At 40.8% G+C, this 232412-nt stretch overlaps 2 protein-coding genes and 1 long non-coding RNA gene across 7 annotated transcripts; 1 reads left to right on the top strand and 2 right to left on the bottom strand.

Annotated features, from left to right (window-relative positions):
- Nucleotides 1-13648: 13648 nt before the first annotated feature.
- On the bottom strand, nt 13649-224883 carry LOC148885587 (uncharacterized). The gene is made up of 8 exons (XR_016118099.1): nt 224761-224883; nt 214686-214846; nt 213435-213625; nt 188824-188923; nt 168200-168319; nt 61380-61527; nt 15841-16918; nt 13649-15749 (listed from the first exon to the last, which is right to left on the bottom strand). It is a non-coding gene; the product is annotated as an uncharacterized LOC148885587 (long non-coding RNA).
- Nucleotides 36523-120298, top strand: hs3st4 (heparan sulfate (glucosamine) 3-O-sulfotransferase 4). Of its 2 annotated transcripts, XM_089019104.1 has the most exons (3): nt 36523-37723; nt 91719-91811; nt 119285-120298. In XM_089019104.1, exons 1-3 carry the CDS (start codon nt 37185-37187, stop codon nt 119937-119939), a joined length of 1287 nt encoding a protein of 428 aa, XP_088875230.1. In that variant the 5' UTR covers nt 36523-37184; the 3' UTR covers nt 119940-120298. The 2 variants fall into 2 exon arrangements, with proteins under 2 accessions (XP_088875230.1, XP_088875231.1); XM_089019105.1 differs by lacking the exon at nt 91719-91811 and having other exon boundaries at nt 119285-120295.
- LOC148885588 (uncharacterized) lies at nt 121940-128499 on the bottom strand. 4 transcript variants are annotated; one of them, XM_089018118.1, is made up of 10 exons: nt 128370-128499; nt 127713-127781; nt 127503-127535; nt 124335-126333; nt 124157-124225; nt 124028-124096; nt 123891-123959; nt 122700-122765; nt 122463-122528; nt 121940-122366 (listed from the first exon to the last, which is right to left on the bottom strand). In XM_089018118.1, exons 2-10 carry the CDS (start codon nt 127722-127724, stop codon nt 122128-122130), a joined length of 2622 nt encoding a protein of 873 aa, XP_088874244.1. In that variant the 5' UTR covers nt 127725-127781; nt 128370-128499; the 3' UTR covers nt 121940-122127. The 4 variants fall into 4 exon arrangements, with proteins under 4 accessions (XP_088874244.1, XP_088874246.1, XP_088874245.1 ...); XM_089018120.1 differs by lacking the exon at nt 122700-122765; XM_089018119.1 differs by having other exon boundaries at nt 127713-128472.
- Nucleotides 224884-232412: the final 7529 nt, after the last annotated feature.

Here is a 232412-nt window from a genome sequence, read left to right as displayed (position 1 = left end):
CCCAGGGCCTTGACTTTGACACCTGTGTCTTAGATGCTCTTCTTTCATCAGAAAATAAGAGTTAATTCCTAAATAATATGGGTCTGAGTTATATGAGCTTGAAATAACGGCGGGTGTTCAAAATACAATGCAATACATACATATTGGTTTATATAGCGCTTTAACAACAGCTGAAGCTGGAACAACGCGCTAACATGGAAGAAAGAGAAATTCTGCCCTCCTTGTGGAAAAGAAAAAAACATTGCCAGAGGCCATGGCCAGTGCTTTATCGGCACCCAAGCATGAAAAAACAAAACCCAAACAAATTTGGGAACGGCGCTTAATGTCATATTTTCAAATAAATTCATGAATGGCAGTGAAGTAGTTAATTTTTGACTAGCTGGTTGCCGTTCGATGCAAAGCGGGCAGTGAAATGAGATTACTGAAAATTCTACCTTGAATATTGTCATATTATTTATCAACTATTGTTTATTTTCGTGGTGTCACTGCCCGGATTGAACACTTGCAATGTCAAATCAACACAAAAGCATAAGAATGTTGTTTTTGTGTGTTCCGTTCATGTAAAAATCTACATGGAACGTGTTTATAGAAATACACATTGAAGGGAAGAGTTAAATGGGAAGCGGCACTTGGGACGATGGTGTCAATCCAGTTTTCGAGACCCGCAAGATTTAGTTGGGGCGAGCTGAACATTAAACATCCTGTCTCCACTCTAAACTTTGGATATCCTGATGCTTTGTGCGCACATAAATCTGCCAGAGTGACGCATGGTCAAACGTTCCTGCAGAGGAGCGCGGCCCTCAAGGCGTACATATCAAGGCGAAGACACTCTTGTCGGGAGAGTAGCAAAAATTGGACAAGAGGGCAGCCACACAAGTGATTTAGTGTCTGAAAGAGCAACACATGCAAGTTTGCTTCAATGAATGTCAGCTGTGAGCAGTGTCGGGTCGTGGATTTTATCGCTAGGCCTTCAGTAGTGCTACGTCTGAATCAGACCAGACTGAAAGAAGTGTGGTGTGATTTACTATAAGTCCAGTAGAGGGTATCATTAGCTAGGAAATAACTGACCGACCTTTCTTAACTCATTCACTGTCATTTCCGAATTTATTCGGGAATTGAAAATATGACGCAGAGCGCTATTCCTGTATTTGTTTGGGTTTTGTTTTTTCATGCTTGGGCGTCGATAAAGTGCTGGCCATGCCCTTTGGCCATGTTTTTTTTCTTTTCCACAAGGGGCAGCATTTCCCTGCTTTACATGTTAGCGCTTAGTTCCAGCTTCAGCTGTTGTTCAAGCACTATACTGTAGAAAGCAATATGTATGTATTGCATTGTATTTTGGACAGCCACCCTCATTTCAAGCTCATATAACTCCAGACCCATATAATTTAGGAAATAAGTCTTTTTTTCTGATGAAAGAAGAGAGTCTAAGGTTTCTTACACTGCACTGGATGTTTATGTAGTCCTAAAACTCAATATTCTGTGGGTCCTGCAATTTGAGTGAAAACCCTGGCACTGGAGTGGACACATTTTTGCACGTCTAGCAGTGAATGAGTTAATACACAACTATGTCTTTGACTAAGCAAATGAAGACTTATCACTGTTATACTACTACTACTACTACTACTACTACTACTAGAATCAGTGAATGAGTTAATACATAACTATGTCTTTGACTAAGCAAATGAAGACTTATCACTGTAATACTACTACTACTACTACTACTACTACTAATACTACTACTAGTATTTAACAGTAACACTATAGTAAATTTGTAGGCTATGCATTTTTGCACATGTCTGGCAGTAAATGAGTTAATGTGTACGTCAGAAATGACATTCTAAGCTTTGGGAGTCCCTCAAGGGTCTGCCCTCTGCACTTTTACTTCTTGGCGGCAAATGGCTAAAGAGGAATATGACCGATATTTGTGAATCGTGCTGCCTGGGAGGTGTGTGTGTTTTTTGGGGGGGAAGGGGAGGGCATTGGTGCACACCTTGGAAAAATCAACTGGTTGGTCAGAGGCTAGTCACCGCATAATAGTTCCAGCTGCACACAGATCATAATGCAGTGGGAGGCCTTATTGACTTTGAGGCCTTTATCAATGTTTCCACATGGCTGGGAAATGTACGCAGCAGTCATCTTTTATGTGTACGTTTACAGCCGCCCGCCAGAAACAAGAGGTCTCTGCGCCCGAGCCAAAATGTGTCATTTCTGGGAGGATTTTTTTCATTTGTGCTCGTGATTCTTTCATCACTTTGCTGCTGTGAAATGTAAATTTCTCCACTGTGAGACTAATAAAGGCATATCCAATCCAATCCAATCCAATCCAATCCGATTCAGAGCGGCTATCACGGAGTGTTCATCAACATCACGCCGCCTTGGAATCAATGCGGACTTCTTTGCGCTTCTATTTCTCAAAATCAATTTCCATTCATGAGAGAAACGCATGAGGCTGCAAAAGATTTGTTGATATGATTTTTTGGGGGGTGGGGAGGGAGGTCGTCTTGGCTGTGCCCATTCATTCCGTCACTTATATTAGCCTTATTGAAGTTGCCGTTTTTATGTGCAGACAATTACAGGGGCAGCAACCACTTTAGTAGCATACAAACTGATAATCGGCCAATTTCGAGTCCCATTCACACCCCTCAAAGTCAGATAAAAAGATTTTTTTTCTTTAATGATTATGTATTGGCATGGAGAGTAATATTTACCACAGTGATTGTTGTGGATTTTAGGATTGCTGCATAAAATGGAACGACAGCCAATCGGATGCGACCTGAAGATGGGCGGAGTTCACAGAATATTTAACTGTGACAATTATAAGCACTGAACTGTGTTCTTCCGCCATGGAATTTTTCTTTTTGATTCTTTAACTCATTCGTTGCCATTCCCAAATATATTGGGGAATTGAAAAGTGTGACATTCCCATTTTTTTTTTTCGGATTTGGTTTTTCTGGCTGGGGGGTTCTGATAAAGTGCTGGTCAACCTCAGGCAATGTTTTTTCACTTCCATGAGGGGGCAATATTAGCCTCATGTCCATGTTTGCGCTTTGTTACAGCTTCAGCTGTTGTTAAAGTGCCATATAAACCAATATGTACTGTATTGTATTTTATACAGCCACTCGTATTTCAAGCTCAGATAACTACAGACCCATATACCACTTCATTTACCATTTCCACTGGTGGAAAGACGCTTTGATCCCCTCCTCTTTCATCTAGAACTGCGTCATGTCATCACAAAGAGGGTACAGCAAGTCCTGAAGAATGAATGACTCTGTGTCTTTGTTTTGTCGTGTTGTCTTTGTGTTGTCACATTATTTGTTATTTAGTTTTTTGTTGTTGTTCTTTTGACTTCAAGACGGCGCCGCGAGAGTGGCTGCTTTTCCAGCAGCTCATGTATTTCTTTTTTTCTACTTTCATTTCTTTCATCACTTTGCTGCTGTGAAATGTAAATTTCTCCACTGTGAGACTAATAAAGGAAAATCCAATCCAATCCAATAATTTAGGAATAAACTATTTTTTTCATGATGATAAAAAAAGATCTTTTTCAGATGATAAATACGTCCCCGAATTTGCCAATGCTAACAGCTCTTTCTTGGCCCAAGGTGGCCATGCCAACAAAAACCGAAACTCCAGGCGACAGAACTCAGCCAGCGTGACAAGTGGATAATTTCATTATCCTTTGTGTACTTTCATAGAGGAATGTCAGAGGCACCAATGAAACATGTCAAACTGTGAATAACAACTGTTAGAACTAGTTATATACACATGCTAAAAACATCCTATGTTATTTCATTTCTACTTATTCTTATCAATTAGTAAGTCCATATATGTATGTAGTTTACTTATTTGTATATGTTAATTAGTATACATATACTCAGCTTGTACTTAGTTAGTATACAAATCTAGCTATCATGTTTCAGTCTAGTAATAAATATTCATGATTGTATGTAGCAGATGATAGGTCCTTTCCAAAGTGACATCACTCCTGTTGGCTACATCTGAGGGAGACGCGCTCTCCCTCTCTCTCTTGCCGCTTGTCTTACCCTTGGCTTTGCTTCTCCCCTCAAGAACATGCTCTATCTACCTCACAGGTGTCAAAGTCAAGGCCCGGGGGCCAAATCTGGCCCGCCACATTAATTTATTCGGCCCGCGAGAGCAAATCAAACTTGTGAAATTACATGATGCTTGCTAAAATCCTAACCAAAATTTCATATTTTGGGATGTAAACCACAATAACAGTCATTAGTCTTGACTTCAGATTTGAAAAGTAGTGATTCATTAATTTGTTGTGCGCTCTATATGTAATATGTGGAGGGGATTAAACATTGTAATGGCTTCCCCAAATTCATAACGGCCCTCGAGAGGAAACCATAACTACAATGTGGTCCGCGGCAAAAAATGACTTTGACACCTCTGATCTACCTGATAAATAAATATTCCTTTTTTGTATATCACCTTGCTTCCTGCTGATTTAATATTTAGACTACACAAATGGAGAACTGAACCAAGAAGTACAACATTAATCCAACAACAACGGTCTAATCAGATTTTTTTTTAATCGGGTTGCAGTGGTATAACTCGAGCAAACTCCTCGCATGTTGAAGTGAAGCGGTTCAATAACACAAGTTCACACTCGGGTTAATTACATCCGCGTGCGTAAATAAATGCAGGTAGTCTGCCTCCTCGCTGTGATTGACTTCCTCTGCGAGCATCGGGGGAAGGAGGGTTTATTACAGGGGTGTCAAACTCATTTCGCATCGCGGGCCACATACGGCCTCGGGAGATGTCAAGTGGGCCGGACCATTAAAATTAGACCATACTCTGCTAAAAATAGCAAAAATATCATGTATTTCCTTTGTTTTGGTGTAAAGAGGCACAAGAACATTCGGAAAATATTGACATTTAATGAACTATCCTTTTACAAAACAAAACCTCATATTTCCTTAGACAAATGTGCAATGTACTTTTATGGTTCACAAATATGCATTGCAACTGATCCCACTGATTGTACAAAAGCACAAAACTTTAATTGGTACTGAAAAATATAGTAATGCACTTTAAGATTAAATGAGACTTTTAAGAAAGGGAATTTTTAAACCACTTACACAGACTCATATAAAATCTAAATGTAATCCCTGCGTACACCTTACAAACTAAGGAGAGTGATTTTAAATGTGTCATGAAGAAAGTGTTCACCTGTCCTGTAAATCTGTAAACTTTATACATGAAACATACATACAATACATACTGAAAATGTATGGAGTTGTATGAACAGTAGAATTTCTTATCAATTTTCTTAGCAAGAGCAGCCAGACGCTGCAGAAACGCAGCATATGATGATGAACTTATCACCACTGCTCACAACCTTCTGTCTGGCTCTGTGGTACAGGTAATTACAGTTATGTGCTGTTATGGTAGTGAATGGGGGGAAAATAACAACAAAAAACAAACAAAAAGATGTGGACATATTTAGCAACTTTTGTTCATTAAATAAAATACAAATCAGAGTGCTTTCACACACGCATCTGAAGCTACATTGTGTGTCTGTGAAACTAACTAAAGCTAAAGCTAAATCGAATTTTACTGGTAAACAGCTAATTTCAATTGCAGATGGTTTTCTTTCTCCCTTAACACAATCCTGATGCTGCGAAGAAATAATATTTTTCGCACATTGTTTTTTGTAAATATATTTTGACCAATAAAATATTCCACAACACGGATTGTATAATGTGTTGTCATTTAACCCTCATATTATGTTGACAAAAAAATCACGTTGATTATGTTGTGGGTCATTTTTACCTGTATGTAAAAATCCACACAAAACAGTTAAGTAACTGTAACAAAATACTTGAAAACAGAGGCAACATATTTTATTTTGTCATATTTTATATATATCCGATTGGGATGTTTTAGAACTGTTTTGAAGAAAGGAAAAAGAAAGGATATTCAGTGCTTCAGTCAACACAAAAACGGAAACGGGTAAAATTAACCCGTAAAATAATATTAAAGCTTGCTCAATGTTTCAGAAAGCGAATTAATCTATTGCTTATTCAAAAATATTATGTTATTATGATGATGATTATTATTATGAAAACCCGATGTAATCGATAAAAAAGAACTAAAGGGTTGATTGGGAAAAATGTGAATTTGAAGTTGCATTTTTACTTGTGTAACTTGTGTAATGTAATAGAAATAGAGGAATCTAAAACCATTAAGAAAACTAAACTAAAACAAGACATTATAAAAACAAACAAACAAACAAATAAATAACTAAATAAATAATGAATGAATGGAAGGTTTAAAAAAGTCAAAATGAAATACAAATGGAAAAATTATATATACAGTAAAGTCTCGTTATATCGATATTCAAGGGAGTCCGAAAAAATATCGATATAACCGGGACTATCGATATATCCGACCCTGTTTGCATGTAATTTTCTCCGTGCGTGCATAGAAATAGTATCGATATAACCGGGACTATCGATATATCCGATATCGATATAACGAGACTTTACTGCATATGATTGAGGGCAGCATCAGCTAAATGGACATTATTTCATTCAGTCCGGCAGCTGACGTTTGAAAAGTCAGCTGACGGTCTGTGTCCATTACAGGAGATGTGCTTAATGAAGGATTTGAATGTGTTTCTTCACTTCCTGTCGGAGTGGGACATAAAAAGCGCACAAACAGGTCGGTGTGCGAGTGACGGACTGACAGGGTGATGGGGTGTGAGCATCTGAGGGCGACGCTGGCGGTGAGTGTGCAGATGCACCTGTGTCACAAGTTAATGGAGGCGCCGGATCGGCAGCCGATTACAGCGCCGCTGTCATAGGAAGACGGCAGGCGAGGCCTGCGGCCCATTCATCACCGGCGCCTCCTTTCGCTATGTGATGAAGGTACACGTCAGAGTGCCTACCCATAGCATTTATAAGCAGCGGTGGCAAAAATACACGTTAAACTTAAGTTGACATACGGGTACAAAAAAAGTAAAAATATTTGGATTGGATTAGCCTTTAATTGTCTCGCAGCGGAGAAATTTACATTTCACAACAGCAACGTTATGGAAGGAAGAGAAAAGGAAAGGATGAAGTACAAAAACAAAATACAGGAGCAGCTGGAAAGGCAGCCAGTCTCGCGGCGCCATCTTGAAGTCAACCACAAAAACAAAATATAATGACAACACAAAGACCTTAAGTACTTTCTGCACCCTCTTATGTATGAAGCAGCTCTAGATGAAAGAGGGGAGGATCAAAGTGTCCTTTTCACCAGTGGATCAGGGATGAACTGGAGAAATGTGCACGTCTGCTACAATCTAAATGTTGAAAGCAAACACGAAGCTGTCGCATCCATTGATGAAAAGAGATCGTCTCACATCTCCTGTCTCAAGTGAATCCGCTTCAATTCCAAGCCGCGACAGTTCCACATACGCATCAGAGTTCTGCGCTGACGCTCCTTCTCATCGCGGGCTCCTCAAGCCATGCATTCATCTAGCCGGAGACAGTCAAATGGCACTGACATTCCTCCCAATCAAAAACGGTGCTGGCATATTGTACTGCTGAAAAGGCGCAACGGCTCAGCACAGTCTGTTCCACACGATGCAAAACAACTCATCTTAGCCTTCAATTTAATTATTTACTTTACCAAAAGTAAAGATTTGTATAAGACTTTTTGGAAAATAGGTAAAAAAATCGGTACGGAAAATGGATGGATGGATGGAGGTAAAAAAAAAAAATACAGTCAATTATGCAGAACTCCCAATTTGTTACCTTTAACCAACAATGGAAAACAATCTATGTATACGCCGTGGTTGTAATCCAATAGCATAGTAAGAAATAATCAACAAACAACAGGGCCTGCAAAACAAAACAACCCAGAAATCACCACAAGCGTGGGCCACGTTTGAGCATCGTGCTGAGACAGCTTTTCTGAAAAAGCAGCCTGTCAGTCTATTTGGTCTGGCTCGAAACGACCTGTCGCGCCTGCCAGAAGGCAACAGGTCAAAGAGGTGATGGCTACCTGGGGTGCGATGTGAGTGTAGCAAATGTTCTGGGTTCTACTGAAGCAGCGGGAGATGGACATGTCCAGCAGAGAAGGCAGAGGGCAGCCAGTGACCTTCTCAACACAAAACAAAGGGCGCCGGTTTAAGTCTTGCCCTGTAAGAGGGTGCCATTTATTTGTTACCATTTAAATTGACAGCTTCAAAATGACTCCCCGCCCCACCCACTCAAAAGAATATGCTGCCCCGGGGGAAATTGCTCTTATCGGCAACGTTCGGCCTTATGAGATCGATATCAACCAATCAATCATCAAACTCGTAACCGTACTGGATTTCACCTCTCTTTTATCATGTCATGTTGTCATCTTCGGAAAAAAAGCAACCAGTGTTTAAAACAAGGGTGTCAAACTCCGGGGGTCGTTATGAATTTGAGGAAGCCATTAGAATGTTTCATCCCCTCCACATATTACATATAGAGTGCACAACAAATTAATGAGTCACTTGTTTTCAAATTTGAAGTAAAACATAATGACTGTTATTGTGGTTTATGTATGACAGTTTGGCATATTGGTTCAGACTAGCTATAGCATGATATCACTGGACATGCTTGATTTGCTTTCGCGGGCTGAATAAAATGATGTGGCGGGCCAGATTTGGCCCCCAGGACTTGACATCGACACGTGCGGTTTAAAACGAAGCACAGAAATTCCAGATACAATGATACCTCAGCTTACGAACTTAATTGGTTCCCAGAAGGTGTGTGTAAAATGAAAAGTTTGTCTACCAAACATTTATTTCCCATAAGAAACCATTAAAAACGAGAATAATTCGTTCCCAGGTACCCATAAAACATACCTTTCTCCTAAATAAGCCTTAAAACTACACAAAATATACCTTATTTTATGGATAATATATGTGGTATTGTATTGTAATTAAATAAATAAGCTGTACTATATAATAAAGTTGTTTTATTTACCTTTCTGATGGTCGATGTAGTTGCCTCTTGATGATATCCGAGTGAAGTTGCCGTGCTTTCTCGGCGATAATACCCTCATTCACACTGCCCTCTGCTAGCTGCTTTTCGTTAATCCAAATCAACACAAGTTTTTCAACCTCTTCTCTTACCTTAGACCAGGGGTCGGCATCCTTTACGACTCAAAGAGCCATTTGGACCCATTTCCCACAGAAAAGAAAACACTGGGAGCCACAAAATCCTTTTGACATTTAAGATGAAGACAACACTGCATCTTTTCATCATCGTTTTTTACCTTTATTTATGCATAAACAAACTATAGTGTGTTGCATTTATGAATCAATGAACTGTTACAGAGAAATTAAATTACATTTCTGCACGCAAGAAAAACATTTTAAACTCTGAAAAAAAGACATTGGGTTGAAGATTACTTTCAAATATAATACTCAATGTCTATTTGAAAAAAAAAAGAATAATTGCAAAACGGCAAATACAACATTTATCACCTGGTTAATGTGATTTATGCTCCTGCACCTCAGCGCACAGCCTCTGCACATCAGGGCTGTATGATCATCCACTTCATAAAGTGATTTTTGCTCTGATCAGCCTTCCGCATCAGTTCCGAAACGGCTCTTTTTCTCTCATCTCCATCCGGATATTTTTGAGCAAAGGCTGTGCGTTTGTTCTGGAAATGTCTTGCGACATTTGACTTTTTGTTGTTTGCTAACTTCTCATTACATATTAAGCATACCGGTAAACACGTCTCGTCAGCAGTGAAGGCGAACAAATCTGCCCATGTATCATTAAACCTCCTGTTATCTTCAGACACTTTTCTTTTCTTAGATTTATCCATAGTTGGCCTACCTAGGGGTCGAAAAATTCAAGAAATCGTACGCAATTTGGCGGTTGTGACCGGATATACGTCCACTGTCGATGGTTGTGACGTATATTATGAGCGACAAAAAAAAATTGAATACGTTTTATTTTGTATTATTTCTAATCACCATAATCTTCAAATTTCAGAATCAGAATCAGAATCAGAATACCTTTATTCGTCCCGCAATGGGGAAATTTGCAGTCCACAGCAGCAATTGAAGAGGGATGGGGTTGGGGTGGGAGTGAAAGGATAGAAAACAAGATATTCTAAGCATAACAAAATAAAAATGTCAACTGTATACTGTGCAAATGTAGATGTGCAAAAACCGTTCTATAAACAAGACTGTACATAGTGCAGAATCAAGAAATGCATTTAGATATATTGCAACAACCCATATTTACAGGTGTCCAGTTTTTTTTTTTGGTTTTTTTTTTTCACATGTGATCATTGGGAATTGTGAAGCCTGACAGCAGTCGGTAGGAACGAGCGGCGGTACCTCTCCTTCTTGCAGCGCGGGTGTAATAGTCTCTGGCTAAAGGAGCTACCCAGAGCTGTCAGGATGGGCAGGAGGGGGTGGGAGGGGCTGTCCGTCATAGCTTTTAGTTTAGCTAGCGTCCGTCTGTTGCCCACCTCCTCTAGAGAGTCCAGCGAGCAGCCCACGACAGAACTGGCCCGCTTGACAAAGCGCTCCAGTCTTTTTCTGTCCCGGGTGGTGATGCTGCCTGACCAGCAGACAATGCCATAGTGGATGGCTGATGCCACCACAGAGAATTTAGAATTACATTTTAAAAACGAACGAACTAAAATAATATACATTAAATTAAATACTCATTATTTATTTTCTAAAGCCACAGGGAGCCGCAGCAGGGGGGTGAAAGAGCCACATGCGGCTCCAGAGCCGCGGGTTCCCGACCCCTGCCTTAGACCGTTGCTTAGACAACACAGAAACACCTTTAGACACACGTAGCAATGGTCGACTTAGCATACTGGTACTGGGACGCTAAGTCACACAAACGCACACCTCGTTCGTGTCTTTCGATGATCTCCTTCTTCTGCTCGACCATAATTTTCTTTTGTGTCCTCTTCGGTTTAACACTAGCCTGTGGTGGGGTCTTTTTCTGTCCCATAATAGCAAAAGTGCTCCACTCGATAACAAACCACAGGGTGACGAAAACTAGTCCGCCAGCCACCATGATCTGCTTCTTCTGCTCGATCATAATTTTCTTTAATGTCTTCTTTGGTTTAAAACTAGCCTGTGGTGGGGTCTTTTTTGGTCTCATAATAGCAAACATACTCCACTCGATAACTAACCATATCGGCACAAACGTGGTGACGAAAACTAGTCCGCCAGCAACCGTGGCACTGTACGACCGTGTGGTTTGGTGTTCATCCGCCGAAAAGGTTCGTAAACTGAGGTATCACTGTATTAGGAAAAACCTACTTAAGGGCAGCGGTTGATGCTGAGCTGTCAGCCCGACACCTCGCTAATGTGGGATGCATATGCCGGGGGATGCATGTGCCAGGTGAATCTCCGACATTAGGCATTTATACACATCCTCGACCTCGGATTCCGGTCAGGGAGATTATACTGTTTATGGCAGACTGCGAGCATATCAAATCGCCAGTCAACTCGACTGCCCGGGGTCATTAATCCCGCCGCAAACAGACACGGCGCCTTTGGGGGAATGAAAAAAAAAATCCCACATCTCATCCCCAGCCATCGTTTAGGAGTCATTTGCTCCGGACTTGGATTAGGACTAATGTTTCCCTGCATTAGTGACACAAGGCTTTTTTTGACTTTAAAGGACAACCGACATCACTTTTTTATTTCCTAACTGACGTCAGAAAAACGTTTTATAGCATCTAAAATACACAAAACATGCAGGCTAATATTTTTAGTCAAATGCAAAACACCAATAAAAATGACTTGAAGTGTCCAAAATCTGCAAAAAAAATTGAGCTGCGAATTGGGCATTTTCAGAAAGTCCCGCCCCCAGTTCGTAACGTCATGCCAAGACATCTAACATTGCTCGAGAATCAAAACAATGGCTTAGAATATGCTTTCTTGTTACACATCCAGTTATGAATATGATTAAAATACTTCTGAAGAGGAACGCATACATGTTTGCAATCGATTAAAGAAGGTTTTCGGGGTCGTTTTGATGGCTCAAGACTGACGTATAGTGTCACAGAAAATGCAGAAGATGGCAGCAGAGCGCCGTGTAAGGAATTAATCAGCCCGTTTCCACAGGCTGATTAATTCCTTACACAGAGCTTTGTCACCCTGTTCCGCCTTTTTTTGGTGCAATACGAAGTTTTCAGACCAAACAAGTACAGCAAAATGCATTGACGTGATGGAAGGACTGCTACAATGTGTCCTTTTTTTTTTCGATCAGGGGCGTTCCTTCAGTGACGTACCGTGAGGACTCGTCACCAACTCAAAAACAAGACTTCCGGAATATTCAGCGCAAGTCTTAAAACGTAAAATATAGCTATATGTGGTGGCAAATTTGTAAAATATGCTCAGTAGAAGTCATTTGAAGCCATTTTACAAATTATGGAGACAACTTGTCCGGAGTTAAGACTAACGCGAAGGGGCCTACTGACTCATTTTCAAAGGATCAGCCATTCAGAGAAGGACTAGGATGTATTGGACACATCGTAAAATATTCTGGGTTGTTCTTGTTCACTTCTTGGGAGAATTTGGCCCAATTATCCAGGTTGCTTTTGATAAAGCACCCTGATTTTTGGAGTTGTGTTGTGAAAACTGACACAATTTTGGGGGTTGTTTGATCTAAAACCAACCCTGTTTTGGGAAAAATAACCAACATTTTAAAAAAGGGGTTGTTTCACATTAAGCAACTAAGAAATTTGGGTCAAATGGACCCTCGTATAGTCTCGAACCATTTCATACCCAAATCAGGTTATTTTTGAACCAACCCTTTGATTGTTTGACTTTTGTAGTGACAGTATGTTCGATGGGTGATACCACTGACTTTTCAAATTCTGCACCTTTAAAATAATAAATAATAATAATAAAGTCCAAGATGGCGCCGGAATAGGCAGCCGTCAGCAAGAGCACTTATAAGCCTTGCTTTTTTTGTTGTTTTTGTGTCTTCTTTTGTCACTTTGAGTTGTTGTGCGTCACGAGGAATGATTGTGGATTGTTTTTCAGCATTTTTGGCCACAGCATGCATTAAGGAGGAGACTCTGCTGAGCGGTTGCGACTTTTCGGAAGCACGAATATGTCAGCATTGTTTTTGATTGGGAGGAATGTCTCTGCCATTTCACTCTCATTGCTGGACAGCTCTGGGGCGGTTGTTCTTTTTTTGCACCTGTAATGGGCAGCATTTTCACAGTGTCAATTGTTCAGCGGAAAGGTCGGTGCTGTTGGACAGTCTGCGGCTGGAAGGATGCATGGCTTCAGGAGCCCGCAATGAGAAGAAAGGAGGGTCAGCGCAGAGCGCCGATGCGGATGTGGAACAGTCGCAGTTTGGAATTGAAGCGGATTTACGTGGGACAGGAGATGTTAGACCTCTCTTTTAGTCAATGAATGCTACAGCTTTGTGTTTTGCATTTTATTTTTCAGCTTTCCTTTTCTCTTACTTTCATCACTGCTGCTGTAAAATGTTAATGTATACCCCGCGAGACTAATAAAGGCTCATCCTATCCAATCCAATTTTGCTCAAAGAGAGGGCCAGTTTCATTCAAAACCCCATTTGTTGGCATTGGGTCAAATCTTTGATCCAATTTGGGTTATTTTTGACCCAGCAGTGTCATAGGTTGAAACAAAGGTTGCTTCTTTTTCCTGTTGGTCTTAAAAAGTGTTTTGTAACCACAGCCAATAAGCTATTTATTGGTCAGAATAATGTGAAGGAATACTGGAATACATCACAAATAGGGAAATGAATAACTGATTAGGCTGCTCAGGCACTGTAACATGAAGAACACAAAGACAGAAAGAAAATCCGGGCCACTCATTTGTGTGTACTGATCCATTTCTTGCGTGTTTAATTTTTAAAAATGTAAATAATGCATTGTTGCTAGTTCCAGAGTGTGACATAATTGCAAGATGGTCTCCACGCCGCACCCATTACACTCGTTTATCCATGTACCAATTGCTTTTAATCTTCTATCAATGCCTGTTTTGCGTAATGTCTTTCCATTAAGCCCGAGATGCACACACATTACATTACACCAGCGTCATTTCAACAGCGTGCGTGTGCGCCGTTATACACCAGACACTCCATCGATTCACAGAAGAAAAAGGGCCAAGGATGGAATCATTTTAAAAAAAGAACACTTGTAATATGACCTGCTAATGAATCTTAACTTATCATTTCATATTTCATCTTCGTGTCATCTCCCTGAGCTTTCACCATGGGATCCTTGTATTAACTACACCGTCAACTTGAATCTCATCGGGCCACTTGAGGGCTACACCAAAATGACCCTCAAAACGACACCAACAAACGTTTAATCTCAGAGACGCCACAGAGACTGATGTGAAGAAAAAAAATCACATGAATAATAAATGGGTAGCGTTTTGTCGCTAATAGCCGGAGATGACAGCTGACACGAGTCACATCGCACAACACAAGCATAATAAGCGGAACGGCCTTTGCGTCACACGCTGGGGATTTAACGCTAACCTATTGAGCCTGAAAATGTAAGAGTATTTCACATCTGTGTGAATTGTTCTGCTCTTATAAAATGGAAATCAGGTGACAAATAACGCAGAACTAGCAGCATGAACAGGCCTAGTAGTGAAAGTGAATACCTGAACAGCTACTGTGACCATGGTGCAAGAATCGAAATAAGACATTTTTCATTTCACATTATACACCTAATGGCGAAACTGAGAATCATATATTCAAGTGAAGTTTTTCCAATGACTGAGCCCCAGGTACAATCCCAACAATGCTTAGTTTGCTTAGATGTATGTACATTACAGTGCTACTGTCGCCGCACAAGCTAGTTAGCAACAAGCTTTACCTGCTACTAGTGTAGTTAAACTCTGTGGAGTCGCTCTGAAATCTGCAATCATTGCCTAAATGGTGGCAAATATGCTAAATAAAATAAGAACTTCTTGAAGCGAAGTCGATTAGTAAGTAACAGAAGTGGGAGGGTCCATGCTAACTGCTAAACTAATCGAACATAGATGTGATCGCGAATAACAAGTCATCGAGTATATGTTTATGGAAGACTGTAACCAAAGCAAAAGCATATCTAATGTTTAACAACAAAATAGCAGGCAATCTCAGAGGAAATAAAATGATGCACACAATAATGAATCATGCTATGTATACACATATAAACAGAAAATGATTTGTGTTACATTCCGGCGTACATCAATTGCGATGAATAGCAGAGAAGCTTAAAAGTACATGAATAATGCTGTTGAATATTTAAAATATCAGTAATGTTATTGTTTTTATTCTTCACAACACAGCCTGAGTTTTGTTTTTTCTTACGGGATTTGCGTCATAAATCACATGAAAATTTAGATTGCAGTAGAGCTCTTTTTTTGTAGCTTTATCAAAGGACCCTATGATCCATTTAGAAACCTATTTCAACACAATCTTCTATTTGTGTTTGAAATAGCCTCTCTGAACATGTTTCTAAACTAGAAAATACAGTTAGCTACGATTCATAACGTCAATTTAATAAAAATAATGTTTTCTATCATTGTCTGAGACAAGCACACACTCATGGTTGACAAGCAAGTAGCTTTTTATAAAAAAGCTACTTAAATCTCACAATGACTGTTTCTCTCTCTTTTAGTCTTTACCTGTTACATGAGTTCTCACATCTCACACTTTTCTCCAAATTGAGTGCGAGTGACTCATCTGAAGTTTGCGTGGAAATCCATCTGACAAAATCTCTCTCTGGTTTGCGCCGATCTGCGGGAGGAGCCAGAAAGGAGACAGACAAAATCGTCAAGTCCAATCTGTGTTTGTCGACGTTAAGCGGTGGAGACGAGGTGATGCCAACCATGAGCCGGAGAGTCTTTGCTTGGATGTCTCTTCATCTGCCGGCTGGATCAAACCGTGTTAGCTCAGGGGGTAGCTAGGAAGATTTGCCGTCAAAGATGGAATCCTTGTGTTTACAGGACAAACACCTTTGGGAACATTGCACGCAAAATTCGTCACTCGGCTTTAGGATAGATAACAGGTGGTCCTGACGTGCACCAAACTTTAGTCAAACATTCCACATGACGGGGCAAGTTTGTGAAGAAGAAACTAAACAGCATAACACTGCTTATACAATCGCGTGTGCATGTACATTTTGGTCTGGTTTAAAAAACGTCAGATGTGAAAATAATAGATTTTTACAGCTCTACCTGTAAACTTAAATTACTTTTTAAGTACATCGCCAAATGTCACAGTAAAGTTGAAAATAAGTGTGAAATAAAGATTTGCCATTTACACAGCATCAATATTTGAACAGCAAATACTGCCGGTAAATCGTACGGCTTACCCCCACACAGTTATTTTGATTGTTCACTAAAAGCAAGTGAGTCAGCAACCCCGAAGCGACATTATTACATCAAATTGTGTCTGTCTGGCTGAATATTCGTCACCCGACGAGTGACTGCACGATGTCCCAATTGTTTTCTTTCACGTGTATTAATATAATAGCCTTGAGAGGAAAGCGTATCCAACCAGCATGTGCTTATGATGATAAAAGCTTGTGCCACATTGCGGCATGATGTAAAGCCGCTGCAATCAGATTTGGCCGACAGCGTCACGATGACAATTACAAGCCGCCGTGGAAGAGACTTCCCGCAGTCCATTTCCTGATGAAGACGTACGTCGGCGTGGCGAGCGGTCACCGTTGTTTATGAGCGGTGTCATCACGCCCGACAGCCTTCCCGATGAATGATTTACACACATATGAAAGCTGGAGGTTAGAGGACTTGCATTGGTCGTCGCCTCCGCCAACGTCCTTGGTGGCCGACGCCGCGCCAACATCTGCATGGGATGGGCTCCAGACACGTCCATCATCCGCTCAAAACGATGCAGCGCATCCAGATGGCCGGCGGACTCTGGCCGGTCACTTTTTATCGTGGCTGTAAGTTTATTCAGAAAATACAAGGAGGCCTTTTATAAAATGGAGTTTGACAAGGTGGATGACAGGGAAGCATTAGAGGAGTCTAAGTTGTCATCAAGTCATGTCATTCTATCCCCTGGGCAGTAGACCGTGGTCATGATTATGTCTTATTATAATTTTCTACAGTCCGTGACAAACATGCAGTGGCGGACCGCCAAGGCCTGAAAAAGCCTTCTCTGCTGGCCTAAAAATATCTTAATGACAGACTAATGTGAATTATATTTTGTCCATGAATTGTTATGAAATAATTCCAAATTGTCTTTCAGCTTCCTTTCATTGCTTTGCCCCTGTTGTGCTGCTTCCAGATGTGTTTTCATATTTAAGCATTTAACCAATCACAGTTCAGCCACTATTTGTTACCAAGGTCAGAAATCTACCTGGACGCCTTCACAATCAGTTCTGCAGGCCCTGTCGCATCAAATGTGTTAATCAAACTGTTGCTTTAACCAATGTCTGTTGCTTTAAGCAATCAGATTTCTTGTAGGTGATGCGCAGGGCCTGCTTGCAGGCCTGGGTAACGTCAGAGTTTTCGCAGATTGGCTAGTCACCAGTCAATCATAGTATCACTAGCTGCTGGTGACAAGAACATACTAGCCAGAGCTAGCACACTGTATATTTAGCAAACTGCATTAGCAAATACATCATTTAATTGCGTTTTTTTTCAACCGCAATAGTGCAGATTTACTGTTAAAGCCATTTTCAAGACATACTTTTCAAGAAAAAATGGGCAGGTTGGACATCTCAGAATAGGTCAGAAAATAGCAAATAATATTGCAATTTTATGAGGTTATTACTGATGCTTCGCTATCCTGTCGTTCAATTTTATTTGCGGTGTAAAAGAGCTACTTCTGACCCCATATCACGAATCCACACGTTCATGGTAAAAACTCGTTTAGTTTAATGACAGTATTTCTGTCTTCACAAGTTATTCCCTGGCTAACGGGGCCCGCCAGGAAATCACACCACAATTTTCGCAGTCGGAGCTGTGGATTGATAGAGACGTAGCACTACTGAAGGCCCAGGGGTAATACGCACGACCCGCCACTGAAACAGGGAATCCCCAACACAAGTGGAGCACATCCAGTAGGAGAATGGTGAACTTTTGTCCCTTTGGAGCCACCATAGTTTTTCACTGATCTGTACTCCGGAATGAAAATGGACAATTATTGGACAATTAATGGACAATAACTGCTTATAGGCGGTCTCAACAAGTTAAGTACAGTGAGACCTCAACTTACGACCATCTTATATTATGAACTTTTCATCTTACGAACGTCAAATTTATGAAAATTAAAACTTATAATAAGCACTATTTTCATAATACACACCCACCACGGCTGGTCCATCAAGCACACGACCTTCGGATCTGGCGGAGTGATCTTCGGCGGAAACACTCGTATTCAGCCCAAGAAGGCACAAAGTCACTCAGAAGAAGGAGTTAATTGAAAAACACAAACGAGGTGTGCGTTTGTATGATTTAGGGGCCGAGCACGGCTATGCTAAGTCAACCATTGCTCCCATTCTCCGGAACAGAAAAGCCATCAAAGGTGCGTCTGTTGCAAAAGGTGTTTCCGTGCTCTCAAAGCGACGGTCTCGGGCAATCGAAGAAGTTGATAAACTTCTGTTAATTTGGATTAACGAAAAGCAGCTATCCGGCGACCGCGTGAGTAAAGCTATTTTATGCAAGAAAGCACGGCTAATTCACGGCGATATCGCCATGCGCCAACCTGGAAGTTCGGCGCTTATTCAGGATTTTAAAGCCAGTAACAGAACATCTGAGGAGGAGATGGCTGCAGCATCAAGTGAGCTCATAAAGGCAATGTTGGCAAAGTGGAATGATGTGCAGGCTTTTACCAAACAGTTCCATTCAGAAAAGACTGTGGCTATGACAATCATCAACATGATGAACAATAATGTGATGCCTCAGCTTCGTAAGACCTTACAAGTCAGAAAGCAACAGGTGTCAATTAAGAGGTTTTTAATGAGCAAAAATGATGAGGAGTCTCCAAAGAAAAAAGAAGAGAAGCCACACCAGAGGTTAAGTTATCAACAGTCCTTATGGAAGGTGACTCTCCTTCCATAAGCCATCAACGACCATCAAAAAGGTATATAAAACATTATTTACAGCACAGTTTATTTCTTTAATTACAGTCCTCAGGTAATGTGCATCTCTTTCCAAACAGCAATTCCCTTTGAACTTTGACCTCCAACACCATTCCATCAAGCAATCAATGACCATCATAAAGGGAAATAAAACGACTTTATTTTATAGCACAGTTTATTTCTTTAATTACAGTCCTTGTTGAATGTGACTCTTTCCAAACAGCAATTCCCTTTGACCTCGGACCTCCAACGCCATTCCATCAAGCCATCAATGACCATCACAAATGTAAATAAAGTGACTTTATGATACAATGCAGTGTATTTCTTTCATTACAATACAATAGCACATTTATTATACGTAGAATAAGGTATGTTGTGTGTAGTTTTAAGGCTTATTTAGTTGAAAAGTATATTTTATAGAAACCCGGGAACGGATTATTCCCATTTTAATGGTTTCCTACGGGAATTTTTTTTCGAGATACACACTTTTCACCTCTGTCTGGGAACCAATTAAGTTCGTAAGTTGAGGTCTCACTGTATTCAATTTGGAATCAGTTTCACTGATGGACAATGGAAGTCCGCCATTTGTGTTTGAGGCAGCCATTTTGTGGGCTTCCTCAAAAGAGCTGAAATTGTCAGCAGTTGCCTTTTTTTCTTTTTTTGTATATGCCGTCTAATGAGAGCTGAGCAAGGGGACAAACGCTTGATATATCATTTTGAGAATTCAACATGAAAAGGTTGCCAGCAGTTTGATTTAATTCCATTTTATCCTGACACTAGCCACTTTTTAAAAGGTGATGTAACACAGGGCCGATGTGATTAAACACATCAGGCACAAAGATTTCTGCCAAAACATCAGAAAAATAAAAAATCTCCGCGTGAGCTGCGATAAAAGGACGACCAGTTGAGATGATTGTCTTGTTTCTTGTCGTTAAAAATAAAACTAATCATGCATGTTAATTATTGCGTCCCAGACAGGGGTTGATTCAGCTCTCAAACGCAAACCTGCAGCCAAAGCAGGTCAATGTCATTTTTAATCAAAATCTTTGCTTTTACCATGTTTTTTTAAAACTGGGAACAATTAGGCATAGAACTTGACCCGACATAAGCAGAGCGCCGGAATTATTAGGCAATTAGCTCTTATAATAGATGATATATTCGACTGCGGGTTCTTTGGACGTCTACGTTCAGACACTTTCATTTCATTTTTTTCTGTCAAATGACACATTTTCTGTGCTCTTGCGGAGAGAAGATAAGGCCAAGCAGTAAGGCTGAGAGTCTCGTGAATTGATGGAGCGAGGACGTCGGTCGCTTTTCATTCACAACGTGGCAGGAATTGATAAAAAAAAAAAGACTCCGGGTGACCTTCAGGGGGCTGCTCTTGTTTTGTTCACTGTCTTTTGGAGGAGGGAATGTATTTAAATTGACATATGAGTGTTACATGTGAGGTGGGGGTTATTTTTCTCCCCCCAAATTTTTAAAAATTAATTTTGTAACTCGCATTGCTTATTTGATTCACAACAGCCTCCGCAAAATCACTTCACTTATTAATGTCAGTGATTAACTCATTCACTGCCAGACGTGAAAAAATATGTTCAGTCCAGGGTTTTTGAACTCAAATTCCAGGACCCACAGAATATTGAGTTTTAGGACTACATAAACATTCATTTCAGCGTAAGAAACCTTAGACTCTTTTCTTTCATCAGAAAAAAAAATCCTAAATTATATCAGTCTGGAGTTATTTAAGCTTGAAATGAGGGCAGCTGTTCAAAATACAACGCAGTACATACATATTGGTTTATATAGGTCTTTAACAACATCTGAAGTTGGAACAAAGCGCTAACATTGACAAAAAGCAAATGCTGCCCCCCGGTGGAAGGGAAAAACATTGCCAGACGTCTGGCCAGTGCTTTATTGGCACCCCAGCAAGAAAAAAACAAAACCCGAACAAATGTGGGAATGGCGCTCTACGTCATATTTTCAAGTACCGAATAAATTCGGGGAATGAGTTAAACATTGTTTTACAATTGTATTTCACCAAACACACTACATGTACCGTTTTAAAAGTGATATTCCTTTGCTATTACTTCTTAAGGTGAACAAAAAATAATTTCCAAGTGATAAAATCGTTTTCCCGCATTGCAGCTTCTCATTGAGGCATAGCCAGTGTATGCGATGACAAAGCCACAATATAAGAGTTTTAATCAAAACTACATTTTCTGTCACAGCTGGGCGATAGATGAGATATAAAAAAACCAGCAGCAGAATCGTTATCTGGAGAAACTTGACCTGCATCTGGCGCTTATCGCACCGGAGCAACCCGTAACGTATTTCTTGTCTAGGTGGACGTGTCACTCTTTTTCACATCTGGAAGGGTGCTTTCCATGAACAACACGCAACAGGCTTGGAAAAGCCACACCATCATTGTTCTCGTTTCGGTTGTCGGGTAAGTTTATCGCTACTTTTCAATATTTTTTAATTGATTAGACAATATCCAAGTGGTCACATATCAAACGATTCACAAGGTTTGTATTTTGTGCACACATTTTCTGTGTTAGCAATTCAAAACTCATTCACCGTCATTTATGAATTTATTCTGGAATTGACGTAGAGCGCCATTCCCAAATTTGTTCGGGTTTTGTTTTTTCATTCTTGGGTGCCGATAAAGGGCTGGCCATGGCATCTGGCAATGTTTCTTTTCTTTTCCACAAGGGTGCAGCATTTACCTTCTGTCCAGAAAGCAATATGTATTGCATTGTATTTTGGACCGCCACCCTCATTTCAAGCTCATATAACTCCACACCCATATAATTTAGGAATTAACTCTTATTTTCTGATGAAAGATGAGAGTCTAAGGTTTCTAACCCTGTATTGAATGTTGATGTAGTCCAAAAACTCATTATTCTGTGGATCCTGGAATTTAAGTGACAATGACAAAAACCCTGGCACTGGAGTGGACACATTTTTGCACGTCTGGCAGTGAATGAGTAAATGTGTGTTTTTGTACACCATACTCTTACTTTCTAAAAAAACGACAAAACATATTTTTTATTTAATAATTTTTTGAGGGGGTGGGTTGTTTCCATTCCATTCATGTCACTTGCGTGAGACGATTTGATCGGTTTTGAAATTTGCGTGTGGTCACAGAGCAAATTTAATGTATATCTCGTGGCGCTTAACTTATTCACTGCCAGACAATGTGCAAAAATGTGTCCACTGCAGTGCCAGGGTTTGTCATTTTTCACTCAAATTGCAGTAACCACAGAATATTGAGTTTTAGTAAACATTCAATCCAGTGCTAGAAACCGTAGACTCTCTTCTTTCATCAGAAAAAAAGATTTAATTCCTAAATTATATGGGTCTCGAGTTATATGAGCTTGAAATAAGGTCGGCTATCCAAAATACAATGCAATACAGTAAAGTCGCGTTATATCGACATTGTTATCGACACACGAGCGAAACCACGAATGCCATAATGTACATACTGTATGAAAAACATTTATTATTGCAAGCGATAGATATCTGAATACAACACAATTAAATACATGGATGGAAAACAATTACTTACGTTGATAAAGTATTCTTCGGCACGTCGAACTCTTTCGCAATGGAGGATTTGCTTCTTGTAGGATTCTCCTCCACAGCCACTATTGCCTTGTACTTCGTTCCGATGTCACAATTCTGACGTTTCCCCATGGTTGAAATTGGTGTTGAACAATTGTATAGTGTATAAGAAGACTACAGTATTTTTCAGATGCTATTGCAGCTCTGCTACACTGTGCAAGACATGAAATCTGGTCACGTGACCAACGGTGTGCCCGATACAGATATCGCTAATGGTGGTAATGTATAGAAACCCTTAAAGGACAACAGACATCACTTTTTTGTTTCCTAACTGACATCAGAAAAACGTTTTATAGCATTTAAAATGCCCAAAACACGCAGTATATTTTTAGTCAAATGCAAAACACCAATAAAAATGACTTAAAGTGTCTAAAACATACTTCAAAACGCGAGTTTCAGAAGGTCTCGCCCCCTTGTTCGTGGTGTCATGCCAAGACGTCTTGCCTTGCTCGAGAATCAAAAAAATGGCTTCAGATTCGGAAAAGATGCTTTCTTGTTACTCATCCAGTTATGAATACGATTCAAATCGTTCTGAAGAGGAAAGCATACATGTTTGCAATCAATTAAATACTTTATTCCGGTCATTTTGATGCATCTGGAGAGAAATGTACTGACAAACTCTTTAGTACTCACAGTACGCAAAAAAAAGGCAGAAGATGGCGAGAAAGCTCCGTGGAAATTGTCTCCTGGGACGTTTTGTCAGCGAATGTCAAATACACTGTAGAAGTCTTGATGCAACACACAACGATTCACCATCGCGTTATTTATGTATTTTCCTTCTAATTTCGCCATCAACACGGATCAACACAAAGTTTTCAGACCAAACAAAGTCCCGCAAAATGCATTGAGGTGATGCAAGGTATGTCCTTTCTCAGTCAGGGGCGTTCCTTCAGTGATGTAAGGTGAGGACTTGTCACCAACTTAAAAACAATACTTCCGGAATATTCAGCGCGAGTCTTAAAACGTAAAATATAGCTATATGCGGTGGAATCTTTGTAAAATATGCTCAGTAGAAGTCATTTGAAGCAATTTTACAAATTATGGACACAACTTGTCCGGAGACGTCGGTTGTCCTTTCAGTAAATATCGATTCAGCTTAAGCTGCTGGCGGGAGATGAAAAGGGCACCGTAGTAACCGGATTATCGTAATAACCAGGTATCATACTAACCGGAACTAAATATAAATAAAAGACTAGAAATTTGCCGGGAAATGAAAATAGTATCGTAATAAGCACTACTATCAATATAACCGATAGCGATATAACGAGACTTTACTGTACATAGTGTATTGATGAATACAGTGCTTTAACAACAGCTGAAGCTGTAACAAAGTGCTAACATGGACAAAAACAAATGCTGCCCCCTTGTGGAAGGAAAAAAACATTGCCAGAGGTCTGACTAGCACTTTAGCAGCACCCACCACACAAAAAAACAAAACCTGAATAAATTCGGGAATGGCACCGAATGAGTTCATGATCTCTCACGGCACACCTGGTTGGGAGTCACTGCATTGTGGCACACGTGACGAACGAGTGCTATATAATGCAAGCCAACTGGAATGACAAGAAAATTGCCGCCCAAAACCATATGGATTTTTCTTTCGACCAATATAGCCTTCGCTACTTCACACTTGAAGCATGCGTCAATTAACACAGAGCATTATTACCTTTCTAAAGGCGTCATTTTTTCCATTGCGCTCTCGAGTCAGATCCCCCTTGGATGGTTGTGCTTTATTTCGAGGACGTTTCCATAGGAACAAGGTGTAAGATTGCCTCCGAAATGGAAAGCAATCCTTGTTTGTTACCGCGACGTTGCTTGATATCGCCGATAAGTCAAATCTGAATAAACCAATGAGGTTTAAAAAAATGAAGGTGGGTGGGGGGTGTAGGGTTGGGGAGGCGCCCACTTGTGTAAGCCATTGTGCGTGTTCACAATGCGCGGCGAGTGGGTAGGAGGTAGGGGTGGGTGGGGGGCACAGCGTGGCTTTTCCGGCTGTGAGCCTCCCTGTATATGAGGCTTGTTTTTCATCGACTGTGTCAGGAATCAAGAGGGCTAATCCCTCAGAGACTTTAGATGAAAGTTTCAAAAGAAATAATGAAAGGCACATTCGCTCGAGGCTGAATATCTGGGTGAACGTTGCGGCGCGAGCGTGCAAGAAAGAGAGAGAGAAAAAGCAAGAAGTAGAGGAGGAAGACAAGGGCCTCCTCTGCTTCCGCCCAACCCAACCAGTCAGACAATAAATCACACACACGCCGTCTGCGAGACATAAACAAATTGGCAGCTGAGCACATCAGACGCTCGGCGCAGCGTGAACGACTATAAAATGTAACATTTCTGTAGCTTCTACCAAGAGAAAGATCTCCAAAAGTCCATAAAAGTCAGTCGAGCCTCTAAATTGTGTTTTTTTTCCTTTAAATGACTTAATTAAGTATCTTTCAGCTTTGTTAAAGCTAATCGGAGCATTTCTCACCCACTCTGATCAAATTCAACAAAGACCCGATGATCGAAAGTGTGCATTGATAATCTTTTAAACAATTTGAGTTTCATCGATCCCATTTGTCAAATGGGTCGCATGATGGATGCCTCGAAAAGGTTAGCCTGAATGATTATCCTGCGGCAGAGGGTGTTTTAATACATTATTTCATCCCCAATCCGCTCAGTGATTTCGATAATCATCAATGAATTTCCGTATTTTCTGAAACTTCGACAGTGCTTCCGCTGGGAAGAATGACAAAAAGAGCGTTGATGCTGTCAAAATGCCGACCACCCATTTTTACAGATGACTGATAAGCAAACGACATATTCCATTTGAAACGAATGATACCATTGGTGGATGGGGCGGGTCTCAAAATTGGAGGAGCATAAAGAATTTAATTTCCCACACCCATTCAGAATAAGAATCAGAATCATCTTTTTTGGCCAAGTACGTAGAACACACAAGGAATTTGTCTCCGGCGTAAAACGCTGCACTAGCATCATCATAAAAAAATTGCAAAGAGGCATTATACAGTTATATTTGGGTTACTGTTTAGAGCAGCGGTTGGGAACCTTTTTGACTAAGAGAGCCATAAAAGTCAAATATTTAGAAATGCTTTTCAGTGACACACACACACACACACACACGCACGCACGCACGCACGCACACACAGACATACACACACACCCGCACACACACGCACACACACGCACGCACACGCACGCGATTTCAACAAAATGTCAGAATACATTATTTAAAATAACTTTGTGATAATACTCACCATTAATATGAATAGTTTTGTGTTCCTCATGATTGGTAAAAAAAAGTCAACTTGCTGGGTCCATAGGCGAAGCTACTGCTAGCTAGCCAGCACACTGCTCATGAGCTTGCGCACTTGCTTTCTGCTGTCTCTCACAGAATTATATTAATAATAATAATAATAATGATAATAATAATACATTTCATTTCTAAGCGCCTTTCAAAACTGTCAAGGACACTTTACAGTCACAGGATATTTTTTCTGCGGGGCCGGGGCCAGATTTGGCCCCGGGCCTTGACTTGGACACCAGTAAAATATACTCTGAACAAATACAACAAAGCTCAGTCTCCGGCTCCTGATATGCTTTTGACCATCTGGCAAACTTATTTTTAAGGTAGAAAACAAGAAGTAGTCAGAGAGCCATCGCATGACTTTAAGTTGATAATTAGTGGCAGGTGAAAGCAGCTTCCAGTTGACTTTCGAGTGTTTGGTAAACAGATCACTTCCTCTTTTGCAGCAAGCAGATGATCCGCATGGTCTATCTCGTGCATGTGTGTGTGTGTGTGTGTGTGTATGTCTGTGTGTGTAGACGCCTCAAATGACCAGATTAGAATGCCATACAGTTCGCTAGGCGTGTGCAACCAACGGACAACTCTCTTAATAGTGCTGCTGGAGAAATGCCTCTGCATTTTAAAACTCATACATATGTATTTTTTCCCCCCGCTGCAGCACATTAAAATTATTTGTTTGAAAGCACAGTCAGGGTGGGCTTTACTCTTGCCATGGCTAATGTGGGAAAGATTTTGAAAAATTTTGTGACTAAAATAATCAAATAAAATAAATACAATTAAACCAAAATAAAAATGAAAAGGTCATTGGATTAAGTTTACATCTCGATGAGTCCCAAAGATCAAACTGACCCATCTGTGTAACACTCCTGCTTCTATCCAGGCGAATTAGACCCGTCGAATTTGGCCAAAGTAAGGAAGTCTGGTACTCTCTCAAAATGGCTGTTTCCAACCAAAATGGCAGACTTCCTGTAACAAAGGTCATGACTTTTTGGTGCAGATTAGAATCACTGAAACTGATAATTGGGATAAATAAAAAGGAAAAAATATATCAGTTTCAACATTTGACATAAAAGTCCGAAAAAGCTGAAGAGACCTCAAATTAACTCATTCACTGCCATTCCCAAATTTATTCGGGAATTGAAAAGCATGACATGGAGCGCCATTCCCGAATTTGTTTGGGTTTTGTTTTTGTTGTTGTTTTTTTTTTTGCGAGAATGTGCGTTTCAAGCATCGGTCAGACCTCTGGCAATGTTTTTCCCTCCCACGAAGGGGCAGCATTTAACTTTTGTGCAGCCGCCCCCATTTCAAGCTCAGATAACAACAGACCCACATAACTTAGGAATTAACCATTTTTTTCAGTTGAAAGGTGAGAGGCTAGAGTTTCTTATGCTGCATTGAATGTTTATGTAGTCCTAAAACGCAATATTCTGTGGGTTCTGTAATTTCAGTGGAAATGACAAAAACCCTGGCACTGGAGTGGACACATTTTTTTTCACATCATCTGGCAGTGAATTAGTTACCCTTTCAGGCACAGCGGCCAAGACAGTGGACAGCCTATCATGTTATTGGGTTACGGCTTAAATGTTTCGTATGTTCTGTATTATATACTCTAGATACAGTATACTGGACCCTCCGCACCCTGCCCACCACCTTTTCCTAATTCTCCCCTCAGGCAGGCGCTACCGATCCATGCACACCAAATCCAGCCGTCATTTAAACAGCTTCTTCCCCCAAGCGGGTGGGTTCTGCAATTTGAGTGAAAATGACAAAAACCCTGGCACTGGAAAGAACACATTTTTGCACATCGTCTGGCAGTCAATGAGTTAAACAGGAAGCCGGCCAGTTTGGTTTTAAGCAGCCTGATTTAATTCAACACGTCACACTCAACACAAAATGTCAACTCAGATCCCCCGCTGCTGATGAAATCGTTCATTTATGGTTTCGTTGTGTTGCCTTGTCTAGATTAACACATTTTATCTGAAGGATTGGAGCTACTTTGTCGATTTTCAACCTGTAGTCAGCGTTGTGACTCGGTTGAGCAGCATCAATATCGAGTGCGTATCTTCGCGATAAACAAGAGGAGCTCACACCGACGATACAGTGGGATTAAGCATGAATCAAGAGCAGGTGATTAGTCATCCCGAACGAAACACAAAATTTGGCACAGACGGCGGGAAAAGACAAACAATGGAGCAATGAAATGTAAAATATCATCAGCGTTGCACCGGTTGTGGCGGCGAAGGCAGATGTTTGCTGTTGCGCACCTGATTTAGCCAGCAGAGACTTTTTCTTTCGCAGCCTGTTTTTTTATTTTTATTTTCTCTGTAGCGCTGGGATTTACTTCCCCACGTTGCTGTGTAACATGTCAGAAAGAGACAAGAGGGGTTCTGTGTTTATCGCCACCTTCAAACAAGTCGGGAATAAAAAAAAACTGAAAACTAACTACAAAAACACATTGGGCTTCTATTCCCCTAGGTGCATTTATCCCCAACATGACTCCCATTTTCCCACTTCACTCTTGAGCGGGAAAAGCAGTGAAGATGCATCTCGTGTCCTTGTAGTACAGTGGTCGGGAACTTATGGCTCGCGAGCCATATATGGCTCTTTTGATGATTGCGTATGGATCGCCGATAAAACTAAATACATATTATCACTTTTTCGCCGTTCATTTCCTGTTGGGGCTGCAGTTGGCGGAAAGCGCAATTTTGATTGGATGATACTGGCCGTCATGTTGACACAGGTAAACGCCCCTTTAAATGAACCCGACGAGTAAAAAAAAAAAAAAAAAAAACCACGAGTACGCTCCAGCTTGAATACATCGGAGGATTCGCGATTCTAATTTGCAAATCAAACAATAACATCGATGAAACAGTCGAATGTCAGTGATATTTTAACAAGCCCCATGTTAATGTTAGCATCAATCTACTTCTGTGAGAAGTATATTGCAGATAGCAAGTGTTGAAGCTAATGAGCTATGTGGAGGCTAGCTAGCAGTAACTTCACGTATGGACCCAGGAGGTTCACTTTCATTCCGATCGTTTGGCTGGATTTTTACCAATCATGAGGAACGGAAAACCATTCATGTAAACGGTGAGTACTATCACAAAGTTATTTTAAATAATACATTCTGACATTTTGTTAAAAAGTGGCCGCACGTGCGTGCGTGTTTGCGCATGTGTGTGTGTGCGTGTGCTCGCATGTGTGTGTGCGTCACTGAAAATCATTTCTAAATATTTGACTTTTATGGCTCTCTTAGTCAAAAAGGTTCCCGACCCCTGTTGTAGACTTTTTGACATTGGATAACATTTCAAGTCCAGAAGTAATTTCATACTGGTTACGAAAAAACACATTATTCATTCATTCATTCATTCATTCATTGCATGTGTTATACTCTGCCCCCATTAAGGTCCCCACCCCCAGACGTCAAACTGTTTTTTTATCTGAACACGGCCACCATTTAAAAGGCACCCTCTCATCCGTGAAGAGTGGAAATACTTTGGAGGAGATGCCTTGAAAGGAAAGCTGTTCATCAAAAAGTCAGCTACATATAGAAGGTGAAGAACTATTTTTGCTAACCGATGGGTTCAACCTCACGCTGTGCCATTTTCAAATGATCAATAGTGCACAATGTCTCCTGTCAGATTTGGGGTTTTGTCTGTGTAGACTTCCATTTGGAAAAGCCAATGGGCGTAACCAACATGGAAACCAGAGATCCTAGCTTGTATGGATGAAAAACAATTCATATTAACTCATTCACTGCCAGACGATGTGCAAAAAATGTGTCCACTCCAGTGCCAGTGTTTTCACAGGATATGGCGTTTAGGACTACATAAACATTCAATGCAGCATAAGAAACCTTCCATCAGAAAAAAACAGTTAATTCTTAAATGATATCGGTCTGGAGTTATATGAGCTTGAAATGATGCCGGCTGTCCAAAATACAATGCAATGCATACATATTGGTTTATATAGCGCTTTAACAACCGCTGAAGCTGGAACAAAGCACTAACATGGAAAAAAAGGGAAATCCTTCCCCCTTCTGGAAGGGAAAAACATTGTCCGAGGCCACGGTCAGCGCTTTATCGGCACCCTCCGCAAGAAAAACCAAAACCCGAACTAATTCGGGAATGACGCTCCACGTCACACTTCAATTCCAGAATACATTTGTGAATGGCAGTGAATGAGTTAAAAAAACAGACCAAATCACTACCCAGACCTAGACCCAAGAGTGCACGTATTTTATCAACTGAAAATGGGAGAACGGCCGTTTGTTCATTGGCAGTGGGGCGTATCAAATTGAGCCCTATGAACTCTACCTTGCAACAACAAACAGTCGAGCAATTGCCTTTATCACCATTTTCTGTCAATTGAAACCGACTGGTGTTTTTGTTTTCTAGCAAAAAATAAAGGAATTGGCCTGACAGTTCCAATACTTCTGAATTTCGTTTGCCCTTCAGCTACGTTTACCCAATCGCCGACGCGGACACGAGTATCTGTCATCATCCCTTAATTAGGCATTGATTCATTTAGCATGCAAAGCTTAAAACCCCCGCATCCTTCCCCATGCCTCTTCCACAACCCACTCCCCTTTCCAGTCACAAGCAGGCCGTCGCTAATGATCTCGGCAAGCTGCGCCAATCCATCGCAGCGCTGCATCAAGTGCGCATTAATCCTGCTGTTGATCCACTTGATGGATAACCCCGGAGCGAGATTGCGCAAGAGCCACACCTGGGAACATCTGTAGGGCCACTAGAAGAGTGGATGTTACCCCCACCTGCCAAAGTTCGACCCCAGTTGCGGTGTCCTCAAACGCCATCGCTTGGGGGATGTTCGCCAAAAGAATGTTCGCCATTCAACCTCTACTTGATCGCATGCCTTATACTGTAGTTGGAAAAAAAAGTAGAGCAAAGCAACTCAAGAAAAAAATGCAGCTTCTGATGACAAAGCGTTTTCCAGAAGAGCGTCTCTACAGCTGCAGTAATTGGGGCCCATTAGGAAGGAAAGAGCGCACAGTTGGTCGTTGGTTGCGGCAAGTCAAACATCAACACCCAAAAGATGGTTCAACACAACAGACGGAGAATGAATTATACAATAATAATAATAATACATTTCCTAAATATGTGGAAAACATGCTTCTCAAACTAATTTAAGAAGTCAAGGAAGAACACTTAGAGCTACAAAAAAAAAATCCATGTTTGGTACATTCGTAATGGTACATCATTAAATATTGCTATTCATAATGTCACATTCTGCAATCACAAACAATTTATTTATGTATTTATTTATATATGTATGTATGTATTAATTTATTCATTTATATATGTATGTATGTATGTATGTATGTATGTATGTATGTATTAATGTATGTATGCATGTATGTATGTATTAATGTATGTATGCATGTAATAATTTATTTATTTTGGGCTTTGTTCGAAATCTAACAATGGAAAGCTAAACAAGACCCATCGATGTAATTTTTAAAATTACATTAACTCATTCACTGCCATTCACAAATTTATTCGGGAATTGAAAATATGACGTTGAGCGCTATTCCCGAATTTGTATACAATATGTATGTATTGCATTCTATTTTGGACAGCCACCCTCATTTGAAGCTCATATAACTCCAGCCCCATATAATTTAGGAATTAACTATTTTTTTCTGATGAAAGAACAGAGTGTAAGGTTTCTTACACTGCATTGAATACTTATCTTACTTACACATCTGGCAGTGAATCCGTTACTGTTCAGTTTTAAAATGTATTTTTAAAATGTCTATTTATATTTTTATTTTAAGGAAAATTTAAAAATCAGGAGAGATAAAACATCTCTTTCCTTGACATTGTGGCCTTTGTCGAAACTGATATGTTACTTTTTTACAATGTCCATGAATGATGACACAATGTTGGTGGGGGGTAGACTTTAAGAGTGGAGTACTGTCAACTCTGGTTAAGATCTTGATTGATTGAAAATTTACGGGCTTGTCAGGTGGAACAAAGAGGCAGACCAGCAACAGGGGGTACGAATGTCGATGATGCAATGAATGGATGGGGTGTGGGGAGGGTTGCATTTTGAGCTACCAAAAAAAAAAAAGCACCAGCTTCTGCCATTCCGAAATGCCTGGGGGGGCGGGTGGATACAGGGACGATGTATATTTACCAATTTTTATCATTAGCTAATTTGTCTCATACAAAGCATTTAAAGTGAATTCAGAGTTTTGTTTCTAAAAGATACACGTTTGAAGACAATTGCTGAAAATACACAAAATTCAAGTGTGAAATATTTTTTGATCAAATCAATTGTCAACGGTCATCCACGTCCGATTATAAAGTTAGCATCCGAAAGGTCAGCAGGAAATGGGACAAAGCCCAAAGGAATCAAGTTGAGGGCAAGTTTGCAACTATATATAATACACATCCATCACTTTTATCATCTAATTAGCGGTTCGCGCGGCAGGCCGGCCAACACTGCGCGGAAGCGGGATTATTGATTGGCGGAAAGAACGGGTATCCATCACCCCACCTCCACGGCTCGGACGGCGCGGCACGGTGGTCACGGCGATGGGTAGGAGTCACGAAGGTGACATTTGAAAAGTTAAGTGACAGCAATTGCGACGACGAGAACAGCAAAACCGACAGCCCGCTAATTGAATAGCAACTTCTGAGGTACACCTGAACAATATAATGAGATCTAACAGTTTCGCTGTACAATAAAAATAAAATGTCAATTTTGCATTGATCTCATGCATTCTTCATATTGCAAGTCACCTCCCATTAAATAACTTTCCATGTTCCACTTACGACCCAGGCTAAACTTAAATCCTACGCCACTCAGTCGACACATATCAACATATTTCCATTGAACTCGTTACGTCTTTCCTATTCGACACGGCTATGGCATCTTTTGGCATCTTTGATCATCAGGAATAGAAAGTGCACTAAACTTGTGAATACAGTTGCTTAGTTTTGCAGTGAATACCGCGACGTGACAGTGAACAGCCTGTGGCCTCTCTACCAAAGAATACTTCACTCTCTGCCGAACGTCTGCTTGTTGTGAAGTGCATTGAGAATGACTGCCAACGGCTCCGAACGCATGCCCGCACGTCAAAGCCCAATCGCTCGTATCTCAAGGCCCCGCGGTGATCAATAATTGATTGTGTAGCTCCTCAAAAAAAAGGGTTATCTCGTCAGTGCGTCATTCATTTCTCTTGGGGTGTGATGAGGTAAATCATGATCTCATTCCTCTGCCTCACTCTATTAGCAAACATCCTCTGTCAAAGAGCTGGCGGATCGGCCATAACTGCTGCTGTCAGCTTTAAACAGAGCTGCACGGTTCAATTACACTGAGGTAGAAGAACGTAACACCTCGGATGCCTCTCCATTCTCATTTCAGCCTCTGCCACAGTTCTATGCGCATGTTGACCACAGGGGTCATTTTCAGCGAGGAGAGCCGAATATCAAGATGGCAGCGTCGCACATTTCTTGTGAATATGCTGCCCAGGTACCGGCAGTCTGACATGTTTCACCGCGACAGCGCGATAAATTATGCGGGTCCACCTGAGAGGGTTTTTGACAAGAATTGGAGTCTTCAGGGGTTGTGTGGCACGCAGAATTTATGACAAATCGTGGCAGGTGATGTGCGGGGTGGCGGCTGGTGTTTAACACACAGGCCAGTCTAGCTTCATCGCCAAGTGGCAAACAAGCGCCACTTAGTTTTGGAAAAGTAGAGCATGAAATGCGCTGGCGGGGGGCATTTACCAAAATCTGAAAAGAGAAATCAGAATGACAAATGTTTGATTCTACATTAGATTAGATTTGATTAGATTAGATTATAATTGCCTTTATTAGTCTCACACTGGAGAACTTTACAATTCACAGCTGCAAAGCCATGAAAGGAAGAGGGAAGGAAAAGAAGAAAAAAAAAATACAGGAGCTGCTGTCAAGGCCGCCAATCTCTCAGCGCCATTTTTTTTTTTTTGCACCTAAGAACTATCAACCACTCATTTGACGACAGTGAGGTTAAAATCTTAGCGGAAGAAAATAGATGGTTTGAAAGGGGAGTAAAAGGAGATATTTTCATAAAACAGCAGAACCCTTCACTAAATCGCCATGGTGGCGTGAGGTTGAATTTGGATCGTGCTTACAACAGACTTCTTAGATCGTTACCACATAGGCTTAGACATGCTGATGAGGTGATACCAGAGCGAATGGGGCAATCAGGCCGTAGACCATAATCAGTCAGGACAATAGCCTCAGGGAATAGTCCACTGCTCCCCCCAACCTTAGAGCAGGGACCTATCAGAGCAGAGGTCTGGCACCGCCACCTCTGGACAGTAAGAATATTTATACAGGGCCAGAGCTACCAGCAACATTTTTGTTCGCAGACAAAGCCACTTGGATGAGAAGCGAAACGTCTGACACCTTCAATGAAGTACAGATGACGGCTGAAGAAACCTTTTCATCGATGGACCACTCCAGTACGACTGAGAGTTTACACAGACAAATCCAAAGTGACAGAGACCAATGCGGGGACCAGTTTATCATTCCAGGTGTAATATTGATTCATCACCAAATAAGATGTCGTCTTGAGTAGAATATTAATGCTCAGTTGTGCGAGTCATGATAAAAAAAAAGCTCACATGGGTCGACATGTGGACAGTCTAACTTGTTCATTAGGGACAATATGCCGCTGATCAGAAGCTAACACTTTCAAAATTCATTGAAACGACTTTCTCGAAGTTGGTGCTTTGTAAAAAACTTACTTAAAAGTACACACCGCACTCCAATCAATCGTCATTTGTAAAATTATCCTTCTCATCTGCATATTTTGGTGATTTCTTTGAGGCCCTCGAGGCACACTAACTCCCTTCTCCTTGTTAGCGCAGAAGCAAGCATTTGTTACCATGTGCTAGCTGGCTAGCTTGACAGCAAAAATCAGTCTGAGGGAAGATTCTAGTGGAGGTTTGACAGGTAAGCAGGGTGCACAGAAAGGTCCAGATCGCTCTTGGCACTGAAGTGATTTGGAAAGTAGTTTTTTTTCCTCATGACTTTATAGGTTAAAAAAAACAGACCTGACAAAATTCTCATTTTTTTGTGAGGAACCAACAGACAAGTACCTTCTACTGCATGTATTTTTTTTGTTCATCTTAAGCCATCATGTCCAAAGTGCGGCCCGCGGGCCAAATGCACGGTCAATTTTCATTCGGCCCACAGCCTTTGTCATAAAATCAATAATGTGTAGAATGAATACATTGGCCAGTAGCGCTGTTACGTGTGTACTAAGTGCTGCCATCTAGATGCTCAATTAGGAACAGAAATTAGTGTATGAGTAATTAACAGAATGCAGTATTCTAAAATGGAGATTTTCTACATTTCTAATCATTTTCCAAAATGGTGACAAACAACAAGAACAATATAATTCTGTTCAACTAATACAAAAAAAGTTAGTTAAAAAAAGTGAAGTTAAGTGAATTTTCAATGTCAATTCAATTTTGATATGCATGTTTCAAATCAACCAAACACATGCTAATTTTTGCTGAAATTAAAATATAAAAACAAATGTGAGAACTCAGAATGGCTTGCTGAAATTTACATCCATGAACTCATTCACTGCCATCTCCGAAGGTATTGCAGAATTGAAAATATGACGTTGAAATCCATTCCTGAATTTGTTCGGGTTTTGGTTTTTCATGCTTGGGTGCCAATAAAGAGGTGGCCAGACCGCTGGCAATGTTTTTCCCTTCCACAAGGGGGCAGCATTTCCTTTTTTCCCAAGTTCGCGCTTTGTTCCAGCGTCAGTTGTTCTTAAAGCTCTATATAAACCAATATGTATATATTGCATTGTATTTTGGACAGCCACCCTCATTTCACTCTCATATAACTCCAGACCCATATAATTTAGGAATTAACACTTTTTTCTTATGAAAAAAGAGAGTTGAAGGTTTCTTACGCTGCATTGAATGTTTATGTAATCCTAAAACTCAATATTCTGTGGGTTCTGCAATTTGAGTAAAAATGACAAAAACCCTGGCTCTGGAGTGGACACATTTTTGCACAGTCGAGGTAAAGAACATCCGGCAAGGTTGGCACCCCCCTACACCAAATCTGCCCCAATTGGCAAAAAGTTTAGACACCGCTCGTGTAACCTGATAACATGACAAGCGGTCCACTGTCGCTCTCCCAGAAAGGGTTAACGTCCATTTCACTCCTACTTGATGCAAGAAACATCCTCTTTAACGGTGTCCATGCAGAACTGTTGCTGCGCATCATCAAGCAGGCGTTGGAGTGCTTCGATGGGACACCAGCAGGGTGCAGACATGAGCTATTGTGCACAATCGTGAAGGGGCTTTAAAAAATAAAAATAAAATAAACTCTGGACTTATATGGGGGAGGTTGGCGGGGTTGGGCGAGGCTGCTTAATGATATTGATGTCATGGGAACAACATGTGGGGTGGTGATTGCCCCCATCCCCCAACTCAAAAGGAAGGCGTGCATTAAGACGCAAGAGAGTGAGTGAGTGAGTGAGTGAGCTCACACCGCGGACTGCGCGTGCTTCCACAGATGCCTTGGCGGCGGCAGGAAAGCGTGGATGTGCTTCGCATCTCCGCTTGTGACTTTTTTGGGGGGTTTGTTTTGCCTCCCCCCAATCTCTATCCGAAATGTCAACAATTCTAGCGCCACTGCTGGAGGAAGGATGATGACTGTGCCCAGATTATTGGGCGGATCAGCTGTTCGGCGGTGGACGAGGGAGATGCGCACTTGACCAGCATCACTTCGTCACTCTCTTTCTTTCCTTTACAACCCCCCAAACCACCTGACCCTCTTTGAGTCCACTCTCTCATTTGGAAGGACGCCAGTCTCTCCGGAACCTCGCAAGTTGGCGCCGATGATTTCCGACATTGTCAAGAATCAAATCATCAATCCCCAAAAGGGAGAGAAGGAGAAAAAAAGTGGAGAGGGGGGTTAGGTGGGACTTGGAATTTTAATGATCCCCCTTATGAATATGCAATTGGACATGTTTGACTCTGCTCGGTCCAGCTTTTTGCCTCAGTTTCTTTTTTTTTCACCAGCAGCAGCTGCAACAGGGACTGATTCTTGCTGATTTTCTCATTTTTTAATTTTTTTTTGTCCATGCAAGACCTGCAGTGGAAACATGTCTGGCCACTTCTCTGAGAGGACCCCCGTTGTCAGAGATGGCATTCTGGTCCGGCACTGTCGCCTCTAAAGTGCCCCGGAAGATCTTGTTCATGTTCACCCTCTCCCTGTCCGTCACCTACTTGTTTTACAGCTTGGTGAGCTGTTACAACTCGCTGCAATTTCCCCTGCAAGACAACTTTGCCTACCAGGCTCGCTCGGCCGGCACCGAGGAAACCACGCTGGTCAGGGACCAACTTTACCCCACCTCAGCTGGCTTCGCAGAGTCTCAGTTTGACCGCACAGCGGTCTCCATCGTGGACCGGGCGGAGGGCGGGGATCATGCCCAGACCGGCACTCAGCGGGCGTTCGCCACAGAGTCCACCGGCCTCCGGGCGGCCACGGAGGGTGACCTGCAGGTCAACTGCACTTCGGATTACGGGGAGAGGAAGCTGCCGCAAGCCATCATTATCGGGGTGAAGAAAGGGGGCACACGAGCTTTACTGGAGGCGCTCAGGGTGCACCCGGACGTCCGGGCCGTCGGCAACGAGCCGCACTTCTTCGACAGGAACTACGAGAAGGGTCTGGACTGGTATCGGTAAGTTGTACCCCGGACCCCTGAGGCTACATCGGTGGCGACTCAAGGGCTTGCCAAAATGGTTCCTTGTGATGTACATTTGAGTGGAAATAGGGCAATGTCTCGGAAACTACCCCCACCTTCCTACTTAAGTACATTCATTAGTGTTGGCTGCACTGACGTGTCACGAGGGTGGTAACCTGAAAAGGTTTTCAAGTTCAGGAATGTGGCTCCTGGACAAAGTGAAATTAGACCCCAATAGTAGTCCTCAGGGACACAGTCGGAGAGCTTTGACATGGTGGGTTACGATGTCTTGGTCCCCGTAAATCACTGCTATGACACTTGACCTTTTGGACTTAAGGGGTCTTACTTAAGAGCTACTCTTCTTTGAAAAAAAGACAGAGTCTTGAGATTGTAGTTTAAGGTGTTGCTAAATTGGTGGTACCCTGAAGCATCCATCCGTTTTCAAGTCCATGGCTACGCTGGAGTCTATCACACCCGTTTTATGGGCAGTTAGTGGGGGGACCCTGAACTCGTTGCCAATCGAAGCACACATAGACAAACAAACATCGGCACTCTCACTCGCAATTTGGGACAATTAAGAGTATTCTTAATGCTTTTGGAATGTGTGAGTAAACTGGAATACCCAGAGAAAACCTACACAGGCACATGCAAAGTTACTTTGGAGTCCAATAAGAAACCCAAAGGGATATTTGAGTGTTCCTTTTGCGCCTAACTTGTCTTGTCAATAAACTGGTTGTATTTTTACACTTGACACTTATACCAGTGACTGTATTTCTGACCTGTGGTAGAAATACAAGGAGTTAGCCTGCGCTCCAGTAATTAGCCCTGAGGGATACGTTGGCGGAGGCTGTACCACGCATGCTACACCTGCAACATACCTCCACAATTTTGGACACCGGATAATTAGTCCTCTGTGGTACACGAGTGCTGATGGTACCTTTCAGCGATAAAAATAGACTCAGACCGTAGCATCGATTCTCTATGTTCGAGTGTTCTTTTTTTGGGGTCAGAACTCCAAGTGATCATGGAATATGTGCAAAGCGGGAAGGCGATGACAACATCCATTTTATTTGGCGATTGTTTGGTCCCGCACGATCAAGGAAAGAGGCTTTTAACTCATTCACAGAATTTATTCAGGAATTGAAAAGCATGACGTGGAGTTTGTTCAGGTTTTTGGTTTTTCTTGCGAGGAGGTGCGTTTCAAGCTTCGGTCAGACCTTTGGCAATGTTTTTCCCTGCCACGAAGGGGCAGCATTTTGTCCATGTTAGCGCTTTGTCCCAGCTTCAGCTGTTGTAAAAGCACTTTATAAACCAATATGTATGTATTGCATTGTATTTTGGACCGCCACCCTCATTACAAGCTCAGATAACTCCAGACCCATATAACTTAGGAATTAATTATTTTTTTCTGATGAAAGAAGAGAGTCTAAGGTTTCCTACACTGCATTGAATGTTTATGTCACCCTAAAACTCAATATTTTGTGGGTCCTGATATTTGAGTGAAATTGACAAAAACTCTGGCACTGCAGTGGAAAACATTTTTACACATCGTCTGGCGGTGAATGAGTTAAAAAAGAATAGTTGGCATCTCTTTTGAAATAATACGAGCTTATTTGCGTTGGCTGCATGTCTTTGCGTCGCAGAAAGAGGCATTGCTGCACACAGGATGATGAACATGAAGTGTCCAACGCCCACCCTGGTCCGCACACACGCATAAGATATGCAAGTATGCCTTTCCTGTGCTGTTTGGAAAAGGTTAGAGTGCATCAAATGGGAAAACAACCTCTATTAGGTTGCCGTTTCTAGTACAACCCGCGTGAAGACAGATAAGGGAGTATTGTATTGAAGTTTTTTGAGGAATCTGCTGCATGCACCACATACATGGATCTACTAGACCACAGGTGTCAAACTCATTTTTTATATCCTCTCGGGGGCTGTTATGAATTTGGGGAAGCCATTAGAATGGTTCATCCCCTCCACATGTTACATATAGAGCAAAAATATACAACATTAATGAATAACTAGTTTTCAAATTTGAAGTAAAAATAATGACTGTTATTGTGGTTTACATGGCACAATTTGAAGTTTTGGTTCGAACTTTAGCAAGCATCATAGAATTTCACAAGTTTGATTTGCTTTCCCTGACCGAATAAAATGATGTGGCGTGCCAGATTTGTCCCCCGGGCCATTACTTTGACACCCGTGTACGAGACCAATTCATTCAGTGTAATTCAGCGTCTTGCTGAAGAAATACTGCATGCATGTGGGAAATTACAATCCAATTTTTACCGGGTTGTACACGCAGCACTGGTACAGATCGTGACTCATTTGACACAAATGAAGCTTCAGACTACTTGACGTTTACTGTCAAAGTAAACATCAAACAAAGAGAATTACACCTTGTGAAATTGAAAGCTTTGCTTTTTGAGAAGCAGTTATAGTGGTCGGAAGTTGGCAAGACTGAGTAGCTGAGTAGCACCATAGACCCCTGTCCCCTCCCCAGCCCTCAAAAAGGTATCGTAAACTGTAATGTAGATTTACACGCGACAAAACAGTGATTTGAATCAAACGGTAGAAAGCGCGGTGTAATTCTTTATCCTGTACATGACGTTTAAGTTCTTATACTATATGAGCATCTGACAGCCTGTGCACTATTTTCAAAAGTTGGACTCATGTTTTTTTGACTCGAGCGTGTTTGTGTGTGCGCACGTGTTTACGCCGCCTTTCATCAGCCTCACCGCCGCTGCTGACATTGCTCCCTGACTGCGGCTTTATTAGCCAGAAAAGAAGCCTGTACATCATCTGTGTGTTTGCGAGTGAAGAAGGAAAAAAAAAAAAACAATTTGAAGGCTAACCCGTGGTCAGTCGGTCATAGCTTGCTCAGACCGGCATTCGAGTTGTAATGATGATGTCCGACCGTGGGAATTCAACATTCATTTTTTTTTTTTAATGCCACTCCTACAAATGCCCTTGCATCTGTTTGGTCTTCCTGCACTAACATGTTTTCCACTGCCCGTTTAGCCTCTGTTAAAATAACGTCTTTCATTGCGCACATGAAGAGAGGCTCATTACACACAGAGAACATGACGCGCTTATATAAATCCACGGGACTTTTAAGGCCCATCAAAGAAACAAATCCCTTTAGAGGCCTCCACATTTAAGTACAAATCTGTCTCGGTGGCGCACAGGGGTAGATGGATTTTTTTTTTGTTTTTGTTTTAGCGGGGAGGGGGCAGGGTGAGACAACGGGCATGTTCATAGCCACTCGGTAACTAGGAAGTTATTGTTTGCTTGATTGCTACTGTCTCATCTCATCTCTCATTTTCCGTACCGCTTATTCCTCATTAGGGTCGCGGGGGTTGCTGGAGCCTATCTCAGCTGTCTTCGGGCACGAGGCGGGGGACACCCTGAATTGGTTGCCAGCCAATCGCAGGGTTGATTGATTGATACTGTGCGAATCAAAAATCCTTTAGACGGAGCAAATTGCGCAGTCTTTGGTTTATGGCGGAGTATTGTTCCTAAGGTGGGGAAATTAAATTTCACTCGTTATTTTTTTTTACATTTTTTATTCCGCTCAGGCCAAAACCATCTGGTGGTATCTTGATGCCAAGCGACTATGTTGAATTGAGGGAAAGAGCTTTGTTTTGTTCAGCTATTTATGTCAGCGTAAAAAAAAGTACTTTGTCGCCATCGCTTGGCATTTACAGGCAATTCCAAATCATCTTTTATGGATTTTTGGACATCAACTTGTTTTCTGAAATGGCTTGGACCGGCGAAGAGTTCGAGGTGTGTTTTTAACCAATTCGTTGCCAGACATGCAGAAATGTGTCTACTTCAGTGCCAGGGTTTTTGTCATTGTCACTTGAATTCTAAGATCCACAGAATATTGAGTTTTAGGACTGCATACACATTCAATTCAGTGTAAGAAACATTTGACTCTCTTCTTTCATCAGAAAAAAACGTTATTTCCTAAATTCTATGGGTCTAGTGTTATATGAGCTTCAAATGAGGGTGGCTGTCCAAAATACAATGAAATACATACATAATGGTTTATATAGCGCTTTAACAACAGCTGAAGCTGGAACAAAGCGTTAACATGGAAAAAAAAAAGAAATGCTGCCCCCTTGTGGAAAAGAAAAAAGTATTGCCAGAGGCCATGGCCAGTGCTGTATCGGCACCCAAGCATGAAAAAACAAAACCCGAACAAATAACAATAAATACATTTATGAGTGGCGGTGAATGAAACAAGTACTTTTATTTGAACGGTTGTAACGAGCGTTACATTGGATTACGTCATCAAAGAAAAGAAGTTATTCCTTAGTCTGAATCACAGATGAAGATAATTTATGCAGAAAGCTTGATGGCTTGTTTGTGAAGGATGCATTTTCACGCACGTCTCCACATTTGTGGACGCCGCGGGTTAATGCGCATTTAAGGGACTCGGAATTACGATGGGTTACAGATGTTTGTAGCCATTTTGACATTGCCACTCTTCAAAAGAACTCCTCGTAAATCTGAGGCGCCAACACCTGCTCCGCATTTGGACGCCGGCGAAGAGTAAAACTGCATCATAAGAGCGCTTATCACACGGACGGCTTTTGCGGTGCAGCTTTAGCCATGATATGCCTTTAAATCAAAGGTGTCAACGTCAAGGGGGCCAAATCCAGCCACTCACCACATCATTTTACGTGACCAGCGGGAGCAAATCATGTGCGTCAACTTGATTCTTACTGAAATCTGTCCAAAAATGTCAAAATGTCATGGGTCATAAATAAAGTTCAGATTCACATTGGCCCTAGGAGGGAAGCCATAACTTCCAAGTGGCACGTGACAAAAAAATGACTTTGACACCCATTACATACAGTTCGCGTCCAAGTTGACACTTTTGACATTTGGCAGCAATAATATTCGCTCTCGATGCTTCCACTTTGATATGAAATGACTTTACCTTTTCCTGAGATTCACAAAAATTCAGAAGATTGAAAAAAAACCACATTATTTGACCTCCATTTATCAGTTTGTTAAATTATAAATAAAATGAGGGGTGATGATTCGTCATTACAATCAACGTACCGATGTATGAAATGATATCGCCCAAATAGAACAAAAAAATCATTTGGTCAAAAAATTGGTCTGATATGAATAATGTCGATCAGAAAGTGTACAATGGGTCTTTCCTGGTCTTTTTAAATTATGTTGTTCACTTGAGCTATCTAGCTGGGTCTAGCTAGCTATATTTGCTATTTATAAGCTAGTTAGCTATCTGTTAGTTATATATTAGCTAACTAGCTAGCTAACTTTCTATCTATTTCAGTTATTCCGGGTTGGCGCATGTGGCTGCCGCTGCTCACCCACTGAAAAGCTGATCCTGTGACTGTAAAGTAACCTTGAGTTTTGAAAGGCGTTTATAAAATGAAATGTATTATTATTATTAATTAAGGTGGGATACTTAAATGCTCAAGACAAAACTTGAAAGAGTCCGAGAACTGTGTGCGGTGACAAGACAGATTCAAGTTTGAACATCGAGTCAAAAAAAAACATCCTCTAATCGCAAAATAGTGTTACATTCATGAAGTTATTTTTTGAGACTCATCTGAATCTTTTTAGTGTTTCGGGCGTGACCAAACTACAGTAATCCCTCATTTTTCGCGGTTACTGGCGATCAGGACCACCCGCGATAGACGAAAATCTGCGCAGTAGAGTTACAGTATATAATAATAACGCATATGATAACACAAAAGGGGGTCCTGGAAGGGGCTGAGAAGATGCACAGCCAATCCAAGTGACTATAAATCATGAGATATCATGCTGTCATTAGGTGACGTCAGCGAAAAAAAATCAGCGATGAACTGAAACCACGATGAGTGAACCGTGACGTAGCGAGGGATCACTGTAGACTTGTAGAGTCTACAGTGTAGACCTTTTTGGCGGTGCTTACCATTAGTTTCGTGTTTATGTTTTAGGTGAAAAGGTTTCTTCAGCCGTCATCTGTACTTCTTTGAAGGTGTCGGACGTTTCGTTTCTTATCCAAAAAGCTTCGTCAGTGAACTAAAGTTGTGCTGGTAACTCTGGCCTTATATATATATCCCTAATGGACAGAGGTTACGGTGCCCGACCTCTGCTCTGATAGGTCCCTGCTCTAAGGTTAGAACATTAGCGGTAATCAGATTAGCTTCAAGGAGTAGTCAACTGCTCCCCCAACCATACTGCAGGGAACTATCAGAGCAGAGGTCAGTTACCAGCACAACTTTAGTTTTCTGACAAAGCTCTTCGGATGAGGAGCGAAACGTCCGACACCTTCAAAGAAGTACAGATGACCCCTGAAGAAACTTTTTCATCGATGGACCACTTCTGTAGGACTAAAAGCCCACTCAGACATTTATGTTTTAACTCACATGGACACATCCTCCTGTGTGTTTTGGGATTAATTAGCAACATATCTTGAATATGCACAGAAGAGTTTTAGCCAACTGATAGCTGAACCACCCACCGTCATGAGAATTACAACTCATATGCCCTCTTGTGCATGACTCAACCTATCTGTAACCGGATTTTTTTTTAATATACAGTATATAAAAGACATGACATTGTCAAATTAGCATGCGGCGCATACTGTATGACTTCCATTTTGCATGCAAGTAACGCGGGCGGCCCTTATTTTCATTTGCGGCGGATCTCCTCGCATCACCTTCAACAGTCCTCTTAGCACATAAGAATAAGGAGAAAAAAACGGTGGTTGCTGTGACATACACGGCGGGCTTGATCTCTTTGAAAAAAAAAAAAAAATACCACGTCGGGTTACCCCCCGTTGGGCCGAATACTGTTTGCATAATCGGCGCCAAGAAAGACAACCGCTCGGTAGCGTTGGTAGACATTCAAAATTTATCTGTCAGATAAATCAAGCAAGAGTGAAGTGCGAGCCAGGTTTGCGAGCTCTAATATCTTTGTGTTATTAAAATGACATTTTAACCCCCCCCCTGTGCAATAAAAGCCGAGGGGCCGAGCCTATAAATCTCTCTTACCCCAACCGCCTCCTCCGGGGCTGCATGGCGGCATTGAGAAATGACTCATCGATAGCTTCCTGCTCTGCAGCGATTAGTTCGAAAATGCATTGTTTTCATTCCAGTGTACCACTTTTTTATTGTTAAGAATACATTGGAATCTTCATGCTTTTCATTGGTTAGCATTTGAAAGTTTTATGACGGAAACTTTTGGAGTCAAAAAGGTGACTATTTTCGTTATTTTAGCTTGAAAACCCAAATTGCTCTCTTGCGTCTTTTTATGCGGTTGAAAAGTCAATGGCACACAGATGCTAAATTGTTAAGTCCCAGAAAACTTCACTTTGTGCCCCTTTTTTATGTTTTCTTTAATGTACAGTTGCTTGCTGTGCTCTGACCAAAAGTAAAGTAGGATTAGCTCCAGTCCACCAGGCACCCCAACAACGTTGGAGTGTACAGTGATACCTTGGCTTACGAATTTAATTGGCTCCCAGAAAGTGTGTAAGCCAAAAAGTGTGTATTCCACACATTAATTTCCCATAGGAAACAATTAAAATGAGAATAATCCATTCCCAGGTCCCCATAACATAATTTTCAACTAAATAAGACTACACACAATATACCTTATTTTATGTATAATGAATGTGCTATGGTATTGTGACTAAAGAAATAAACTGTACTGTATAAGAACGTCGTTTTATTTACCTTTGTGATCGTCGTTGTTGGCTTGATGGAATGGATAGCTTTTTGCATAAAGTGTCTCAAGGAGCTCTGGGTTGTACATCAGAAGTTGTGATATTACAACAGCAACAGATGCAGGCATACACACTAGAAACTTCATTAATAGCTGGTTCCCTTGCTTTTGTATGGTCTCTTAAAATTGTACAGATGGCTTGTGCGAGTTATTTGTGGAGCCTGATTGATGGGATATTTTAACCTTGCAATCTACACTATGCCTTTGAACTATCAATAAAGTTAGTATCAATAAACAAGTCCAAATTTCACAGTGTTTTCTATCCAATTTCTCACGATTTCACTTTTGTTTGTGGTTTTTTTTTCACTTTTTTTTTGTTTGAAGCTCTGTCGTCTCCCTTTCATGTGTGTGTGTGCATGTGTTTCTGTTTCTGTAACCCCTCCCCCGGCTCACTGCTGCGTATGTCCCCTCCCTCCTCTACCACAGATCTTGGCCAATCACGTGCGACTTGAATCGAAGACTGGGGTCGGGGAATAGAGGACAAAAAAAGCCGGCTGCCATTTTCAGCTTCGTTCACTTCAGAGATACAGCTCCAAGAACCGTCTCGTTCTCGAACGTCACATCACTCATTGTGGCGCCCCGTGTGTTTCCCGAAATCTAGTTCGTATGCCAAGATTATATTCTCGCGAATGTAACGTTCTTAACACAAAAAGTTTGTTAGCTAAAGCGTTCGTAAGCCGAGGTATCACTATATTTTGCCGTTGTTGTGAGCAACTTTATTGTTCCCACGTCCTTCTCATCAATCCTTGACTTCCGCTGAAGAATTTCCAATAAAAAGGAACAAGCCGTGCTCCTCTTCTGGAGTGGCGCCATTTTACCGGTCTGATTGGAACATAGTGGAACTTTTCCTCAGCAGGCCAGCAGAGCGCATTTAAGCGCAGAAAAAAGAAAGTGAGTCTATTTGCAGGGATTGGGGAGATATTACAGTCCATTCAAGCATATATTGTGCAAATACGAAATAGTGTCCACTTGCGAGCGTAATCTAAGGTCAGAAAGCGATAAAATTAATCCAAGGGTGAATTCCAGCAGCAATAGGTCTAAATCCAGTGTTTATCCAAGGCTGAGCTAAACTTTTCCTCACCTCTGCGGCTTCCCTCGCACGGGGGACCTGACTACTGCTCATCAGAAGGGCCGCAGATATGCCCTGGGTGGACGCTCGCCGTCAATTCCAGTTGGACATGCGTGCTCCCGGTTCCTTCCCGACATGGAAGGAATCTGTCGGCGCTTGATAAGGAGGTACCAGGCTGCGCTGGGACGAGCGCTGGCTGCCGTCATGGAATTCTATTTTGAATTGAGCGGCATGCCACCAGACCTGACAGAAGACTGCCTTCAGGCTCTATCCTCCATTGTATTTACCAAGCGTGGGAGGCACTCCAATATGGGCCAGAGCCATTTTGGTTTGGATTATGCTTTGGCCTTATATGTCCACTTGGGTCTCAGTCAGCCATTTTTCAATCGGTAGCTCATTTTAAAATCTTTCTCCCGATGTAAGTTTCACAAACTGACATAAAATTGGGTGCTGATATCTGTCATAACAAGATGCTCAAAATGTAACACAATGTCAGCTAGTTTGGCTTGAATCAGTCATTTCTCACTCAGTAGCACTCCCTGGAAAGTTAGGGGGGGAAAAGCAAGATCCCGATAACGATAACAAAGAGGACACAAGAAAAAGCGTCAAGCCCCTGTGGCCAGAATGTTACAGTCGAGTCAGCCATTTTGGTTTCAATTAGTCATTTTACACACGGTAGCACCGTCTACAAAGTTCGATAAAGCTAGCTCCTGACACCAAAAGATACAAAATTGGACGGACATGTCCATCATAACAAGATGAACAAAAAAGTTGGAATCACTCATGCCTCGAATTGAACAGGAAGTTTGCCATTTTGGTCAAAAGCGGCAATCGGGCTAATTCTACGACAAACACACAGGCGAAAATCAATCTTCGAGTGAACGCAACAGCATCATTCCATCACTTTGAATATCTACCATGAAATAATGACACAGAGTTCGTCTTTTAGGAGTTCGTCATCAGCAAACCGCAACATTTTCGTTCAAAATGTTGTTGACGATGCACCTTCTTGTGTAAGCAAAAAAAAAAACAAACAAAACAGAAAAAGCAAAATAGGCAACCGCACCAGAGATTTGTCACTTAATTTTGTTGAATTATTAGAATTTACACATATAATACAAATATTGTAATCATACCAATATAATGGTTAACGTAAATTTTTGTAAACTCATTCATTTCCTTATGTGTAAAAATGTGTCCACTCCAGTGCCAGGGCGTTTGTCATTGTCACTTGAATTCCAGGACCCACAGAATATTGAGTTTTAGGACTGCATAAACATTCCATACAGCGTTAGAATCGTTAGACTTCCTTCTTTCATCACAAAAAAAGAGTTAATTCCTAAATTATATGGTTCTGGAGTTCTATGAGCTTGAAATGACGGTGGATGTCCAAAAATACAGCGCAATAAATACAGTACATATTGGTTTACATAGCGCTTTAACAACAGCTGAAGCTGGAACAAAGCGCTAACATGGAAAAAAGGGAAATGCTGCCCCTTTGTGGAAAAGAAAAATGATTGGCCAGCGCTTTATTGGCACCCAAGCATGAAAAAACAAAACCCGAACAAATTCGGGAATGGCACTCTACGTCACATTTTCAATTCGCGAATAAATGTGTGAATGGCAGCGAATGAGTTAACCTCATTTTGCTTTGACCCAGTAGAACTTCAAATTTGCTGTGCGATGAATGGCCTTGATCTTATTGTGCTGTTGAAAGTAAAAATAAAACTCTCGAGCCGCTTCTTTGCATATTGATAGGGGTTAAAAAAAAAAGGACTGTAGTTAACGGGTATTGCCAATTTCCTCTTTTGGTCGTGTTCCCAATTGATACGCCATTCCGCTTTTACTGACGGCGGTCACAGTCAGATGTTTTCAAGTGAAGCCCTATTTTACTTTATTTATTTTTATCCCACACTTCTATTAGTGTGGTCGCCGTGGGTGATGCTTTTCCAGCGAGACTGATATCTACTTTACGCTTGCGTCCATCAAAAGCGATACAAAGTGCACGTCTGGAAATGAAAGTGACATGGTCTCCTGTGTCAAATCACGTACGGCCCCGTATGGAATATCAAGTCGAGGAGATGACGTCACTTTGATGCGAGGGAGGCAGAAATGACGACGCACTTCTCACACGGGCACGTCTGGGCAAACAAGTCTACCCCGGGACAAATGCATGTGCCAATCACACCTGTCAAGATTCCAATTTTCTCCCCACATTTCCACATGCAACGTTTTGGCTGCGGGGGATGCTGTCTCATGACGCAAGCTCATGCATTTGTTCAGGAGAAAAAATATTTAGGTATATATGGAAAAAAAATATGACAGGAGCAGTGCGGGAGCCAAGATACAGTCACTGTTGGGAATATGATTTTGAGGTCTGTCTGTGAGATGACTACGGTATTTATTCGAGTATAACGTGCAAAATTTTCTCCCTAAAAAAAAGAATGAAACGCGTTAAAAGATGAAAATGTGTCTTTCCGTGGATTTTGTTGGCAAGCAAGTTTTGGTTGGCGGTGTGGTTGATTGGAGATTTCCAAAACACGACACGCATAAAGATACCTCTAATTGACAATTAAGAGTCACTTCCCTTAAAACAGATGTAGGGATCAATATTCAGATTATTGGATGTTTAAATATTCTTCAGAGCGCTTCATTAAAGACCTATATAAATAAAGCTGGTTTGTATTGTGTTGTATTCCATTTAGCGTAGCTCCATCTAGTGCAAGGGTGTCAAAGTTATTTTTACCGCAGGCCACTGTCACGATTTGCGAGGTGGTGGATGGTTGTGGATCCCAAAAAAGCAGGCAGGAGGGAGCAGCAAGCTGTATTTGACAAATTGTACTAAAATAAAGTCAGCAGGTACAAAATCTAAAACATCAAAGTTATCCGAACACAAAAGTACAAAGTATCAGAGAAAACAATGAGTCAAAATCTGGCAAGAGAAACAAACCTGACAGGGTGAAGCAAATACATAAAATGACCCAACACTGAATGGTCGCGCCGTGAGTCTTTTAACTGCCACAGATTGGCACGACTAACACCTATGCAACTGCAGGCGGGGCCGACAGCGCCACTCGTTGGTTGCCAACCAGAACGTGACAGCCATATTGTAGCTATGGTTTCCTCTCGAGGCCTGTTATGAATTTGGGGAAGCCATCTGAATGTTAAATATCCTCCACATATTACATATAGGGCGCATACAAAATGTATGAATAACTAGTTTTGAATTTTGAAGTTAAAAATAATGACTGTTATTGTGGTTTACATACGACAATTTGAAGTTTTGTTTCGGACTTTAGCAAGCATCATGAATTTTCACAAGTTTGATTTGCTTTCGTGGGCCGAATAAAATAATGCGGAAGGCCAGATTTGGCCCCCAGGCCTTGCCTTTCACACCTATAACGTAGTGGATGCATAACGCAACCACAGCCACCCCTTGTTGCTTCTATTCCTTATAATGTGATGCACCCCATACAAAAAAAAAAACATTTTAAAATAGGCCATTCGTTGAAGCTTCGCCTTACTCTCGAAAGCGCCTTATGGTGTGCCAAACACTGTACTAATTAAAAATCGGTCCTTGCTTTGACACGCGTTAAGATGGATTTTCATTGTCGAGGACAACGGCGGTAATTGTCATGGCGCATGGAGACTGTTTCACACCCAAGGCCCAACCCCCCTGACAAAATGCATCTTTTAGTCATTGTTCACAGCAACAGCATTCAATTGCGAGCTCGAAGGACTCATGAGGCGGCAGCTAATTCCTGCGTTTCCAACCTCGTGAGCGGGCGCACAAAGAGTACAACAATCCCATTGGCTGCCAAGTCGCCTTCCGACTTCCCGGTGGCTTGATGTTGTTTACTTATTCACGCTCCGCTAGCTCCCCTAACATCACCGCGGGGTGTTCCTTTCTGCTAGTTTTTGCCAGGCAAAGTGCTCCGTCGCCGTCCACCCGAAGGCAGCCTCCATATACGGGAACGGATGGACGCTTTGAAAAGCAGTCGCTTCCTAATGTCGTTTTTGGTCCTGTTTGCGAATTTGTGTGATTGCGATGGAAGGATTTGAATTTGAATTTGATTTCAAGAGATGATTAAGAACTCACCATGTGAAGTGTATGGCTGTTTTTCCATCATTTTGGAAGAAAGTAAGACAAAAGGTTGGTCTCTGGGATTTTCCTTATTAATTGCAAAGTTAGCCGGGAGTTGCGCTTGCTGTGCGCCGAGACAAGTTCTCCCTCGTGGGCATTTTTAATGTACGCGCACATCAATAATTCACCACCCGCCCACGTACAATGAAATCAATATTGAATTGTGCTTCCGAAAGAGGAGAAACTTGGTAGCGCTTTTAGGGCAAATCACGCTTCAGGGCACAAGGAGGCTTCCCCTCTTTTCTGTCTCTCGCTCCCCTCGTTGTCAATTTATTGTTTGCTCTCCACTTTTCGGATGACAACATTGCAAATTGCGATCTTTTGATAGCGTCGGCGCATGGTTGTACAAGCCTCTAACAAGCGGCCCGACCATCTCGAGTCATTGACCTCCAAATGTGCTTTTTCTCAGTAGCAACACAGAGTGAACTTTTAAAATCATTCTTTTTAATGTTGTTGCTGAGTATAATTAGGTTTGGTAATGCGCCGTGCAGACGGCGTCCGTCTCGGAACTTCAAATCAAGACCAATGATCAAATTCAAAGCTTTTGCTAATTGCACTTTTATTTCAAATGACAAACGGATAAAAAAAAACATATTTAGCCAACGCCACTCCAAGTAACAATCCATTAGCAATTGTATAAATCAACTCTAAAATACAATATGTACAAGTTCATGTCGACATACTGTTGATAAGCTTCCATTGAAGGACATTAAAAACAAACACGCTGCAGAACATGAGTCTGTCAGGCCTGAAACGAAATATTTCCAAAAACAATAGAAAACCAACAAAATATGAGCAGACATCGCTCCTCAATAAGAACCACAAAACCGTACTTACAAAAACAGGGTAGTAAAGGAGAAAGGTGAGAGGAAAAGGTCGAGAAAATAGTCATTTGAGCAAGCGCAGCAATAAGGGCAAAATAATCCGACAAACTGCAGGCAGTTTGTAAATACACAGCAGCAGGTGTGCATACCGGAGGAAAGCCCCTCATCTGCCACCTGCTGGTGACCCATAAGAACAGAATCATGACAGGGTCGATCAAGGGGAACTCATCCTCCCTATCCGAGTGATGCCACAGCATCAACCGCATTCGGAGCAGCCGCAGCAGCAGCGCAGAAAGTTGATCTTGAGGGAAGCGCTTACAGACAGACGCAAACTGCCCATGAAGATGTCCAACGCTGACATCGTCCTAAACGCTGCCGATCGGGTGGTGAAGTAGGTCGGTGCTGTTGGACAGTCTGCGGCTGGATGGATGCATGTTTTGAGGAGCCCGCCATGAGAAGAAAGGAGCGTCAGCGCAGAGCGCCAATGCGTATGCGGGACTGTCGCAGCTTGGAATTGAGGTGGATTTACGCGGGACGGGAGATGATTTTTTTTGTTGTTGTTTTGACTTCAAGATGGTGCCGTGAGAGTGGCGGCCTTTACAGCAGGCCTGGTATTTTGTTTTTCTACTTCTTCATTTCCTTGCTTCTTACTTTGAACACTTTGCTGCTGTGAAATGTAAATTTCTCCACTGCGAGACTAATTAAGGCGAATCCAATTCAATCCAATCTATGTTTCCGCAGTCAATTATGGTCAGGAGAGTTTCCTCAGGTCAGAGTTGAACCACTTTAAAGGTAGCTTGGGCATTCCATGAGTAGGACTTCTCTTGGGGGGGCCCTCCAAGGCCCCCGGTGGATGTTGTGGGTATTCCCAATCGGGTCAAGGCCCAAGGGATGACCCAGGAAACCCCGGAGAGACTCAGTTTGGGATCGCAAAGAATAATTGCACAAAGTGGCTGGGGCGAGCGTAGTCTGGGCTTCCCCACTGAAGCTGCTGCCAGTGCGACCTGAGCCCGGATAAGTGGGAGAAAATGAACAGATGGAACAGAAAGGGGAACGATCGCAGGACAAGGAAAACAGTTCTTCCTCATGGCCACTTTTTAAAAAGTCACATGGGTGGAGGGAGGGGGCAAATTATGACTTGGCTCTTTGCAATATAAAGTCATGATTGCATGGCTATTTGCCTGGAAAGCGTTTTTTTTTTTGTGATATAACTGCATAGCCTATGCAATTTATTTTCTGAGAAGGTAAAAGTCCTTTCCAATTGCTTTTTTAATCCAATCTGGTTTGTTTCATGTATACAAGCCAAAAGGAAGCCCATGTCCGCTTCCCACTCCTCGGTATGCATGGACTTTTCCCCCCTTGGGCATACATTTCCTTTTTAAAGACCTGCAAAGAACACGGCGGGCAACTCTGTCCAACGAGGCGGCTGTCCTAATTGATTGGAGTAATGAGCGAGAACACACTGGCTTTTCTTTTGGATTCAAGGTCATTTTTTTTCTTCTGCGGTGGCGGTCCAAAAGTTGCATCCGCGTGAAAGGACCTACTTAGCATGAAAGCGTAGCACGGGCGAGGTGAGGAGGTGGATGCCATAACTAATGGGTTTATTTAATTCAATTTATTGCCGGCAAACGAGACGCGCCGCTCGCTCCAAGATTGAGCTTTGTTCATGAAGAGAAAGAGATTAAGGCCCCGCTACCTCCTCCCCGAGAGGGGCCACACCGCTCCCTCATGTCATGCTGCATTTGGCTGGCCAGATAGTGGCGTGTATAAATCCGCGGAACTAAACTGAAGATCGGTCCGTGGTGAAATGGTACTCAAGTTTGGTACAAGGCTTTTCAATCACACGGTGGTGAAGGGGTGGAGGGTGGTTGGTTGGTGGGGGGAGGGGTGATGACCACGGCTGGGAATTCATCATAAATGAAGGCTTTGTCAACACGTCCGCAGAGAAGAAGCCTTTGGAATTCAGTGTGGCGGCCCAAAGGAGCTCCACAGCGAGTGGGCTAGCTCCTCCAGCATCAAAAGCCAATAAATTTGTTTTCCTGAATGGCTGACTGTGGTGACGTTCGGGAAAACCATTACACCGAGTAAGAAAACGCTCAATCCGGAAGAGTTTCAAAACAAAAGGGGGAAAAGTCTGATACTTGTCACATTGTCTGTGTGGTAATGTTAAAAAAATGTAACTCATCCACTGCCATTCCCGAATTTATTCTGGAATGAAAAATATGACGAAAAGCGCCATTCCCGGATTTTTTTCGGGGTTTAATTTTTCATGCTTGGGTGCCGATTAAGCGCTGGTCAGACGTCTGGCAATATTTTTCTCTTCCACGAGGGGGCAGCATTTGCCTTTTGTCCATTTTGGCGCTTTGTTCCAGCTTCAGCTGTTGTTGAAGCACTATATAAAGTTATAAACCAATATGTATGGATTTTGTATGGCTGCCCTTATTTCAAGCACAAATAACTCCAGAACCATATAATTTAGGAATTAAGTCTTTTTTTCTGATGAAAGAAGAGAGTCTAAGGTTTCCAACGCTGTATTGAATGTTTATGCAGTCCTAAAACTCAATATATCTGTGGGTATTGGAATTCAAGTGACAATGACAAAAGCCCTGGCACTACAGTGGACACATTTTTGCCCGTCTGGCAGTGAATACGTTAATAAACAAAATGTATTTCTTTTGTTTATTGTTTTGGCATCATTTGACTGATTAATCCTTCATCAGATGTTATTCTTCCCAATATTGTGAATTGTATAAAATGTTATGTTTTAAGAAATTAAGATTATTCACATTAAATTTTATCAGAATTGTTTGTATTTGGAGAATCCATCCATCCATTTCCCAGACGATTCATCCTCATTAGGGTTGCAGGGGGTGCTGGAACCTATCCGAGCCATTCTTGGGCACAAGGAGGGGGACACCCCGAATTGGGTGCCAGCCAATCGCAGGGCACACAAAGACAAACAACCATTCGCTCTCACACGTAGGGACACATTTTGAGTGTTCAAACTGCCATGCATGTTTTTGAAATGTGGGAGGAAACCGGAGGACCCGGAGAAAAGCCTCACGGAGAACACGCAAACACCACACAGAGAGGCCGGACCAGGTCTTGAACTGACTACCTCTGCACTGTGAAGTAGGCGTGCTAACCACTTGACTACCGGGCCGCCTATTTACAGAAACGCTTCAATAAATGAAGTTGATCATCCAATTGAAATGTTTTCTGCATCTTTTTTTCCCCGCTGTTGACAATTTCTCATGAAATCACACTGATTTGATGCTCACGATATGTCACAGCACTGGACTGAAACCGACACTGTCTTCAATTACCGTTTCCCACCTTTGTGATATAATCCGTCGCACACAATTGAAGCACTCCCGCTTGCTGTTTCACGTTGCCAACGCATCTCGCTTCTCTCACTCTCTTTGTCACTCAGGATTTGTTTTGCGACATGTGTCGTTCCTACCGGCATAAGCAAGCCACATGCACATTCAACTCCACAAGGCTGCTGAAAATTAATGTGGCGTGATAATGAGTTTGGAGGAAGATCGGGAAACATTTCACACCTTGGTTCTGATCATATGCCGTGGATTTTTTTCTGGGTTTAACATGCTCGCCTTGGCTTATGTTAGCCAACGCTTGTGGACTTTCACGTCTCAGCAGATGGATTTTAGGGGAAAAAAAGCGCATAGGCGGCTGTCGACTTTAACATGCGGGTTGATGGAGAGGATGTTTTGACTTCTGAAGTGTTTCTGCTCCCACGTGCGGTGTTGGACAGTTTTGTCATGGGAGAGAAGGAATTTGTGACGACAAAAAACATTCCGTGACAACATATCTATCGAGTTCATTCAGAGTATAAGGTGCTCCTTAATTCATTTACTGTCATTCTCGAATTTATTCGGAATTTAAAATATGGCAGAGCGCCATTCCTGAATTTGTTTGGGTTTTGGTTTTTCTTGCGGGGTGAACTGGCCAGACTTATGGCAATGGCTTTCCTTTCCATGGGGGGCAGCATTTTCTTTTTTTCTATGTTAGCACTTTGTTACAGCTTCAGCTGTTGCTAAAGCACTTTCTAAACCAATATGTATGTATTGCATTGTATTTTGGACAGCCGCCCTCATTTCAATCTCATATAACTCCAAACCCGTATCATTTAGGAATTGGAGTCTCTTCTTTCATCAGAAAAAAAAGCGGTAAGGCTTCTTATGCTGCATTGAATGTTTGTGTCGTCCTAAAACACACATTTCTGTGGGTCCTGGAATTTGAGTGAAAATGACAAGAACCCTGGCACTGGAGTGGACACATTCTTGCACATCATCTTGCAATCAATGAGTTAAATTAATGGCCTATTTTAAAACAGTTTCACTATATGGCGCGCACTGCATCATAAGGCAGAGAGAATAGAAGCAACAACAGTGGCTGTGGTTGCGTTATGTATCCACTGGATGGAGCTATGCTGAAAGAAATACAATACAATGAAGCTTTATTGATATTGACCTTCACAACCGCTGCAGCTGTAATAAAATACTTTAAATAAATACTACGACAAGGAGAAACGCTTTTTTACAACATTGGGTGACTTCACAAGATGCATGTTGCTCATAAAGTAGATACAGCACCGTGAACGGCTGTTGCAAATGCTAGCACGCTAATGTGGCTCGGTGATCCACAACCATACGGCCTGCAGGATATGAGTACAGATCATGTACTTTTTATCATTCACTCAGTGCTGAGAAAAACAAACAAGAAGTTAAGAGGCAATGAAGCTCTGCATTTTAGCTCAGTGGTTCTTAATCTTGTTGGAGGCACCGAACCCCACCAGTTTCATATGCTCATTCACCGAACCCTTCTTCCAATGACTGTTCCTACTAACTGCAGTCTAGACTGAGGGGTGGACCTCTGTGGTGGAGGATCCATCGAACCCCTGAGACTGACTCACCGAACCCGAGGGTTCGATCGAACCCAGATTAAGAACCACTGTGTTAGCTAGTCTAATTTGACCGTACCAGAAGCAGGAAATGTAACATTGCGCAACAACTTATTTAATGAGAGTGAATTTGATACATTTGTAACATTAGACATTAAATATATCATTGAAAGAAAACCCCATTTGGATTTTGGATTTTTGTTGTCTTGGATGAGTCCAAACAAGACAAATCCCACTCACTTCATTTGCCTGTCTTGAACAATGCACGCAACAACCACGTGCTCTCGTCCACCTCCCCCGCCACGCTAGCTGATGGCGGGTAGAAAGTGCTTCCCGATTACACGTTTAAAGTGCGTAAGAAACCTTGAGTAGTCATCGCCTTTTGCGAAAATTGGCCGACTTTAATTACTTTTCTAATTATTCCGTTTTCTTTTCAAAACTTCTTGGCTCAGTGATACAGCTGTCAAAATCCCCCAAAAGCAAAACACGCCATTCTCCAGGAAAAATAGGAATGTCTGAGGAGATGTATTGGCAAATTATTCACACTTTTTAATGAGGCTGTGGGTTGCATTGACTCTGACATCAGAGAGGCTGTAGCCTGTTGCCCCCCCATCCCAACCCACCCCATACCCAGTGTTATCCCACTGATTTGCTACAGGAATTCATTGTTTCTTTCCCCCATTTAAAGGAACAGCACAAAATGTCCAAAGCCTTTTTTTTGTTCCTGTCAACTTTTCAAAGTCACCGTCAAATTCTCGGGAAGAAAATGAAAGCACTCATGCGACCTCCTGTTGTTGCTAGGCAATTAGCACAGAAGCACAAAAGGTCTGGAAACAAGTCAAGGAAAGTCAAGTCAAGGAAAGGGTCCTACACTTGGTGAAATGGCATTACCTTACATTGCCTTGACTTCGACTTTGTCATTCTTAATTATCTCAATGAATCCTAAGGCTAATAAGCTGGGGGGGTTGCATATCCTTCCTCTATTAACTCATTCACTCCCATTCACGCGAGAGTGGCTTCCTTTCCAGCAGCTCCTATATTTTGTTTTTCTACTTCTTTCTTTCCTCTTCCTTTCATAACTGCTGCTGTGAAATGTAAATTGCTCCACTGCGAGACGAATAAAGGTACATCCTATCCAATTCACAAATTTATTCGGAAATTAAAAATATGACGTCGAGCACCATTTCAGAATTTGTTTGGGCTTTGTTTTGCTTGTTTGGGTGCTGACTTAGCGCTGGCCATGGCCTCTGGCAATGTTTTTTCCTTTCCCTAAGCGGGCAGCATTTCCCTTTTTTTCCCCGTGTTAGCACTTTGTTCCAGCTTCAGCGCTGTATAAACCAATATGTATGTATTGCATTATATTTTGGCCAGCCACCCTCATTTAAAGGTCACATAACTCTAGACCAGGTACACTAGTACTAGTACAGGGTTGATTACCATGATGATTAGGTTTGGGGCTAAGGCTGCATTTTTCACTTCATCCTCCCACCCCCACTGAAATAGACAAACGAACACCATTTTCTCTCGCCCAAGCAGCACTTCATCAACAATCCGTTGTATTCCACTCATCAATTAGCGGATATGCGTACGCGAACCCGTCCTCAAACATTATGTAGATTAGCGCCACAGTTACGTAACAGAAATAGGCAGATGAAAGATTCACTCTTGGTTGTTTAATTTCACACTTGATGAGTAGGCTGGTACTCCAGAGACTTCTATTTGTATACAAGCCATTAAAAAGTCAATTTGCCATAATAGTGTATGCCCCATGTAAACAATAAATACACAATGTATTTGGTGCCACGAGCTGATCAATCTTGCTTATAAGAGCATTTGCGGATCATTTCAATGACGTTCTGCAGCATCAAAGGCAACAAAGATGATGAAACGTCAACATTGAGGCGCTAAAGTACAAACAAGAGCCAGTTGGCTTGAACCGCTTACTCGCCTCTGGCGTACCATCCTGCCCGCGAGTTCCTTTACTTTTGCCGACCTCCTTATGACTACGTTGCCGAATGCTTTCGTTTAATGCATTTTCTGTCTCTCTCAGGTCACATATTGCGTATTTGGGCAAAATCCGCAAAGATGTTCATTCTACATGCAAAATTACAGTGTGCAGTTCATTCAGTTCATAGCACAGCCACCTTATGTCAACTCAAGACAGTTACATATATCAAATATGCTTTTTATACTGTAGTTTTATACTTGCACTATGTACAGTTTCTTTTTAGGAAACATTTTAGCGCAGTTATACATTTCAGTCTTCTGACATTTCTATTCTGCATCGAATACTTTGTTTTTATCTTTTCACTACCACACCCCTTTCAATTTTGCTGCTGTAGATTGCAAATTTCCCCATTGTGGGACTATTAAAGGCACAGGGCTACATTTGCTAGTATAGCACGATCTTGAAAATGTAAATGCACGCTTGGCTGGAGTAAAGAATGAGTCCCTCACATTGTTTATTAAAAGATTTACTTTCACCGACTTGACAAATACCTTCATAAACATTATTAAATGTCTTTTATGTGTCGTAAATAGTAGCAGAGGAGGGGAGGTGTGTGTGTGGGGGGGATAGAAGGAGGGGGGTTCACCCAATTGAGTGTGATGGATGTTTAATAATACATGTGCTCATAGGCAACTGTGTGTGTGTGTGTGTGTGTGTGTGTGTGTGTGTGTGTGTGTGTGTGTGTGCTTGTTTGTGCATTTTATATATAACCTAGTTGTAATTCAGTAATGGATAAAATGAATAATTCTCAGCTCAAAGATTAGCCTCTTTTATGTGTTTGTGTGCGTGTGCGTGCGCGCGCGCGTGTGTGCGTCCGCCCACTTTTTCCACAGATAAACATCAGATTTCTTCCGATTTGATTGTCCTCATCCGATGATATGGACGGCATCAGATGCCAGGCATCATTTTTGTTGTCAACTTGTATTTTACTCAATTTGATGCCGCATCAACTTTGCCCAGCCAAGCACCTTTCATTCGACGCAAACATAAACATGCCACCAATGCCTTAGCATACACGTACAGCATGTGTGCGTGTGTGTGCGCGCGCTTTTAGACCGAATGATGTAATTTCCTCTTTGCTGGCCTCTAACCAGGAGTTTGTTTCTGCTTCAGATTTTGAATGATGATGATGTTGGCGTCATGTCCTTTTTTGTTCAGCTGAGATTAGAATATTGGAGCATAGACAACTAAAAAAATGAGAAGATGCTTCCCAAAATTTAAATGCAACCGACTCATCTCCGGCCAGAATGCATTGAAGTAGTCTGATTTATACATGATTTTAATCCTGTGCATGTAAAGCCTTATTTTTTTTCTCCCCTTTCCGTGTTCAACGGAGGAGATGTTGTTTAATTCAGCCATGAGAACATAAAGCTCCTGGCAAGGTTTTCTGCCGGCAGACTATCTATATACAAAATATATAAATAAAAGACAGCGAAACCTGGAAAACACACAAGCCAGTGGAGTCATATATTGTTTATGTCCCATTAATATCTCGCAACATCGCCGCCCGTGCTCTTCTCATCATGAAAGCGTACAGCACACATCGCTTTGGGCTACGTTCGCTCTGAAGCGAAACTTGCAAGAAAAGAAAAAAGAAAAAAGAACTGCTCTCTAAAGCGAAAAGCATGACAAAATGACATTGCATTGTCATGGTTGGAGAGATTTACGATGTCGTGATCGATCGCAATTTAGCATTTGGCGGAATACACAGAGTGAAAATCAGATAGTTGGACACGCCCCCTAACACCCTTATGATAGAAGTCAGGAAAGGTCCATTTTTCAAATGAAGATGATCCTACTTGATTATAATGTGGTGTGGGGTGTATTAAGACTTAATTTAAGAGTGATTTTTCCCTTTCAGATAAAGTCAGGCCGATAATTGAAAATATCAAAACTGCGTCACTTGAAATGCAATCTCATCCAAAACGAACATCTTTTCATGTTGATAATATTTATAATGCACGTCAAGGCCAGGGGGCCAAATCTGGTCCGCGATTATTTGGTCCGCAAAAGCAAATCAAGCATGCCAGGCGCCATGATGCTTGCGAGAGTCCAAACCAAAATGTCAAATTGTCCCATGTAAACCACAATAACAGTCGTTATTTTTTACTTCTAATGTGAAAATTAGTTATTCATTAACTCACTCACTGCTATTCATGAATTTAGTCAGGAATTGAAAATATGATGTAGGGTGCCACTCCTGAATTTGTTTGGGTTTTGTTTTTACATGCTAGGGTGCCGATTAAGTCCTGGCCATGGCCCAGGCAATGTTTTCTTTTCCACGAGGTGACAAAATTTCCTTTTTTTTCCATGTTAGCGCTTTGTTCCAGCTTCACATGCCATATTGCACTGTATTTTGGACAGCATTTCAAGGTCATATAACTCCAGACCCATACAATTTAGGAATTAACGATTTATTTCTGATGAAAGAAGATATTACTTCACCTATAGGGCGCACCAACATATGAGGCGCAGGGTCATCTTTTGAAGAAAACCAAGGCTTTTGGGTGCGCCTTATGCACCGGAAATTACGGTAAGACTACTAAGTCTTTCATCACAATAAAAGAGTTTTCAAGAACAATGTACTTCGTACTAAAAGTACTAAAGTGTTGATTATTTTCTCACATTTCTTCCCCTTTGCTATTTCTGCTGGAGTAGACTCTCTGCACACCATACTGCCCCTCACAGGTCAGTCTTGGTTCTACAACAACATCTCTAGAATGTGGAGGCTTGCAATTTATATTTTATTCTCATTCTGATTCAAATCCCATCATTCTTGCCAAATGACAGTGCAATGTTTGATAAAATATTTTTTCAGACTGATACCAGTCTGATGACTTACTCATTAATATGGACGACCGACAACTCTTGTACTTATGATTGATAAATTTTTCATTTAACGCAATGACAAGTATTAGTGGGGAGGACTTACTTGATGACTGGATTTGCTTGCCTTAAGTATCGGTGGCTGTTATCGGCAGTCTCCATGAGTATTCACACATCCATCCATTTTCTCATCTGCTTAATCGTTACAAGGGTCCCGGACTGGCGGGGGTTGGAGCATCTCCTCCATGAGTAACCTATAACAATAATAATAAAATAAAATAATGTAAAAATGGTGTTGACATATCTAGCGCTATATCTTAACCATATGGTGTAAATAAGGCTGGTTTTGGCCCACTACCAATTTCTAGTAACGGTGCCCACCCCTCACCAACTCGCAATAATAATGTATCAAGTCACTCTGTTATTCAGCCCATAAACTACCAACCAGTGTGGTAGGGTCCACAAAGCAGGGCGAACAACACACTGCAATATATTGTTGTGTCAAGGGAGAGCTGAAAAGGCGACGCAAGGACCATAAAGACAAGCGTGACTGGAGCATTTTCAATATGGACAGCGAAGATGCACGGTGCCTGGAAAATGAAGCCTTTTCGATTTTCTTCCCTTCTTCATGCTATTAAAAATGAATAACGTGCCAACATGGCCCTCGATCCGCTCGGCAGCCAATGAACTCCGGATGCGCGGCGGGCTCGCTCGCAGATGTTAAGACGCATGAATTATGCAAAAACGTAGCTGCCTCGTCCTGATATTCACAATGCGCGATCGTCTCCGTTGCGCGGGTCGACGCAGGTGCCGCGACATGGCGGGTATTCACCTGTCACACCCCCACCGCCAACCCCCCAAAATGAAAAAAAAAAAAAAAAAAATGAAAAACTGAATGGTGTCCAATTGTGTAATTTTCACTCTGAGCCGAGCGCTCGCAAAAGACAGGCAGAAGCAAGGTGGAAGCACCCAACTTTTCCTCACTATGTCCAAGCACTACCCACTAAGGGCTGCCTTTCATACCTCTCATCCTCCTCTCTTCTCATGCCAAGGCTTATCCGCTGAGTGCAACGGTTAACCTCGTCGCCCCCCTGCTTCTCTGGGAAAATCCTGACTCAAATTCAAAGCGATGAAGTGGTAATTGAAAGATTGTGACTGACGCGCCGATAATTGGGGTCCAGCGTAAGTTCTCCGTCTCGAATTCGGAGGGCCGGGGGCTTACTCAGCAGACGCTCTCCTACCTTCCATGGGTGTAATAACACTCTGGTATGGTTTGTTTTCATCCCGTTTTTGCAAGTGGTCCTCCGAGGGGGGGAGGGGGGGGGGGCTACCGCTCTCTCACGCTCACAGAATTGTGAGCAAGTGAGGCTTGGTGGCCTGGGGAATGAAATAGGGGATGAAATGTCGCAACGTGGAAGCGACCATGTCTATACCCGTAAGTCCTTCTCTATACCATGGTGGCGACAAATAAATCATTGTGGGTCTGATGTGCATTGATGGCAAGCATTGTGTCACTTAGATACTTGATTAGCGTGTCTGTCACTGCGCCTCACGCTTAACATGACTCCAGCTGCGAAAGGCATTGCACGCTGCCAACGGGCACGACGCTGATGAGCCATCCTTCAAACTGACAGTGCCGTAATGTGTCAGCAAATGTGTCTCACTTCCATTTTTAGATTTTGTTGCAATATGGAAAATGCATTTGCATATGATGTATTGTCCCATGCTAATGTATTCAAACACAGAGGCCAATTCTTTTCCTGCTTCCTCATTGTCACGGTCTTGTTGCTTAAACTCGTTTCAAAAGAGCATCAAACAGCTGCAGCTCAGGTTCTGACCAGAACAAAAAGGTAAGAATATATTAGCGGGGGTCTTAAAGGCTTTACAGTGGTTCCCAATGAACTATGGGGGAAATTTGAAAATTATATTACTGGTCAATAAATCGCTAAATATTTTGCGTACTGAATACATCACAGAATGTTGACTGAATATTAAACCCAGCTAGCCTGTGAAGTCTGCTACTCTGATGAAATTAGTGGAGTGGTATGCTACATACAAATGCCATAAAATACGCTTCAAACAAATATGTATCTATCATCTGTTGGGGTGGTGAGAAAAGTAAAAATGCAGTCTCAGGAACAAGCTGGATGAGAATTTCCCTTTCCCAACCGAATTCTGAACCGCTAAAAGAAACAAAGTACAGTAAAGTCTCATTATATCGATATTGGTTATATCGATAGTACTGCTTATTACGATACTATTTCTATGAACGCAAGGAGAAAATTTACATGCCGCAGGATCGGATATATCGATAGTCCGGTTATATCGATATTTTTTTCCGACTCCCGAGAATATCGATATAACGAGACTTTACTGTATACCTCTTCGTCTGTGTAAGCGCTCAGTCGTACAGGAGTGGTCCATCGATGAAAAGGTTTCTTCATCCGTCATCTGTACTTATTTGAAGGTGTCAGATGTTTCGCTCCTCATCTGAAAAGCTTCATCAGCGAACTATATATTTTTTTACTGGTAGCTCTGCCCCTATATGGTATATACATATCCCTAATGTCCAGGGGTGGTGGTGCCAGACCTCTGCTTTGACGGGTCCATGCTCTAAGGTTGTGGGGAGCACAGCACTATTCCTTGAAGCTAATCTTCTTACTTCTTTTGTCCCGACTGATTATGTTCTATGAATGGCCCTGACAGTATAGGGCCATAGCTACGAGCAAAAAAATTAGTTCGCTGACGAAGCTTTTCGGATGAAGAGCGGAACGTCCGATACCTTCAAAGAAGTACAGATGATGGATGAAGAAACATTTTCATCGAAAGTAGACCTCTGATACTGTGCACAGATTGGCCTTAGCGTGCCTCTGAGTATTTTTAGAATCACACCAGAACCAAAGCCAACCACGTCATGGACCCCCCCGCACACCTTTGAAAAAAGTCCAACATCTCAGAAGTGCTTTGACCAAAGAAGAATAATGACTCAACATTACCAACCGTACCAAGGCGCACAATTTGTGCTCGCAGCTTCAATTTGGTGCTGCTAATTTTGTCCCACACAACAGATATGCTCAATTCTCTACATTTAAGCCAATTTACCATGTAAATATATGCAAATGTAACTGAAGAGATTTAAGCCTGGGGACTTACATTTGATATTCTATTACAGTGACAGCAAGTGAATGCCACGGCCACAATATACATTTGACGACATCATCAGCGCAAAATTGTTCATCAGGAATAAAACAACTTGTCGGGTACGAACAGTGTCACCTTGCATGTTTTATGCCCTTATTTTATTTATTCACTACGACTCACTGATTAACTCGATCTGATGGCACTCCCAACGCTGAAAACAAATTGTATTTTAAAAATAGCACATGCTCCGTGTGTGTAGTTGATAACTGCCCTCAAAATGTTATGTAAACAGCATGCCTGTGTTCAGATATGGGAATTAATGTCCCGCCTAAGCGTATGCTAACTTGTGCTCGCTTCAGTCTCACCCAGCTGTCAAAACTTTGGCGAAAACATTGCGAGGGGCGCATCTGGCTGTGTGCGATGGCAGCGGAGAACAAAAAAGGTGTTCTGTGGAAAAGGTTTATCTTGGGATAGACACAAGTACGTTTGACCTTTAATAGGGTTTGGAGTTGGGTAGCAAAGGATTTTTTGCCAAACCTTTGTGAAAAAAGATGGGACAAGTAAGTAAAAAAATAAGAAATCATAGCAATGTATGGAAATGTCCCATTCCCCCTTCAATCCAAAACCTCTCCACCATCTTTAATACCTCTTCAAAATGTAACAATTATCTTTAACTCATTCACTGCCAGATGATGTGCAAAAATGTGTCCACTCCAGTGCCAGGGTTTTTGTCATTGTCAGTTGAATTCCAAGACACACAGAATACTGAATTTTTGGATGACATAAACATTTAATGCAGCGTAAGAAACCTTAGACTCTCTTCTTCTCTTCATCAAAAAAAGTTAATTGGTCTGTAGTTATCTGAGCTTGAAATGGTGGCGGTTGTACAAAATACAATTCAATGCATACATATTGATTATTATATAGCGCTTTAACAACAGCTGAAGCTTTAACAAATCGGCAACATGGACAAAAGGCAAATGCTACTGCTTTATGGAAAGGAAAAACATTGCCAGGGGTCTGACCAGCGCTTTATCGCCACCCCCGCAAGAAAAAACAAACCCGAACAAATTCGGGAATTGCGCGCCACGTCATGCTTTCAAATTCCCAAATACATTTGGGAATGACAGCGAATCAGTTCACGTTCATTTAACCATTACATTAGTCATTGATATTTATATAAAAATTATTTGTTGTCTGGTGAATTTCATTCACTGTCAATAAAATGTGAATATTTTGAATTAATCTTGAACAGATTAATTGGATTGACATTATTTCCTATGGGAAATACTGCTTTGGTTTTCATTATTTTAACTTTTAGGACATATTTTAGAACACTAAAATAAAATGACTTTCTTTAGCCCACGGCCCAGCGACAACCTCCTTCCTCCGAAATGCGCACTCTGAACTAAATGTCTTCATTTTCCTGCGTCCAAAGGGGTCCAGTGGCATATTAATGATGCAAGTAAGCACAATCTTCCAGTGAATTCTGTAGCATTGTCGCTTTGCTTAGCTAGTATAGCTTTTGTCCGTGCTGTTTGCGATACACCCTAAAAATCAACGTGGCTTGCCCTAATTTTCTCTTTTTGTCCAAAACACAAAGACAGGTGGTTGTTTGTTTTTAAGCGGCACCAATTTGAGACTGTCATGGAACTGCAGCATCTTGAGTTGTTTGACGTTACTCTTCGACCAAAAAAGCAGCTTCGAAGCAGCAGCCCACTTCCTTCATTCATATGCCGTCATTTTCTTGATGAGGGTTATGAATTAATCAAAAGAAATTAATTATTGCCTGGTTCAGCGCTTCATGTTTCTTCATACAAAAGCATAATGACTTTCTTTGGCCCACGGCCCCATAACAATCTGCTTTTACCCCCCCCCCCCCACTGAAATGCCCACTCTAAAATAATTGTCTCAATTTCAGTCTGTTCAGAATGCATTTTTTGAATTAAACACCTCCGCTGCATTAGAAGTCACTGTTATCACCACAATCACGCTTCGCGTTGCATCAACAGGATCCGGGAGATTTTTTTTTTCCCTAGAAGCGGCGGTATTCCTCCCAGCACGATGTGTCAGTGGGGGTCACACACAATAAAGCGTTTCATGTGTTACTCTTGGATGCGCCCGTTTGCCGACCCGTGTGGATAATCGGCTCGCGCGGATCTGACCTCATCCCTTTCGCAGTGGGAGAGATGTGTTGACCAAAAGCGTGTCACAAACATTAAACCAATGGAACTGTTTTTTTTTTCTCTAAGTCACAAGAACGCTTGTGCTATCCATCTTCATCCAGTACCTTGCTGACACTCAATCTTTCCTTGTTTTTTTTCTTTTCTTCCATTTTTTTTCCTGACTGCTTTTTATCTTTGCCCAAGCATTGGAGATCATGCTGCTCCATTTTTGGATGATTCTCCACTCCTTAAACCCCAATGGCCAAAATTCACTACTCAATGATTCTTGCCACATTTCCAGAATATATTCCCGCCTGAACCGCACAGATTCCGAGTAGAATTTTACTGATCGGCTCCACAGGCAAGTTTTAATACAGACTTCCTCTCATCGTCTTCTTATATTGGATTGGATTAGCCTTTCTTAGTCTCGCAGTGGAGAAATGTACATTTCACAGCAGCAAAGTCATGAAAGTAAGAGTAAAGGAAAAAGAAGAAGTAGAAAAACAAAATACAGCACCTGCTGTAAAGGCAGCCCCTCTCAAAGCGCCATCTTGAAGTCAAAAGAAGAAAAAACTAAATAACAAATTATATGACAACACAAAGACACATAGTCATTCAATCTTCAGCACTTTCTGCATTCGTTTCTTTGTTGTATGAAGCAGTTCTAGATGAAAAGGAGAGGATCAAAGTGTTCATTTCACCAGTGGATCATGGTGAAATGTGCACGTCTGCAACAAGCTAACTGCTGAAAGCAAACAGGAAGAAGTAGCATCCATTGATGAAAAAAGATGATCTCACATCTCCCGACTAACATATATGCGCTTCAATTCCAAGCCGCCACAGTTCCACATACAGGCATCGGCGCTCTGCGCTGACGGTCGCTTCTTCTCATCGCGGGCTCTTCAAGAGAGCTGTGTAGCGATGACAGTCAAATGGCACCGACATTCCTCCCAATCAAAAACAGTGCTGGCATATTTGTGCTTCCGAAAAGGCGCACATGCTCAGCAGAATCTCCTCCTTGATGAATGTCATGGCCAAAAATGAAAAACAATCCATATCCGTTCCACACGATGCACAACAACACAGTGACAAAATAAAACACAAAAACAACAAAAAATGCAAGGTTCATTAGAGCACTTGCTGACGGCTGCCTACTCACCCACCATCTTGGACTTCTTACAACACCATTTTGAGCATTGAGAGTTTAAAAAAAAATCTGATGCATTCAGTCAGTATAAATTCTCGTTTAGCAAAAATGATTCTCAAATTCCCATCGGACACGTATGTTTGTTTATGTTTTGTTTTTTTCTATCCTCTCTGAGTTCCATCCAGAGTGTGACCCCTTGCTGGAGGGCATGTGGCCTACATGGTATTGAAATAAGTAAATCATTGCCTCCATCTCTGGGGGCGTCTGATTCAGAGACATAATGGACACACAAAGAAATGCTATTGGAAAGGAAAGCGCTCTCGGGTACGGAGCCCTTTTGTTGTGTGCCTTGCGTCTGCATTATAATGACTTAGTGGACAAGCTCGGATACATAAAGTCTGGAGCGGCACTACTAAAAACCGGCAGAAAATGTGTGCTATTAAAATACTGAAAAGCTTGAGGAAATGAATTAAAACCAATGTAACTCACTCGCGTGATTATATTCAATCCTCAACAGTTGTCAGGTGGAATTTTCATTTCAATGCCATTTTCATGTCGTGCGGAGTTACAGTGTGTTCCTTTTTACAAGATGGTGGATCTGCACAAGTACTGTGGATCTTTTTTTATTTTAATTTATTGCGTATGATACATATCTAACGCTTTTGTGGGCAGCGGGGTTACTCCAGTGGACATTGTTTTTTCAGCTTGTACACGAGGGAGGATCACATTTTTCTTAGTTACTACCTTTTTTTTTTTTTGGAGGCTTCGAAAGCTGACCGCTTGTTTAATTCCGCCATTTTGAAAAGTGTCTATGTTGTGTTCAAGTGTCAAGTGAATGTGATTTCAACAAAATGTCAGAATGTATTATTTGAAAAAACAAATTGTGATAATAATCACCATTAATATGAATGGTTCCTCATGACTGGTAAAAATCGAGCCAAACTATCGTAATGAACTCAACTTGCCACGTCAATACGCAAAGTTACTGCAAGCTAGCCTGCACACTGCTCAATAGCTTGCACACTTGCTTTCTGCTATCTCTCGCAGACGTTTATTAATGGGACACTCTGAAGGCGGAAGTACACGCCGAAACATGTCAGATATTTAAACAACCAATAACGCCACTGTCTGTAAAAAAAAAAGAATATGTGACAAATGACATTAATGCGAACCTGGCATGGGGCATGTTAATGTGCCACTGAATCCTTCGGTCCATTCAACCTAAAGTGTGGAAAACTTGTCATCTATTTTTTTTTTCGCCATTTTATTCAAAAGGCGGCATTTACCTGTTTCAACAGCAATGGCCAATGTATGTCAGTATAATTAATCGAAATTTGTCTTTCAGTCAACTGAAGCCCAAACAGGAAATGAACAGTGAAAAGGTGAGAATAATGTATTTTATCTGCGAGCCAGATGCAATCATCAAAAGAGCCATATATGGCTCAAGAGCCATATGTTTCTGACCCCTGCTCTACAGGCTAGCTAATATCGAATGATGAAAATGGGCCATATGTGTCGTAAACGGAGTAGGATTTCAAATTAAATAATATTGGCAACAGAACACCACCTCACACATATTTACAAGTCACGACAGGTATGTGCTGAAAACCGTGTGTCACAGATCATATTTCATTTTTCTTACATTTCACTCGAAATATAAGATAAGAAAACCTTTATTTGTCTCACAAAGGAGAAATCCGGAATTAGAAAAGGGGAATTTGTCGGATTTTTGATGCTGGCATGGCGCATGTCAACAGAGATGCTGTTCATGGTCATGACAGCAATCCTAATCACAAGTGTCTTGTTTCCCAAGAAGCCTATTTGTTTAACACATTTTGAGGGAAGCTGGGATAGCTAGGCTATTGTTATGCTCGTTTAACAAGTGCTAATGCCACGACAAAAAAGACACTGCCGAAGATGTGTGCTTCTCCACGCTGGGATAACGGCCCAGGAAGGCTGATCAAATCACGCTTGTCCCAACCAGCTTCAAACGTAGGCAATAATTCACACGTGGGAGAGCGCGAGTCCAAAGAAAGAAATGAGCCACACATCCCACACACTTGGGTGTGTTTACTTCGCACGCGGCCATAGCATCAATGACGCTCATGTGTTTGACATGGCACCATGGCTATTTCGGTGCAGTCTAGTGACACTTAACGCTACTGGAAGAGACCCCCCGCTGCTAGCGACGCTAGAAACATGCACTTCATCAATGTGTCCCAACAGTAACGAGGAGGGGGAGGATGTCGGAGAATGATGGAGGTGGAAGTAGCTTGCATAACTCATGTTTGTATTCTACCTTGAAAGAGACGTCATTCACCGCGGCCATGACGTTGTACATTCGGAGAGATCAGCGTTCACCCTAATTTGTCATCTGATCTTTTCATCCAGCCATTTTCTATGACACTCGTTCTCATTAGGGTACAACCACTTGTGGCCAACCGTTCGCAGCGAACTGACGAGTGGTGGGCCTTGCATTTTCTACTTTGGCCTTCGCTGGGGAATTAATTAGGGCGATTACACAAATAAATAAATAGATAAATTTGTCTTCCATATGTCGATCTTAAATGCAATCAAAGCCGCCAAGATTGTGGCTCTCCATTTTATACATCACTCATACGATTTTATATCAGAAACTCACATGTTAACTCATTGATTGCCATTCACTAATTTATTTGGGAATTGAAAATATGACGTAGAGCGCCATTCCCGAATTACTTCGGGTTTTGTTTTTTCTTGCTTGGGTGCCGATAAAGCCCTGGCCAAATCCCTGGCAATGTTTTTTCCTTCCACAAGGAGGCAGCATTTCCGTTTTGTCCATGTTAGCGCTTTGTTCCAGCTTTAGCTGTTGTTAAAGCGCCACATAAACCAATATGTATGTATTTTAGCGTATTTGGGACAGACGTCCTCATTTCAAGCTCATCTAACACCGGACCTATATAATTTAGGATTTTTTTTCTGATGAAAGAAGAGACTAAGATTTCTTACGCTGCATTGAATGTTTATGTAGTCCTAAAACTCAATATTCTGTGGGTCCTGGAATTCAAGTGACAATGACAAAAACCCTGGCACTGGAGTGAACACATTTTTGTCTGTTTGACAGAGAATGAGTTAAATAACATTTGGGCCCATCAATACAAAGCCAAAAAAACAACTACACCTTACAATTTTTCCCTTCATATTTTAATTTTTAAAATGTAAAATATGTGCTTAATCAATTTTGCCATAATCGTCCAACAAAGAATTAGAGTGAGGGGGGGCAAATACTCTCTATACTGTACTATTTGACGCCTTAACGAGTGCCTTCCAGCGGAAAAAGGCTGTGAGTGCACAAAAGTCCCAGTTGGCTGCACAAACGCGTTGCGTTACAGCACGTGTGTAGAAAAGGGGCCGCCGTTTCGTGTCCTGCAGTGCGTAATTTAAAAGCATGGCGTCCTAATTGCTTAGTCAATACCAGCCACACTTGATAGGCTACAGCGGTGACCTCGCGGTGAGCGCAAAAGATGCGCTGACCCTTGATGTTTTGGGCGCTTGAAATGTGCCAGATGCATTCTTCCGATTCAATGCACTCACGTTGGAGCTCCATTAAGGCTGACTGGAGCAGTGACATCACTGAATGCGGCTTGTATCCAGGACAGGAATAAGAATATTGGGAGTGGTAGTAATGGAAAAGCAGATAAAAAATGACATAAATTAAAATAAAAAAACAGACCCTGGGCAAAGAGCAGTAACGGCTCAGTACTAATCCGACCACTTCCCGTTCGCGAGCTGTGTCGTCGCAGTGTGCGCAGACGTACTCCATCACTGTAACGTGGCACTCTAATGAGTGTCGCGGGGCACGGGGGTCAATGGCTGAGATGAGTTTCCTGCTGATAAGTGAATGTGCCGGCAGATAAGTGCAGTGGACGGCGGATCTGCGTTGTCGCTTTTCTGGCCAGTTAAAGAAAAAAAATAAATAGCAGTTCCATTCTTGATAGCAAGTATTCTCTATTCAAACATTTCAGGGACAGCGATGCTGCTACATTCATTCATTCATTCATTCATCGATCCATCATCCATCTATGTATTTATTAATATATATACAGACACTTCCCTACTTAGTATTTATGGACATTCGAGTTATGAACGGTACATACGAACATTTTTGTTCATATGTCACGTTATATGTAGTATTCTCTCCAGTTATACATGTACATAAGTATCTTTATAGAGCATATATGTTTGCTTATTTTTCAGTACAACCCAATACAGGTTACTTATACAACCCTTAAACATATTTATATAAACCTTAAACATACTTATATAAGCCCTAAACATACGTTCCACATAAAATTACAAACAAATTCGCCTTAAGAACTACCGTTCGGAACGTATATCGTTCGTAAGTTGGGGAGTGTCTGTATCTATGCATCTATTCATCTATAAAACTATTAATCTATTTCTTTCTTTAGTTATTTTACCTGTAACTCATTCATTGCCAGACGATGTGCAAAAATATGTCTCCTCCAGTGCCAGGGTTTTTGTCATTTTCACTCGAATCCCAGGACCCACAGAATATTGAGTTTTAGGACTACATAAACATTCAAAGCAGCGTAAGAAACATTAGACTCTCTTCTTTTATCAGAAAAAAAGTTAATTCCTAAGTGATATGGGTCTGGAGTTATCTGAGCTTGAAATGGGGGCAGCTGTATAAAATACAATACTACATATTGATTGATATAGCATTTTTATTTAACAACAGCTAAAGCTTGAACAAAGCGCTAACATGGACAAAATGCAAATGCTGCCCCCTTGTGGAAGGGAAAAAAACATTGCCAGAGGTATGACCAGTGCTTTATCGGCACCCCCGCATGAGAATGACGCTCCACGTCACACACTTCAATTCCCGAATAAATTCGGGAATGGCAGCGAATGAGTTAAAGTGCGCTGAGTGCACCGAACATGCCGTGACTCTTTATCTTTTCAGTGTCTTTGTTATTGCTAATGACTGTATGACTGATTTGAGAGTTAAGTGGCCCCACGGTGATGTCTCCCCGCCACTCATACGTAGGTAAGTGATAACAGCCCCCAAACTCATTTGCATGTCATTATATGGCGTTCGCACATGCGAAGAAAAGCGTCGCTGTAATCATCCAACTTTTAAGCGTGCAATTATGCCGCCATTTGCTTTTTTTCCCTGTGGCCTGACAGAGCGCCGTGCGGCGGGATTAATTACACGTTGGTGATTTCGTGCAACAAAGTGACGCGTCGAGATCTGCGCTGTGTCAGAGAGCACATTTCGCAAGGATGAAAAGAAGCAAAGTACGATTACGCTACAGATTGTCAAGCCAAAAGTGTTGTCATCGTCGCGCCGTGGAATTGTGTTCGTGCTGCGTCGTAGAGGTTTGATCTTACTCAAACGAGGTCCAAAGGCATGTGAGGCGTGGCCCATCCTTGCCGGGGCCTTTGCTATTTGTATAGACGGGAGGCTTGATGCCTTCATTGTGTCGGCGATATGCACAGGATATCGGCAGCTCTAAGCGAGACTGGCAGCGGCTGTAATCAGTCAGTTCGTCCAATGTCAGGAGGCAGACAGGCGAGGCGGTCACACGTCAAACCCACAAACCCAAGAAAGGCAGCTTTTCCTCAACAGACTGATTTTTCGGAGCGCCCAAACGGTTTGATCAAATTTTCTTCAATTCTTAAAAAGGAAAAACCTAACCTCCTCCCTTGATAAACAAACAAAATTTTAAAAAAAGACAATACAACTTCAACTTTCATGCAAAAAACATCCTGACATGTAAGGCGGTGTTATTTTGGGAATTCAAAAAGTCACATTACATACAAATATAGTACTGCATGTGACATGAATAAAGTTTTATTGTATTGATGGTATTCAGCTCCATCCAGAGGATGTGGTCGCGGCTTGAAATTGACGCAGATTTACGTTGGACGGGAGATGTGAGACACTTTCCTTTCGTCAATGGGTGTTACAGCTTGGTGTTTACTTTCAATATTTAGCTTGTAGTAGACGTGCACATTTCACCATGTCGTCCCTGATCCAATGGTGAAAAGGATGCTTTGATCCTCTCCTCTGCCATGCTTCATACAACAAAGAGGGTGCAAAAGTGCTTCCGATTGAATAACTGTCTGTCTTTTGTGTTGTGTCACATTATTTGTTAGTTAGTTTTTGTCGTTGTTTTGACTTCAAGATGGCGCCGCGAGAGTGGCTGCCTTTACGACATGTCCTGTATTTATCTTTCTTTCCTTTTCTCTTAACTTTCATCACTTTGCTGCTGTGAAATGTAAATTTCTCCACTGTGAAACTAATAAAGGTGAATCCAATCCAATGCAAAACTATTTTAAAATGGGCCATTGGTTGAAGGTACACTTTATATGCCCAAGTGTGGCAAAATACGGTAATCGTTGCATATTTAAAGATTACAACACGTCAGTTTTATTTATTTATTTTGATGTATTTAATTATTTGGCTGCGTAATGATTGGTAGACACGGTATTAGAGCCTAGAAGAAAAGCATGCCGTATTTGCCAAAATGGATAAACAAGTTAAATGAAGCTATTCCTTTTCTTGTGACTAATGGAGCACTTATAAAGTCACGTCATTAGCTTTTGAATATTGATGCGGAAAGAAGTGGCTGCGTGGGTGTCATTTATAACACGCACAACTATTTAATATGCATTATCTTTCAAAGCAGGCGGTCGTATTATTCTTTCTCTATGAATAATATTGACTCCGTTCGGCGGCCGCTGTCCCATAAATGCTGCATGCCAATGCAACACTGTGGGGGTCTTTGCACTAGTGACCCTCCGCAATGGGAAGAGGGCAGCAGGTGAGGAGAGTGGGGGGCTCTAGAAAGTGGCCGCCAGAAAACACTGTTGACATTTTTGCAGCGAGTGATCTGCAAAACAGATGTCTGTTAATGGCGTGCCGTGCAAAGTGTCTTGTGACTTCGCCACAGCCGATGTCTCGCCATGATGTCTGTAGCGCCGAGCTAGAAATGTCACGAAAGCACTGTAAAGCAATAAACACTTGAACAACAAAAAGATGAACTAATGGCAAAGACAACGCCGAGGACAAGTGGTATGAGATTGGGGTCAAAAGATGTCAACTGAGGCCTCAATGACTTCAAGTGGTCACGTTATGACAAGTTTGATTGAATGTCTCTGTAAAATGACCAATCTCGGGTCTTCTAACAATCCTCTCAAAATCACAAGTCCAAAATGATAACTGCCAACTCCTGATGTCACTCACTCAGCCACGTCCCAATCACTAGATTCAGGAATGCCAATTCATAAAACCAGTGAACTTTTTTGACAGTCTTTCGTGTGCAGTAAATATAATGATCAAGATCCTAACAGGGGTTGAATCGAGCTTCCCGTCACTCCCCCACTCGCATGTTTGACCAAAGCAGCACAACTCACATACATACGCATGTCTGCGGCATTATGACATCTCCCAACATGTTGGAAAAATACCAAAGAGGAAATGTTACCGATTTCTGGATTCAAAGACACTTTTGTGGTTAACATGAGTCAGTGATAATGTCTTTATTATCATTATCTTTTTTTACGACATTAGCATATAAAACAAAACAATCCAATAAATGTGCACCACAATTTCTCAGAAATTACTTTTCACACAAATAAGTGAAACACCGTTATTTGTAATAAAGATTAATTAGCAATTTACTGTCTTTCTAGTTAAAAAACAATTAGTTTGTTGGATAAATTAATTGGAAAAAACAGTTGCGGGGATCAGTTTTCCACATTTACAAGGTCTGATTGTCTGAGGCGTACATTTGTCCATCCACCATCAAATTGACACACTGCAGTCTCTCCGTCGATAATGTAGCGATTTACGCTTGGATTCAAACACACGAGAGAGAGAGAGAGAGAGAGAGAGAGAGAGAGAGAGAGAGAGAGAGAGAGAGAGAGAGAGAGAGAGAGAGAGATAGTGAGAGAAGGAGACAGAGAGAGCTAAAGAGTTTGAGAGAGACAGAGGGAGAGAGAGAGAGAGTAGAGAGAGAGAGAGAGAGAGAGAGAGAGAGAGAGGGAGATAGTGAGAGAAGGAGACAGAGAGAGCTAAAGAGTTTGAGAGAGACAGAGGGATAGAGAGAGAGTAAGAGAGAGACAGAGGGAAAGAGAGAGAGAGAGAGAGAGAGAGAGAGAGAGAGAGAGAGAGAGAGAGAGAGAGAGAGAGAGAGAGAGAGAGAGAGAGAGAGAGAGAAAGTGAGATACAGGGAGACAGTGAGAGACAGAGACAGAGAGAGCTAGAGAGTTTGAGAGAAACAGAGGGGGAGAGAGAGACAGAGAGGTAGAGAGATTGAGAGAGTGGACGAGAGAGAGAAAGAGTGAGAGAGAAAGAGAGAGACAGAGAGACACAGAGCGCGAGAAAGAGACAAAGAGAGACAGAGAGAGAGAGAGTGAGAAAGAGAGAGACAGAGCGAGACAGAGTGACAGATTGAGATAGAGACAAAAGACAGAGAGAGAGAAACAGAGACAGAGATACATAGAGAGGCAGAGAGCGTGAAAGAGAGAAACAGATAGAGAGAGAGAGAGCAAGAGAGTGAAAGAGAGAGACCTAGAAAGAGAGAGAGAGAGAGAGAGAGAGAGAGAGAGAGAGAGAGAGAGAGAGAGAGAGAGAGAGAGAGAGAGAGAGAGAGAGAGAGAGAGAGAGAGAGAGAGAGAGAGAGAGAGAGAGAGAGAGAGAGAGAGAGAGAGAGAGAGAGAGAGAGAGCACCACTGCCTTCTCCACGAAAAGGAGACTTTTGATCTCAGAGGAGACTGCGGGTCGACCGCAGCAAAGCGGAGAATGTGGCATGAAATACGCCACGCATATTTCAGTTGAAAGTTGACATGGGAAGTCAGGGCCGCGGACGCACACAAACATTATAAACTGGGGGAAACGTTTCCATACTGTCGCAGTCGACTCGCATGAGCATCAACGCTAAACGCGTTCGGACATGTTTTCAAACTTTACAGGCGCGTTAAAAATGAATGTTGGTGTTGTCTGTGATGTAATAAAAAATGACAAACACCATGTAAAAATTAGTATAGTAAGATCATGCTTATCTAATGAACATCTAAAAATAAATATGCCAGCAAATACATTTTTACGGAAGAAATTGCTAAAATAACACCGTGTTTCATTTTTGGACGAAATAAGTTTGTTTTTATTCAGAATTCACAAAATGGCGAGTGAAAGTTGGTCGAGACGAAAGCGGGAACAATCGTCATGCGCGCGACGTTTCCGCCAAAGGAGCAGGTTATTAATTTAACGGGCCGTAATTGAAAACATTTGTAATTTCGGGGTCGTTAACGCCTTTAAGAGGAAGGAGATAAAATAAAGCTTCAGGTAGCAGCCCGTGCCGGCAGTTATCGCAACCTCTGCTGCATTGCAAACAAATAAAAGCAAAAGGCAGCGACCGTCAGGGTCCAGAAATACTAATTACCTGCTGTTTTCCGGCTTCTGCGCAGCCCACCTTTCTTGGGACAATCAATAATTACGCACAAAAGGGCCGAGGGAATGAAATCAGCCTGATGGCCATTAGCGTGGGGAGCGGGAAGAAGTTCATTAACCATTCAGCTGGCGCGCTTGTGTGATTTCCAATACGAGAGCCGACGAGGTGGCCTTTTGTGTTGGCAAGAAGCCGTCTTGAACCGCCATTTTTACCTCCGCCAAGGATGTTTTGGTGTTTGGGATTTTACGTGAAGCAAGTTCCACAAATTTTCATCAGGGCACTGCATAAAGCAAGGATTACATTAGATGAGCATCTATTTGTCTCACAGTGGAGAAATTTACATTTCACGGCAGCAAAAACAACACCGGAGCTGCTGTAAAGGGAGCCACTCTCGCGGCACCCTCTTGAAGTCAATAAACAAAATAAATAAATAATGTGACAACACAAAAGACAGTCAGATTTGTACTACCTTTCCAACAGCCATGGTAACAAAGGGAAAATCGCCACACATTGCCCCCGCACAAAAAAAAACTAAACAAAATAAAAACCACAAAAACAAAAGAAAAACACTCACGTATTTTAATGGAAAAATATGAGAAAATATGAGACTTAAAAATATCATACACGAAGCTGTAGCATCTATTGATGAAAAGAAACTGTCTCACATTACCTGTCCCACGTAAATCCGGTTCAATTCCAAGCCGCAACAGTTCTACATAGTTGTTGCTGTTCCTTCTTTTAAAAGAAGTAAGGATGCCTGACGAAAGCTTCAAAAGGCATGCAAGTACAGCATATGGTTGCATGTCATCGCCCGTACATCCATGCGCTTTCCTACACCTCGCGTGTCGAGTGCATTTAGCGCATCACTTCCTAGTTGGGCCCTCGCAAAGCCTTTATAAAAGCTTTCCGCAAACTCGCCCGTGTTGACCTCGTGCTGGTAAAGTCAGACCTCGACTCTGAAGCAGGCGCGGACGACACAAAAGGGACAGTATATGGCGGCCGGAGATAAATAAAACAAGAGGGATCCGTTTAAAAATTGAAACCAGCTAAGCAATGCGTTTTTTTATTCCTCGTGGAATGACCAAACGACCCAAACCACTGGAAAAGCTTTTAATAGAAGAGTAGGAAGTCAGGAAGATGAAAAATTGCATCGCGGTTTTGATCCATGTCACTCTTTGCGCCACTTGTTACCCTTTTTTTTTTACATTTTTATAAAACACGGCACCCATCAGTGAAACGCAGCATGCGTGTATTTACATTGGCGGTTGCCCCCCCCCCACCGCCCCGACAACTATAAATCAAAGACGACTTCTTGTTAACGCTCCCGCGCACGCTTCAAGTGCGACGTGTAAAACAAAGTAGAACATAAACAGCCATCTTCAGAAGCTCAGAAAGGGGAGAGGGGTTGGAGGAGGGGGCCGTATTGTAAAACGCTAACTTACGTCGCCGGGCCCGTATAAGTGATTGATGTCAAGTTAATCTCAAGACGAGACGAAAGAGGAGCTATTAAATGCAATCTTTCTGTTTTAATTGCCTTGACAAAAATCGCTTGAAATGCCTTCGACCCGACTAACGGCGCGGCGTGTTAAATGCGGCAAACGTTTTTCTACCGCACATCATGTCAGAACGTTAATATATCACCGTGGGAAGGTCTTTTTTTTGGTTGTTGTTGTTTTTTTCCCTCCCTTTTTAGAAACCCCCGAAGGGACGAAGTGTCAAAGTGGTTCTCCACAGCGCCGCTATAAATCTTAGCGCTCACTCGGAAAAAAAAAATGTTCATTATTCTTGGGACCAGATGAAATGCTCCGTTTCGTGTATTGAAGCAAAACTGAGTGAGCTTTTAGAGTCCTATTTATGACGTGCAGGCTTACTTTGTTTTGACTTTTTTTTCTTCTCTGTGGTCCTGAGGTGCATCGATGATAAGGAACAAAAAAAAAATGGGGGTGGGAAATCTCAATCTGAACTAAGATAACATGTTTAAGTCATTCACTGCTATTCACAAATTTATTTGGGAATTGTTTTTTTTTTCTTGTTTGGGTGCCGAAAAAGCGCTGGCCTTTGGCTCTGGTAATGTTTTTTTTTCCTTTTCACAAGGGGAAAGCATTTCTCTTTTTTTTAATGTGAGCGCTTTGTTCCAGCTTCAGCTGTGAAAGCGCTATATAAACCAATGTGTTGCATTGTATCTTGGACAGCCGCCCTCATTTCGAGCTCATATAACTCCAGTCCCATAAAATTTAGGAATTAACTCTTTTTTTCTCATGAAAGGAGAGAGTCTAAACTTTCTTACGCTGCATTGAATTTTTATGTAGTTCTAAAACTCAATATTTCGTAGGTCATGGAATTCGAGTGACAATGACAAAACCCCAAGCACTGTAGTGGACACATTTTTGAACGTCTGGCAGTGAATGAGTTAAATATACCCTTACACCACATGTATCAAAGTCAAGGCCCGGGGGCCAAATCAGGGCCCGCCACATCATTTTATTCGGCCCGCGAAAGCAAATCTAACTTGTGAAATTCAATGATGCGTGTCAGAGTCCGAACCAAAATTCCAATTGTCCCATGTAAACCACAAAAACAGTCATTATTTTTTACTTCAAATTTGAAAACTGGTTAATCATTATTTTGTTGTGTGCTTTGTATATAATATGTGGAGATGATGAAACATTTATATGGTTTCCCAAAATTCATAACGGCCCTCCAAGGGAAACCCTAACTACGATGTGGCCCGCGACAAATATGAGTTTGACACCAATGCCTTACACTGGAAAAAAAAGTTCATATCAAAAAAGCCATAAAAGATGATTTGGAATTGCCTGTAAATACCAGGTGATGGCAAGTATTTTTTTTTACTTTGATATAAATAGGCGAACAAAATGAAGCTATTCCCCTCAATTAAGCATAGTTGCTTTGCATCAAGATATGACCAGATGGTTTTGGCCTGAGCGGGGAAAAAAATATTATGAATGAAATTTAACTTCCCCAATTTAGGAACAAAACTCCACCATTGACCAAGTACTTTGCGCAATTTGCTCTGTCTAAATGATTTTTCTGTTCGCACAATAGCAATCAAGCAAACAATAACTTCCCAGTTACAGAGTGGATATGAACATGACCGATCAAGTGCTGGTCACACCTCTGGCAATGTTTTTTGTGCAGCATTTGCCTTTTGTCCATGTTAGCGCTTTGTTCCAGCTTCATCTGTTGTTAAAGCGCTATATAAACCAATATGTATGTTTGCATTTCCCTTTGGCACAGCTGCACTCCTTGCACCTCATATTACCCCAGACCCATATAACTTGGGAATTAACTCGTTTTTTTCTGATGAAAGAAGAAAGTCTAAAGTTTCTAACGCTGTATTGAATGTTTATGTAGTCTCAATATTCTGTGGGTCCTGGAATTCAAGTGACAATGACAAAAACCCTGGCACTTAGAGGACACATTTTTGCATATCGTCTGGCAGTGAATGAGTTAAATGCAAAACAAGAGTTGTATTTACCACCCCAAAACAATCGAGAGAGGCTGAGCAAGCATGTGTACAATGTTCTTTTCTTCCCCAACGTTCTTTGGACAGCTACTTGTCCTCGAAAATGTTTTTTTTTTCCAGCTCAAGTTGTGCTCAGACTTTTTCATTTCGAATAGGATCATTTGCGACGTGCCCCAGGAAGACGGCTTCCTTCGCTCTTGTGTTGCTTTTCAAGTTGTCTTCGACGCCATGCTCTTTCACGCTCTCTGCTGAGATTCATTTTGTTTCACTTTTGTGAAAATCACAGTTTAGTGGAGAGGGTATGTGTCAGGGAAAGGCGCTGATAGAATGTTGTTGACTGGAGTAAAAAAAAAAAAAAACATCCTTGAGAGGGATCCTGTCATAAAAGGAAAGTCAAACGTCTTTTTTGTGTGTGTTTTTTTGACATGACAACATCCAGGCCATTGATGTCTGCCTCACGCTGTGTTCAAGGTGTTCTGTCACGATGACGTTGCCAGATAACCTATGGGCGTGTTTGACCTCGTCTGTGCGGACACTGGCTGAGAGTCAAAGAGCGTCTGAAGAAGAGAAGTGTCGTTGAAGTGCTCAGCAAGCCTCCGGTTACACGATCTCAAGTGAAGGACTTAACGGCAAGTGGATAAGAACATAAAAATGCACAAAAAAAGGGAAAATAACATTGTTGCGACAACAAGGAGGGAAACAGAGATTCATTTATTGTCACTTTCACTCTAAAAATGTATAAAACATAAATTAGTGTCTTAAAGTATTTGGGTCGCTAGTGTATGCTTCACTTGCCTCACTTGCACGAGACAGGACTACCCTCTCAAAAGATAAAATATTACTTTTAAAAGATTTTGCTGTAATTACTAATCCTCAGGGTTATTTTGACAGGAATCAACACGGGGAAACTGGTGTGAATGATTCAAAAATAGTATTAAAATTATCAGAGTTCTATCGGACCCCTTGAATGATGAATTAAATCATTCATTGGCAGACAATGTAAAAAAAAAATCCAGGACCCACAGAATATTGAGTTTTAGGACTACATAAACATTCAATGCATCGTAAAAAACCTTAGACTCTCTTCTTTCATCACAAAAGAGTTAATTCCTAAATTATTAGGGTCCGGAGTTAGATGAGCTTGAAATGAGGGTGGCTGTCCAAAATGCAATGCAATACATACATAATGGTTCATATAGCACTTTAACAACAGCTGAAGCTGCAACAAAGCACTAACATGGAATAAAGGGAAATGCTACCCCCTTGCGGAAGGGAAAAACATTACCAGAGGACATGGCCAGCGCTTTCTTAGCACCCAAACAAGAAAAAACAAAACCCGAACAAATTCGGGAATGGCGCTCTACGTCATATTTTTACTACAAATGTTTACTACATACTACAAAACAGTAGTAGCTTAAGACAGAGACCTGCGGGACACCAAAGGTAATTACCAGACTATTTCAATTGTATGATGGGAATTTGAAAAAAAAAAAAAACAAACAAACAAACAAACACTCTGAGTCCTTTAAAGCCAATTGTGCCGTGGAACGTTCACCCTCACATCGTGTTTTGATGACTTGACAAGTTGTGACGCGGAGCAGGTTTTCTTTGAGGCGCCGTGTGAGCAGGAGTGAAAGTCTGCTCGATCACTCGCTCTCTCGCACCTCCTCCCTGATTTTCCATTGCGCCTCGCGCTCTCCCGTACGGATTAGCCACAAATCTTTGCGCTTTCAGACACAGCCAGGAAGTGAGATAGGGGTTAGCCTACTTGACAGTTCCTCCCCTATCTTCCTAAAATGACAATCACAAAGCCGGAGGCCTGCAACAATACTGTTTGGGTTGCAGTTTCCCAGGTAATTAAAATGGACAGGCAGCCGGCTTCCTAATGTCAGAGGAATTGTGTTGTTATCAGCGCCACGTGGTGCGGAATTTGTGTGTGTGTGTGTGTGTGTGTGTGTGTGTGTGTGTGTTTATGCGCTGATTACTTCTTAGCCGCTCATATCTCATTTCTCAGACTCACGGGGGCTGAAGTTAGAGTTTCAGACAAGGTTAGCCTTCTGGGCCGGCAACCCCATCATTACAAGGTCACGGACTCGTACAGCCCAACTGGATGCCAATGACTTAGAGTATCAAGAACACAAGATTCGCTCCGCAGATGCAAATGTCTGGTGAGGAGCAGCAGCCCTATCGCATAGCTCAATGAGGGCTTTATCTTAAAGAAGCCGCTTGCTAATGGAGGAAGTATTGGATCACACACACTGATGATAGCAACAATTGGGGACACTTCCCGCTGCAATTTTTATGTCATTATTCCGATCAGGGGTAGGCGTGGGAGGTTTTTTGTTTTGTTTTTTGGATGGGTGGGGTATGTGGGATTATACATTTTTTTGGTATTTGTCCCGTTCACTCGCAGGTTGAAAAAGTATATGTATGTACAGTATTGCATTGTACTTTGGATAGCCGCCCTCATTTCAAGCTCATATAACTCCAGACCCATATAATTTAGCAATTATTTTTTTTTCTGATGAAAGGAAGTATCTATTACAGTGAAACTCCTCTACAATGAAATCTGCATTTGCAAAAATACCTCCTAGTGTGAAAAAAATAATCCTCCCCCAATAACGAAAAAAATTCCCCTGTTGCGTCATACAAAATCCTTTTCTCCGCCCTTGCCTCAGAGAACATTTCCGCCAAAGCCAAACCGAACCTCAGCCTGCCACGACTCCTACTGCTTTGCTCAGAAACAGCAACATCAAACACCAGGCTTGCTTACACATGCGCAGCATTACATAAAGTATTTATTGCTAGTTTCTGATGCAGCAAGAACATTTCATTGCTAAAAAAAACAGACCTTTGCAGACCAATGAGTTAAGAAAAGAAAAGCATTCGCGCTTAAAACAGGATAAAGGTAAAAAGAAAAGAAAGATGGGGAAGCAAATAAAATACATTATGCAAGAAATTGTTCCGAGTGAACGTGAATGCTGTTCGTAATTTTTGAAATTGTATGTATCTAAAATAAATTTTCTATTGTGAAAATTCCCCTGTTGGGAAATTTCATTGTAAGGGAGTTTCACTGTATTTCACACACATCTTTGAATATTCTCTTTTAAAGTCACCACTCATTGTAGATGCTTAATTGAAAATCATACATAAACATGCTGCAAAAGATTCTCCGTTACTTTAGCGAACAACCTTGGCTAAACATAGCCATAGATGCATAACACTCAACATGAATGACTACTTTTCTTGGTAGTCAGGGTTTTTTGTTGGAATTCTGTGGCATCTTACAGTTGCCGAAAACTGTCAAAAGGCTTTCTTTTTTTCAGTAAATAGCCAAGGACAGCTTGACAGACAGTGACAGAAAAAAAACCGTGAGGGGTGAAATTGTGATTAAGCAAAGGCAGGTGTTGACATCACATGTATGTGTGTCGCTAAGTGAACGATTTATAACAGGATGTGTTCAGAGCTTCTCAATGCATATTTTCATATGCTTAAATGTCATTATTCAGACCGGGCTATTAGCGAACCCAATATCAGAGCGATGGAAAAGAGCACAGCTTTTAGTGTGAAGGCATTTAAATGACTGACTGTGAGTGTCTTTCTCCATAAAGACTATGATTTCGACGTTATTAAGGTACGTTATCTCAGCCATCAATTCAGAAATGGATGAATGGAGACGTTCAAAAAAAATCTGCAGGATGTATGTGGGTAAAGTGAAAGGCTGTGTCAATAAAGAAATGTGTTTTGTGGCATCTCTTTAGACACCTTGGTCATATATTCGCAAATAAACTGCCATCATACTCGTTTTTTTTAATTAGCTTAGATCAAATTGATTAAAATTGAATTATTCATAATAATACATTTCATTTATAAGCGCCTTTCAAAACTCTCAAGGTCACTTTACAGTCACATGATCAGTTTTTCTGCGGGTGAGCAGGAATTTAACCCTGAAAATGTACATTTTAAAAATGATTACTCATTATAACTCATTCACTGCAGTACATGTGCAACAATGTGTCCACTCCAGTGACAGGGTTTTTGTCATTGTCACTCTAATTCCAGGACCCACAGAATATTGAGTTTTAGGACTACATAAACATTCAATTCACCAGAGAAAACCTTAGACTTTCTTCTTTAATCAGAAAAAAATAGTTAATTCCTAAATTATATGAGTCTGGAGTTATATGAGCTTGAAATGAGGGCGGCTGTCCAAAATACAACGCAATACATACATATAGCGCTTTAACAACAGCTGAAGCTGGAACAAAGCGCTAACATGGAAAAAGGAAAATGCTTGTGGAAGGGAAAACATATTGCCGGAGGCCAAGGCCAGTGCTTTATCGGCACCCAAACAAGAAAAAACAAAACCCGAATAAATTCGGTAATGGTGCTATACGTCATATTTTCAATTCTCGAATAAATTCGTAAATGGCAGAGTGAATTATTTTCCAAAGAACAAATAGAATGAAAAGGCTAGCTATTAACGACAACATTTGATTGATGAGTATTTTTCAAGTACTCCAATTCCAAGTGATCGTTGGCTGCGATTTAAACCCCCCTTTTTACCCTCTTTGACATTAAAGAATAAAATCAAGCCCTTTTTTAAGAGCTTAGCATTTTTTCATCCTTCTTTTTACATTTTGTTACTACTGCTGAAGAATTCTAAACAGTTGCTACCATCCGAGAATGCCAAACTAGTTCGTTGCGGTCATTAAACAGTGACGTGTGAAGCTACAGAAAAGAAAGCCTGCTCAAGAAAATACACTTTCACAAGGCTTCAAGCATCACTGCAATATGATGTTCCGCATTTAATCATTTCCTGCGGTAGCTGTCAAAACAAATGATTGGGAGGGAGGCAGCGTCGACGATGTGTCAAGATTGTTCTTCAAATGTAGCGCTTGAGGAGGCAAATGGGAAGACATTTTCTGTGTGCCGCAGTGTGGTCATTCTGAATTGCTAAGCTCACAACCCTTTCAGAAACGTTGACGTTCGAAAAAGCGAGTCTGTGTGGTCAACGCTAAAAGTTTCAGCCAAAGCTGTGAATCAGATTGTGTCGTAAGAAGCTTGCACTCGTCATTTTGTATTGCGCTTCTTGTGTAAAGTCTTCCACCTCCTCCACCTACATGATGAACGTCTGGTCCATTGCTGTGGTTGTAATTGCGCATAATTTTCAAGTGCCTCTCACATGAGGAGCCTCACTTGTCACCAGGGTGAAGAGACAACTACAAACCTCCTACCCATTCCCCGATACTGATTAACTCTGTAATTGTGGTAAAAATAAGAATAATAAAAGGTATGTATAATGTATAATGAGATGCTCAGATAACTAGCTAGCTACAAAGATAGGTAGCTAGTTAGCTAGTTAGCTAGCTAAAGACTATAAAGGAAAGTCATTTCATGTATAAGATGCCAAGTTAACAAGCGAGATACAGATATAGGTAGCTAGCTAGCTATTTAGCTTGTTGGAGACTATTTTCACCCCGCAAGGACAGAAAGAGACAATTTCATAATTATTTTACTTATTAAGTTTATTGACTGATTCAACTTATATTTTTCTTATGGTTTGCACTCCTGCCAAAACACTTAAAGCAATGCGTCTGGTTTTTGAATGTCCATATCAAACAAACAAATAAATAGTAACCCACAACAATTTGCAGGTTTCACTGCATGTAGTGAGAATAATCAGAATCAGAATCAGAATCAGAATCATCTTTATTGCCAAGTATGTAGAACACACAAGGAATTTGTTTCCGGTAGAACCAACTAATAACCAACCAACCAACCAACCAACTAATAACCAACTGCATCCATCCTACTGGTTCTCGTCTGCTCCCTCCAGATCAGTGGTTCTTAATCTTGTTGGAGGCACCGAACCCCACCAGTTTCATATGCTCATTCACCGAACCCCTCTTCCAATGACTGTGTCTACTAAATACAGTCTAGACTGAGGGGTTGACCTCTGTGGCGGAAGATCCACCGAACCCCTGAGACCGACTCACCGAACCCCTCGGGTGCGATCGAACCCAGGTTAAGAACCATAGCTCCAGATCATTATGAAAGAGAACTCAAGAGTTTTAATGAGTTATTTTAACTGGTTATCAATGATTCATGGTTTGCCTTTAACCGGAGACAAATTAGCTGAATTGTTTGAGCTGAAGCCAAACACTCAATGTCCAAAATGAAATGACCTACTTTGGAAACTTTGGGGAGAAATAAGAAAATGAAGATGTACGGTGTGGAAGAACTCTGTATATAGTCTCACAAAACCTGTGAGAATCTGCTCTAGTTTTTTCTTCCTCCTGGCTTAGAGTTTAAATGATGTGCCTCTTCCCTACCGAGTGTCGAAAGCTTATAAACGGAGCCTGCAGAGGGCATTGGGGGTCCGTACTTGTCAGGTGATTTTACCTCAGCATTGGGGATGCGCGATGGGAGTCTGCACTCAGAATTGGCTTTTAGACACACAGGGAACGGCAGATTGACTTTCTGTGAAGTCTGATGACATTTTTTTCCCGTGTCTCATTGTCACCCCTTCCAGATGTGCCTTTGATCACAAACTTCTATTTTTAAGTCATTGTTACAGAGAAACCCATCATAGTAGCATTCAGGATTTTACTTTATGCCAATGCCAGAAGTTATCTCAAATGCTTGCCGTCTTTGCTTTGAATGAGTGATTTGAGGGTTCGCCTCAGACTCTCTTCAGTCATCTCCGGTCGCGCTTGTTTGAAGCCAGACAGCAGCACATCACAGCTTACGACCAGAACTGTAAAGTGCAGGCCTCATCCGAATTCAATGGCGACTATGTAAACAAACAATAACATGGCTTCGGATGATGCTTTAGGTGATACGTCAGACTAATTCACTCGGGAATATATAAAGTACATTGTTGTGATGAAGCGATAGCAATAACCTCCTCTTTACTCATTCATTGCCAGACAATGTGCAAAAATGTGTCAGGGTTTATGTCATTTTCACTCAAATTCCAGGACTCACAGAATATAGAGTTTTGGGACTGCATAAACAATCAATACAGCGTGAGAAACCTTAGACCCTCTTCTTTCATCAGAAAAAAACTGAGTTAATACCTAAATTATATAGGTCTGGAGTTATATGAACTTGAAATGAGGGAGGCTGTCCAACATACAACACAATACATACATATTGGTTCATATGGCGCATTAACAAGAGCTGAAGCTGTAACAAAGAGCTAAAATGGAAAAGGGTGAAATGCTGCCCCCTTGTGGAAGGGAAAACATTGCCAGTGGGGTGACCAGCGCTTTATCGGCAACCCAGCAAGAAAAAAACAAAACCCGAACAAATTCGGGAATGGCGAATATTTTCAATTCCTGAATAAATTCAGGGATGGCCGTGAATGAGTTAATAGCAAAAGTAACTGCTATTGGTGTTTTTATTACATTTCAATTGCAGATATTATTCTTACCTGAAATGTTCGTTTTGTAAAAATCGTTTTTTTTTTTTGAGCAAACAGCATGCCGTTGCATTTAATCTCGGATTGAGAACATTGCACTTTTTGGGGTACTGTCCTCGATCCCGTCTGCTGGCTAATGACGACTGGCGGCGGTCACGGATGGGCTTTGGTTGACGTAATTCCTCGCCAAATTTGTTTGGTTTTAAAGGATTAGTGAGGGAGTGCACAAGCTTCGTCGGCGCTCTGAAATTGTGCAGATTTTGTAATGATTGATATTTTATAATCCGCGGGTGCTCTTTACATTAATGGCCGTTAATCTTAGCGGGTTATCTATCATCTGTATTTTAGCGAGCTACACTGAACTGTCAGTTGAGAGATGGTCCTTTTTTTAAGTGAATTTTATAGGCCAGTCAGCATGACTAAATCTTTCCCTCGGTAGGTCGCATAAAGACAAATGGAAGGAGGTCAATGGCCACTTGGGAATTGAGAATACATTACAGAAGAAGGAAGTATGGAAAGTTTGAAATAGGGATCAGTGTTAGCACTAGTAGAGCTCTGTATGGAAGCTGTATGTACTTCCAGGAAATAAAAACAAGACACAATGATCGCCTGTCTGGAATAAATATGAGGCCTGTTCTTATGCTGAAGTGTGTAAAACCACTTGAACACAAGCTATTGCAGGTCACTCATGGCACGCATGTGAGGAACAAGAAGTAGACAAATGTAAGCTACAAGTATGCTATGAGTTTCATTTGTGAAAAAAGAGCAAATTATTAGAGAAACTATGGCTGATAAACGTTACACTGTATGAAAAATGCAGTTGATTTTTAGTGAGAAGTGAGTGATTTTATTAGTTGAAAAATAACTTGATTGTCTAGCAGATCAACATGGTAGCATGGTTGCGAAAAAAAAAAAAAATCCTCTCATGGGATTAGCTCTATTTTTGCCCTTGGATTCACATTTCAAGGTCTACTACCAGATTTCATGTCGTATGTTTTCTTTGGTCCCAGGTATCAAGGCTAGAACTAAATAAAGTGTATAGCGTTAGCTAACGCACAGTCCAAAGCCTTACAGAAAATTGTACTGCTAACGTAAAGCCTTTAAAAATATCTACAAATTATTAGGTGGTTTTAATTGGCAGTAAACAAGAATGACGCATAGTCATGCCTTAAAAGAAACGTGGAAACAAGATATAACAAATAATACATCCGTTTTTCTGTTTAATATGCTTTCAAAGAATGCGGGAAAAAGCCATTTGGCACTCTGAATGGGCTCGGCCAAGTGGGAATTGTTACACCGACTTCTTTTTAATCTACACATTGATGATTTGTCCAATGAGTTGAGGGCCTTGCAAAATTTGGGGGCATGATTGGAATTTTATAGACGAAACCATATCGTATATGGTTTACTCCCAGTCTTGCAGTACTCTAACAGCTGTCAAATATATGTTCGGTGCATCATGATATTAAATTAAACACTACCAAAAGTGTTGAACTAATGATGGGAAACGTTAATTTTTTTTAGACTTGACATCGTTGAATAAATTCACAGTCAGCAGTGCAGTCACAAATCTCAAGCATCATATTCCAGATCACATGACTGATGAACGAAGACTTCCGGTGACAACGGCGCATGTTGGAATGACAAGGAAAGATACTTCGGAGCAAGTTGAATGCACATGCACAAGATGTAACGTCTCTGATCAGAGCGTACCGCATTTCAATCTCGACAGGACATTAGTGGAGTGAAATTATCATCGAAAGGAGCCTCCAGAAAATGTAAAATAATGATGCAGTGAGGCGATTGCATAATAAACCAAAATTAAATAGTGCAAGTCAAATGTTTGTTAGTGCAAATGTAATGTGCAAAGTTATCTGACCGGTTAACGACTGAGACTGTGAAACAGTTCAAAGAAAACCGAATGCTGACAAAATAATAGTCCTATGACAGGCGGCACTGGCGTCCCTGTCTCTTGTATGACGTTTAAGGGGTAAATGTAATTGGGCTGAGCTTTTGAGATCTGCATACGCATAACTAGTTCGCGATTACGTGTCCTGGACCTCGAGTCAGTGAAGAAAGTGGATTGATTTGATTGCAAGAATGAAATACAGAGTTATGGCTTGTTTGATAAATACTTTCCAGCCACTTTGGTGTCTCATCAGCAATCGGTTCAATGCTGGCCGAGGGCTACGCCTCATTACAAGCGGCTGAAAAATTGACAGCGTTTGCGTTTATGCAACAGTCCACAATTAAGGCTCGCGGCGAGACAGGCGACGCATATTCACCGCGGACTGCAAAGAACCACAATGTGCTCTCTCGCTCACTCTGATCAATCGCCAGCATCCATACGAGTCTTATTGATCAGAGCTGCTAGCGTTGAGAAATTAGAGTTTTTCCATGTTTACAAATTCGAATGTACCGAATATCATATGACTGTGGATATGTTTTCAACTGGCACAACTCGGCCCAACTGCTCACATTCTCGGCCAGCCACAGCAACAGAACATGGTGAAAATGTGTCTTTGTGTGCAGTGAAGTCATTTCTCACTCTCCACATTGACACGATGGGTCAATAGATATTGTTCAAAATATCGTTTGATGTTCACCCCCCTTCGCGGTTCTGCCAACATTCGCAAAAACTGAAAATCCAAAAAATTGAAGGCCATTTTGGTAAATTACCGTGACAGAGTAATTTAGCATACTCATCTCTCGTCATGTCCAAGAAACAGATTATTAGAGTGTCAGCATGACATGTTGAACATTGTCATGGAGTTGTAAAGCGAAGAATCGGACTTGTCTGTACATGCCGTAGGGTGTCCTGCTTTCATCATCTCTTTTGTTGTGATGACTTGAATTTGTGATATGCATTTTATAGTATACAGACAATCCCCACCTTACAAACGAGATACATTCCTCGCGGTCGTTCATAAGGTGAATTTGGTCGTAAGTTGCTTCAGTGCTATATTTTGTATGGAATGTATGTCTAAGTCACACAGTGAACGGGGAAGTATAAAACACAGACGCTCGAACAGTTGTAAAATAAATTCACACCTTCTGAAGTACGACAACATATATCCTTCAGTAAGCCATTACTGAGGCTGCTGGCACATCATTACTGAATGACGTGGCAGCAGCTATTCCGTTTTGTAATGCATCGCGTCCTCCTCAGAGTGTCAACTGGGCAGAGGGATTTCCTCCCCGCCCACATACTCTACACAGCCAATTGTAAACAAGCTCGGCAGATCGGGGCTCGAACTCGTTGACAACACTTCAGCATAGATTGGTCAGCATGGGTGTCCGTCGCGTAAACATCCAGCCCTTGAAACCTCCAATGTGTCTGTGTGTGTAAAGCACAGTTCGCAGACAGTCACAAGCGAGCTCAGCCAGAAAAAGGCGCGCAATACAAAATCTAACTTACAGCATCTCTCTCCATACATTTTTCAACATACAGTATCCGCAAAAATGTTTGTATGTACCGTTTTTGTAACTTCAATGTTCAGAAGCTGGGGATCGTCTGTATAGTAAAACTACTAGGCCTGCATTCTCCTCTGAAAAATTCATGACAACAATTATATATGTATGTTTGAATCCTTGTTTTTTTTTTTCTTTAATAAACAGATGGCCCCGGTATGATCCTCTCTCACTGTTGCCGTGGTTACCGCACAGCACAGGTGCAAACCTATTTTTCACCCCGGTCTTTGTGCATATACGGTATGTGGTATGTGGTCCTTATTTTGATTTTTTTTTAAATCTGCATTTGTGTATGTTGGCGAGGAGCCAATAAGCCATGAGGCATAACACGCCGCATCCGTGCTCACCACAGAGCAGAGAACTTGATGTCACTTACAAAACAACAATGCACCCTTGTTATCATTCACCTCTGAGCACCGTGACGTAGGAGTTTGGACTTTAAATTAGCGCCCGGGTTAAGAAACTGGTGACGGTACGGAGCTTACGCCTTACGAACAATGCTGACATTTGACCCCCATGGTCGATTTCACGGGCAGAGTGGAACTGTTTTAAAAAATGGACAGTAAAAATGAGGAGGACGAATAATTTTGTCAAGGCGATGTCTCCCTAGACAGGCTAAATTATGACGTTACTTTAAAAACATCACTTGGCGAGGCCGCGGCCATTACTCAGCTTAAGTACAGCGTGTAGGTTCTCATCTGAAGCTTAACATGGACATTTGTCAAATGCTCCACTGTCTCCAAATTGCTCAATCAAATGGGCAGTAGATATGCTCTCTTTTTACTGTCAACACGTTTACAGGAAAATCTATATTTACATCTAATAAATTCACAGCTGTGGCGTGGAGGCTTATTCACATATTGCAAAAAAAAAAACTGGAGGAAAAGCACTACATGAGAATAAATTAGATAGTGGAATCAATCAGGTTGTCATGTTTTGGCCTCCTCGACTGGGATGCGTGTTAATATTTTTGGCTGTGATCATATCCTCTCAAAGGACCGCATTGTTTTGCTTCAATAGCCTTTGTTTCAATCGCGACGCGAACCATCCATTACTTGCTCAGATACACTTTATGCGGGTTGGAAAAAAAAAACCATTCATTTTTTATGTTATTGTTTCTTTGGAAAGGCATCCTAGCCAACAGTGCTAACACAATCGACGCACTGCAACCTACACCACTCGCTCACTCCTATTCACTTTTTACCTGTCAACTCGTGGTAAACGTTGCTGTTCCACAGAGCTCAATTGATTGTTTTCAATAATGGGAAATGGGATTGAAACGTGTATATTAACTCATTCACTGCCAGATGATGTGCAAAAATGTATCCAATCCAGTGCTAGGGTTTTTGTCATTTTTCACTCAGAATATTGAGTTTTAGGACTACATCAACAATCAATGCAGCGTAAAAAACCTTAGACTGTCTTCTTTCATTATAAAAAAGAACTAATTGCGAAATTATATGGGTCTGGAGTTATATGGGCTTGACATGAGGGCAGCTGTACAAAATACAATGCAATACATACATATTGGTTTATTATATAGCGCTTTAACAACAGCTGAAGCAGGAACAAAGCGCTAACATGGAAAAAATGCTTCCCCCTTATGTAAGGGAAAAAAAAAACATTGCCAGAGGTCTAGCCAGCGCTTTATGGGCACCCCAGCAAGAAAAACCAAAACCCGAACAAATTTGTGAATGGCGCCCTCTGTCATATTTTCAATTTCTAAATACACTCAGGAATGGCAGTGAACTTACTTAATTCACTTAGTCGTGAATCAACAGTTGGACTAGTCCACTTTGTCAATTGAATGTTTTTGGGGAAACTTGTCAGCAAAGGTCCCCTTTTCAAAAGATCCCCTAATGTTCAAGTTTGTACATTGTTTGATCAAGAAAGGCTGGAAATTTAGATTTTCTGTTTCAGATTTTATAAAACGCCTGCATTGACAGACAGGGTTTGTACATTATATCTTCGATTTATGATGTAGTTGCATTCACACTGTGTGGATAAATTTGTCCATCATTTCATAACTTTTATGAACATGGTCGTAAATCTCTAACTTTGTGACGAGTCATTTTGCTTTTCTTTTGTTTTGATTAATCACATTTCCAGAACACCAACTTTTTCCATGAAAACCAAATGCATTCATATTATGCAGAAATCTAACAAATTAAAATCAAATTACATTTGCAAAATGATTCAAATCATTCATGTCTGTATTTTCTTTGTAAAAGTTTGAGAATCACTGGACAAGTTTGACAAATTAAACTCAATTCTGTACAGTGATTCATCTTCCTTTGCCTTTTTAAAAGGTTCCATTTTCTACATTCGTAATTCACTACCCATTAATCCTGGTGCACTCGTAAACAGAGAAACCCCTCTTATGATTTCCACAGCACGGGAAAATCTAGAGGATTTGCATCTATGCTTTTCCCGGCCGCTGTGTCGTACACCCGGGAAGAAAGTCAGCGCTTGACTCTGCACCCATCCAACTTGTGCTCTTACCACCATTTTGGCTATGTAATTTGTAGTTTTTCCCTGCCTTTCAAAATAAAAATGAACAAAGGAAATAACTCAGTTGAACACTTGTGAGCCAAGTATCGCCTGTGAGCCAAGTATATCAGTCTCCACAACTTTGAATCGACGGCAATTAGCGTGTTGCAAAAATGTCCTCATTAAAACCCAAAGTCCGCAACGTCGGTCCAAGGCAATGTCATCCCTATTTGACTCTAATGAAGTTTCGGGCTTTGATCCGAATTGCGTGTCCGTTGACATTTAGCCACTTTGACTGACACAGGGCCTTGTATTATTTTCATTTGCCGCATTTCGCGGTGCTGCACAGTCAAAAACACTTGTGAGGAGGGGTGTGGGGTTAGCCGCACGGTTGCCTCGGCGCAAACTTTTCAACTCGCTCTGCCCGGGGAAAATGACAGCCATTTAGACAAGGTTCCTTTTAACGTTGACGAACAATATGAGTTTGCTGAGAATTGCGAGTAGGGAACAAATCTCGGGGTAACCTTGCGCGAGAGAAAAGTGTGTTTCTTTTGAGGCCTTCAGAGCTTGACAGCAAGAATGACAATGCGCTTATACATGCTAATACTGTACGTCAGAAACATCGGGCTTTTCATCTCCCGCTTTTCCTTTGTAGCATTTCTTGGCAGATTTAAAAATACGGAAGAATCTGTCATTGTTATGCAGAGCAAGACAGCTATTTCCGACCGGCCCTTTATGTGCTGGAACACTATTCCCTATGGAAAAATCCAAGAGTTTGCTGATGATCACTTTCAGCCGGGCTCTTGTTTTAATGAAGAAGAGACAGTCGATGTGCTAAAGACAACCTGTCCGACAACTCGCGCTCTCCTATACGGGATGCTATATTGTTTGTGCCGCACATTTGCTTATCCTTATGAACACCCACTCTCCTCGTGCTCGTCAGAATGACAATCCAACATTAATAGGCACTCCAGTCAGGGAATGTCAGGAACGCTGATGAGCTAAGCTCCAAAGCGCTTCAACTGTTCATTCACTTTTTGTGCTGATAATCAAGCGTGGAAGTGGGAAGGTCATTGCATGCCTCGTACTTTGCCCGTATTTGAGAGCCCTTGACTTATTACAAACTTTGCCAGGAATGTGATATTTTCATCGTGATTGCGTTCACCTTCTGGCAACGCTAACCTCACTTGAATTCCTTTGGATTTAAATCAAGAGAGATTCTATCACATGGCTGAATTTGAACACTTGGACGTATGTGGAACCAAAACCATGTCTGCATTTCTGTGTATGCCCCTTATCATTATATCTCCAAAACCACAAACCTCCCTGAACCATCACCATGAACATGGGTACAAAATATGACAATAATTTTATATTAAGGAAAACGTTTTGGAAAAAAAGTGGAAAAACTGCTGTTGCAAAACTTTAAGTGCCAAGTTGCAAGGGATTATCATATTTGTATTTATGAATGTGTCATCACTATGTTGACGTCACCGAATAAATTCTGGGTGCACATAATGGAAATTCAACAAAGAAACTAAAAAGTGTGTATAGCGAAGCAAGGCCAATCCTGTACACAGCGATCTCTGTCAACAAATTACACGAGCCTCCTCCAAATTTCCCCCTCTACCGCTTTGCCAATCAAAGGACCTTCAATTGTTGTGCACCCGCAAGCTCCAACGTCTCCTGTACCGCACCGGGGAAATCGAATTTCAAGAAGGGGGTGTTTTTAACCGGCTTGTCTCCCATAACTGCATTTGAATGCTAGTTTGCACTTTTTAATGAGATCTTTAAGACATTTGAAGTGTATACAGATGGTATCGGTCTCTGTAAAATGTTAATCAATTATGGTGAATGAACACCCTGTAATACAGGAGTTCAACATCGACGGCAATCTGGATGGATGGATGATGGATGGATGGATGGAAGGAAAGCTATCTATATAGCTTGCTACATAGCTAGCTCTCTAGATAACTAGATAGATAGCTAGCCAGCTAGATAGCTGGATAGCTATCTCTAGATGGAATGCTAGATAGCTAAATATATCACTAGATAAGGCATTTTGCGACCATTATGAAAAAAAAAATAATGGTTGATAATGGTTCGATATTTGCAAATTCAAGTCTTTGGACTTGGCGGTGACGACGAAGCTAAAGGACGTTGACATGTTTAATAAAAACTGTAAAACCTAACCGATTTAAGTGTCAGTGCAGCTGTTAATTATTTGGCTCTCCAAGGCAGAAAGGGGCGGTGGAGGGTGGTGTTGGGGAGGGCTGGTGTGATTGGAAAAGCCTGATGCACAGCAAATTTAGGACGCCGCATGTTAATTGGAACAAAACAGTGGCGAGTCGTTCAATGGTGTTCGCTTGCCAACCAGCGCGGACGGCTTGGCAAATGAGGCGCTCCGAATCACATTTAGAGGTCACTGGAACTACGTCGGCGACGCTGGCGCTCGCTCGCCACTCGGGCTGATGGCGACTGGCCACCCTGTTTATTGTCAGGCTTCGATGAAAGTCTAAACTTTAATGCTCTGATGGAATACAAGACATTAACTTGGAAAATTCGATCACCGTTGCTGGCTGGAAGGTTTAAACGTTGTGATTTTGTACAGCAGACTGTGTAACAATAGGTCGATAAAACTGGGAAAAGTGAAACCCGTGGAGCTTTAAACCTCAACATTTTTCTGGAAAATATGTCTTTGAAAACAGACACACAAGAAAAAATTTCAAGGGTCCGTTGGTTCGTTGAGTTTGACTCCTACGTGACTGTTAAGTCTGAGAAAATGTTTCTATGACCGTGCTCCGCACTATTCATCAAGGTTTTATGTTGTGTTTCACATCCGACAGCTTCAAGCGACCACATTTTAACGAGGCAACGTCAATCCATTTTTTTCATTCACCAGAAGTGGCTTATATTTGTCTCAATATTTGCTACAATGTTGTACATTCAAGTATTTCCACAGGGACGGTTGACATCAACTAATTATTTCACATGCTATTTAAGGTAATATTCTAATCATCTGGGATTCAAGATTAATATTACCCGGTATTTCTTACAGGTGCTAGTCTCATTTGTAGTGGAAATGCACTAAAATAATGTCCACTTGAAGCTATGGCTACCTGCTAACTGAACAAATCTCAGCCGCATACTAAAACCTTTTGGTCTCCATCGTGTTGAAAGATATCAAATAGATATTTAAAAATCAAAAGGCGAAGTCATCGTGTCAGCATCAGTCCATTCAAAGGGGTCAAGTGTTGTTCCTCGCTGAAAATAATACCATCAGTCTCGAGGGCGGGGGAAATTTGTCAGGGGGGTGGTTGCAACTCGCTACGCCGTTTGTCAGGTGCAAATTGCCGCTAGCAAGCATAATGATGCATTCTTAACAGGGAGTCAAAAGCGCCTCAAAACTACTGTTTGAGACAACGGCGGATTTCTTCAAACGGTGTCAATGTCGGAAGAGAGACGTACAAGCGCGTGTTTTGTCAAAGTCAGGCTAAACGGCAAACGGCATAGCCTCTTTTTGTTTTTGTTATGCAGCTCAAAGCAGAGGTGGAGAATTGTCGTTTTGAAGCTTCACGTAAACAATACGGAACATCATCACAGGGCCTCAAAAAGTAAGAGATACCTTTGGAATGATTTGCAGGAGCAGTTCAAGGTAAAAAAAGAAAGACAAGCACCTCTGTTTCAAAGGGGTTATTACAATTAAATGACTTATGATGTGGATATTGAACAGCAGTTTTCAAAGTGAAAACATCAGACCGCCTCGCTCGCATGCAAGCAAGCACGTTTGTACAGCAGGAATGTACTGTTGTCACTTTTATTTTTATTCATTTCTTTTTTTAAATCCCTTCCATGTTAGCGCTCTGTTACAGCTTTAGCTGTTGTTAAAGCGCAAAATAAACCAATATGTATTTATGTAATGCATTGAATTTTGGACAGCGTTTGGACAGACTTATTTCAAACACATATTTTTTCTGATTCTGATATAACTCCAGACCCATATAATTTAAGAACAAGGTCTTTTTTTCTGATAAAAGAAAAGAGTCGAAGGTTTCTTAAGCTGCTTTGAATGTTTATGTTGTCATAAAATTTTCTGTCCTGGAATTTGAATGAAGATGACAAATACCCTGGCTCTGGAGTAGACACATTTTTGTACATGTCTGACAATGAATGAGTTAAGGGTGAAATAACTGCAAACTCTTATTTCCAAATCTAAATTACACAAAAGACACACATACAAAAAGGAATGAAAAGATTGAACAGAGCAGTTAAATAAGCGTGAATTTATACATACAAAGTAGTCTACATGTGTCAAAGTAAAGGCCAGGGGACCAAATCGGGCCCACTATATCATTTTATTCGTGAAAGCTAATCAAACTTGTGAAATTCCATGATGCTTTCTGAAGTCCAAACCGAAATTTCAAATTGTCGTATGTAAACCACAATAACAGTCATATTTTCAAAACTTATTATTCGTTAATTTGCTGTGCGTTATATGTGTAATATGTGGAGGGGATTAATCATTCTAATAGGCTTCCCCAAATTCATAACAGTCCCCGAGAGGAAAACCGTAACTACAATGTGGACCGCGGCAAAAAATGACTTTGACACCCTTGAACTAGACCATTGTGCACCGTTCGGCCTGTCTAAATGCAAACCGCCAGGATCCTCAAAGGAAGAGCCAATGTCATCAGGAAATAGGATCATTTTGCAATTTGCCGTTTTACTGTCAACCTTCAAAGTGGTCATTTTATCTTTGTTTTTTTTGTGCGCCTTTGCTTCAAAAGCACTTAGAAATTAAATATAGACTCCTCCAATTTGCGTCGCTCGTAATGTATGCATCTCTGAGGGATCTTCAAAAACGGCTGTCATCAAGCAATAAAAATGCAGAAGGCTACAAAACTAAAGGGAAAGTAGCCTTTCGTGGAAAATGTCATTCGAGTGAGTGCTCCTAAAGAGTTTGATGTTTCTCTATAATCGTAAGTAGGTTCGTTGTCAGATCTCAAGTGACACGTAGATGTATCCCAGAGCTTGATCGTGGCGTGGAGTCGAGCAAGTCGTGCTGTGAAACTCCGTCCAACGCTGTGCGGGTCTCTGTGCGTTGCGCGTGTGTCTGAGTCCCAATGGTTCTGCCCCGAGAATCCCTCAATCTCTCTGTCCCACGCTGGCTACTTATATACCCTCGGCCTGCGTGGGAATGAGTCAGGCTCACTTGAAAGATATCAAAGACATCAAAGGGTTGAAAGGCGCACTTTTGCGTGACGCCACACTCCTACCAGGATGCATCTGTATGTGAGAATGGAGCCATAATCTTCAATGCTCACGCCAATTCTGTACTTTCGTCATTCATCGCCACATATTTTTGTCCAGATGCTGTCTCCCAACCTCCAATTTCCAACTGCGTCGACGACAAAACAAGCTCAATTGTCTTTCCGCCAAAGTCAGTCAAACCCGTCGAGCTGTTCTACTCAAGAGCACTTAAGCTACATGAATAATTGCAGGCTTTATAGCCATTTTGTGACAAATCGCTCCCGAGAATGGCCACGCTTCTCACAAACTGCACCTTTGGCACTTGGAAACATCAGCAGGAGTTGTCCAAATGGTACAGAGAACCTGTCTTTATTTTATCTTCTCAACCATGTTCACGTCCTTCAAACTGTCGAGGGGACGTTTGATTGGTGTTGGTGTCTGCTGCTAAATTAGATAATTGGCTGTCTTCAGCTGCAAACTTTCAAAGTTATCTGTTTGTTAAAATGACATCAGTGCATTGGTGCCTCATATTTCTTTGCCTGGTGAATACCAATTAAGCTTGAGGACATTGAAAATTAAAAGAAGGACTTTGCTTAGCACCATTCGGTTGTATTTAACCAACCGAAACCATTTTTTTGTGTCCTAAGTGACATCAGAAAAACGCTTTGTAGGATCTAAAATACCCAAAACATGCAGGCTGATATTTTTAGTCAAATGCAAAACACCAATAAAAATGACTTAAAGTGTCCCAAAACAGCCACAAATTAGCTTGAAACTGGGTAGATTCAGAAAGTCCCGCCTCCTTGTTCGTGACTTTACTATAGGTGTCACACTGCCTTGCTCCAGAATCAAAACAATGGCTTCAGAGAGTTCAGATTCGGAGAAGATGCTTTCTTGGTACTCATCCAGTTATGAATATGATTCAAATAGTTCTTAAGAAGAAAGCATACATGTTTGCAATCTATTAAAGAAGTCCTTCCGTATCAATTCAAGCCGTCTGCAAGCGATGAAACCGATGAAGATCTGGACTCCGATGTAGCGCCCAGAAAATGCACAAGATCGCGCACAGGCTCCGTTGGAAATGGGCTGATTTGTCTGCTAGGAATGTGTGTAAACTAACACCTTCTTTATGAGTGTTACCGCAATCGGCTGCGACACACAACGATTCACCATCGCGTTATTTATGTAGTTTTCCCTCCTAATTTCACGATTAACATGGTGTTTTCAGACGTAAAAAAGTACCCAAAACGCATTGTGTCGCTTTCTCATTCAGGGGCGTTTTGAACGTGACGTCACTTCCGGCATCATCATCAACTCAAAAACAAGACTTCATAAATATTCAGTGTGAGTGTTAAAACGTAAAATATAGCTGTATGCGGTGGAATCTTTGTAAAATGCGCTCAGTAGAAGTCATTTGAAGTGATTTTACAAATTGATGGACGCAACTTGTCAGAAGGTGTCGGTTGTCCTTCAAGTTACCGCTGTCCAAAATACTATACATTACAGTACATACATATTGGCTAAAGCTGGAACAAAGCGTTTACATGGGAAAAAAGGAAATGCTGCCCCTCGTGGAAGGGAAAAACATTGCAAGAGGTCTGACCAGTACTTTATCGGCAGCCCTTGCAAGAAAAACCAAAACCTGAACAAATTTGGGAATGGTGCTCCAAGTTATATTTTCAATTCCCAAATAAATTCAGGAATGGCAGTGAATGAGTAAACTTTCACCTGTACGGCACACAACATTATAAGACACATGGCTGCATTCTGCATCCACTAGATGGACCTTCGCTAAAGACAATACAATACAATACAATTCACACCTTTTAGATTGCACTTTTACAATTGCGGAAGCTACAGAAAAGCACTTTATTAGAACTCCATTTAAGAATTCAAAATATTGATCCATACAGATTGTGAAGTATTACCTTATAGTGCCTAAAATACGGTAATTATATTTCCATTTAATCTTGCAGGAGTTGTTGTTTTAGCACATTTAATGTACATACAGTAAAGGCTCGTTATATCGATATTCAAGGGAGTCCGAAAAAATATCGATATAACCAGGACTATCGATATATCCGACCCTGTTTGCATGTAATTTTCTCCGTGCGCGCGTAGAAATAGTATCCATATAACCGAGACTATCGATATATCCGATATCGATATAACGAGACTTTACTGTATTTTAATTAGTGTGCAATATACTGTAATTGAATAAAGTATTCCTTTAATTTTCCATATTGAGGTGTCATGTTCACACTGATAATCTTACAGCGGATTCAATAAAATTATTTTTTTGTATAAGAATACAGCTGCTGCTTTGCTTTTGAGGATCTCTTGGGGCTAGTACGCTATTGTATTTCCATTTTGGAAAATGCTGTCCAAATAGTTTTATTAATTTCTTTTTAATTGTTTGGTGTCGAGATTTGAGAGTCCATTGTCAAAGTGACAATAACATGACGTACAAATGAGTGTAATGAAATTTCCCGCATTGTGAGTCTGGCATCCACGCTGCCGTCACTCCGCTTCCCTGCAGACAAAGCGGCAGGCACGCCGCTCCCCGAGCTGCTTCCACACGGTGCAGTCGAACATTCAAATTTCAAGGCGAGTCATGCTCACAGTTTTAGCGCCGCAATCCGCGTGACTTGATGAGATTAGCAATGGCTGCGTGTTGACTCGAGAAACCTCGCGTTTTGAAAAAGTGATCATGCGAATGAGCGAGCGTAAGGATTAATTGAGGGGAAAATTCTTTCTGACAAGCTTTTAACTGCGACACCCGAATATGAAAAGTGTACATTAAGAAGTCACTCCGTTGAGATTATCCCCCATGACCCGCGCTCAAAGACTCCATTTGTATTTTCTTCAAGATCAAAGCGTTTGGGAGAGGCCGGCAGATTGATTTGGTTCACTTGAGGTTATGAAGTATAAACATTCTTGTATTATGAAGGATGACTGCGGTGTGTAATATTAATTATGACAACATCTGCCCCATTAAACCGCAGCGGCAATAACAAATGAACGTGCTGGGAAATTGAGAAAACAAACAAACAAAAAAATAACCCTCATCTTCACTTCCATTTAAGAGGAAAGTAATGTGCCGTTTTTTTTTCTTCTTTTTTTGTTGTTGTTCAAAATTGTACAGATGACGGCTGAAGAAACCTTCTCATCAATGAGGTGATAATGGAGCACTAAAGCCTTCAACAAAAGTTGTTAGAAGTGTTTGGCTGGAGATAGAACAAAAATAAAAATATAAATATGTGCGACTCATATGCTGAAGCCTATTCTTTTGTTTCACCCAGACACACGCCTCTCAGGAGACGCTATCGGCAGATGACATCGCCTCAGCGTGCGCAAGAGTCATTAGGCGATTCATTCATTGTACAAAAGTACACACCCTGGTGTCAAATTCCATTTGCGAGAGCTACCGACTGAAGTGAGCGGTTCTTTCAAATGAGGGAAGAGGGGGTTGTGGTGTTGGTGGGGGGCCTCGCTCTGGCTAGGCTGCGGGTCCATTTCAAGGCTGCGCAGACAAAAGATGATAGAAACCTGCTTTCCCAGATAAAACACACGCCTTTGAATCGACGTATGGCACATGGCAGATATAACGCATTTCGTTAATTAAAAAGACGGCTTCCTTCGCTCGCTTTTTCATTGTGCTCGCGTCAGCCCCAAGGGGGCATCAAAGGGGGGGGGGGGGGGGGTTGAAGGAATAACGCAATGCAGTTGCCCAACCTGAATCAGGTGTCGAAAGTGAATAGAGAGTAATTAATAAACGCTCGACGGTCCTTAAGGATCATTAGTCTTACCGCAAGCATCCTTAGGGGGCTAATAATTCAGGATTGTTCAAACTGGGACTGCCATATTTCTCTGGATTTCCACATTTTACTGTGCAGTTTCTAATCTAGTTAGCATAGTGCACGTTGACAAAAAACAAGTTGTTGAATCATTGAACAGTTGGAATTCAGGTGTCATCAAGTGCCTACTGCACTGAAGTGCCGCATTTCCTGCGACATACAGGTACCACTCAGAAAATTAGAACATCGCGAAAAACTCCATTAATTTAATGAATTAAACTTAAAAGGTGAAATGAATACAGACACTCCCCAACTTACGAACGAGATACGTTCAGAATGGTCGTTCGTAAGGTGAATTTGTTCATAAATTGCTTCAGTGCGATACTTTGGATGGAATGTAGGTTTGTTTAAGGCTTATATATGTATGTACGTATAATGTTTATATAATTATGTTTATGTATAAGTTGCCTGTATTGGTTTATACTGAATAAAAACATTTAATAAAATATATGCTTGATAAAGATATGCACATGTACAAATGGAGAGAATACTACAGCTACAAAAATGATTTTGACAGTTTATAAAAACGGCAAAATCAGAGTCTCAAGAAATTGATTATCACATGAAATAACCAGAAAAACGAGTTTAAATAAAGTGTTTGCCATCAGACAAGTATAATCATATTATGTACTCAGTACTAGGTTGAGACCCCTTAGTACAGACGCTCCCCGAGTTACGAACAACGGTATATACGAACATTTTTGTCGTAACATCTGTAGTATTCTCTCCAGTTGTACATGTACATATCTTTATAGAGCATATATTTTATTAAAGGACAACTTTTTTGTTTTTTAACTGACACCAGAAAAACGTTTTTATAGCATCTAAAATACCCAAAACATGCAGTATGATATTTTTTGTCAAATGCAAAATAGCAATAAAAATGACGTAAAGTGTCCAAAATCTGCAAAAAAATGAGCTGCGAATTGGGCATTTTCAAAGAATCTTCTCCGAATCTGAAGCCATTGTTTTGATTCTCCAGCAATGCAAGACGTCTTGGCGTGACGTCACGAACTGGGGCCGGGACTTTTTGAAAATGCCCAATTCGCAGTTCAATTTTTTGCAGATTTTGGACACTTTGTCATTTTTATTGGTATTTTGCATTTGAATAAAAATATCATACTGCGTGTTTTGGGTATTTTAGATACATTTTTCTTTACATTTTAGAACTATTTTCTGAACAAAAAGTGACGTCAGTTGTCCTTTAAACATACTTATATAAACCTTAAACTTACTTATAAGCCTTAAAAATACATTGCATACAAAATATAGCACTGAAGCAATTTACAAATAAATGCACCTTACGTATGACCGTTTCGGAACGTATCTCGTTCGTAAATTGGGGAGTGTCTGTACCTGTATTAGACGTCCAGCCGGTACGCTATTTATATCCCCTCCAAGTATGTCGTTTATGTTTCTATTTAAGCAACTTTATCTCGGCAGAGCGGCGCGGAATAATAAAGACAATACTGGAGGGGGGAAAAAAAAGGAAAACTGGAGAGATTATGATTTAGTTTTATCTATAAACATTTGACACATTTCCCTTGAAGGTCTGCCGTTGGCAGCCTGGATTACGCAAATTAATCTGTGTATCAGCAAAACATTATCCTGCATTTGTGATGAGTGTTTAGGGCAGATTGACTTGCGGCGTCAAACTACGCTTGCCTAACAGATTAAGCGTATGTGTGTTTGTATATGGGGCTTTAGAGGAGGTGCTCAAAAGGGCCCGAGGAGGCTCTTTCCAGATCAATTCAAGGATTACACCCTCATATCTCCTCCCATCTCGCCGATTGAAAAGCGTGGAGACACTTGGCTTTCGCGTCAGCCATTTTCACAGCTGAGGTGTTGCCCGTCTATTTTTTTTTTCCTCGGCGCACAGGAGCGCTCCTGAAGGGAAGCCAAAGACACTGTGGCAAAAAGGCCGCCTCACCCGACGATTCGGGTGGGCTGGCGCGTCGTAGTGGCGAGCAAGGATTCTTTGATCCGGCGAGAGCGAGAAGGCACTGGCCGCGCTTTGATCCGGACCGCATTAAATATACATGGCGGGAACCCAAAAAGCTCAGATGCCATTCGATGTCACTCTCGAAGAGAGCGGCACTCTCATTTAATGGAGTGCTTGTTTGCTGGCTATTCTGTTTGCTTTCATGGCTGCTTTGCAAACCCACTCACACCGTTTCTTTTTTTAACCAACCCCTCCTCCCGCCACCCACTCCTCCTACTCTGATTTTAATCCCTTCGTACTCTTTGCAGGTGTAAAGCTCCCGGGCGGAGAAACTACCCGATGAGATTAAGGTGTTAGATTATATCTAACAGTGATTAAATAACCAAGCATTTTATGGCTGTAGCAAATTAATTTCCCCCGAGTCATGTCAGCTGCGTTTCCCACCGAGTCGACTGCGAGTCGCTGATATTTGCTATCATGGCAGCCACCAACTAAAAGAGCTTACTAAAGCCTGACCTCAGCGCTAAACGGCACACAAACAAACTGAAGTGTGCATAACTCATTCACTGCCAGACAATGTGCAAAAATGTGCTAACTCCGGTGCCCGGGTTTTTGTCATTTTCACTCAACTTCACACAATATGGAGTTTTAGGACTACATAAACATTCAATTCAGTGTAAGAAACCTTAGACTCTCTTCTTTAATCAGAAAAAAAGTTAATTACGGAAATATATGGGTCTAGAGTTATCTGAGCTTGACATGGGAGCGACTGTACAAAATACAATACATACATATTGGTTTGTATAGCGCTTTCACAACAGTTGAAGCATTAACAAAGCGCTAACATGGACGAAAGGCAAATGCTGCCCCCTCGTGGAAGGGAAAGACATTGGCAGAGGTCTGACCAGCGCTTTATCTGCATCCCCCGCAACACAAAAACTCGAACAAATATTGGAATGGTGCTCCACGTCACACTTTTCAATTACCGAACACATTCGGAAATGGCAGCAAATGAGTTAAAAGCGCTACTGTTTTACACCAAAGTAACATGAATCGACAAACTTAAATCTTTCAGTGGGAGAGCATATTGACGCTACAAGTTGATGAAATGAATTATTTTCATTCATTCTTTCTCTCTCCATCTTATGCTAATTGGGGTCATGTGCGGTGAGCACATCCACCTCACAGAGGTGAAATAAAAGTAAACAGTTCATAAACAGTAATTGTCAAAAATAAAAATGAAAAAACAAACTTGACCTGATTAGCCAATTCATCAGTTCATTCTAAAGTGAAAACCAATGCAGACACAATTTTCAACCCCAGCGCAAATTTAATGCAAAGTGCACTGAAATGGTGATCATCAGGCAAGCGTTCTGTGTTTTACATTTTTTGGTGAATCGGCGCAGCGCCGTTGTGGGAATGAGCACAACCGTGATGATTGGCAAGGAAATACAGTGACACCCACCACATCCATCAGTAGACCGCAGAATTCCTCAACCATTGCCTGAATGAAATAAACAACTTAGACATGGTTTGACCCGGTCTAAATGCCAGTCCACTCAACAGCACCAAATTATCAGGCAGTGTAATCGAAAACACTCTCGAGGCACATCCAATTTTTCACAGAGGTCACGTGTGCTTGTCGACCAAAATGAGGCCCCTATTGTGTTGGCTGGTATATCGCCACACCAAATGGACCTGCTGTCAACAAATATCCATTAAGAACTGAGACCTAAAGGGAATGAACAGACAGGGTAACCCGGGAGCAAAAATAAATAAAAAAACAAATAAAAAACCACATAAATAAATAAACAATACACAAATAATAAACAAACAAACAAATAAAAATACAATTGATAGATACATATAAACTCATAAACAGAAATACATAAATAAACAGATATATACAAACTACTTAATAAATACATAAATCAAAAAATAAATATCAAAATAAATAAATCCATAAAATTGATACATAGATACAGATAAACGGGTAAGTAAACAAACATAATAAAAATAATACATAAATTAACAAATAGACACAAATAAATAAATACAAGAAACAAACTAATAAATATGTAAATAAACCAATACATATATAACCAATAAATAAATAACATTGATAAAGAGATACAGATAAACAGGTAAATTAATAAAAACAAATAAATAAACAAATAAATACAATTGATAGATACAGATACATAGATCTATAAATAAACAGAAATACATAACTAAATAAATAAATGCGACCCAATTCCTTCCTTAGTGTTGCGTTAAATGACACTGATTTTTTTCCCGATGTTGCGGATATTTCACACGTTTGACACCAACGTTACAGAGCTTGATCCTGATAACAGCCCTTTGAAGGCACTCCAAACTGGTCGTAACAGGCATGCATGTGGTGCTGAATGCAACATTTACTGTTGGGGGGGATGAACATTTGTTAGAATTGAGTTGGCTTGGGGTTGGGGTGGAGTGGAAATGACTTGTGTGTGTGTGCGTGTGTGTGTGAATATGAAATGTGAATGTGTGTGTGTGAGTTATTTGTCTATATTTATGCCCACGTGTGACGCTGCAAGATAAATATCTCTTCAATGCGGCTCACACGGCAGGTGAATTTACCACTCCGCCGTCCCCGCAGAGCTTTTGAATTGAGCAATGCGCTGGCAGGCAAAGCACAATTTGGATTAGTGAAAGCCCAACTGATAGGTCAGCTTAGCTCATAATGGAGCAGCTTAGGACGTGTCTGCATGATTAGAACATTCTTAATAGCCTGTTTCTTTGCATCCAGATGTTGCGGTGCAAAAAATAAATGAATAAATGGCCGTCTGCCCATCCCCACTCTCTCCCATGTGCATTCACCTCTGGTAAACGATGCATCTATTTTTCTTAAAGTATTCCGGCATATATGATGTGTGGAAAAGCGGCTAAATTATTCATATGCTGCCTTATTTAGACGGACGGATGCCAAACGGCTGCATTTTGACTGTGAGAATTGTTCATCAAATGAAGTCGTAAAAACTATGCGGATTTGTATTTCCCACACGGATGTCCACTTGATGAAATCTCCATGAAAAATACCACTGGAATGACCTTTAACAATTTTTCTACTTTGCGGGAATTGCTCTGAATCTAGCAAACTGGTGTTTCCGCATGAGGAAGTTTAAGCGAAACCAAGCGGATGAAGCTCTGGATCAGCCGACATGTTTTGTTTTTTTTCCTCCATGATGAGTTTTATTTAACTCATTCACTGCCATTTCTGAATTCATTCTGTATTTGAAAAGTGTGATGTCGATCACCATACCCGAATTTGTTCGAGTTTTGTTTTTTTCATGCTTTAGCGCCAATAAAGTGGTGGCCAGACCTCTGGCAATGTTTTTCCTTTCAAGGGGGCAGCATTTCCCTTTTTTTCCAAGTTAGCGCTTTGTTCCAGCGTCAGTTGTTGTTAAAGCGCTATATAAACCAATATGTATGTACAGTGAGACCTCAACTTAGAAACACCTTATCTTACAAACTTTTCGTCTTACAAACGTCAAATTTATGAAAATTAAACCTTATAATAAGCACTATTTTCATAATACACACCCACCACGGCTGGCGAAGTGGTCTTCGGCGGAAGCACACGACCGCACCAGAGGTTAAGTTACCAACAGTCCTTATGGAAGGTGACTCTCCTTCCATAAGCCATCAACGACCATCAAAATGGTAAATAAAACTATTTTACAGCACAGTTTATTTCTTTAATTACAGTCCTCATGTAATGCGCCTCTCTTTCCAAACCGCAATTCCCTTTGACCTTCGACCTCCAACGCCATTCCATCAAGCCATAAATGACCATCACAAATGTAAATAAAGTGACTTTATGATACAATTCAGTGTATTTCTTTCATTACAATACAATAGCACATTTATTATACATAGAATAAGGTATGTTGTGTGTAGTTTTAAGGCTTATTTAGTTGAAAAGTATATTTTATGGAAACCCGGGAACGGATTATTCCCATTTTAATGGTTTCCCATGGGATTTTTTTTTTGAGATACACACTTTTCGCCTTACACACTCTGTCTGGGAACCAATTAAGTTCGTAAGTTGAGGTCTCACTGTATTGTATCGTATTTTGGACAGATGTCCTCATTTCAAGCTCATATAACCAGACCCATACAACTTAGGAATTAACTTTTTTTCTGATGAAATAAGATAGTCTAAGGTTTCTTATGCTGCATTGAATGTTTATGTAGTCCTAAAACTCAATATTCTGTGGGTCCCGAAATTAAAGTGACAATACAAAAACCTTGGCACTGGAGTGGACACATTTTTGCACATCGACTGGCAGTGAATGAGTTCATTTAGGTTATTTACGATGCTGTTTTGTGTGAAATATCTAAAACTAAGTAAAACGATATTTTGTTCAAAAATCAGAATGTGTCATTGTCAATATTTAACTAGCAGTAGTAAAGCCACAATTAGAGTAATTAATTATTTGTATTAAAACTCCTGTTCTACTAATAACACATTGTTGTAAAACAAACAGCTCGTGTACTTATTAAGCCACACACACACAAAAAACAAAAACACTCACTTTCCCAGTTATCAGCCAGCGATATAGGCGTTAATTGATACTGCACATTTACGCAGAAATTTTCTCACCTCCGAATGGTGCGTTTTAATTAAAAGTTGCTCCAGATGGGCTTGTGAAACAAAAACGAAAAATTAAACGCAAACAATGATTATTTATAGTGCGCCATAAGATGTGCTGGAGTGCATTTGCTGGTCAATATACGACATATAATTTAGTGGCTCCTGTGGGCTTCACCATCTTCCAATTTGAAAGTAGCAGTTGATAACGTTTGGCTGGAAGCAGCCTCCAGCTGCATGCATGCAGACGACTGTATATGACTTGGGCGGAAAAGAGAGTGAGAGTCCCCAGGGACGTGCCATTATTTGGCCTGCATTTAACCGCGCCATCTGTCGAAATTTCAATGCGCTTTTCCTAATGAGGATACTGCGAAATCCATATTGACTGTTAATCACAGATGTCATATTAAGCAAGTGCCATCGTGCTCGTCGGCTAATCAGAATCCGATTAGCTTGATTGTCATGGTACCACAAGGTGTCACAAAATCAAATACGTCATTGGAAATAAAAGACACAATCATTTGAAGAACAGATGACAGTACTGGTAACTTATTCCTGCATTCTGTTGTCGATCATAGAAATGTCTTTCATGAGAAAAGAGAGCAAAATGAAGATGAAAAAGCAACAAACTGAAAGTAAACAATGGCCTTAGGAATGTTTCACCGTCAACACCGTGGCTGAAAGGTGCGATAAAAAAGCACCAGGAAGTGTTTCTAACATACGTTCATTTTGCAGCAGGCCAGCAGATACCGTGTCAACATGTATGACTCATATACCGTATGGAAAATGCAGTCTTCTTATTAACATGTGTGATCAGCACGCCTTCATGAATATGTCATTGCTTCTCTTAAAATGGGATCCAAGCACGACACATGCAGTTGCGCTAGTTTGTTGAGAGTAGAAATTAACTTTTCATCTCTTAAACCACAAAATGATAGATGAGCGATAGTTTTTTTTTTTATTACTCAAGTTAGCCTTGCCATTGCTAAGTTCATCAAAACATTGGCAACGTTAGTCTCGAGAATAGCAATCCAATTTTTGTTGAGGTTGAATGTTTGATAAAATTGCCAATTAGTTAGCAAAGAGATTCACATTGCGGCCAGATGGTTGAGGGAAGCCCCATGTTACTACTTAGAATTCGACCTCTGACCTCACCATTACACTTGTGCTTTCTTGTGTGACGGTGGGGGAAAGATGTACAACTTCATTTAGGGAGTCTTATTGTATTTTTAACTCATTCACTGCCATCTCTGAATTTTTTCGAGAAATGAAAATATGACATGGAGCGCGATTCCCCAATTTGTTCGAGTTTTGTTTTTTCTTGCTGGTGTGCCGATAAAGCGCTGGCCATGGCCTCTGTCAATGTTTCCCTTCCACAAGGGGGCAGCATTTCCTTTTTTTAGCTGTTAAAGCGCTATATAAACCAATATCTATGTATTGTATTGTGGACAGCTGCCCTCATTTTAAGCTTAGATAACACCAGACCCATACAACTTAGGAATTAACTTTTTTTTCTGATGAAAGAAGAGAGTCTAAGGTTTCTTACGCTGCTTTGAATGTTTATGTAGTCCTAAACACAATAGTCTTTGGGTCCTGAAATTTGAGTGACAATAACAAAAACCCTGGCGCTGGAGTGGACACATTTCAACACCATCTGGCAGTGAACGTGTTAATCAGAACCATTTTTCATATTGTAACAAAAACCTCAAAGTAGTAGTAGAAAAGCAACAAAATCATCTCTGCGTTTTGCCCATCTGCGTTTTGCCCCTCGCTCTATATAAACCGCTTAAAAAATGGTTCTTCCTGAACCATTTCAGAATTATTTTGCCAGCGTTAACCTCTGGGAATTTTTTTTCCAAGTGTCAAAGCTGTTTTCTGTGAGCCATCGTCCAAAGTAACGGAACATTTTATTTATGCAAGGCAACAGCTTCGACAGCACAAATTGGGTTAGATACAACCGTCATGCACTAAAGTGATCCAGAGTACTCCGTGGAGGTCAACACCAATGCTTCGCTATTGTGTGGGAGAAACATTTTTCTTATTTTTTTTCCAACAAATTGATGTTGATGTGATGCGAGCTGTGCATTTTTATTTTTATTTTCAAGCACTGGTGAGAGTTGAGGAAAGAGAAGCAAAGTTGACGTCGAGGCATGCTGAAGCGCGGAACGCAGAAATAGCATGTGGGAACAAACCCCAAAAGTGTTCTGTATTATTCAGAATGAGTCTTGCAATATTCATTTGGATGAGCTCGAGATATTTTGTGCGTATTTCATGGCACTGAGCCAGCGACTTTGTACTACTCGTGTATAACAACTTTGAAAAATGTTGCTAATCACTGCATCGCCGAAGTTTTGTATTAATAGTGACATGGAAATGTTTGAAGCCATTCCAAACTGTTTAATGGCTCACTTTTTTTATCGTGTCGGCAGATGTAACGGTCGAGCTAAATTTGCCCATGAGGCGAGAAACTACTGAATTGCCTTTTTTTGGCTTGCACTATAGAGAATACTTGTTTCTGTTTTTTTAAGTGGTGTCATACTGACCTTCAGATACAGAACGCATGAAGTGTGGAAATCTGAGCGTTTGTCACAGAAATTGTTCGAAGAGCATGTCTTTGTAAAAAACAATCAAACAAACAAATAAATACATTAAAAAATGTATAATTCCAATGATGCTTGAAAGACAGAAAACCTTCGTATGAGGCAACACTTCTTTCAGATTCGAATAATCTTACGGGAGGAGAGCATTATTGTCTTTGTAAAGCCTAAATTTTGAAAATACACAGGCACCTGTACTTTAGAAATTTTAAACTAGTACATTTTGTAAGTTGAGACGCACTTTCCATGTAAATGCCCTCATACGTTCCAATGCCCCCAACATTCAGAAATAAATGTTTCCCAAAGCATAAAAATGCATCAAAATGTGTAACAAATTCACATTACAATTATATCATTGCACAATAAATGAGTGTTGTGTATAAAAACTAAATAAAAATAATGAACATTTAAATTTTAACTGCATCTTTCCATTTTTTTGGCGTCTTTCATACATGTCTCTCAGAAGTGTTTTTTTTTTTGCCTGGGTTTTCTAAAGAACTGATCCAAGGACATTTGCTTTTGTCGGATTTTTAACGATCTTTTGAATTTGTCCAAGGCAAATATCAGCATAGTGAGCGATCGCCCGACTGGCGAATACTTTTTCTGCCTTGATTCACATTTCTGTAAACTTATCATGGTCCGAGGGGGGACTAAAAAGGACGCTGCACGGGCATATACGGTTGAAGTGCCTCTTAGCCGGAAGATGCTCGCGAATAGCCAATGACAGAGCAGCTAGGAGTAAGTTGCATTCAGTAAACTCTGAGCTGCAGACTTTAGTTTTACCTTTCGTCTCTTGAAATATCTTTATGAACAATAGGCAATATTTCATAACTTGAAAATGTTGTCGAAAGAGACGTTTGTTTGTCAAAGTAGTTACTGTGAAGAAGAGGAAGGCATTATGAACGGAATAAGACAGAACAAGGAAATGATCTGTTTTTCTGTTGCTACTGCGCTCCTCCTCGATAATTGCATTACATCATAAACGCGCCATCATGTAAGATAATTATTTTGGGGGTTTGTGCTATCTATTTTGAGAATGGAAATTGGAAAGCAGCGCCTCTTTTGTGCAGTCTAATGTGGAGACAGCAACGACCGCAATATCCTTTTGAGAATTTTGATTGGAGATAAGATTGCTCTCTCGTTGTTTCTGCAGACTTAAGTTAAAAATAGTTTTGTTTTGTTTTTTTTGTCAGTCGACTGTTGAAGACTAATGGTTCGGCGTGGAACAGCTTTGCAAACATCCTCTCCGCTCTTCTCCCACACAATATTTCATAACGTTTCATGTCCAAAGAGCCTCAGATGTGGCTGCTACAGTCTGGCAGTTGCGCTGAGAGAAGTACCTGGCTGGCTGGGCACCGTTTTGGAAGTGCGGCGGTCTTTAGGGGATGACGAGAAGAGATTGAGGGAATAAGGTTTTTGATCAGGACCAGCTGTCACTTCCTGTCCTCAAATGTACTTGACGTTTACAGTGCGGCCGGGTAAACAAGGACTCATGAGCTTGAGGTGTTGTTTTGCTCACTCATTACATGGATTATTTTCAAGAGACACTCTCAAATGGGAGCACCTGCAGAGGGATTCAATTATTTACTGAATCGAAACAAATTGAATGCAGATTGTTTTTGGCCTTGGGTTAATATTTACACAGGGATAACAAGTACACACACACACACACATACATATACATATATATATACACATACATATATATATATATATATATATATATATATATATATATATATATATATATATATATATATATATATATATATATATATATATACATATATACATACATATATACATACATATATATATATACATACATATATATATATACATATATATATATATATATATATATATATATATATATATATATATATATATATATATATATATACATGCACGCATACATATACATGGACGCGTACATATACATGTTTATGAACATGTACATGTATGTATGTATATATCACCTGTACAATTGACTGTAATGATTGAAACCCAACCCCAAAGTCCAAAAACATCACAATGATTAACAATATTCACAATGATTACCCTAATACAGTCAAAACATGTTTCGAAGCCCTGCGATTGCCTGGAAACCAGTTCAGGGTGCCCCCTGCCTACCGCCCGAAGACAGCAGCACCGCGAGCCTTGTGAGAATAAGGCAGAGAGGAAAATGGATGTCCGAGGGAACATTATAAAAACAACTCTCGTCTTTAATTACTGAAAAGGTGGATACTTTGCCATTTTTTGGCATTCTTTTTGCATTTAGTGTTCATGATAGACAGATCAGGATTGATTGCAGGAGGAAAATTGGAATTATGGTCCAACACTGAGGTTATGACTTCGAAATAAGCAAAGTTTGAAAAAAAAGCTCAATGAGTCATTGGCGAGTGGCAGAAGAAATCTGTTTTAGCGATGCAAAAAAATTCATGTCAACACAGGTACAAGAACACCCACGGAGGAGAAGTTGCTGGATAAGAAGAGACCTGAAAGGACGATGTGGTCCGCAGAGAAAAAAAATACAACTTGAACAAGTTGACTTTGTGGGACTCTGAGGAAACCTCAACTAGTATTAACACAGGCGATGGAACCCTTGAGAAGCAATTGGAATGCCTGGCAGAGAAACAGACGGATCAAGGAAAAGCTCAGAAGACACAGGTAGAACAAGTTCCGGAAAAGCAAAAAGATGTGCAGTCGAACTGGAACTGGAAGAGGGCTTTGGTGAAGAAGGTTTTAGGGAACCAAATAAATACCAAATAAACCACATGGCTGCACAGTCGATAAGCTTCAAGCCAAGATGCGCACAGGTGCAAAGTTCACATTCGGCTTTGGAAACAAACAAAAACAAAAGCCATCTGGAGCCGACCGCTTGCATCATTACCGCGCTGATCGTCGTGAACGAAAGCTTTTGGGTTGGTTTTATTTGCTTTTTTCCCGCCGGAAAAGCTGAACCTTCAACTGTGACAACAACAATGCCTCCCACTCCATAACAGACCTGGCAGAGGCCTTTGCTCTGGCCTGTGGGCTTGCGCGTGCCAAACAACAATGTCTTCACTTGTTGAGGAATGACTCATCTGGAGTGTTTTGCTCCCCCTTCTACGCGCTGCTCTGAGAAGCAATATCGCGGTGAAGGCGCTTATCACAAACATGTCACTCAACATGTGTCGCTATGTCTTATTCATTGCAAAGTGGCCACAGCATCTATCAGCTCCTGACCGATTGCCGGTGATGAATAAGCGCTTGTAACGCAGAGGAACACCTGAAGCATTTATTTCGATTGTTTATTGGTTTGCAGCGATGTCACCGAAGAGAAAACAATTTTTGGTTGAGATCCCGGTCCCCAAAAAACACAAATTGCAGGGAAGTCGATAGGATGAAAAACGACAACAGAAGAATGGAAATCTTAATTTTTCACTCCCCCCCACCAAAAAAAAAAAAACACTTTTTTTAGGAATAATTACTAGCAGCACATTTATCTGCTCTCATAAGCGCCGATGTCTCCGTTTTTGCTCTCAATGGAGGACGCAGTAGCAGTTCCCATTCAGACCTCTTTGGAGATAATTGATTGTATTTGACGTGGAGGACGCCCGGCGTATCGGTGCAGATCAATCCGAACCGGCGTGATGAAAAAAAAAGGAAGTCAGGGAGATGTTTATTTAATCTTCGCAAATGGCCGGAGACAGCTGAGCTTCTCAGGAGGAAATTCGGTATGTTTGGAACATAAGTCAGCAAAAGTGATGTTCAATCATTACTTGTTGAGGTTAATAGAAAGAGTCTCAATGCAACTGACATCAAGAATGTTTTTAAAAAGTTCACCGATGCCCATGTGGAACTGTCGCGGCTTGGAATTGAAGCGGATTTACGTTTGACAGTAGATGTGAAACTGTTTTTGTCAATGGAGTTTGGGATAGAAAATAATTGAGAGTATGACAGTGGTCACAACAGAACATGCAGCTGTGGTCTTTGTATTTGAAAACGGCTTTCTCTGATCTTGTCCCTCCCACTTTCCAAAATATTTCAGATTAAATGTCATTCACATACTTTTCCTTTAAATCGAGACATTAAAAAAAATAATAATTCAGAGCGGCCCGCATCAGTAAACAACAGATGGAGGAGAAGGCCCATTTAGCACCGTCGCTATAGTCACCTGCCCATACAAACAACCCACGTCAAACTCAGCAACAGATGCACAAAGCGAAATAAAAAAGGGAGAAAAAACGATGAGGTGAAAGTTTGTCGTTATTTAGCGCCGTTCCACTCGACAGCGGCGCGCTCATTTTCCATGCACGGAAGAATTTGCTTGTTTATCGGCTTGGTGATTTACTTCGACGCTGACATTTCGGACGCACGTGATCCATAACTGATGATGATGATGATGATGATTACGGCGCACCATCAAAATAAAAGAGAGGGACGTCTTTGGGCCTGTATTGTCCTCTAATTAAATGTACAATAGCGACAGATGAGGACAATCGGTTTTTATGCTTCCCGAAAAATTAACCTTGAACAATTGGATATGCTTTGTGAGACGCATGGCGCATGACCGGCCGTGTCGAGTTTACTGTCTGAAATTGGTTATTCAAAGGTGAGTCCATTTGGCACCACCCAATGAAACTTTGGGAACAGCGCTTTGAAAATGGCAGGAATCAAGCAAACAACCCCTCAACCATTCATAGAAAGTGAAAACTGCTAACAAGAGTGAATATTTTCTCTGGTCGCTTCGCAATCTACATATCTGTTTGATTTCCTAAACATGCTCCTGGGAGTCTGCGTCGTGGCATATTGTCGAGGGACAAACACATCCCAGAGGGAAATGACCTATCAGGAAGGCAATATAGTTATTTGAGATGCAATTACGAGGCCACTCAAGATTTTTCAGCCTGGAAAGCAATGACCATGTGTGCGGGAGCCAACGCCTGTGCCTGAGCGGGTGGTCGATATGCGCATAACCGCATCTTATGTTTTGCCGGCTAAATTGGATCCTTCAGCAGAGAAGACTTCATTTAGAATATGTCCATGCCGCAAGAGATTGATGCAACTATAGCGTTCCAAGTGTAGCTCTGAAACAAGGTGCAGGCGGGTGCGGTCATATCGCAAGTGGGTTTGTGTGGTGAAGGAGGAAAGCTGCTCTTACAAACAGAATTATGGTCACTTTTCTCTCATTTCCCGAGACAGTAACAGACGGCGTGATTGCACTTCGCGCCGCTCGTTCACTCGGTCATTTAACGTGTGGCTGCGACTTGTGAGGCGGCGCTTTGAAATTGCGCTTTGAGGAAAAGTTGTCGCGTTCCTGTATCTGATCTGTTCTATAAGAGTCATAGAAGATCGAACGAGCTAATTTAGCGGCGGGATGAAAAAAGTCCACAAAAGGAGAGGATTGGAACGAGTATTAGTGTAAACATTTGATAAGCTTTTCGCCAGAGGCTAATGCTCGGCTGGATTATTAGCGGTTACAAAATAGAAACAGCAGCTATTGCTGCAGTTGCAACCAGGGTGAGCACTTGACGACCATGTCAATTAGCTTTCCGTGGGACCTATTCCTCAAGCAAGAGATGTCCAAAAGACAACAAATAATAACTTTCAATCTGCTAATGAATCGCGTCTTCTTTCAAACGGCGAAAAATCTGCCCGCACCCGTTGCAAAGAGAAAGGGGCGAGCACGGACGAGGGGGGCAACAGCGAATAAAGCTGCTGGCACAGAGTGTGAGCATAGCATGCATAATAAATGTATGACAAAACAATACTCCAGGCGCCCCGGTATTAATGATATGCAGCCGACTCATTATTAAAGTTCCAAAACAGCTCCTGGAGTAACACAGATGGAGTCAATTAAGCAATGAGCACATTCGCTCGGCTGCCGTTTCATCTTCTTGTCTTTTATCTGCGAAACATTACTACATGGATGTGATTATTTGAACTACTATCGTGTGTTCAACGTAATACGCAGTGGTTAAAAGTTATGATTGATTTGTTTTTGTTTTTTTTTCATAGCTAGACTTCACTAGCAGACAGGAGAATTTGCTGAGTGTCAATATATTTTTTCTTCCCACTATTATTTTCTTAATTCAACCACGAAGCCAGTTTCAAAAACATGATATTTGTTTGTGTGGCTCTTCTCATGATAGGCATATCATGAGTAGAGCCACACAAACAAACAAAAAAACAAACAAATAAATACATAACTTAACAAGTACTAAAAAATGGCTCAAGAAACACTCTTAGCCTTGACAACATTAGCATAATTATGTGCAATTTTAGCGGGTCTTTAAAGACTGATTTACTAGCAACCAAACACATCTGACAGACTTTGTCTGACTCTTACGATATTTGAAGCACATACGTGAGACATACGTGAGTTTTCACCCAATTGCGTGTGTGGGTGGGGCATTGGAGTGATGACTGAAACGATCTTTGATTTCAAGATTTCTCCACTGTGAGACGAATAAAGGCATATCCAATCCAATCCAATCCAAGATACTCCTGTTTACATTTAAAGCCATCCATAACCTTGCCCCCCCCCATATCTGTCTGACCTACTTCAAATCTCCGTTCCCTCTCGAGCACTCAGATCCTCATCCTCCCTCCACCTCTGTATGCCCTCTGCCAGACTCACCACGATGTGGTGCAGAGCTTTCAGCCGCTGCGCTCCCAAATTCTGGAACTCACTTCCACCCAACATCAATAACATTGACTCCCTTCCTACTTTCATATCTCACCTCAAAACCGACCTGTTTAAACTTGCTTTCATGGTCGAGTTTAATCTGCTGTTTTATTATTTCATGATTTTTTTTTTGTTTTATATATTGTTTTTATTGTAAAGTGTCCTTGGGTGTTCAGAAAGGCGCTTGTAAATTAAATGTATTCTTATTATTATCTATCCAATTCAGGCTCAACGCTAAGATCTTTATCTTGATGTGATTCCTTCCCAGAGACCTGATGCCTTCAACACTGGAGGGACAGATCACCATGGAAAAGACCCCCAGTTACTTTGTGACCAACCAAGCTCCCAAGCGCATCCACACCATGGCCAGGGACATCAAGTTGATCATTGTGGTGCGCAATCCCGTCACCAGAGCCATTTCGGACTACACGCAGACTCTGTCCAAGAAGCCCGAGATCCCCACCTTTGAAGTTCTCGCCTTCAAAAACCGAACCCTGGGGCTCATCGATGCTTCTTGGAGCGCTCTGCGCATCGGAATATACGCGTTGCACCTGGAAAGCTGGATGCAGTACTTCCCTCTATCCCAAATGCACTTTGTCAGCGGCGAGAGGCTCATCGTGGACCCCGCGGGCGAGATGGCCAAAGTCCAGGACTTTCTGGGCCTCAAGAGGATCGTCACAGACAAACACTTTTACTTTAACAAGACGAAAGGTTTCCCTTGTCTGAAGAAGCCCGAAGATAGCAGCACTCCACGCTGCCTTGGCAAATCCAAAGGGAGAACTCACCCCAAAATCGAGCCGGACGTCATTCGGCGACTGCACAAGTTCTACAAGCCCTTTAATATGATGTTCTACCAAATGACAGGCCAGAACTTTGAATGGGAGAAACAAGAAGAGAGCATATCTCGAGGATCTTTGGTCTAGCAGGACCTGTCACCACCAGCCTTCTTGATGAAATAAAAAACACTCACCCACCCCCCTTCTGTTCCGTGTTAAGAGGGCATGCTTGGACACAATCATGGCACCCCCCCGCCCCCAAAAAAAGATAACTATTGTACATACTGAAACATTAAATATATTTATATTTGTGAAAAACATACAAACTTTGTGTTCGTTTTCAAATAATAATGTTGACTCACAGAAGTATGTGACGTCATGACATGGTGGTGACACTGGCTAACCCGCAAAAAGAAGTTTATCGTTATAATAAAATGACTACTGCCAACCTCTGAAATGACAAGGCAACGAAATTTGACCGTGCTGTTCATTTCAGTCCCACTTCGGACCAGATCGTCAAAATGGGAGTGGTAATATTTCAAGAAGCCATTACAAATTGAGTGATGGTGTCCGTCTACCAGCTGCATGACGGCAGCTGAAGGCAAACGTCAAACAGCAAGTTAAATGTTCCATAAACTACAGGGATTGTTGCTGATGTCCATAAATCAGTTCAAGAACCATATTGATTTTGAAAAGCGGCGGTATTGTGGTCCAGAGGTCTTTCTCACTCTTTAACTCAACATATTTATCTCCAATTGTATGCAACAAAGATTGGTAAGGTCAAGTTTTAATGGCTTCCAAAGTTTTACATTAAAAAAAACTTCATCAGCTGGCCCCGTGAGGATAAATGTGAACTACTATTGGCCAAAGAAACGTCAGCTCATGGAACAAATAATAATAATAATCCATTTCATTTCTAAGCGCCTTTCAAAACTCTCAAGGACACTTTACAATCACAGGGCATTTTCTCTAAATATAACAATTGTGCTTGTAAATGGAAGTCAACGCTTCTGATTGTTTCTTGTCATCCTCCACGTCACCGGCTAACGGTGAGGATTGACGCTTTGCTGATGAGTTCTTAAAGTGTCCTTACCTTTCACATTCATTCCTTAGCGCCCCAAACCAGCAATTTACATGCGTCCTTCCTCTCATTTGCTCCTTTATGGAGGGAAAAATACTTTTATTAGTTATATGATGAGGAAACACTCCTTTGCACACACACACACACACACACACACACACACACACACACACACACACACACACACACACACACACACACATTCCTGTTTGAACGACTTTGTGAGGTCCGGGTAACTCCACATCAGGAGTGAGGACCACCCTTTCTGATAAGTTTAGAGAAGAACCAGTGTTATATTTGAACACTAGATGTCCCCCTAACTGCATTTCCCACTTCAACTTGTTTAAAAAACAAAGCAATAAGAAGTGGACTTGAGAGTGGAATCACTAGACAAGTGAGGTCCGAATGGGTAAATCCCGGGACCTCACTCATATAGTGAATTATGTTCGAAACATCGTTTTATTTATTTAATTTTTTTGTTTGGTTGATTCAGTTGAGTTTTCAAACCACTTTTTGTATCAACTTTTACCTCTCATTATCACCTACAATTACACGGCAGACATTTTGTATTTTAATTGTGTGTATATATATACAGTAAAGTCTCGTTATATCAATATTCAAGGGAGTCCGAAAAAATATCGATATAACCGGGACTATCGATATATCCGACCCTGTTTGTGTGTAATTTTCTCAGTGCGTGCATAGAAATAGTATCGATATATATATATATATATATATATATATATATATATATATATAGACTATATATATATATATATATATATATATATATATATAGAGAGAGAGAGAGAGAGAGAGAGAGAGAGAGAGAGAGAGAGAGAGAGAGAGAGAGAGAGAGAGAGAGAGAGAGAGAGAGAGAGAGAGAGAGAGAGAGAGAGAGAGAGAGAGACTGTTTAATGAATAACTTGATAGTTTTAACTTAAAATAAATGGAATTCCTTATTTATATGTTCATATCAACCGGAAGCTGGTCTGGTCGATTGCTGTATCATAACTACTTTGGTAAAGTGACCCATGCTTTTGCTCAATGAATTTCCATAACCAAATCAAATAAACTAAAACTTTATTTTAACATGATGTCAACATGAAATCTGTCCTGAAGCAAAACATTTTTAACAACAGTAAAAGGGAATATAATACAAAATTAAATACTCTTGTAAGAAACTAGAACATGTACTAAAGTGCATATTTGTGAAGAAAAAGGCATGCACATCAAAACAAATTTGTTGTATCATTAAAACTGAAGAACCCGAGAAGTGGATCTTCTTTTGAGTGTCACAATTTTGTTGTGGACAAAGTTCTTTATGTCTTTCCAGGATCTTTGAGCCAAAGTCTGCGGCTCTTTCTTAATGCAGTCAGTACACTGTTCTTTCCCAGGCACTTGATGCCCTTTTATCAGTCTCTTCATGTGTTTTTCCACAGCAGCCTTTTCTTCTTCACTCCACGGTCTCCTCAAATTTACTCTGGGAGAGCCTAAATATGATGACAATTGCAATTTAATGATACTCACAAAGACCACTTGTGGCAGCATTACAGTGTGGATTATATACATAAAATAAATAGACTTACCTTTCTTTTTCTCTGACTTTGAATTTTCATGCTCTTTGGAAGCAATTTTTTTTCTTGGACTCAAATCTACAAAGAAAGGAGACATTGCTAATTTGACACTCATGGGCAAATACGGTGCATGCATTTTAACTTGTTAAATTATGGAGAGAAAAAAATATTTCTGGATCCAAAATTAAAAGTTAGTGCGAACCAATACCTCAAGGTAAGACTAATAGCCAAAAAAAGCTTCCAGTTTACCATCTGAGTCAGAAGTTCTTTTCCGTTTGCCATGACAGCGCTTTGCTCGTTTTTTTGTCACGTCACCTTAAAGTAAAACAAGCAAAATGACACCTTGCACTTGTTATGGTGGGACAGGGAGCCATTTCAAAAGGAATCATTTGGAATTCTACAGGGATGCATCTGGGAAATTAAAAAAGTGGCCCCCTTGTGTCTGAAAAGGGGTCAAATTCTAAAATTGATAGGGCCTGATTTAACTAGATTGCCAAAGTATACAAAACCATTTGAAATAAACCAAAGACATTTTCTATATTCGGTTTACGAACGTTACATTTTTGAAACTTTTACCTTGGCATACGAACTTTACCTTGGCATACAAACTTTTTTGTACACGGAGCTGCCTCAATGAGTGATGTGTCGTTCGCGAACGAGCCCATGAAGAACTAGATACAATTATCACAGAGAAAGCACCTACAAGGGATCATTCCTCAAGATGGTGAAAGAAGAAGGTTACGTTCCTCATCAAGTGTTTCATGCTGATGAAACTGGCCACTTCATTCCATCAAGCCATCACAAAGGTCAATAAAACCACTTTATTATACAGTACAGTTAATTTTTTTAATTATAAGACCGTAGCACATTTATTATCCATAAAATAATGTATATTTTGTGTAGTTTTAAGGCTTAGAAAATTAGAAAGTAGAAAATGATGTTTTATGAGGACCTGGGAACGGGTTATTCCCATTTTAAGGGTTTCCTCTGGGAAATTATTTTTGGGATACAAACTTTTTGCCTTCCACACTGTCTGGGAACCAATTAAGTTCGTAAGCCAGGGTATCACTGTATATACCTGTTCGATCAACACTAAGTTTTTAAATAATAATGAACAAATTGTTATTCTGTCAAGTGTGGTGAGTATTGTGCTACTTATGATTTCAATCTCATCACAACTTCCTCAGTCGTATTTTTTTTTAGCCTGCAGACCCCATATGTCAGCAAATGCTCCCTCACCTCTGGCCCATTCTTGTTGACCAAGAGAACTACATGATACCTCATACTTCATGACAACGGCCGTGAAAAAAAAAGAGGAGATATTCGAACCCTTGGGATGTCCGTTCATCGCCCCCAGCCACAGAAAGCTGACTCTTAAATCAGAATCTAATGATGCCTGCAGACACAGTAGTAGCATACTTATTCATCCTACAATTTTACCTTCAATGACATTTTCTTTTCTTTTCCCCCACGGTTTGATTCTGCTAGAGCCTGCTTTGGGGATATAATCTGTGCAGAAAAGAAAAAGATTGAAAATTAGTCCTAACCAGGGCAGATTTATTAATCTTACAATTTACCTTCATCCACATTTTCATTTCTTTTTTCCCCTGAATTTGTGCTGCTTGAGCCTGTTTTGGGGATATCATCTTTGCAGAAAATAAGATTGAAAGTTAGTGTAAAGTATACTTATTAATCTTACAATTTACCTTCATCCACATTTGCCTTTCTTTTCCCTCTCGGTTTGGTGCTACTAGAGCCTGCTTTGGGTATATCATCTGTGCAGAAAAGAAAGAAAGAAGGTATAGAAGTAACAATCAGGTTTTTCTTTATGCCAGTCTCAAAATGATTTTTTTTAAATATGATGACATTTCAGTGAATGCTTACCAGAAAAAGATAATTTAATGGTGTCAAGATTCTTTCCACTAAGTGTTCCAGTGCCTTGCTCCATTGCAAAAAGCAGCTTGCTGATTTTTGCAATTTGAAAAGTTTTATCAGTCTGTCTGTAAAAATCTCGGTGCACTCTGATGTCGTGTCCCATGAACCTTGCGACTTGTTCCAATTCCTGTTCACTAAGATCCAACAGCTGACACAGTGTCGCAACCTGTTTCCTCAGTTTGGTAGACCTTAGGAATTGAGGGTTTTCTGCGTTGCTTTCTTTCGCAAATTTGCGCAGACAGTCACATCCCCGGATATTTGTTATTGCACCTGGTCTTGCAAAAAGATAGGGATTCTCAGCAGGTATCCCTGCATCTTGTCGCCTTTGAATTAAAACGTTGATGGACTCCTTCATTCTTTCTGTAAAAAACACTGGGACCTTTCTGCCCCTTTTGCCCCGGACTTCAATGCGAGTTAAGAGCTTGCTTAACTCTTTTTCCAATGGTGAAAGTGTTTCAAAAATGTCCTGATTGACTGGATTTGTGCTGGCATTCTGGTAGGTCTCGAGAGTCAAACGTGATGCTTCCCCTTCACGCCGCTTGTTAAAAACAATCATTTGTGCCAGAACAGATTCATTCAATTTACGAAAAGCACTTAAACTCATCCCTTGGGTCAATTCAGCCTTTGCCTCCTCTTCAACCACTCTAAGGTGGTCCCTGAGTGTGATGACATCCTTGGTAAGAGGAATATCATCTTGTTTATTCCATCTTTTTTCATCTATTGTTTGATGAGCACTGACTGATACATGGTTTTTCCAGTTTTTTTCGAGGAGTTCCAGAAATTTTTTTGCCTTTCTCTCTGCCAGGTCGTCATCCTCCATCAGAGTCTGTCCAATAAGGACTTCCACTGCTCCTTTCAAACAAAATCCTAATTTAAGAGCTGTGGAGGGTTTCCCATATTCATTTTTCCCTGGACTGAACGCAGTGAGTTTCTTTGCGACATTTATAACAGTATTAAACTTCAAAGGCGTACACAAATCCTGCAGACCCGCGATGGTCTTATCCATTTTTTTAGCAATAAGCATGAACCGTCCCAATTCCCTCATTCGTTGCGCAATGTACTGGTGCTTGGACTTGACACAGCCATGTTTGGAATACAGTGATTCGCCATACTTGCAAATTAGGAAATCCTTTCGTATGTGAAACGATACAGGATCTTGTCTCATGTTATTGATAATTGTTTCATATCCCTCTGATGATGCGGCTGTTGGGAGGAGACTGGCAGCAATATTTTGGACCCTCTTTCCTTTCCTTCGCTTGTCGTCTTTGCATAGCTCTCTTGCTCTACATATTGAATGATGTTTCCACAGACATTTTTTTAAAAACAACCCATAACATGATGGGCAGGGCAAATAATCATCGGTGGAGGCGGCATCGGTTGGCTGCTTCCATGTGACAAGTTCCCCTTGTCCATCTTTTAGAACCGTGCTGTTATGTTTGAAGTCTCCCTTGTTCCGAAGCTGTTCCAATAGGGACTTTCTTTTTTTGGATCCTGATGGAAAGCTGAACGCGAAAGCAACTTCTTTAAATTCCATATGTTTCCTTTCTAAATGTCTTGCCATCTTCAAATTTGATTGGCCACAGTAGAAACAATAATGCCTTTTGTCCCAAACACGTTTGCCTTCTTTTCTTGAACACGTTTTTATGGTTACAGATGGATCTTCTTTGCTCATCTTTTGTTTTTTGTTTTTTCTTTGAACATAGGTTAATGGGTTACTTTGTTTTCTAATTGCAGACGTGACTCTACGCTGGTCTGCTTCATATGTCTGTTGACTTGTAGAGTCTTCATTGTATGTGTCATGACAGGGCATATTTTTGACCTTTGGAAGGGATATCTCTTCATCAACACTCGAATCAGTGGATGATGTATAGGTAGGTTTGTATTCCACATCTGATCCAGAATGACTGTCCAAGTCAGAAAAATCGCTCTCTTCAGTGGGATTGTCCATCTGTTATAAATATAAAAAAGTAAAAAGATCAGAAAATACCATTGCAAATAATACTACTAAGTAGTACTGATTTATGTTTATACGATGAGATAGGTCATAATGAGGACTGCCTGTGGGATAAAATATTAATCGTGTATATATTAACAAGTCCTCCATGGTAGTTAGTTGCCACTACACATTTAGCGAATTAGCTGCGTCACAATAAGAGACTGATTTCCAAGTATTCGGCAAACAAATAACAATGATGGCTGGTATGGATTGCGGAGGAAACAATTTTCCATGTGAGCTGTACCCAGGCCAATATTTTCATAGATTTATTAATCGGCAATTTCTGTATATAATTACAATATTTATTTTAACTCTTTCAGCGTATTATGTCTTGTTTTTAATTAAAGCGTATGTTCATTTCTGTCTGGCCAATAGAGTGCCACAACTGCAATTTATCATTAAAAAGATGCCAGAAAAGAACGAAAAGCTAAACAAACATATACTGTAGACAATATGCATCTCACCTAATATAAGTTTTTTCAGCCTAAATGCAGAGCTTTTGTTGATCCATATAACCGTTGTGTTGATAAGGGGTCGCAATATAGTAATTTGTCCAAAGTACTTTGTGTTCTGGAAATTGATTTGTATTTTACGTTGTGTTTTTGCAACGTTACATTACATAGATGGTAAGACACTGTCTTTGGCTGTAACCACAGGCGCATATAGCCATGGAAGAAAATTTGACACCACCATGTTTTCTTTATGTTCATTTTCATTTTCATGTCTGGTGCTACAAAAAGTGTATTAAGTGAATCACTGAAATAAAAGGTATTATGGAATACTCAAATACACTATTTTTTACAGTAAAACGTCATAGCTATTGTTAAGAATGTATGGAGTGATTTTTGTCATTAGAAAAACTTTGAAATTCATCCAATAGTGCATGTGTTCAAGTATTTTGAATTGTTTTTGTTGTCGTTAATATTTTGGTCCAAGAAAACATTCCTTTACTGTATGAAGCATTTACAACGAGTAAAAAAACTAAAGAAACAATGGAGCTCAATTTTTTTCCATAGCTGTATATAATCAGTGCATACGCACACATACATATATTTACTTAGATACACAGTAGATACACATTAAATGGAAGTGTGCAACAAAATAGTAATACTGAAATGTACCTGAATTGCTGTGTTGACATCATCTTGCTGGGCCTAATGCAATAAAAGTAAATAGATTAATATTCAGGTGCTAAAGAAAAACAATGTCAGTTAACGGAACACAAACAAAATAAGAATGATGGTCACGTTCAAATTGATAACGCATTTAATTTACACTAAACTATCAATTCCAATGAAAAGTGAAGTGTGCCAAATTGTCCTGAAACATACCTGGGTAGTCATTTTCTTGATGTTTTTCTCCAAGTCCTTATCCAAAATAATATAAGATATTTTGATAACCTAAAAAATTCAGGCGGTGGGATTAAAAAAAGTCATCAGTACAGCTCAAATGGGTTATCATTTGCATTCAACGTGAATCATGTGATCTAACAAATAACGCTCCTTCACGTGGTATTTAAAAAAAAACTCATAATACAATGAAATCCTCTACACGTGACCAGGGGTGGTCAAAGTAAATAAATCAAATGTCATTTGGTATCACCGTAGCTGTGCTTTTGTTTTTATTGTGTGCCATTTGTTTTTTATCGTGCTTCCAAATTTGGCTGTGCGTTTTTTTCGCTTGTGCTACATTAATGTGTTGTTTAAATTACGTTCTATTGGCTGGCCCGACGCGACAACGATTGGGACCACATGGGCACTTCTGAAATACTGACCGGACTTAAGTTTCGATTTACGTTGCTACGTGCTTCTCACTCAATACGTATTACACTATTACTACCCAATAGTCTAGCTTCATTTTATTCTCTGCTCAATTAACATGACGACGCTTTCACTCTCATTCTGATAAAACACGAAAGTTCGAATCCTGTAGTAATTTCTTAGAATGACACATTTGTAAGAAAAATATTCAAAACTTGAATTCCTTACCTGATTTAATTCCGAAATCTTATTCGTTCACTCCTTTGGGCTGATGGGCTGGTTGTGCGCTCGCAGTTTATTAAATTGATGAACACGCACTGTAAGAGTGTCCTGGGGGGGGGGGGGGGGGGGGGGGGGGGGGGGGGGGGGGCTGCAAAAAAAACTTTGTTCATGCGCAGTGCGCATGGCGTCCTGGAGCCTGAGCGCTCTTAATTGCTTGATCAAAGTGTGGGCGCCATCCTGCAGAAAGTCTCAGTGCACTAATACGTGGGGGAGGGGTATGCAGAGTCACTCTGTCTAACAGTGAAGGTTTACAACAACTCAACTTTGATTGAGGTCTATTGTATTTCAAGGCTGAGAATGATACATTTTGAGCAAGATTGTGTTTTAATTAAACTGTATGAACTCCAATCACACATACCTCTAACATAAATACAGCAAATAAAACTATATGTATTAAACTAACACGAAAAAGAATAATTATTCTTAGAGAAGCATAATTATCAAACGCTGATATGTGGGTGTTATGAAACACAATTATTTACTTATTTAATGCCATTCATAAGATATACATAGTAGTTAGTTTCATAGTTTCAATGCCCAAGGCAAAATAAAACAATTGACTTTTTTTGTATGTGCAGTTTTATGGCGGATGGGAATTGCAGACAGTCACACAGTTGAACCGAAGGTTTTACAGTGTGAAAATAGGCCTCACATTCATGACCAAATGGTAAAAATAATTATCAAAATTGACACAGCTTTTCTTAAAGCATTTTGACCCATCCACTGCAATGTGGGCAAACAGCTGTTCATATCCAAAAAAGCATATTTAATGAACAGTACTTTGTTTTAACTGCCAGAGAGCCAGATGTATAGAGAGCAGGAACATTCTCTGATTTGACGTGTCACCATCCTCATGTCATTTCTCCACTGCGAGACGAATAAAGGTCCATTCAATCCAATCCAATGTTATCTCTTCAACCAACACCAAAAACAAGCTTCACAAGATGTACAGCAAAATAAGTTACATTGCAGAGTTTGAATAAGTTTCGTAATGCATCCAACGACAAGGATGACAGAGGACAGTTCTACTGCTGTCTCTCTCTTCGATAAAAACCAAGGAAAGCGGGAATCATCAGCCGCAGAGGGGACAAGGATGGTGAGATAAAATGGTCATGCAACATCACCACACCAAAGTCAAGGCAGAATATCATCTTCTGTTGTGATCAAAATTACACCTGATGTTCTTCAATCGGCATTTCAGCTGTCCATGTCCTCGCCAATAGAAAAGATTCTCCAGGAAAAGACAAATTTGGAGGGGAAGCATGTATTTCAAGAGAAATTGAAGCCATTGGATCAGACTGACTTGCATGCATACCACGGAATTCAGTTATTAGCCAGAGTGCACAGGTCATGGGGAGAAGCAACTGAAAGTCTGTGGGATGAAGAGTATGTAAAGCCAATCTTTCAAGAAACAATGTCTCAAAAGAAATTCCACACATCTCATGTGATCTGATTTGACAACTTTCAGACAGCACTTGCTCAATAAACCTGGCAAATATGTCATGAAAATGTGGGCAGCCTATGATGTAAAATGTAGGTATGCATGGAATATGCAAGTCTATCCTGGAAGACTACCTGGAGGAGGATCTGAGAAGAATCAGAGGACGCATGTGGTACTGAAGATGAATGAAAGACTGCAAAGTCATTATATCACGTGACAAATTCAATTTACCGCCATGTGTAGATAAACTTCAGGAGAACTTCCCAGTAAATTTCTGAAGCTGTGGGGATGATGTCTCCTCAGTATTTGTCAGGTGTGGTGTGTAATAGAAGGGTTTCAGCTAGGATGAAAGGAAAGGTGTATAAAACCGTGGTGACAGTGGCACTGAAGAAAAGAAAGGAAGCAGAGCGTGAGGTAGCAGAGCCGAAGATGTTGAGGTTTTCTTTGGGAGTGACCAGGTTGGATAGGATCAGGAATGAGTACATTAGAGGGACAAGCCATATTAGAGGCTTTGGAGAGAAAGTCAGAGAGGCCAGACTGAGATGGTTTGGACATGTCCAGAGGAGAGATAGAGTGATTATATCGGGAGGAGGATGCTGAGCCTTGAACTGCCAGGCAGGAGACCGAGAGGAAGACCAAAGAGGAGGTTTCTGGATGTTGTCAAAGAGGACATGAAGATAGCTGGTGTGAGAGAAGACGATGCACAAAACTGGGTTAGATGGAGGACACCGATTTGCTGTGGCGTCCCCTGAAGGAAAAAGCCCAAAGGAAAAGAAGAGGATAGAAAATATGTTGTTTCTTTTCAAGTATATTTACAAGATCTCAGATGCAGTTGTTGCTGATGTCAACTATTATTTGACTGTAGAAATACAGGTAAAAATGACCCACAACATAATCAACACATTTTTTCAACTTAATATCATGGTTTAAAAACTCACATGAAAATGTATAATTATTCTTAGAGCAGCATAATTATCCAACGCTAAGATGGAAGTGCAATGAAAATATTTATTTATAAGATGCAATTCATAAGATACAGTTTCAATGTCCAAAGCAGTGACTGTTTTTTTAGCTTGTTGGCAGTCTGCTCATTGATTTCTAAACGAGTGGGGGATGGGAATTAGAGACAGACAGTTGCAGAAAGTGGGCGGGAGTGGGGGAGGGGAAGACAGTAAGGTTAGAGCGTGAGAACAGACCTCAACTGATGATCAAAATTGCCACAGCTTTTTTTAAACTTTGATTGAGGTCTGTTTTGAAGGGGGGTATGATAAATTGTGTTCAATATCAACTTTTAATAACTAGTAACAACAATGTCACATAGCACTGCATCTGCCGTATTCTTTATGGCATGAACACATTCACATTTGGCATGAACACATTCACAAATGCTCATCTCTACTCTTTGTCTCGTTTCAACTACTCTTTCTTTAATCAACACATTTTTTCAACATAATATCATGGTTTAAAAACTCACATGAAAATTTATAATTATTCTTGACAATTCATAAGATGTATGAACCCATACTGCTGTTCACAAATGCTCACCTCTACTCTTTGGCTAGTTTCAACTACTATTTCGGCATTGCAATAGAGTGCAGAATCTTTTTTTTTTCTTCATCCGCGCTGCGTAGGCGGGGAGACGCGCACAGTCTCTGTGTCACTAATTAAGTGGGGGAGGGGTAGTGCAACAGTCACCAAGTCTCACTGAGAATTCTCCCACGGCATTTTTTCAACTTTGATTGAGGTATATTTTAAGGCTGAGAACGATACGTTTTGAGCAACATCGTGTTTTAATTAAACTATATGAACTCCAATGTCACATACCTCTAACATAGGTACAGCAAATAAAACTATATGTATTAAACTAACATGGAAAATTATAATTGGTCCTTAAGTGCCACTGAAGAAAAGACAGGAAGCAGAGCTGGAGGTAGCAGAGCTGAAGATGTTGAGGTTTTCTTTGGGAGTGAACAGGTTGGATAGGATCAGGAATGAGATTATCAGAGGGACAAGCCATATTAGAGGCCTTGGAGAGAATGTCAGAAAGGCCAGACTGAGATGGTTTGGACTGTAGAAATACAGGTAAAAATGACCCACAACATAATCAACACATTTTTTCAACTTAATATCATGGTTTAAAAACTCACATGAAAATGTATAATTATTCTTAGAGCAGCATAATTATCCAACGCTAAGATGGAAGTGCAATGAAAATATTTATTTATAAGATGCAATTCATAAGATACAGTTTCAATGTCCAAAGCAGTGACTGTTTTTTAGCTTGTTGGCAGTCTGCTCATTGATTTCTAAACGAGTGGGGGATGGGAATTAGAGACAGACACAGTTGCAGAAAGTGGCCGGGAGTGGCGGAGGGGAAGACAGTAAGGTTAGAGCGTGAGAACAGACCTCAACTGATGATCAAAATTGCCACAGCTTTTTTTAAACTTTGATTGAGGTCTGTTTTGAAGGGGGGTATGATAAATTGTGTTCAATATCAACTTTTAATAACTCGTAACAACAATGTCACATAGCACTGCATCTGCCGTACTCGTTTTTGGCATGAACCCATACTGCTGTTCACAAATGCTCACCTCTACTCTTTGGCTAGTTTCAACTACTCTTTCAAATTGCTCGGCACCATGGCGCTGTTGGATTGGATTTGCCTTTATTAGTCTCACAGTGGAGAAATTTACATTTCACAGCAGCAAAGTGATGAAAGGAATGAAAGTAGAAAAACAACATACATGAGCTGCTGGAAAGGCAGCTTCTCGCCACGCAACAGGCATAATGGAGAAGGTGTTGTCTCATTGCCGATCAAAATAAATCCATACGAAAGATAGCTTTCACTATGTTGCCTTAAGGTCATCGTCTTTGCTTTATTTTCCCCAACACTAATACTAGGGCCTTCATCCGGGTCAGAATCTTGTACACAACCCAATTCGGAGTTTGCAGTTGCCCTTTTTACTCCTAACTCCTTTAACTCCTTGACTGTCACCACGACCTCTCACATGCATCATTAAGTTTCTCGGAGGAACGAGACGATCGGCTACATGTTGCCACATGGACAAATATTTAATTACCCCCCTAGTGTTTACAGCATGGACACTGGACAATGACAATGATTGCAGAAAATGATTAATATGTGTTTTATGTCTGTGTAAGCTCTCAGTCGTACAGGAGTGGTCCATCGATGAAAAGGTTTCTTCAGCCGTCATCTGTACTTCTTTGAAGGTGTCGGACGTTTCGCTTCATCTCCAAGAAGCTGACGAAGCTTCTTGGAGATGAAGCGAAACGTCCGGCATGAAGCAAAATGCTGAAGAACAGCTGAAGAAACCTTTTCATCAATATGTGTTTTCAAATGTGAGCTCTTGAGCTCAATACATTTAGCACCATTTAGCACAACTCATTTGTCTGCAACAGCATGGTTTGAACATTCATTTCATAGGCAATCCCTCAGTTTTGCAGACAAATCATGTAGATTAGACATGTCAAATTCAGGCCCACGGGCCAATTTTGGCCTGCACTACAATTATATTTGGCCCGCGAAATGATTTCAAATATGTATTACATCTGGCCCGCCGCCCCATGTTACAGCACATGTACCGCGAAAGGTGTCTACAATTTGAATTCTCTGTGCAGAGCCAGACTCCAGAAATTGATGCACTTGCATGTAAAAGCGATGCCAAGTATTCAGCTTGTATACTTGTGCATCACCAGAGTAACTGAGCAGTGAAAAAAAACTAAAATGGATAAATATTATTTTATTTACTGGTGGCATCGTCTATTCAAAGTTGAAAGAGATATAGTTTAGGTGTTGGCCTTGATGTGATGTCTGTGATGAAATGATTTAAATTACAATTAGAATGAATAAAGTTAAAGATATAGAAGCCTGATGTTTTTTTCAGTTTTTGTTTTTATTATTTTCTTAAACCTATTCTGATTTCAGTATTTAAGCAAAAATTCAGTTGTAATTTATTAGGATAGTTAATAAAGTACATTAGTTGACTGTATGTTAAAGATAATAAAAACAAACAAATTAATTTTGAAAAAAATGGTCTGGCCCTCGACAATTTTCTTTTTTTAATATTGGCCCTCTTTGAATTTGAGTTTAACAACCACTGGTGTAGATCATGAACCTCGGACACAGGCCCCATCTCACTTTCATTTGAAAAAAAATTAGCCGCCTCCCCGTCGTTCACGCACAGAGAGCCGGCTCGTTGGTGAACACAACACATATCATTCGCTCCTGAAAAGAATCACTATCAACATGAAAGAAGATGGACTGGATTACATCGCAGCCGGAATATTAAAAGGTAATTTCCGTTTAACTTTTGCGATATATTGACACCCGCGTTGCTATATTAGGTAACGCTAAGTTCGACATTCAAATTAGGTTCATGCAAGCTAAAAACGTGTGTTCAGCTAACGTTAGCATTAACAGTTACATCATTATCTATGCAGTGTGTATGCATATCTATCTACACAATAGCACTTTATAGAGAGGTGTATTGGATTTCATTTAGTATTTTCGAGTGCAATAGTACTTTTGTCTAATAGACGTGAATGTTAGTTACGTTTTGACTTTAGGATTTCAGCCCAACGCTAGCCTTAAATCTAAATCTAATATTTACTTGTGTTACATAGTTTGTGAACAGTGTTGCATAATTGAACAATGTTGTGGATTGTTGACAATGAAGCTTTTTTTACGAATTAAATTTCCTGGATAATGTAGGCCTTAGTATCAATGTTGCATGAGCAAATTTAAGTGGCAAATAGTAATTGACACAACGGCCAGTGACACTGCATCTTTTGATGGCTAAATTTGTTGCTTGGGGTTTTTTCTAGCTTCACAAATTACAGAGAGCCAACAAGACCACATCAAACTCCAAGAAATATGCAAGGTCAAGCCCAAGACTGAGGATCCTTGACGCATATTCTTGTTTCAGAGAAGTTGATCATATACAGGTAAAACTCAGAAAATTTGAATCTTGTGAAAACATTCATTCGTTTAAGTGATTCAATTTAAAAGGTGAAATGAATATATTATTTACTCATAACATGATTTGCAAGATATTTTGAGGTTTTATTTGTGAGAATTTTGATTATTATGGCTTATACCAGACATTGGCAAACGACGGCCCGCGGGCCACATACGGCCCGTCAGGATTTTTAATCCGGCCCACCGAACTTGTCCAAATTATAGTAAAAACTGACTCATGACAAAAAGCTAGCGGACACCAGGGCAGACAACTCTGAAAAGTTGCTGGCCTTATATTCCAGGTATCCGCGAAATAGTATGTAAATGCCATATCTTGCATATTCCATGAGGCAAATGTTTGAACTGCTAAGGGCTATTTTCCACGTTAGAAAGACATTTAATAAATTGGGTTGTAGTGTGCTTACTGTGCTGAGGTTCGCACACACTGCATTTAATGCTTTAGTATATCCGGCCCAAACACTGCCTCCATATGCTCCTGGCCTGGCCGGCCCCTCTGTCAAATTTTAGAACCCATTATGGCCCGCCAGTCAATAAGTTTGCCCACCCCTGATCTACAAGGACAGTTTGTGGACTTCTCTCACGCAGTGGTCTCTATGGCCTAGTTTGTGCTCAGAAACTAGCATTAAACAGAAGACAACGAAACAATCGTGTTGCATTTGCTCAAGCCCACAGCTTGCAGAAACGATGGACAGTGGAAAAGTAGCAGAAGGTTGATTTTTCTGATGAATCGTCCATTGAACTGCATCCCAATCGCCGCAAATACTGCAGAAGACCTGTTGGAACCCACATGGACCTGTGGCGTCACCGGTGCGCACCGCGGCTTTGATGTCTTTCAAGCCCTTGGTCTCCTTGAAGTGCGTCTCAGCCTGACACATGTCACACGCTTGAAAATTATATAAAAGTAGCCGTTGCGGGACAGAGAGAATCAGACTCATCTCGGACTCAGACCCAGACAGACACGCAGCTCGCAGAGACCTGCTCAGCATCACACGGAGTTTCACAGCACAACTTGCTCGACTCCACGCCACGATCAAGTTCTGCGTGTCACCTGCCTGGGAGATTGGGAGATCTGACAACAAACCTACTTACAAATAAAGAGAAACATCTTTATTGGCGAGCCAGCCAGGAGGATTTTTTTTCTTCTCCTCCTCAGCCCAATCAACTCTCCTAATGGAAAGAGACCAGATTTCCGCCGTCTCCCTCAAACCCCCCCCCCTTCCACCCCAGGCACGATGACATGGAGCTCTGGAGTTCCAAGTGGTTGACTCCCAATTCGTCAACCGTGCCATCACCCAGGAGACCAGCAAATTCCACTATGTGGTCGCAGCCCTCACTCCGGAGTTGGCTGGTCGTGTGGGCCGAGTCATCTTTGACCCTCCGGCCGAGAATCCTTACGCGGCCCTGAAACAGGAAATCCTGAGGCACACCACCCTCATGAAACACATGAGGTACACAGCCTTGAGGCATGACGTCGAGCTGGGAGACAGCCGGCCCTCCCAGCTCCTGCAATGCCTCGAGACGGTGGCGGGCAACAGCATCAAGGACCAGAGTTTCCTGTCTTCATAGAGAAGCTGTCCCCGATGATCCAAGCAGTCCTGGCAACAACCCACCCGACTCCACCTTGCAGGAGTTGGCCGCCCTCGCCGACAAAGTTGTGGAGGCGTACGCGGGGCAGCCTACCGTTTCTGCCATGCAGCTTCTTCCGACGCCAGGGCCCTCGACTGATGCTCTCCAACTGCTCATCGACGAGATCCGTGCCCCGCGAACCGAAATCCGGGAACGCAGCCACAGTCGAGAACGCCGCCGTAATCACGGACGCGGCCCCATTCGAGAGCGCAGCCCAAGCCGCAACCGACCTGACCAACCCCAGTCGGACGACCCTACCTGCCCCCGACGTTGTTCACCACATTGTTACTGCTGATCCCGCGAAGTTTCAACGCTTTCGCCGCCTTGCCCCGGCGAAACAACGGATTGCCGAAGCCGAATTCAACCACATGCTTCAGCTCGGTATTATCCGTCCATCGGACAGTAGATAGGCATCCCCGCTGCACATGGTCCCCATGGCGAAGGTGGGCGACTGGCGTCCCCGCGGTGACTACCGTGCGCTGAATTTTGTCACAGTTCCTGACCGCTACCCTCTTCCTCACATCCACAACTGCGTGTCCTTCCTCCACGGACAAACAGTGTTCTCCACCGTCGATCTGGTAAGAGCCTACCACCAGATCCCTGTCGCGAAAGTGGATGTGTCGAAGACGGCCGTCACTACCCCATTTGGCTCGTTTGAGTTCCTGCGCATGCCATTTGGCCTCCGGCCTTCTGCTGTGCCTACATCGACGACATCCTCATCGCCAGCGACTCCCAAGAGGAGCACCTGCAGCACCTGGAAATGGTCTTCAAGCGTCTGGACGAGCACGGCCTGGTTGTCAACTCCGACAAGTGTGTTTCTGGGCAACCCAAGATCAAGTTCCTTGGCCACCTAGTCGATGGCAAAGGAGTAGGCCCTCTAGTTGGCAAGGTGCAGGCTATCCGTGACTTTCCCACACCCGAGACGGTAACCCAATTACAACGATTCCTCGGGATGGTAAACTTCTACCGCCGCTTCATCCCGAACTGTGCCGAGGCTGCCCTGCCACTAAACTCGCTGACTGGCAACAAGAAGAAGAACATTGCTGTCGACCTCTCCGAGCAATTAAAGGCTTTTCAACGGCTGAAGGATCTCGTTTCCTATGCAACACTCCTAGCTCACCCAAGCCCCGATGGTCAGTTGTCTCTCATGGTTGACGCCTCCACGGTTGCAATCGGTGCGGTTCTCCACGACGGCTTTAATGGTGACTCTCGACCCATCGCCTTCTTGTCCAAGGCCCTCCAGCCGGCCGAACGCCGGTACTCCACCTTTGGCCGGGAACTTCTTGGCGTCTACCTTAGCGTGAAGCACTTCCGGCACTTCATCGAGGGTGGCCGTGTCATCATCTTTACCGACCACAAGCCACTCCTCTCCGCCATCCCCTCGGCATCGACGAAGTACCTGGAGCGAGAAGTTTGGCACTTGGACTACCTCTCGCAATTTGACCTTGAGTTTCGCCACGTCCAGGGGGCTCAAAACGAGGTCGCAGACGCCCTTTCTTGGGGTGAGATCAACGAGATCCAGTTCCCAGACGGTCTTGACTACGACGAGATGGCAGCAGCCCAGGTACGAGAAGGTCTGACCGACCATGCCAACGACCCCAACATCATCGCTGTCCCTCTCCCTAACTCTGGCTGCACGATCCTGTACGTCCAGTCCGACGGCGTCCCTCGACCACTGGTTCCAGACTCCTTCCGGCGAAAGGTGTTCAACTCTCTGCACAGTCTCTCTCATCCTGGAATTTGTGGTACGACCAAGTTGCTGGCGAAAAGGTTTTCCTGGAAAGGACTGCAGAGGGATGCGCGAGACTGGGTGCGCGGCTGTCTACGATGCCAACGCTCAAAGGACCAGCGCCATACGAAGTCACCCGTGGGAATTTTTGACACGCCGAACGGCCGGTTCAGTCAAGTCCACATAGATCTTGTCGGACTCCTTCCCCCCTCCCGTGGCTTCCGGTACTTGTTGACTTGCATTGACCGTTTCACCCGATGGTGCGAAGCCCTTCCCTTGTCCGACTGCGGGTTCGAAGCTGTTGTCGGTGCCTTCCTCCAACACTGGATCGCCCGCTTTGGATCACTGAAGTCCATCACCACCGATCGTGGAGCCCAGTTCGAGTCTGCACTATTTGGCAAGCTGTGCAAGTTTCTGGGATATGAAAGACACCGGACGACGGCCTACCACCCAGCTGCGAACGGCATGGTTGAGCGCTTCCATCACCAACTGAAGGCCTCCCTGATGTCTTCCGACAATGCCGAACACTGGGTGGATAACCTGCCTCCAGTGTTGCTGGGCATCCGCTCCACGCTAAAACCCGACATCAACTCGACTCCAGCGGAGCTGGTATATGGCGCCAGTTTACAACTGCCTGGTGAGCTGCTCAACCTGACCGACGCAACGACTATCGACGTCAATGATCTGCTCACCCGCCTCCGGCAGTTTGCGCTGGCTCTGCGGCCCTGGCCGCCGCGAACATCGTACCGACCGACGCAGGTGGATCCCGCACTCCAGACATGTACGCATGTCTTCATGCGGTGTGATCGGGTGCGCAAGCCCCTCCAGCCCCCTTACGTTGGCCCGTATTCCGTCCTCTCCCGTGGTGAGAAGACGTTCTGGATTCAAATCAACGGCCGCGAGGATACAGTCTCCATCGACTGACTCAAATGTCAATGCCCCCCATGTCTGGTGATCGACCTTCTTCGTACCTGGCCTTTCCGTGTGGCCGAACGACCCGGAGCTGCAGACGTGTGCACCTCCCAGAACGGCTCACCTCCTAACGGCTCTTCTGAGCGCATCCGGCTCGTTTTTTCCTGCGGAACATCTTCATAGAGAAGCTGCCCCCGATGATCCAAGCAGTCCTGGCAACAACACCACCTGACTCCACCTTGCAGGAGTTGGTCGCCCTCGCCGACAAAGTTGCAGAGGCGTACGCGCGGCAGCCTACCGTTTCTGCCATGCAGCTTCCTCCGACGCCAGGGCCCTCGACTGATGCTCTCCAACTGCTCATCGACGAGATGCGTGCCCTGCGAACCGAAATCCGGGAATACAGCCACAGTCGAGAACGCTGCCGTAATCACCATTCGAGAGTGCAGCCCAAGCCGCAACCGACCTAACCAACACCAGTCGGACGACCCTACCTGCCCCCGTCATTGTTCACCACATGGTGACCGCTGGTCCCGCGAAGTTTCAACGCTTTCGCCGCCTTGCCCCAGTGAAACAACGGATTGCTGAAGCCGAATTCAACCACATGCTTCAGCTCGGTATTATCCGTCCATCGGACAGTAAATGGGCCTCCCTGCTGCACATGGTCCCCATGGCGAAGGTGGGCGACTGGCGTCCCCGCGGTGACTACCGTGCGCTGAATTTTGTCACAGTTCCTGACCGCTACCCTCTTCCTCACATCCACGACTGCGTGTCCTTCCTCCACGGACAAACAGTGTTCTCCACCGTCGATCTGGTAAGAGCCTACCACCACATCCCTGTCGCGAAAGAGGATGTGTCGAAGACGGCCGTCACCACCCCATTTGGCTCGTTGGAGTTCTTGCGCATGCCATTCGGCCTCCGGAACGCCTCTCAGACTTTTCAATGCTTCATCGACTCTGTCCTCCGCGGTCTTGACTTCTGCTGTGCCTACATCGACGACATCCTCATCGCCAGCGACTCCCAAGAGGAGCACCTGCAGCACCTGAAAACGGTCTTCAAGCGTCTGGACGAGCACGGCCTGGTCGTCACCTCCGACAAGTGCGTTTCTGGGCAACCCAAGATCAAGTTCCTCGGCCACCTAGTCGATGGCAAAGGAGTACGTCCTCTACCTGGCAAGGTGCAGGCTATCCGTGACTTTCCCACACCCGAGACGGTAACCCAATTACAACAATTCCTCGGGATGGTAAATTTCTACCGCCGCTTCATCCCGAACTGTGCCGAGGCTGCCCTGCCACTAAACTCGCTGACTGGCAACAAGAAGAACATTCTCAGACCCAGACACATGCAGCTCGCAGACACCTGCTCAGCATCGCACAGAGTTTGACAGCACGACTTGCTCGACTCCACACCATGATCAATCTCTGCATGTCACCTGCCTGGGAGATCTCACAACGAACCTACTTACAAATAAAGAGAAACATCAAACTCTTTAGATCCAAGATTCACCTAGAAAACAGTCGTTTGGTGGAGGAAAAATCATGGTTTGGGGTTACATCCAGTATGGGGGTGTGCATGAAGAATCAAGAAATTCTTGCTGCTCGTTACATTCCAAACTGCAAGAGAGGGCAAATTCTGCAACAGTGCTCCTTCTCATCCACATCAAAGTTCCTGAAAGCGAAGGTCAAGGTGCTCCAGGATTGGCCAGCCCAGTCACCAGACATGAATGTTATTGAACATGTCTGGGGTAAGATGAAGAAGAAAGCTTGGAAGATGAAACCGAAGAATCTTGATGAACTCTGGGAGTCCTGCAAGACTGTTTTGTTTGCCATTCCAGATGACTTCATCAATAAATTAATTGAGTCCTTGCCGAGACGTATGTATGCAGTCCTCCAAGCTCACAAGAGCCATACACAATATGAATTCTTTTTCTAATGCATCAAGACTTTATGTTCTGACGTTATTGTAGCATATTTGTGTATTCAAAATGAAATATATGTATAATTTCTACATTATTTTTGTATGCGACAAGACTTTTGTCCAAGCAAAATCTGACCTTTCTGTCCAAAACTTTATTTTGATATAATGTGCATTGCCTTTCATATAAGCCATTTGTGATTCCAATTGATGAACTCCAAGTCAAGTTCTTATTTGTTGTTCCTACAACTTGGATAAGCAGCAAGACTTTTGTCAGGCACTCTAGCTTATGAAAACTGCTAAATCAATTTAAAACCACCACAAAAGACATTCATTGTGAATAAATATATCAGTATTTATTTGAGTGCAGTCGGGTTATATATACTGTACTGTCATAAGAAAGTCGTAATGTCTTGATAAAAAAATGCAGTTCATCCAGTAATGGTCTGTATTGCTGTTTGGCACAAATCATGCTTATGTAGGACTAACATGATATAGTTCAAATAGTTTTTCTTCTCCTCCCCCAACATCTGAATATGCTGTTTTTGCCAGGGTTGTTACCATCAGCTGTTGCACCTTTGCAGAAGCTGGGAAATGCAGGTGAGGCCCTCTTGCATATCTTGAAGGTAAGTCTTTATTTCATTTTGAATGGCTCGACAAGTACCACACACACATGCTGCTTGAAACGTGCAAATTATTCTTTTAACAGCCAAAATATATTATTGTGTGTTCTGGGAGAGGTGGTTAACCACTTTACTTATTACGTATTATTACGTCTGTGTAAGCTCTGTCGTACAGGAGTGGTCCATCGATGAGAAGGTTTCTTCAGCCGTCATCTGTACAATTTTGAAACGTATTATTACGTATTGTGCTATTTATCATGTTAATCTCATCACAACTTTCTCGCTTATATATATTTTTTTTAACCCGCAGAAGACCCAACTGAACATGTCAGCAAATGCTCCCTCAACTCTGGCCCCAATCTTGTTGACCAAGAGAACTACATGATCATCATTGGGACCGCCAAAGGGTGTAAATATGCTTACAGCTGTCACTTCATTCATTCATCATCCATCGACCCACACGCCCCACACATCCATTTATTTATTTATTTATTTATTTATTTATTTATTTATTTATTTATTTAGTTATTTATTTATTTATTTATTTATTTAACTTATTGCTTTAAGGTCCATCCGCACTCGCACCCAGGGACAACTTTTGAAATAGAATATCACTTTACTATTTCTGTTTAATGTGCTAATTTGAATACAAACAAGAAGTTACTTACCAATGACTCAGTCCTTGTGCTTCTTTCACGATGTATGTATTTACTTTTACTCAAGTGCCCCTTTTTTCTGTGATGTTTTTTAAAAGTAACAAGACAGTTGAGTACACATTTATTCTGCCACCTCTGTCCTTGTATGTATTTTGCAAAAGATGAGACTGATGCCCTAAATATAAGAGTAAATAATAGTTCCATCACTCATACATCAGAATATAAAACCCAGTAAAATACTCACATAGGTCTTACCTTACTGTTAGAAATGTACACTTCTAATTACAAATGTGGAGTTATAAAATGACAACATAAACTTTGCTCAGTATGTCATTCATGGAATGAACATGAAGCAAATGTAAATTTCTCCACTCTATCTAATTTTTTAAACCTGTTCATTCAATGTATTTTTTTCAGTGGTTTGACTTAAGGTATAATTTTGGATGGGTCTGAGGCCATATTCCAATGTTGGGTTCACAAAACGACTTCTATTTCAGAACATTATGTTTTGTTAAAAAATTAATTAAACTTAGACAAATATTACATGTAATGAAAATGAATCAGTTTTACTTTCTAATAACCCCATGAGACTGTTTTCTCCAGTTTGAATTTTGCTGGAACATAAATATCTAAAAATCCAAAAGATGGCGGTAGAGAGTCCAAAGTGTGTGTATCCAAGTGAAATAAAAATACACACACAAAATGAATGTTGATGCGTTTGTGAGGACCTCCCTGAAAATAATCATAAAAATATATTTAAGTTATGAGCACCTTTCAAAACTCTCAAGGACACTTTACAGTCACAGGCTAAGTTATTCTGACGGTGAGCAGCTTTGAGAGATGCATATTAGACCTTCTAGAAGCCTTTTCAATGAAAAACTTGTGAGGACCGACCTAACGGTCCTCACAAGTCAAAAATGTCCTCACTACGTATGGTATAAAATCATTGTGGACCTCACAAGTATAGCCGTACAAACACACACACACACACACACACACACACACACACACACACACACACACACACACACACACACAAATAAATAACCTTGTTGTTTACCAATGTGTTAATGTGCTCACTATTCCCGCCGCGTCACACTCATTAGCGGCGCCCATATTGAATAAGAGCACTGACGTATCATGAGCATTAGCTGATAATTGGAATCTCTCTGCGTGGTTGACATTAGCATACTGATGACCATGCGCGGCAAAGATGTGTTGTTGACGCCGCGCTAAATTACTAACCGCTAATCCCCCTCCGTGGTAGCTTGGAGATGCTAATAGACAAGGCAGATTCGTCGCAGTAGCGCAACGCAAGTCACAGCTACTGTGAATATATGCCCCCTATTGACTGTGATTAGTATCTCAAAGACAGTTTTTCTTTCCTGAAATATCCATTGGAAATTTCGTTAATTAACTCATTCGTTGCCATTCACCTGTTGTTAAAGCGCTATATACGTAAATCAATGTGTATGTAATGCACGTTGTACAGCTACCCCCATTTCAAGCTCATCTAATTCCAGATCTTTATAATTTTAGAATTAACTCTTTTTTTCTGATGAAAGAAGAGTGTAAGGTTTCTAACGCTGTATTGAATGTTTATGTAGTCGTAAAACTCAATATTCTGTGGGTCCTGGAATTCGAGTGACAATGACAAAAACATCTGGCACTGGAGTGGACACATTTTTGCACAGCTGCTGGCAGTGAATGAGTTAATTGGTTGAAGAATGGGTGCATGTTACATAATCACAGTCAGAATCATCTTTATTGCCAAGTATATAGAACACACAAGGAATTTGTTTCCGGTAGAACACGCTGCACTAGTATCGTCGTCAAAAAAACAACAACTGCTAAGTGGCACTATACAGTTCCATTTTGGCTACTGTTGAAATAATAAACATAAACGGAATATAGTACTTTTATCATAATAAATAGGGAACAACAGATGGTCACTATTTTTGCAAGATGTTTTGGACCATGTACCCTTGTTTTTTTGTTGCGGGCCGGTTAGAGTTTGCCTTGGAGGGCTGTTATAATTTCATTAAAGCGTACAAATGTTTAATCACCTCCATATTTTACATATACATCGCAAAAAAAAATGGTGACATACTAGTTTTCAAATCAGAAGTGTAGAATAATGACTATTATTGAGGATCACAGATAACAGTTTGAAATTTTGGTTCAGACTTTAGCACACATTACAAGCTTGACATGCTTTATTTGCTTAACTGGCCACAGACAATGACGTGGTGGGCCAGATTTGGCCCCGGGCCTCGAGCACAGTACACTAATTAGTATAAACTACGGTGCAGTACTTACTACAAACTCATTGTGCATTTTGTCACATTTGCGAGGTGGTCGTTGGAGGAACCCAAAATGCATGGAGGAAAAGTGGAGCACCAAAAATAATATACTTGCAGGGTATCTTGGAGAAGTACTCCAAAAAAAAGTCTTGAAAAACCACAGAAACAAAACCCCAATGTCATAACTAAAACATGACGGTAGATATATAGACCCACACAATCAAACCACCATAGACACAGAACCCAGGAGACTAAATACAAGCTCATTGACGAGACAATGACACACACCTGGACAAGAGTGGAGTGAGTTGATTGGTTAAATACAAAGGACCAGGATGATGAGAACAAGTCAAAATAAAAGGGGTAACGAGGTAAACGAGGTAATAAAAATCAAATGTAATCTAAACAAAACAGAATACAAATCATAACACACTCTTCTTCATGTATCCATGGCCACGAGGATACAAACACCGCGAAATGGTAAAAAGTCGTCTTTCAAAATCGTCTCCATGCACAGTCGCCGCATTTCCAAATAGTGAGCCTGTTTTATTGTGAAAGCCCAATATTTCCTCAGCAAAAAGTGCATAGTATGTGAAAAGTAATCATCTGCCATCAAAGGGCTGCACATGTTCTCATTCATTCCGTTTGAATGCGATGAGTCACGTGATTATTTAAAAAAAATAAATCAACAAAACAAGCGGGGAAAAATAATTTCTTTCACACATCGACCTATTCATATTCAAGGGTATCCAACTATTTTTGAAAATGACAAACAGAAAGAAGCAGCAGATTCCTGCGTAAGTTGTGACCCTCTCGTCGTTGCGGCGATGCGTGAGGTAGAAGAAGGCCACCGAAGACACTAACCCGCTCATCCATCCCCCGCCCACGCGAACGTTTGTTAACAAACATCTGCTGCTACGCTGTCCTCTGTCGTTAGAGATTAATGGCTTGTTAAATAAGGTGCTGCTGCTTGTGCCGGAACACTGGCAATGTCAGAGTATTTGCTGTCGAGGGACGAAAAAAAAAAAAGAAAGAAATTATTTATATGCCGCGGTTGCTCCTGTAGCATTAAAAGAAGCTAAATCGGATATTCGGTATGTGACTTTTGTGAGAAGCTCTCACGGGAGAACAGATACCTCCACCATTTCCCATTCAATTCCCTTCTGGACGAGCTCCAAATGACACGGCATAGATGCTAACCTCGTGCATGTAGCTGACCTTTAGCTCGAAATACTTTTTTTTTTCGCAGAATCTTTGAAACGGCAAAGTTAATGACCATGTCCTTGGCCCATGCTGACAAAGATGACGCAGGGTCACGCTGAGAAAAATGTGTCGAATTACACAGAGGTGCTAATTTGACAAAAGTGATTCATCATATTGCAAGGAGAAAAAAAAAAAAAAACGTGATTTGGAAATGAAGTCAATTTTATGATGAAAACATGAAATTCACTTTCTTTGTTTGAGCCATAAAATGACAGCATTCCGGTTTGTGCAAATTCTTCTTTCACATTTTAAAAAGCCAATTTAAAGTCATAACTTGATTCTGGTAAACATACTAATCGAAAAATATTTAGATGAATATTGTTCATTTTCAAAATGAAATGTTTGGTCTGACTTGTTTTTTTTTTTTTTTTTACAAATACAACACGAAATAATTTCTCATGAAATTACAAAACACATTTTCCCTCAGAAAATGAAGTGCAAATCTTGCCAAAAACATATATTTAAAAATAAATTACAAATATTTTTAATTTACAGTTACCCTTTCAAATCAAAATACCAATGTTTGCAAATAAACAAATGTATTTATTTATTTATGTATTTGTATTTATTCATGGGTTTATGTATTTACGTATGTATTCATTCAATTATTTATTTATGTATTTATTTATTTACTGATGAAAATATATTAATAGTTTTGAAAGGTGCTTATAAATTATTATTATTATTATTATTATTATTATTATTATTATTATTATTATTATTATTATTATTATTATCCATTGCCATTCATGAACTTATTCAGGAATTGAAAATATGACGTTGAGCCCTTCCCGAATTTAATTTAAAACAGAATGTTTCGGCGTATACTTCCGCCTTCGTCAGAGTGTCACGGATATTCAAAAGAATCTGTTTTAAATTAGATATCAAGTAGACAGGATGAACTTAATACAACCATTCCCGAATTTGTTCGGGTTTTGTTTTTTCATGTTTTGTTGCCGATAAAGCGCTGGCCATGGACTCTGGCAATGTTTTTTTCTTTTCCACAAGGGGGCAGCATTTCCCCTTTTTCTGTGTTAGCGCTTTGTTCCAGATTTAGCTCTTGTTAAAGCGCGATATAAACCAACATGTATGTATTGCAGCCACCCTCATTTCAAGCTCATATAACTCCAGACCCATATAACTTAGGAATTAACTCTGAAAGAAGAGAGTCGAAGGTTTCTAACGCTGTATTGAATGCTTATGTAGCCCCAAAACTCAATATTCTGTGGGTCCTGGAATTTGAGTGATGACAATGACAAAAACCTTGGCACTGGAGTGGACACATTTTTGCACGTCTGGCAGTGAATGAGTTAATAGGTATTTGCCAACTACGCTAGCTTCCAAGTATGATAAAAGGGCTGGTGATGAAATGCTCCTTTAAACGTCTGCTGTGAGGTAAATTTGGTCAACCATCTTTTGACAAAAAATATTTCAAGCATACTTTTGTTCTCTTTGTTCTTCTTTGTTTTAACACAGCCCAACCAGGTTCATAGTTCATCCCATAGCAACGCTCCAAACAACGAAAGTGTTTTGTTCGTCAATCTCCGCAAGTGACATCATTTCCAAAATGCAGAGTCCCTAGTCTGTCATTCTAATGCATTGTCGATTGCCGCTTTAAGTGCATTCTTCCAATGTGATGTGATTCGGCGAAATGCCTCTATGGAAAAGTACCGATTTACATTCAGCCAAAGAGTTGTTTGAATGGCCAAAAAGAAAAGAAAAGGGCACGTAAATGGACCAGAAAATTGGAACGCCACAGTTTCGTTCTCGCAAAGCAAATGAATTTCATGCCCTTGCCGACGAGCATCCTTTGTTACAAAGCACTTAGAGAACCTCCGTTTTCTCAAACGGACCCCCCCCCCCCAAAAAAAAAAGGTAGGTATGCTGATCAATGAATAACTCTAGCCGTTGGTGATAAAGAAAAATGTTTGATTCCAAGTATTGTAAATGAACATGGATGTAATCTGTTCTAAAAGCATTCCAACGATATGAGTGCATGGATGGAATCCTCTGTCATGGTTCACCACTAACAATGCCGCCAATATAATGTGCGGAGTGGTTGACAATGTGACAGAATTACCTTAGCAATGACAATGTAGGACACCCACAAGTACTGTCACTGCTACTGCGAATACATAGACCGAGTTGGTAATGCCATTGTGTGCAATTTACAGCCCGGAAACAGCAGCAAATTGCAAATAATTACATGAGGCTGATATCCGGCAGTCTATGTAGCTTAGCGATTATCCATTCCTGATAGATGTCGTTCGTCTCTGCTCTATGTATGGCTGGTCAGGGACAACATTTTTGATATCGTATGCTCTGACATGCATCTTGTCAACAACCTCCTCTTCCTACAACTCTCTTTTTTTTACCCATTTAGGCATTTATTTATTTATTTAGTTATTTATTTATTTGTTCATTATTAATTAAATAAATAAATAAATAAATTCTTCATTTATTTAGTTAGTTGGTTGGTTATTTAGTTTAATTATGTATTTATTTTCATGACTTTGCGTAACTGGCTGTGAGTGTCTGGACTTTCATCACCGGAAACAATCAATACGTCTGACGAGTCAATAAATAAAGTCAACCAACGATCACTGGTTGCCACGGCGATGATATATCGTTCCGTTAATCCCGCTTGTTGGGCAGCCGAGAGTGGCTGGACGGACGTTGCTCTCCACAAAACACTCCGTCAACCCAAGAAGGAAGGCTGGCACCGCCGACTCCTTTTGTACACGGCGCCATTGATTCATTCCATCAAGGTGAGTCCCACGCTGCCCTTTGTGGCGATCACCTTGAACAGTTGGCTACCGGAGGAAGCCTCTCTCCTTCCCAAAGTCGATGTAGAATTTTTACTTTGAGGTATATTCTTGCAGGGCTGTTCTTTTCTTAAACTTTGTATTTTAGGAGAATAAAAGCACAGCTAGACCCCACTTTCAAATTGCTACTGTGGACTGCAAATTTCCCCATTGTGGGACGATTAAAGGCTTTCGGATTCTAATTCTGATTCTGATCAATTGGAATGTAATCGGAAAAATCCATTTATTAGTTAAAAATGACTTGGATGTTGTTGTGAGAGACCTTCAGTTTGAGTCGCTTCACAATGTGACAATATTTTTTTACGCCGGAGCGAGATCGGCTTTAGTTTGTTATTGTGGGCATCGGTCAGAAATCAGAGGTAAGACGTGGCATTGCATAGAATGCATCAAATTGTTCTACTTTAAAACATAACATTCTTGTGCGCTTGGTACGAAATATTTTGTTGTCACCCATTGATTGTTTTTATTGTAAAACAAGTGTATTTTAAAAAACTAAAATGTTGATAAAGCAAAAATTAAATTAACTAATACAGAACATTTCTTCTATGTGTTTATATATTTGTGCAAATGTTTTAAACCGTTTTAAAAAAAAGTCTGAATACTTCTACTGTAAAGCCTTCATTTACTGTCTGCACAATATGTTTCCGTAAAGAGCAAAGAAGCTGCACGATTAAAAGTCAGATCACCAGCCATACGCAAATTCAATTAAAAACAATGTCATCGTCATTGAATAATATGTCTGAGTTCCTATGGAAGGCACCAATGGAGGGCCCCCGCTTTAACCTTTTAAATAATTCACTACATTCCTCTTATTACTAACTCACTCATTAAAAAAAAGTTGATATTACATAGCACACCCATGAATATGCACTTATTTGCATTGCCGCAGTTACCATCCTTACATTGGGGAGCTCTAACTTTGATCCAAATCTATCAATAACACCCCCCCTCCCTCCTCCCACACACACACACACACACACACACACACACACACTCTTTCCTGCGCTACCTCCTTCTCGTTTATTTCTCAGCCAAAGTGCTGTGATCCGCCCTGCGAGAGTTACAACGCATGAAAGGCATGCTAAGTTGTCCTTGAACTGCTCGTCCCAGCGGGGATCACGCAGCGTTATGTGGCTCATCGGCGTCCCCGGCACAACGTTAAAGACAGCGCCCAATGAGAGATGAATCAAACCGTCACCGCTCTCTCCAGCGGCGTCGTCGCCCGGTTCAGCTCATGTTTGACATGTCTGACAATGAGGTATGCAAAGAAACTAAAAATCAAATCATAAACTGTCAAGATGTGGTGTTTTAATACGAAAAAAAACACATATTTCGTCATGTTTTAGTTTTGCTTGATGATTTAATCTCAATTTCTACAATCGGTGACTATATAAATGAATGAATGAATGTGCAAGAATCCAAAAAATGTGTTTTAAAATGCACATGCATGACGGCGCCTCTCCTTAAATATTAAATCCAGAAGTCGAAATATAAGGATGAACATTGAAAAGTAAAAAATTACTCCATTCGTTTTACCCATTAATGTCTCATAGCCTTCCGGATAAATTTTTAAATGTTCCAGCAATACAATTGTTGCGTGATATAGATGTCATTTGATGTGACAAAGGACTACATTGGTCGAAATGAAATGCCTCAATTTACACCAACAGCTTCTTGGCACAGAAATACAATTGATTGCTCCAGCCTGAGCACTAAAACAGCAAATAGGTGAGTTTTTTTTTAATCAAATAATTGAAAATCAGTTTTTCAAAAACGGAATAGATGAGTTTACAAATGCCAACTTGTATATACTATGTTTCATTGTCCTTCACAACACTTTGGAAATACTGTAGTAGTACAGGGAATTGCAAACAAACAAACAAACAAACAAACAAAATACTTGCTGGAATCATAGATTTTTGAACTATTTCTTAGTGACAGCACCAGTTACGATAATGATCTTCTGTATTAGAAATCAAACCTGGAAGCGGATGAATACAATGTGCATGCAATCGTCCATTCATTCAATTTGCTACTTTTTTTTCCCACCATCGACTTTTTGTGACTCTGCAAAGTTTGTGTGGGGGCGGATCACCACAAGGACTCTTGCCTTTGTGTGTTTGTGTGTGTGTTTGTCTTACAGCAAAAACAGTGATGCCAAACTGCTGGAGGACCGGAGCAGCACTCCCACTGCCAGCTGATCAGGAGAAAAGGTGGGACATGGCAGTGGAAGGATCCGGCACGAGCGCCAGCTTGCTTTTATAGCCCGATTTCCGCATGGACTTCTGCACTGGAATATTTGTGTGTTTGCAGAAAGCTACGTAAGAAAAACAAAGCAAATCATGGCTTTTTTTATTGCTGTTTTAATAACAGAGGCCTGTTATGAATTATTCAATGCAAATAGATATATTTGCTAGGGAATAAATGCTTTTTTTGGAAAGAAAGCCCAAAACACAAATGTGTGCAGTTGCCATGCACGAAAGAAATGCTTGAAATCCACAACTTGAACGGCTCAAGTTTGAAACATATTCTTCGAAAACATTTGGGCAAAAATATGAGATTTCTCTTGTCATCTGCTAAGACATCTAAATTGATCAGATGATCAGTCATAGTGGCCATTGTCCCCAAAAGGATTAAGTAAATATGACACAAATGGAAACGTCATCTGTACTTCTTTGAAGGTGTTGGACATTTCGCTCCTCATTTGAAAAGCTTCGTCAGCGAACTAAAGTTGTGCTGGGAACTCTGGCCCAATATACGTATATCCCTGATGTCCAGAGATGGCGGTGCAAGACCTCTGCTCTGATAGCTCCCGGCTCTAAGGTTGGGGAACTGTAGACTACTCCCTGAAGCTAATCGTCTTTTGTCCTATCTGGTTACCTCTAATATCTATACTTGGCCCTGATTGCCTCATTAGCATGGCTAAACTTAAGTGGTAAGGCCTGTTCTAAGGTCGGAGGAGCAGTAGACTACTCCCTGAAGTAAAACTGATTACCCATACTGACTATGCCTGGCTCTGATTGCCCCAGTAGCTCTGGTATCACCTAATTAGCATGACTAAGCATATGTGGTAACGACCTAAGAAGTCTGTTGGAAGCACGGTCTAAATTAAGCCGACCAATTACCACAAAAGCCTTCATGGCAAAAACTAAATACATTAAAAAAACATGTTGCATCAACTCTTATTTCATAAAGTGCCTGCACTAAAAGGGATGCATATTTAATTTTTAATAAATTAGACGATTTAATTTCATGCGACCACTTTGTCGTGAAACTGATTCCATTCAACAAAACTTTTAGTTCAGCGCAGTGGCCTTTAAGCACATCCGAGCATTGTTTATGCGCTCAAAAGTGGAAATCATTTGGATGAGATGACCTATGATGAGTCTCCATGGCAGTAATATGACAAAAAGTATTCAAATGGCTTCCCGCGTCTACCCGATCGCACTCATCAGCGCAAATAGCGGCTGCCTGCCGATCAGGCTGAAAATGTCTCCTCCGCTCTGCACTTGAGGAGCGCGAAAATGTATGTTGGGTTTCTTTTGCCTTGTCGCGTATGCTCTTGAACTCATTCACTGCCAGTGGATGTGCAAAAATGGGTCCACTCCGGCACCAGGGTTTTTGTCATTGTCACTTGAATTCCATAATCCACAGAATATTGAGTTTAAGGCCCATATAAACATTCAATGCAGCGTAACAAACCTTAGACTCTCTTCTTTCATCAGAAAAAAAGAGTTAATCCCTAAATTGTATGTGTCTGGAGTTATCTGCGTTTGAAATGGGGCCGGCTGTGCAAAATATAATCCAATATATATATATTGATTTGTATCGCGCTTTCACAGTTGAAGCTGTAACAAAGTGCTAACATGGAAAAAAGGCAAACATTGCCCACTCGTGGACAGGAAAAACTTTGCCAGAGGTCTGACCAGCGCTTAATCAGCACCTCCCGCAAGAAATACCAAAAGCCGAACACATTCAGGAATGGCAGCGAATGAGTCAACTGAGCACAGAAGTACTCATGAGCTTTTGGTTGATTTAACTACTCTTTTGCTAAGGCTGTCGCCATTTTCGTAATATATTGACAATTCATAAAGATTAGTATTATTATTTTAGGGTTTCTTTTGCACTTTTACGAAGTTCTAATGATTCTTACGACGTTTGTGTGATGTTTTTATGAAACCGCAACATGGCCACCGTTATTGTTCACAAGCAAGGCGAAGCAATATGGCCGCCTGGTAAACAAAAGCCAACTATAGAATATTTAGCCCTTCGTTTGTGTTCTTTACAAATCTTTCTCATTCGCCCGTCATGCCCTCCACTAATTAACGAGCGTCTATACATTTAATGCAGGTATCGTGAGCTGTTTACATCTACGCGGGCACAAAAGACGATTTTGATGGCCTGGCGCTCGCAGACATCTAATCACCAATTAAACAGTAATCACTGAGAGACGAGTGCGTTGATACTGTAAACCAATAAATTAGGCATACATAATTAATGCCGGCATTATGAAGCGGGCGGGAAAATTGCGCCGGCTTCTCCAACTGTGAGATGGGGTCTGTCTTTAATGTAGATGATATCAACACAAGAATCTCCCTTTATCGCGTTTATCTTGTATACATGCATTATCGTTGTCAACAACCATATCTTTCTCAATCAAAGCACTTTCAAAACATGTTGCTGTTGAGAAACGCTGACGGCGGGGAAGGAAAAAAAATAAGCATTTAACGATATGCAAAAAAGATAAGGAATTATTAATTGCTTTCAAATCCATGCACCCTCCAGAGGCACAAAATTAAAATTAATTTCAAGGTGGTATGATGAATAAAACTGGACAAGAGTAAAGAGAAAAACGGGTGAGACATATTTCATGAACAAATACCGATTGGAAAAGATAACCTCCGTATTTTCCGGTGGATGAGGCGCACCGGATTATAAAGCGCACCTTCAACGAATGACATGTTTTTAAATTCCTCTATAGGTTAGGCGCACTGGATTACAAGGCGCATGGTAACCCTTTGAAAAAAAATAAGGCTTTTAGGTGCACCTTATAGTGCGGAAATACGGTATATGGATAGCGTTCCAGTGTGGGTTTTCTCTGGGTACTCTGGTTGCCTCCCAAATTCAAAAATCAGTGAAATAACGTAAAGGCTTCCCCAATTTAGCACATTCGCTGCCATTCCCAAATGTATTCGAGTTTTGTTTTTTTCTTGTGGGGGGTGTTGATAAAGCGCTGGTCAGACATCTGGCAATAGTTTTTCCCTTCCAGCATTTGCCGTTTTTACATGTTAGCACTTTGTTACAGCTTCAGCTGTTGTTAAAGCGCTATATAAATCAATATTTATGGATTGTATTGTACTGTATTTTGTACAGCCGCCCCCATTTCAAGCTCAGATAAATCCAGACCCATATAACTATTTTTTTACTGATGAATAAAGAGAGTCAAAGGTTTCTAACGCTGTTTTGAATGTTAATGTAGTCCTAGAACTTAATATTCTGTGGGTCCTGCAACTTGAGTGAAAATGACCAAAACCCTGGCACTGGAGTGGACACATTTTTGCACATCATCTGGCAATGAATGACTTAAGTTAACGAAGGGCAACTGCACGCCATGTACCATCTATTATTTTTTATTATTTATGTAATCATTCTGGTAGGCATCCATTTGGAAAGCGATGCTTTGACCAGCAGTCAGAAAACAACAACCTTGAAAGCAATTATTCTGTGGTATTATTTCACCCAAGCATGACTTTTAAACACATCGCTAAATTACATGAGCAATGCGGCTCTAATTCTATAAATTGATGTTGAGCATAGCGCATTCTAATGTATCATTAGGACACTCAAACTGAAAAAGTGTGTCAGGGATAATCCAACCGATTCTATTCAAAAATTCACTCTGCATCATTTACATTCATTTGAAAAATAAAATAAAATTATATACATGGCCCGGAGGGATAATGTTTTCTCTGCCATAATTTATAGATTGCAAAGCAGATCAAGGTCTTGCGTGTCTCCTAATTGTGTGAGCAGACTACATTATCATTTTAAATGGCATGGCACGTCTTTTTGGATCAGCTCTTGAGGGCGTCCGATACCTCGACGTGTGGCGCATTTGACACGCAATGTCAATACGAGGAATATAAATGAGGCGCCAAGCACTACAGGCGGATACGACATCATTAGCGCCACAGCAGAATGGCTAATAAGCAGCATAAACCCAAGAAGAAAAAAGAAAAAAAGAAGGCTCTTCTAATCTGATGCAGTCAATTCAAGAAAAATAAGGGCTTTGCCGGCCTTCTGTGGTTTTGGTTTTGCACCACCAAGAGCCAAATTCTAGTGGGTATTTAATCCTCCATGACAAAATACAAACCATCTCACATTCTGTGTGCAGTGATATTGAAAATATCAAATAAATAAATAAATAACAACAACAAAACATAAGAAAAAGCATCCTGTCGCAGCTTGGAATTCAAGCGGATTTACGTGACACAGGAGATGTGAGACAATCTATTTTCGTCAATGGATGCTACAGCTTCGTGTTTGCTTTGAACATTTAGCTGATAGCAGATGTCCAAATTTCACCATGACGTCCCTGATCCACTGGTGAAAAGGACACTTTGATACTCTCCTCTTTCATATAGAACTGCTTCATGTTACAAAGAGGGTAGAGAAAGTTCTTAAGAATGAATGACTCTGTGTCTTTGTGTTGTCGTATTATTTGTTATTTAGGGTTTATTTTGTTATTTTGATTTCAAGATGGCGCCGCGAGCGTGGCTGCTTTTCCAGCAGCTCCTGTATTTTATTTTTCTACTTCCTTCATTCCTTTCATCTACCTTTCATAACTTTGCTGCTGTAAAATGTAAATATCTCCACAGCGAGACTATTAATGGTACGTCCAATCCAACCAGACAAATGATCATCACCCCGTCATGCCAAGACAAGTGACAGCAGGAACAATAGGCAATTAGGAAACGACCTGAAGATCACTTGTTGGTCAGACAAATGATTCAGGATCAATTCATCAATTGCAGTGGTGTAAAAGTCATATTTGTCGCGGGCCACATCGTAGTTACAGTTTCCCTTGGAAGGCCGTTATGAATTTTGGGAAACAATATAAATGTTTCATCATCTCCACATATTATATACAAAACACTCAACAAATAATGAATAACTAGTTTTCGAATTTGAAGTAAAAAAAATAATGACTGTTTTTGTGAATTTTGGTTGGGATTTTAACAAACATCATGGAATTTCACAAGTTAGATTTGCTTTCGCGGGCCGAATAAAATGATGTGGCGGGCCGGATTTTGTCCCCGGGCCTTAATTTTGAAACTGTGATCTATTGTTGTCAAGCCTGTTTTCTACTCAAAAAGTACAAGTGGGTTAATGTGGACCCGTCATCTTTTTAAAGGCAAGCCAGTCTGCACAATAAAGGATTGTTTGACACACCGCCGTCATGTTAACAACTTGTCCATAGGCGTCGGTTGTCCTTTAAACATACCAACAAAAAAAGTTCAAGGACATCCCAGCAGAGGGCGTGCAGTCAAGGGCTCGTTTTACAGAATTACATTACATTCTTTTCCAAATCAATATCCCGGCAGCTTACAGCTTCGAAAGAAGACTAATTTCATTATCAATCCATGCAAGTAATGATCTCATTAATTCACTCTTGAATCATTTTCAGCTGAGTGGATATTAACCTTTTGCTCGTAATCATTAATTTTCTGCCGGAGAGGCGTGGCCGTGTTTGTGGTGCAAACAACACAACAAGTCCTGACATTGGAGGAGCCCCTGCGTGGTGCTTACCAGCTGACTTCTCATGCTCCGATGATCAATGCATCGATCGGCCTAGCAAGCGAGCTAATCTCTCACCTAACACTAGCTGGCTTGTGCCCCAAAGGTGACAGCCGTGTGTGTGTTTGTGTGTGTGTGTGCGTGTGCGTGTGCGTGTGCGTGTGTGTGTGTGTGTGTGTGTGTGTGTGTGTGTGTGTGTGTGTGTGTGTGTGTGTGTGTGTGTGTGTGTGCAAGAGTGGGTACATTTCAGGCATTTTGTGTGGTTTGGTCATGCATAAATGGGGAGGACAATTATCATGCTCTAAATACTTTGCAGAAGGCGAGCAGGGATGATGGTGCGATTTGACTTCACTTCATTTTCATCTGAAAATAAAGATCTCCTTGTACTTTGAAAGCGTGCATGAAAATGCCGATTTATGCTTTCATCTCATCAAATTATTGTCATCGTCTCAGACTAAAATGTGAAAATCAGGAGGTGTTTTTAGAACTGTGGAGTCACAGCATGCACCCGTCATTGCGATCTTTTCGTGTAAAGTTGTAATCTCGGCTATTTAAGATCATTATGAAGAAAAACAAATTCCAACACCATATTTCAACATTTCACCATATTGGTCTTTGCAGGAACACGACAAAAACTATGTGACTAAAAACATGTCCAAAAGTCTGGCCCGGGGGCCAAATGGGGCTCTATAAGAGCATGGTACCTTTATTTATTTATTTATTTAGTTATTTATTTATTAGCTAAAAAATAATTTTGCATAACTCATTCACGGCCAGACATGTTCGAAAATGTTTCCACGCCAGCACCAGTGTTTTTGTCATTGTCACTCAAATTCTAGGACCCACAGAATATTGAGTTTTCGAACTACATAAACATCCAAATCAGCGTACAAAACCTCAGATGCTCTATTTTCATCAGAAAAAAAAGAGCTAATTCCTAAATTATATGGGTCTAGATTTATAAGTGCTTGAAATGAGGGTAGCTGTCCAAAATACAATGCAGTACATGCATATTGGTTTATATCGCGCATTAACAACAGCTGAAGCGGGAGAAAAGCGCTAACATGGAAAAAAAGGGAAATCCTGCTTTCTTGTGGAAAGGAAAAAAAAAACATTGCCAGAAGCCATGGCAAGCGCTTAATCGGCACCCCAGCAAGAAAAACCAAAACCCAAACAAATTGGAATGGAGCTTTACGTCATATTCTCAATTCTTGAATAAATTTGGGAATAGCAATGAATGAGTTAAAGGACAACCGACACCACTTTTTTGTTTCCTGACAGCAGAAAAACGTTTTATAGCATCTAAAATACCCAAAACACGCAGGATGATATTTTTAGTCAAATGCAAGACACCAATAAAAATGACTTAAAGTGTCTAAAAACTACTTCAAATTGAACCCGGAAGTGGCCCGTTTCAGAAGGTCCCGCCCCCTTTTGTTCGTGGTGTTACGCCAAGATGTCTTGCCTTGCTCGAGAATCAAAACAATGGCTTCAGATTCGGAGAAGATGCTTTCTTGTAACTCATCCAGTTATGAATAACAATTCAAATAGTTCTGAAGAGGAAAGCATACATGTTTGTAATCGATTAAATAATTTATTCCGTGGAAAGAAATGTAGCACCCAAAAAAGGCAGAAGATTTCAGACCAAACAAAGTACCGCAAAATGCATTGACGTGATTAAAGGACTGCTACAGTGTGTCCTTTCTCGGTCAGGGGCGTTCTTTCCGTGACGTGACGTCAGGAATCGTCACCAACTCAAAAACAAGACTTCCGGAATGTTCAGCGTTAGTCTTAAAACATAAAATATAGCTATATGCAGTGGAATCTTTGTAAAATATGCTCAGTAGAAGTCATTTGAAAGTGATTTTACAAATTATGGACAAAACTTCTCCGGAGGCGTCGGTTGTCATTTAAGTGTTAGCATTTACTGTATAACGTTTTTTAAGGCTAATGAGGACGTAATTTATAGAAGAATTTAAGGAGGGGATATGTACCAAGTCCATGTCTCCTGAAGCCCTGCAAATAGTTGACCGCTTTGCCATGTTCCAAATCAAACCTCACCATCCACAACACTGTTTTTTGTCCTCCCACATCTCTTCTCTTTCTAGATCTTATCCTTGGGGTTTGTTTGGAGTTATTTTTTTTCTGCAAAGAGGCCTCACAGAGGTGTCAGTAAAGTGGAATGATGGAGGTGAGGCCTCATGTGCGGGGCACTGAAAGCATAGACGGGAGCAGGCAATGCATTATGTAGGATATGGACCGCATTGTATTAAAATGCAGCGTGCATCAGCGGCAAAGATGCTGGCATCACAGTTGGAGGCGCACACTTGTGTGGACAGATTTGTGCCCGTGCGAGAGAAGATTTGCGTCAAGCTGCTCTTTATTACCTCTCTCAAGTTGCACCGGGTTGATGCAGAGAGATGGTCATTATTAGTGCTGGATTTTGATGTCAGAAGGAAGCTATGGGGGGTTGGGTATGAGTCGGGCGGGAGGGCGAATCTAGGTTAAAAATGTACTTTTTATGATTTGTTTTCTTTTCTACTTGGATGATAGATGTTTTCTCTATCTTTGATGAAATAGCTTTGAAAAGAAAAGCTGCACGTTTCAATTGCGAGCAGAAATGCGCAATCGAAACAATAAGGCAACATTTTAGACTCGAGTGAATGATTGTTTCACGACAAATACACAGCAAAAATGGTGTCAAAACACAACAGGCATTTGGTTTGCCTGATGTCGCCAAATTAGAGACATTGCAGACAAGGTGATGTCAAAATTTCAGACTTGCATTGCATTGTAAGTATCGCTGATTTAAATTAAAATACAGGTAACATCTGACTTATGACCGAGTTCCATTCTGACCAAACGGTCGTAAGTCAAAATGGTCATAAGTCGAAATCCATTCAAAATGTTGAATAGAGACTCCCCCCTCTGGTGCCATCACATTACTGTGCGAGAGTCAGATGCTGGCTGGCTGGCCAAAATTGTCATACACATTGCCGCTCTGCTAGCGCGTTGCGGTGCCAGGCGTAGGATTAAAATTAAAAAAAAGGCGTCTAGAGGTCGTGGTCGTAAGTACGGGTGGTCGTAAGTCAGGCTGGTCGTAAGTCGGATGTTACCTGTAATTGAGGACTCGGTGCAGCAATCCATATGGCTGAGCTTGAATGGCACCCTGTGCAACTCCACCCTTTCCTACATGTTAAGTTTCAGAAATCATAAATCGGGAGATTTTCGTACTTGCGTGTTAAAATAATGTTCGCATTACATAAGTGTAAATTAGAAATAAATAAAACACAAAAATGCTTTCATTGTTATAAATTCAATTAGTATAACATGTATTTTGTTTTTTACATTTTATTTTGTTTCGCCTTACAAATGAACTGTCTGTATTGTGTCAATAGTTGCTTTATAAAGTGAGTATTATGGTCCAAATTGGGAGTCTCCTGACCAAATTGCGACACTTAACATGTATGAAATATGCACACAACATATTGAACAAAATACAAATGATACTCCACGATCACTTGCTCTTATCCAAGAATATTCAGTTTTCCAACCTGACTGAAATTTACATTCATATCTTGTTTTTTTTTTTGCAGGACACTTTGGACTCTCGTTGCTACGATCTGCCTTGTTTATTCGTTTGCTGCTCTCGAAAATATGAGATCACGTGCACTGCGAGACTTGAGCTATTCTCATTTTTCGAGCGCCGGCAGAAAATGACGGCGATTGAGGCTATTCGTAGTTCGGTCATTTTCCAAATCGGGGCGAATGATATTGTTACAAAATGGTGAAAAATGAAAGCGACAAAAAAATTAATACATTTTTTGGAAAGCGGGAGATTTGGCTCTCTAATCGTGAGGCGTGAGTATTGTGGTCAAAATCGGAAGTTTCCCGACTAAATCGTGAGTCTTAACATGTATGCCCTTTTTGTATATTATGATGGCAACAGAAAACAAATTCACATACCTATTTATTTATTTATTTATGATTATTATTATTATGATGATGATGATGATGATGATTATTATTTTTTTTTTTTTTTTATGGGTAGCGGCAGAAATGCCTCCTTGTACAGCTGCACGTCATACACAGAACACCGCGCCGAAAAGAAATGAAATAGACCCTTTGTGTACAACAGTGAGCAACTTTGCTTTCGTGTTACGTCAACTATCTTTTCTGGGTCTCAGCTATGCAAAAAAAAAAATCCTCAATTGGATTCTGAGTTTCTGGGCAAATAATAAAATACACGAATAAATAAATAAATAAATAAAAATCATCTGACCGAATCATTCATTGACAGGAAAGACTATGCTGACAGTGCATATGTGAGGCGGCACTCAAAGACACGTCAAATTCTGGCCCTCCAGCAAAAGCAAACTCGGACGAGCGCAACGTTGCAGAGCTCACCAGAGACGTACAGTCGCTGCATAAAAAACATCAATAGCCGCTTACACTGCTGTGGTAACATCAACATTGCTGTCACATTTTACCGCCGGTACTAAAGGGTTTCGGGGTATTAAAGTGCATCTGTTTGGTGTGAAGGGGGGAAAAAAACAATAGCCTTGGATGCATCCCGATGGGAATATGGCTGGATTTGCTTTCGCGTAATGAACCTTCATGGGATTAAAGTATCCGCGCAGCCATCTCGACGGATGTGCTGTCAAAACAACAAGAACGTATGATAATGCCTGCAACAAACGAGGCCGTCTCTGCATTGCAAACGTCAACGTGCTCATTTTTAATCACAAAAAAAAACACAAAGTGACTCTTGTTAGGGAGGATTCGACTGTTCGGCAAGCAGAAATAATGCATACGTGTAGAGGAAATAGAATAATCCCACGTGGGAGACTTAAAAGCATATGCATTTGCAGCAATATGTACAAAAGGGGCAAAAAAAGGAAAAGAGTGACGAATGCTTATCATTTAATTACATAGGAAGCTGTCAGTATATGACATCAGTTCAGATAGTTAGATGAGACGAATGCAAAAAATAAAATAAAATAAAAACAAACAAAAAAAATAACCAATGAATATTAAATGGAAATATGGTTCAAGCAGGACGTGGCAGCGGTAGGGAGATGGGGGGGGGGGGGGGGAATTATTATTTACATTTATCATAATACAACCTTTGTCGGGACAACTTTTATGATTTCGGCTAAGAATTTCCATCGTATTTCTTGAAACTTTACATGAGAAAATTTAGTGTGCGTGTATGTATGTTGATTATTGCACTCATAATGCATTTTATATGTATTGTGCTTTACAAGCCACCCAAGGGCAGTTTACGGTAAAAAAAACAATGTAAAAAAATGCACAATAAAAAGTCAAAGCAGTAAAAGAAGAAGAATGCAAACAACACACATAAACTAAATAAGCCATGCTGCTAATTCCTGTCAAATCTTTTATGTGGCCTGTCAGCTGTCAGTGATGTTCCATTTCTACATTTGTCAGTATAACAGCCTAAATCACAATGTCAATTTCTGCCAAAAAGAGCTTAAAAAATGATTCAAAGGGAACTAACATATTTATCATCGCTGCCCTGTGTCTTACCGACAGCTGTGACAATAACGCATTAAAAAAATGTTTTCAAATAAATAAAACAAGCCCAGTGACACTGTCAATCAACGTATTCTGTTTGTTTTGGATCTAATTAAAACCGCACAGGTGGAATTAATGAAGCGTCCATGTGCGAACGTATTTTGGTGATTATTTATCATCACGACCGATGTTAACACCCATCACGGCCACTCCCATCGTTAAAGGAGGACGCTGCGAGCCAATTAGGTTCACATTGTTTCTGGGAACGAGCACTGGGCTGTCTGAAAACGTCCAAAATGCAATACAAGACAATACATTATTGATTTAAATAGTGCTGTAGCTGAGTTGTGCTGAAGCTGTAACAGAGCGCTAAAATGGACAAAAAGCAAATGCTGCCCCTTTATCGAAGGGAAAAACATTGCCAGAGGTCTGACCAGCGCTTTATCGACACCCCCGCAAGAAAAACCAAAACCCGAAAAAAATTGGGAATGGCGCTCCATATCACACTTTTAAATTTTTGAATAAATTCGGGAATGGCAGCGAAAGAGTTGAAATAGAAACAAGTGAACATAAAATTAGTTTCGCTCATGTCACATGATCAACATTCATCGCATTGTCAAAGGATGTTGAGCGGTGTTCGTTAGTAGACTGGATGTACTGTACAAGTGTGACAAGGAGTGATAAATTGACACGGGAAGACCGTTACGATTCATAAATACCAACCGACCTTCTGTTTTAGCATCAAATACTTGTCTACACCAAATCTTCTTTCACAAATATGGAAATACCAAGAAATATTGTTGCATCTGCCAGTTGGATATAACTATTTGATGGTGAATTACAATCCATATTTTCCAGGAGGGCGACCTGTTTAACCTTTAATCCAGAGGCCGTGCGGTACACCCGAAGTACTCGTTCAACAAATCACCTTTTATGGCAGTTTGCATCAGGGCGAGGCGTTCAGGCGTTGACACAAAATCAACAGCGTCCGCAGATGACGAGGTCAAAAATAGAGGGCGGAGGACTATTAATTAAAAGTCAGTCGGCGATACCAGTACAATCGGGCCCGTCCGGCCATTTCTCGGCTGACAAAGAATCATTACACTGGATGTCGGTGCCGATCAATATTCTGACAGGGTCGGAACTTGATGACCTCGCCCATACCAGTGCACCGACTGGAAACCCGAAACGGCATTCAGGTTTCGGGAGGTCGAGTCGACGTACCCGACGCGACGACTCAGATGGACCCGATGGCTACTTTTCACCGGCGAGACATCATTAAAAGTCTTTCTTACCGCTTTGCTGTGCATAATTTATACGCAGCCGCTGAAATATACATGTTGCTGTGTTGCTGAAAGTCTGTGTGGTGCGAGAAATGAGAGGGGGTCACCCCTTGCCTCGAGACGAAAACCATCTGACGAGGTGGGCTTCATACGAGAACGTAAAGCTGAGTGGGAAAATCTGCTTTTCATGGGGATTCACTTCTGTGTGCAGTAGTAACGGGCCCCTTAGAATTTGTCGCCTCATCAACATGCATCTTGATAGACTCCTGAGTTTGTTTTTTGGCTGATGAATATGATGTCTGGAAGAACCAGGTCTCTGCGAGATCGAGACGCCTTTCATTGCAAATTATTCATTTGTAAAACAAGGAACAGTCTTGTTTTGGTCATGAGTACCACAATGGGAGTGAAGTTTTTCTTTTTTTGAAAGAGAGCAAGCTGTCCGAGATAAACAAGCACCAAAAGTGCACCAGGGGTGGTTTGAAGGCCAATTATACAGACTAGATACTTTATCTTCTTTCACTGACATTCACCTGGCTTTAAGATTATATCTTCAAAGTCAACCATTTTAGTACCAATGTATAATTCAAAATGACAAAGAAGGGCTAACAACATTTCTTGGAAATTACTAATAATTATAGGCAATTCATACCAATACTTGCAGGCATATATATTTTTAATCCTCTGCAGAAAACTAATATTATTGCTGTACCGAGAAATATTATTATTATTATTATTATTATTATTATTATTATTATTATTATTATTATTAGTAGTAGTAGTAGTAGTAGTAGTAGTAGTAGTAGTTTAATAATAATAATAATAATAATATTACTTTATCATTATTATTATTATTAGTAGTAGTAGTAGTAGTAATAATAATAATAATAATAATAATAATAATAATAATAATATATTTAATTTATAAGTGCCTTTCAAAATGAATAATGTTTTCATCAATAAATTAATAAATTAATGAATACATAATAGAATAAATAAATAGGCGAGTATATAAGTAAATGAAGAAATACATAAAAATTAGAATACATAAATTAATAAATCTAGGAATAAAAAAATAAATAAATAAATAAATAAAAAGGAGAATACATAAATAAACAAATGAATAAATAGGCGAGTAAAATAAAAATAATAAAATAATACATAATAATACATAAATAATATATGAGAATAAATAATGAGAATAAATAAAATATGAACAAATAAATAAAAGTATTAAATAAAAAGGACAATACATAAATAACTGAATAAATAAACACATGAATACATAAATAAATAAATAAATAAATAGATAGATAAATGAATAATTTAAAAGGAGAGTAAATAAATTAATAAATACATAAATAAATAAATGAACAAAGGAATACACAATTGAAAGAATAAATAAATGAATAAATAAATAAATAAATACAGTCATACATAACTGAAAGAATAAATAAAGGAATAACCACAGCATTTAATAAAATTGAGGGAAGGTCAAATCTATTGACATTTTCACTGATAATGTCTTGTGGTGATATCAATCTGGTTTGGGAGTACCCGCAGAAAATTGGACATTGGGAAGCCCCACGTTGATATTCACACCACAGTCCTCCTTGATAGCAAGGCAGACCAACTTTGTAATGGTCGTGCTGCCCCCTGATCTGGATGACTCCTCGTATGACTTTCAGGATCTTTGACTCGCAGCTTCGCGTGCACTGATCCCAAAACAATGACTCACCGCCTCGCCTCACTTTCGCACGTGCCCTCGGAATTCCTCACAAGTTGGCCCGCTTTCCAAACCAGCTTGAAACATGATGTGTCAGCAAGGCATTGACAATGCATGGCGCCAAGCATCACTTACTTAGCAGTTTCACTCCCAACAGCTGCTTGCACTATGACGCACGATGACGTCGTAAAAGAGGACGAAGGTACAACTAAGTGGACGTGAGACTGATTGGTGGCGAATCTCCTCAAGGCGGCCTTGAGAGCAACTTTCTCGCCTTCTCATTAACAACGCCTGTGGAGCTCATGCGCTATGATGCTCACTCATTTTACCTTTGCTGTCATAACAGCACGGGTAGAATGTAGCGCATAATGAATAATACGCCACAAGACCAACAGCGTGGTAATTACAGGATAATGAATGCACCTGCATTTTGCCAACAATGTCAGGGGGTATGGGGGACAAAGTAAAGAAGAAAAAAAAATTACAATCGGCTGGACATCAACGCTGCCCATCCCAAGACAAGTGTAACGCATTCACGCATGCTTAGAGTACAGGAAGGGGGGGAACAAACCAAATGTCAATGAACTCATTCACTGCCATTCACGAATTTATTCAGGAATTGAAAAGCATGACGTGATGCACCATTCCCGAATTTGTTTGGGTTTTGATTTTTATTGCGGGGGTGCCGATAATGCGTTGGTCAGACCTCTGGCAATGTTTTCCCTTCCATGAGGGGGCAGAATTTGCCTTTTGTCAATGTTAGTGCTTTGTTGCAGGTTCAGGTTTTGTTAAAGGGCTGTATACATCAGTATGTATATATTGTACTGTATTTTGTACACCTGCCCTCATTTCAAACTCAGATAACTCCAGACCCATTAACTGAGGAATTAATTATTTTTTTCTGATGAAAGAACAGAGTGTAAGGTTCCTTACGCTGAATTGAATGTTTATGTAGTCCTAAAACTCAACATTCTGTGGGTGCCGCAATGTGATTGAAAATGACAAAAACCCTGGCACTGGCGTGGACACATTTTTGCACATCGTCTGGCAATGAATGAGTTAAGTTGTGAAGTTAAACGGCTTCAGCTGTTAAACAGTCACGACTCCATAATGTGTGACACATTTTCAATGAGCAACAGGTCTGGATTGCAGGCAGGACAGTCTAGTATCCACATACTATTTTACTGTAGTAACAGGTGCAGAATATGTTTTGCCATTGTCTTGATGCTGCAAGAGCATCCATGAAAAAGATGATGAGATGGCAGAGTATGTTTCTCCAAAACGTTACCTTTCAACATGAAGGGGCCTTCACGGATCCTGTCTTTTGAATTCCATCCATAAGACTTCGGATGGTTCTTTTACCCATTACCCCAGAGTGCACCACTGACATCCACAACAAATACAAAATGTGGTGTCATCAGACCACAGACCAATTTTCTACTGTGCTTCAGTTGATTTAGATGAGCTCAGGCCCATAGAAGCTGATATTTCTCGGTGTAATTGATAAATGGCTTTTGATTTGAATCTTACAGTTTTGTGTCCATAATTTGTAAAATGGCTTCAAATGACTTCTACTGAGCGTATTTTACAAAGATTCCACCGCATATAGCTATATTTTACGTTTTAAGACTCACGCTGAATATTCCGGAAGTCTTGTTTTTGAGTTGGTGACGAGTCCTCACCCTACGTCACTGAAGGAACGCCCCGGACCGAAAAAAGGACACATTGTAGCAGTCCTTCCATCAGGTCAATGCATTTTGCTGTACTTGTTTGGTCTGAAAACTTCGTGTTGCACCAAAAAGAGGCAGAAGAGGGCGACAAAGTAAGGAATTAATCAGCCTGTGGAAACGGGCTGATTAATTCCTTACACAGAGCTTTGTCGCCATTTTCTGCCTTTTTTTTAGTGCTACCTTTCCCCCTCCTATTGCCTCAAAATGGCACGGAATAAATTATTTAATCGATTGCAAACATGTATGCTTTCCTCTTCAGAACTATTTGAATCATATTCATAACTGGATGATTAAAAAGAAAGCATATTCTCCGAATCTGAAGCCATTGTCTTGATTCTCGAGTAAGGCAAGACATCTTGGCGTGACGTCACAAACTGGGGGCGGGACTTTCTGAAAATGCCCAATTCGCAGCTCAATTTTTTTGCAGATTTAGTACACTTTAAGTCATTTTATTGGTGTTTTGCATTTGACTAAAAATATCATACTGCGTGTTTTGGGTATTTTATATGCTATAAAACATTTTTCTGATGTCAGTTAGGAAACAAAAAAGTGATGCCGGTTGTCCTTTAAGTTGTACTTGTGCATGTGGCACCGAACTGATTTGGCCAACATTGTTATTCTAAAGTCCTCCTGAGCCCATACTGCGACAATGTTTAAAAATTTTAATGATAGTGCCCTGGATTCTGCTTCTCTCTCCTGGCATTAGCTTAAGTTGACCCCCCTTTTTTGTATATCATGTACATTCGGTCAAGGAGATTCTTCAACATCCTTTTAACTAAACAGCGTATAAACCAAGACACATGAGTACAGCTGTAAGTGATAGAGTCCAGTGGCAATTTAGACTTCCACAAATGCTGTACAGTACATGAGAGGAAAGTAGTAGCTGAGCCAAGGACCCTGCCCCCAGACCATCCTTCAAAGTAATTGAGGCGGGATGATGATTACAGTTGAGAAATGTCGAGCCGCACCGCCGAGGATACATCACCGGCTAAAATTGTCGCCATATTGACGCGTTGAAAAGAATGAACTCATTCTTAACACGGAGGTAGGAACTCACACAACAGGCAGCCCACGGTAGCTTTTCAATGGTGCATGCTGAAAAACGGCCGCAGCTAGTGCAACGTGGCTCGTTATCTCGCTTAACCGTCACACGAACGGCACAAGAGGTTGACCGTTGCAAACACAACAAAAACTCCAGCGAAACTTTGACAACATGTGATAACGGCTTAAGGCTTTGGAATGAGTATCCGCTTAATTGCAGTTTGAGTTCAGTAAGCAGTTAATATTGGATTAAAGGTGGAATTAATAAAGTCAATGGTAACATAAAAAAACATTACATTGACCATCCAAATACTTTTTTTCATAAATCATCACATCAAAAAGTTGCTGATTCATGAAGCTTCTTGTTGTCACTTACCTCCTAAAATATAGCCGCCATGTTTGTGAAAGGTCTCACCATAGTGCGAGAAGTATGACTGCTACTTCGAGTTCAAATCCCGGACAAGCCTGGGGCGCTGTGAGCAGCCTCTTCCTTCATCTGTTGTGATCCAAAATCAGAAAGTATATGAAAATCAGATCAAAACGCTGTAATCCAGTTATGATAAATGTGTTTGTGCGATTGACTAAGATATTCAAAATAACTCTTTTAGTCCAGAACGTAAAATCAGATTGTTGTATTAATATGCTTTTCAAGCAATGACTCACAGAAAACTGTGAGCTAACACTGGGTTGTTCCGGTTTTGTCTAGGTTGCTCTAAATACCATATTTTTTGGTGTAAGCCTTCATTTTAGTGCACCAGCCTTATACGCTGGTGCACTTTATATGTGAACTAATATTGAGCCACAACAGGTCTCGCAACTACTGTCAGCCGCCACCGACTCCACCACCACCTCATGATGTATATATCCATATACAGTAAAGTCTCGTTATATCGATATCGGATATATCGATAGTCCCGATTATATCGATACTATTTCTATGCACGCACGGAGAAAATTACATGCAAACAGGGTCGGATATATCGATAGTCCCGGTTATATCGATATTTTTTCGGACTCCCTTGAATATCGATATAACGAGACTTTACTGTATTTGGACAACTTTTATATATTCATATATTAAATTTGGCAAACATTTTTCATTCCTTGAAGGTTCGCCTTATAGTCCGGTGCGCCATATACACCGGAAAATACGGTCGTCATTTTGCACTAGTAAGATTCTGATCTGTAAGACTACTGTGTCAGACATTTTCATCATATTGTGATTGTATTTTAGAGTCAATTCCTCCGCCCGGTTACTTGCCTGTTTGTGAATATTCAACCTGATAGACTATTCCTTAAAGGTCAACGGACGTCTCCGGACAAGTTGTGTCCATAATTTGTAAAATAGCTTCAAATGACTTCTACTGAGCGTATTTTACAAAGATTCCACCGCATATAGCTCTATTTTACGTTTTAAGGCTCGCACTGAATATTCCAGAAGTCTTGTTTTTGAGTTGGTGACGAGTCTGTATGTGACATCACTAAAGGAATGCCCCTGGCTGAAAAAGACACAGTGTAGCAGTCCTTCCATCAAGTCAATGTATTTTGCTGTACTTGTTTGGTCTGAAAACCTCGTGTTGCACCAAAATGGCGCCAGAAGAGGGCGACCAAGCTCCATGGAAGGAATTTATCTGCCTGTGGAAACGGGCTGATTAATTCCTCACAAGAGCTTGGACGCCATTTTCTGCCTCTTTTTGGGTGATACATTTCCCCCCAATGTTGCCTCAAAATGGCACGGAACAAATTCTTTAATCGATTGCAAACATGTATGCTTTTCCTTTTCATATTCATCATATTCATAACTGGATGTGTAACAAGAAAGCATATTCTCCAAATCTGAAGCCATTGTTTTGATTCTCCAGCAATGCAAGACGTCTTGCGGCGTGCGGTTCCAGTTCGGCTATTGCTTTGACGAAAATGAAAAAAATTACACAATTTGTTGCTGTTCATGTTTAAATTGAGGCTTGAATAGGTGCACGGCAAAACAATGTAAGTAACAATGTTCACAATGGAGGCTGTTAGCGAACAAATGAACGGTGAACAAGGACTCAATTGCTGTTTCTCGTGATTTACAAGCAGCTGCTCCAAAGCAGCTCAAATGTAAAAAATACGTCATTGCCTCAGGCTTTGAGAATTTCAATATACAATACAAAACAATTCATTTTATTTATTTTATATAGCGCTTTAACTACAGCAGAAGCTGCAACAAAGCGCTTAACATGGACAGGTATCACATACAAGAAATACATAGTCATAAAGTTAGTAGAAAGCACCAGAGAGTGAAACCAAAATCAAGTCGGCATCATGCTGAGTCGAATGCCAAAGAGTATAAGTGAGTTTTGAGACAGGTTTGCCGAATGTTTAGTGCCAGGTCATTCCAGAGAGTGGGACCAGCAAAAGAAAAGGCTAGAGCCTCCCCTCTGAGCCTCAGTTTAGTTTCTGGCACATCTAATGTCTGGTCTCCAGACCTGAGCTTTGTAGGGGTGGTGGATCAAGGCCATTTAAAGATTTGAAGACAAATAATAAGATCTTGAAAATAATTCTAAAATGTATAGGTAGCCGGTGAAGGGATGAAGAAGTGAGAGAAGAGGATGCACAAAACTGGGTGAGATGGAGGACACTGTTTCGCTGTGGCGACCCCTAAAAGGAAAAGCCGAATGGAAAGAAGAAGCCAGTGAATGTATGCCAGAGTAAGAGTTATATGCTCCCTCTCACATGCACCAGTCAAGAGGCGAGCAGCAGCAATCTGGACAAGCTGGAGACGCTTCGAGGAAGATTGGTTGCCTCCAAAGTAAAGCGCTTTACACTAATTGAGCCGAGATGTGACAAAGGCATGAATTACTGCTTCAAGGTGCTTCAATCTTTTGATTATTGGCTCGTATACATTTTGTGGGCCTGTTACCGTCTTTGGCATTATTAGTATGGTTGTAATGGAGTGCGAAAAGTCATCATTTTCAGGTCAGTGTTCATTCACATTGGGATGTAATAAAGGAGCAAAAAGCAAAACACAATATTGATTTTGTGTCGACAGAAACATACGAAAGGTTTTATATCATTTCATCCACATGCAACCCTGATTTTCGGATCCTAAATACGATCATTTGCGGCACTCCAAACAGAAATCTGGATCAAAGACAACAAAAGAAAGATGTCCAAAAGTGGTTATCAGCATTTCTGTACTGACAGTAACTACAATTCCCACAGAACTGACCTCTTCTTTGACTCCTTGACATAGTTAAACAAATCGGAACGTGAACATAAAGCAGAACAACTTCGAAGCAAGGAATTCTTTAAAGGTATCGGCGCAGATGAGTTTGATTTGCCGCCGCGATCCGTAAAGCGGAAGGCTGTGCTCAATTAAACAGTTTCCTCTGACACACATTATCCCTTGCAGCTGGTGCCAAAGCTTTCGTCCATTCTCCGTCTTCTTCTTCTCGACACCGTCGTACAATTAGAGCGGCAAAGATACCAGCTGTCCGCAGATTCCTTCTTCCACGTCAAATATGAGGGATGAGCCAACGGTGTGACCAAAGTCTACCACGAGACGATGAGTACTTCATGTTCTAGACAGTCCATCATGTACCTTCTTCATATTGATTCAACCGAAATGCGTCATTTGGGAAGTTTGCGTCCAGCTCATTCCTAAATAAATGAAACTCTTCAAAAGAAATATGTCTTCGAGTACAACGTGTGCCGTGTCGAGCAAAGGACAAGGCAATCAAATTCCAAGTAAGAAAAAAAAGGAATTGCGTATTGAATAAATAAAGAGTTTCTGGAGTTATTTTTCATCCAAAAAGAATGCAGAAGAGTAGAATGATGTTAAATGGCATTTGGAAGAGGATTGCGTCGAGATAAAGAAATACACATTGGTTTCTATATGCGAAAAGACTCACGGTTTTAGGAAGGCTTTACATGGCGACGTCAAGAGTGCATACTTTATGTAGCTTGCTAATGTGATATCAAAGTCCTGGTTCGTTTTTTAGGGCGCAGCATTCAACCATAGTGGGTGACTGAATTTACTAACTCCACCTTAACTGATTCGCGACCTGACGTGCAAAAATGTGTCCACTCCACTACCAGGGTTTTTTGTCATTTTCACTCGAATTCCAGGAACCACAGAATTTTGAGTTGTAGAACTACATAAACATTCAATTCACTCTCTTCTTTCATCAGAAAAAAAGAGTTAATTCCTATTTTATATAGGTCTGGAGTTATCGGAGCTTGAAATGGGGGCGTCTGTACAAAATAAAATTGCTGCCCCCTCGTGGAAGGGAAAAAAAACCTTGCCAGAGGTCTGACCTGCGCGTTCTCAGCACCCCCAGCAAGAAAACCGAAAACCCGAATAAATTCGGGAATGGCGCTTCATGTCATATTATCGATTCCCGAATAAATTCGGGAATGGCAGTGAATGACTTAAAAGTACAGGTTTGTCTATATCATTGGTGTCTAACTCATTTTTCGCCACGGGCCACATTGTGGTGACGGTTTCCTCTCGAGGGCGTTATGAATTTGGGTAAGCCATTAGAATGTTACATCTCCTCCACATATTACGTACAGATCACAAAACAAATTAATGAATAACTCATTTTCAAATTAGAAGTCAAAAACAATGACAGTTATTGTGGTTGACATGGGACAATTTGAAATTTTGGTTCAGACTTTGGCAAGCATCATGGAATTTCACGAGTTTGATTTGGCCCCCCGGGCCTTGGCTTTGACACCTGTGGTCTATACGGTTTGGCTTGTTGGCCACACAAATGAAAAAAATGAAATAACAGGAAGCGATTCTCTCAAAGCTACGTATCCATCCATTTTCCATGCCGCTTATTCCTCAGAAGTGTCGCGGGGGGTGCTGGAGCCTATCCCCGCCATCTTCGGGCACGAGGCAGAGGACACCCTAAATTGGTTGCTAGCCAATCACATGGAACACAGATACATACTGTACAACCAGTCACCCTCACATCTCGCGATAATTTGAAGTGTTCAATAAGCCTGCTATGCATGTTTTTGGAATGTGGGGGGAAACCGGAGAACACACAGGCCCGGGAAGAACATGCAAACTCCACACAGGGAGGCCGGACAGGTTCTCGAACTCACAACCTCTGCATTGTGAAGCCGGCGTGCTAACCACGCGACTATGGGGCTGCCCTACTATACATATTATTTTTATATTATGTTGTTTTTGTTGTGGTGGTGGTGGTATTTAACGTTTAACATTTGCGCTTCATTATGCACATCACCTTGTTTCAGCCGCATTATTTTGTGCTCCATAAATAAAGTTGAATTCATTGTATTTGCTACATTTCCATTCCGCATTTGTTATTAGCATTTCATAGCTGTGCGGCTGCTGCCCCCGGAGGCTCTTACAGCGTTATCTGCTCTTTGTCAACGCGCGGTCTTAATTAGAGATTTTAATTAGAACCCTTGCATTAGTGTGCGTTTTAATGAACAGAACAAACACGGGAGGCAACCTTCAACTTATTCCTCACCAAGGCAACATTTGGTAATTTGATCCATATTAAACAATGGCAGCTTCAGTCATCAAGAGGGTTGGCAAAATCAGCTCAATATGTTACATAAAAATCAACTTGCGGGCTTCATAGTTGGACCAAATGTTTGGAATATATGTGTGCAAATGATGTTACACACAGCTGTGCTTATAATGTGTGCCAACAAAGAGAAAGTAAATAACTTGCGGCCCAAGACAAAAGCGGCACAATAAGTTTATCTCAAAATCTCAATGGCATGCACTACTGTAAAAATGGTTAGCTAGGCACTGGCGCTAGCTCGGTAAAAACACCTTTTAGCACAGTTGTGTCATCGGCAAAATTTAAGTACCGTAGTTTTGATACGTGCATGTATCGTTAGGATAGAATATGAATTGTTTTGGGCCTAGCATAGACCCTTGAGGAACTCCATGACTCATCATCAACTGCTGTTTATGTTGCTGAACTGCACGTTATGATATATTTTATCGAAATAATTTTGTATCCATGTATTTGCTTCGTATAATATATTCAATAATTCACTATGATCTATGGCACCGGGGGCCAAATCTCGCCCGCCACATCATTTAATTCGGCCCGCGAAAGCTAATCAAACTTGTGAAATGCCATGATGCTTGCTAAAGTCTGAACCAAATTTTCATATTGTCCCATGTCAACCACACTAACAGTCAGTATTTTTTACTTCATATTTGAAAACTAGTTATTAATTAATTTGTTGTGTGGTCTATATGTGATATGTGGAGGGGATTAAACATTTGAATGGCTTCCCCAAATTTACAACTTGATTTATGGTATAAAATGTTTTTTTAGATGGACAAAAATCCCAAAGATGAAAAGGTTTCTTCAGCCATCATCTATGTTTCTTTGAAGGCGTCGGACGTTTCACTCCTCATCCGAAAAGCTTTGTCTGCGAACTAAAATTCAAAGGAGTAAAGATGAAGAAACCTTTTCATCGATGGACCACTCCCGTACAATTGCGAATTTACACAAAAATCCCAAAGGTAAATTATTGATTATCTATGTGAGGACTTGTTTCATTTCTCCCAGTGGGAGGGTCGTCCTTACATTCACTGTCACTGTTACATGAGCTCTGTTCTGCCTTGTGTTTAAACATGCAACACAATTCGCAAGGCCATGTGCCACAGACCATGCTGAGAGCCTGTTGCACTTTCACGGTTGAATTAAGACACGTGCGCAAATAACAGCTGAGACGCTAACGCCGATGCATATTGGGAGACAAAATGAAGTACGGATGGGCAGCTGAGACTGGAAGGAGGAGAGCAGGAGGGATGAGGGGGTCAGCCCCCAGATGCTCTAACTACTGCATACCATAATACGGACATGCAATGCTTCATGGGTAATGGAAATTGCGCTACGAAATAAAATCTCAGTAAACAGACCTGTGATCAGTGTTTATCTATGTTTATTTATTTATTTATTTATTTATTTATTTATTTATATGAGGTGGGGAGCAATTTGAATTCTCATTATCAAGCCATGTCATTGTAATCTGCCCAGGAGAATCAATGCTGCTTGTAAATGGTACGTAAATTTATACATGCGGCTATTTTTATAATCACATTAAATGTGGAATTTTCCTCTGAGGCCTGGTGAGCTGGCCGAAAATAATGTCGCCATTTTTCCATGCTGTGATTGGTTGGTCAAAAAGCAAACTGTGCATGGATCCAGTAGCAAAAACACATTTGTAGCCATCTGCACTCATGACCCCAAAGCCAACCCCAAAATGCAGTAATATGCATCTCTCTGACGTATGATGTACTTTAATCTCCATTTGCAATGTTTAATACAGCTACTAACTCATTCCCTGCCAGACGATGTGCAAAAATGTGTCCACTCCAGTGCCAGGGTTTTTGTCATTGTCACTCGAATTCACAGAATTGAGTTCTAGGACAACATAAACATTCAATGTAGTGTAAGAAACCTTAGACTCTCTTCTTTCATCAGGAAAAAAAAATACTGGTATTTCCTAAATAATATGGGTCAAGAGTTATATAAGCTTGAAATGAAGGCAGCTGCTTAATACAATGCATTATATAGCGCTTTAACAACAGCTGAAGCTGGAACAAAGTGCTAAGATGGAAAAAAAGGGAAATACTCCCCCCTCGTGGAAGGGGAAAAACATTGCCAGAGGTCTGCCCAGCACTTTATCGGCATCCAAGCAAGAAAAAATAAAATATTTTAGATTGGCCATTACATCTGTGATTTAAACTCCCAATCACAGTAAAGCTAGTCAGCCACTCATGAAAAAAAACTAGTTACAGAACCACTCACTATCAAGTTCAATTGTGTCAAATTCAGCTTGACGCAGTACAATTAACCCTTCCGTGCACCCTGTGGCTAACATAGTCAGCTGTCAAATGTAGTGACCTCTGTCCCCGAAAAGGTTAAACACCGTTGTCTATGACCTACAACCTACAAACAGATTTTTGTATTTGTTGAATCCGTTTAGAATGTACGTGTGTGAACCGTCACGACGCCTTGCTGTGCGACGGTTCACACACGTGTACCAATTAGGCAGCGTTGTTTACAACAACTTGCTATTTCTGAGAGTAGTATTATGCACGCAAGGTTTCCTTCTTGGCCTTTACTTTTTATTTATTTATTTTTTCTGTGGGCTGAAACTCATTTGTATGCAGCCACTTTTCTTGCTGTGCCCCCAAGGAGAGCAGAGGTCTGTATAATGGTTATTCCAAGAGATCAACTTTGAATATTTCAAAGGGATGCGCGCAACTCGGAGGAAATTCAGATCAGTACAGACGGATTAATCAATGCGTTGGTATTTCACAAAGAAAGTCCGTATTAAAAGTTCAAATGCGGGAATTTGTTAGCCTCGGCCGAGTCTCCAAGTCCTTTCGAGTGACACACTCTCTTGCTTTCAGGTATTGACTTTTTTTTTAATAGACTGCCTCCCTATTGATCTGTGTAAAATGAGGGGGGTTTAATTGAGGAGAGGAATCATAATAAAAAGCAGCTTGGCAACGGTTTGTCTCAGACTAAATCTTTCCGCTGTTGCAGAGGTGACAAGGCCTTTGGGCTGACAATATAAAGGAAAGGAATGAGACCGGCTTCTCGGTATGACTCAGGCTTAATTATGCTAATGTCATGACTTAAGAGTGTGAGCTACATTTCCTCTGTCGAGCGTGCAAGGGAGAAACCGTGAGGTGCCACACAAAAACTTATTTCATGTATAATAAATGTGCTATGGTCTTGTATTTAAAGGAATAAACTGTACTGTAGAATAAAGTCATTTTATTTACCTTTGTGAAGGTCGTTGATGGCTTGATGGAATGGATAGCTTTTTGTATAAAGTATCTCAAGGAGCTCTGGGTTGTACATCTTGAAAGTTGTGATATTGCAACAGCAACAGATGCAGGCAGACACACTAGAAACTTCATTAATAGCTCGTTCCCTTGCTTGTCTTTTCTCAACTATCAATAAAGTTGAAACGAGTCCATATTTCACTGTTTTCTATCCATGTTCTCACCTTTTCACTTTTTTTCACTTTTGTTTTTTCTTTCAAGCTGTCGTATACCTTTCCTGTTCATCTACAGCTCTGTGTTTCTTTAACCCCTCCCCCGGCTCACTGCTGCGTGTGTCCTCTCCCTCCTCTACCACGGATCTTGACCAATCACGTGCGGCTTTAACCGAAGACTGGGGGCGGGGAATAGAGGACAAAAAAAGTCGGCTGCCATTTCCAGCCCCTTGTTAGGAGCCCCAAGAACAGAATCGTTCGCGAACGACACATTACTCATTGTGGCGCTCCGTGTGTTTCCCAAAAAATTGTTCGTATGCCAAGATTATATTCTCGCGAATTTAACCTTCGTAAAACAAAAAGTTCGAGAGCTAAAGCGTTCGTAAGAGTTATCACTGTATGTGAATTTAGAATATTGTTTTAAATCAAATAACTCTTTATTAGTTCGTTTTATAGGCCCAGTTTGTTTGCCTACCAGCCCTGCTCAAGTGGAACATAATTTTCCTACTGTTGAAACACTTTTTTTTCCGCATTCAGGCAGACGAAAAGAATCTTTCATCAAGTGTAAATAATGTGTAGCGGTGTCATTTCAAAAAGATAAGCCTGCATCAGGACTTACTCTTGTACAAGATGGCAGCCTACCTAAGGTGGCCGGATTCGATTTGGTACTCCAGGCACGTTACGGTGGAGCACAACAAGGCGGCGCAGCCCGAATGCTTAATTTGCGGCCGGTGGGATGCCTCATCCGCAGATATAAACAATTGCCGGGCCGATTGCATGCGACGTCACGTGAGCCCCGAGCCTGCGCGGAATCCTTAAGCGGGATGGCGAAGGCTCCTTGTTAACCCCTGGAGCCAGATAGCCGGCATCCGTTCAGAAGAAACTCCTCCAGACCTTGAAAACCGACGCGTGAATAGCAATTGAAATCATAAGTCGGGAGAATGCGGCGTTTTTCATTATCTTCTGACTGGCGCAATCGGAGCAATAAAGCCCCGTGAATGAAAATGTCCTCGGCCCCAAGATGAAAAGGCCCAATTAATGAGACGCTGGCCCGAGATGTCCTCTCTGGCGCGTAGGCTTTTTTCTTATCAACGAAAACCGGGATTTCAAATATGAATATCAGGATACATGCTGCCGGCATGCCTGGATTTCTAAGTGATGAAAACTTAAGGTCCACAGATTAAAACAGGTGGCAGAAGCCTTTGAGTGCAGAAGGGGATACACGGCCTAATTCATTTATGACCATATGTGCCAATCATCTCTTGTAAATAAATCACATCTGTGCACTGAAATAGAAAAGGGAATATGTCAACTTTGACTGGGAATTTTAGGGGCTGCTTATATGATGCGGGTTTAGCTAAAAAGGCAACCAATGTGTGTTTTTTTTCAATCATGGAAAATGGAGCACATGTATTGATGTATGAGATGAGTTGGAAAACAAAACACTATGTGTGCAGTCCTGCTGCCTCCTATTAGATTGGATTTCCAAAGCCTGTCAAATTGGTGCCAAGGAATTTTGTTGGTGTGAAGGAATGTGATTCATTTATTTTGGCCAAAAGACCGTCAAATAGAAGATGTGTGGTTTGCCTCCAAAAAAATATACTTTTTAACGTGTGCTCTCCAAAGAAGATATATGAAAAAATAATTCAAAAATAAGTCAAATAATAAAAAAAAAGTCGCCTATTGAGATCTGCTTGTAATTCTGCGACCCAAAACCCAAATGCTGTTGCGCTGCAAAAACGCGTCAGTTGGCAAGGTGAAAGACAACGTCTGGACGCGTCGGCCAAATTGGTAAGGGAAGGCCATCGTTTATCGAGGTGTCTCGCTTGTCCATAAAGAGCAAGTCATTCATTACTGTCAGACTACAAGTACACAGTCCTCATCGCTAATGCGAGGACGCCATCGCCATGCAGCGTATGATACGGCCACTTGCTGATGAACGACACCACCGAAAGTCCAATTTTTAACAAAAACAAACAAACAAATAAATAAATAAATAAATACATAAATACATACACATGCATAAATAAATAACTACATAAACAAATACATAGAAAAATCAATATGAAAATAAATGCATACAAAAATAAATAAATACATAAATAAAGTTTGTGATTTATATGCAATTGTTTGATCAAGACGGTCACCATTGCATCTGTTGAACAGTACTAGCTACCCAATAATCACAAACGATATTGATTACTAGAACTGATCCAAAATTGAAAATAATTGTGTACGGCAGTATTTTTTTTTTTAACCATGCTAGTTTAGTTCACAGAGGTAACGGACACTACTATGACAATATTAAAACTCATTCATTGCCAGACGATCTGCAAAAATGTGTCCACTCCAGTGCCAGGGTTTGTCATTTTCACTCAAATTGCAGGACCTACAGAATATTGAAATTTAGGACTACATAAACATTCAACACAGCATTAGAAACCTTAGATTGTCTTCTTTCATCAGAAAAAATAGTTAATTTCTAAGTTAAATGGGGCTGAAGTTATCTGAGCTTGAAATGGGGGCGGCTGTACAAAATACAATACAAGACTGATTCATATAGCGCTTTAACAACAGCTGAAGCTGTAACAAAGCACTAACATGGACAAAAGGCAAATGCTGCCCCCTCGTGGAAGGGAAAAACAACGACAGATGTCTGACCAGCGCTTTATCGGCACCCCCAGCAAGAAAAACAAAAACGAGAACAAATTCGGGAATGGCGCCGCTCCACGTCCCACTTTTCAATTTCCAAATAACTCATTCGCTGCCATTGGGAATGGCAGCGAATGAGTTAATATCCCCCCGGGGGGTGTCAAAGCTACATGTGCTCATTGCCAATTTTGCAAATTGCTTAATTGCTATTCATAATGCCATTTGATGACTTGAGTATGTGATCCTTAACCCAACAGTAGGGAAGGCGACAACTAAAAATATTATCCATAATTTTTTGGGAGGGGAAGCGGGGACATCTTGCCAAAAGCCTTGTACAGTTTTATTGAAAGCATTTTCCTAATGTACCGAAATAAAAATCAAGAGTGCAGCCCTTGTGGCATCATTTTGACAGGCATATAAAATATCAGTTTTGCCTGACATGTGTCTCTTCCCCCCGTGACTAAAATGAAATAGGCTTGTCAAAAGTACAATTCAATTCATATGCCAACCTCCTACGCCCGCTTTCCCCCCTCCCATCCGCGTAAGGTCAGCGAGGTGAGGCTGCATACATACTGGGCCGCAAGGAGACTCTGGTGCAATTTTAATGTAGCGTCTCAAAATACTTGCTGGTTAGCACACGCTTCCTGGGCACCCTTCCCACATGAAACACAGGGCAAACAGTTTCTGCATGAATGTGCGGGAAAATCGCGCTTCATCTATGATGTAAAAGAGAGGCGAAAGCCAAAGGGGCGCCGGGGACTTGGCGGGCTTTCATTTGACGTGTATTGGATTTATCACTCCTTGTCCCTACACCTTGTTGATGTCTCCTGAGGAGTAGAAATGAAGCCTGTGCGGGAATGCAGCACAAAGCTCTGACATCTTTCTCGCTGCATTATCTTCACACTTTTTCTTCCTCGGGGTAGATGGAGTGCACCAAAGTGGAAGCGTTTCCACCCGCCTGGTCCTAACATGTAACTGGACATTGCTTTTAAGGGGTGGCTGTTAACTGGGTTGACAATGTTTTTGAGTTTGTTTTTTTTTTCTCCAGCCTTCCTTCAGATTGAATATTCTCAGAGTCTCCCGTAGCAGAGTCCATGTTATGAATTCATTCACTGGCAGACATTTTTACATTTTTCAACACACCAAATCTGGCCCCCTTTACAAAATGTTTGGACACCCTTGCATTATTCCAATAGAGTTTTGGCTTGTTGTTCACAAGGATGTGCACTATAAGAGCATGGTATTTTTATTTATTTATTTTTCAATTCATATACTGTATCTATTTATTTATTTATTTTGCATTACACATTCACTGCCAGACATGTACACAAATGTCCCAGTGCCAGGGTATTTGTCATTGTCACTCGAATTCCAGGACCCACACAATATTAACTTTTAGGACTACATAAAGATTCAATGCAGCGTACGAAACCTTAGACTCTCTTCTTTCATCAGATAAAAAATAGTTAATTCCTAAATGACATGGGTCTGGAGTTATATAAGCTTGAAATGAGGGCAGCTGTCCCAAATACAATGCAATACATACATATTGGTTTATATAGCGCTTTAACAACAGCGGAAGGGGGTAAAGGGGAGAGTCTTGGCAGGACTTTTATCTTTTTGCATTTCCCGCTGCACTTTATGGACCGCCGGTGTTCCTCGTCTTTTGTGCTCACGTTTTCGCAAGGACACTTTTGCTCGCGACGACCGGGTTCATCAACGCTGTGTTCACTTTTTAAATTGAAAAATCTATCTTCACAGTCAGGCAGACTCTCCATATTACAGAGTGCATAAAATTCATCCGTCTTGGATTCTTGTTGATCTATAAAAGGAAGCAATCGACCAAGCGTCCTTGCTATTTTCCGACAACCTACACAATGTATTTTACAAAGACATCATGGCAAGTTAAGCTAGCTCATTGGACTGTCACTGTTATTAAGATGGCGCAGGAACATACCTAAAGCCTGGATAACAAGCCTTTCAAAGAGACCAACTGAATCCTCCTCGGATTTTACACGCTCGGATAAATGCAATAATTGTTCCTTTCGAAGATTATACTTTTCCCTTGGGCTCACAAAGATTCTGCTTTTATACCATTGATATTTTACTTGTACAGTTTGTGTTACATTCATTCTTTTACGTTTCGGCAATTGTGTTGAGTGTACTTTTACGGTTGCAGTTTCTTGTCACTGGGCTTCTCTGCTCTACACCTGCAGTATACCTTTAGGTTAGAAACATTTACAACATCCATCCATTTTCCAGGCCGCTTACTCCTCATTTGGGTCACGGGGGATCTGGAGCCTATCCCAGCCGTCTTCGGTCACTAGACGGGGGACACCCTGAATTGGTTGCCAATCGCAGGGCACACAGAGACCGCCAACCATTCACAAACACCTAGGGACAATTTGGAGTGTTCAATCAGCATCCCATGCTTGTTTTTTGGAATGTAATGTGGGAGGAAACCGGAGGAAGGAAAACCCATGCGGGTCCAGGGAGAACATGCAAACCCCAGACAGGGAGGTCGGACCAGGTCTTGAACTCACGATCCTGCACTGTGAAGTTGGCATAATAACTGCATGACCACAACATGTGAGTCTAAAACAGAAATTACATTACAATGATGTAGATTGTCCATTTCGGGATATATTACTAATATGGTATTCCTGCTGCTCTTTGACCATTGTGAAAGTCATGTGGTGGGTCAAACCACAAACCACAATATAAGTGACTGAATAAAGATTATGGTCGTGACAGATCCAGACGACCTTGAGAACATGAACAAAGTCAATCTGTGTGAGATGAAAAATGAGAGCAAAACAGATCCAGACGAAACTGAGAAAGAAACCAATGTGGCTAAAGCTTAAACTGAGACAGAGACCAAGGAAGATCCGGCTAGAATCAAGACCAAGAAAAATGTAACCTAACCATAACATCACATATTTTATTTTACAACAGATTCTTTTCTTACAGACAATGTTTTTTAGGTGTTCAATTACCTGATATGTTTCGGCGTATACTTCCCCCTTCGTCAGAGTGTCCTTTTTTGTTGGAGTTTCGCCTCCTGGAAAAGCTGGCGGAAATTATACCCCGAAACATGTCAGGTAATTGAAAACCTAACAAACACTGTCTGTAAGAAAATAATCTGTTGTTAATTAGATAGCAAGTAGACAGGATGAATTTCACATCTTTGAGGTTGAACGAGGTTACTTTTTTTTTTAATCCACACGCTTTAATGTTAACCCTCCGATTTTCTGTTTTCTGTTCAGAAGACCTGAATTAGGGATCCAGTGTTTACGGCATGAGCCAACTTCTGCCAGCTGGGAAGACCACGATCGGCACAAAACAAATCCGTGCACAGAAAACGGGGGGGCTGTGAAAGGCAAAAGGAAATGCCAATGGGAAAAGAAGTTTACATATTTATATATTATATTTGGAAAATGTTTTTCATTGATTGAAGGTGCGCCTTATACATGGAAAAAGTTTGAAAAAGAATGCACCATTCATTGGACGTAAGCCTTATACTCCGTTGCGCCTTATACACCGGAAAATACGGTAAATAGTTTTCAAATTTGAATAAAAAAATGATGACTGTAATCGTGGTTTACATGGGACAATTTGAAATTGTAATAAAAAGATGAGGTGGGCCAGATTTGGCCCTCGGGCCTTGACTTTCACACCTTTTGATCTACATCATTGGGAGCCGCACAGAAAAACACACACTATGAAACGAAGATAAAGTGTGTATAATGTCCAAGAGAAATGCACTGAAAGAAAACAGTTTCAGACTGGCCTATATCGGCATCAATCGCGTTCACTGACTGTTTTCCACACATTAATCGCGTTTGTATGTTCTGAAGATTACCTCTGGCGCTGTCACGCAGATCGCGTTTCAATAAGCATCGGGTTGGTCTCACGGTCGCCTCTTGTTTAATTGCCGAGGCTAAATATTTACAGTCGGTCAATAGCCAGCTTGCATCACTGAACGGGGGTCTCGTTTGATACCTCCACGGTTCACTGCAGGTGCATAATGAGTTTCAGTCTTACAACACAAGTGTGTTAATTATATCGCGCCACCGTTGCGACTGGCCACTTTACTCTTTCCTATTTCGAAAATAATCGTTAAAAAAAATTATATATTGAAAAACTAATTTGAATAAACACGATGACATAGAGCTTTTAAAAGTGATGCCAACACTCAGGAACTAAAAAAAGTGCATAAACACTGCAATACCTGTGAGACTGCCTGTGCAGTCATTTGACAATTAATTAATCACTGCTTGCGGGATCTGGCACAAAGATTATATCATGCAACAAAAAAAAAACTACCAAAATATTGTTTTTGACCTTGGTAAGAGTCGGCAACACAACAAACAGCCGTTATCGAAAGTAGAACTCCTCCTTGAAGTCGACAAGTATCTCAAAGTGTACTTGCAGAGCATGCAGGATGTCAAATCCAAACTTTTTGCTCAGAAGAAACTGCATTAGCTGCGTTATGGTAAATGTCAAGGGTGTGTCAATCTGAATGGCAATCGTGGGTGCCTGCGTCATCTTCCTGAAAGACGTGCACGAAATAGCACAAAAGGCGGAATTTCTCAACAACCTGAAAGCTCTGAAAGTCTAACCTCCAACGAAGCCAAACAATTTGAATCTAGATCGAGAAGTAGAAAAACAAAATACAAGACCTGCTGCAAAGACAGCCACTCTCACGGCGATATCTTGAAGTCAAAACAACAGGAAAAAAAATCAACAACAAATAACATGACAACACAGACACCGAGAGTCATTCATTCTTCAGCACTTGCTGTACCCTCTTTGTTGTATGAAGCAGTTCTAGATGAAAGAGGATAGGATCAAAGCATCCTTTTCACCAGTGGATCAGGGACGTCATGGTGAAATGTGCACGTCTGCTACAAACGAAATGTTGAAAGCAAACATGAAGCTGTAGCACCATTGATGAAAACAGACTGTCTCACATCTTCTGTCCCACAATAATCCGCTTCAATTCCAAGCCGCGACAGTTCCAAATATGCATCGGCGCTCTGCTCTGATGCTCCTTTCTTGCTTCTCAAGTGATGCATCCATTCAGCCGCAGAATGCCTTATAATCCGAAGCGCCTTATCGTCCAGAAAATAAGTTTTTTTTTTGTCACGTCGAGACATTTTGAGGCTGGAAAGACATTTTTCTGCGCTCAATTTTAACTGTTCATTCGTTACACTGATAAAATTGTCAGTTTTGCATTATTTTTTGTCAACATTATTGTAAACCCATATTTTTAGAGTGTGTCATCAATTCTTGCTCCCTCTCCAGTGACTTTATTATTTCTGTAAGGAGTCGCATCATGGCTGCCACAGGTGTGTTCATTGAGTTTACTGTTGTAAGCGGTTTTACTGTTGCATTTCTGTGAATAATGTCATATTCACGTTTGTGTTTTTGAACGTTTGACTGAAGTAACACACATTTTCGTCACAATTGCAAGATATTATGGCAAGTATCTTACCGTACCTACGAGAACTCGAATGTAGGTATTTGGACTCAGACTTAAAAAAAAAAGAAATAATTCTTCCATGAGTGCATAAACGAGTTGCGTGCCACTTGTAACGCTAAATTGTTGTACATTGTCACCATTGTGAACTTGAGTGTGTTTTGTATTTTCCAAGTGTTCTGCGGATCCTTTACAACAGGATGAAGTGTGTTGTTTACCAAGTCGAACGGCTGAAAATGTTCGCCCGGCTAAAAATCCCAGACAAGGATGCCGCAGATCAGTAATAAGGAGACAATATAAAGCCTTGCCGCCTTTACTAGCACTTGACGGGGACAAGGAAAAAAAAAACAAACACAAAAAAAAACAAAAAAGCAAGGGCCCTGGGTGGATAAAATGAAATGGTTGGTCGAACCAGCACCTAAGGATTACGGCGTAACTCTCCGCGCCAAATCACACCCTTAACACCCGACAAAATAAATTCCCCTTGTCAGCTTTTGGAATGGTCCCTTGGGAGCATCTAAGGCGACGCTTATTAAATATATTTGAAGAAACTAAAGTGAATGTCGTTAATTCACCCACAGTTAACCCGACTCTACCTGAATTCTCACCGTCTCGGCCTTTATATGCAATAAATGTAACGACTTAAAAAAAAGTGCACAGCATGAGGCAAGATTTACAAGTAATGATTAATTTGCACACGGGAGAAGTGATATATGAGCAAGCACAAAGAGGAGATTGCTGCACCGTCAGCAAGAAGGCGGCGCAGGTGTGACAAGAGCGAGGATGCCCGGGCCTGAAAATAGGCCACCTTTGTCAAGGGTGGAGGGGGCTACACGAGCACTGCGACGGGAAAGAAAAATAATATTTGATAGTGTGCGAGTTCACAGCAGGAGGATAGAAGGTGGGCAAAGTATTCATTTTTTGGTTTTTGTACCGCAAGCCTTACAATATAAAAATAAACACCAAACAAACCTTGTCATAAAAGGGGTGAAGACAAATAACACAGACAAATAATAGATAATAATAACAATACAAATAACAAATAATAAGACAGACAAATAACAGGTGTAAATATTTTGCAGTTATTGACAGCCCCCCCTCCCCAATTTATTTAAAGTTATTAACTCATTCACTGCCATTCCCGAATGTATTCGGGAATTGAAAACGCAACATAGAGCGCCATTTCCAAATTTGTTCGGGTTTTGTTTTTTTCTTGCTGGGGTGCCGATAAAACGCTGGCCAACCCTATGGCAATGTGTTTTTTTCCTTCCACAAGGGGGCACAATTTCCCTTTTTTCCATGTTAGCGCTTTCTTTCACCTTCAGATATTGTGAACGCGCTATGTAAACCAATATGTATGTATTGCATTGTATTTTGGACAGACACTCCTGGTTAATTTTCTCAATAAACCCGTCCCTGTCTTCTCAGAAAAATATTCTAAGTGTCAATTTATGACATGACGTTAACTCAAACCGACAAGGCCGATTATCCGCACCGGCTTGGCTGTGGTTGGCTGCAGGCTACAAAATACAAGCTACGGGTGATCGGGTTTGTTGGCCAGTCACGATCAGTGGGCGATTGTCACATTTATATTCACTTTTGGGATGAATTGTACTTCTCAGTTTAGTTTTATGCAATCAATTTTTCTACTTGAGATTTTATCATATTGGGCAGATATTATCAAGGATGTGAATCACAACAGGAAGTGCATACAAACATTCAAAGGCATAATCATTTTGAAAATAGAAGAAAATACGACGTAGTGGTTTCACTGTCTGACAATTTATATGCAAACGACTTTGCAGTCAGTTTGCATGTCATTTATGACACCTGCACTGTAGTCGACATGGCGGAAGCAAAGTGAGATACTTTTTGCACCAGAGCACTTGTTAGCGCCCAAGCGGAGCTATAGGCTACGTAACGCGGACACAGCCATGGGCAGCTCCACTTGGCATGACATCACTTCATTCTTGACTGGACCTGCGGGCATATCGGCTGCGTGATTAGCTGCGAATTTATGAAACAGCAGGGTAACTTTTTCCCTTTGACCAGTTCAATATTTACTATGTTTTAATTATTTTTTCCAGATGCAAATGTGTCATTCTCTTCTCGGGTCACGTCACTTTTATTGTTTACTCATTCGCTACCATTGCCGAATTTATTCAGGAATTGAAAAGTGTGACGTGAAGCGCCATTCCCGAATTTGTTCAGGTTTTGGTTTGTCTTTTGGGGGGGTGCCGATAAAGCGCTCGTTAAACCTCTGGCAATGTTTTTCTTTTCCACAAGGTGGCAGCATTTGCCGTTTTTCCATGTTAGTGCTTTCTTACTGTTTCAGCTGTTGATAAAGCGCTATGTAAATCAATATGTATGTATTGTATTTTGTACAGCCGCCCCCATTTCAAGCTCAGATAACTCCAGACCCATATAACTTAGGAATTAACTATTTTTTTCTAATGAAAGAAGAGAGTCTAAGGTTTCTAACAATGTATTGAATCTTTATGCAGTCCTTAAAGGAAAAGCAACACGATTTTTCTGTTTCCTAACTGACATCAGAAAAATGTTTTATAGCATCTAAAATGCCCAAAACACGCAGGCTGATGTTTTTAGTCAAATGAAAAACACCAATAAAAATGACTTCAAGTGTCCCAAAACTACTTCAAAATGACCTCAGAAAGTCTCAGTTTCAGAAGGTCCTGCCCCCTTGTTCGTGACATCACGCGATGATGTCTTTTCTTGCACGAGAATCAAAACAATGGCTTCAGATTCGGAGAAGATTCTTTCTTGTTACTCATCCAGTTATGAATATGATTCAAATAGTTCTGAAGAGGAAAGCATAAATGTTTGCAATCGATTAAAGAAGTACTTGTGTATCAAATAGTATATATATAATAGCTAGTATCAAATAGTAGTCAGGGTGCAACCCACAAGGATTCACCATCACGTAATTTATGTGTTTTCCTTCTAATTTCGTCATCAGCACGGATCAACACAAAGTTTTCAGACCAAACAAAGTACCGCAAAATGCATTGTGTGTCGCTTTCTCGGTCAGGGGCGTTCCAGACTTGATGTCACGTCAGGCATCGTCATCAACTCGAAAACAAGACTTCCTAAATATTCAGCCCGAGTCTTAAAACGTAAAATATAGCTATATGCCATGGAATTTTTGTAAAATACACTCAGTCGAAGTCATTTGAAGTTATTTTACAAATTATGGACACAACTTGTCCGTAGGCGTCGGTTGTCCTTTAAGGTCAATATTTTGTGTTTCTTGCAATATGAGTGAAAATGACAAAAACCCTGGCACTGGGGTGGACACATTTTTGCAGTGTCAGGCAGTGAATGAGTTAATTGTTTTCAGAATGTCTTCATGCATGATTAATAATAATAATACATTTAATTTGAAAGTGCTTTTCATCACACTCAAAGACGCTTTACAAGAGCTTAAAATGCAAAATAAAATGTACGCCGATTAAAGTGTTGACGTTTTTTTTCCCTGAGCTTATGGACGAGCGACTTTCAGTTTGGAATGCTAGGTTCATACAATGCTCAGAAACAAACAGCTTTACAAATTCGGCTATCCTTATTTTTGGCTCTTGTTTCACCTTAACCTGTTCTCCAGTTTATAATAAGTTAATTCGTTCAACTGGGCCCCGTGAGTATTGAATTGCCCACTCTCAGATTTGCTAAAAAAGTCAGTATACATTCCAAGAGAGTAACCTTTCTACATCTTCAACTCGGCATCACGTCTCCCTCGTGAGTTGCGCCCAGAAGGTGAAGAAAAATAAAAAATGTAGCACTACACTGGATTACAGTTTGTATTTTCACCAGTGTTATTCTGTGTATTTATGTTGGCGGGTTTACAGTACCTGCAAGTGTGTACTTCAGGGAGACTGAGACAAGCCTCGGGCTTGTCTGCGAGTTCTGCTCCGGGAAGGAGCTCGGCGGAGACGTGGGAGGAAGCAGCAACTTTATGAAAAGCAAAAGAAGAGAAGCAAGGATATAAAATCAATCCAATAAACGATGGAAGATGGACAACAACTAAATCAAGACAAGCTGCAATATAGGACATGTGAAAACACATCCGATGTCGTTTTGTTGAGGAAAGACAGCTGTTCCTTTCAGCTTTTCAGCCACAATACTACTCTGTTGGATCTCTACAGATTTGCACTTAATATTGCTTTTTTAGCTTTTTTAGCTTTACTGATAACTGATAAATGCATGTCCATTCCATGGACATGCATATATATATATATATATATATATATATATATATATATATATATATATATATATATATATATATATATATATATATAGTATATGACCATTTATTTCCATGGAATGGACATGCATTTATCAGTAACGCTAAAAAAGCAATATTAAGTGCATATTAAGTGTGTGTGTGCGTGTGTGTGTGTGTGTGTGCGTGTGCATGTGTGTGTGTGTGGGTGTGCGTGTGTGCGCGCGCGTGTGTGTGTGTGTTCTATTTTCCCCGTGGAAGAAGTATTGAGTAACCCCAGTTTCTACAGTTACAATTTATAATGTAGTGTGCCTTAAATTTGGAAAATGTTCATATATTTCTAGACTGTATTTATAAAACTTTTGTCATTCATTGAAGGCGCATGGAAAAAGTTTGAAAACACACCACACCATTCAATGGGGGTGCACTTGATACTACGGTGCCCCTTATACACCGGAAAATACATGTGTGTATATACATATACATATACATATACTGTATATACACACACAGTAAAAAGGATGGATGTCAGTCAATAGAAATGAAACAAATTCCCCCACCGCACACCCCCAATTAAAAAGCTGAAAAGTAGCCAGTGCATGGCCGCTTGCAATGGTGAGCATCCTGTCCGTGACAACTCCAAATCTTATCTCTCTATTGTCTAATTACAATTCTTGTGATATTCAAGGCCAACAAAGAACATATCCTGGGAGTTGAGAATGTGGCAGAGCCAAAACGGAAACCATGACAACACGGCGCTTTGCTTCTCTAATCCCTCGACCATACCGGCCGAGTACACAAATACCTGTGAAAGGGCAAGTCTATTCAACGGCTGCATCAAGGAACAAAACCTTCACGAGCAGCAAATTAACTCATTTTTTGCCATTCACAAATGTATTCGTGAATTGAAAATATAACGTTGTGCGCCATTCACGAATTTGTCCAGGTTTTGTTTTTTCATGCTTGGGTGCTGATAAAGCACTGGCCATGGCCTCTGGTAATGTTTTTTTTCCTTCCACAAGGGGCAGCATTTTCCTTTTTTCCATGTTAGCGTTTTGTTCCAGCTTCCGCTGTTGTTAAAGCGCTATATAAACCAATATGTATGGATTGCATTGTATTTTGGACAGCCGGCCTCATTTCGAGCTCATAACTCCAGTCCCATATGATTTGGGAATCAAATCTTTTTTTTCTGATGAAAGAATAGTGTTGAAGGTTTCTAACGCTGCATTGAATGTTTATATAGTCTTAAAATTCAATATTCTATGGGAAAAATCCCAGACAGTTGAGTGGAAACATTTTAGCACGTCTGACAGTCAATGGGTTAAGAAGGAATATAACAGAGAGATTTTTGAGAGGGAAAAAGTGAAATGTTTATGAAAATTATTTTGCTTCTATAAAGTGACAGTAAAGTGACAGACGGATGGACGGACGGACGGACGGACGGACAGATCGATCAATATTTTACCTAAAAATCCAGCTTGGGCTGATCTTTTGAGTTTTATGACACGGCCTTGCCATGATTAGCATTCCAGAAAGTCATTGCAAATTCAAAAGAGAGAAGCTTCGCGTTTTTTTTCGGATGCCCTTATAAGTTTGGTCTAAGTCTGAAACTCCACAATTATTCATAATATGGAGGAAGGTCACTTAATTACGTCTGTGATGAATAATTTTTGAAAACTAGTTTCACAAAAGAGAGCGTGACAGGCCTCCGGTGACCTCTGTGGCATGACTCTGATCCTTTGTGACAGCACAGTGGAAAATGAATGAAGTCAGCTGATTTTTACAATAGTTCATTGACCGCTCCCTGTTTGTATTTCTGTCAAGCACTCTTACTGATTGAAGCGGTGACGACAATCCGAGCTCCTTTCAATGTAAAGTTTCAATGTCGCCCTGCTCTGAAACAGCCGTTCAGCCTTCACCTTGAAATGCCACAATGACAGCCGCTATATTCATCAGCACATGACAACAGACCCCAATGGCACTCAAGAGAGCTCCGGCCACTGCCAAGGCCAAACAAGATGGATTTGGATCAGCACCAAATTTCACACCTGCCTCTATCAGTAAGACCATGCATTATTCATTTAGATATGAATAAAAGTCTTGGAAAGTTAACTACAAAATCAACAAAAAGTTTCAGAAATTTTAGAACGCAATAAAAGCCCTGTTGCTGCTTTTCTGAGATTTTTTTGTGGGGTTTGGGGGATAAAACTATTTTCTTCTATCAATCAAGCCCGTGTCCAGTATCCGTGGAGGGCAGTAGGGCAGTGGTGGTCCCCAGAGGTATCTCAAGCACAGTTTCTGTGAATATTAACTCTTTCACTGCCATTCTGAAATTTATTCGGGAATTAAAAATATGACAGAGCGCGATTCCCAAATTAGTTCGTTTTTGTTTTTTCTTGCTTGGATGCCGATAAAGCGCTGGCCAGACCTCTGGCAATGTTTTTCTCTTCCGCAAGGGGGAAGTATTTCCCTTTTTTACCATGTTAGCGCTTTATCTCAGCTTCAGCTGTTGTTAAAGCGTGATATAAACCAATATGCATGTACAGTGATACCTCGGCTTACGAACGCTGTAGCTAACGAACTTTTCGCCTTACGAACATTAAATTTGCGAGAATACAATATTTGCATATAAACTAGTTTTCGGGAAACACACAGAGCGCCACAATGGCTAGCGGACTAGTTTTCGTCAGAACACCAAACCACATAGTCAAACAGTGCCACTGTGTAACTATTTTTTCTGATGAAAGAAGAGAGTCTACGGTTTCTTGCGCTGCATTGAATTTTGAAATTTGTAATTAGTGCAAAAAAAGCAAATATACGCCGTCATTGAGAGATGTGTAGGACACCTGTTTTACTTAGCCAGAGTAAGCGGTGTTGGTTTAATGCTATGAAGGGATGATGAGAGTACGTGTTAATCTACTGCACTGAGATGTGTCGACTTCCATACTACGTATATATGTACACAAAATCGCCTACTCGTGTATGCCTGTCTGATCAAAACTTCAAACTTGAAATCCTGATTTATACGTTGTTCTGAAAGAACAGCCAGGAAAGTTCATTTTTAATCCTAAATGACCTTAAATTTCATTAGCCATGTGTGCAAAACAAGCTCCTGTCTTTCATCATCAATTGCATGCGTGGGTTTTGCATGCCTCTGGGCCAAGCATGACACTGCTAAACATATGCTAACATGCTGGGAGAGTCGGCCGTCACATCTGCTACTCCACCTCTTTACGGGTGACCCTCAAGCTTAACGGGTCGTCAAATCTGTCTGATTCGATTCCCCCCTTCTAAGCCCCCGTGGTACCAAGACACGGGCGAGAGGCTGCACCTGAACATGTAGAGTGTCATAATCCGCCTTTTTTCCTTGGATCTAAGGGGCACGTTTACATGACCAAAAGCTTCAGAGAAAAAAAACAACAACCGGAAAAGGTTTTTAACTTATTCACTGCCATTCGAATTTATTCGGGAATTTAAAAACATGACGTGGAGCGCCATTCCCGAACCCAAATTTGTTCAGGTTTTGGTTTTTCTTGCAGGGGTACTAATAAAGCGCTGGTCAGACCTCTGGCAATGTTCTTCCCTTCCACAAGGGGGCAGCATTTGCCTTTTGTCCATGTTAGCGCTTTGTTACAGCTTCAGCTATTTGTTAAATCACTATATAAATCAGTATGGATGTATGGTATTGTATTTTGTACAGCCACCCCCATTTCAAGCTCAGATAACTCCAGACCCATATAATTTAGGAATTAACTCTTATTTTCCAATGAAAGAAGAGACTAAGGATTCTTACGCTGTATTGAGTGTTTATGTAGTCCTAAAACCCAATAGTCTGTGGGTGCTTGGAATTTGAGTGAAAATCGCAGAAACCCTGGCAGTGGAGTGGTCACATTTTTGCACATCATCTGGCAGTGAATGAGTTAAGGGGTCATATTGTGGGCCAATGTCATGTATACTTGACAAACAGACAATGCAAAATCGCCAAGGTTCTTTGCTTTTGTGAAACCTTGAAGTTGGATGAAAATGGGGTACGAGGATGTGTTTATCGCTGTTTTCAGATTTCATTTTCATCATTCGATTTCAACCTCTCTGTTAGTGACCATTGTGTGCATATGCCAAAGGAACCCATGTAAAACAGGACTTCAAGTGAAAAAAGGCCCTTCCCAATAAGAGTATCCCAAAGGCCACACTATGGTTCACAGAGGCATTCGCCAAAGGAAGCGTACCCAGCCAGTGAAGGAATGGGGGAGAAAAAAATGATTTGTTTAGTACACGTTTTCAGGATATTTGACATGCTCGGGTATGTTTAGCCAATAGCCTCATCATAATGAAACAGCGAGGTGCCAGAAGAGTAGCAGAGGAGGCATCTTGTGCCCGAGGCAATGTTAAATGATGCCCCTCTTTCACAGTCACACGCTCATTTCTCTTCTTGTCACCGCCATCCCCTGTGGCCAGGGATGAGCATAGCTAATCAAAATATGCCTGACAGCAATTACGCTCCAAATAAATCTCTCACTCTGTTCTAGTCTCATCCATACCGTGACAGTTTCGGCATTATCCCAACAAGGATCTCATTTACCATCCAGAGTTGAGAGAAAATGCATTGACGTTTTCTGCGCTTGAAGTATAAATCATGTTGCATTGACGGTTTTTGTCGATGAAAACTGAATAAGCTATAACGTTTGTATTTTTTAGGTGTGGGGGTACGATTTTTGCCACTAGCTTATAACTTACTATTTTATGAGGCATGTCCTTGTTCTTTATTTTTTAGATTTTTTTTTTTTTTTTTTTTTGGGGGGGGGGGGGGTATATTCTATTGGTTGATTCTGTGTTCATTGTTCTTGGTGAACTAGTGGTGTTCCTCAGGGATGCATGTCAAGCACATCTTGTCAATTCTATGCTGTATTGTTTTGAATATTACACACCTTTCTCAGGCCACCGAGTTACTGGCTGCAGAAAAACTCATACTATACATTATGTAACAAGAGCCAGACTTATGTACTTGTCAAATATTATCTTGGAGACATCGTGGCACCTTACAGATGTTCAAATGACTCAAAGGTCTGTTCTGTGGACACATTATGAAATATGAAAATCTGACGTGTGCCATTGGGTTGTATAGGACTTCAATGAATTGTATATTGCATACTGTACTGGGCACACCATTTTGTTGTATCGTGTAATTCATCTTCCTGCAATTGATGTAGTTTGCAAAAAAAAGTTAACTCAATTGTGTCATCATGTTCTTAAAATATTAGAGCAATATTAGAGAAAGTCGGATGCTTAAAACAAGAAATCTTATGCTTGATCAAACATATACACCTGTGGTGATTCTGGTTTTAGGCGTTTAATGACTTAAAACAAGTAAAATTATCTTAATAACTAGTATAATATCTTGGTAAGATTATTAAGGACATAGTATCTTGAAATAAGTCATAGATTATTCCATATGTAGTGCCTAATAAGAAATATGTCTTGTCAAACCAACAAATGAATATTTATTGCAATGATTTAAGAAATTTTATCTTAATAAGATATGGATTTGTGCAGTGAATATTTTTGATTCTTTGTATTTCAAGGTGTGGCACTTTTTACAATAAATGTATTCTTTATTTTTAATCTGAAATGTTTTAATACTGTGGGTATTATGGTATTATTTTTCATCTATGATTAGAGAGAACAAAATTCACTTGACAAACGACCACTCGGAATGTATCTCGTTCGTAAGGTGGGGAGCGTCTGTATTACCTGTATGATTAAATGGTACTGGTAAAACCTATGAAGAAAAATAAACTGTTATCCTCAAAACAACCTCAAAAAACAGTCTATTGTGTTTTGCTATAGCCAAGATCAGTGACCTTGGAGCAGCAGGTGTGCAAGCGTCCAAGTTCAAAGTCGAAAAGCCACCAGAGCACCTTTGCTATCATTGAGGGTCACGTTGGGTTTGCAATGATACTTTGATGTCAAATACAGTGTCACTCACCCCTTCGACTGAGTCGTTCTGCTCTTACCTTCAACTATAACTAGCCTGTCACTCTCTATTTCAAGAGAGACATCAAGTACAGCCCAATCCGATAAATTAAGCAGTGAAATTATAGTGCAGATGGCAGTTTTTATGAACTGGCACCGTCTTGCAGATTTGGGAGGCGGCAATGTTTGTTTGGCTCCTCTTGCTTTTGCTGCCAATTTTGGGTTCAAAAGCCCTGCAATCCCACCCGCAACCGACCCCCCCAGCCTTCTTTTGAACAGCAGTTGCTCTAAAATGCGGCATGTTGAGTCAGATGCCACGCAATTAGGCACAACAAATCTTTTCTCATCCGGATCATTTCCACCATTTGCACAAAGGCTTCTATGATCTTTGCTGACTGTCTGCTCTCATTTTAGAGATTCATTTTACTGGTTTATTTTTATTTATTTATTTTTTTACATTGGCATTGATTCACTTTTGTGGCTGCTTGGAGCCACGGGATATTTATTGTTAGTTATCTTCGCTGGGTGTTATTAAGATTTGTCTTGATGATTTGGAGTCTAGTTATATTGCATAGATGAGAGACTTCAAGTTATTGTTTCATTGTTTGATTTCTGTTATTTCATTAGTTCTATGCCTCCTTTGAAGCTGAGTTGTCCTGGTGAGGGCAATTTAAAAAAACAAGAACATACTTTTGCATTCTGTATTACGGCTAAGGTGTGACTGGACTGGCACAGCATCACCAGTCATCAAACATCCTTGTCCAAGACATCCTGGCAGGGTGGTTAAAAAAAAATATCTTTTGTTTTAAAGGATGCATGCGATTGCCTTTTGGCAAACTAAAGGTTGATTTTTTTTATGCCAGGCTTCACCCTTGACATTACAACGGATGATCGATTTTGCATGACACGGTCAATCAGATCTGTCTCAAGGCTACCTGCACCAACGAGCATGCGAGTTGTACTGACTATCCGTCCCGTTTCTTATAGCCACCAGCTGCAAGGGGCCTTTAAATATAGTCACTGAGAATTATTGTATCTGGGTAAGATGAATCTTTCCAGGTGTAGGCAGATCGGGCAAAAAGCAAAATACACAAAGTGGTCAAACTGGAAATGAAGCGGATTTATGTGGGACAGGAGGTGTGAGACCATCTGTTATCGTCAATGGGTGCTACAGCTTCATGTTTCCTTTCAATTAGCTTGTAGCAGACATGCATATTACACCATGACGTCGCTGATCCGCTGGTGAAATGGACACTTTGATCCTTTCGTCATTCATCTAGAACTGCTTCATACAACAAAGAGGGTGCCGAAAGTACTTAAGATTGAATGACTGTCTGTGTCTTTTGTGTTGTGTCACATTATTTCAATACAATCAATACAATCCATTTCATTTCATTTAGTTGTTGTTTTGACTTCAACATGGCACCTCGAGATTGTCGGCCTTGACAGCAGGTCCTATATTTTGTTTTTTCTACTTCTTCCTTTCCTTTCATCACTTTGCTGCTGAGAAATGTACATTTCTCCACTGTGAGACTAATAAAGGCTAATCCAATGAAATTCAAAGGGGCCTGGTAATAATACATGCTTGCAAGATCTTTAAATGAAAATGTTTTTTTTCTGTGGTTGTTTTGGGAAAAATATTACACATAACTGGCTTTTTACAGTGGCCTTTTACTGTGAACAGTCCAAAGCAAAATAATCACTTTGTTGCTTTGATAGTTCTGTCGGCACTCGAAAAATTGCATTTCGACCACTTGAAGCATCCTCTTTATTGCATATCATCTGAATGCCATTGCTTTTGATGGGTTATGTCGGGAAAACTAAAACGAGCGGTGATAAATATTAAATAACACAAACTGAAATCTTTGACTTGAGTACGAAGGAAAAAGTGAGTGAAATATCTGTGCGTGTTTGCAGCGTAACTGAGCACATCCTTTGATAGTCTTAATCGATGACCCTTTCATTGATGATCTAAGACGTCCTCTTATGTAAGCACAATGCAGCCAACAATGCGTCGGGACTTCACAAATGCAAAGTTTGCACTTCAGTCTACTCTATTAGAATGGAATGAAAGTAAAAAAAAAGCACAATACATCAAGTAGACACAAACAGACGGTTTTATTGTTTGCCGCAATTAATCACTTTGCCGACGCAATTTAAAACTAACGAGCGATCCGTGTTGTACACACAGCTTATCAGAAATTGCCTTTTCACTTTGCTATTCCTTCGCAGGCGCCGCTGGAAGTGGGCAATTTTGGGCACTAAAATAATGTGGTGTAGGAAAAAAAATGACTTTTTTTTGGGGGGGGGCGGTAATTGTACTTCATATTCTTTCTGCCTTGCCCATTTTGAAATGATAGAATTTTTTTGTACTGTGTATTGTGAGTGTATGATTACTAGAACAGGAAAGGGAATGTTTTTCCTTGAAACATTTGGAATATAATAATAATAATAATAATAATAATAATAATAATAATAATAATAATAATACATTTCATGTATATGCACCCCTCATAATTCTAAAGGTCACTTTACAATCAGGATACGTTTTTCTGTGGGTGAGCAGTGGCCGCCACACGCGCCCGCGTTCACTCAACCCTGGTGTAACTCAAATAGATAGAAAGCTAGCAAGCTAATAGATAGCTAATAGCTAGCCAGCTAGCTAGATAGCATAATGTCTTCTATGTTTAATTTGTTTTATGTGTCACTATGGCTCATCGGGTGTGTTTGGTGTAGTGACCTACCATTTATTTCCATTGTATTACGAAACATATTCTCCAATCCTGACACGATACGCTACTTTCAAAATGGCCTCTGCCCCACTCCCACATATCATCTCCTGCGACTGCCCCCGAGTGAAATCTAGGGTAACAGAAACATTCATACAAATCCTCTCCAAAACATATCCAGAGTATTTTTAGACATTCCCGGCGACTGCGCTCAGCGGCTGTTTCAACTCGGTGATTTAGTGAGTGGGAAATCCATTGGGGGGGGGTTTCACCCCACATTGATTCAAGGTAGCGACCCCGCAGTTTTATAGAATCAAAGAGTTGGACTGGCATTGAATGAGGAAATCTCAGTTCGAAGCAGGAACATTTTGTGCTTGTCGCGTTTCTGTTTGCGACCAACGGGTGGCACGGTAGGGCCCCGATTGCAGCTGGACAGGCGTTTTAATTAGTGGCAGTTAAAAGGACGCCCGGCGCGACCATTCAGTGTATGCTCAATATGTGTTTCACACTGTCAGGTTTGTTTCGTCTTGTCCTCTTTTACTCCTGGTTTTGTTTGCTACTTTGGACCTTTTTGTTCTGATGCTTTTGTTGTTTCAGACTTTGTACCTGCCGACTTTAATACACTTTGTGAAATACACCTTGCTACTCCTCACCGCCATCACGCCATGTTGCAAAGCGTGAGTGTGTGTGTGTGTGTGTGTGTGTGTGTGCGTGTGCATGTGCGTGTGCATGTGCATGTGCATGTGCATGTGCGTGTGCATGTGCATGTGGATGTGCATGTGTAAAAAGGACACTCTTATACTGCTCACCCTTATCTTCTTTAAATCAATAGTCCTCCTCACAACTGACGTGACTGTGGGCTGACTGAGCTTAATTATCCCCCGGACGACCTTTAAATCATACTGGCTGGCAAAATTAAATAAGGATTTCATAAAAGTATGACTACAAATGAACTGGGGACTTGGGGGGGGGGGGGTGACACAATCGAAGATGGGGGACCATTAAGTGTGACCATCAAAGAAATATTGATGATGGGTTGGTGACTTTGCATTTCAACCGGTTTGTAAACAATTACAGTGCAGCTCAGTTTATGGAATAACGTATGTCATGTCTAGCAAGATGCTTTTGGCGGCGTTGATGCACTTTCTTCTAAAATAAATGGTCTATATATTTGTTTATTTATTCTCTCAACTAACAAGTATACTCATTATCCGGCGAGCTCACCCATTTGGCGTGCTGGGGGAGGAAAAAAAAAGTAGTAGGTTTTTACTTGGAGATATGTTGTGCAGTAACAAGCCAGCATTTTATTTTATTTATTTATTTTTTGTAAGTGAGAGAAAGTCCGTTATTTAGCCCAAAGCATCTCTCGGTGAGTTCGCCTGACCTCAAGAGTTGCTCATGCAAAATCTCCACTGGGAAAAGTTATAGTTGTTCTGCAGCCAGGCAATTTCGTTTGCAAACTTAGTGAGAGCACACACACACACACACACACACACACACACACACACACACACACACACACACACACACACACACACACACACACACACACACACACACACACACACACACGCACACGCACACGCACACGCAAACGCAAATGCGCACACACCTTATGTCCAACTATGCCTTTATCTTTTCAGGTCTGTAAGTGTTTTGGAATCATTTGAAATGTCAGTGAAGCTGCCAAAGCTAGCAAAAATGCATAATTGGTTGGACGCAATGAAAATAATTTGACTCTGGGGAACGTTAACGATGTCGCCCCAAGTTCTTTAGTAAGCCAAAGTGAATACAATACAATATCTATTGATTTATATAGTGCTTTAACAACAGCTGAAGCTGTAACAAAGTGCTTAACATGGACAACTATCATATACAGGGCGAGCAGCAGCATTCTGGACCAGCTGGAGACGCTTCATGGAGGATTGGCTAATTCTAAAGTAAAGCGCATTCAAGAAATCGAGCCGAGGTGTGACAAAGGTAGGTTTTATTTTAGCCAGCCGCCTAAGATGACAGAAGCTGGATTGAAAAACAGCACCAATTTGATGGTCAAGTTTAAAGTTATTGTCCAGTTTAAGACCCAAGTTTGAGACTGTTGACTTCAGATAAGGAGCCAGAAGGCCCAAGCCTACAGGATAAGATACAGTAAATGGGCCACTGGGACTAAACCGCTTGCTCTTCGTCGTTTACCCCATTGCGGTAAATATTTTTTCACATTTGACACAAGTCCTTTAACTGTTGCTCTACACGTTGTAAAGGAGGAAAAGGTGCAACCCGCAGATTGCTGCGAATCAAGTATTTACACCAATGTAGATTTAGGAGCCTGAAGAAATCTTTGTATGCAAGGAGCGAATGATGACATTTTACAAAGTTCATTTGTCAAGAGACAAACTCGGCTTATGCAAATAAAAGCCGATCTACCAAACAACCTGTTCATTTTTTTAAGCAATAAAAAAGATTCATTGCTACTTGTTTTGTCCCTTGCAGGTGTGATATAAAAAGAGAAAAAAATCTTATTGTTACAAACTGTTGCATAGGTTGTGTTGATTTTTTTTCTCGGCTAAAACGGATTCTTTGTGATCCATTTATCCTCAAAATGGTCCTCAAATGGTTTCATGAATTTTATTTGAATTAATGAACAGCAAATGAGCATGAGTTGTTCTTTTTAATTTACTTTAGATATTTTAGAAAGAGATCTGAGCTCGGAATGAGAACGATTTCAAGCGGCAATAAAAATGTTGGGTGCGTTGTATTCTTTTTCTGTTTGAGATTAATTAGTCGTAAGTAGAATGGAATGCATAACAAGTTGTACAGTGATGTCTTGAAAACGGTATGTATCATATTTGTGGAAGAAAAAATGGTGAATAAATGAGTGACATTACAGAAAAAAAGGGTAGAATTGTCTATAAGGTAAATGTCATTAGATTTTCGTATGAGCCACAATTGTTGAAGCTTTGTTGTAATGGTTGCTATGAGATGTTTTTTTGTCATTTTTATGCTTTTATTTTCACATGTTTTTGTCTTTGTAATGGTCTACTTGCAGCATCAAGACAACAATGGTGGGTTTAGACTCCATGATGAATAGTGATGCACTCAACTCACTGCCAAAGATAATGGTGCTCCGTATGAAGGAAAATTAAAATTGGTGAGAATGTAAGATTTGTACAAGGCCTAACAGCAAACATCGCACTTCAGGGAAAATTGGTATCAAAACAACAAAAGCTCATTTGATGCCTTTTTTTCTTTTTAATGACTTTTCATGCCATTTGACTGTCTTTTGTTTTTCAGTCATTTCCCGTATAATGGCGTTGTGGCAGAAAAAAAAAGCAGATTGTAGGAAGGGAGTCTGGTCGACAAAGTTTAAACGACAACCGACGTCTCCGGACAAGTTGTGTCCATAATTTGTAAAATGGTTTCAAATGACTTCTACTGAGCGTATTTTACAAAGATTTCACCGCATATAGCTATATTTTCCGTTTTAAGACTCGCGCTGAATATTCAGGAAGTCTTGTTTTTGAGTTGGTGACGAGTCTGTACGTGACGTCACTAAAGGACCGCCCCATGACCGTAAAAAAAGACGCATTGTAGCGGTCCTTCCATCACGTCAATGTATTTTGCTGTACTTGTTTGGTCTGGGGACCTCGTGTTGCACCCAAAAGCCACCTGAAGGCCAAAAGAGGGTGTCCAAGCGCCATATAAGGAATTTATCAGCCTGTGGAAACGGAGGAGGCCACACGAGGTCGCGATTTTGTGCCTCGTTTTTTGTGTGTGAGATTTCTCCCTATTCATCTTCTTTAATCAATTGCAAACATGTATGCTTTCCTCTTCAGAACTATTTGAATCATATTCATAACTGGATGTGTAACAAGAAAGCATATTCTCCGAATCTGAAGCCATTGTTTTGATTCACTAGCAATGCAAGACGTCTTGGCGTGACGTCACGAACTGGGGGCGGGACTTTCTGAAAATGCCCAATTCGCAGCTCAATTTATTGCAGATTTTGGACACTTCAAGTCATTTTTATTGGTGTTTTGCATTTGACGAAAAATATCATTCTGCGTGTTTTGGGTATTTTAGATGCTATAAAACGTTTTTCTGATGTCAGTTAAACAAAAAAGTGACGTCGGTTGTCCTTTAAGCTTGCTGGTGAAGCCCTTTGAACGCCTCATTTTTAATGAGGTAACATAATCCTTTAAAATCACATAATCCCTTATTTGTCCTGCAGTGGGGGGAATTGCGCTTATTAATAAAACTCCTTCTTTTGACCTTTCCATGCTTACTCGGCACATCAGCAGACAGGCCGATCCAGCTGCTTCATCCATTAAGAGTCGGTCATTTGAGGTAGCAATATTCAAAAGAAAAAGACAAAAAAAGCAAGGTGTAACCACGGCGACACTCTATGTAGCCCCACTGCCTTTTGAGCCAACAACAGATTATTGTTGTTGTTCTTGTTTTATTTTTATTCATTTGTGATCCTTTGGAGCTCCTCGGCCTCTCCAACACTTATACTTTTTTAAAAACTTTTTTTCCCTTTTTTTAGGCTTAAAAGTTATTCCCAAAGGTTTTAATTAGATAATGTTGGTGGATGGGGGTGTGTTCACTTTAATAGAACTGAGCGATCCCCTGAGCCTTGTTGGAGGGTATTGCCGAAAGGCTTGCACTTTTTCCTCGGAAGCATCTGGGTTAATTGTGTTCACTTCAGCTTTAGCCAGCAAGTAGCGTCTGGTAAAAAAAAAAGACTCCATTGCGATTTTACCAAGTGCTCATGTCTCTGCTAAGAAAGAAAAAAAAATCCCCCTCATTCAGGTGGATGTATCCGCAGCACAGCACACCGGTTGTGTAATTACATGCATGAGGAAGGAGCAGCAGTTCATTAACATAACATACATTTTTGCAATTACATTTTCAATAATAAATCATTCTTCGAAAAATAAAAATAAAAAAATAATATATATATATATATATATATATATATATATATATATATATATATATATATATATATATATATATATATATATAAATGCATGTCCATTCCATGGAAATAAATGGTCATATACTATATATATATATATATATATATATATATATATATATATATATATATATATATATATATATATATCAGACAAACGTTAATATATATATACAGTCAAGTCTCGTTATATCGATATCGGTTATATCGATAGTCCCGGTTATATCGATACTATTTCTATGAAAGCAAGGAGAAAATTTACATGCCGCAGGATCGGATATATTGACAGTCCGGTTATATCGATATTTTTTCCGATTCCCGAGAATATCGATATAACGAGACTTTACTGCATATACATATAAAAGTTTTTCTGATTCTGAAGCAAGTAAACAATAAAAATCTTGTGGAAAAAATATGTATATATACTATATGTATATATATTTTTTCACTTTAAAGAATTCAAATGAGATGCTTAGAATTGTTTGCCCTTGTGGAGGTTTGTGCTCTATTATGCAGTTGTATATTTGTGATGTTATCTGTCTATTTAAACACACAAACACACACGCAAACACACAAACACTACACTAATCCTAACAGAAATAGAAAAGTTTCTTGAAAGGATTTTTCAAATAAATTGTGACAAAGCTTATTGATTGGTGTACGCCTTCCTTAGCAGATGGCGCTCCCCGCCCACCCCCCTTTCCCCCATCCCCGGGACCATCAATATTCATTCCAAGTGCTGTTTTGACCACACTCCCACTACATTTGAGCCATCTGATCCTCTCTAAAGCCTCTCATGAAGCCTCTCATGATATTCGTCTCTTGTTTTGTGGCGAAAAAAAAAAAAAAAAAAAACGCTGTCTGGTTTATAGCAGTTTTTATGTGTGTGAGTGCAGTGAGAGTGAGCCAACACTTTGAAAGTGTCAGGCTCTAAAAGCAAAAACAATAGACTAATAGGCATTTGAACACATTTGCCTGGACCAAATCTCCACCGTTTCCTGAGCAGGTGGACCACCATCCACGTGACACGTAGTCATTTGATTGTTCACTTAAGAGAGAGAAAAAAACTCCTTATGCAGATGAAACATAGCAATAGATGTTCCAAATGGTTTGATGGGAGAGGGCACAATGAAAACAAATACTCCAATTTTCAAATCACGCCATAAAAGTTGTATTGTCAAATCCTTTTTTGGATTAATTCATTCACTGCCATTCACAAATTTATTCAGGAATTGAAAATATGACGTAGACCTCCATTCCTGAATTTGTTCGGGTTTTGTTTTTTCATGCTTGTGTGCTGATAAAGCGCTGGCTGTGGCCTCTGGCAATTTTGTTTCTTTTCCATAAGAGGGCAGCATTGCCGTTTTCCATGTTAGTCCTTTATTCCAGCTTCAGGCGTTGTTAAAGTGCTATATAAACCAATACACTGTATATGTATTGCATTGTATTTTGGACAGCCACCCTCATTTCAAGCTCATATAACTCTAGACCCATATCATTTAGGATTTCACTCTTTTTTCTGATGAAAGGAGAAAGTTGAAGGTTTCTAACGCTGTATTGAATGTTTATGTAGTCCTATACTGTGGATCCTGGAATTCAAGTGACAATAACCCTGGCACTGGAGGGACACATTTTTGGACATCGTCGGGCAGTGAATGAGTTTAAAAAATATTCTATTTTGGGGTAACGCCATCAAAAGATACAGCCATCTTGGAAATGAGACAGCCAGGACTCTGGAATCCAATCGTTAGTCGATTTGGGTCCAGTCTTGTGGATTTCACTATTACATTTTAAACAGCACCCTTAGAAATAAAACTCATCATTGCACATTTGGGAGTCTTGTCACTGGGGTGTTGTTCATCGGCGAGATTCTTTCTGCCTGTCACTTGTTTTACAACACGGCAACACGTGTGTATATTTTCAGCCGTGGGAGTCTAATGCCATAACCAGGCTGATTGTGTACTTTAATGTGGATTTATTATCACTGCAGTGTGAGCTTGAGAGGTTCTGCTTTTGTACGCACGATGTGTACAGCTTCAGCTCACACCTGCTCGTACATTTCCATGACAAGAAACAGTGGAAACAGTTGTCGGGGAGTCCATTAATTAATCTCTTAAAGCTTGGATATCCTGTACACCGGTACATACTGTATATGACCATGCACAGTGTGCAATCATTTTCTTTGCAGTACAATAATTAGGCCTCTGGGGTATCTGGTTATGAATTGTGGCAGAAAGTATGCTGGGGTAATTCGCAATACGAACATCTTTAAACATCGTTTTGCATTGTTTGTTTACTTCCTAATACGTCATCATGCCTGCCTTTACATGATGTCACATCCCATTACGTCACATCCTATTGCGTCGCACCCTGTCCGTCATATAAATGCTCTCCCAGTCCGCGTTTCTTCCTTTTTCCTTTCTCTCCCTCCTCGGCCCGACACCCCACGATGCCCCTGCTGTCTACAAGATTAAACTAACTTATTCTGTTCAACACCTGGCTTCCTGCTGATTGCAACATCCCACTTCCAACACCCTGAGAAGCCATGAACCAGGAACGAACGATCACTATTAACCCATTAAAGTACATATTTGGTTCTTACGAGTCCATACTGGAAAATGTCTACTGTATATCTTAAATCATTCACTGCCAGATGTGCAAAAATGCGTCCACTGCAGTGTCAGGGTTTTTGTCACTGTCAGTTGAATTCCAGGACACACAGAATATTGCGTTTTAGGACTATTTAAACATTCAATGCAGCGTAAGAAACCTTAAACTCTCTTTTTTTCAACAGAAAAAAGAGTTAATTCTTCAATTATATGGGTCTGGAGTTATATGAGCTTGAAATCAGGGTGGCTGTCCAAAACACAATGCAATACATACATATTGGTTTATATAGCGATTTAATAATAGCTGAAGCTGGAACAAAGCTCTAACTTGAAAAAAGGGAAATGCTCCCCCCTTGTGGAAGGGAAAAAAACCTTGCCAGAGGCCATGGCCAGCGCTTTATCGGCACCCAAGCATGAAAAACCAAAACCCCAACAAATGCAGGAATGGCGCTCTACGTCATATCTTCAATTCCCGAATAAATTCATAAATCGCAGTGAATGAATTAAAAATGACAGCCATTATTATAATTTACCTAGAATGACATGCTGACTGACAAATCACTTGTACAAGTACATTTTTGTAGTTAGAAATAATACTAACAGTTATTATGTCGTCTAAAACTAGATTAGTTCACATTAGTTCCTCTCCTCTTTCATCAAGAACTGCTTCATGTCACAAAGAGGGTACAGGAAATGCTGACGAATGAATGACTCTCTGTGTCTTTGTGTTGTCATATTATTTGTTATTTAGTTTTTTTTAACTTCAAGATGGCGCCGCGAGAGTGACTGCCTTTCCAGCAGCTTCTATATTTTGTTTTTCTACTTCTGCTGTGGTATGTAAATTTCTCCACTGTGAGACGAATAAAGGTACATCCAAAAGACAATTTAGGTTGTGGAGATTTGGGATTAACTCCCTGGGAAAAAAGGTTTTCAGCCTACCTTTTGGTTTCTCACTAGCGATGTAATAATAATAATAATACATTTAATTTCTAAGCACCTCTTGAATTCATAACTATGGTGCTGTGTTACTTCCGGGTAGAGTGAACACTGGCGCGAATGTCTGCCGCTGCTCACCCACACAAAAAAAAGTTCTTATCCCGTGACTGTAAAGTGTCCTTGAGAGTTTTGAAAGGCGCTTAGACATTAAATGTACCATCAAAGTTGTCTCCTTCAATCTTAAAACTTGGAAGCATACCTGAAAAAAGCAACCACAATTTAACTTGGAGTTCAACAGTGTGAGTACTGGTTGGTTTGACATCACGTTACATAATTTGTATGTGTGAAATTTAAAAATTAGTGACTGCCAAAGAGAATAGTGAGTGTGCATCTCAGGCTCCCCCACACAAGGAGCAGAAGCCAAGAAACAATAGATGGCCGAGTGGACTTCCCGCAGTGCCATAAAAACCACATGAGCAGAACTGAGCACTGACAATAAAGATATAAAAATGGAATCGATGGGAGTGCTTTAACATTTCCTATCCCATTGACGGATTATTTCGAAAAGGATGAAAAAACAGGTCAACAAAGGGAAGCGCCCCTACTACGCTCTTGGAATGATTGGATTGAAAGTCGAGGCTGTTTAAGCGTTTATAAGGAGCGGAATGAAACGGCTAATGTCACTGTCCGACATCCTGCAGATGCCTGGAAAGCGACCAGCTCCACATGCAGATTCCTATAATCTAAGTCATTATGAGACGTAAATGAAAAGTAAGTGCAACCACCTTAAACGAACAAAGTGATTTCACAGATCACTGATGCCCTTTTCTGGAGATGGCAAATTAATGACACCGCCATCATTTATATATATATATATATATATATTTTTTTTTTGCCTTCCTCAAGTACTCCTGAGCACAATTGCACAGATCATAAGGGCTTCGCCATCAACAAGGTGAAATTGTTTTCCTGCCTTCGCATGGTAAGTAAAGTGGATGGCGGAATAGATAATGGGATTCAGTTAATTGTAAATTAACAGAACCTTGTTAATAGGATTCTGTTAATTAATCAATAAGGAAATAAATCTTAAATTAACTCCCCTTTTTCTCCACACCCCACACCCTCCAACCCCTTTTGCCGTGCCTGTCGAACGATGTCGCCGGATAATTACCAGCCGCCTTTAATTGCTAAGAATTTAATCTGTAGCTCATCATTAATCAAAATGACCATCATGGAGGCAGATTGGCTTCACGCTCACGTCTTCACTGGCAGGTAGACTTATTAAAACAGAACTAAGTAAACAAAGGATCTGAGTTGTAAATGATAAAATGCAATATAATAACGGTGTTTTCTCTCTGTCTCGTATAGCATTTTATTTTAAACATGAAATCATTTGTGAAAGTAATTAAGTCATTCGCTGCCATTCACGAATTTAGTCGGGAATTGAAAATATGACAGAGAGCGGCATTCCCGAATTTGTTCGCGTTTTGTTTTTTCATGCTTGGATAACGATAAAGTGCTAGCCATGGCCTTTGGCAATGTGTTTTCTTTTTCACAAGGGGGCAGCATTTTCCTTTTTTCCATGTTCACGCTTTGTTCCAGCTTCAGCTGTTTTTAAAGCTATATAAACCAATATGTATGTTTTGTATTTTGTACAGCCGCCCACATTTCAAGTACAGATAACTCCAGAGCCATTAACTTTTTTTTCTGAAGAGAGAAGAGAGTCATTACATTTGTTATTTGTTACTTTAAAGTAAATGCAGAATTAGCATCTGTTATTACTTGTCACTCTCTGCTAATTAAATTATAAACGACAACTGATGCCCAAGGGTCACAATAGTCATGAGTCAAAATGGCTGCCGTCATTTAGGGAAAAGTTCCCATTTATCTCTTCGCTACTCTTTATCAGATTTCTTTTTTCAGAGTTAAATAAAAACAAAAAATAACAACAAAAAAGACACTAGCTTACATATTATCTTAAGTAGATGCAAACATCACGAGTATGCTTGCTAGCTAACGTAAATACAGTTATACACAGACCTAAAAGAGGAATGAACTCTGCATTGGTTGTTGTACTGAACTGTAAACTAATTCAAGTCAGTGGTTTATAGAGTAACTTGATATCTCTCATTATGGTCACAATTTTTATTTAATGTCTATCCATTTGAACAATATATCAGCATCCAAATATACAACCGGCTTAATAAAATTAAAACCTTAGCGTGTCATCCAATATCCTCTACGCCTCCAGAAGAGCTGCACAAGACAAATACTACCTAGACCTAGACCCATACACATTAGCATAGCCTTGTACATGTTAGCTATGAGAGTCGACTAAGCTAGGTATACAAAAGCGTTAAACCTGCTTGAGAAGGCAAAAACGTTTAGTTGTCTGACAGTCGCAGAGTGTGTTGTATTTTATGTCTTTAATGAGTCATTTTGTTGTTGTTGTACTTCTCTTAAAGTCATGATGTGAGGAATATTGTATATAATGTACTGGGGATCACCCCACACCAAACAACAGTTTCCAATCCATTGGACCTTAAAGGACAACTGACGTCTCTGGACAAGTTGTGTCCATAATTTGTAAAATGGCTTGAAATGACTTCTACTGAGCGTATTTTACAAAGATTCCACCGCATATAGCTATATTTTAAGTTTTAAGACTTGCGCAGAATATTCAGGAAGTCTTGTTTTTGAGTTGGTGACGAGTGCTCACGTTACGTCATGAAATGACTCCCCCCCCTGACGGACAAAAAGACACATTGTAGCAGTCCTTCATCACGTCAATGTATTTTGCTGTACTGTTTGTATGAAAACCTTGATGTTGCACCCAAAAGCCGCCAGAAGAGGGTGTCCAAGCTTCATGGAAGGAATTTATCAGCCTGTGGAAACGGGCTGATTCATTCCTCACGGGAGCTGGTCGCCATTTTTGGGTGCGACATTTCCCCCCCCCCCCCCCCCCCCGTTTTTCTCAAAATGACAGGGAAAAAAATCTTTAATCGATTGCAAACTTGTATGCTTTCCTCTTCAGAACTATTTGAATCATATTCATAACTGGATGTGTAACAAGAAAGCATATTCTCTGAATCTGAAGCCATTGTTTTGATTTTTCAGCAATGCAAGACGTCTTGCCGTGACGTCACAAACTGGGGGCGGGACTTTCTGAAAATGCCCAATTCGCAGTTCAATTTTTTGCAGATTTTGGACACTTTAAGTCATTTTTATTGGTGTTTTGCATTTGAATAAAAATATCATACTGCATGTTTTGGATATTTTAGATGCTATAAAACGTTTTTCTGATGTCAGTTACGAAACAAAGAAGTGACGTCGGTTGTCCTTTAAAAGTGGGTTGTAAAAATGACTACGAGCTTCGAGTGTCGTTTGGATGACTTTACTCCGTCAATACACAAGAGCTAATTTATGAAGACACGCCTTTAGGATGTTATTGAAGAAGCAATCGCAATTCACATGAATTACTGCAAGTGTGCACTATCCATGATGTCGCTACTTGGGTTAACTCTGTGAATCTGCATCAATACAGTCGAATGTCGCTTTGCAACAGTTGCAAGGCGTGAAGTTTCAACTCCCTTCTCATCTCAAGGCCCGAGCTCTTGTTGTTTTCGCTTCTGTTGCCAGCCTGCCACTTTAAATGAGTGTTTTATTTTACACCGGCACATACAGAGATGTGAGGGGTGGAAGTTTGGCCCCCTGTGTCATATTAGCTGAAACTATAAAAGAAGAATCATGTGAGCACAGTATACAAAATTCCGTTTTGATTGAAGCTGTCAGGCAGGTATTGATTTGAAGTGGACATATGATGTCAAATTGAATTTTTAATGGCTTGTGTACAAATGCTTGGCTGTCTGAAGAGTCTACATGCGCATTCAGTGTGAAATTGAACAAAGACGTACAAATCCAATGAAGTCAAGAGCCATACTGTCAAAAATGGGATGGATCAATTCAGCATAAACAGAATGTTTTTTATAGGCCCCAAACTTGTCCTACCACATAGGAAGCGTTTTGCCAGTTACCTAGAGGGATGACTGTGTGTGTGTGTGTATATATGTGCGTGCGAGTGTTTTGCTCCAAAAGTTTTGTCTAACAAGAGTCCCAATGACAGTTGAGCCTCTTTTGGGAATTCCACTTGGAAGCCTCAGGCTTATTGAAAGTCTTCCCGGGAGAGGGAGACATGGAGGGCACACACTGTCGTCCAATTCAATGTAAAAAACTGGCACTTTTTTTTAATGCAATGTAAAGTTGATTCCTGCAGAAATTTAATGGCTGTTTCCTCACCTGCCGCATGCTGGATTTGACTCTGGTTCATGGTAAAATGAATCGTGAGCGTTTTGTTTCGGTTACCGTATTTTCCGGTGTATAAGGCGCACCCCCAATGAATGGTGTATTTTCAAACCTTTTCCATATACGTATAAGGCGCTCCGGATTATAAGGCGCAACTTCAATGAATTAAAAAATAACCTACATAAATATGCAATGCAGGGTAAGAAACCTTAGACTCTTTTCTTTCATCAAAAAAAAAGAGTTCATCCCTAAGTTATACAGGTCTGGAGTTATCTGAGCTTGAAATGGGGGCGGCTGTACAAAACAGAATACAATACATACATATTGATTTTTATAGAGCTTTATCAACAGCTGAAGCTGGAACAAAGCGTTAACATGGAAAAAAGGGAAATGCTTCCCCATTGTGGAAAAGAAAAACATTGCCAGAGGCCATGGCCAGCACTTTATCGGCACCCAAGCATGAAAGAAAACCAGAACGAATATGGGAATGGCGCCCTACGTCATATTTTTCATTCCGGAATAAATTTGTGAATGGCAGTGAATGAGTTAATGACATGCATTTTTTTCTATCTAATGTATCTAATATCTGAGTATAATCCATCCAGTGGCAGCGAGTGGAAGCAAGTTGAGGCTGTCATACAATTTCACGCGGTGCATCTCTGTGAATGAATACATCTTGAATTATTAAAACAACACAATTAAATGTAGATAGCCACCTCGCTTTTTTATTGATATTGCAGCCTTAATAAGGCCAACAAAAAGCACTATGCCGAATTGTAATTACCATTTAATGAGCCGAGAACCTAAGCAGAGGCAGACAATTACGGGAAATAGCCACCAGGCAAAAATCAAGTATTCAACTTCTCGCTACGCACACCTTCACTTCACTCTTTGTAAAATCTACATGTGCCAAGACAAAGTGTTATAAGACAAGGCGAGGAGGCACTTCCCTCAAGCGTTTGTCCATAAAGTCGTCGCTCCTCACACAGTCAGAAGAAGAAGAATAAAATATCAACAACACCATCTCACGAAGATAAATAATGCATTGTTTGGAGCTGGAGAAAGCCGCCGTGACATCACAGAAACACTGCAGTTTGTTCTTACTCGAGAACTACACCCAGACTGTTTTCGCACTTCTGTCAAGAGTTCACGTGAAAAAAAAAAAGATTTGTGTGACCGAGTGTGTGTTATTAATATTAAATATTTTTGGGATAGTGTACACTGCAGCCAAAGCATCTTGCCGGTTTTACTTTAATACAAAAATAATGAAAAATTAAAAAATGAAAAAATAAGTCACCTTTAACCTACTTTGGTCAGTTATTGACCAAGCTCATTGGTTCAATATTTTACCCTATCCTGATTTTAAGATAGAATTAATAACAACGTGCTTACCTTGTTGCTCTAACCCACCTCGCAGCAATAAATGTTTTCTCAACTATAAGTGTGTTTCCCAACTATAAGTGCGTTTTTTTTACAGTGTGAATTAAAAAAATTGAAATTAACACATAAACATGTGTCCAATCCAAATTGGCTCAAATTCCAGGACCCACAGAATATTGAGTTTTAGGACTACATAAACATTCAAAGCAGCGCAAGAAACCTTAGTCTGTATTCCTTCATCAGAAGAAAATAGTTAATCCCTAAATTATATGGGTCTGGAGTGATATGAGATTGAAATGAGGGTGGTTGTCCAAAATACAATGCAATACATAAACATCGGTTTATATAGCGCTTTAACAACAGCTGAAGCTGGAACAAACCGCTAACATGGAGAAAAAAAAGGGAGATGCTACCCCCTTGTGCAAGGGAAAAAACATGCCAGAGGCCATGCTTTATCGGCACCCAAACAAGAAAAAAACGAACACATTTGTCTTGCTAACATATTCTCCGAAGAAGAAGCAACTTACCTATTTTCAGGGATGACCTCTGACAATTTTTGGCAACTTTTTCCCAAGCAGTATTAGCCATCCAAGCCAACTTTTTCTCAGAATATTACATGAAATTTCCTTCAACGCCAATACACTGAAAAATGATCATCCTCTTCAACCTTGTTACCCAAATCCACAGCTAGCCAGGAAGTAATTTAATAAAACACACCGGTGGGTTCTATTTTCAAAAATGGATATGTAGATGACCTTTGACCTCCTCTTCCCCATTCACTGCCAGATGATGTGCAAAAATGTGTCCACTCCAGTGCCAGGGTTTTTGTCATTTTCAGGACAGTTTAAGAACTATATAAACATTCAAGTCAGCATTAGGAAACCTTAGACTCTCCTCTTTCATCAGGAAAAGATGAGTAAATTCCGAAGTTGTATGGGTCTGGAGTTATCTGAGCTTGAAATGGGGGCGGCTGTGCAAAATACAATACATAGATATTGATTTACTGCATATAGCGTTTTGACAACAGCTGAAGCCTAAACAAAGCGCTGACATGGACAAAAGACAAATGTTGCCCCCAAACCAAACCCCGAACAAATTTGGGCGCTCCACGTTACGCTTTTCAACTCCCCCCCAAAAAATAGGGGATGGCAGCGAATGAGTAAAAACGGATAATTCTGTTTTAACTATTGCAAAGAAAAGCCTGTATGTCAACCGTTGTGGAGAAAAAGTAGAATCGTGCGTGCGTTGAGAACCGAGCACTTTGTCTCCGGAGTTGCACAGGAAGACATAATGGATGCAGTTTCCTCCGCATGCCGTAAAGATGACATTCACTCACTTTGACTGCAGCCGTCGAAAAAGCAGGCAAGCGTTCTCCAGGGAGGGCGAGGGGGGACCATCACGTGGGAGCTCTCGGCTCTCGAGCTGCTTGGTGACCCTCTTCGCGACACTAATGTTCATTACCGGCTAATGTGAGCCAAAGTCGCCCAGATGGCGCCGCTTGTTATTTGTCACCGCAGGCATCGCGACCTGTAAATAAGACCGCTTGTCAAAAAAGTGGTGTCAGCAGCCATTCTCTTTTGCCCATTTTTATTGTATTTTTTAAAAAGCAGCTGAGAAATAAAATGACATGAGTTTCAAACATCGTAAACACCACGGCACCAGCGGGTCCAACATGAAGTGGACCCTTAGAAGTAGCGCAATAAGCTCGATTAAGCGGATAATGATGACACAACGGCTGCTTAAAATGACAGCAGAGAAGATCTGCGAGAATTAGACTTCTGGCGCCAGTAAAGTTTGTGGCCTCATCATTTTTGATCACGCTCACTTTGACACTTCACTGCAGGCAAAAAGACACACACTCGGAAGTTGACTCCATTAAAAAGGGTTCGGTTCAAGCCACTAGTGTGACGTTCTTGAGATGTGACCAAAGGATTCAGAAATGAGGATTTTGTCATAAAAGCGCTATTTGTCGGATTGATTTATTACTGCAAATTGAAATGGTCCAATTTAACTGCTACAATGAGCATATGATGTAATGGCATTGTATTTAATTGTACAGACGCTCCCCAACTTACGAACATTCGAGTTACGAATAACGGTACATACGAACATTTTTGCGGGTACACTCTGTGGAAAAATGTTCCGACAGAGATGCCGTGAGTTAGATTTTATATTGCGTGCCTTTTTCCTGCCGAGCTTGCTTGCGATTGGCTGCGTACTGTGCTTCATGCACACTTACAATATTTTTAAAAGCAGACATTTATTACATTGATTGTAATGGGGAATGTTTCGGTTTTCGACCAAATCAGTTTTTTGAACAGGTTTCTGGCACGGATTATGGTCGAAAACTGAGGTTTGACTGATTTGAGATTTCTTTTTTGTGTGTGTGTGTCTTGACGGCAACAGGACTACAACTTTCACACATTATTAACTACCCACCTTTGACTTAAATGTTGTGACTTTTGTTACTTAAACCACAAACTATGATTTCCTTCCTCCAACATGACAACGTATTTTCTTATCATTCTTGGCCACAATATGCCTTCCTCAAGTATGCATTGTCTCAAGCATTTTTTTTGACACTCACCTTTAATATATAAATTCTGCACCGGCGCACGATGCTCCTGGTGGAAAAATCCTTCTGGAGACAGGTCTGCGTTTATTTACACAGTCCTAATGTTGCATAATGCGCCTTGACAGGGTAGGGTGGAACGACGACACACACAACCCGCAGCTACGACAAGACAACTTGAAGAGAAGGGAAAAGAAAGCACAAGAAAAACAAGTCAGCCAGTAAACATTGAAACACGCATGACAGGAAGGCAACACGACGGCAGCTACGCATGGTGAACCGAAGCCGGGAATGGAACATTTAGTCAAAAATATAAGCGCAAAAAAAAGAAAAAAAAAAGCACAAACAAAAAAATATATATATAATTTAAAAAACAAAGGAAACACTTGCTGTCTGTAACCCAAACTCAGTCTTGTATTTTAACATGCTCAAAGTATTTAGTTTCTATACTTAAATACATTTCTGAAAGATCTGTACTTCATTTCTTTTCGTCAATGGATGCTACAGCTTTGTGTTTGCTTTCAATATTTAGCTTGTAGCAGACGTGCACATTTCACCATGATGCCCCTGATTCACTGGTGAAAAGGACACTTTGTTGCATGAAGCAGTTCTACATGAAAAAGGAGAGGATCAAAGAGGGTGCAGAAAGTGTTTAGGATTGAATAACCGTCTGAGTCTTTTTTGTTGTGTCACATTATTTGTTATTTTGTTTTTGTTTATTTTGTTGTTTTGACTTCAAGGTGGAGCCACGAGACTGCCTGCGTTTACAGCAGCTCCTGTATTTTGTTTTACTACTTCTTTCTTTCCTTTCCTCTTCCTTTCATCACTTTGTTGCTGTGAAATGTAAATGTCTCCACTGCGAGACGAATACAAGACTAACCCAACCCAATCCAACCACTATTATTATTGTTATTATTATTACTATTAGTAGTAGTAGTAGTAGTAGTAGTAGTAGTAGTAGTATTGCATCTTTTTTCTATTAATTTATGTATTTATTTATTATGATCCAAGCTCATTGGACTTGCCATCTTTGTTGCACATTTTCTAACATCTCTGAGGACTATTTTTCCTAAATAAAACTAAAAAATAAAAAATGAAAATAGAAAGTGACGAGCAAAACGCCAAGCAATGTTTTGGTTGTTATTAGAGACTTGTAGAGACTTTGTGACTGTGATATCAGATGAAAAACATCCAGCAGAGCGTTGCCAATTGCGCTCTTTCAACACCAGTTATCGTTTCTTCAAGAGTGAAAACTCAGTGACCTTTATGCTGCGCACTGCTTTGTTGTTGTTGTCAGTGAGAATAAAATCCAGTCGTTTTCATTTCGGTCCTCACAGTAGAAAGAAAAAAAAAGAGGGGAGTAACTATATGGCGCTATGTTTGGTAGCGGGAGTTGTGTTTTTGGTGTCCCGGCCTTGGCGCAGGTTTGAGGTCTGATTAAATGTCACTCTGTTGGCACTTGAATGATGTGTTAGGAGGATGAGACCACATTTTCTTGCCGTGTTGAACACATTTTCGGCGTGGGAAGTCTGGGCTTGAAGCTTTGAGATATTACGAGCGCTTCTGAAGCATTTGAAGCGCTCTTGGCCCGTTAGGAAGGAGAATAGCATCTCTGACGTGACCGCAAATAGTCCAGCTCACAAACAAAGACCTCTGACTCTGTCCAAGAGTAGTTTGGGATTTCAGGTTACTCAAATAGGTGCACCGATGTCTAGAAATACAATATGAATCTGATTCTGATAAGGCCACAAATTAATGTTTAACCATCAATTCATCCATTTACCAGACCACTTAAACCTCATTCGGGTCACGGGGGGTGGAGCCTATCCCAGTCGTCTTCGGGCACCAGGCTGAATTGGTTGCCAGCCAATCACAGGGCAGACAAAGACAAACAACCATCCACATTCACACTCACAACTACGGACAATTTTGAGTGTTCAATCTGCCTGCCATGCGTGTTTTGGGAATGTTGGAGGAAACCGGAGGACCCGGAGAAAACACATGCAGGCCCGGTCCAGACATGGCCGTGCCGGCACCGCCATGTCTGGACAGTAGAAATATATATATAGGGCCTAAACTACCAGTAAGACTTTAGTTTGCTGACGAAGTTTCTTGGATAAGAAGCGAAACATCCGACACCTTCAAAGAACTACAGATGACGGCTGAAGAAACCTTTTCATCGATGGACCACTCCTGTATGACTGAGAGCTTACACAGACGTGTGTGAGAGTCAGAAAGTGAGAGCAAAAATCTCAGTGTTATTGATTAGACTTGACAAATTGATATTTCGGTACAGAGTTTAGAAATGATCATGGAAGTTGACATACATGATTTGCTTTGGCGGGCGATATAAAATGACGTGGTGGGCCAGATTTGGCCCCTGGTCCTCGAGTTTGACACCAGTGACATAGATGAAAACAAAGTAAAATGGCGCCCCCTTTATGGTTAGTTTTCAAATTATTTTGAAGTATTGTTTTGTAAAAAAAATAGTTGTTCCACTTTGTTTGCAGTTACAGAGAAAAGAGCAGTCAAGGTTAATCTCCTTTTTTTTGTCAGTCTGACACCGTCACATGCGCGTCTAGGTGAGCATCCGACGAGCACAACGCAATCAACGCCGCATTAATTACTTTGCGATTATATTTCCTGTGACAACACCTTCCTTGCTCTCGGGTCCTTTCCTGAAACCACAGAAGGCTTACGATCACCCCCACTCGCTAGCCACTTGACGATAAACTCGCCTGTTTAATCTAGACAGCATCCCGTCGAGCCTCGTGTCAACTGATGTGACTGCGCTAACACGCCCGAGCTAATCCTCCTATCAGTATCGCAGCATGACGGCAATAGCCAGGTACTTTGATGCAATTACCCAACTTAAATGAGGAAACTTGTGTCATCTTGATAAAAGACTGGCAAATTCTAGGACAAACATCTCTGCATGTTCTCTGCAGGAAAACCTGGTCGGGGGCAAGCGAGGTGAAATGACACTCAAGCGTTTGCGTTTCAGAGCGCCAATTGTTTTCCAGATTGGCCTTCCGTCAAAACGTGACTCATCTGAAGAAAAAATGCAAAAGTGAAGCTCCGGACGAGCCAGGAGATGCGCTGCCAGTTTCTCCAGTCCTTCCGTCGTGTTGTGCGAGGAGCCTAATGGAGGTTTTGTTTGCTTAATTCAATTAAAAGCGGGTGCATCACCGCGAATAAACTAATTAGCGAGCGCCCATTTGTTGACACGGCAACGGCATTTCGGCCTGTTTTCACATTAGTCCCATTTAGTCCCTTTTAGTTGAATTTGAGATCATTTTCACCCTTCTATTGGCCAAGTCTGACGACGGTTGTTGAACTTTGGCTGTGCGAGAAATATGAATTCTTTGTTCCATCCAATTTTTTTCTGATCGGGTGGGTTGCTGGAGCCCATCTAGCCTCACAATCACATTCAGAGACAAGACGGAGTGTTCAATAAGCCCACCATGCATTCTTTTGGAATGTCCATTGAAAAGCCATTGAAGCACGTGGAGAAAACCTCACACAGGAGGTCTGGAGCTGGAATCTACACTGTGATAATCCAATGGGCCGCACTCTCTATCTATCTATCTGTCTCACTGTGTCTTTCAGTCTGTCTATCTCATTCTGTGTCTCTCATTCTCTCTCTCATGCTCTCTCTCATTCTTTCTCTCATTTTCATTTACTTTTGTTACTTCGGGGATGAGGGAACGCTGGCGCATGTGGCTGCTGCTGCTCACTTGCAGAAAAAATATCCTGTGACTGTAAAGTGTCCTTGAGAGTTTTGAAAGGCGCTTATAAATGAAGTATTATTATTATTATTATTATTATTATTATTATTATTATCTGATCATTATGTAAGATTTCTGGCAACTATAGCGCTTTAAGGGCAAATACATTGTCATGAGAATTATACAAATCATCATTAAAAAGTGAGTCCGCGAAACAATAGGTAAGCAATTTTGCTTTTTTGGAGGACAACAAGAAAGCATCATGTGTCAGGAAATGCTCCATGTTCATCTTAGCAGGACGCATGGTAATTGTTTAAATGCTCCAAGTTTAAAAAGTCGATCGGCAGACACCTTGTTATTATTTCCCCTGTCAGTTAAGGTGCGATTGGCTTTGAAAGATTCATGAGTAAAGTTTGCGTGTTTAATAATTCAGAGATGAACCTTTGAGAACGCTGCACCGCGGGCTGAGTGCACTCTGAAACGACTGCATTTCTGCTTTGCGTCTTGGATCGCCACGTCGAAGAATTCCATTTCTGCACAATTGCAAGGACTTCTTTTGACTTTTTTTTCTCTGGTGCATTTGGGCTTTTAGTACAATTGCAAAACGGAAAAGGAATGCTATTTTTCTCTGACTGACATTTGATTTATCCTTCTGGATGCTTTTAATATTAAGGGTATTCCATCATTAATGCTTACAAGATCACATAAAACAAAAATTGAAACATTTGGCCAAACATTGTAAGATTTTTTGTGTGTGTGTACTAAGTTCTTTTTGTCGAATATTTGTTACGTTCATTATCAAGTGCAACTTTAATTATTATTAATTAAGGTTGCCATGTTTCAGGCCAGAAACGGACAATTACAGTTGATTTGTTCAGATAATTTTAGACATAATTTATTTATGTATTTATTTATTTGTGTGTCTGGTTGTTTGTTTGTTTGTTTGTTTGTTTCTTTGTTTGTTTGTTTGTTTGTTTGTCTGTCTTTATTTATTCAATCATTCACCTGGTGTCTGTTCATTTATTTGTTTGCCTGTTATTTTGCCTATTTCTTTATTTGCTTTTTATTTATGCATTTATTTGTTTACCATTTATTTATATATTTATATATTCATTTATTCACTTATTATTTAGTCATTTATTCTGAATTTTCATTTATTGTTTTGTTATTTGTATATTCATTTTTAGTTTATTTATTAATTTGTTTATTTATTCAGTTTTGATTTATTTATTCACTTTTTTTTATTTATTTATTTATTTATTTATTTATTTATTTGTTTGTTTGTTTATTCACTTATCATTTACTTATATATTATAGATGTATTTACTTATGTATTATTTAGTTTTATTTTATTTTTTTGGTGGTGGTTTGTTTCTTTTTAAAACAAAACTCATTTTTCTGTTTCAAAAAATTATAAATCGCTCCGTGGAAACTGCCAACACGGGAAGCTTGGATGGAATGACTGGTCAGAATTGAGAAAAGCATCTGGAGGTTTGTCGCGGTGCAAATGTCAAAGGTCGTCACGGAACGGCGCAGGACATTCAGGGACTTTTCGAAGGGGAAACTGAGGACATCTAGCCGGCCTTCCAACAGCATTTGCGGCCCTGGGGGGAGCGAAGGGAAGGGATTGCTCCAATTACAGTCAACCTAATGCGCCACAGTCGCCCAAGTGACACAACGCTCGAGTGGAGAGGGCAACAGACTTCTTTAATATAGCACATTAGGTTCGGATTGGGCATTCTCAAACGCCACAATCCAAAACTGATTTTTTTTTTCTTAATCCAGAAATTCTGTCGCTAAAATTATTTTCTGTATTTATTCCAAATGATTTCCTTGATGTGGATATTTTTCCCCCCTCAACTTTGACGATTCTGCCACAATTGCAGTATATCCTGACTATTGCTTTTACAAGTTTGACGGACATGGCAGCGGCAATTAGGGGGGTTTAGTGAAAGGTCATATGGTGAGCAAATCGATCTCTAGCAGTTGTTTTCGAGGCCCTATCTTCAGGGTTGGAGCCCAGGAATCACCAAGTAACATCACTCATCGGTCCCGGACGTCTGCTTCAGACTTGCTGTTCAATTTCAAGCTTGGGTTCTTGACACCTTTTTTTGTGTGTCCTGTTACCTTAGACAAGTTCACTCAATTTGTTATTCATGATAAAAATGATTTATAGAACTGGAGTTTTCCATCTTTACTGCAGTAGTGCTGCTTTTAAATCTTTGCTTTAGCCTGTTTTGCATTATTCCTTTTTTTTGGCTGATAATTCATCATCGTGGGACTGCAGCCTGAGTTGACCGCTAGCTCCGAAAGCTTGATGGACAGAGTGGAGGTATCTAAAAGGGTTTAAGGAAAGGTCACCTGCAACCAAAATCAATCTCAGCCAATTGTTTCTAACCCGTATTTTCAACGCCTACCCCATGAATCTCCAGGCAGCCGAGAGTTTATGCTTGGATTGGGGCCTAAATTAGCAGAGACAAGTACGGCATACCGAGTCTTGAGCGTCGGGAATCACCTTGTTAATTGAGAGGGGCACTTGAGAGATTGACTAATTGATCAAGGCCTTAGCCGAGCTGGATTATTCATTGGTACAGCAGCGCGGCGGGAGAAGCCTTGTCAACGATGATTCATGTGTCTCCTCAAGAGTAGATCTCGGCGGTGTCTTTTGTTCAAAGATGGCGAGGGCCTGGGAGCACCCCCGCACCCACTTTTGCCTCTCCCTCTCAATCAGACTTTGAACAAAAAGTGAGGATACTGTTGATAGCTTGCCACAAATGATGCAGTGTCGGGTGTCGGTTAGGGTGACCCTCCCTCCCTCTCCGAGGGGCCACCCAGGTCCTCCAAGCATTGCCATTGCCCGGACACCGGCGAGATGTATTGCAGTGCCGTAATGGAGGCAGGCCGGGACCATGAGTCGAAGCGGGGAAATGTCTCCATCACACAGATCGCGCCCCAGTGTGTCATTGTCTGGGAGAAGCGAAATGTGTTGGTGTTGTGCCGAGGATTATAAATGAAAGACGGGGAGTTGGGATGACGTGTTTGGGATGACTGAAGCGCTGGGTATAGATTGGAGAAGATGATGGAGGAGGAAAAATAGTTGGGCAGGAAAGTAGTTGAGGCTAAGATAGATTCATGAAACTTAAAAAAAATAGTCATTTGTTGACTAAATACATTCAAATTGGAAAATCCCCATAATACTTACGAACGGAATTCATTTCATAGCCAAACAATGTGGGACAGCATTTTTCAAAGCCCAGTTTTGTTCAGTGGAGATGTCGGCGCTGTTGAATAGTCTGCATTGGTTTTACTGAATGGATGGGCGTTGAAGTTGAAGATCAAGAGAGGTGAGAACCGGCGCGTAGCACACATGTTTATTTGGAACTGAAAGATGCCGCTTGGAAATGAAATGGATTTACATGGAACAAGAGAAGTGAACCAACAATCTTGTTTTCGTTAATTGTTGCTGCAACTTCTTGTTGACTTTGAAACTGCACATTTTGAGCATGACGTTCCTGATCCACGATGAAAGGACACTTTGATTCTCCTTTCATCTCAAATTGCTTTAAATGACAAAGCGAGAAAAATAGTCTAAATTGCACGACTGTCCCAGTTTTGGATTGGATTGGATTGGATTCGCCTTTATTAGTCTCGCAGTGGAGAAATTTACATTTCACAGCAGCAAGGTTATGAAAACAACAGGAAAGGAAAGAAAGAAGTAGAAAAAAAAATCACAGGAAGTCAAAAGGAGAAAAAATGTTTTTGTTTTGTGTTTATTGTTTTGCTTTATGTTAATAGTTTTGTTAAACGCTTTGTTAGAGTCAGCTGTTGTTAAAGCGCAATATAAATTAACATGTATTGTATTGTATTTTTGAAAATTCAACAAAGCTAAAAGTATATTTGGTGGTTTGAATTTGTGTATTTTTTTGTGTGTAACATATGTTTATGGGGGACCTTATTATGAGCTCGGGTTTTCAACATCAACTCCATCCTGAGAAAGGCTCAACAGAGGATGTACTTCCTGAGGCTGATAAAGAAGCATGGCCTACCACAGGAGGTGCTGTGACATTTCTACACAAAAATGGACAAAATCTGACTACGAGGGGCAGTTAGGACGGTGGAACAAAATCATTGGCACTGCCCTACCAACTCTCGAGGACTTGCACACTGCAAGAATCCAAACAAGGAAGTGGAAAATCCTACTGGACCCTCCGGACCCTGCCCACCACCTTTTCCAGCTCCTCCCCTCAGGCACGCGCTACCATCCATGCGCACCAAGTCCAAGACATTTAAACAGCTTCTCCCCCCAAGCCATTAACTCTCTATACAGTAACCCAAATAGAACTGTATAGTTCCTCCATTTTTTTGATGATATTAGTGCAGCGTGTTCTACCGGAAACAAATTCCTCATGTGTTCTACATACTTGGCAATACGATTCTGATTCTCATTGAACAGGTGTTATAGCGATTTAGCCACTGTAAGAATGTTCCTCACCATGGTCCAAGGTAGGCTATGGGCGTCTGTGTGAATGCTCAGAAAATGAAAGGTAACATAAGCTCATAATGTCCTTAAAGTACCTCACTTTGTTTTGATTTGGTCTTTTTTCTGCATTTAAGACTCCATTCCAAGTGACTATGCAAGCGTGCTTCTTCGGCTTCGAAGAATGATAGCGTCTAGTGTTGGCAATGACGGAGACTTTCGTCCTGTACGGAGCATCAATGTGACACGTTGCAGGATGGAGTGGAGGAGCCAATGCGACTCATTACCGCACTTCGTCCAGGAGTGCGACATCATCAATCAGCTCCTCAGCTTTCCAGATCAATACCATGTCATTACCTGTTGGCGCGCCTCTGTGTACTCGAATAGACAGGAAGGGAGGTGGGGGGGGGGGTCATAGGACTGTCTCTCCTGCCTTATTTATTTATGAGTTTATTTCGGGTCACAGGTGCTGCCAAAATGAACTGGCTTCCAAACTTAAATGAATTTGCACCAAAGGCGAGCAGTTTGAATTCATGTTAACGCTCAAAGGAAACCAATTCCGAGCCACTTCGAAGTGTGCCGAGGTCAGACTCACAAACCAAATAAATAACGACTGTGTCGGTAGGCTCTCAGTCGTACGTGAGGGGCCCATCGATGAAAAGGTTTCAACAGCCGTCATCTGTACATCTATGAAGGTGTCGGATATTTCTCTCATCCGAAGAGCTTCGTCAGTGAACTAAAGTTGTGCTGGCAACTCTGGCCCTATATATACAGGTAACATCCGATTTATGACCGGCCCGAGTTACGACCGCTCGTAATTACGACCACGACCGCCAGCCCTTTTTTTTTATTCTACGGCTACAGCCAGCAACACTGTTGAACTTCGCAGCGTGTTTGCAATGCAATTGGTCAAAAAAAAAGACTCGAGAAGGTCCTTCTCGTTTAGATCTGTCATGTTCCGAACGAGGCAGAGAGCAGCCGACTCATCGGAGCGAAATTGAATGTCTGGATCCCCAAGTAAGCGACAGAGGTCCGTGCAGGATGATTTATTAAGAGACAACACAAAGCGCTGGTCCCAAAAAGAGGACCAGGGGAGTAATCAAAAATGAAGAATACCAAAAACGACGAGTGGGTGGGAGGGGGGGGGGGCAATAGGACACCCGACAATGGCGAAAGCAACTCGCACACGGTGGTGCAGAAACTGAACAATCCCGAAAGGATTGCGGGATATGGGGGAGGCGGGCTCGGACCGAGCACCGAAGATATAGAAAGTCCAGGGTAATACAAAGTACAAATACAAGTTGACAGCGTCCCGTTTGTAACGACCTAAGAATTCTGTTGTATGGTCTATTTTAAACCTTAAAGCACCATGGCGATTTAGTTTCAAACCATCTATTTTTTCGCATAGATTTTAACCTCACCGTGCAGATGTACTGCAGATGGAGGCCCATGAGCATTGTCTCTGCAACGTTGATGAAAAATTTTGTTTTGGCACTGCCACCTCTGTCAATTAGGGATATATATACATAGGGCCAGAGTTACCAGCACAATTTTAGTTCGCTGAGGAAGCTCTTCAGATGAGCAGCGAAACGTCCGACACCTTTAAAGAAGTACAGATGACAACAACAAAATAACAGCCAGACAGAAAACATTTCGAGCTCAGTCACAAAGCAACTTCTTCTTGGCCAATTAACATCTAAATATACTAAGCAGAAAGTTAAGAGAGTGCAATATATTTATCTCGTAATTATCGGATCATTTGAATTTAGAGATGCAGTAAGGCTTGGTGTGAAGAGTTGGTGAAGCCACTCGGGGGAGTGTGGAAAGGCTGATTGTTTGATACACTTCTCGGATTGGATCTCATTTCAACCGACAGGCTACCTACCTTGGCTGCCACAACACTGCACTCTGCTGGTAAACAAACTCCTCCCACTGACACATCAACGTGAAGTGAAATATTTGCATGTGGATCAGCTGGCGTCAATCATCTCCTTTCCCGCGTGTGCCTTTAGAAGAGAAAAGGGGAGAAGAATCTGAAACATAGATTCATCTAGCGTGAATGCCCGCTAGTAACCCGTCACTGTTTGGCGCATCGACAAAGCACAGAGAGCTGATTAGATAATATGACATATTTCTACAAACAGTAGCGCTTTAAAAAAAAAATCTGAACAGGACTGAAGCAATGAAATTCACTGTGAATGCAGTTGATTTGAGAATTGATTATCAGGTCATATGGAATATTTCTTAAAAAAAAGAAAAATCTCCTAAATTCTCTTGAGAATTGTACGAGTTGAGTTCAAAGCCCCCCAAAAGTATTGATTTGTTTTATTTAACTCATTCGCTGCCATTCCCGAATTTATTCGTAAATTGAAAAGTGTGAAGTTGAGGGTCATTCCCGAATTTGTTCAGGCTTTTTTTTATAAAGTGCTATTCAGACCTCCTGCAATGTTTTTCCCTTCCACAAGTGAGAATCATTTACATTTGTCCAGGTTTGCGCTTTGTCACAGCTTCAGCTGTTGTTAAAGCGCTATATAAATCAATACGTATTACTTCGTATTTTGTACAGCTGCCCCCATTTCAAGCTCAGATAAACCCAGACCCATATAACTTAGGAATTAACTCTCTTCTTTCCGATGAAAGAAGAGGGTCTAAGCCAAGGTTTCTAACGCTGTATTGAATTACAGTAAAGTCTCGTTATATCGATATTCAAGGGAGTCCGAAAAAATATCGATATAACCGGGACTATCGATATATCCGACCCTGTTTGCATGTAATTTTCTCCGTGCGTGCATAGAAATAGTATCGATATAACCGGGACTATCGATATATCCGATATCGATATAACGAGACTTTACTGTATAAGTAGTCCTAAAACTCAATATTCTGTGGGTCTTGCAATTTGAGTGAAAATGATAAAAACCCTGGCACTGGAGTGGATACATTTTTGCAAATCGTCAATGGCAGTCAATGAGCACTTGGGCGATGACATTTTCGCAACAGTTGGCAAAGGCAGCAAAATGCCGATTCACATCAGCGTTCTTTTATTGATTCAGATTTTTTTTCTAAAAAAAAAAACAGAAAAAAATACAATTCTCATGGGAACTGCATGAAAGCGATTCATTTCTAAACTAAGCTCTTTTATTCAACTTTAATCTAGTTTTGGTGAAAACGTCGTTGCTGGATTCCCGGGTAAACAATCATGCACGCTTTATCAAAAATCAACCCCGATGTATTATGCCATGTATTCAGCTACAGCTGTGGAAGAAAAAAAATCATGCATAAAGGTGCTCCAATAGAGCATATTGAATGATATTTGCATGCAGATCAAGAGATCTTTTTCCTTGCGTGGGTGGGGTAAGATTTAGAAAAATGTTCCACCTTGTCCCGGGAGCCAGTTCACAGCGTGAAGTTTATGCACCGTCCTCTCTACCTTTTAGCACTTGTGGAGATTCCAGCAAACTACTGTGCTCTTCCCTCTTCAGGGAAGAAGATCTCTCTGAGGAGCGGCTGCTCGAGATATACCCAGTATACCCCTAAATCGTGTTTTGAGATGGGTGCTAAAAAATCAAAGTTATGCTCAGTCGCCTTTTGGGTAGCTAACGGCTCAGCAATTAGATCAGATGAGCCTTTATTAGTCTCACAGTAGAGAAATTTACATTGCACAGCAACAAAGTGATGAAAGGAAGAGGAAAGGAAAGAAAGAAGTCGAAAAACAAAATACAGGAGCGGATGGAAAGGCAGCCACTCATGTGGGGCCATCTTGAAATTAAAATAACAAAATAATATGACATTACGAAGAAACAGTACCCATTACTAAGAAACAGTACCCTGTTAGTTGTATGAAGCAGTTCTAGATAAAAGAAGAGATGATCAAAGCAGCATTTTCACCAGTGGATCAGGGACATCATGTTGGAATGTGCACGTCTACTACAAGCTAAATGTGCCGACTACCTTTTATCTTCATCTTTTCTTTACTCACATTGTTTGGCCTTGTGCCTTCTTGCACTTGCAGATGGAAAATCAAAATGGAGGTGGATGGGGAATTGGTCCAGTTCTTCGCCAAATGTTTTTCTTTTTTGTTTGATTTAACTCGCCAAATATAGACGCATTACCGCCAAGTCGTATGCCCCTAATCAAATGTGACTGTTATCAAGCAGGCAGCGGTGCCAGCCTCCTGGTTGAAACAGCTGGTTCGGCACGAATTAAAGAGGAAGTAGCAGGTGTCACCTGGGCATCCACTGTTGGTGGGTTTGGGTGGGGGGTTGGGCACACCTGCTTGCGTTCCGAAATGCTTTGGACAGATTACCGCATGGAGTTGAGCAAGCCTTCAATACCGCCATCTCTTGACGGAAACATCTGAAAGTGAGCCGACCTGGACTGTGTATTTGTTCCGAGAAGATCATTTTGTGCGGAGAAAGCCCCCCCAGGCCGTAAAGGCAGCTTGTTTCGAGATGGGATGATTTCACAGGACGTTTAACTTTACACCTCTCATTTGTTACCTCTTCGGGGTATTACGGAAATGTCCATTAAAGGGGAGTTAGTGAGGGGATTCCGAGGAAATGTGGCAAACCCTTCACCTCTGCGCCTCGCTTTTACGGGAGTGTCAATTGGCCCCGGGCTAGAAGTGGGAAGCGGCTTATGGGTGTGTGAACGTATTAGCGTGGACGTTCTACGGTTCTGGTTAACTTCCAAGTTGTTCTAACGGAAAACATCATTTGTCAAATGGAGGAAATGGAAAGAGAAAATATCGCCATTTGAACTCATTCACTGACATTCTCGAATTCATGCAGGAATTGAAAATATGACGTGCAATACTCGAATTTGTTTAGGGTTTTGTTTTTTCATGTTTGGGTGCCAATAAGGCGCTGGCAATAGCCTCTGACAAGGTTTTTTCATTTCCACAAGGGGCAGCATTTCCCCTTTTTCCATGTTAGAGCTTAGTTTCAGCTTCAGCTGTTGTAAAAGCACTATATGAACCAATATGTATGTATTGCATTGTATTTTGTACAGCCGCTCCCATTTCAAGCTCATATAACTCCAGACCCATATAATTTAGGAATTTATTATTTATTTTTTGATAAAAGAAGAGAGTCAAAAGTTTTTTACGCTGCAGTGGATGTTTCTGCAGTCCTAAAACTCAATATTTTGTGGATCTTGGGATTTAAGTGAAAATAACAAACCCCCTGGTACAGGACATTTTTGCACATGGTCTGGCAGTTCATAATATTCGCTCTGTGGAGGATAAAGAATACATGCCAGTGAGGGTTACGTTGTCTTGCTCAAACTCTTTTAATGCTAACCGTTAGCATGTCAATGGCATTTTACATTCACATTAGGTTAGTGGATGAATATTTATGTAGTCATAAAACTCAATATTTTGTGGGTTTTGGGATTTGAGTGAAAATGACGAAAACCCTGGCACTGGACTGGACACATGTTTGCACATCGTTTTAGGCATCACGACTGACAAACACTATAAACAGGTTGTGATAAAACACCACAAAATTAAGAACAAACTAAATAAAATATTTCGTAGTTCTTAGCGCTTCCCACCGGCTGGCCGAAATTATGCGGTCGCACCCCCGTTGCAACATTGGCTTTGTGCGGCGACAGTGCATTCATTTCATGAGTCAACAGGCAAAGGCCTGGCAGTCTGCACGCAGCTAAACAGTGCTTAATTGGATTCTAATCCATGGCAACACCGCAGCAGGCTTGTTTCCAACTTTTATTTCTGAAGCACCTGGAGCGTAATGGTACTGATTACATCCCACCCGTGGTTTGGCGCCCGACATTCCCCCGCCTCCCTCCCAGGGGGCACTGTCACTGTCCACGCTGCCCTGAACAGCTGCAGCACTTTTTTTTTTCTTTCTTGTTGTTGAGGGTCAAAGAAAAAAATGTTCTTCTGAACCTAATTAATTGTTTACTGCACAAAGTAGTGCAAATAGGCTCCAGGAAAGATTCTCATTCGCGGAAGCCTAACATTAACGATTAAAAGCAAATTAAAAAGATTAAAAAAAAAAGCTACAGGGTAACTAAGCCCAAAGGAATGAAAAAAAAAAAACATAGCATCTTATTTAAGGCTTGAAATAATGAGGAAAAAATTACAGTTTGTGACATCAGTTAGTTTCATTACATACCTCTACTTTCCATATCCTCCAATTGAGTTTATTTGTTGCAAATGGATTTTCTGATTTGTTTTACTTAGAGCACTAGTGTCAAACTCACCTGGTCCACCACATCATGTTATGTGCCCCACGAAATAATAATAATAATAGTAAGAATATATTTTATTTGTAAGCGCCTTTCAAAACTCTCAAGGACACATTACAGTCACGGGATATTTTTTTTTTTTTTTCTGCAGGCGAGCAGTGGCAGCCATTCGTGCAGCTGTAACAAAGCGCCTCACGTAATAGTCAACACAAAGCAAAATAATAAATACAATAGGAAAATAAAAAACATGGGCAGTTGCACAATCTTAGCGAGTTTCCCCATGTACTCTATGATGTACCAGACAAACACTTTATTACTTTATCATATTTATAAAGCCTCCTTTTCACCAGTGGATTAGACACGTCATGGTGGAATGTGCACGTCTGCTCCAAGCTAAGTTTTGAAAGCCAACACAAAGCTGTAGTATCCATTGACAAAACGATATTGTCTCACATCTCGTGGCCCACATAAATCCATTGCTAAAACGATGACAAAAAAGTGTATGTAATAAATTTCAAGAAGTCCAAAATGGCGCCCGAGTAGGCAGCCGTCAGCAAGTGCTCCCACGAGCATTGCTTTTTTTTGTTGTTGTTGTTTTTGTGTTTTCTTTTGGTCAATTTGTATTGTTTTGCATCATGTGGAACGGATACGGATTGTTTTTTTCAGCATTTTTGGCCACGACAATTCATCAAGGAGGAGTCTATGATGAGTGGTTGCACCTTTTCGGCAGCACGACTATGCCAGCACTGTTTTTGCTTTCGAGGAATGTTAGTGCCATTTGACTGTAATCACTGGACAGCTTTGGGGCGATTGTGCTTTTTTGCACCTGAAATGGGCAGCATTTTCACAGCCCCACTTTGTTCAGCGGGAAGGATGGATGCATGGAATGAGGAGCCCGCGATAAGGAGTGTCAGTGAAGAGCACCGATGCGTCAGTGGAACCGTCGCGGCTTGGAATTGAAGCGGATTTACGTGGGACAGGAGATGTGAGACCATTTTTTTTCATAAATGGATGCTACAGCTTCGTGTTTGCTTTCAATATTTCGCTTGTAGCAGACGTGCACATTTCACCATGACGTCCTTGATCCACTGGTGAAAAGGATCCGCTCCCCGTTCATCTAGAACTGCTTCATACAACAAAGAGGGTGCAAAAAGTTCTTAAGATTGAATAACTGTCTCTGTCTGTGTTGTGTCACAATATATATTATTTTTTTTTTTTTTTACTTCAAGATGTCGCCGTGAGAGTGGCTGCCTTTACAGCAGCTCCTGTATTTTGTTTTTTCTACTTCTCTGTGCTTTGTTACAGCTTTAGCTGTGTTATATAAATAAATATATATTGCATTGTATTGTATTCTTCCTTTCCTTTTATCTTTACAGTGAGACTAATAAAGGCTAATCCAATTCATCCAATGCAAATACTTTGAAATTTTGAAATCTTTTTTTTTTTTTTTTTTTTTTTTTTGCTTCCTATTTTCCAGTAACTTGACCATTTCAAGGTAGACAAACTTCAAATAAGTGTTGAGGTTTGCCATTTGATGGTGACAACATGTAGAGCGCCTCAGGAGAGCACTGGGCCTTCTCCCCATGTCAACCTAGACAAAAGGTCGTGAGCAAACAGCGGTGGGCCCTCTGACCCTCACGGCGTCTTACAAGCGCAAACGTGTGTCAACAGAACATCCCCAAGCCGCTACACCCCGCTAGCGCACACACACACAAGCAGGGCTACACAAACACAAAGCATCCGCATGGCTGCGAGTGAGGTTTATTTTCCCGGCATCACGTCAAGAACAAATGGAGCGTGTTGGGCCAGCTGAGAACAGCTCGCTGCAGTCTTATCTTGAAATACTGACTTCTGTTATCAAGTAGTCGCAAGTCGTTTTAGAGGCCGAGCTGCCGTTTTTATCGTTATTCTTACAACAAATTCTATTTGGGGGGGGCTCTGTATGCCCGATAAGGCTTTCATTTTTGGAAGCATTTTATTTTCTTTTTTTTTTGTGATTTTGTTTTGTGTTTCGGAGAAACATTTTGTAGTTTCGTCATATCCAATCATTGTCAGTTCACACGATTATCTTGCAGTGAACGTGTGTGCTGTCGGTGTATTTTCCCTTTTTTTGAGCAGGCATTTTAATAAATGTCTTATAATGAGTCCCGAAAAAGAGACATTGGATGCTGTCCGTTGCACTGAAGCTTGACACCATTTATACTCACCTCATTTTGCTTCTCTAAGTCACCTTCAAAATATGTTGTCAAATCTGAAATGGAAAATAGAAACTGTCAAAAATGTATAAAAAAAATAGACCAATTCATTCAATTTAAAGTGAATTCAGATATTTCATTTGAAATATGCTCCGAATGCAATTTTGAAAGTGCTAAGAAAATCTGTAAGACTGAGAATAATTTTCTACCTCTACCGTAAAAGAAGATAGTTCATGGGCGTGCGTGTGCTCGTGCGTGTTCAGAAAAAAAGATGATGCTTTTGGTGGGTACGTAGGCAATGTCTCTGAATCCTGTGTGACTCTAGGAAACCTTCAGCACATCATGCAGAGAAGAACAGTCTGCAGCCGCAATATTTGAATTTCATTGCGTTTGACATTTGATAACGGCGGCGTGCGGCTTTCCATTCCGAAGGGTCCCTATCATGTTTGCTCAGACTTTTAACTCTGCTAGAAAATACTAAAATAAAAATCAATGGCATACAAAAGAAGAGCTCAACTATCACAGTGGAATCATAAAGACAAATCCAATTATCGTTTTAGCTTTGCATGAGGAGACACTATACATATCAATCCACCTTCTACGAATGACCGCTATTTACATAAAGCTTGTGCAAAAACAGAGAAATAGGGAAAACTAAATGTCGCTGTAACAACCATGAGTCCATTACATCTGAGCATGCATGGGGAAATGAGGCAATAAAAGGAACATAGAAAGATGTTTTTGTTTTACATTTGATAAATTAGCCTTGTGTTGCTCTAGGAATTACAGATTATAGAATGTATTATACATTATTAAACAATATATTCATATTCAAAGGTCTATGTCAATGTGGCCAAATAAGGTACACAACACTGGCTATTTTTGGAGGATGAAAATAGCATTAATTGTAAAATTCAACGAATAACTAAATACTCCATCCATCCATTTTCTGATCCACTTTATCATCACAAGGACCTTGGGGTGGTGCTGGATCTCAGCTGTTTTCAGGCAGTAGTCAGGCGACACCCTGAACCGGTTGCCAGCAAATTTCAGAGAAACACAGAGACAAATAAATATTTTTGCCCACGCTCACACTCGGGGACAATGCGTGTGTTCCATTAACCTGCCATGC

Source organism: Hippocampus bargibanti, linkage group LG17 (assembly GCF_051943395.1).
Source record: "Hippocampus bargibanti isolate YZ-2025 linkage group LG17, ASM5194339v1, whole genome shotgun sequence".
Classification (NCBI taxonomy): domain Eukaryota; kingdom Metazoa; phylum Chordata; class Actinopteri; order Syngnathiformes; family Syngnathidae; genus Hippocampus; species Hippocampus bargibanti.
Note: the sequence above shows the minus strand (reverse complement) of the source record. Positions and strands in the feature narration are given on the sequence as shown.

Excerpts from the sequence above, each read along its gene's own strand:
- LOC148885588 (XM_089018118.1), bottom strand. Across the intron at positions 124,226-124,334 it reads CATTAAATTATCTTTTTCTG|ATGATATACCCAAAGCAGGC; the intron begins GTAAGCATTCAC and ends TTTTCTGCACAG. Across the intron at positions 122,367-122,462 it reads AAAGTCAGAGAAAAAGAAAG|GCTCTCCCAGAGTAAATTTG; the intron begins GTAAGTCTATTT and ends CATCATATTTAG.
- hs3st4 (XM_089019104.1), top strand. The coding sequence starts at position 37,185 with ATGGCATTCTGGTCCGGCACTGTCGCCTCTAAAGTGCCCCGGAAGATC. Across the intron at positions 37,724-91,718 it reads AAGGGTCTGGACTGGTATCG|ATGGCCCCGGTATGATCCTC; the intron begins GTAAGTTGTACC and ends TTTAATAAACAG. Across the intron at positions 91,812-119,284 it reads CCGGTCTTTGTGCATATACG|AGACCTGATGCCTTCAACAC; the intron begins GTATGTGGTATG and ends ATTCCTTCCCAG.